This window comes from Mauremys reevesii, linkage group 4, assembly GCF_016161935.1.
Source record: "Mauremys reevesii isolate NIE-2019 linkage group 4, ASM1616193v1, whole genome shotgun sequence".
NCBI classification, from domain to species: Eukaryota; Metazoa; Chordata; order Testudines; family Geoemydidae; genus Mauremys; species Mauremys reevesii.
In genome coordinates this window covers 21426275-21714632 of record NC_052626.1, presented here as the reverse complement: position 1 = coordinate 21714632, position 288358 = coordinate 21426275, and the positions used below count along the sequence as shown (strand labels likewise).

Here is a 288358-nt window from a genome sequence, read left to right as displayed (position 1 = left end):
GTGAGGAGGCTAGCCTGGGAGGAGACAGGAGGGCAGTGTTTCCGGCTCCTTGCCAATAAGGAAGCCTCAAGGGCCAGGAGACCCTGGGGAGGGTTTGTGTGGTGCTAACTGTTGGGGGATCTGGGCACTGCACAAGCACTGTAAATAAAGACACGGAGGTGATTCAACAACAGAGGGCGTGAACACTCTTTATTAAACCAGCCTAAACACAGGGTGCAGGCACAAAAGTGGGAGAGCCTGTGCTCACCCTGTGACACTGCTTCTAAAATCAGGATGGCTAAATCTCTTAATTTTTATATGTAGAATTCTCCATTAAAATGGTTTTATAGACTACTATACTTTAGCCTAGTGCTTTGCCAGTTAACTGATTGTAGAGTGGAGTTCCTGGGATTTCTATGGGAGGTACAGTCTTTTCTATCTGAGAATCATTTTGCTTTGAATTGATTATCAGGTAATCCTTTAGCGTAATAACATTTAAACATTTCTCATCTGGGTCTTCTTGTGTTGCCTCGTGGAAGTTTTGGCAAAGCACAGGAAAGGCGTCCACTGTTTTATTGAATGTTTTCCTGTGTTTAAAATGTTTTGGGGCATTTTCTATTTGTCTGCCACACCAGAAAGAAAAAATGAAGGGCATGGAAACAAAAAGACCTTGGAAAAAAGTAGAGAACTGAATTAGACACACAGCACAAATGACAAGACTAGGCCAATTGAAAAACATACAGTCTCGTTGTTCACCAAACTGACCAATAAAAGTGAGCAACAACTCAGACATGATATTTTAATGTGACAACTGATCAGCAGACTCCTGGCCTACCAGTGAAGGGCCTGATGTGAAGCTTATCAATCAGTGGAAAGGCTTTGGATCAGGACACCAAGGCTTCCATCCTCTATGGAGGGGACCCCTGTGGCTTGAGGAGCTCTGCTGAGTTCCACAGGAATCTATATGGATGTAAACGTCTGTCCAGGTATATTAGATGGCAGGATCCTGGCCTAAGAAAGCAACAGGCATCCAGTTAGTTGAAAATGTCATGAGTTTTAGTATGTAGATTTACCAAACATATGCAGTGCCCATTGGTGGCAACTTGACATACTGCAACAGCTCTTTAATTAAGGCGTCATGAACTAAAACCTGCTGGACACAGTCCTGGCTGAGTTCTCATAGTGGATGGTCACCAGACTGTGTTAATTGGACCAAACTTTTGGATGCCATGTACATCCAAGCCAGCTGGGTCTGAGCAGAGTCCAGTCAGTGCTTTCAGTTGTGGGGCTCGAAAGAGGCTCTTGCAAGGTCAGAGCTCTTGTCTGTCATCCATCCTGGCACAAGGGACTCCGTAGACTAAGTGCCATTGGCCCCGAAGCTACGGCTGAGCCCTTCAAAGCCTCTCCAGCCACTCCACATCTTCTCCTGGAGTCCCACATCGCTGTGGTTTATGGTTTGATCCCTTGGGGAGCTATGTGGCAGTTAAAGCAAAGAATGCAGGTGTTGCAAAGGAACTTCTTAAACATAGTTTTTACTCTTTGACAGCACAGATCCATGCAAAACAAAACCCTGAATGCAATTCCCCCATCAGAGTCCTCACCACTCCCAAGAGTCCTCAGTTTTGGTCAGTGGCATTGGGAGAAGGCAAAGTCACTCCTGCCCCCACTCCTCTAGCTGTATCTTCTGGTCATGGAATGGCTCCTCTTTGCTCAGGGAGCATGTCACTTTTAAAAGCAGCCTCTGGCACCTTTTCTACTTTTTTCGCTGGTGATTTTCCACTCTCCAACCCCCTGCCCCTCTTCCCTCCCTCCCGCTCCATGGCTGTTATTAAAAGTCAATGGGTCTACTGGTAGAAACTCCCATTCTACCAGGGTAGAACTATTTGCATGTTGATGGGCCTCTTGTTGCAGCTTTCTAGATGTAGCCTGCCCTTTGAGTGTCAAATTCCTGCTACCAAATGGAGGTTCTAATCCACAGTGGAGGTTACAATAATAAATGCTATTCATAAAAGCAAAAAATTCACATGCTGACAAAATATATTCCCCAAAATGTCACATTTTCTACTTAAGTCATGCCATAAGAGAGCTGTAAGGTTAACAGTTGGGGAGATTTCTCAGGGACTTTTGTTTTCAGGAAGCTTAAACCGATTTGAAATATTTAATAGAAATCAAATAAAGGCCTGGCTGGGCTAAACAAAACCTGCTTTGTAGCGGACTCTCCCTTAGCCTTCTGCTGACCCAGGGATAGGCAACCTATGGCACGTGTGCCAAAGGCGGCACGCAAGCTGATTTTCACTGGCATTCACACTGCCTGGGTCCTGGCCACTGGTTTGGGGGGCTCTGGATTTTAATTTAATTTTAAATGAAGCTTCTTAAACATTTAAAAAACCATATTTACTTTACATACAACAATAATTTAGTTATATATTATAGACTTACAGAAAGATGTATTACTGGCACATGAAACCTTAAATTAGAGTGAATAAATGAAGACTTGGCACAGCACTTCTGAAAGGTTGCTGACCCCTGTGCTAACCTCTCGGTTACCAGAGAGCTTCCTGGTTGACCTGTAGGTCACTTGCTCTTGAATGAGCAGAAGGGGTCTTGAGTATATGAATACATATCCTACAATAGCAGCAAAGAGTCCTGTGGCACCTTATAGACTAACACGTTTTGGAGCATGATGCATCCAACGAAGTGGGTATTCACCCACGAAAGCTCATGCTCCAATACGTCTGTTAGTCTATAAGGTGCCACAGTACTCTTTGCTGCTTTTACAGATCCAGACTAACACGGCTACCCCTCTGATACTTGATATCCTACAATGTCAATAGATGTGTTCTTTAGCTGATTAAGTTATGGTATGTGCACATAATACGCATGAACTGATAAGAAAGACCTACCAGCACTTTGACAAGGCTGCTGGTAATCTCTGATTAGCTGGTCCTAAATTATGGTGCAAGGACCCTGGGTTACATAGCGCTCCGGTGAAGCAGGTTGGAAATTCTGTAGCAGCTTGATATAAAATTTAAAAAAATGGGGATTGTACTGAATTCAATATGAAGGTGAATGATGCAATCAATGCAGGAGCCCCAGGTATAATTCCATGTATTTTATATTGTCCTACAGCAAGATTCAGAGAGGGATTGGACATTTATATGAATAACAAGGATATCCAAAGTTTTATAGTTAATCCTAACAAATCTTCTTGGAAGGGTGATAAAAACCTCATGGTTCAAGGTTTAAGCCAATCTCTAACTATTAGAGATTTGGATGAAAAATTAATGCGAGGCAGATTATCCTGTATCTGCCTATTGTGGGGTTTCTGCACTGCCCGCTGAAGCATTTGCTGCTGGACACAATTGGAGACAAGATACTGAACTGGATGGACCATGGGTCTGAGCCAGTTTAGCAATTCTGGTGTTCCCATGTTTTCAGTTTGCAGCATGCCACAGATTTGTGAGTGGACAATGCATAACAATATCCTAGAAGGTGTCAGGGTGTTAGCTGGCATGTAGAGACAGGTGGGGTATATTGGGATCTGTGGAGGCAAAGGAGGGAGTTAGGGGTTGTGGAAGAAGCACATTAGCTGGTATTTCTGCTAAAATGGTTATCAGAGATACAATTAACAATGTCAGTTAAGTGACTATTTTTGGATTTCAGTATTAACAACCCAATGAATGGGTAGCTCATACCTCTCTGAGCTATTGTTTCGGGCTATCTGTAAACTTGAACATAACCCTGAATTTGTTGATATTTGGTTCCTGTTTTCAAAGTTAACGTATGAGGGCTGGAGACTTTTTAATACAAGAAAGCATAGGTTCTGCAGAACACTTCCATGGAAAGATAGGATCAAGGGATGAATTTCATGGCCATGGAATACATAGCACTTTGGCCTTAACTCTGGATTGTCTGAATTTTATGGGTGTGAATCAGATTCCAAAGGCTAAGTTTTTCTCTTAATTATGCCCAGACAACTCCACTGAAGGCAATGGGGCTGCGTTCAGTATGGTCTTACAGCCCACTCAGGCTGAGTTTGTGGCTTGTTTTCTTGTCATCTAACATTGCAAGGAGCAGCCCGTGTTTGAGTCCTAAACTTACCTCTGCCCCAGAAAGACCTGTTCGTCAATACTTTTAATAATAAACATTGTGTAGAGATCACTAAAACTGAGTCATGATCCTGACCCAAAGCTTTACTTAGGTTAAATAAAGGAATCTCTACCACAAGTGAACTCCCTACATTAAGAATGTTTTGTTTTATCTCCCTTTAACGCCCATGGGAGATCCTTTGTAGGCTTTGTTCTGAAGCTGTTTTTCCTGATGTATTGCTCTTGGTTGTTCTTTTAATTTGTTTTGCCAGCATGACCGGTGAATCACAGGGGCTTGTTTATTTGTTGTACTTTTTTTGGCCAGCCTATTTGTTCTCGTTGAGGGTCTCTTTGCTCATTTCTCTCCTGCACTTAGAGGTGCCCTTGCCAGTTTTCTCTGGGCTTATCTAGATTAGAGAAATGTGTATGGTGTCAGGAGTGCAACCCCTAGTGTAAACTAAACTATACTAGTAAGCTCACTATAGCCGTGTAAGACACGGCTTGTAAAACAGAGGTAAGTTGAACTGATGTAAGTCTCATCTTTGAATGGTGCAGTGCATCTACACTGAGGGTTTGTGTCACCGTAGCTGAAGGGATACAAAAAACCCCAGCAGCAGCAAAAATCAGCCCCGTATAGACAGGGCTGATGTCTTGGTTCTTCTGGTACATTTTCACCACTGCTTCACTGTGATGATAAAACTTACTCACTTGTACTGGGCGGGGATTTGCCATTTCAGAACAAAACCCATCAATGATAGAGGCAGAAAGCTCAGAAGAGAGGAAGTCTGCTCCGATAGTGTATTTTTCTGTTTTCACATTCATTTTACACATGGGCTCATAGCCTTCACTTGCCAGCTTGGGTAATGAATCTACATGGGTCTTGATTTCTAATTACACTCCATATATATGATGTTAGATACTTTTCTTGTGTCTACTCCCCCTCTAACCAGGGAATGATTATTATTGATTGAAGTAGTGCCCAGAGGCCCCAGCTAATGATCAAAGTCCCACATTGTGCTAGCACTTTACAAATGGAGAACAAAGACAGTCCTTGCCCCAGAGAGCTCATGTTTTATGACTATAACAATGAACAACAGGTGGATAAACAGACAAATTGGGGATGAGATAACAGTAAAGAAAAGGATATTTACATAAATACGCAGTCTGAGGGATCAGAGGAGTAGAGTGAAATGAGCCTTGTTGTATTGGTTTCTTCATCTTCATGGAGTATGCATTTTGGATTCACTGTCAAGGTGGATAACGTTATATTGTCACAGGGTGTTCTACTTCTCTCCGGAGTGCCTCCTTCTGGCAGGGTCTGGAGAACAGCTCTGCCAGTCAGACGTCGCTGCAGTGGTTGCTCACACCGTCATTCCCCTGCCTTGCTTGCTTGGGATTTGACTGCTCCTGCTTTGAGGTTTGGCCTTCCAGCCAGGTCACTGTAGTCTGCCCCTTCCGGGGTATCAAAGTCTCTCGGGACCCACTGTCCCAGGCTGTCTTTCCTCTCACTGGCCTTAAAGGCACCACTGCCCAGAGGCTGGAAGGGAACCCAGGCCCACCCTCTATGCTGGCTTCCAGCCCAGGGACCCTACAACAAGCAGTCAATGTCTGTTCTGTCCTAACCCTTACTGCTGTATCCCTGGGCTACTTCCTACCTTACCTTCTCCCACCCTGAGAGTGGCTGCCATTTCTCTCTCTACAGCCCACTTCTGCCCTCAGCTACTGGGCTTTATAAAGGCCCCTTCTGTTCCTGTCCAGCTGAGCCTCATCTCTAATTAGTCCTTGCTCACTGTCTTTTCCTCCAGGTGCAGGTTATTGGGCCACCTGGCCACCTTAACCCTTTCAGGTCTTGTGTGGGATGGATATATACACACACACACACACACACACATTTTAAAAATATAATTATATGAAAATGGTTAAAAGTTGTTTTAAAATGTGCTCTTAGAACAGCCTCGGATAGTTTGTGGTATTTAGACCAAAATCAACCACCACAAATATTTGGTAAACATTGTCCATTTATCTTTGTTTTTAAGTATTTGTTCTTTTAATTAAGATTTCTTTTTGATAGTATAGACAACTAAAAGACAATAATATCAATATTCCCCTCCCAATCACATTTAGAACCCAACTTATCTAATTCCTAAACCCTTTATCTCACAAACTTAAACCATCTAAAGAGGGGTCTGTCTGTGTCCCTCACATTTATTTATGTAGCATCCCTTCCAACAAACGTAGTAATATTACTTATTTCCATATTTTAATTCCAGACTCCCTCAACAGATTTCTAGTTTCCATGTGTTTTCCCATAAATCTCCCCTCTCCTATATTTTACCAATCTCTTTCCAATGAGATGCAGTTTGATTAAAGCTCCAGCCACCCATCCAGTGTCCACTGGAAAGATACTCTCTTTCTTGTATTTTTCTAAGGCTATGTCTGCACTTAAAACTCCACAGAGACATAGCTGCAGCTGCGCCACTGTAGTGCTTCTGTGTAGACACTTACTACCCCTTCCGTCGCTGGAGGTAATCCACCTCTGTGAGGCCTACCTTGCATTATATACACATGGGTTTACATTGGCTTGACTTAGGCTTTGTCTACACTACACAGCTTTTAGTGACACAGCCATGTCGACATGGCCGTGTCACTAAAAGTCGGGCAGTGTAAACGCTGTTTGTCGGCACTTTTGCTGACAAAATACTTCAACCCCCTACGAGCAGGGTTTGCGTTGTCAACAGGAGAGCGCTCCTGCCAACAGCAAGTCGTTTACACTGCCTCTTGCCATGGCAAAACTTTTGTCTTTCGGGGAGGGGGAGGGGCTTCTTTAAGCATGTGTGAACCACAAGAGTTTTGTCGTTCAATTGGCAGTGTAGACAAAGCCTACGTCTCTTATGGGTGTGGATTTTTCACACCCCTGAGAGATTTAGTTGTGCTGATGTAACTTTTCAGTGCAGACCACCCCAAAGACAATATTCTCCTTCCTTTTTTCCCAAGTGGATGGCAGTCGGAAGTCTTATGTCAAGAGTCCTGTTCCCATTAAAATCACAGCTAACAAAAGCCAATGGCAGAAAAAGTGAGGCAATGAGAAATGGTAGAGGAGTGTTGAAATTATGGAAAACAACTTTATATAGAGGTGACTCAGCAGTGGGTGAAGCAAAGCAAAAACTACACATGTAGTGAAATCCATTTGTAATTAAATCATTTTTTCCCCACAAAACAACCTCACTATGGCCCTAGTTCTGCAATGAACTCTATTCAGGCAGACCCCACTGCAGAATTGTAATTACCCCATAACCAGAATTGTGCTGATTACATTGAAACAATCTAGGGTACTCATATCACTTGGGCTTGGGGTCCATTGTGGCAGGCACTGCACAAACACTTAGGAAGAAGCATTCCCTTTCCCTAAGGGCTTACTAATTTGACACATGATCCAACAAGGACTCAGTCATGCAAGATGCTGACTACTCTGGCCCTGACCCACCAAAGCACTTAAGCATATGCCTCACTTCAGTGGGACTACTCCCATATGCAAAGTTAAGCACATGTTTAAGTGCTTTGCTGGGTCAGGGCCAAAGTGCTCAGAACTTTGCAGGATCGAGCCCCAAGTAAGTATGACAAACAATAGGAAAAGAAAATGGAGAGGGAGGACAAGGGAGGAGATAATACGATTGCATGACTACATACATTTGGGAACTCACAGAGAAAGCATGGGGTCCCAGATGACTGGAGAAGGGAAAACATAGTACCTATCTTTGAAAAGGAGGACACAAGGAATTATAGACCATCAGCCTAACTTTGATACCCAGAAAGATACTGGGACAAAATCTTAAAGAATCAGTTTGCTCAGACCTAAAGAATAATAAGGTGGTAATAGTCATCATGGATGTGTCAATAGCAAATCATGCCAAACCAATCTAATTTCCTTCTTCAACAGTAACTGGCCTACTGGATGGGGTGAGGGAGCTGTAGATGTGCTATATATGGATTTAGTAAGGTTTCTGACGCAGTCCCACATGACATTCTCATAGTAAACTAGGGAAATATGGTCTAGATGACATTACTGGTGGAAAGACCATTCTCAAAGAGTAGTGATCAATGGTTCACTGTCAAAATGGGAGGACATATCAAGTGGACTCCCAAAGGGTGCATCCTGATTCTGGTATTCAATATTGTCATTAAGGATGTGGATGAAGGAGTGATGAGTATGCTTATAAATTTTGAAGATGACATCAAACTGGGAGGGTTTGCAAACACTTTGGAGGACAGGATTAGAATTCAAAACGGTCTTGATAAATTGGAGCATTAGTCTGAAATAATAAAACATGACATTCAATAAAGACAAACGCAAAGTACCATATTTAGGAAAGAAAAATGTAAATGCACAAATACAAAATGGAAAATAACTGGCTAAGCAGCAGCATTACAGAAAAGGGTATGGGGGTTATAGTGGATCATAAATTGAGGTCCCTTCCAGCCCTATATTTCTGTGATTGTATATTCTGCTTGCTCACAATTTGACAGTTGCAACTATCATGAGAGGCTTTTTAATAAATCAATAGGTCAGATCAGTTATTCCCCAGCTTCTGCAGCTCCTACCATCATTAGATGGGTCTTTTCTTGCAAGCATTAAATATGTTAATTACTGGGAGCAAAACACATTGCCTTAGAATTTATTTGGCTTGTGGATAATGTATGACCTCAAATGTTTGTGCAGAGCAGAGACTACAGATCTAATTTCTTAGGCCCTGATTAAGGAATGGATTTAAGCATGAATTTAAGTCCCATTGACTTCATTGAGAGTTAAGCATGTGCTAAAGTGCTATCCTGAATGGGGATGCTTACTTGAGTAGGTTCTTGAAGGGCACTGTCTGCTATGTTCTTTTATTATTTTTAAAAACTCTCCACTTGTTTCTAATCCCATGTTAGAAGCTTGGCAATGATATGTAGGAAAGATAGGAAGTATGGCAAGAGACCATCATGGCTTAACCAGGAAATCTTCAATGAGCTGAAACTCAAAAAGTGGAAACTAGGTGAAATGACAAAGGATGAATATAAACAAACAGCTCAAGTATGTAGGGAGAAAATTAGAAAGTCCAAGGCAATCAATGAGGTTAAACTAGCTAGAGACATAAATGGTAACAAGAAAACATTCTACAAAAACCTTAGAAGCAAGAGGAAGACCAAGAACAAGGTAGGCCTATTACTCAGTGAGGGGGTGTGTGGGGGAACAATAACAGAAATGGCAGAAGTGCTAAATGACTTCTTTGTTTCAGGTTTCACCAAAAAGTTGAGTAGCAATTGGACATCTAATTTAGTGAATGCCAGTGAAAATGAGGTAGGATTAGAGGCTAAAATAGGGAAAGAACAAGTTAAAAATTACTTAGATCAGTTAGATATCTTCAAGTCACCAGGGCCTGATGAAATACATGCTAGAATACTCAAGGAGCTGACTGAAGAGATAGCTGAGCCATTAGCGATTAGCTACGAAAATTCTTGGAAGACGGGAGAGATTCCAGAAGACTGGAAAAGGGCAAATATAGTGCCCATCTATAAAAAGGGAAATAAGGAAAACCCGGGGAATTACAGACCAGTCAGCTTAACTTCAGTACCCGGAAAGATAATGGAACAAATAATTAAACAATCAATTTGAAAATACCTAGGAGATAATAAGGGGATAACTAACAGTCAGCATGAATTTGTCAAGAATAAATACCAAACCAACCTAATAGCTTTCTTTAACAGGGTAACAAGCCTTGTGGATGGGGGGAAGCAATAGATTGGTATATCTTGACTTTAGTAAGGCTTTTGATACTGACTTGCAGGACCTTCTCATAAACAAACTAGAGAAATAAAACCTAGATGGAGATACTATAAAGTGGGTGCATAACCGGTTGGAAAACCATTCCCAGAAAGTAAGTTATTAGTGGTTCACAGTCAAGCTGGAAAGGCATATCAAGTGAAGTCCCACAGGAATCAGTTCTGGGTCTGGTTCTGTTCAAAATCTTCATCAGTGATTTAGATAATGACATAGAGAGTACACACATAAAATTTGCAGATGATACCAAACTGGGAGGGGTTGCAAGTGCTTTGGAGGATAGGATTAAATTTCAAACTGATCTGGACAAAGTGGAGAAATGGTCTGAAATAAATAGGATGAAATTCAATAAGGACAAATGCAAACAAATCCACTTATGAAGGAACAATCAGTCGCACACATACAAAATGGAAAATGACTGCCTAGGAAGGTGTACTGCAGAAAGGGATTTGGAGGTCATAGTGGATCAGAAGCTAAATAGGAGTCAACAGTGTAACACTGTTACAAAACAAGCAAACATCATTCTGGGATGTATTAGCAGGCGTGTTGTAAGCAAGATGTGAGAAGTAATTCTTCCGTTCTATTCCATGCTAATTAGGCCTCACCTGGAGTATTGTGTCCAGTTCTGGGCACCACATTTCAGGAAAGATGTGCACAAATTGGAGGAAGTCCAGAGGAGAGCAACAAAAATGATTAAAGGTCTAGAAAACATGACCTATGCGGGAAGAGTAACAAAATTGTGTTTGTTTAATCTGGAGAAGAGAGGATTGAGGGGGGACAGGATAACAGTTTTCAAATACATAAAAGGTTGTTATAAGAAGGAGTGAGAAAAATTGTTCTCTTTAACCTCTGAGGGTAGGACAAGAAGCAATGGGCTTAAATTGCATCAAGGATGGTTTAGGATGGACATTAGGAAAAACTTTCTAACTGTCAGGTTAGTTAATCACTGAAATAAACTGCCTAGGGAGGTTGTAGAATCTCCATCATTGGAGATTTTAAAGAGCAAGTTAGACAATCACCTGTCAGGGATGGGCAAACTTTTTGGCCTGAGGGACACATCTGGGTGTGGAAATTGTATGGCAGGCCGTGAATGCTCACGGAATTTGGGGTTGGGGTGCAGGAGGGGGTGAGGGCTCTGGGGTGGGGCCAGAAATGAGGAGTTCAGGGTGTGGTAGCGGGCTCCAGACTAGGGTGGGGGGGGCATGAGGGCTCCAGCTGTGGGTGCAGGCTCTGGGATGGGACTGGGGATGAGGGGTTGGGAGTGCAGGAGGGTGTTCTGGGCTGGGACCAAGGGGTTCAGAGAGCAGGAGGGGGATCAGGGTTAGGACAGGGGGTTGGGGCGTGGGAGGGGTGCAGGCTCTGTGTGGTGCTTACCTCAAGCAGCTCCCGGAAGCAGTGGCATTTCCCCACTCTAGCTCCTATGAGGAGGCCCAGCCAGGTGGCTCTTCGCACTGCCCCGTCCATAGGCGCTGCCCCTGCAGCACCCATTGGCCGTGGTTCCTGGCCCAGGGGAGCTGTGGGGGCAGTGCTTGGGGTGGGGGCAGCATGCGGAGTCCCCTGGCTGCCCCTACACGTAGGAGCCGAAATGGGGACATGCCGCTGCTTCCAGGAGCCACGCAGTGCCACGGCACATGCGGAACGGGGCAAGCCCCGGACCCTGCTCCCCGGCAGGAGCTCAGGGGCTGGATTAAAGCATCTGAAGGGCTGGATGTGGGCCCCAGGCTATAGTCTGCCCACCCCAGTCTAGATAATACATAGTCCTGCCATGAGTGTAGGGGACTGGACTAGAAAACCTTTCGAGATCCCTTCCAGGCCTTCACTTATATGATTCTGTGTTCTTTCTCCACCAGCCTTGCCATTTTCTGCTAGGCAAACTTTCATGTTCTTAATGTTGCCAAGGAAGATGAAACTAATGTGATTCATTTTATTTACTCTTTGTGTGTCACCAGCTCTGGAAACACATGTATTTCTCAAACAACTGGAATTCTTTTAAGCTGGGGTTTGGTATTGGCAACACCAAGCATTCAAAAATCATGGGTCAGGAGCCAAGATTGGCTTAAAAATAGCATTTAAAATACATTTTGGGTTCTTTTTATTTGTCTGCTGTGTTTTGGAGTTTTAGGGTTCACATTTTCAAGCTTTTCTCTGCAAACAGAAGGGTGGGAAACTTACTCTATTTTATTAAATAAAAGCTGATAGTCTCACATAATCACAACTTCATGAGGTGAGGGGAAGGATGATGCAGTGGCGAGGGTACTACCATAGGATTTAGGAGAGCTGGGTTCAATTTCCTGCTCCGCCACAGCTTCCTGTGTGACCACAGGCATGTCATTTAGCTTCGCCTTGCCTCAGTTTTCCCATCTGTAAAAAGGAGATGATGGTACTTCCATACCTCAGTGGGGTGTGTGAGGAGAAATACATTTAAAGTGTGTGCTGTGTTCAGATGCTACAGTGATTGTGGCCATATAAGTACTTTTGATAGAAGGAAAACAAAAAAATGTTGTGAAACTTGCAATAAAACTGCAAGTGTTGGTAACATTGCTGGATGCAACAGATGGTTGAAATAGATGCAGGTTGGGAGTTTGCAACAGTAAAATGAGCATGTGCTAGTAATTTTTAAGAGGTTTCTATTTGTGAGGCTTTTAATTCTTTTAACTAATAGTCATTGTCAAGCAGGGAGTGCTGTATTTCTGTGGCATTGTGGACATGGTGTCTCCTGTGAGTTTAAAACAGGCCCAACACAAGCAATTTCAATGAGTGTTTCCCTGTCTTGCATTGTTTGGTACAGCTGCCATTAGGCACTTTCCAGAGGGGACGGGGGGATTAAATTATATTTACAAATGATATTTGTTTCTAGTTAAAAATCTTAAGAGTGTGTTGTTACAGGGTTTTCTCCAGTAACTTTTGCAAAAGACATGGTGTAATTGATCAGCTAATAGTTGAGGGGTTCTGGGCCGTGCACCCCCATTTTGTTGAGCTGAATCTATTTCTATTGCATTAATTTAAGAATTGTTGTTTGGAAGTTTTGTGAACAATAGTTTGCCAATAAATCTAGTTTTTTAACCTGAAATTTCAGTTACTTTACATATTATTTATGGCATGCAAAGCACTGACCTGGTCCAGGAAGTGTTAGTCAGTGGAACTGTTCATGTGAGTAAGGGTTTGCAGGAGCCTATGCTGTATTTGCAACAGAGCTCTAAATCTTTACCTAACCAAATCTTAATGTTGCATGCTGCAGCAGGTGCGTATGAATACATATATTCCTCACCCTGAATAGTAAGGATTAGACCAAGCAGTGGAATGTATATTATACAAAAACAACTTAAGGTATAAAACATATTACAATTGTGCCTAATTCCAGTGTTTCTTTTTTAGATTCTGACAAAAATGTTTTGTAGAAGCTGGATTTGCTGTATAACCAGTTAAACTGAACAGTTTCTCTTGATATATGAACAAGTACAAATCAGCAGCAAAAGGTTACCCCCTGCAGTTAATTTAAAGTAACTGCAGGTACAAGGAGAACTAGATTGCTTTTCACTTATGATAACAAAATTTCTACATGTACAAAAGAAAGTTGTCACGTTAAAATCCAGACCAAATTGCATTGTCTACTGTGAGAGCAATACTGGGCCCTTAATGTAATAAAAAACATTCCTCGGTTTTTGGCACTTTTATTCTTCCCTAGAGCCACATTGAGAATTGCTCAGAGAGATTTGCAAGGCTGAAGATCATGTTATAACGCCTAAAAATATGTACAAACGGGTGCCCATCCCAACCACAGGTTCACTCCCTACCTATGACCATGTACAAATCCTCCTCCTTCTCTGTCACTATTAGGCTTGTTCAAACAAGAAGCCAGGCCACCACGGTGCCAACTATCTCCATTGTTGTGACACTGCAGTGTTACCACTCTCCTCAGCCAAACATCATGTGACCGTCCGACCCTGGGCTATGAAAGCAAAAAAGGTCTTTTCCATCAGTTATCTCATAGCTAGATACTCCAGTGATCGGTGCATTAGAAATACCCTATGATAGAGCTGAATATCCATCCGGCTAACAAGTGTTGGCCCAAAGGTATAGCTCTTCCACTCCTTTCAGTCCTCCATTGGGAATTCCAGACTGGAAGTTATGACCCGAAATCAGTGCTGACCACTGTATGATCCGCATGCCAACATGTGTCCCTGCTTACCTTCATCTTTAATTAGGGTGACCATACGTCCTGTTTTGGCTGGGATAGTCTCCTTTTTAAGCCCTGTCCCAGCCGTCCCAACTTTTTTGGCAGAAGTGGGCATTTGTCCTGTTTTCTCTTGCCAATTTGATCAGTTGGCAAGAGGAACAGGCTAAATGCCCATTTTTGTCAAAAAAGTGGGGTGCCGGGAGGCAAGTGGCAAAACCAGCCCGGCACAGGGTGGGAGGCAGGGCTCGAACGAGCAGCAACACCAGCATCCGCCTCGTGCAGGGGCAGGCAGAGCAAGCAGAGATGCCAACCCTGTGTGGGGAGGCGGGGCTTGGGCTAGCAGCTTGGGCCAACCTGGCGGAGAGGTGAGCTTGAGCCAGCCCCACACGGTGTCCTGTTTTCCCTTTTCTCTTCCCTCCTTATCTTTAATATGGAGCTATGCGCCAGCGTTTGCCAAACTGTTAAAAGTCGAGGGCCTCCGCCTGCTTTCGGTAAAATAAAACGAATTGTACTCCCCCTTTTTGACTCTGCCATGTGTTGTTAAAGGCCTCCCCAAGATGAGTTATTGGGGTAGTTCAGGCTGTCTGAAAATTCCAGCACATGTTGCATTGGTTACACTGAGGTCACATTTTCAAGGTTTACGTCACAACTGTTAACAGCTAGGGACTTCTTTTTTTTTAAATGAAAGGTGAGACTCTGGAAAACAATTGAAATGCCCATCTGTGCCCTTGAGATAGTCCTTCATGCCACCTCCTCTGCAGGACATGCCATGCACTTTGGAAAACACTGCTATAGTCCATCTTGAGCTGAGGGGGTCAGACTTTGAGAACCTGGCATGCTGGTACCTGTAGTCGCTATGGGTCACACCTGCAAGTTGAGATTGGCTGCAGTCTTCTCCTCTAGGTGCAGCCCCTGAGCTCTTGGATAGCTGCCAGTGCAGCTCTTGGTAGGGACAAAGCTTGGGTTTCCTTGTTTGAAATCTGGTCAATTAAAAGTTTTCAGCCCCTTCCTTATCATGGTTTTCAGTTTCCTCTCTAGTTGTCTTCTCTCGCCCTCCCAGGAATTAATTCTGTGTTTTGGGATGATGCCAAACCAGAGGTAAAGGCTTCCTTTCATTTCCCCATAATTAAGTATCATTGGCACTGCTGCCTTTTTCATTTTGTTACATGTCCCCATATAGTCTAAACATTTTTTGTTGAAGTAGCTTACAGTTCGTGTCAAGTGTTGAGATTTCTATAAATATTCTCTCAGTTGTTAGTGTATATTTGGCTCACTCAGATTGGCTAATAGCTGACAAAATGAGCCATAAAAATCAGCTGCTTCTGCTGTCTTTCAGGCAAGAAGTATTTCTCCTATAAAGATGGAAATGAACATCAGAGGAAATAACTTTTTGCTATAATTCTACTAAGAACATTCATGAAACACAGTCTTTCTTTGACTATATTTTAGAATGATCAGAACTTCTAAGACTGCCCTCTTTTATACACCTCTACCCCGATATAACCGACCCGATATAACACGAATTTGGATATAACGTGGTAAAGCAGCGCTTTGGGGGGCGGGGCTGTGCGCTCCGGCGGATCAGAGCGTCAGCATGTCTGGCTCTGACACGCTGCTCTGAGCGGCATGTTAAGGGTGCTGTGCCAGGGCTGAGGGCTTGGATAAGGGGCAGAGGATCTCAGGGGGTGGACAGGGAGGAGGGAGGGTTGGATGGTTTGGAGGTTCTGGGAGCAGGGCAGGCAGGGGACGAGGAATGGGGGCATTGGATAGAGCGTGGGAGTCCTGGGGGTGATTAGGGTTGGGGGGGTCTCTGGAGGGGGCGGTCGGGGTCAAAGAGCAGTGGGGCTTAGATAGAGGGCAGGGTCTTGGGAGGGGTGATTAGGGGCGCAGGGGGCGCTGGAGAAAGTAGTTGGGGGACAAGGAGCGGGGGGAGTTCGGGGGTTCTGAGGGGTCAGCCAGGGGGCAGGAAGTAAGTGGGGGTCAGATAGGGGGCGGGGCCAGGCATGTTTGCTGACTATTAATCATGGAAATGCTCGAAGCCAAAGCAAGTTCAAAATAACATGGTTTCACCTATAACGCGGTAAGATTTTTTGGCTCCCGAGGACAGCGTTATATTGGGGTAGAGGTGTATATAAAAAGATGCAAGAGAAATATTTACCAATTAATATTTCCATAGCAAGCACTAAAGAACTGGGAGAAATGTAGCAGGGTGTCACCCCCTAATAGATATGTGAGTTACAGGACAGGATCCTTCCATCAATTTGAAATGAGTCACAAGTGAGATAATTTAAATTGTCACTATGGTTCAGTCCCCGGTGAGGTGTAGTCCATGATACAAAACAACCACACCAGTCATCATGGCTGGCAGTCATGCCTCAAGAACATCTTGTTCTTATTCAGAATATTTAACTGTGAAATATTCTCTGACACCATGGCAGGAGAGAGCAGGACTGAAACACATCGCAAATAGATATGAGCCTGATAAGGGTATGTCTACATTGCAGTAAGATGTGTGATTGCACCATGTGTAGCTAGATTAAAGTTAGCTTGGGCACCAAGAGTAGCTGAGCTGTGGCAGCACAGGCTGCAGCATGGGCTAGCCACCTGAGTACAAGCCCACTAGGGAGCCTGGATACATACTTGAGCAATTAGCCTGTGTGATAATCCATGTAGCCCTGGCTTCACTGCTATTGATACACTAGCTAGCTAAATTAAAGCTTACTCAGGTCCGCCTACACATGCCACAATCAAACCTCCGAATGCAGTGTAGACAAACCCTACCTTGCAAGTAGGTTACTCACAAACTTCTGAACTTGATCTGAGGGTCAAATGCTTCAAAATATGGGTTGTTTGTCCATCGGGGATTTTGACTCAACCCATTATAGAAACAGAGGTTAGTTGTGTGATTTGGATCTGGATTTGCATTTAGATTCAAGCCTCGCTCCCCCAGCAAAGATGAGGGCAGCATTCATATTAGCGATCTTGTCTGTGATTGCAAGATCTCATGAGCAATATGTCACTGTTACTGGACGATAAAGCAATGATTACAGTGAAACAGAGAGTGCAACACCTGGAAATCTTATAAAGCGCCATCTTGTTATAAGAAAGCACAGCCAAAAGAAAAGGCAATGGAGCTAATATCTTTAAAGTTAACCAGTGGCCAAGGCTACATTAGATTCGTATCTACTGCCATATTAACACAGGTAGCAGGCAAATGCTCTAGGACAGATTCTTGCTCAATTCCCAGCAGGAAGGAGTGCTTTAGGAGGGATGCCTGCACAGGAGCCTGGAGCCTGGGGCATTCTCGGCAGTAATGCTATTGTATGCTGCAGGGTTCTGGAATGCCATTAGCATCTGTGACCCTGTGATTTGTATTACTGTAGGAGAAAGTAGCATTTTTTAATCAGAGGAGGAATGTTCACCATAAGTAGCCTGTTAGGAGTAGAGCTGATGGTGAAGGGAATAGGGTAGAGGGAGTGGAGTTGTTGGGGTTGGAGGACTCCCAAGTGCCCCTCCTTCACTGCATCTGCTGGTAAAATCACAGCTCATTGTAAGGAAGCCAAATCCCACAGAAGCAGTTGGGGCTCTTCATGAGTCATCCCTCTGTGCATCCATCTCAGCAGCGCTGAATGTGCTACGGATCTGAGGGGAGGGAAACAGCTGTTACCCTCTGAAGCTGCTTGCATCAGCCAATCTAGAGTCTGTCATTAGCACTGCCCTTACAGCAGAAGTCACTTTCTTGACCCCAGCTATGTCCCGACCTAGACAATTCCCAGGTGCCTGTTCTAACCAGTTGATTTAGTGCCTCCATAAATTGCCGTTGGTTTTCTTGTGGAATGGAGAGTGTTCTAGTGGTTAGCGTAGGGGTATCGTTCTCAGGACTCCTGAATTCTAGCCTCTGCTCTGCTGGTGCCTTGCTCTGTGACCTTGTGCAAGTCAATTAACAATTTGCTCATCTGTGAAATTAATATAATAAAATATAGTTACCCCATTGGAATGTTGTGAAGTTTAATTAGTTTAATGTTTTTAAATCACCACGAGGTTTTTATTTTATTTTTTTTTTAATGTGATGTGCAAAGTATTATCATTAAGAGAGCTGGGTTTCTGAGTAACCCTGTAGTCTATGCAGTGCCTGTGATCAGAGTCACTCTGTTTCTCTTTGCAATGGATTCTGGCCATTCCACTGGAGTTTACTGGCTCCAAGAAAGGACATGCTGACCTTATGCATTCAACGGCTACTTAAACCAAAGCAGAGAGATGATTACAAGCATCTGTCTTGGTTACTTGTTTACAGGTGATACCTGGCGCTTGAAATAACAAGATGGAAATGTGAATCCTTGAGTGCTCACCTCTCTAGAGGCATCGGTTAGGGCACAGTTCTGGCCTTCCTTGCCAGTACACAGTGGGGGTGGGAAAATAGCCTCTTCTGTCCATCGTGTGCACTTCTGCAAGAGCAGGCTGGATATGTACCCAGGCAAAGGGTGCCTCAGAGCTCCAAGTGGGTGTGTAAGTCCTTCCCTAGAGCTGGGTGAACACCACAAAACCGTATTTACAAGCACATGCACTCAGATTCCTAACAGCTGCGTAATTGGATCACTGCATCAGGCTGGCAGAGTTTGCCTGAAAATCACACCTGTTAGCAGGTGGCGAGCCCACTGGGCTTTGCTGACTCACTGGTACAGCTGGCTTCTTTCCACACACAAAGGGGAGCAGCCCTCAGGCAAAGCAAGAGTTAGAGTGGTTGGGGGATAGACTGATCCTGAAAGAAGAAACTGTCAGTGTAACCAGTCAGGAGGGGCAGCTAAGCCTGGGGATAAGGATGAGGCTTAGGCTGGGGTTTTGTGGGATTCTGGAAGTACCTTTGAGTGACTAACTCAGACCCCAGGAGGGGTGATTTCATTGTGGCTCTTAGTATGTGCAGTGGTGGGGCGGGGGCACCACCTGCTTGCTGTGCCCTGTCCAGTTGCTCTTGGTAAACATTCACACAAGCGAGTCTTTGTTTACAGCAGTGTTAGGGGAATGGCTGTTCTTGGTACAGAGAGCCATGTTGGCAGGCGAGCAAAGATGCTTGAGCATGGACAGGCATCATCACAATGTATCATTCACTGGGTGGTGTTCTGTTTAAACAAATTCAGTTATAAAACCAGGGAGCCCAAACAACACCGTGTGACGGAGGTGACCAGTCACACACGAGTAGTGGAAGAGAGTGGTTCGCAAACGCCTCACTGGACGCTTAGGCAATCTGAGCTACAGAGACTGGCACAGCAAGACTGTTGCAATTAGGTCAGGACTAAGTTGTATTGCCAGCACAGCTCAGTCTGACAGAGTTCATATTTACCACACAGGCCTATCAGACAGGACAATATCGCCATCCTAGGGAGAAAAAAAGACATAAGCAACAGAGGGAACATGAAATCCCAGTGATTTCATTTCTGTAGTAAAGATTTCCACAATCTGGAATGTCTTGATTCTGTATTTCTGATGGCACTGAATGAGGCAGAGGGTGATGGGCATAGGGCTAGGAATCAGAAAATCTTGGATCCTGTTGGGGTTTCACCTTGCAATCCCTCTGATCTCAGATCTAATGATTTCGTTGTCAGTTCTGCACAGTAGGCTTGAGATTCAGGTCATTAATATTGGGAGTTAAGTAGAGGAAGCACCATATATGCAAAGTAAAGCCAAGTCTAAAAATCTGGCCCTAATCCAATGATAAGATCCACACGGCTGGACTTCAGCATCCAGGCAGGAAGCCTTATTAACTTTACTGGGAATCTGGGCTGGTGCACAGATCTGCTCATGGAGATCTCATTGCAGGACCATGGTCTCTGACAATAAAATATATGTGTGTGTGTTATCAATGGTTCACAATTGAGCAGGAAGGGCATAGCAAGTGAGATCCTGCAAGAATCTGTCCTAGGTCCAGTTCTATTCAATATCATCTTAAAAGATTTGGATAATACAGTAGAACCTCAGAGTTACGAACACCTCGGGAATGCAATACGAACACTTCGGGAATGCAATATGAACACCTCGGGAATGCAATACGAACACCTTGTTCGTAACTCTGAAATGTTTGTGACGCTGAACCAAACATTATGGTTGTTTTTTCAAAAGTTTACAACTGAACACTGGCTTAATACAGCTTTGAAACTTTACCATGCAGAAGAAAAATGCTGCTTTCCCTTTATTTTTTAGTAGTTTACACTTAACACAGTACTGCACTGCATATGCCTTTTTTAAAAAAAATCATCTCTGCTGCTGCCTGATAGAGTACTTCTGGTTCCAAATGAGGTGTGTGGTTGACTGGTCAGTTTGTAACTCTGGTGTTCATAACTCTGCGGTTCAACTGTAGCATAGAGAGTACACTTATACAGTTTGCAGACAATACCAAGCTAGGAGGGGTTGCAAGCACTTTAGAGGACAGGATTAAAATTCAAAATGAATTTGTCAAACTGGAGAAATGGCCTGAAATGAAAAGATGGAATTTAATAAGGACAAATACAAAGTATACTTAGGAAGGAATAATCAATTTCACAAATACAAAATGGGATATGACTGTCTAGGAAAGAGTACTGCAGAAAAGGATCTGGGGGTTATAGTGGATCTCAAAGAAAATATGAGTCAACAATATAATACTGTTGCAAAAAAAAGCAAGCATCATTCTGGGATGTAGTAGCAGGACTGTTGTAAGCAAGACACATTGGTCTGCTAAACACAGGGTTGTGAGTTCAATCCCTGAGGGGGCCATTTAGGGAACTGGGGAAAAAAAACAACCTGTCCTGGAATTTGTCCTGCTTTGAGCAGTGGGTTGGACTAGATGATCTCCTGAGGTCCCTTCTAACCCTGACATTCTATGATTCTTTCAGTCTACTCAGCACTGATAAGGCCTTGCTGTAATACTCTGTCCAGTTCTGGGTACCAAACTTCAGGGAAGATGTGAACACATTGGGGAAAGTCCAGAGGAGAGCAACAGAAATGATTAAAGGTCTAGAAAACATGACCTATGAGGAAAGATTGAAAAAATTGGGTTTGTTTAGTCTGGAGTAGAGAAGACTGAGGGGATGTGATATTAGTCTTTAAGTACGGAAGAGGTTGTTATAAAGAAGAGGGTGATAAATTGTTCACTGGAGGACAGGACAGAACTTGTCATGAGCATGGACGTATGTCTTCTGGGATGGTGGTTGAAGCATGAAGGGACATATGAATCTATAGTGCATCTGGCACGTAAATATCTTGTGATGCCGGCTACAACAGTGCCATGTGAATGCCTGTTCTCACTTTCAGGTGACATTGTTAACAAGACATGGGCAGCATTATCTCCTGCAAATTGTAACCAAACTTGTTTGTCTGAACGATTGGCTGAATTAGGATTGAGTGGACTTATAGGTTTTACATTGTTTTATTTCTGAATGCAGTTATTTTTTGTACATAATTCTACATTTGTAAGTTCGATTTTAATTATAAAGAGATTGCACTGCAGTACTTGTATTAGGTGAATTGAAATATACCGTACTATTTGTTTTGTTTTTTAAAGTGCAAATATTTGTAATAAAAAATAAATATAAAGGGAGCACTGTACACTTTGTATTCTGTGTTGTAATTGAAATCAATATATTTGAAAATGTAGAAGACATCAAAAAATATTTAAATAAATGGTATTCTATTGTTTAAAGGCACAATTAATCACAATTAATTTTTTTAATCACTTGACAGCCCGAATAATAATACATTAGTAGTAGTAGATGTCATAGTCCATCTTACCAAGTATTTCATCCAAACAGGAGCTCAGATACCATGACGAGGTTTTTGATACAAAAAATGATATTGGGATCTCAGAAGAAGTATAGTTCAGACCAGTGTGATCTCTCTCTCTCTCTCTCTCTCTCTTTGTGTTTAAACTCGAATTCGCCAATTTGTTGCAAAAATAACTGTCAAACGTGTCAATAGAGAGCTATTTTTCATCTTCTTCATGCTTCAGCTAAGCTATAAATTTTCATCAGCCTATCATTTTTATAACATCTAATAAACTCTTGTTTTTAGCCTTCTCTCCCCAGAGCAATGTCAAACAAGTGGGTAGATACATCAGAAACAAGAACTAAAAGAACAAAATCCTGAACAGCCGTCAATGTATATTCTGAGAGCCTTGTTAAAAATGTATAAAAAGAACTATATGTAAGTATGTGGATACAAACAAAACTATAATTTTAAACCACTGAAAACAGTCTTATAATGGGAAGTGTACAGCAACCTTAAATTATAAGCAGGTTGTCACGGAGTCCCCAGGTGATGCTCTGGAACTGCTCCCCACAAAGCCAGTCAGGACTTTGGGGAGCCTCCTCTCCCTCGGAGCAGACTGTCTCCAGGGCAAGAAGCTCAGACGGCTTCATCTCCTGGGTCTCTCATAGGAGCATTCAGCTTATGCACCTCCGTGCGCTTCCCACAGCAAGTCCACCCAGGCTGGGTCCTGGGAAAGCCACCGGGTCCTGCACCCCCACTTCGCTGTCAGACGTGACTCTTAGCCAGCCAGTAAAACAGAGGTTTATTTAGATGACAGGAACACAGTCCAAAACAGGTCTTGCCGGTACAGACAACAGGACCCTCTTTAGTTAGGTCCATCTGGGGCCCCAGGGATGCCACAGCCCCGTTGGGAGGCCCGAGCCCCTTTGGGGCTCCCCTCCATTTTCCAGCCAGCTTCCAAAACTGCCAAAAAAAACCTTCAGCCCCTCCTCTCTGGGCTTTGTCTCTTTTCTGGGCAAGGAGGTCACTTGATCTCTTTGTTCTCCCACATATTTAGCATCCCCTTGCATAGGGAAAGGGCCCAGTCCATTAGTTGCCAGGTGACAGAGGGTTGGCCATAACTGAGGCACCCACACAGTATTCAGAGGAAACATTAAAAACAGTCCCACTTCGTCACACAGTACTGCTAGGCTTGTCCATGATATAGGTCATGTGGGGTTGGTATACTGCCACTGAATCTATTCTGCAAAATTCTGCCTAGGAAACACGTAGATTTTTAGAAATAATTCTAGGTCAAATTGTTGTTTTTTTAATTTTATTTCTATTTATTTAGATATAAATAATAAAAAGATGCCTATAAAGTGCTTTAAGTGCCTCAACATATAACTAAGCAAATAATCATTTTAAATAGGGACTCAGCCAGCCACTTACAAAAACTTTCATCAGTGTTGTGGGAAGTATACTCTCCCCACAAACCCTGGCAAACTAGTGTCTCTAGAAAGCAACATAACAAATAGAACCCAAGAAATTTTTTTGCAAAAGTCAGCATTATGGGCTGGTTCTCCTCTGCTGCATTGGCTTTATTCCTAATTTACACCAGTGAAAGATGAGAATCAGGCCCCAATTATATGTCTTCATTTGGCATCTTTTGTGTGTGTGTGTGTACAGAATTATATTAATATTTTCCTGGTGCTGTCTGTCCCTTGGCTGTGGGTGAATGAACACGGGCAGTGTGGATCTATGCTTGCAATCTGGAATTTTCAGACAGGTTAGCTTCCATTTAGCCACCTAAATAAGAAGCCACATTGGGTTCTGAACCCCCTTCAGAAAATCTGGCCACAACGGAAGTACAATAAAACCTCAGAGATACGAACACTCGGGAATGGAGGCTGCTCATAACTCTGAAATGTTTGGCACTCTGAACAAAATGTTATGGTTGTTCTTTCAAAAGTTTACAGCTGAACATTGACTTAATACAGCTTTGAAACTTTACTGTGCAGAAGAAAAATGTTGCTTTCCCTTTATTTTGTTAGTAGTTTACATTTAACATAGTACAGTACTGTATTTGCTTTTTTAAAATTGTTTTGGTCTCTGCTGCTGGATTCCGTACTTGCAGTTCCAAATGAGTGTGTGGTTGACTGATCAGTTCATAACTCTGCTGTTCGTAACTCTGAGCGGCTTTGAACTGAACTGAGCGGCTTTGAAAATCTGGTCCCACTTGTGGGCACTGAGCACTGAGCACTTGAAAGTCTGCCCCCTAGAGTGTTAAGGTTCAGGGGCCCCTTTAGATCAAACTGGATGTGTGCGCTTGCTAGCATACACGGGAAGTTTTCACACACCTTCCTGTGCCAGCTTTGCCCCTGTCACTGCTCTCTCTGTAGAAGACAAACAGAAGAGAGAAGGGTGGCAATCCCCTAATGTGCCAGCCAGCATGGCTGTACGTTGACATATCTCTTGCTCCTGGGGTGGTGTAGGAAGCACCCCATTGATCAGTTTGGGTGGTCATGACAGTTCAGGCTTCTTGCAAAGCTGGTCTTAACCAATCATTGTATAAGTAGGGGCATTGCCATCAGATCGAGGGACGTGATCATTCCCCTCTATTCGGCATTGGTGAGGCCTCGTCTGGAATACTGTGTCCAGTTCTGGGCCCCACACTACAAGAAGGATGTGGAAAAATTGGAAAGAGTCCAGCAGAGGGCAACAAAAATGATAAGGGGGCTGGAGCACTTGATTTATGAGGAGAGGCTGAGGGAACTGGGATTGTTTAGTCTGCAGAAGAGAAGAATGAGGGGGGATTTAATAATTGCTTTCAACTACCTGAAGGGGTTCCAAAGAGGATGGATCTAGACTGTTCTCACTGATACCAGATGACAGAACAAGGAGTAATGGTCTCAAGTTGCAGTGGGGGAGGTTTAGGTTGGATATTAGGAAAAACTTTTTCACTAGGAGGGTGGAGAAGCACTGGAATAGGTTTCTTAGGGAGGTGGTGGAACCTCGTTCCTTAGAGGTTTTTAAGGTCAGACTTGACAAAGCCCTGGCTGGGATGATTTAGTTGGGAATTGGTCCTGCTTTGAGCAGGGGGTTGGACTAGATGACCTCCTGAGGTCCCTTCCTACCTGATATTCTATGATTCTATGAGTCAATGAATCAGTAACTCCTGTCTGGGTTGCCCAGTGCCAGGTAGAAAAAAGGGTGACCATACATCCTGTTTTCGCCGGGACAGTCCCTTTTTTAAGCCCTGTCCTGGCGGTCCCGACTTTTTTGGCAAAACTGGGCATTTGTCCCATTTGCTCTGATCATCAATGGCAAAAGCAAATGGGACAAATGCCCAGTTTTGCCAAAAAAGTGGAGTATGACCCCTAGCGGGGCATGGAGGAACAGGAAGGGGGCAAGCGGCAATGCCAGCCCTACAGGATTGGGCCCAGAGTCAGCTCCCCTGACAGGATCGGGCCAAGCAGCAGGAGGAGGCCAGGGTGCTCAGTGCCCCCACAACCCACAGGATTGAAGGTCCAGTAACCCCAGCTGGAGCAGGTTCCCTGGCAGTAGGACTGCAGTGGCAGGTGGGCAGGGCAGGCTGCACAGCTGGTAGGAAACCAACAGGTGCGGGGAGGGGTGTGCAAGGGGCTGGGGCCATGGGGAGTGGGGTGCAGCCAGTGCATGGGGGACAGAGAATAGGTGCAGGGCTGGTCATTGGGGGAACTCCCTGGATGGGGGCTAGATACTGGGACACACTCCCTGGATGGGGGGGTTTAGTGCTGGGTGCAGTCCTTGGGGCGCTGGGGGCTGGTGGCAGTTACTGGGGGGTGCATGGGGGGAAGTCCCTAGGTGGGGGACTGGATGCTGGAGGGGGCAATCCGGGGGTGGGGGGGAGGCTGTTCTGCCCTGGTCAGGGCACCCTGACTCTGCAGGGCAGGCATGTGTTCCAGCCAAGTGTCTGGATGCTGGGAGGAGAGTCTGGGGGGGTTGGGTGATGAGGGGCAGTCCCTGGATGGGGGATGCCCCGCACCGGGCAGGGCCCTCCATCTTTGCAGGCAGGCTCCTCAGCCTTGCTCTCAGCCCAGCCGTGCTGCCAGATGTACAGGTAGTACACATATTGTGTGGATGCGGCCCACACAGCAGACAGAGAGGTGTATATGCAGCCCATAATGGCAAATAGGTTGAGAATCACGGCTCCAGAGACTCAGTCACACAGTTAACACTATCAAGCTTGATTTCTCCAGGACTGCACTTGCCCTCAGTGGACAGATTGGGCCATTTGGGGTGACGTGACCCAGTTTGTTACAGGTGTGACACCGCATGTCCGTACTCTCCCTCTGAGGGGGTCTCCCTCCCAGTGGAGTAGGTCCTCTCTGCTGGATGAGTCTCTCTGTTTAGGCCAAGTCTCCAGTCTCTAATCCCGCTCCATCCTCATTATTGTTACATTTCTTATTGAACCCAGACTGGTTCTCTAGGCATTCTTCTGACCATCGGCCAGCTGTGTATGCACATCTGTAGGATCTCTGTCTATCAACCAAGATTTTAGGTCAAGAAGGCAGAGTTTATAACATTGCTCCAAGCTCCTCAGGTTGTAAGATTCATCAGCCATTGTACCTGCCCTTCCATTCCCCCATGTAATCCCTAAATTCGGTTGCGACTTCACCATAATCCATATCCTCTTTTTTTCTGAAGCTCCTGAACTTTCCTCCTGTCATAAATAAACAGATCAGGGTTAAGGTCTCTTTTACCTGGAAAGGGTTAACAAGCTCAGTAACCTGATGAATACCTGACCAGAGGACCAATCAAGGGACAGGATAATTTCAAATCTCTGTGGAGGGAAGGCTTTGTCTGTGTTCTTTGTTTGAGCTGTGTGCTCTCTTTGGATCTAAGAGAGGCCAGACATGTCTCCAAGTTCTCCTGGAGTATTTCCTACTATCCAGTATAGTGAGTATTAGAAAGGCGAATTAGTCTTATAATTTGATTTCTACATTTGCAATTGTGTGTTTGCTGGAGAAATATGTTTATTTCTGTTTGCTGTTACTTTGATTATTCTGAGAAGGGGGGGGGGAGCCTCTCCAGGTTTATAAGTTAGACCCTGTATTTTTGCATTCTGGTAATACAGAGATAGTGTACTTACTTACTTTCTTTCTTTAATAAAATCTTTTCTTTTTTAGAACTTGATTGATTTCTTCCCTTGTTTGGATTTTCAGGGGAAGGGGAGGGGGAAAAAGTGAATCCCTCTTTGTTTGATTCAAGGAATTTGAATCAAGGTATCTCTCCTAAGTACTAGGAGTGGGGAGGAGGGAAATGGATTATTTCCCTTTGTGTTGAGATTCAAGGTGTTTGAATCTGGGTTCCCCAGGGGAAGTTTGGGGGACAGGCAGTGTGTTACCCACTTTAAACTTAACTGGTGGCAGTGAGAACCATATCTAAACTAGGATTTTAGTTTAGAGGAGTCCATGCAGGTCCCCATCTTGGAACCCAAAAGCTCCAAGTGGGGGAGAAGACCTATGACACCTCCTATCTACTTCTGGTGTTAATTTAAACTTCTGCAGGAAAACTGGCTTACAATGCTCATAATTTCCATGGTCCTCCCTCACTATATGACTGAAGGCATCCAGGGTCTTCCCTATCAGAAAGAAGACAGATCCCAAAGCCATATTCTCGGTCACCTGGTTCAATTCACAACTCACTCAAAAGCATTTAAAATACATGTATGCCATCCCCATCCTATAGCAGGATAATAACTTAAAATCTGGGCTGCCCAAGGAGCCAGTTATATGGTATCTGCCTCCCACTTACTGAATTGGTGTGCTACTGGCACTTCTCTCCAATTCCAGTTCATACTGTCATTGCATTTCCTGGACTGCTCTCTTCTGTTCCTGCTCAGCAAGCTGTTTAGCCTCCATGTGCAGCTTTTCTCTCTCCGCAGTTGCTACTCCAGTTGCTGCATACAATCCTGTTGTACTCTTTCCCACTGCCCTCTGGGAAGTCATCCCCAAACTCTCCCTGTCCTGGTCATCTATTCTTCCCCCAGTTCCCTGGGTCACCTCCTTGCTCTGCTACTACTGGTTTGGGTCAGTTTCATGCAGCAAAGTCACTAGTGCTGGCTTGTTAAGCTCCTTAGAGTCTAGCTTTCTTTCATAGAATCGTAGACCTGGAAGGGACCTTGAGAGTATCCTGCACTCATGGCAGGGCTAAGTATTATCTAGACCATTCCTGACAGGTGTTTGTCTAACCTGCTCTTACAAATCTCCAATGATGGCGATTCCACAACCTTCCTGGGCAAGTTATTCCAGTGTTTAACTCCCTGACAGTTAGGAATTTTTTCCTAATGTCCAACCTAAACCTCCCTTGCTGCAGTTTAAGCCCATTGCTCCTTGTCCTATCCTCAGAGGTTAAGGAGAACAATTTTCCTCCCTCCTCCTTGTAACAACCTTTTATGTACTTGAAAACTGTTATCATGTCCCCCCTCAGTCTTCTCCAGACTAAAGAAACCCATTTTTTCCAATCTTCTCTCATACGTCATGTTTTCTAGACTTTTAATCATTTTTGTTGCTCTTCTCTGGACTTTCTCCATTTTGTCCACATCTTTTCTGAAATGTGGTGCCAAGAACTGGACACAGTACTCCAGTTGAGGCCTAATCAGTGCAGAATAGAGCAGAAGAATTACTACTTGTCTTTGCACATCTCTGTTAACTGGTCTTTCTTAAACTGCTTATCATTTATTTCGTGTGTGTCTTTTCCTATTCTGTTCCCACAAAGCATACCAGACACTTTTCTCTTGCTTTTACCTTCTCTGACACGTTTTTACTGTGATGGTCTCTCAGTGGAACTTCACCACTGTCACACCATCCCACTACACTACAGCCAATATGTTATAGTTCACAGCTACCTTGCACCTCTGACCCCTTCCACAGTCTCTGAATGCACTTCCTCCGGGTCTTACTCCTCACGCCTTTACCTCCTGAGGGTGGAATCCTGCATTTCTCCCGCTCTTAGACCAGATGTTAGGCTACACCATCCGGTGCACCAACTGGACTTCCCGAGCTTGTCCTACTAGACTCAGTACCTGCAGTTCTTCCTTCCAGGAGCCTGTGACCAGTGGTGAATACACAGTGATCCAAAGCAGTCTTTTTAAAACAAAATATTGTTTAATCTTAACAGTAGGAACAAGACAGCACATAAAAGAAGAGTTTTTTTTTTAAAAAAAGTCTATATGTGTAGTTATCTTACGTATAGTCCTAGGTAGGCCTGTCTTATCCTAGACACCCCAACCTTTGGAGTCTGGTTTCCCCTTAGGTCAAAACCATGTCTCCCTACTTCAGGGAGAGTGTCTCTTTTTAAAAAGTGACAATGTTCTTTGTTCTCTTCTGTGCTTCTTAAGCCTGGTTTAAACTGGTTTGGGCAGGTCACCAGGGCGTACAAAGGGCTCTTCAAAGCAGATGGCTCTGCATTGTCTTTTATCCGTCGAAGTGTTTTCCAGGAGATGTGAATATCAGGAATCACCCCCTCTTCCGTGGTGCATTTCCTAACGAACCCGTCAGTGAATTAACACAATATATGCATACAATAAACACCACAATGACCTGGCCAAGAGAGTATTCACAAATTATTTTACATGCAGCTCCAATCCAATTCCCTTTGGAGTCCTCCAAATGGGAGTCTTTGCATTGACTTTAATAGGAGTTGGATCTGAGTCTTTAGGCCTCAGTTCCGCAAAAATGTTTAAACATATGCATAACCCCATTGACTTCAATAGGATTTAAGCACATGGGATCATCCATGTATTTCAGGTTAAGTGGGGGTTCTGCAAGCTTTGCTGAATTGAGGCCTAAGAAACAAGTGTCAAAATGTTGTGTTCTTTACTAAGGCCCTAATCCTGCGAGGAGCTGAGTGTATTCAACAAGAGTGGAAACTGCTCAACACCTTATGCCTGGGCCCTTACTGACATCAGCCAACTGAGGAATGCGGAGAAGAATCTTTACCCTCTTATTAATGATAGACATCATCACTGTTTGTCAGGAGGGGGGCCATCTTTTTATGACATTGCAGAAAGTCAGTCAGGGTGGGAGGAGGAATTCTAGAAATGCTATTACTCCCCTTCCCCCCCACCCCTCCTCCAAAAAAGGACTCCACCAGCCAACAGGCAGGACATAGATTTAAATAATATGGCAACTTTTAAATAATTAATTAGTGCTTCTTGATTAATAGGAACCATAAGAGTCCATGTAGACTCCTTGTGACACACAGAGCAGCTGAGTGGGACTCGGGAGACCAGGGTTCTATTCTTGGCTCTGCCATTGACATGCTACATGATGGTGGATGGTTGGGTAACCTGCCAGGGTATGTCTTCATTGCAGAGTTGAATCAGGTGATCAGCACCCTGGTCTGAGCATCTCAGTTAGTCTAGCTTAGGTGTGAACAACCCCACTGCAAAGCCACCTGCGTGTGTCCATGTGACTGCGTCCACGGGGGTGCTGCACTCGACCATGTGTGTCACTAGGACGTCGGGGGGCATATCCCACAGTTCTTTGGGCTGTAGTGAGCTTAGCTGCTCTGATTGTTTTCCAGTGAATTGTGTCTGTCCTTCTGGGCACACAGGCGCCACTGTGGGAAGGCTCCGGAGGACTATCAGAACTTATGTGGTTTAGCCTGTGTCCTCACTGCAAAGTAGGTGCAATAGCACTTGAGTGTTCACCTATACCCCAAAATGGGGCAGCTCACCCAAATTTAAAGCACTGCTAAACTCAGATGAAACAGGAGCTAGGTTAGGGGCAACACCCAAGTAAAAGCGCAAGTTGGCTTGTCTTCACTGCAGAGTTCTCAGTTCCTCTGTTTTCCCAGATGGAAAATGGGATAATGATACTTACTCCACTTGGCAAAGCAACTTCAGATCCTCAGCTCAAAGGTGCGGTACAAGCAAATAATAATTTGCTAGCTGCAAATTGAATTCAGTTGACAGTGGTATAAACGTATAAGCTTTTAGCTCTGGGTACTGCAAATTATTGTTATAGATATGACACCCCATTCAGCTGTTACATTTATCTAGCAATAATTTATGTCACATTTGCATTTCCAGGAATGTAAATATATATGTGAAAATATGGCTGTTTGTCACAGTGCTCACCATGTAGGGATTTAGTGAATGTGTCTGATTTTGATCCTATTCAACTTTGGGTTTTATGAATTAAAGATGACAAGCAGCTCATTCATCTTTCCTCCTGTATTCTAAAATGCTAAGTGGAACTGCTTGTTCAAGTGACAGACTAAATACAAAGCTTAGAACTAGATCTACAGTACCAAAGTCAGCCCTGGAATAAGTAGGCATAAGTCCCAATTTATTTCAATATGAATTACTCCGTTTTACTGAATTTTGCACATAATGTGAGCAGGTTCTGTACCATTTTGCTAAAGCATCTCAGTCACGACCAAAACCAGACACGCTCTAGTGTGGGAACTGAGCAAAGAGAGATCACTTTGTCAGTTTATGTGATAATTTCTAGGGCTGTCAAGCGATTAAAAAAATTAATTGTGATTAATTGCACTGTTAATAATCGAATACCATTTAAAAATATTTTTGGATGTTTTCTACATTTTCAAATATATTGATTTCAATTACAACACAGAATACAAAGTGTACAGTGCTCACTTTATATTTATTTTTAATTACAAGTATTGGCACTGTAAAAAAACCAAAAGAAATAGTATTTTTCAATTCACCTAACACAAGTACAGTAGTGCAATCTCTTTATCATGAAAGTTGAACTTACAAATGTAGAATTATTGTACAAAAAACTGCATTCAAAAATAAAACACTGTAAAATTATAGATCCTGCAAGTCCTACTTCTCATTCAGCCAATTGCTCAGACAAAGAAGTTTGTTTACATATGCAGGAGATAATGCTGCCCGCTTCTTATTTAAAATGTCACCTCAACGTGAGAATAGGCGTTCTCATGACACTGTTGTAGTCGGCGTCGCAAGATATTTACATGCCAGATGCACTAAAGATTCATATGTCCATTCATGCTTCAACTAGCGTTCCAGGGGACATGAGTCCATGCTGATGACGGGTTCTGCTCGATTACAATCCAAAGCGGTGCGGACCGATGCATGGCCATTTTCATTATCTGAGGCAGCTGCACCAGCAGAAATTGATTTTCTTTTTTGGTGGTTTGGGTTCTGTAGTTTCCTCATTGGAGCAAAGAACGCTTTATAGTTGCTTTTTTGCAGCAAGTAACAGAACCAGGAGCAGTAGAAGGTCCCTAAAAGTGGGGGAGGCCCCACCGGTGCCCGAACTGTGGCCCTGCCCTCCCCGCATGCTGCCCCTTTTCCCTGAGCCCCTGCTCCCCCGATCGCTCCTCTCCACACCTCTCACCCCATCACTCGCCCTTAAGGCCAGTAAAAAATGGGGGAGCTATGGCCCCCTGGCCCGCCTTGTTCTGGCACCCCTGAACAGAACACAAAATCAAAATCAAATGATGGCATGGGAGGTAGAAATAGAGACGTATATGTTGCAGGAGAGAGAACGAATGGAATAGGAATAAATCAGTTCATGCATCAGGGTCCACAGAATTTGGCTATGGAATAAGAACACAAAAACAGCCATACTGGGTCAGACCATTGGTGCATCTAGCCCAGAATCCTGGCTTCTGACAGTGGTCGATGGCCTATTCTGTTCATTCCCACTGAAGCACCAGGCAATTGTTGAGTGATCCATCCCCTCTTGTCCAGTCCGAGCATCTGCCAGTCAGAGACTTAGAGACATCTCAGACATGTGTTTGGGTCCTTGACCATCTTGGCTAATAGCCATTGATGGACCTACATCCATGGAGGATATCTAATTCTTGTTAGAACCCAGTTGTAGTTTTTAGCCTTCAGAACATCACCTGGCAACAAGTCCCACAGGTTGACTGGGGGGTCGAATATCTAAAGCATTGCAGCTATGTTTCAGAAAGAGGCTGAGATTTTATAAATTTGGAGGTTGACAGCAGTGATTGGTAGCAGAAACTTCTAGAACTGATTTTCTGCTCTCTAGGCCTGATTCTGATCTTACAGTGGTGTGAATCATGAGTTAGAGTCCAGAAATCAATAGTTATGCAGGTGCCAGCAAGATCAGACTCAAACCAGAAGATGGAACTCTGTCCTCGTCCTACCCCGCCCTCTTTCAGGAAGCCAGAAATGGTGATGCTAGCTAGGAACAGCCCCTACACTCACCAGTGGGATTGTCCCTGGTCCCTGTTTGGGGAAAGGGAAAGGCTCCTCCTGGCACCCTCTTCCCCATCTTTGTGTACCTATGTAGGGCCAGGCCCAAGGTAGCCTTTACCTTGTGAGATAACTAATGGTACAAGTGGAATCCATTTCTTACTAGTACGGGGGGAGAGGGGCATGGGGGGGCATGTGACCATCTCACGTGACCCTCCACATGACTCCTCCCCTCCCCGCCCTCAGCCTTGGGCCCCTACGCTCTCTCCGTCCCCTCCTCATGATCCACCCCCCTTACATGGTGGGGAGGAGCTCTAGGATCATAGACAGCAATTAGACCTATTTAATCTTTGAATCCATCTCTCCTACACGGGCAGGATATAGTCCCCCTAGGTGACAGAGAACGTGCCCAACAACAAGCTGATTGCACACTTCGCCTTAGAGAAGTATATTTCTGTTTGCTCTCCTTCTGTTTTTAAAAGTCCTAAACAATTAAAAATAATAGAGACAGGACAAGAAATTCTATGTATTCAACTGAGTCAAAACCAGGGGTGAAAGTAACTTAAAGGACTTACTGGTATGCCGGAGTCCTGAGCTGGGGTGTGGCCTCAATCAGAAGAAGCGTGGCCTCAACCAGAAGAGGCTGGGCCTTTCAAGATTTAAAGGCCCTGGGGCTCCGGCTGGGGCTGGGAGCCCCAGGGCCTTTAAATCACCCCGGAGCTCCCAGCTGCAGAGGCGGCTGGGAGCCCCGGGGCTCAGGGGCGAATTAAAGGGCCCGGGGCTCCAGCCGCTGCAGAGCTCCAGGCCCTTTAAATCCCTGCCCAAGCCCGGCTGCCAGAGCTCTGGTGGTGATTTAAAGGGCCCGGGGATCCCCGCAGCGGCAGAAGCACCGGGCCCTTTAAATCCCCACCTGAGCCCGGGGCTCCCTGCAGCAGCCTCTCAGCATTTAACCACTATGTTATCCAGCCCTGTTCTGAGCGGGGCTAGACAACAATGGGTGAAATACCAGTTACTTGCTGTGATGAGGTGTATTCCCCATGCTGGCCCTCAGATGGTAAATTAGACCAGGCAGGCCTAATTAATCAGCAAGTTGGGGAGAGATGTGAGCTTCTTGTAGCCTACTAATTAGAAGCAGGCTCAGCCAGGCCCGGGCAGGAACAGAAGGGGACTGTAAAAGCCCGGGAGCTGCAGCCTGCAAGTAGGAAGGGGGGCAGCTGGACTGGGCTGTACTGTACTGTAGTCTAGTCCTATCCTGTCCTGTTAGGATGACCAGACAGCAAGTGTGAAAAATCGGGACAGGAGATTGGGCGTAATGGCCTATATAAAAACATGACCCAAAATTGGGACTGTCCCTATAAAATTGGGACATCTGGGCACCCTGTGTCCTGTCCTGTCCTGTGAGGAGGGTGTGTGGGCTGGAAAACCCAAAGAGGGAAAGGAGACAGTTATTGAGGAAGAAGCCCAGCAGCAAGGGCTAAGATAGCACAGGCCGCATGTTATAGGGTCCCTTCTCTGAGCTGAAGCCCAGTGTAGAGGGTCGGGCTGGGTTCCCCTAGCAGCCAGTGGGTAGTGGTACAGGGTGTTGGAGATGTCACCCAGACAACTGGTCTGGAAGGACTGTGATTTCCTCAGAAGGAGAGGAACTGAGTGACATGGCCGGCGGGCCAAGCCATGAACCAGAAGCTGCCGCTCCAAGAGTGAGAGAGGCTGCAGACAGAGAAGAAGGTGGGTAGAGAGACTGCTGAGGGGGGGTCTAGACCTGGCAGAGTTAATCCCCAGGATGGCCAGGAGGAGGTGCCATGAGTGGTGAGGGACCCCGTCACACTTGTCTACAGTGGTACTTCCAGGGGCAGCGAGTTATATGGGCCCATGGTGCCCGCGCTCCAGCAATATTCGGGGCCCGGGGGCCTGGCTCCACCAATGTTCAGGGCTGGCCCTCTTCCCCAGCCCCACCTGCTGCCCCCATGTGCCTCCCCCAAGCGTCCCTGCCTGTGCCCTGGGCAGCAGGTGGCTGCCCCCTGCAGCTCTGCGCTGTGCTCTGCTCTGCCAGCTCCCGGCATCAACTGCCGCCGCAGGGTCGTAGCGCCCCCCATCACTAGTGCCAGGGCAGGCTGCCTATGCCCTTCCGCCTTGGATGGAGGGACCCTTCCCTTTTCCGGCGGGACCCTCCACCAGCACAAGCCCCGCCCCCTGCAGTTACCACTCCTGCCCCATGCTGGGCAAGAGGCAGTCCCATCCCCCACCCCCAGTGAGGCTACAGTGAGGGGCAGTAGCAGGGGAGGAGGCACACATGTGATGGCAGCCCCCCTCCCCCACCACAGGGAGGTATGGGGAGCTTCCTGGACCGGAGAGGGCCTTAGGAGCACGTGACGTTACAGTGGTGCAAGGTGAGTGTGCTGCCTGTGGGGAGAGGGCTGGGGGGAATCCTCGCTGGCCCCAGCTGGGGGCAGCCTGCCTGCAGCCCAAACTCGTCTTCCCGCCCCACCCCAGAGCCTGCACCCCCAACCAGAGCCCCCGCACCCCAACCCTCTGCCCCAGCCCTGAGCCCCCTTCTGCACTGTGAACGCCTCATCCCCCGCCCCACCCTGCAGCCTGCACTCCAACTCTCTACCTGAGCCCCTCCCAAACCCCTCATTCCCAGCCCCACTCCAGAGCCCTCACATTTTTACATTATTTTAAAAAATATATCGACTTACAAGGCAGGTGTGTGGGGGTCGGGACTTGGACCTGTTCTGGGCACCACCAAAAATTATACAAACCTGCCACACCTGGGTACTTCTGCCTCAGGGCTGCACTTATGATGGTGTGATGGCCACCACTTTGGCCAACACCAAGAGGTTAAACCAGGGACCTTTACTGCTTGAGCTAAAGAGGCAGGCTCTGTAACTGTGGGCTGTAACAGACTCACAACCTCTGTGGGTTAAACAGAGAGAGGGAAATGAAACACAAAGACCACTGGGTTACGGTAGCAACAGTGGGCCAAATTCATCCTGGGGGTAATTCAACTTAAGTTGGTAGAGTTGCATCTGGGATAAAGTCACCCCCAAACATTCAAAACTAGTAGGGTTAGATTACGATCTTATTTCCATTGAAGTAGATCAGGAGTAACCACACTCAGTTCTGTGGAGTTATTTACCCCAGATTTACACCAGGGTAACTAAGAGCAAGATTTCCCATAATGATCCAGTCATCAGAAGTTAGTTTCTGTTAAGCTCATAAAACTAGCTGCCCGATTTGCTAACAATGTGCCTGTGTATTGTACTTGGGTGGTCTTTAAAGTGAACATTAGCAATAAAACAGAAGTGTTTCTTCACTATTTACTTTAATTCAACTTTTTCTGAATGGATGTGGAATGAATTCCTGTTCTGTTCTATTTAGGTTCTTAAACCACGCTCATCACTGTAGTATTTGAGTGCCTTCCAGTAGGTCACTTGCACCCTCCAAAGACTGGTTGACCCTACTAATTTTACAATCTGCAGATGTGTTTAGGTGACAATTTTAAAATGGAAAGAATATCTGTACAAACCACATTCTGGGTGGCTGTGCTATGCACAGAGGCCTCTTGTTCCAGGAAAGGCTTCCCCCATCAAGCCTGATGTTATGTGGGAAATGCTCTTAGTGAGATGAAATCTGATTATGTAGCTTTTTGTGACCCTGAAAATTCCATTAGTGAATTGCTATGTAAACTTCAGGGTTAAGTGTGACATGTTTACATTAAGCCCCATTTAATACTGGTTTGGAAGCTATTAGTACACCAGGGGCCAATGTTAGATGGAACTTTCCTGATGTTATTTAGATCCCATGTGCAAAGAGAGATCTGGTGATGTATGGCTCAAACCCAGTGCTCTCCAGCACTTTATTTTTATCTTAATTTTGAACTAGAATGACTAATCGGTAGAGGCTTCATTTGTGGGAGGAGGAAGCAAGGAGTTGGGAAGCCAAAGGCCTACCCACTCTTAGTTATCCCATGGGCGTTGGCTGCCAGAGAGCGGGAAGGGAGGAGAAGGGGAAGTGGTCTCTCCCACTCATTTTCTATCCTGCCCAAGGAGAGCAGAGCATGATGCACCCTCTCCAAGGGCCGTGCAGCAGACACTGCGTGTGTTGCTGGCTGCCTGATCCAGAATTCCTCCTGGAGATTCTAGCCCCTTCCAGTCTGCATGAGGCACCCAGGGTACATTCAGCCCTCAGCAGAGGAACAGCATTGAGTACAATTCCCTTGCCCAGCTGTACAACAGATATTTCAGAGTCAGAAAGCTGTTTAGTGTCTACAATTAGGCGGGAGGAGGCAATGGAAAAAAAATCCATGTATAAATCCAAAGCATGTTTCTCCTATCATATAAGGATGCACAGTGCACTGCATTTATCTGCATAATCTGTTCGTTCACAAAATAATGCAATCCCAGTCTGAGTCAATAAAACTGAAAGATGGAACATTTTATAGGGGCAGAACTGTATCACGAAAATTGCACAGTGAGAAAAGTTTATTTAAAAACCTGAGGGCTCAACTGATATTGTAAAGGCACTGGCCTGTATTGGGACTGAAACACCCTTGTGGGGTAGAGGTCTGGGAGTCACTGCCTCACCCTGCAGGGGAACTCCAGGAGACAGAATCCCTCCTGGAGTTACCCACAGCACAGGAGGGAGTGGTCACCCTGCACTGTCCCTTAGGAGCAGACAGTATGCTGTCTCCCACACAGCCACTGAGCACTGCTGACTGTCTAGAGGGATGAAGAGCCATGGCCCAAAAGATGCCAGTTCTCATTGCTGAGGATTCCGTACTGAGGACTGTGTTGGAATTGCAAGCTGTCCCTTTAGGACAGAGGTCTACAAAATGTGGGGTGTGCATGCACCCCCAAGGGGGATGTAGAGGAACATCCGGGGGGCAGGGCCAGGTCCACGCCAGTCCCCACGACAATGGGGAGGGAGTGCCATCCAGCCCCTCCCTACCCCGAGCCGCGTCCCCTGGCTCCCGGCCAGGGCCGGCTTTAGGCCAATTCCACCAATTCCCCCGAATCGGGCCCCGCGCCTAAGAGGGCCCCGCGCCCAGTGAGCAGGGGCGGCTCTAGGCACCAGCGGGCCAAGCGCCCGCTTGGGGCGGCATCCTGGGGAGGGCGTCATTTGGCTCCGGTGGAGCTCCCGCCGGCATGCCTGCGGCAGGTCCACCGGAACCCGGGACGAGCGGACCTGCCGCAGTCATGCCTGCGGCGGGTCCCGTCTTCCCGCGGCTCCGGTTGAGCTCCCGCAGGCATGACTGCGGCAGGTCCGCTCGTCCCGGGCTCCGGTGGACCTGCCGCAGGCATGCCGGCGGGAGCTCCACCGGAGCCAAATGCCGCCCTCCCCAGGATGCCGGAGCCGCGGGAAGAGGGGACCCGCCGCGGGACTGGGGAAGGGCGGCGCAGTGCTCCGCGCTGCTTGGGGCAGCCTACTTTGTAGAGCCGCCCCTGCCAGTGAGAATCTCTTCCCTGGCTAGAGACCCCTTTTTAATTTTTACTCACCTGGCGGCGCTCCGGGTCTTCGGCAGCACTTCGGCGGCGGGTCCTTCGCTTGCTCTGGGTCTTCGGCAGCACCAGCGGCGGGTCCTTCGGTGCCGACGAAGACCTGGAGCGAGTGAAGGACCCGCCCCCAAAGTGCCACCAAAGACTCGGAGCACCGCCCAGTGAGTACAAGCCCCACATGTTTTTTACATTTTTTTTTTGTCATCCCTGTCGGGGCCCCGTCGAAACTGTTCGAATTGGGCCCTGCACTTCCTAAAGCCGGCCCTGCTCCCGGCCCCGGGCATGGCCCTTTCCCCAGCCTTGGTGCAGCTCTGCTTCTGGCCCTGTTCCAGCCCCAAGCCTCGGCCGCTAGCCATGGCTCTGTTCCCGGCCTGGGGCAAGGCTGGGAGCGGAGCTGCACTAGCTACGGGCCCGACTGCCAGCTCCCAATGCAGCCCTGCTGCGGCTCCGCTCCCACCCCCAGTCTCAGCCCCTGGCCGCGGCCCCGTTCTTGGCCCCAGATCAACCCCCAGCTGCAGTCCCAGCCTCAGCCCCCTTACCCTTGTTTGTGTCCCACCCCCCCGTCTGGAGCCATGGTCCCACTCCCAGCCCTAGCTCCTGGGGGGTGCAGATGGGTAAGGCAGGGGGTGTGACCCTCAAAAGTTTGGGGACTGCTGCTTTAGGAGTAAAGTTTCCTGGTCCTGCTTGCAGGCAATGGGGCTCTGAAGGGAAGTGTGATATCTGGCCTTAGATGTAGGCAGTTTAGATTCTGCAGTCAGCCCGCCTAGACTAAGGTGGGCTGAGTTGTGCCTCACTGTTTCAGGGAGCAGCCTGGTTTCTCCCTCTCTGTTTTGGGGTTCTTGCGTGGTTTTGTTCTGAATTTTAACAAACAAAGAAGTGTTATGTTGCAGCTTTCCAGCAGGAGTATTTGTTTTTCTCTAACTTATGTGTGTGTGCTGTGAACATAACAGTGCCGCAGAGTCAGTTGAGACTAGGTGCAAGGGCTAGTAGCCTTCACATGCAGGTGTGTGAGGGTGTAGCCCATGCTTCAAAGTGTTGCGATCTGAAGGCAGGACAGACCTGAAATGTGACCAGATGCACACATGTTATACTGTATTATGTGTTGTGCATCATGACATGCATGAGAAGTGTAATATAATGTCACACGGAGATGTGTGTGTGCATTTGATCTACAGGAGCTCATGCATTACACAGGTCTGCGTAGACACCTACTGTGAGAGATGTGCAACACCTGCTCCCAGGGGCTGTGTTTGGAGTGGTGAGCCATACTCAGGCTCAGCAGAAGGTGGAGGGAGCGCTGCTCCTGGATGCACTGTACAGCTTTAATCTCCCTGGGCTGGTTAGCGCAGGTATGCTGAATGTTTCAGGATCAAACAGTACAATAAACACGCAGATTGGAATTGAAATGGTTCAGTCCTCTATTACAGGTGGCTCGAGATGGCAAAGGCAGAGGAGACCCTGTAGAGAAATCGTGTGGTGCAAGGTCTTAGGGAGAGTGGTGTCAGCATGAGACTTCAGTAATGCTCGATGGCTGATTTGCAGAGCAGCAGTGGTGGTTTTTTGGGATTGCCGTACAGAGGCTGTGAGGGTTAGAGTGTGGCTCGGGGCTGAACTGAATTGTAGTTGGCTTTTGGCTACTGGGGGAGGAAGCGTCAGCCTCAGAATACTTGGCCATGGGTCCTTTGCAGGGTGGAAATAACAGCAGGCAAATCTCCTCTGTCTGCAATGTGCGGAAGGCAGACAGACTTCGGGGGAAAGCTCTGGGAGGAATGTGGGGTCTGCATGAAATGGGAAACAAAAGACTTAAGGTCTCTGACTTAGTGGCCCTGAAAGAGCCATGTCATGCTAGGGAGAGAAGAACGCTCATCCCTCTCTCCTGCAGGATACTAATAATTCCCATTGATCACTGTGGTGCCCTGAGTGGGGAGTATGTGGACCCCTTAACCCACATGGAATTAATTACAGCATCCAGGCTGCCCATCCGGACCAGTTTAAACTGGCTTGACAGCCAGATGCCATGGAAACCCTCCATTCCTGCCAGGCTGGTAACTGGAGCTAAACCCCACATGGTTGCCTTAGCAAGCTGAGAGTTAAAACCTTCCCTAAGGCAGCAAGAGACCCCACAGCTTCCGTTGACTTGGCTTGTTAGCCGGCCCTTCAGGAAATTTATGTGGGCTACCACAGCTAATTACTTGAGGGTATCATCAAACTCAGAAGGCTGGATATACAAACCCATCAGGGAAATGTCTGGGAGACATCATACAGGAAGCTGTGGGTGTTTTGCTTTAATACCATGCCCAGAGCTGACTCTGAGCTATAAGAACTTTTTATTTAGCCTGACAACACCCCTGTGAGGCAGTGCAGTGCTGGTATCCCCACTCCTTCACACAACGCACAGTCTACCTGTGGAGCTCGTTGCCACGGGATGTTGTGAAGGCCAAAAGTATAACTGAGTTAAAAAAAAATTAGATAATTTATGGAGGATAGGTCCATCAATGGCTATTAGCCACGATGGTCAGGGATACAACCCTGCTCTGGGTGTCCCTAAACCTCTGACTGCAAGAAGCTGGGACTGGATGACAGGGGGTGGATCACTTGATAATTTCCCTGTTCTGTTCATTCCCCCTGAAGCATCTGGCCCCACCCACTGTTGGAAGACAGGATACTGGTCTAGATAGCCATTGGTCGGACCCAGTATGGTCATGCTACTTTATAGACTGGGAATGGAAGCACAGAGTGACTTGCTCAAGGTCATACAGGAAGTCTGTGGCAGAGCAGGGACTTGCACCCAAGTTTTACGCTAGCACCCTAACCACTGGACCATTTTTCCTAATGTAATTATACTGGCTGTTCCCACACACACACTGAAGTGTTGGGTTTTGATGTGAACATTTCCTGTACGCACACACACACTGAAAATGATGAGCACTCCCACAGACTTCCTTTCTGCTCTACAATTTTCCCCCTTGAAAGATGGGCTCGACATGGCTGGGGGAGTGCTGGTGCTTCCGTGTACAACAGCACACTCCTGGAAAAGGAGATACTGTACCCTATAGAACACTGCGTTCCAGTACAGCAAACTGTCACTCTGAATTATCTAATAAAGGAAGCTGCCATGTCCATGAGTCTCGTGAAAGGAAAGCTTGCTGTGTGAGGACTGAGGTAAGCATGTTTGCATGCAACTGCCCACAAGAGGCCAGAACAGGTGCAGTTGTTACATTAATTAATCAGCGTTTCTGACTGTGTCAAAGAAAATCAAGTTAACGATAGCTGATGCATAAGAAAGACCTAGGGAACATTGATGACCATGCAGTTTTTTAGTCAAACTGAGACAGAATTGTCTCTCTCTAATTTGCTCTTGCCACTTCAGATGCACTATTTTTAGGGAGCAGTGTGACTGGGTTGGGCTCTTCCAACAATGGCTAAACATTTAACAGCTGAAGGCGTAATAAATACGTTTAATAAGGAACTGCCATATTGGATCAGACCAATGGTCCATCCAGCCCAGTATCCTACAGTGGCCAATGCCAGATTCTTCAGAGGGAATGAACAGAACAGGTCAGTTATCAAGTGATCCAGCATCTGGCAGTCAGTGGCTTAAGATATGTCTACATCAGAATTAAAAACCCAAGGCTGGCCTGTGCCAGCTGACTTGGGATCGCGGGGCTCAGGTTAAGGGGCTGTTTAATTGCAGTGTAGTCATTTGCACTTGGGCTGCAGCCCAGGCTCCAGGACCCTGAGCCCAAATGTCTATGCTGTGGTTATACAGCCCGAGTCTGAGTCAGCTGGCACAGGGCAGCTGCGGGTGTCCAATTGCAGTGTAGACATACCCTTAGGGACACCCAGAACATGGGGTGCATTCCTGACCATCTTGGCTAATAGCCATTGATGGACCTATCTTCCATGAACTTATTTAATTCGTTTTTGAACCCAGTTATATTTTTCTGACCTTCATAACATCTCCTGGCGATGAGTCTAGAAGATGACTATATGTTGTGTGAAGAAATACTTCCTTCTGTTTGTTTTTAAACCTGCTGCCTATTAATTTCATTGGATGACCTTTGGTTTTTGAGTTATGTAAAGGGGTAAATAACACTTCCTTATTCACTTTCTCCGCACTATAGAAGTCTATAAAATCATGAATCAGTTGCCTATTTTCCAAGCTGAACAGTCCCAGTCTTCTTAATCTCTTCTCATATAGAAACTGGTCCATACTCCTAATCATTTGTGTTGCCCTTCTCTGTACCTTTTTCAATTCTAATATCTCTTTTTTCTTTTTTTTGAGCTGGGGTGACCAGAACTGCACACAATATTCAAGGTATGGGCGTATGATGGATTTATGTAGTGGCATTATGATATTTATTGTCTTATTATCTATCCCTTTCCTAATGATTCCTAACATGGTTAGCTTTTTTGACTGCTGCTCATCGAGCAGATGTTTTCAGAGAACTATCCACAATGACTCCAAAATCTTTCTTGAGTAGTAATAGCTAATTTAGATCCTATCAGTTTGTATGTGTAAGCAGAGTCTGGATGAGCTCTCCCCTGACATCTAGTGATGAGCCGTGGAAAAAGACTCTAGAAGCTGATCTTGTTTGCATGGACACACCCACTCTGCCTAGGTGCTCAGCATGATGGGACTGCTTGCCCAAATGATCACTTGTGGCTGGTGTTGGATCCCTAGTCTCCTTGTTATTGGGGCAGGAGTAATAAAGTGTTGCTATCCTTGTTGTGTGAACCGAAGGCAGCAGAACTGTACCTGGCCTACCCCAATGGAGGGACTCACCCTCAACTGAACAGCACTCACTAGGCAGGGAACATGGGTTCCAAAGGCCAATTTGTTGAGAGAGGGTGGGCTGGGGGCTGATTTGATCCTTTTTCTCCCTGTGTTTTAATAAAAGTTAATTTAGACTCAATTGAGAGTCTTATTATATGCAGCAGAGCTAAAATCACTGATACCTAGGTCTAAGTATTAGACCTACTTTGGACAGTGTCTCTATTGCAAAAAACTGCCCAGTGTGCACCAGCAGTGAGCCTCCCCACTAACAGCTGAAATCACTGAGAGCTCTGTTAAGTGTGTGTGTGGCAGGGCCCTGAAGACATCTTGGCAAGCAGGTAGCTAGCAGAGAGGTGTGGCAAGTAGCTAGCAGGGTGGCTGGCAGAGAGATGCAACCAGCAGGGCAGCTAGCAGAGAGGTGAGGCAAGTGGCTAGCAGGGCGGCCGGCAGAGGGGCTAGAGCAGAGCCCTGCAGAGGCGTGGCAATTGGCCATTGGGGTGATGAGCAAGTGCCCAAGCAGTGCAGCATGTGAAGTGCCTACTTACCCACCCCCTGCCTTCCACCCAGGGTGGGAGGTGAACTTTGTGGATGAACCTCTGAACTCTGGGACTGTATTGGCCAAGGACAGCAACTGTGAGTGGGGTACAGAGAAGGGATGAGCACATTAAAGGGACTTTTGCGTTGCTGGACTTAAGACCCTGAGAGGAAAAGGACACAGCCCAACTTACTTGGGTGTGGGTCTTTTGCTCACGGTTTGTGTTTATGAGCCCTAGTTGCGGTGTTTTCCCAAATTAATGCTGAGTTAATTCCCTACTTTTATTAAAAGTTTTTGCTACAGTCAGATGCTGTGCTTGCAAGAGGGGAAGTATTGCCTCTCAGCGGGGTGGTATGCAGGGGCAGCTCCAGACATTTCGCTGCCCCAAGCATGGCGGCATGCCGCAGGGGGTGTTCTGCCGGTCGCCGGACCCGCGGCTCCAGTGGACCTCCCGCAGGGCGTGCCTGTGGAGGGTCCGCTGGTCCTGCATCTCCACCAAAGCCACGGGACCAGCGGACCCTCTGCAGGCACACCTGCGGGAGGTCCACCGGAGCCCTGCCTGCTGCCCTCCCGGCGACCGGCAGAGCGCCCCCTGCGGCATGCCGCCCCAAGCACGCGCTTGGCGTGCTGGGGCCTGGAGCCGCCCCTGGTGGTATGTAACTGTCCCTGGTCACTGGGTGGGGGCTTGAGCCGGTTTTGTGTGGTATTGTTGAAAAGGAACCCCTAGATACTGAACCCAGCCCTTGTTGCTGCTGGCTTCATCTGGGAGAAGTGTTACATATGTATAGTTGGGATTATGTTTTCCAGTGTGCATTACTTTGCATTTATCAACATTGAATTTCATCTGCCATTTTGTTGCCCAGTCACAAAGTTTTGTGAGATCCCTTTGTAACTCTTCGCAGTCTTCTTTGGGCTTACCTATCTTGAGTAATTTTGTATTGTCTGCAAATTTTGCCACCTCACTGTTTATCCCTTTTTCCAGATCATTTATGAATATGTTGAACAGCACAGGTCCCAGTACAGAACCCTGGGGAACCCAGCTATTTATCTTTCTCCATTCTGAAAACTGACTATTTATTCCTATCCTTTGTTTCTTGTCTTTTAATCAGTTACTGATCTGTGAGAGGATCTTTTGTCTTATCCCACAACAGCTTACTTTGCTTAAGAGACCTTGTCAAAGGCTTTCTAAAAGTGCAAGTACCCTATATACATTCGATCACCATTATAGACATGTTTGACCCCCTCAAAGAATTCTAATAAATTGTTAAGGCATGATTTCCTTTTACAAGAGCCATGTTGACTCTTCTTCCACAAATCATGTTCATCTATGTGTCTGATAATTCTGTTCTTTACTATAGTTCCAGTCAATTTGACTGGTAATGAAGTTAGGCTTACTGGCCTGTAATTGCCAGGATCTCCTCTGGAACATTTTTTTTTAAATTGGCATTACATTAGCTACCCTCCAGTCATCTGGTACAGAGGCTGATTTAAGTGATAGGTTACATACCGCAGTTAATAGTTCTGCAATTTTGTATCTGAGTTCCTTCAGAAATCTTGGGTGAATACCATCTGGTCCTGGTTTAAATTATTGATTTGTTCCAAAACCTCCTCTATTGACACCTCAATCTGGGACAGTTCCTCAGATCTGTCACCTAAAAAGAATGAGTCATGTGTGGGAGGCTCCTTCACATCCTCTGCAGTGAAGACTGATACAAAGAATTAATTTAGCTTCTTCGCAATGGCCTTATTTCCCTAGAGTTCTCCTTTTAGCACCTTGATTGTCAAGTGGCCACACTGATAGTTTGGCAGGTTTCCTGCTTCTGATGTACTTACAAAAACTGACAGCAAAATTTTTTAAAATCTTTTACTAGTTGCTCTTCAAATTTGTTTTTGGTCTGCCTAATTATACATTTACACTTGACTTGCCAGAGTTTATGCTCCTTTCTATTTTCCTCAGTAGGATTTGACTTCCAATTTTTAAAAGATGCCTTTTTGCCTCTAACTGCCTCTTTTACTCTGTTGTTTAGCTATGGTGACATATTTTGGTTGTCTTGCTATTTTTTTTAAATTTGGGGTATACATTTAATTTGAGACTCTATTATGGTGTTTTAAATGAGTTTCCATGCAGCTTGCAGGCATTTCACTCTTATGCCTGTTCCTTTTAATTTGTTTAACTAATTTCCTCATTTTTGTGTAGTTCCTCCTTTTGAAGTTAAATGCTACTCTGGTGGGCTTCATTGATATTCCCACCACCACAAGGATGTTAAATTTAAATATATTGCAGTTGCTATTACCGAGAGGTTCAGCTATATTCACCTCTTGGACCAGATCCTGTGCTCTACTTAGGACTAAATCAAGAATTGCCACTTTCCTTCCTTCCCTTGTGGGTTCTAGCACTAGCTGCTCCAAGAAGCAGTCATTAGTAGGATTTTTTTTTAAGTGTCAGATTAACAGTCCTGGAGATTGGAATACTCTTTCTAACCACAGAACAGATACAGCATGGGCTGATGTGGTACAAGCTTTATCATCTCATAGCTGCCCTTCCTATGTGCCTCAACCCAAGACCGAATGGCCCACTTCTAGGAGTGTGAAGTGGCTGTTTGTTCTTTAGGCCTGTTTCCCCACTCTGATGAGACTGTCATCAATTATGTTGGTAACTCTTACAGTGTGGATACTTGTCCACTAAGGATTGGACAGACACCACCAAATCACTTCACACAGACTAACAAACAGACACTGATGATGCATAAAATTTGAGACTTTGGGAACACAGATCTTTGCATCCTAACAATTATACTAAAATATACAATAATTATTTAAGCCATACACAGAATGGGCAATTACTTTTAAACGTGAAATATCTTTGATAGGGAAAATATTTCTCTCAAACAAGTCACTAAATGTTTACACTTTCAGTGGACTAAAATATAGTTCAGATGATGAATTCCCAGGCTACATCAGCAGTTAGGTACATTCTGGTAAACTATTTCAATCATGTATTAAAACTTCACACCAAAAAGTTAGAACAGGAAACTAATTTAGAAGACAATTGAATTTGAATAATAAACCAGACTGGGGTAATGTTCTTAGCTCATCTGGATCTTTATGGAGGCAGTATTCCCAAACAACTCATTTTACAATTTAAGATTAAATGAAATAAGGTTCTGTCAATATTTCAGAAGCTCTAACTTGGCACAAATAGAATGCATATAAAATTTGTCATTAGTAATAGTAAAAACCAGTATTTTGTGATTTTCACAGATAAAACACATTTAAAACCAAAAAGTCTTTCAAAATAGCTTCTTTTCTCAATTTATGAGGCTGGTAAATATCTTGATGATGATTATTACTAGTAAGGTTTTGGAAGGGACTACACTACACTTGGATAGTGCCTTTCATTTGATATCCAGGTGTTTCATGGACATACTAATAAAAGCTGTCATAACTGTTTTTTGAGGTAGGATATACAGTGGACTTTTCACTCCTCTCTGAAGTGCAGATAACTACCTCTTGGGTGGAGCATTGTTTCCTGTTAGTCATTTACCTTCTGCTTTCTTCCAAACTTAGATTTTCCCATATGGCAACACACATACTGTTGCTAGACTCCTAGCCTTTCTACACAGACTCTTATTTTAATGAGCCATCTTTGCACCTATGACCTTTCATCTCAAGGTCTCAAAGCACTTAAAGGTGAATATTATATCCCTACCTTATAATTAGCAAAACTTTGGCACAGAGCAACGAAGTAAGTTATTTATTATTTGTATTATGGTAGTACCTAGTACCACTGTGCTTGATACTGCACAAACACGGAACAACTCCAGCCTCTGTGCCAAAGAGGTGACAATCTGGGTAATCTGCACAGTTAACTCTTGCCATTTTTTTATAGCGAATCTCACAATAAATACTTGGTGTTTTACTTAAAGCCTCAGCTCCTGGATTCATGTGAATATGTGAGACTCTCAGCTTTCATTTTTAAAACAAGTGTGTTTCTATTCTTCTGTCTGCAGAGAAAAGTTTGAAAATATGACCTGAGTGTACTCTAAAGTTTTAAAAAGACCCAAAAGGCACATAAAAATAACCCAAAATGTATTTTCAAGACAGTCTCGTGATTTTTGAACATTTGGGATTGACAATACTGTTAAATGTATGCTGCCATTTTTAGCTAAAATCGTGACTTTCATCTGAGACCACAGCTTCGTTCTTGATGCATCAATTAGCAATAATAGATCTGTGGAAGACTGAGATCATATTTCTAGGACTAGTGTTCCTGGATGTGGTAACTATAGTAGTACTCTACCCTGAATTCTAAAGAACATTCTGTTGGGGGGTGGGGTCAAAGTAACTGTGTAGGCATAATACAAAATGTGACCAGTTCATTGTTGTCTAGTGGGACTGCAGCTCCATTCTTTCCTATGGGGAGAAGGGAAAGAGACCAGGTGACAGGTGTGTCCGTATCAGCAGAGATGCTGGAGAGAAGTAGAGATGGATCCTGAGTTCCAAAGCTCAAGGGTTTGGCTCCAGGGGCTTGGCTCAGGTCCCATTTATAAAAAGGAAACAGACTAGCAACATGGGATCAGGTGACCAGGCTTTTTACAATAACTTACCCTCCTTTAGGTGATATAGCCAGAGGTACCAGTACTGAAGAGATCAAGGTGGACTGAGGACAGAACAATACCCAAATCAGCCAATCATTCTCTGGAAAGGCAAGGCAAGTGTGAAGTTAGTTCGTTAGTTTAGTTAGTTGGTACCCATTACATCTCTGGCATTTAGGGCAGTGACAAAGCTCCTCCACTCCTGTCTGTTTCTGGCAAATCTCTCAATGGTTCCCCAGCTGTGCCCCAGGTTTTTCAGCTCAGCTTCCACAGTTCTTCGCCATGTTGTATTTGGGCGGCCTTGTTCTTGCTTGCCTTCAGGTGTCCATCTTATTGCTATTCTGGTGATGGAATCAGTTTCCATCCGAAGCACATGACCGATCCATCTCCAACACCTCCTGGCAATGATAGTGTTCATATCTTCTTGGCAAGAGTGAAGCTGATCAGTAAAGAGAAATGGCTGCAAGGTCTGTAATAAAACCCTGTTAGTTCTTGGAGGGTGTTTCTGTGCCTAAATGTTCCTTGCAAGCCTCTCTCTCTTCCGAGTGCTACATACTATCTATTGATCCAGTTATTGCAAATTTTACACTAGATGGAGCCTCAGTTTCCTAGAGATTTAGTTCTCTTCAAATTCTTTTCTGTTCTGGATAGGTTCTTGTATCACATTCATTGCCATAGTATCTGACCATCTTCCAACAGTGCATTGAGCAATGTGACTAGCATCCATCAAGTGGTGTTTGTTCTCTCATCCTCTCTGCAAGGAGAGAACTGTATGGAATGGAGTATCTTGTTTTGGTAGGGTGGATTGTTTGTCTTTTTAAAATATTCATGTTGCTATGTTTGTTAGAGAAGGCAAGGTAAAAGAAATGTGCCTTGCACTTGGAGTGGAAGGTGGCAAGGTTTGTGATGATCCTCAGTTCCTGGGAGAAGTCATTCCACAGTCTCAGACCCTCCCCGGGGGAAAGCTCTGTCTCCTGCACAGAGGAGCTTTATCCTTGTTTGCAGAGAATTCCATTGTGCTAGAGGAGTGAAGTTGTCAACCACAGTCTTCATCCCAAAGCTTTAGATGGTCTCTTAGATATCCTGGGTCCAGGGCACCTTGAAGATAAGGACTGAGATATTGACATTGGTTTGACATTCTATGGGAAGCCAGTGCAGAGTGGAGGATATGTATAATGTGCTTCCAGTAGCTTGTGTTGTTGAGGAGATGAGCTGCAGTGTTCTTTGCTGCAGCATCCCCTGCCAGGGTCATGCTAATTTCTGAAATCTTGCGGCGCAAGGGTTGTTCCTGCTATCTAGTCACTTCTTTTACGTATTTTATTCACTGTTATGCCTCTTATTCCTTTAGTTTTGTCCATAACTTTTAGCTTCCTGCTTGTTTAAATCTGACCTTGTGGCCTGTGTTAGAGATTTGAACAGCTGAAGCCAGCATGCAGAGTCTTGTACCCTGCATGTTGTTTCCTGGATAGGGAGACAGTGAGCTCACACTATTGGAACTTACTGTCCCCTGCTACATCTGTGCCTAGTGACACATGCAAGTAACATAGAGAATGTGATGCCGTTGTAAGTTTCTCCACTGCAGGGAGGAGTGCTGGCAGCAATCTGTTTACAGTATGAACGTGCCAGCTGAGTATTTCAGTTTTGCATCAAAATTCTTTTGCTGACTCCAGATGAAATCTGCCTGTCCGTCAAAATGCATTGTGCTTGGCAAATTTTCAGTGTCCCCACAGAGCAAGGGTGAGGGGGAGTTTTCTGCAGCTACATAGTGTACTACTGTTTCCACAGAGAAGATAGTGCTCTCCTATAGGTGCAGATCAGGAGCAACTCGAATTAAGTCACTGGAATTACACCCCAGTGTGAGGCTTCATCTGCATTTCATCTTGGAGGTGTGATTCCCAGCTCACATAGATGTACCCACACTAGCTCAGCTCGAGCTAGCACCTGAACATAAGAACAGCCATGCTGCGTCAGGCCAATGGTCCATCTAGCCCTGTATCCTGTCTTCTGACAGCGGCCAGTGCCAGATGCTTCAAAGGGAGTGAACAGAACAGGGCAATTTATGGAGTGATCCACCCCCTGTTGTACAGTCCCAGCTTCTGACAGTCAGAGATATAGGGACACCCAGAGCATGGGGTTGCGTCCCTGACCATTTTGGCTAATAGCCATTGATGGACCTATCCTCCATGAACTTTTCTAGTCCTTTTTGAACTCAATAATACTTTTGGTCTTCACAACGTCCCCTGGCGATGAGTTGTGTGAAGAAGTACTTCCTTAGGTGTGTTTTAAACGTGTTGCCTATTTATTTCATTGAGTGGTTCCTGGCTTGTGTGTTATGAGGAGGAGTAAATAATGCTTCCTTATTCACATTCTCCACACCATTAAGGATTTTATAGACCTCTGTCATATCTCCTCTCAGCCACCTCTTTGCTAAGATTAACAGCCCCAGTCTTTCTAAACTCTCCTCATATGGAAGCTGTTCCATATCTCTAATCATTTTTGTTGCCTTTCTCTGTACTTTTTCCAATTTTAATATATCTTTTTTTTGAGATGGGGTGACCAGAACAGCATGCAATATTGAAAGTGTGGGGGTACCCTGGATTGAATTTATGGGTGTACTTATGGTCTTATTAGAGCTAGGGAATCACACTTCTCTGCTCAAAAGTAGATGTTGCTCCCTTCTGCAGACACTATCAGCTGTGTGCATAGAATTAGAGGCTGGCTGAGAACGTGGCCTGGCCTATCATAGCTGCCGAGATTTGTTCTGCTCCATGTGGCATCTCATGCAAATTCGTCAATGAATGAATTTGCATCATTAACAACATTTGCATATAATCACAAATGTAAGCTTATCATCAACACACACTTCCCTGAGCAGTGTTGAAGGAGCTGCACAAAACTTGGCAACGCTGGCTGGGTGGGTAGGTGGATAAGTACTTGAGGGAGTCTGAGTGGGTAGCTACTAGGGCTGAGGGTGTTGCTGGAGAGTAGGTGGGGGCTGGTGCTACTGTGGATTAATGGGCTGCTGGGTACTGGGTTGCTGCAGAGCAGGGTTCTCTTATGGGGGCAGGAAATGTTGGGGCTGCTACTGGTGGGTAGATGGATGGAGGTACAGTTGGACTTCTGAAGTCCAGGGGGCTGGGGGAAGCCTGGTGCAGCTGGCTGCAGGGGACGGGAACCAGGGCAGGTGTATTGGGCCCCTCCTCTTTGGCTGTGCCCCAGCCACCTTCTCCATCTGCCGCCGCTGCCTCCTCCTCCCAGTCGCTCATTCCTGGCCCTGGGTCAGTACCTTGCTTGCTCAGCAGGTGCCAAAGCAGTCTCTCTAGCCACCAAAAGCTAGAAGTGCAAACGATGCCTGCAGCTGTCCCTCAGCCCAGTCGGGCACGTGAGAATCCAGTTGGCTGTGGGAATGTGTGACAGGGCTGCCAAATGTGTGAGATATTCCAGGGCTGGCACATATGTAAAACTGACATGTGACTATGACAGGGAGACTTAGGAGAGGAGAATAAAGCAGGCGAGGAAGTGTGTATGTAAGCAGAAAAGAAGTTAAAACATCCAGGGTCAGAGTCTGATGGGAATGTTTGCCTGATCAACTGCAATACTTGACCCTCTGAGCGTGAGAAGACCATGAGGGCCAGCCCTGGACATTATAATTAGGGAAATTTGAGGAGAATCCCCTTTCCCACCCCTTCGCTCCACTTGACATTTGAGATGAGCTGGAGCTGTGTAGTTCATCTCTAGAACAGGGGCTGGTGGCAGGACAGAGGGAAATTGGAGGTGGTTTTCCTTTAATCCACCTCTCCAAACGAAACCCCAACGGCGGGGAAGGCTTTTGGCAGAGACTGAATGGGGACTGAATTCACTACATCAAAAGGCAGAGTTCTCGTGTCCCACTGGGACCGCCAAAAAGCCATTGCTGCAGACAAGTGGGGGGAAGAAAGGAAGCACTGAGCGCAGCCTGCTGCAGCCTGGTGGCTGGTGGCTGGTACATTGCGTGAGGGGAGAAGTGCTAGAGGAGTTAGAGTAAATGTCTGCAAGGAGTGGGAAGGCCCAGACTCTGCTTGACAGGCCCACTCCAGAGGGATGTGTGGATGCTTTTAGAAATACTTTGAAGTATTAAGACACAAATAGATCATATTTCAGAGATAAGAGACTGTTCTTCTGCTCCATAACGTGGTGCAATGTGAAGTGTAAACTGCAGTCCACAATGACCCATTGGAATAAAAATATTCCAGTATCGATTGCTCATCTGGACACCACTTATTGCAAATGGCTTATAGATAATGTACTCATATAGTTGGGGGGAGGATAGCTCAGTGGTTTGAGGAGTGGCCTGCTAAACCCAGGGCTGTGAGGTCAATCATTGAGGGAGCTGCTTCAGGATCTGGAGCAAAATCAATACTTGGTCCTGCTAGTGAAGGCAGGGGGTTCAACTTGACTCAACTCAATGACCCCTTGGGGGTCCCTTCCAGTTCTGAGAGATAGGTATATCTCCATATAAGAGTTAAGTGTTGGTTGAGCAAAGCCTGCTTAACCCCACAAGTCCAGGCAAACACTCTCTGGCTGCAGAATGCTTTAGGAGTTATAGTTACAGAGTTTTGAGAGGAAAGATTAGGACAAATGTACAAAACACAGCCTGCAGAACAAGCAAGTTGCTCTGGGGAAGAGGTTGATTACTTCTCTTCTCTACAACTCTCATTGCACAGGCCTTTTATCTACTGGGCCTGGCCCAAGGCCTAAAAAAGAAAGTGCAATCACACCCAAGGGCAGTGACTTCCTTTTCTCCACCCCGCTCCAGCTCAGAAATATTAATACACCAGCTGCTTTTGTTGCTGCTGCTGCCTAGAACCATCTCTGTTTTCTTCAACAGCAAGGGAACTGGAGAACTTTTTTAAGGCAGCGCTTTGAGCCAGGCTTACTACAGTGACTGACTCTACATCCCACTTGGTACTGGCAACAGTACCTCTCCTCCAGGGCTGGAGGAGGGATAGCTCAGTGGTTTGAACATTAGCCTGCTAAACTCAAGGTTGTGAGTTCAATCCTTAAGGGGGTCACTTAGGGATCTGGGGCAAAAATCAGTAATTGGTCCTGCTAGTAAAGGCAGGGGGCTGGACTCGACTCAATAACCTTCCAGCTCTATGAGATATAGGCATATTATCTCTAGGCTACAGTGAGGGGAAACTGAGGCAAAGGCAGTTTCCTACACTAGGAGCACTTCACCAGTATAGAAACCATACCAGCAAAGCACTCCTAGCTGTATTGTCAAAACAGTGCTTCATACCAGTGCAGGAAAATCATCCCATGAGTGACACAAGCTGTACAGGTACAAGTGCAGTTTTGCCAGTATAACAGTGTCTGTACCAGGGGCTCCTGCTGGCACAACAGTGTCCATCAGGGATTGCACCTCTTCACACCCCTGACCAGCAGAGCCATGTAGGCAGAAGTCTGTGGTGTAATTTGCAGGCTTGGATTTTCAAAGATGCCCCAGGGAGTTAGGTGCTCAACTCCCATTGAATTTCAGTGGGATTTGGGCACCTACTTCACTTAAGCTGCTTTGTGTAATTTGCTAAATGTTTCATGGTTAGAACAGATTCCCTTTTCTAACCACTACGCAGCAATCCTGCTCTGCCACACCTGTATTACTTTGGCCTCTAACAGGTGACTCATATCATCTGGCACCGGAGAGAGCAGTATTTCATTAAAGCTGCAATAGCAGCTGCATGGTGGAAACTAAGACCCTGTGTGCATTAGAAAGGCTTTGGCAGTATAGCTGTAGCAGCAAAGCTTCCTAGCAGAGACGCAGCTTATATTGGCAAAGTGTTTTTGCCAGTACTGCTTATAGCAGTTCCCTGAGCAAAATTAAGCTATACCAGCAAATGCACTGTTTATCTTATCAGAGCTCTAGTGTAGACATAGTTGTCTTGGCATAAATGTTGCCCACACACACACACACCCTGCAGCCCCTCGACATTACTATAGTGGCAAAAGGTTCTAGCATAATCCTGGCCTAAAAGAGGTGGGTGAGCATTTAAAGGAGTAGATCACTCTCCTTCCCTGCTAGTGAGGGAATGGGGTGTGTATCGCTGCTGCCTGCAGCATGACAAGCCTGGGGCTTTGCAGTGATGGGATCCAGGCGGATCTTATGATACTAATATATGCCAGCGGCTCTCAGGCTGTAGTGACCTGTAAGACACATCCTCGTCTCTCTAGACCTTTACTAGTCATCAGTCATTTCAGGGCCTGATTCTCCTCTCACTTGCACCAGTTTTTCACAAGTGTCTATTGCAGGGAGTTCTGTGTAAATGCAAGGAGAGTCAGGCTCTTGTGTGTGCCGTTAGCCTGACTCTGGTGTGCTGAAGTGTCCAGATTTTTTGATTTTTTTATTTTTGGCCTTTGTCACAATGAACCACATCTCATACTGAAACTTACTGACAAGATTCATGGGGATCTGGTTCTCATTTCCACTAAGGCTGCTTTCCGCCACTCTGGCAGTGCAAAGGGTCTTTTGAGTAGCCCCTCTGAATTCCGCTCCGTCCCTCACTGAAATGCAGTGGTTCAGAGCTGCTTTCCCAGAGATGTGCGATGGCTTCCATTTTTGTGATATTCCAGGAGTCCCCTTTCAAGCCCTTTACCAAGCTACTTAACAAATGACACTGAATATAAGCAAGATTCATTTTGTGAAGTTTCTGCTACAAAGGTGAGCCAATCATCACGTCTGTTGCACAATTCCTGGGGGAAAAGGAATATTTAAAGTTTCACTTTTGTTTAGGCCATGGTTCTCCAGACTATCCGGTCCGATTCTCTTTGAAAAGAGGCTCTGAGCCTGATCCTCCTGCTCTTTGATACCCAGGCAAATGTCATGAACCTTGTACAAGTGCCCACAGTATTTTGTACATGCGCACTTGCATTGCATTTATCTTTACAAGGTACACAATGCCCCGTATCTGAGAGCAAGGTGGAGCAGGCTCAGTGCCAGGACCCTGTGCTTGAATATCTTAGAATAATAGAAATGTAGGGACCCCTGGGCTGAGGCAGGTGAAACTAAATCATCTCTGACAGGTGTTTGTCTAACCTGTTCCTGCAATGATGGGGATTGTAGAACTTACCTTGGAAGCCTATTCCAGAATTTAACTGCCCTTATGGTTAGAAAACTTCTCCTAATATCTAATCTAATCTGTTTTGCTGCGGATTAAGCTCATTGCTATTTGTCCTACTTTCAATGGATATGGAGGTTAATTGATCACCATCCTCTTCATAACAACCCTTAACATATTTGAAGATAGTTATCAGCTCTCCCCACCCCCCAGCCTCAGTCTTCTTTTCTCAATACTAAACATGCCCAGTTTTTTTTAACCTTTCCTCATAGATCAGGTTTTCTAAATCTTATCTTTTTTTGTTGCTGTTCTCTGCATTCTGCAATCTGTCCACATCTTTCCTAAAGTGTGGTGCCCAAAACTGAACACAGTATTCCAGCTGAGGCCTCACCAGTGCCAAGTAGAGTGAGACAATTACCTCCCATGTCTTACATATGACACTCTTGTTAATACACCCCAGAATGATATTAGACTTTTTTGGTAACTGCATCACATTGTTGATTCATACTCAATTTATGATCCACTAGATCCCACAGAGCCTTTTTAACAGCATTACTGCCTAGCTGGTTATTTCCCATTTCATAGTTCTGCATTTGATTATTTTTTTTCCTTCCTGAGAGTTTAAGCCCTGGTCTACACTACGAGGTTATGTCAAATTTAGCCACATTAGGTTGATTTTATAAGCAATGCATCTACACAACTAACACTGTTCCATCGACTTAAAGGGCTCTTAAAATCGACTGCTGTACTCCTCCCTGGCAAGGGCAGTAGCGCTAAAATCGACCTTGCTGGGTTGAATTTGGGGTAGTGCATACGCAATTTGACAGAATTGGCCTCTGGGAGCTATCCCAGAGTGCTCCAATATGACTGCTTTGGACAGCACTTTCAAATCCGATGCACTAGCCAGGTACACAGGAAAAGCCCCAGGAAATTTTGAATTTCATTTCCTGTTTGGTCAGTGTGGTGAGCTCAGCAGCACAGATGACCATGCAGTGCCCCCCAGAATCACAAACGAGCTCCAGCATGGACTGAACAGGAGACACAGGGTCTGATTGCTGTATGAGGAGAAGAATCTGTGCAGGCCGAACTCCGATCAAAAAGAAGAAATGCTAATATATATGCCAAAATCACACAGGGCATGGTGGAGAGAGGCTACAACAGGGACACACAGCAGTGCCGCGTGAAAGTTAAGGAGCTCAGGCAAGCCTACCAAAAGACAAAGGAGGCAAACAGTCGCTCTGGATCAGAGCCCCATACATGCTGCTTCTATGATCAGCTGCATGGCATTCTGTTGTGGGGGGAGGGGACCCTACCACTGTCCGTGGACACCTGCAAGGGGGAAGTCTCACGCAACAGGGAGGAGGATTTTGTGGATGAGAAAGAGGAGGAGAATGCGCAGCAGGCAAGCGGAGAATCTGTTCTTCCCGGCAGCCAGGATCTTTTTATCACCCTGGAGCCAGAACCCTCCCAAGGCAGGTTCCCGGACCCTGAAGCCGGTGAGTGCACATTTATAACTACACTACAGGGTTTAAGAGCAATTGTGTTTAATGTTTGATTTGCCCTGAAGAATTGGGATTCATTCCCAGCCAGTACAGCTACTGGAAAAGTCTGTTAACGTGTCTGGGGATGGAGCGGGAATCCTCCAGGGACATCTCCATGAAGCTTTCCTGGAGGTATTCTGAAAGCCTTTGCAGAAGGTTTCTGGGGAGAGCTGCCTTATTTCGTCCTCCATGGTGGAACACTTTACCACGCCAAGCCAGTATCCTGGAATCACTGCAGCACAAAGCATGGCAGCGAATGGTCCTGGGTTTTGGTAGCATTCAAGCAACATTTGGTCTTTATCTTTCTGTGTCAGTCTCAGGAGAGTGATATCATTCATGGTCACCTGCTTGAAATAGGGGAATTTTTGTAAGGGAACAGTGAAAGGACCCTGTTCATGCTGGGCTGTTTGCGCTTGGCTAAAAGGGATCATCCCTGAGAATAGCCATGCGGTGGGGGGAGGGGTGAAGGGATCATCCCAGAGACAAGGGATTTCGGACCATTACTCTAATTTGGCAAGCTCATTGTGAATCCTGTTCTCCAAAGTGTTTGCAACCCCTCCCGGCTCGCTGTCATCAGAAAATTTTATAAGCACTCTCCTCTCTATTAGCCAAGTCATTAGAGAAAATATTGACTAGTACCAAACCCAGGATTGACCCTGCTGGACCCCACTAGACATACCCTCCCATTGCTAGCTACTCTTTGAGTACGGTCTTTCACCGAGTTGTGGTCCCACCTTATAATAACTTCATCTAGACCTCATTTCCCTAGTTTGCTTATGAGAAGGTCATGTGGGACTGTGCAAGAGCCTTTTAAAATCAAGATGTACCACATCTACAGCTCCACCCCCCACCCTCTGAGGTATTTCAGTTAGTGTCAGATTTCACACATCCCACTGGCCCAATGTGCAGCTTCCCAAGATGCTTTGTCTTCTTTCAGGTGAGGCATGCTGACAACTTCTGGTCATAAAAGATTCCTTGGCTTTTTTCATACGTGGAGACATTAATCCCGCTGTCTCAGTCAAATTCCAGCATAGGAGGAATGTAATTAGCCAACTAAAACCCTCTGATACCAGCTGATATAACTGCTTCTTGTCCTCTCCTGTTATGTGTTTTTGCACAGTTGCTGCATTCACCCCAGAAGCAGCTGCACTTCACAGGTGGATGACTATGCCAATCCATTCCCATGAAATCAGTTTCCTACCCAAGGAAAGAAGCATCTCTTAGGAGCAGAGGCTGGAGGAGTGGAAGGGACCTCCTGGATCATCAACTCCAGTCCCCTGCTGTCAGAGGCAACTCCATCACCTCTTAAAGGCATCTCTTTTGCTGCTGTTTATTCAAAGTGCCTCAGTCTGCAGACAAAGCAGAGTTTAGCCCTAAAGACAAAGGGGAACCAGCACTGTAAATTAATTGTGTTCACCAGATATCGAAAGGCTACTTTGCTTATTATGGAATAAGCAGCATTATCGAGTAAGCTGTTATCTATCTCCTTTCCTATTATAAACAGCCAGCCCATCACATTACACTCACATGGAGCCTCTATTTTACTTGTTAGCAGGCTGCGTGTCATATCAGCACCTCAGCAGCTTAAGGGATGAAATGCCAATAACTTATGGAGGTGGTGTTTCCTCTCCTTTCCTCCCCAGGAGTGGGGCTAGTAAATGGACTCTAGTTACATCCAAACTAACTCCTGCTTCTTTTGGGGGTAATACTCCCCTCTGTGGCTGGCATTTGGCTTTCCATTGCTAAGAAACTATTGAGCTGATGAAAGGATTTTTTTGTGTAGCTCTGCCATGATTCACTTCAGCTCACTTGTCTTAATGCTGTCAATGAATGCATGCTCGGGTCGTTCTCTGTCAGATCTTATTGGCCTCAGAGTGAACCTCCTCACGTGTGTGAGGTTTTATTTTCAACACCGCAGTGTTGTGGCCTACTTTGACATGCTTGTGTTTAGCACAGCAGCTCTAGCTGTCTTCCAAGCAATGCTGATGAGAGACTGCACATTCCAGGGGTTCGGTTTTCCCATTGTTACGCAGAGCGATGGCATTCCTGGATTTCTTTCAGCCTCTGTAATGTCAGGCTGTCATATTTGTCAAATCCACTAGAGGGCAATATGATCTGCCCTGGGAGTGAGAGTTAAATGCTAGTTCTTCTGGAGCATGTGGGGAAATGATTAAAACTAGAGAGAGACAAGGTGGGTGAGGTAATATCTTTTATTGGACCAACTTCAGTTAGTGGAAGAGACAAGCTTTCAAACTTCACAGAGCCCTTCTAGAGTCTAAGTTATTGAACTGGGGCCTTCCTTTTTCATGGAGTGAAGTTGCTTCAGTGCATTCGCAGGATGAATAGGGAACGACAACAGAGTTTTGCACAAACTACAGTGTCGGGGGCGGAGGGGGGGGCGGTAGGGAGTGGGAACTGTCAGTCAGCCCTAGGTTGTCCCAGTGTATCAAATAACTTGCGTGATGAGAATTGCTGGTATAAGCAGGGATGTGAGCTAATTACTGACAGTAAAATGACACAAGAAATCTACTCTCAGTGACTACAGCTCACTTCACTGCAATGGCAAGGAAATGCAGGCGCAACAACTGTTTGTCCTTGCTCTGACTAAAAGCGCCCGCGTGGGAATAGATCAATACATCCAAGGTGGAACAGAGGTGGGGGGCTCTTTCTAAAGGTTAAAAGGGCAGTCTAGTTTCACAATAAAATTGACAAGTGTGACCATAAACAGAGGTTACAGAAATCCCTGATTTCTCCCCCATTGTAGCCATGGCTGTCCTGTAAGAGAGGGGCTGCACAGCCATGGGAGCGCCCAGAGTCGTTCTACCTAGGTGGGGTGGGGGATGGAAACATCTGCAATCAGTAAATATGTTTGGTCACCAAGCTGTGTCACCTGCATCTCTCCTAGCTACAACCAGCCTTCTGTTGTGTCCACACGCCAGTTCCTCTATGTCCTCTGAGTGTGTGCACCCACACCCATCACACTGCCTAGCTGTGCTTGTATCAGTGCCTTCTGAGACAAACTGCACAACCCCAACCAGCTGGTGTATCAGCAGAGGCCAGTGTCCCAAGGATGCGCATGCAGAGCGGCACCAGCAACATGCAGGGCTGCCTTTATTACCTGGATTACGGCAGCCCCTAAAGGCCCAGGTCAGGACTGGGGACCACTTGTTCAAACACGCTGTAAGCTTTTTACGGCAGGGATCATCTGTCACTATCCGCAAGCTGCAACAAGTAGATGGACCAGGCAGGCAGAAGGAATGGGGATGGAGGGGATAGAAATGGTAATAAGAGCCATACACACGGAGAAGTCCTAACACCCGGAGATCTGAGAGGCAGGGGGACTGGGTATCCTGGTTAGGGGTTGTATCAGCACAGAGCAGTGACAATCACAGTGACTTCGCTATAGGAACATGTTGCACTAGGGCTCCAGCAAGACCAAGCTCTGCCCGCTTCCATGGCTACTTACCAAGTAACCTTCCTGCACGGTCATCAACCACCTGAGAACCAGCTGGGCCATTAACGGGTTACAAATTGGATCAGCCAGCCACCTCTGCGCCCGGAGGGAGTGCACCTTGGAGTGGGGATGCCTCTACCCTGTGCTCCTTTTGCACCAGCTCATTCCCACTGCCTGGAGTGAGAGAGGGGCCATGGCTCCACCCCTGAGGCGGGTGCTGCGGATGAGTTTGATCCCCGGTCCTAGTTGACTAAGAATTGGTTGACTAAGGACTGGTCTAGTTATTACTTAGTCCTGCCTGGAGTGAAGGGGATTGGACTAGATGACCTACTGAGGTCCCTTCCAATCCTACACGTCTATGATTCATTTCCTATTATTTTTTGTTACTCTGTCAGGTCCATCCCCCACCCTGAGCTGTTTGTTTGTCTCCTCCACCTGTTACATGTCACTTCTTAGACTGTTAGCCATTTGGGGCCAGGCCTGTCATTTATTAGATGTCTGTACAGTCTCCAGTACAACTGTGCCCTCTAGACTGGTGTCTCTAGGCCAAAGGTTCTCACAACAAAATTTTTGGTGGCCTCAGAGTGCAGCCACCAACTCTCGCTGGTGGCCACTCTGACCATTTTCCCCAAAATAATTAACTTTAGGAAAAACAAATATGCACATATACATGTCCAAATCATTGTAATGTATTTAGGTAGGATTTTTTGTGTGTGCAGATTTAATAATAAAAATAACATACAGTTGTCTCTATTCTTTACTGAACCTAAGCAGAATAGAAACACAAATAAGGCACTTTGCATATTCTTGTCTTTTTTCTTCCTGTTTCTTTTGCTTTTTTGTTCTTGTTTTTTTAAGACTCGCTAGCTACTAAGTCTGCTGTGAAAAGGGATATTAACAAACATACAAATATCACTTTTCACAGCAGACTTACTCAGCCCTGGGGACAAATTAAGCCCTGGATGGGGGAGGTGGGTTTGGAGGCAGTGGGGGCCAGGGACAATGGGCCACTGGGGGAGTCGGTGGAGGCCAGGATGATGGGGGGGATGGTGAGCTTGGGGCCAGAGCTTACCACCGCACAGCCTGGGAAAGGAGCTCAAAGCCCTGTGGCTCGAGCCTGCCACCAGCTGTCCCAGAGCTGAAGCCCACCCCCAGGAAGGTGGGGAACTCACTGACTGCCTGCTTCTCCAGCTTGCGTGTCTCCAGAGGGAAGCAGGGCCCAACTACTGCTGGCAGCCATGGGGGGAGGGGCCGCTTCACCTCCCCCGCCATCACCGCCCAGGAGGGTGTGGTCACAAGAAAAGTCCCTGGTGGCCGCATTTAAGAAACGCTGCTCTAGGCACCACTGCTCACCCTTCTGCATGCGTGCTTCCCTTCCTGTCACAACCTAGCCCATAAGAACTACTGGTGCTAGGCAGGCTGGGTCTGGTGACCCATGGTGGGATTGGAATGTTGTTGGTTTAAGAGGAAAGTTTTGTGTCAGTGTCAACTGAGACTCTACACAGAGAGACGTGTTCACATTGGCTTTTCTGCACCACTGAGGGGAGCTAATTTGCTCAGTACTGCCTTTTTTTCTCATGCTGAACCATTCCTGAAATGTGTTGCTTCTTCAACAGATTGAATAGCCAAAATGTTCCAGAATGTTTTGTTGCTATTCTCTGAATGGCTCCTCCCTCTCTGTTTGTCTGTCCATGCACGGAAGTCTGGAAGAACGAATCTGAGTGAGCAGATGTCTCTTGTGCATTGTCTCAAATGCGGAAGGCAGTAAGTTTTGGAAGTGATCCCAGAGTTTGTGTTCATCCACATGTCAGAGTTTCTGTAGGACTTGCTGCCGCGTTTCACTCATTGTTTCTGGAGCCTACTCTGGTACTGACTTGCCATTCCGCTCCTCTGCCCCTGACTCATCCAAAGAAGTGAGCTGTAGTCCACGAAAGCTTATGCTGAAATACATTTGTTAGTCCCTAAGGTGCCACGAGTACTCCTGTTCTTTTTGCGGATACGGATTAACATGGCTGCTACTCTGAAACCTTACTATATTGTCCTTGCTCATTGTGATGCCGTGTTAAACATCGTGGTGATTAAAAACTATCTGGAAGACATAGGGGCCCAATCCTGATCTGCCAAAGCCAGTGGCAAAACTCCCATTGACTTCAATGGGATAATGACTAGGCCCATAAATTCCATGATGAGGCCTGCGACCAAGACATGACTCTTGTATGTTGCAGACATGCCTCACCTAACTGCTCCCCGGAGGTGGTGTGCCGTGCCATGATGACTAGTGCCCTGCCTGAAAATTACACCTGTTAAATTTCATGTGGACCCTGCTGTTAAATGACACATAAATAAAAGATGTGAATTGCTGACTTTGACATTCTCTCCACCAAAAACTCTGACCTTGGGAAAACAACAAAGAGAAGCTGTTCTGAGAAGTTTTCCAGTGAAGGTTGACTTCATTTGTTCCATTTTTTTAATTTTTAACTTTTTGGGTAATCATCTTAATTTTATTAGAACAATGTGCCTGAAGTCCATCCCTCCTGCCCCCCTCCTTTGGGTATAAGTATGTGTGAGATTCAGTTAACACTTCCTGGATGTTCGTAAGAGGGCAAAATTTAATTGCAGATCAACATTTTACAATATCTTATTTTTTTCCTGTGTTTTCTCTTAAGTGAGTTCCACCTGCCCAGAATTTTTCTGTATCCAAAATTCCAGCTAGAACTAATCTCTATCTAATCTGTGTATCTTTTAATGGGCATACGAATGCCAGCTATGCAACTAAAAGGAGGACATTTTTCTGAACCCACAATTGCTTACTCAAAAATTACCAGTTTTCACCCGAATCCAATTTTATTATCCCCAGTTTGGCCTAGCAGATAGCAGTGCATTGACCTGACTGCTAGTGATTGAAATGAAGCAACAGAACAAGTACTTCTCACTGGCTAGAAGTATGCAAAAGGGAAAAAGTAAAATAAAAAGCCAGATCTCTGTCCCTTCACAACTCAACAGCTCAGGTTTTTAGGAGTATCTGTATTACAATAGCACATAGAAGCATCAGCTGAGACTGGGGCCCCATTGTGCTAGGTGCTGTATTAATGCATAGTTAGAAACAGTCCTTGCCCCAAAATGCTGACAGTTGAAACAGGCAGGGGGGAGGGGCAGGGGAACAAAGGTACAGAGAGATGAAGTGACTTGCCCAAGGTCAAATAGCAGGTCATGCTGTAGAGATATGTTTGATATGATATGGGATATTTAGAGATGCTCCCTCATAAGAGACGGTATTATGAATATAGGAATTTAGAGATGTGCCCTAGAAGCTTGTGTTGAGAACACTGTAGCTGTGTACAGCAGTTCACCACAGAAGCTCTCTAGTTTGTTTTATTAAAAGTTTTATTCCTTTCTCATCCACTGGTTTGTTGCTTAATGAACCCCAAGATCATTACAATGCAATCTTTGGGGTTTTCCTTGAAGCCCCAGTTGGCAACACTGGTTAGGAATTTCACAAGGGCCTGTGTAAGCCAGATTGGGGTCAGGTCATATGGGCGATACGAACTGAAACCGACACTGCTGGTTATGAACCTGACCCATAAGGTGTCTATCCTAAATCCCCAAGAAAAATCCCATCTCCTCTCTCTTCCCCCATGTCCTTTCACTCCAGGCCTTGACACTCCTTTTCTGTTTTGGGGTGTCCATGCTCCTGTCCCCCAGGGCTTCCAAGGTCAGGTGACCTCCTCTAGATCAGTGGCTCTCAATCTTTCCAGATTACTGTACCCCTTTCAGGAGTCTGATTTGTCTTGTGTACCCCTAGTTTCACTTCACTTTAAAACTACTTGCTTACAAAATCAGACAAAAATACAAAAGTGTCACAGCACGCTATTACTGAAAAAAATGCGGTGTGTCTAATTTTTACCATATAATTATACAATAAATCAACTGGGGGTATAAATTTTATACTTACATTTCAGTGCATAGTATATAGAGCAATGTAACAAGTCATTGTGTGAAATTTTAGTTTGTACTGACCCGGCTGGTGCTTTTCATGTAGCCTGTTTTAAAATTAGTCAAATATTTAGATGAGTTGCTGTACCCCCTGGAAGACCTCCGCGAACCCCCCGGGGGGATACATAACCCCTCGCTGAGAATCACAGGTCTAGATCTTCAGGAAGTGCCAGGCAACTGTTTCTCCAGCAGTTCTCTGGTGTGGGACTTGCTAAGGGCAGCTGCTTTTCTCAGTCAATACCAGAACGCACAAGCGGGTCTGAGTCCATCCAGCAGAGGGAGCAATATATCCTAGTCACTACAATAGAAAGTTGACTCACAACAAAAAAGCCAGCCAGCACAGTGATTGGGTGCAGTTATAAATGTAACTAACTCAGCCACAAAGGCTCATACAGTTCAGAACTCACCACTCAGCCCCTTGGCTTTATTTAAACTAGCCTCCTACAGTTACCCTCTCGTACTGACTCAGTGAAAACGCACCCACTTCCTCTAGACCTGCCTTTATAACCTGGGCTGCAATTTGCTGGTTAAAAATCATACTTCACCACTTTTAGCAATAGCATTTCAATAGGAACCTGTCTTTTTCACTAGTTAACTGTGATAAAGGGATGATTGCATGCCCCAGGTTTCAGAAGCACCACAGTATCTTGTAAAGCAAAACAAAGGGAGCACTCCTCTCATCTGAAATGTCAGCGTTCTACATTCTTTTCTGTGTTGCAGCAAAGAAAGCAAAATAAATAAATCTCTGTTTGTCTAGAATGATAAGTTCACATCCATCTACAGTACTTTTATTGTAAGACTGTGTATTATATGTAAGTACCTGAGCATCAATGAATGAGCTGTCTGTTGTCTACTGGGTCGTCTTAGGTACAGTTTATAGTGTCTTTATCTATCTATATATTCTGTCCCACTACTTTGTTGCTTTCTGATTCCAGCCAACCTCTTCCCCTTCCCTGCTTCTCACTGCCCCTGGTAGCTGAGAGAGCAAACTGCTCCTTGTACTGCCTCATTATGGCATATTGTTAATAGTGATGAAAGAGGTGCAGCTTGCACAGCTCCTGGAGACAGAGCAGTCCACAAAATGCCTTTTCTTTGTCCACCTGCCTGATCTATAGGAGTTGGGCCTATCTATTCAGGTTCTTATACTGCACTCATCTCTGTGGTACCTCAGTGATCACCTTGTACTTGGCGTTGTTCATCCTGATGTAGATCTGTAAATGCCTGCCCCTCCCCTATTTTCATTATTTTATCCTCCTATGCTCAAGCCCCTGTCAGGACTGTAATTCACAGCAGTCAAGAACAGGTAAAAGTGTTCCTTCATTTGCTATAGAGGTGAGGTGGCTATTCAGTGGCATGAGGCTCTCTTGCCATTCCCCAGTGCAACACCTCCGCAGCAATCTCAGTACCTACCAGCCTTCCGAGTAAGACCCCACGAGCAATCCAGCAGCACTGCCACTCAGCTACTGGTCTTTGAGTCTTATTTCCCTTCAGTATAGGTATTAATTACAGTTAGCAGGAAAGGTGAGGTTCACTCAGGCCTATGCTGAGCACACCTGAGAAGTGATTTCAAGTGCAAGCTGCAAGTTGAAGGCTCCATGTAGGGACAGAGCCTGTGAAAATAATAACCACACTGAGCACTAACATAGCAGATCTCAAAGTGCTTTACAAAGGAGATCAGTATCCCCATTTTACAGCTGGGGAAGCTGAGGCTCAAGACCGGGAAGTGATTTGCCCAAGGTCACCCAGCAGGCATTGTTTCCCATTCCAGTGCGCTAGTCACTAGGCACCACTGCCTAGTGCAGTTGGTTGGAAATTTTGTGTCAACCCCCAAATGTCTGTCAAAAAGTTTTTTTGATGCAAAAAAATTTTCACGGAGTGTGTCAGCTTTCCTCAAGCTGTCTGATTTTTTCATCAGCAAACTGAATGTTGATCTAAAAATAATCAGCATTAGAGATTTAGGTCTTTCAACAGAAAGTCAAAATTTTCCACTGAAAATTTTGTGAAAAAAGAATTTTGTTTCCAACAAAATGTTCTGTGGGAACAACCCTCCATTTTCCAGCAAGCTCTGCCTGAGAGCAATGATTGCAAAAGGGTCTGTAAGGAGTTGGTGCAGCTGGCCGCCTCCCCCAGCCTCAGATGGTCCCAGCATTTCCATAACACATTCTATTGACCCCGTTCCTGGCATCCAGCTCCCTTTCCAGAACTCTGCCTTCTTGGCTGGCAGCACCCACGGCTGCAGTTTATCTACCTGCTCAATTAGCATGGGCTGTTTTTCTTTAGAATTGTTTCATGCTGGAACACTGTGTATTTTAATTGTCAGTAATCAGGTAGGCTCTGGGATGCTGGTTCCCTCTCCTTCCTTAGCTCTAACTTTAGAGCATGTGGTGGAACGGCTCTCTGGTGGCCACATTTTTGTTTGCTTGGGTTTTTTTTTGGACCTTAGTAAAACTGAGTCTGAACCTGCAAAGGGCTGCAATGGTGCTTTCAACTCCTCCTGAAGCCAATGACAGTGCTCAGCACAAGATCGGGCCCTCCTGTATTCCTGCCACACAGAGACTCAGCTGAAGCAAAGATTTTCTGTATTTCATCACTGCACCCAAGAGAAAGTGCCTCCTTGAGGGAGCAGGAGGAAAAGCAAAGAGCAATTTAAAGAAGCCTCATGGTATTCCTTCCCCCACACCTGCTGTTAGATTAATGACTAGGCTGACTCTTCTATTGGGAATCTTGCAGCAACATTGCTGCATTGTAGTATTTACATGATGTAACCTTTTAAATCAGTTCAGAAGAAACAAAGAAGGGTCCAAGAAATAACATGCTGAATCCCAGGGAGAGAATCAATATTAGCAATATGCTGATAAAGTTGTTTCCAGTAACACGAGGTAGGGGTGGGAACCGAAATGAAATCAAACAGCTGAACTCACTGTTGGCTCAGATTCCAGTCAGCTGGTGACAGGTGTGGTGTTGGGGAAGAAGTGGGTTGGAAACCTAATAGCAGTCAGATAACTAGTGTGGTGTAACTTGTTAAAGGACAACTGCCGTGAGTAGGGGCAATAATTTCACTTTTTTTAAGTACACCTATGAGCATATTAAAAACTCTGAGTCTGATCTGGCAAATCCTCCCTCATGTGGGTTGTTCTATTGGGCAAGATTCTCAGGATCAGCTGAGCTGCACTAGGAGCAGAACATGGGTGGTAATGATCATTCTAAGCCACTTTGGTGGCCCCTGGATCCATTGGCTATTGCAGCCCAGTCCCATCCCCAACATGAGTTAATGCATGTTGAAGGATGTTCTTACATACACCCACCTGTGCACAGCCCCAACCGTTCGTTCCTCCAGCCAGGGACAGAGAGAGCCAGAGCATATTGTTGTATTAATTTTGAAGGAAGGGTCAAAAGGTGTTAATGTGACCCTCTTGTTGTCCAACATTAAACAGGGTTAAACAAGGTTTGGTATACAGAGACACCATTAAAAATCTTTTAAATCTTTTCTTAAAGAGACAGAGAAAAAAAGGAAAAACATGTAAAGCATTTAAAAGATAAAATATTAAGTAGGGTTTTATTTCTTGTTTTCTTTCCCTCTAGCTGAGGAGAGTTTTTTGACCATTTGACCGTTTTTTAGCTGGAATTAACTATAGTAATTGTCCTTTTTAGGGAAAAGAGAAGCCAGTTGAGATGGGTTGGAGCTGTTATTGCTGTAATCTGATTCCCTTCCCTAAAAGACAAAACAAAACAAACACACACGAGGGGAGAGAAAAGAAGAGCAGAGATAGAAACTTCTGTTTCCGGTTGTAGTCACTGCCTCACAGCCAGGCTCAGGCCTGGCACATAGTATTATTACTTCTCTGACTCCTGGAAACTTGTACAAAAACCGGGCTGTTTAGGGCATTGCTGTTAGCTGTCTTTTTCTGGTTTCACTCTTAAAGCAGCTTTGCAAAATATAGTCTTGGCCAGCTAAAAGGAGAGAGGTAGGACAAACAAGAAATAAGTGAGAAAAGGACACAAAAGGGAGAGTAACAAAGTCTCACATTCCAGGTGGTGGTTGGGATTTATCTGGAGCTGGTTGAGCTGGCAATGCTGAGTCCCTTTCTTTAGCCTAGTCTGGTCAGGACACATTTTAGGATTAGGACACTGAAGGCCCAAAAGTCTCATGGTAGATTTTGGGGTGCCAGGAGACAGTGGGGGTGGCAGCCAGGATGGTAAAGCTTGCTGCAGCAGTTGTTGGCAGACAGTTGCTGCATCTGCTAATTTTTCTCTGAAAGTCTTAAAAAAAAACCCAACAACCTCAAAAGGGAATGATGGGTGGAATAGCCCATCCCTAGTTATTTTGTTTACCGATAAGACCTAATATCCAGCACACCAATTTTGGTTTATTAATTTTTAGTCCCATACTCTTCTTGTTTACCAGGCATGATTTTAACAAAATCTTTGAATTAGATTCTTAGGCCTTTTTGTTTGTATTAATTCAGGTTTTTTGTTTTCCTTTTGCACCTTTTCCCATTAACATTTATTGTTATAGGTTATTGTGAGACTTTATGAACTTCTGCTCACTTGAGTTTTACAATTAGGGTAAATTTCTAACCCCAGTTATTACAACGTAATCCCTTTCTTTCACAAACCAATTCACCATAGGACATTGGTCCATAAAATTACAGTTCCTAGAATAAAAACCGTATTATAATTTAAGCACATAGACACAAAGAAAAAGAAAATGGCATTTGGTTATATTTTAAGGTTTGCAAAATTTTTATTCTTAAATTGGGATTTACAAATTGTATGTGATTAGATGTTACAAAAATTGCAGTTAAACCTTCTAGATGTTAACAAGCGAAGGACTTACAACTGACTCTATTTGCTGCTAAAACAAACCCTGAGCTGCTGCTGTTATAAGTTTGTAAGATATTTAAAAACAAACCAGCTTTTATTACTTCTTTGGCTGTATGCCCAGAATGGGTAAAACTGGAAAAAAACCTTTACCCTTCTTTTTGCCATTCATACATTTAACGGAGTACCTTTGCACAAACTGTGACAACTTTACACACTAGTGGTTAAACTTGCTTACTTGGAGAATTTTTTAGCCCGCATGGCATTTTTACCTCACCATATTGCCCCCCCCCTTTTTTTTTTGAAACAAAGAAGCAATAAGATGATGTTTCTTTGGAAGCACTTTTGCACTGATGAGCCATTTTCAATCCCCAAAGGCAGTAAAAATTTGCAGGTATTTTTAGTCTCTGACAGACCCTACCCAACTGTGTCACCACTGACATTTGTGTGGACAACATGGCCATTGTGGCAACTTAGCCCCCCATGGGGATTTAACCTGCAACACTAGCATCAGGCTGTTTTATGTGCACAAGGACAATGATAACAAAAATTGCTGACATCAAAAACAAAACAGGAAAAAAATTGTAAAAACAACATAATTGCAAAAACAAGAAGGAAAGAAAACATTGCAGAAACAAAACAGTCACCAAAAGTACAAAAAAGTTTGCAACAGCTTTTCGTTCAGGTGGTTTGAAACTTAATTTACAGTTAATGCAGGAGCAGCCCTGAATGAAGCTGGCATGTTGTTAACAAGGTTGGGAAGAAGGTTTACCCATGACATTATTTTAGTAAATGTCTGCTTTAGCAACTTAACCTTTAGGAACTTAAGTCTGCTTTAGCAACAATTTAAAACATTTTATTTTTACCACTTTTGCTTTTTCTTAAAAATACTTTTTTCTTAAACCTCTCAAAATTATTACCAGTTACAGAAATGACAAACCTTAAAACAAAACAAAAGGAAGTTGTTACAAAAATAACAACTTTAAAGCAATTGTTCAACTTATTTTTAAAGCAAAAAACAGTTTGTTTTGCATGCTTGTTCCAAACAAGCTTAACACATTTCAGGATTTTAAAACAAACGCTTGTTTTAAACCAACTTTGAAAATGATTGTTTGCTAAGATACCAACTCCTGCATATGTATTAACCCTTTAGACCCAGCCTGGGATGTCAGAAATGTTGTATTAATTTTGATGAGATATATGGGCCTAAACAGTCAAAGGTGTTAACATGATCCTCTGACTGTCCAATATTAAACAGTGTTAAACAAGATTCAGGGTTAGGCATACAGAGATCTCAGCCTGCTTAGTACCATGGCAAATACACCATTAAAAATCTTTAAAACCTTTTTTTAAAGATACAGGAAAAAAGAAAACAGATAAAGCATTTGAAGTGTAAAGTATTAAGTCAGGCTTTTGTTTTAACAACATTCCTTGTTTACTTTCCCCCATCTGGAGAGCTATCAAAAGGAAACCCTGTTATTTGACAGTCTTTTAGATGATATTAAGGATAATAATTGTCCTTTTTGGGGCTGTGACAGAGTGCTAACTGTAGCACCCTGGTCACTTAGGTAATTGCCTAACAGAGAAGATTACAGATTTAACTGGTGGCAATTAACCAGTTCTGGAGGAGATTGTTGATGATTGGGCTAATGAGCTTAATAAGGGAAGATACAGAATTGGTAGGAACAGGTGGTGAGAGGGGGCTTCAGAGAGTGAGCTGGGTGTGGTAGAACAGGTTAGGTAGAAGATGTCCCCTGACCCATGTCTATGTTATGTTATGTTTGGCTATGCTAGGAATAGCAGAACATGAGGAAAATAAATGGATTTGTGTAGACTGTGAGTATGAGACCACCCAAATGGGCCATGCAGTGTGGCACAGTGTGTAGCTGAGGGAACATTCTGGGACAGGGGGAAAATGAAGTTAGCTGAAATGGGCTGAAGCTGCTGTTGCAGTCTGTGTGTGTTTCCTAAAAGATAAAGTAAGACAAATGTGCGCAAGAGGGGAGAGAGAGAGATTTTTAAAAATGCAGCTTCTGCATTTTATTTGTAACCTCAGTGGGGGAGAACCACGTGTGTGGTACGCAGTCTTGTTAGCCATTCTGAGCTCTAGCAACTTGTATCATTACTGAGCTGGTTGGGGCATTGCTGAGGGCTGCCTCTTTCTGTTTGTGCATTTTGCAAAGCTATGTTCTTGGCCAGCTGGGCCACTATTATTAAACAAAAGGCAAAAAGACAGAGAGGTAGGAAGGAAAGAAATAACGGGATCGAGACATACAAAGAGGTAAATGACAGGCTCACAGCTAGTGGTTGGAATTAAGCTGGTGGAGGAGGTGGTGGTGTTTGGGGTGTTCTTATTTTTGTTTTTTTTTTGTGGCTTGGCCTGGTGAGACTATCTCTCAGAACTAGCACAATGAAGGCCCAGTAGTGTTGTGGTAGTTTCTGGGGTTGCAGGAGATGAGGGTGTGGCAGCCATGAGGGTAAAGCTTGTTGCGGTGGTTGTTGGCAGATAGCTGCTTCTGTTGTTAATTTTCCTCCAAAAGTCTCTGTCCCTTATGAACTCCAAAAGGGAGTGGAATAGCCCATCACCTCATTATTTTCTTTACCAATAAGACCTCATATCTGACACCATTTTTGCTGTATTGATTTTTCTGTCCCACACGTTTCTTGTCTATTCAGCATGATTTTAACACAGTCCTTGAATTATAGTAGTAGGCCTTTTTGTTAGTTCAGTTTTTGTCCCTCTTTTGCGCCTTTTCCCATGAACATTTATTGTTGTAGGTCAGGGATCGGCAACCTTTGGCATGTGGCTCGCCAGGGTAAGCACCCTGGTGGGCTGGCTTGTTTACCTGCCGCATCCGCAGGTTCGGCTGATCGTGGCTTCCACTGGCTGTGGCCCACAGCTCCAGGCTAATGGGGGTGGTGGGAAGCAGTGCTGGCCGAGGGATGTGTAGGCCACCGCTTCCCGCCACCCCCATTGGCCTGGGAGAGCGAACTGCGGCCAGTGGGAGCCGCGATCGGCCAAACCTGCGACGCGGCAGGTAAACAAACAAGCCAGCCCACCAGGGTGCTTACCCTGGTGAGCCATGTGCCAAAGGTTGCCGATACCTGTTGTAGGTTATTGTGAGATTTTATGAACTTTTACTTACTTTTCACAGATGAGCTTACAATTAGGGTAAACTTATAGACCCAGTTACTATAATATGTACCAGCCATGTGTCATTTCACCCAGAAATACCTTCTTTGTCAGGTTTTGTGAATGAGGAGGTGGAGTGAAGCCTCTATACCAGCTCCAACCTCCCACAGGGTTTATATTGCTGACTTGCATTAATTGATATAGCAGCTTATGGTTAATACTCACCACTGGCAAGTGGGCACCCCAGTGCAAAGGGGCCTTTTCCCTTCAGCATCTCAAAAATACTCTCCCTGTGGCTAGACTGCCAGGGAGCTTCTGCTTGCTGTGTTCCATTTCTGCATGCACAGCTAGTTCTGGGTGAGAAAATAGACATGCAACTGTCTTGCATAGGCAAAAGCTGCCAGGTCAGCTCAGGTGGGGTATGTGTGACGGGGGAAGAGTATGTGATTTATGCTCACAAGTGGCTGGGCACAAAATGGCTGCGTTCCTATTTTGGGGAGCAAAAATGGTTACATCTACAAAACTAGAGGGCAGGTCTGAAAACTTGGCCCTGTATATGGTGTCTGTAACTCTAGCCCTTCATTTCTCACCTCTCTTCTGAGGGGCTTTCTTTTATAGAAAAATCCTATAGAATTTAATAGATGATACATCTTTCTGCAGGCATTCTGGAACATCCTTTGGCTTGAAATAGAAAATTATATCCCTGCTATGGAATTCTGGGGTAGTTCAAAAAACCTAAAGGAAGGTTAAGTATTTTTTCCCCCCTTGGCTTCCATGGGTATTTAGTTTCATGTTGATGGCACCCTGTTGGTTTTACTCCCTATTAAATTCATTCATCTGCTGCTTTGTACCCATTCATTTCCCAGAACAGCTATGTGTGGGTTCCCGCCCCCCCATTGGTAAACCATTCCTAAATCAGACTAGAAGCTCCCCTAATCCTTCAGACATACAAATATCTGTCTCCTCTTTTCCCTGCAGAGGAAAGCCCCAGTCATTAGCAAATGAGCTCTTGAGCCTTCCCAGGTATCTTAGAGGAAAAATCACAAAAGAGGGGACAACCCATCTTTTCATTCTAGTTCTCCTCCCCCCCCCCCGCCCCCGCACTAAGCCTCAGCCTCCTCACAGTGTTTGTGCCCTGGCTCCTCCCTGTGTATCTGTTGCTAAAATCCACTGCTACGGTACAGATGTATTGTGTGGTGCTACCTGCCTTTTCCTTGGAGACTTGAGATTGCTGTGGCATAGGTAGCTACAACATTTCAGATGCCTTCATTTACTATTGCTCTGTGCCAGAAGTGTGTAAGAACTCTGCTGGTGTATGGATGGGGCAGCCATTTTGTTCTCAGAGTCACTGTTTGTAGTGGAGGAAAGGGGCAGCCTGTCTGTTCTAGGAAGGAGACTTTACCTTCATTTGTTCTTGACTTTCCTTATGCTAAAATAAGTCATTTTAGATTGCTCCTTATTTGTGGGGGAAACCCTAACCAATGGCTATCTCTGCACTCTCCTATCACCTATGAGTGAGAGAGCGAGCATGCCTGGGGTGTGGTGGGATGGCTCAGAGTGGGGAGGAATTACATATTTACTTGCTCTGTAACATTCTGTATCTCAACTGACCGCACAAAATGGCTGCCTCAAGACTGCCCCTGTGAGAAGCATGGAGAGGAGCTGGATGGGAATTTTCCAACTCAATATTGTTTCTGTCAAAAGATGCTGATTTGTAGAAACTGTTCCCACGAAAGATCAGTTTTGATGAATATTTCAACTGGATTTTCACTTTTTTGAAAGAAAAAAAAATGGTTTTGAAATTCTCAATGTCTTGTTTTGACATTTTTGAAATGGAAAAAATCAGTTTTTCCACTTCAAAATAACTTTTGTTTCAAAATTTAAGCTAATGTTAAAAAACAACAACAACAAAAAACCTTGTTCATTTAAAAGCCATTCACATTTAAACAAAACATCTCTAAACTATCAATGTTTTGTTTGACTTAAACAATTTTTTTTGGATTTTTTCAGTTCACAAACACTTTTTTTTTATCCTGATTCACCATGGGGAAATTTTTTGATATCTCAATTATTCATGAGAGGGGGAAACTCTCACTTCCTCCCCAGTTCTAGTGGAGCCTCTTCTATGTGGAAAAACAGCACAGAGAACAGAATAACATCTGTTACACAACTCCAGATACCAAAAATCTCTTCTCTTCCCCCCCCCCCCCATGGGAGTCACTAAATTCCTAAGAGTCATATATCCTCTTCTTTCTCCAGTTTTAACTAGAACTAATGAAAACCATATTTATATTATTAACATAAATAAAGCTGTTAGTGCTTTAATTAATATTAAGTCTTAGTGAATTCATTCCAGGATGTATAAATACAACTCTGCTCCTAGGTCAGGCTATCTCTGGGCCTGAAGCTGGATGCCAGCCATAACAAGGACAGGAGGGTGAGCTGAGACGAGAGCAGCAGCCTTAACTCTGGAAATTCTTGCTATTGTTTCTTTCCCCTTACTGAGACTTCAGTAATATTGGCTGGGGTGTCTTCAGACTCTCCCCCTTGTGGATACTGAGCATGGCTGGTCCTTCCTGGGCATATGGAGAGTGTTTGACTTGGGATTGAAGGGGTCCCAGGAGTCCAACTGTGGAGTCCACCTAGGGCTGGCAAGTGAAAAAAGCCCTGTGCTCTGAGCAGGGAGGAGGAGAACACTAGTGGGAGAGATCTGTCCTGCTGTTAATTACCTGACCTCTTTCTTTTAATTGTGGGGGGGGGGGGGCCACACTGGAGGTGCTCTTCATTGTCACTGCTGCACTCTGTCTGCATGTATGCTCTGTGGAGTGACACACATGCACACAGCAGAGAGGGGTTAGCTTCTTGAGCTGAGAGGGGATTCAGTTCTACTGACGGTAGCGCATTCAGCAGAATGCTCTGAACGCTCCCCAGCCCCCTTAGATATAGCGAGAGGGGAAAGGAGGGGAAAATGCCAGGGGAAAAGAATGGGGCGGGGGAACAGAGAGAGGAAAAATGCTTTGGACTGAGAGAGAGCACAAAAATGAGGGCAGAGCAAATAGATAAAAGAGCTAGGGGGCATCAGGGCTGGCTCCAGGGGTTTTGCTGCCCCAAGCAGCCAAAAAAAAAAAAGGGGGGGGGGGAGTCGTGATCGCGATCTGCGGCAATTCAGTGGGAGGTCCTTCGCTCCGAGCGGGAGTGAGGGACCCTCTGTTGAATGGCTGCTGAATACCTGAAAGTACCGCCCGCTCCACAGTTGCCGCCCTAAGCACCTGGTTGATAAGCTGGTGCCTGGAGCCGGCCCTGGGGGGCATGGAAGGAGGGGGGAGAGAGAGGGTGTGTGTATGAAGAGCCAAGGAGAATGGTTTCTTTACCTTCACCTAGGGCTTGGCTACACGTGCAGATGTGCAGCGCTGGGAGTTACAGCTGTGTTCGTACAGCTGTGTAGGGAAGGCGCTGGTGTGTGGCCACACTCACAGCTACCAGCGCTGCAGTGTGGCCACATTTGCAGTGCTGTTGGGAGTGGTGCATTATGGGCAGCTATCCCAGCGTTCAAGTGGCAGCAACATGCTTTTCAAAAGAGGGGGGTGGGGTGGAGTGTGACAGGGAGCGGGGGAGAGAGAGAGTGGATTTTTGGAGCCGACACTGTCGTCTCCCTGCCTTGCAAAATCTGAAAATTTCCTCGACCCCTCATTTACTCTTAACTGCAAATAGCCTGCAGACCAGATAAGCAGCTGCTCCAACGGACTCCCTTTCTCCCCCTCCCCTCCGCTGTTTCTCTCCTCAAGCAAACACTCATCCCCCTGCCTAACTCATTCACAGCAAGGTAGTGGGTTATCTCAACTGATTGTTCACAGTCAGTTACAGATTGATCACAGCAAAGAAGAGCTGTATTTGTTTTTCAGATAAGCAGCTCCTGGAGCCCCGAGTTCACAACAAAACAAAGAGAGGCATCATAACAAAACAAAGAGAGTAATTTAGTTAAAAGCATTCTGGGATATCTCCTAATACCCTGGAGGCCAATAACAGCGCTGGTGTGTGGCCACACTTGACGAGCAGTGCTGCATCACCAGCACTGCACTCATTATACCCCAAGCAGACCAGGTGTACAGCCAGCGCTGCAGCCAGGGAGTTGCAGTGCTGGATGTGCCTTGCAGGTGTGGACAGTTACTTAGGGTAGGTCCATACTTACCCGTCGGGTCGACGGGTGGCGTTCAACTTCTCGGAGTTCGAACTATCACATCTAATCTAGACACGATAGTTCGAACTCCGGATGTGCTCCCGTCGACTCCAGAACTCCACCACCGCGAACGGCGGTGGCGGAGTTGACGGGGGAGCCGTGGAGTTCGATCCCGCGGTGTCAGGACGGGTAAGTCAGTCGAACTAAGGTAGTTCGACTTCAGCTACGCTATTCACGTAGCTGAAGTCACATACCTTTGTTCGACACCCCCCCCCCCCCCAGTGTAGACCAGGCCTAAATTGCAGCGCTGTAAAGCCTCCACCAGCGCTGCAACTCTCCAGTGTAGCCAAGCCCCTAGTCTTTCCTCACTCCCAAATATTCCCCCAGAGGTAGGGGGGCTGGGTGGAAATGGAAGGTCAAAGATGGGCAAAATGGGGATGAGAGGGGGAAGAGAAGGTGGAAGTGAGAGAGAATGAGTTGATTGTGAGACCGAGGGAGAAATTTTTAAAGAAGAAATTAAGGGGGAAATGAGTGGTCAAAACAGAAATATGTGAAAAGTTTGGGTGTTGGGGGAGGAGAGAGCAATTGGGAAAGAGGCTGACTCTGAGAATACAGGTAGGGAGAAAAGAGCAAATGTCTTGAAAGAGGAGAGCAGGTTTTTAAGGAAGATAAAACTGCCAACTCATGAACATGGAAAACATCTGGAAGATGGTTCTGAGGGTGAAACATGGCCAGTGAAAAGCAGAATCAAGGTCCTATAAAGGAGGAAGGGAAGAGCAAAGAGACAGAACCCAAATCCACAGACACTTAAGGTATGTCTGCAGTAGCCACTGGATAGGCAGGCAGCGATAAATCGACCCCTGAGCACTCTCCCGTCAACTCCTGTACTCCAGCGCCGCGAGAGGCGCAGGTGGAGTCAATAGGGGAGTGGCAGCAGTCGACTCACCGCGGTAAAGACACCATGGTAAGTCGATCTAAGTAGGTCGACTTCAGCTACTGAAGTTGCATAACTTAGATCGATTTCCACCCCTCACCCCAGCAGGGCTGGCTCTACTGTTTTTGCCGCACCAAGCAGGGCACCAGGGCCGTCCAGAGGGGGGGGGCAAAGGGGGCAATTTGCCCCGGGCCCCGGGCTCCGCAGGGGCCCCCAAGAGAACAGCTGAGGCTCCCGCCTCCGTCCCGCTCCTGGAGCCCTGGCACATCAAGCGCTGCCCTCAGACAGCGCCGCAGCGTGTCTCCGCCAGGGCCCCTGAGCCCCGCCCCCTCAGAGCCACGTGGGGAGGGGGCGGGGTTGGGAGCTCCGGGCTGAGCTCAGCTGCCTCCGCTCGGCGTGGAGCTCCCAGCCCCGCCCCCTCACCACATGGCTCGGAGCGGGACGGAGCAGGCCCCGCTGGAGCCACGCTGTGGCTGTCGGGCGAGGCGCTGAGGCTCCGGGTGAGGAGGGAGCCGGGGGTAAGAGGCTGGGGCCGGGGCCGGAGAGGTTGGCTAAGGGGCAGGGAGTCCTGGGGACAGTCAGGGCACAGGGAGGCGGAGGTTGGGGAGCGGTCAGGGGCAGGGAATGGGGGTTGGATTGTGGGTGTTCTGGGGTGGATAGGGTCAGGGCCGCCCAGAGGGGCGGGGCAAGAGGCGCAGGAGTGTCTTCGTTCCCGGTCTTCGCCGGCAGGGGTCCTTCGCTCTGGGGCGGAAGGACCCCCAGTGGCGATACCGCCAGCGGGACCCGCTGCTGACGTGCAGCCCGGTCTTCGGTGGTAATTCGGCGGCGGGGGGGGCCCTTCCGTTCCGGGACCCGCCGCCAAAGTGCCCCGAAGACCCGCGGTGGGGACCCCCCCCCCCGAATTACCGCCAAAGACCGGGCTGCACTTCGGCAGCGGGTCCCGCTTCGGCGGTAATGCGGCGGCGGGGGGCCTGCCGCGGGTCTTCGGGACACTTTGGCGGCGGGTCCCAGAACGGAAGGGCCCCCCGCCGCCGAAGACCCCAGGCCCCCGGAATCCTCTGGGCGGCCCTGCAGGGCACTGAATTGCCGCTTCAGACGGCGGGGGCAGTCCATGTGCCGTTAGGGTAGCACACGTGTTCCGTGGCAGCGGCAATTCGGCGGCAGCTTCTGTCTTCAGCAAAGACAGAAGCTGCCAAATTGCCGCTGCGGGCAGCTGAACATAGAAGCTGCCACTGAATTGCCACCATGGGCAGCTGAACATAGAAGCTGCTGCCGAATTGCCGCCACTGTGGAAATGCCCGTGCCAGCGTAAGGGCACACGGACTGCCCCCGCCGTCCGTGGCAGCAATTTGGCGCACTGCTTGGGGTAGCAAAAACACACGGACTGCCGCCCCTTGCAGATTGCCGCCCTAAGCACCTGCTTGGAATGCTGGTGTCTGGAGCCGGCCCTGCCCCCCGGTGTAGACCAGGGCTATGTGAAGGAGCTTGTAGCTGGGTTTTCTTTAATAATCACGGACTCAGGGAACCAAATCCTGATCTCACACTAGAGCAAACCCAGGGTAATGCCATTGATGTTACTCTGCAGTTACACTTATGTATGGTGTCAATGGGACCAGGGCTTAGCGGCACAGAGAGAACCACATTTCTCATTGAATGCTGGTGCTTTGTATCAATAGTGAGCATTGGCTGACTGAGGCTTGCTCCTGAAATCCTTATGTAGGTGACCTTCCTAGTGGAGGGACACTAACACTGCATGTACTCTTATGTCCAACACCAAAAAGCAAAAGCTCTGCATTTACACCTGCTGTGATAACATTTGCTCCCTAACCCACCTCAGGTGTACAAGGTATAAAAAGACCCTCCCGGCCTGCTATATCTGACTTTGCCCAGGGCCCCATATAACCTATTATCACCTCAGGGTGATCCTGCTATTTTAACTTGGCTTTGCATAGTAATATTTTAACTAGCCATTGACAGAACAGATCCACTGGCGTATGCCACTGATGTGTACTAGCATTTGTGCTGACTGCAGAACAGAAGGGCTTTGCATAATATTCTTATGACACATCGAGCATTATACCATATGACAGCCCCTCTGGAGCCAAGCCCCTGCCTGCATACAAGTTTATCTACTTAGTTGTAAATCTCTCAAAACAGGGGTTTCTGCAAAGGAGCAGGTTGCACACCTTTAGCAGTTGTGCTACCAGTTCTTCTATAGGGACAAAACTGCAGTTCCATTGATAAAAGAACAGAGTTTTTCTAGCCCTCAACTGTCTCCTGTTTTTTCTCTAGCTTTTGGCTGCTGTCTTCCAGCTAGGGTGACCAGATGTCCCGATTTTGTAGGGACAGTCCTGATATTATGGGGCTTTTTCTTATATAGGCTCCTATTACCCCACACCCCCTGTTCTGATTTTTCACACTTGCTGTCTGGTCACCCTACTTCCAGCACTATTCCCCAGCTGACAGAGTTGGGTGCATGAGTGAACATCCTTGAGGTAACTCTCTCTGTGCCAGCCTTCCGTAATCAGTTACACAAGTCTCATGTATAAAGGGATGAGGGACTTGGTCTGCTGGGTAACTACTGAGGCTATTGACATTACATGTCCTGACTGGCTGTAAATGGAACTAACTCAGATGTGATTTAAGGAAAGTACAGCAGTATCTCACAGTTATGAACAACCTTAGGAATGGAAGTTGTTCATAACTCTGAAATGTTCGTATCTCTGAACAAAACATTATGGTTCTTTCAAAAGTTTACAGTTGCACGTTGACGTAATACAGCTTTGAAATTTTACTATGCAGAACAAAAATGCTGCTTTTAACCATCTTAATTTAAATGAAAGAATCACAGAAACCAGGGGCAGCTCCAGGCACCAGCACAGCAATCGCGTGCCTGGGGCGGCAAGCCGGGGGAGGGGGTGGCGTGACGGTCGTCGTGAGGGCGGCAGTCAGGGAGCCTTCAGTGGCATTTCTGTGGGAGGTCTGCTGGTCCCGTGGTTTCGGCAGTAATTCGGCGGCGGGTACGCTGAATCCGTGTGACCGTTGGACCTTCCGCAGAAACGCTGCCGAATCCGCGTGACCAGCGGACCTCCCACAGAAACGCTGCCAAAGGCTCCATGACTGCCATGCTTGGGGCGGCAAAAAACATAGAGCGACCCCTGACAGAAAGCTTCCTTATCTTGTGAAATCATTTTTAAACGTTCCCTTTATTTTTTTAGTAGTTTACATCTAACATAGTACTGAACTGTATTTGCTTCTCTTCCCCTCCCCCACCCCACCCCACCCCCTGGCTGCTGCCTGATTGCATACTTCCGGTTCCGAATGAGATGTGTGTTTGACTGGTCAGTTTGTAATTCTGGTGCTCATAACTCTGAGGTTCTACTGTAAGTGTATGAGTTATTGGCTGGGTAATGTTGCCTTCATCAATATGCGTGGGCATAGACAACTGCGGTTTTTGGGGAGTGGAGGGTTGAAGACAACAAATACTGAAGTTGAAACAGAAGTTGTCTCATTTTATTAGAAGTGGACAAGTTTAATCATGGTGCAAAATTACTCACTAAAGCCTTTCTTTTTTAAACATAGCAAAATAATGCCTTGCATATCTAAAAAAGTTTCAAACAAATATCTTCATCCTGAATTACTTTAAATGGCTGCTTCTGCAATATCTGTAAGTTATCAGTTTTATCCTTGTGTATATGTAAAAATCTTACAGCAATAGATCTGTGATTGTTCCATTGTGGATTAAAGACCTATTTTAATGAGACATACAGCACTGAAACTGTGCTCACTTTACAGCATTGGGTGCTAGTATCACCAAAATTCATTTTTATCAACTTCATTACTTTGGAAAAGTTTGGCTTGACTGAGCAAACAGATATTTTTCTCTAAGCTGACAGTTGTTGATCTCAAATTTCAATGCAATAATGTTTTTAATTACTGATACAATTGCCTCCACTGATGTAATGATTGTATTTACACGATCTCTTCACGAACATTCATGGTATAGTCCACGCGAAGTGGTATAAGGTTTCACCTCCCTTCTTTGTATACCACACTCCAGAAATGTTCTCAGAAATATCCCTCATGATATTAAGCCATGATTTCCATCATCTCACTTTGAATAATTGGACTTGTCTTTTTGTCTCAGAACTTATAATTTCTCTCTTGATCAGTCCACAGGCTAGGTGGGTGGATTCTAATTTTCATGTCGCTTGTTGTTGGCTAGAGGTGTTGGAGTGAGTCATATGGGTCGAGGGGGAGGAGAGGGAAGAGATGTTGCTTTATACATCCAGAATATATACGTGTGTTCTGAGGTCCAGAAGGAGAGGCGAGGCAGACCAGTTGAAAGTCTCTGGGTGAAGATAAAAGGTGGGGGTGGGTGGGGAGGGAAACAGGGGTGATGTGGAGGAGACATTTCTATATCAAATAACAAAAATATCCTAAACATGGGACCTGGGAGTAATGGGGGACTTTACTTTTCCAGCAGATATCTGGGTAGTTAATATGGCAAAACACAAAATGTTCAATACGTTCTGATAATGTACTGGAGACAACTTTTTATTTCAGAAGGCAGAGGAAGTAACCAGGGGGACAGTCATTTTAAGACTTGATTCTGACCAACAAGGAGGATATGGTTGCAAATCTGAAGGTTGAAAGCAATTTGGGTGAAAATGTTCATGAACTGAAAGATTTCATGATTCAAAGGAAAAAGAGTGAGAGTAGTGTAATAAGGATAATCACAGGAATGGAAGGGAGCTCGAGAGGTCATCTAGTCTAGTCCCCTGCACACAAGGCAGGACTAAGTATTATGGACTTTTGAAAAAGCAGACTTTACCTACAAGTTCTCTGAGTTTAAGGCCCCACGGGAAGACAATCTACGGGAAAAGAAGTTCAGGAAAGCTGGTAGTTTATCAAAGAGAATATTAATGGAGCCACAGCAAACTGTATGAAGGAAAGATAGGAGGAACAGTAAGAGGCCAACATGGCTCCATCAGGTCATTTAATGTCCTGAAAATGAAAAAGGAATCTACAAAAAGTGGAAACATGGACAGATTGCTAAAGATGAGTACAAAAGAACAGCACAAGCATGTAGGGATAAAATCAGAACGGCTAAGGCACACAATGAGTTACAGCTAGTAAGGGACATGAGCATAGGCAGCATGTGAGTCTTTCCTTTGGGAAGGTTACAGAGCATTGGAAGCTCCCTAGAAGGCTCCCCTGAGGCCTGTTCCCCTGAGGCCCCACCCCCACTCCACCTCTTCCCCATCCTTACACTGCTGTCCAGCCCCAGCCTTATGTTCTGCTGCGGGGCTCCTCACTGCCCCCCACCTCCTTGGGTCCTCAGTGCTCCCTGGGTACCTTACTGTCCCCTCCTAACACCCAGGGGCTCCTCACTGCACCCCCCCTCAGATTCCTTACTATCCCCTTCCCACCTCCCTGCTCATTACTGCCCCCTCCTCAGGGCTTCTTGCCCCCAGGACATAGTCCCGTCCTTTCCCCGTTGAGGCCCTGGGGAAGGGGAGAGGCCTGGGCTGCTGCCGGGGGAGGCAGAGCAGCTTGGGGTGCAGCTGCCTGGGGAGCTTGTTTTATGCCGGTGTCAACCTCGGGAGGCAGGAGCTCCACAGCCAGTGCCGCTTCCCATTGGAGGGTGGAGGGCAGCGCAGCTCACTCACTTCCCATCGCGGAGGGGTGCTGGGCTCCAACCAAGCCAGGGAAGCACCACCTCCCTGGGTCAGCACCGAGGGGAGCTGGGCATGGGTGTCCTGGTGTCCTGCCTGGCTGAGCACAGTGTTGCAGACAGCCTGGAGATGTGCCTGCTCCATCCTCCAGATGAAGGAAAATGTAGGTCCCCTACTTCGTGTGGAAGGAGAGCTAATAGTGGATGACATAAAGAAGGCTGAGGTGTTTAAATGCCTATTTTGCTTCAGTCTTCACTAAAAAGGTAAACTAGAAAGACCAGATACTTAACACAGTATTATCAACAAAGGGGAAGGAATGTGAGCCAAATTAGAGAAATAATAGGTAAAAGAATATTTAGATAAGTTAGATGTATTCAAGTTGGCAGGGCCTGATGAAATGCACCCTAGGGCTATGTCTGTCCAGCAATAAAAACCTGAGGCACTGAGTTTCAGAACCTGGGTCAGCTGACTTGGGCTCACAGGGCTCAGGCTGCTGGCCTATAAAATTGCAGTCTAGGCATTTGGGGTCTCAGAGCCTGGGTTCCAGCCCTGAGCCCAAACATCTACACGGCAATTTTATAGTCCTGCAGCCAAGCCCTGTGCGCCTGAGGCAGCTGGCCCAGGCCAGCTATGGCTGTGCTGCCAGTCTTTTACTGCGGTAGATGTACCCTCTGATACTACAGGAACTAGCTGAAACAATCCCAGAACTGTGAGGGGTTATCTTTGAGGACTCATGGAGGATGGGTGAGGTCCCAGAGGGCCGAAGAAGGCCAAACACAATACTGATCTTTAGAAAGAGGTCCTGGGGAATTCTAGACCAGTCACTTCCATACTTGGAAGGATACTGGAACAAAATATTAAACAATCAATTTGTAAGCACCTAGAGGATAATAGGATGATAAGTAATAGCCAATATGGATTTTTCAAGAACAAATCATGCCAAACCAATCTTATTTCCTCCTTTGACAGGTTTACTGGCCTAGTGTTTAGGGGGGAAGCAGTAGACATGATATATCTTGATATTTTGTAAGCCTATTGACACAGTCTCACATGACATTCTCAGAAACCGGGGTTCTCACACTGGGGGTCGGGACCCCTCAGGGGGTCATGAGGCTATTACATGGGGGGTCACAAGCTGTCAGCCTCTACTCCAAACCCCACTTTGTCTCCAACATTTATAATGGTGTTAAATATATAAAAAACATGTTTTTAATTTATAACAGGGGGTACACTCAGAAGCTTGCTATGTGAAAGGGGCCATCAGTAAAAAAAGTTTGAGAACCACTGTCATAAGCAAACTAGGAAAATGTGGTCTCTAGATGAAATTACTATAAGGTGGGAACACAACTGATTGAAAGACTGTACTCAGAAAGTAGTTATCAATGGTTTGCTGTCAAGCAGGAAGGGCATATCTAGGAGGCCCAGCAAGGGTCAGTCCTGGGCTTGGTACTAGTCAATATTTTCATTGACTTGAAAATGGAGTGGAGAGTCTGCTTATAAAATTCGAGAGTGATTCTGAGATGGGAGGCATTCAAAATTATCTTGACAAATTAGAGAATTGGTCTGAAAACAGAAGGAAGAAATTAAATAAAGACAAGTGCAAAGTACGTCACTTAGGAAGGAAAAATCAAATGCAGAACTACAAAAGAGGGAATAACTTGCCAGGCAGTAATGCCACAGAAAATGATGTGGGGTTATAGTGGATCACAAACTGAATAAGTCTACAATGTGATGCAATTGCAAAAAAGTTTAATCTCATTCTGGGGTATATTAAGAGAGATTCTGGAGCCCTATGTAAGAGATGGGATGTAATTGTCCCATTTGGCTTGGTATCGCTGCAGCTGAAGGGCCATGTCCAGTTCTAGATACCACTCTTTAAGAAAGATGTGGACAAATTGTAGAAAGTCCAGAGGAGAGCAACAAAAATGATAAAAGGTTTAGAAAACCTAACCTATGAGGAACAGTTATTGAACAAGGCCAGTTTTTATCTTGAGAAAAGAATCCTGAGGGGGAGCCTGATAACAGTCTGCAAATATTTTAAGGGCTGTTATAAAGAAGATGACTCGGTTATTCTCCATGTCTGCCAAAGGTAGGACAAGAAGCAATGGGCTTAATCTGCAGCAAGGGAGATTTAGGTTAGATATTAGGAAAATCTTTCTAACTAGAATGGTAGTTGAGCTCATGGGTGGCAGGTGAAGCTTCCCCTTGGGGAGGCTAGCCCCCTGCCCTGCCTCTTCCAGCTGAGGCCCCACCCCCCTATGGCCCTGCCCACAGTGTTAGGAGGGGCCTGAGAGCTCAGCCCCTCCCCACCACGACCCTGGGCAAGGCGTGGGGGCTGAAAGCTCGGTCCAGGCCATGAAGGGAGCTGAGAGCTTGGCCCCAGCTGGGACCATGGAGGATGAATAGAGCTGTCTCAGCTCTGGCTGGAGCTCTGAGCCTGGAGCTCCTCCCCTGTTTGGCCCCTTCTGCCTGTAGCCCCACCCCTTCCCCAATACCCCATCCCCATTCTGTCCCAACTCCATCTCTTTTCCCCCTGAGGCATGAGGTTTAGAGAGGCTCAGCCTCCATTACTGCCCCAGTGGAGCTCTGGAATAGGCTTCCAAGGGAGGTTGTGGAATTCCCATCACTGGAGGTTTATAAGAACAGGTTAGACAAACATATGTCAGGGATGGTTTAGATTTACTTGGTCCTGCCTCAGTGCAGGGGCTTAACTAGATGAGTTCTTGAGGTCCCTCACATCCCTACATTTCTGAGACTCTATAATTTTATACTCAACTTTAAAGTTGACATGGTTTTCAGTTTTGGATAATTTCTTCTTGCCAGCTATTTCTGTTCTAAATCAAATGTGAATGACTGCTTTGTACACCACAAAGACGTCTCTTTTGGAAACATTTGCAGCCAAAAGAACAGCATAGCCACACACTGGATGAACAGGCTCTGTCTCCAATTTCAGAAAAAAGGTCTAGTTTAAATTTCCAGGATTGCCAAACCCAAATGTTCAGAAATGATGAATCAGCCCCTCCTCCCATTAAATCATGAGAGGTTTTTTTTAAAATCTCATGATTTTAAAGCCAAATTCAGGTGGGGTTCTTTTTCATTGCCTTTAGGGTTCTGGGCTTGTGCGTTAAACTCAAGGAGCATTTTCAAGCTTTTTTTCCTGCACCATGAGGACTAGAAACTTGTTTGTTTGTTTGTTTGTTTTTAAATGCAAGCTGACATTCTCACCCAATCAAACCCCCAAATGTTGCCAGGCTCATGATTAAAATCAAAGAAGTTGGCAACACTGAATCTCCTGACCCTAAGGCATCATATCAGTGCTAGAATTCAATCTTGAGCATTTGGACAAAATATTCTGCACCACCCTGCTTTACAATCTTGTCAGATTAGGAAATAGATTTCTTATCCATTTTAAGAGACAAGGTGAGTGAGGTAATATCTTTTACTTTTAACCAGGGCTGACGAGAGGTGTGGGGAAGCCAGTACAAATTACTGGGGTCTGGTGGTCCGGAAGGGGGCCTGGGGCCTGGCTTCCCTGGCACGGTCCAGTCCGCCCCGCCCTGCCCTTGCTGGGGGGCCTGAAAATTTTTTTTCCACCAGGGTCTGAACCTGCTCTCGGTGGCCCTGCTTTTAACTTTTGTTAGTGAGAAAGACAAGTTAATATCACTAATCTCTCTCTAATACCCTGGGACCAACATGGCTACAACTACACTGCATACAGCAATGGACACTATTTTACAGTTAGATATCAAAAGGATACATTTGCCTATTCAGTTTCCTCTTTCTACTCTTCCACCCCTGTGCCTTTAATGTTGATCCAGGCTGTGACATTACCCTGGCATGTAATCTGGACCGGAGATATGCTAGGTCACTCCAATCCTTGACTCTAGGAGCCAGCCTTACTGTGGTCTGCTGTAAGAACCCCCATTCCTGGGCTGTTCACGTACAGCCTCTGGCATGTAATGCTCCTGGATTGTGCAATTGAATGACACTAGCCAATATCTCCTGTCCCAGACACAACCCTTGGAACCTCTGTCTTTCAGTGTCCAGTTATGTCTGCTGGATGCTGCAAGCTTATATGAGTTTGTCTATTTAACAAAGAAATTGATATGTACCAGGCTCTGACATGCTCTAAACCAAACACACTGCTTCAGGTAGAATAAACAAACAGGTTTATTAACTACAAAGATAGATTATAAGTCAAAGCACAACAAGTCGGATTTGATCAAATGAAATAAAAGCAAAACGCATTCTAAACTGATCTTAACATTTTCAATGCCCTTACAAACTTAGATGCTTCTCACCACAGGCTGGCTGGTTACCCTTCAGCCAGGCTCTCCCCTTTGATCAGCACTTCAGTTGCTGGGTGGTGATGTCTATGGATGGAGGTGGAAGCGAGAAGAGGAGCATGGCAAATGTCTCTCCCTTTTATCATGTCCTTTCTTCCCTCTTGGCTTTGCCCCGCCCCCTTCAGAGTTAGGTGAATATTACCTTATCGCAGTCCTAAACTGACCAAAGGAAGGGGGGGTGATTCACTCAAGAGTCCAAGGGATCCTTCCTTGTTGTCTAGGCCAGTGTCCTTTGTTCCTGTGAGGCTGGGCTGGGTTTGTCCCATACATGCCCTGATGAGGTGTGAACTGCCCCTCTGCTCCTGGAGAGTTTTTGTCTGGGCTTGATTTAAGCCATGAGGACACATTTTCAGCCTCATAACCATATACATGAAATTACAACCTATAATATTACAATAACAATGATTACCATGACAACAGTGCCCAGTACATCATAAGCCTTCTGAAGACACCCGACATGACAAACTTTGCATTAGATACCACACAATCATGTTATAAGGATGAACATGGGGGTGCTGGGTGTTCCCCCAAGGTACAGAAGTCACACAGGTTAAAGATATTTATCGGGGTTCATCTATGCATACAGCCCACTCTATACCTAAACTGCTATAGGATCTTATTGATACAGTCACTCCTGATTCTTTACTACTTCTTCTGAGTTTGGTGTGCAATGAACTGTTCCCCTGAAGTTCTGTTTGTTTTATGCAAGTTGAAATCCCACTGAAGTACCAGACCTGGTAGATTGGGCAGCAGTGAAAATGTGTGTTGCCCATCAGGCCTGTCCACACAAGCCTGCCGTAAATTGATTATTATACAATGATGTGTGTGTGGAGGGGGGTAGGGGGCATTACAGTGTATACCTGACCTGCAGTGTCTCTTGGTTTAAGGAATAGCTGCTGAAGTTGGCAGGCCTCTAAGTTTTCCTTTATTTTCCTTTAAATGAGCTGTAGCCTGTTCTAAAACAGTCAGATGGAATCTTTCACCCTTTTGATCTAAACTATTTCTATAGAAGAAAAATTGACATCAAATACTGATTTTTTTTATACTGATTCAGCTTCAAACATTCTTTTGTCATTGCAATGGTGATTTCCTCTTAAATGGCAATATATAAAGAATTGAAGAGGATTTACTGAAGTATGTGTGTGCCTTTAAGAAGCTACTCTGGGTCTTTGAAGCAGTATGATGTCCATGTGGTGATGCAGGATTTCTTAACTGACACATAAAATACTGTCTTCTAGTCTCTCACACACATGCTTGAGCTGTGGTTCAGTGGTATGAATTAAATTCACTGCTGCTCATGGCTTCAGTATCCCACTAGTATGGCTTCTGGAAGAGAATTTTAATGGTGCCTGTTGAAGTGCAGAAAACATTGTGGCATTCTGGATTTATCTATGCTGGATGCAGCAAGCTTCTTAGTTAGGAAACTAACACCTTTCATTACGCTGAAAAGAAATGAATGAGTGAACTGTGGAAAATGATGGGTGCAGGGATAGACCTACCCAGGGCTTGGCTACATTTGCAAGTTAGAGCACATTAAATCAGCCCTGGGCATCCTAACTCCTGAGGTGTCCACACTAGCAAGGCACGTAGAGCACCTGGACTCTGCAGCTGGAGTGCTCATGGGTAATCCACCTCCACAAGAAGCATAAAGCTTGCTGCACCCCAGCTGAAATGCCTGGGTCTCAGTGTGGATGACATGTTGCATAACTGCGCTGTGATTGGCCTCCAGAAACGTCCCATAATCCCCTGAAGTCAAGTGGCCACTCTTGTCATTGTTTTGAACTTGGCAGAAGGCATGCGGATATCCCCTTTCAAAGCTCCATTTCTGACAGCCGGCATGCTTAGCTGCTCCGGGACAAAGCAAACCATTACTGTGGAATGCTGCTGCTGTGAGTGTGTGTGAGAGAGAGAGGTGGGGGGAGGGGGATCTGCTGCTGTCTGAACTTACAAGACCGCATGCTGACACACTCTCTGCCCCCAAAAACACACTCCCCCCACATACACACAACACATTCCATCACCACCCCCATTTGAGAAGCACGCTGCAGCCACTTGCACACTGGGATAGCTACCACAATGCAAAGCTTCGTTTCATGTCACAGCCACTTGCACACTGGGATAGCTACCACAATGCACTGCTCTTTGTGGCATTGCAAGAGCTGCTAATGTGGCCACACCAGTGCTCTTGCAGCTGACAGTGTAAACACATGGCAGCGTTTTCCCTGCTGCAGTCTCCGAAGGCTGGTTTACCTTCCAGCCTCTACACCTGCAAGTGTAGCCAAGTCCCTAGTCTTCAGATACCTGTTTAACTTGTATCACATCAGACAGGCTCCATGTATTGCAGACATGGAAAGGAAATCATCAATTACAGAAAAGTACAGCAATTTGAGCAAGGCACTGGAAATCTTTGGCCTACGGTGGCTGTTACTTGATATTCTGTATTAATCGCTCCCATCCTTCTAACCAGACAAGCAGTATAGATATTCCCCCTCCCTTCAAATCTCGCTGTGTGAGTTCCTGATGGATTGTTTTGCTTCCTGACAAACTGATCTTTCACTCTCCTTTGACTCGGAGGCAGCAGTGGTTCTTCCATATACTAGACTGGCAATAAGAGGATGGTGAAAGAGCAGAGGTGCTCTACTGCATACCTAATATACAGAACCAGGTAAAATGTATAAGGCATCTGACTAAGGCCTGGTCTACCCTGGGGGGGGTGGGGGGGACGATCTAAGATACGCAACTTCAGCTATGAGAATAGCGTAGCTGAAGTCGACATATCTTAGATCCACTTACCTCCTGTCCTCACAGCGCGGGATCAATGGCCGCGGCTCCTCCATCGACTCCGCTTCCGCCTCTCGCCCTGGTGGAGTTCCGGAGTCGACGGGAGTGCGTTTAGGGATCGATTTATCGCATCTAGACGAGATAGATTGATTGCTACCCGCCGATCAGGCAGGTAGTGTGGACATACTCTCAGATATGGAGGTAGGCAGTGCCATTGGGATAATAGATTTGAGCTGGAATAGACAATACTAATGCATATTGATTTTGAGAAACCTTCACTGGCGATAATACTACTTCACTGGTCAGTCTATACCCCAATCTGAGTTCTAGTAGAGCATTAAGATCTGTGGCTGTTTTATTGTTGTCCCTAAAATACACTGGCAATCCTTCTAGGAGGCAAACAAAAGTTGTAGAAAACATCCCTTGTTCCCCTGTGTTCTTGGAAAGCCATCAAACTGTTCAACATGCGGGGCTGAGAAATTTCATTTCAGATCTTGGCCAAATTTGGATGCCAAGTATCATCTTGGCAAAGACAATTCTTTCATCCTGTGATTAGACTGAACCCAAACCCGATCCTTTTGTCTGCATCATTTCTGGAGCCATGCATCATTCAAGATACAGCTCTGATGTGGTGTGATGCACCATTAGAGGTAAGCACTACCGTTATAGCCTCATCCAAAGGGTAGGGCTTCAGGGTCAGAGTAACTTCCTGGGCACATTATGATTCATAGATTTTTAAGGCCAGCAAGGATCATCCTCCTGCATAACAAAGGCCACAAAAGGCTGAAAATCAGCTAACACGTACTGGTTTCTGGAAGCAGCTTTGTTGGCATAGGGTATGAATGCTAGACTGGTACTAAATAGCTTTTCTTGGCAGTGTTTTAGAAAGATTCTCACCTGGGGCACAATCCTGCCAGGCACTAAGTACTCCCAACTCATGAGATGCTCCCTTTGGGGGAGAATGGGAGGGCTAGGCAGCCCCCTTTAATCTGCCTTTTTAGAGGACTCGGATTAAATAGACATGGGTTCCCCTTGCCATCACCAGTCCTGTACAAGTTAAAAGCTGTGAACTTGGACTTTAAAGTATTTATCAGCAAAACTGAATAGAGCCGCTAGGGTGACCAAATGTCCTGATTTTATAGGGACAGTCCCGATATTTGGGGCTTTTTCCTATATAGGCACCTATTACCCCTCACCCCCATCCTGATTTTTCACATTTGCTGTCTAGTCACCCTAAAAGCCACTGTGATGCTGATAAACCTGAATGAGGGTGAAAAAAAATCACTATTTCAGGCCCTGGAGCAGAAGTTTGTTTACCTGTTTCTGTGCACAGCTCCCAGCTGGGCTGGGTCTATGCTAGCCCTTTCTCCCGACATGGACATCACATTCTCTTGATGTTTGATGACTGGCCATTTATCACCCCCATCCAAAGTAAATTTACCGTGAAGGCAGCTTTGCATGACTTTGAGTGGAATTGAATTTTTTGGCCCATTCCTTTTTTCACTCTGTTTGTTTTAAACTTTACCCAGGTCCAAATTTTCCCCATGTGACATTAGCAGCTCTCACTGGAGATGTCTTAATAATGAAATAGAATAGGGGATGCGTGGGGGGCATGCAGGGTCACCCCCGCTCCCTGGGATGGCTCCAGGCACCAGCACAGCAAACGCGTGCCTGGAGTGGCAAGCCGCAGGGGGCAGCCTGCGGTCGCTGAGAGGGCAGCAGTCAGGTAGCCTTCAGCGGCATGCCTGCGGGAGGTCCGCCGGTCCTGCGGCTTCGGTGGCAATTCAGTGGCAGGCACGCTGAAGGCGCGGGACCGGTGGACCTCCTGCAGAAACGCTGCCGAATCCGCATTAGCAGCGGACTGCCCGCAGGTGCGCCACCGAAGGTCGCCTGACTGCCATGCTTGGGGCAGCAAAAAACATAGAGCTGCCCCTCCCCCCAGATTTGCTGCTTGGCTTGTAAGAGCATGCTCACACGGACTGAGCATGCTCAGTAACACTGCTGAAGCCAGCTGCCCTCACTCTGCCCCCCCCCTCCCCATCGGCAGGCACTGGTCCCTGGGCACTGCGTCAAGAGCATGAGCTTCTGCTAGAACAAAGGCGTTATCTTGAGTATCTGCTGAAAATAAAGTTCTACACAAGGCTGAAAGCCAGGAGCCTTTTCTTAGAAAACGGGCACAGTCAACAAGGGTACTTAAGCTCTAGCCCACAGGCAGTTTTTGTAGAGGCATAGCTATTTGGTTAGTGGTGGGATTTTTTACCAAAATAATTATACCGGTACAACCCCTAGTGTGAGCACAGTTGTACTGGTATAAAGGTGCCTTATATACTTTAGCTGATTCCCCTTTCCATATGGGAACAAGCTCGACCAGCATAATCATATTTACACTGGTGGAACTGCAGCCACACTGCGGGCTTTGTAGCCCTTTAAAGATCTACTGTTTTAACTATATCAGTATAACTAATGTGTAGATTAGCCCCAAGGCCCTGGTGATTCTATGAGGTGGTTTATAGTCTTCTTTGTCTAGCATGGGTTAAAAAATTAAAATCAAATATAAAGGGAGAAATAAGCAAACATTGTCCATACTCTTGTGCTAGTGACATATAATGGGGCCTTATCCTACCAAGGCTGGCTACTGAGTGTGACTCTGACTACACAGTGTTGCCAGCTCTTGCAATTTTATTGCAGGTATTGTGATATTTGGTATTTTTTCTTAAAGCCCCAGCTCCTGGAATTATGGAGTTGTGTGAGAATCTCAGCTTTCATTTGAAAAAATTAAACAAGTGTAAAGTGCTGGCTCATCACTAGCCCATGAAGTACCCACTGCCACACCCAGAGTCTCTTTCCAGGCCCAGTTTTATTTCCCAAACATAAGCAAAGCACAAAAATAGTTCCTCAGCCCACCCTGGGCAACAGCTTCAGTGGACTTTCCCCTTTGCCTTCCTGCAGGATTCGTTCTTGCTTTTTCACTGAGGTGGCCACTCACATGTTCCCAGAATATCAGACATTCTGGTACTTCTGGACACGCCCCTGCCAGAGTTACCCGCCCCCCACCAGCATGATGCTGTGTGTGAGGTCAGGCCGCAAAGGAGGGCACCATCTTTAAAAGCGCCTCATCCCCACTGGCATGACCTCCTACGCAGCATGTGTGGGGGGGGTGCCATTTTTAAGAGTTGGAGGAGGCAGAGCATGTTTTCCCTGTCCAATACCGGACAAACCATGTCCAGTACTGGAGGGGGGACAACCATCTCAAAAGAGGACCGTCAGTTGGACAGGTCAGTGGCCTCCCTATTGAGTGCCACCTCCCAAGGCTTTCTCCATGGAGACTCTCTTCCACCAACAGTTTCCCACTGCCTCCCCTCCCAGGGAACTCTGGCAGCCTCTCCCAGGGAACTTCCTGCTGCTCCTGCACCCCTTCCTTTCTGGGAGCCTGGCTCTTTATAGTCCCAGATGATGACCCGCCCCGTTCATTGGCCAATCTGGGATCACCTGTTTTAGCACAGCGAAGCTGGACCTGCTTCATTTTGCCAGCCACTCTTTGACAGCAAGTTTCTAGTGCTCCTGGTTATGGAGAAAAGATGGACTATATGGCTCTAAAAAGGCAAATACCCAACCCCCAAAACTATTTATCTCCTAGTTGCTAAGACAACCTCATGGTTTTGTGGGGCCTGACTCATGATTTTTGAATTCTTGTGATTGGCAATACTGCTACTGTGAGTAATTTCCATAAAGTCAATGTAATAAGCCTGTGCTGATTTCCCGATCCAGGGCTGGTCATTGCCGGCCCTGGACTAGTGCAGGGAAATCATCCTAGGTGCTATTCTACCCTATGCCAGGAGGTCCCCAAAAAGTCCACTAACCAACAGGGAGGCTAGATAGAATGTAGCACTTCCAGTATTGCCTACCCCAAGTATTCAAAAATCTGAGTCAGGCCCCCCTCCCCAACAAATCATGATATTGGCTTAGCAATCATGAGAGATTTTTTTTTTAAAGCACAATACATTTTGGGTTCTTTTTAATTTCTTTCTGTTTTTTTTGTTTTGTTTTTAAACCTACAGAGTGCACTCGGGTCCTGTTTTCAAGCTTTTCTCCATAACCATGAGGGCTTTTGACAAATGAAAGCTGCAATACTTTCCTATGCACACAGGGGTGGCTCTAGCAATTTCGCTGCCCCAAGCACGGCGGCACGCCGTGGGGGGCGCTCTGTCAGTCGCTGGTCCCGCAGCTCCGGTGGACCTCCTGCAGACGTGCCTGCGGAGGATCTGCTGGTCCCGCAGCTCTGGTGGACCTCCCGCAGGCACACCTGCGGATGCTCCACCGAAGCCGCGGGACCAGCGGACCCTCCGCAGGCATGCCTGCGGGAGGTCCACCGGAGCCGCCTGCCACCCTCTCGGCGACCGGCAGAGCGCCCCTCGCGGCGTACCGCCCCAAGCATGCGCTTGGCATGCTGGGGCCTGGAGTCGCCCCTTTATGCACATGACTCCATGAGTTGGTGCTTTAAGAAAAACATCCAGTATCATGGGACTTGCAATAAAACAGCAAGCGTTGGCAACAGTGTGGTGGTTTTCTAGACCCACCCCTCCCTGTCTAATGGGCTTTCCCTAGGGCTGGGGGGTGAGGCACTCTGGCTCTGGGCCAGCTGAGATTTCTCTAGCACTGCAGGAATTCTCAGCCATCCAGATCTAGCTGCTTCCTGGCCACTTTGTGCTACCAAAAAGATACAAAGGGGCTGCCACACACCAGATAATCTATTCCGTTTTTCTAAGGTTCTTACTGCAACCAGGGAGAAATGATTTAAATGTTTTGTTCATAATTTTTTTCATAATCTGATCTGAAGAAAAGCTTTTGCTTTTGTTGGTCATGAGGGTGGCGCAGCACAAAGAGATTAAAAAGAGAGGCTGTTTATTCAGCAAACAGTAACATGCAGGTTAAAGAGTTGAGCGGAGGAGCTCTCTCCTGTAGCTTTCATTTTAATTTTTGTTTTAAATGATTGATCTTAGCTTTTCTGAAGGTACTTGGAGGCAAGCCATGCTGCATGTGTGTCTTGTTATTAATGTGGTGCTATGGCTTGTTATCCACATCCAAATCCCTCCTCTAAACTCTCCTTTGCTGTGATGCCTACAAAAAACTTGACAACAACCGCTGGTGTGCAGAGACCACCATGCTGACCAATTTCTCCTTGTACTCCCCGTCTATCTGGCTAGTCATCTGTTGTCTTTTGGTGTGCTCTTAGGGACAGGGGCGGCTCTAGCAATTTGGCCGCCCCAAGCACGGCGGCATGCTGCAGGGGGCGCGCTGCCGGTCGCCGGTCCCGCGGCTCCGGGGGACCTCTTGCAGTCATGCCTGAGGGAGGTCCACAGGAGCCGCGGGACCAGCGGACCTCCCGCAGGCATGACTGCAGAGGGTCCGCTGGTCCCGCGGCTCCGGTGGAGCATCCGCAGTCATGCCTGCGGGAGGTCTACCCAAGCCGCGGGACCAGCGCACCCTCCGCAGTCATGCCTGCGGGAGGTCTGCTGGTCCCGCGGCTCCCGTGGACCTCCCGCAGGCATGACTTCGGAAGGTCCGCCGGAGCCGCCTGCCGCCCTCCAGGCAAAAGGCTGCCCCAAGCGCGCGCTTGGCGCGCTGGGGTCTGGAGCCAGCCCTGCTTAGGGAGCATCTTTTTATTGTTTCTTTGTACAGGGCCTAGCACAATGCGGTCTTAGACCATGGCTAAGGCTCCTAGGCACTACAGGAATACACGTATGTCAATAACATAAATAAGTAAATACATAATTTTAATAATAAAATGACACATTCAGTGCTATTCTAATTTGAAGGTGCCAGGGCTTGAAATTCCTAATATGCTCTCGGATAGGTCATTCCTGAGCAGGGCACCGGTCTTCAAAAAGCACCTGGCCACTGGTGTGCCTAGTGCCATTTAACAGCATGTGGCACTTTCCACCCATAGTTCTTGCACCTGTCCCCAAAAGTGGATAGTATCTTTGTGTTCTATGTACAGGTAGGAAAACAGGCACAGAGATTCCAGGTGTTTTGCCTTAGGTCACTCAGGAAATCAGTGGCAGAGCCTGGGATAGAACTTGTGTTTGAAGACAAAAAAAAAATACTCATAATGGCACACAAGGCCAAATTCTATCAGGCACTGCACATATTCATCCACCAATAAATTCATGCCTGAGGGCAGGACCATGGGGACGAAGGGGCCTGTACTTTAACTTCGCCACTTCTGCCTCCCCAAAGCTGCAGGGAGGTTGTTCTATGGGCCTTCTGCAGCAGGCATTGTAGAGGGAGCCAGGGCTCTTTGAATAAACCTCTAATCAATGCTTCCTGACTTGGTTGGGACGGGAGGGAAGTTGTGTGTAGAACTGTGCACTGGAAGAGTCGTCCTCCTGATGTTTGAGGTACTGGAATGAGGTTGGGAATACTGATAAGCATTTCAAGGGTTGTTTGTTTTCAGCTAGGATTATCAGCTGGTATTACGAAGGGGTTAGCAATTGGATGTTTGACACAATGGCCTGAATTCAGAGCTGATCTGCAGTCTGTGCAATCCCAGGGACTTCCATAGGATTGCAGTGGGTGTGAGTCAGCACTGAATTTGGTTCAATACACGGTCTCCAGTGGTTACACTGCACTATATGGTGTGTGGAGCTTGGTATGTTAGTATGAAAGTGATCAGAATTGCATATAAAAGTCACTGTATGCAAACAAGTGTCAGTTTCCCATTGTTCATTACTCGTTAACAAATTTATTTCAGCATAAGCTTTCATGGGCTACAGCCCACTTCATTGGATGCATAGAATGGAACACACATACAGGAGATATTTATACATACAGAGAACATGAAAAGGTGGAAGTATGCATACCAACAGGAAGAGTCTAATCAATTGAGATGAGCTATCATCAGCAGGAGAAAAAAAACTTTTGAAGTGATAATTGAGATGACCCATAGAAGGTGTGAGGAGAACTTAACATAGGGAAATAGATTCAATTAGTGTAATGACCCAACCATTCCCAGTCTCTGTTTAAACCTAAATTAATTGTATCTAATTTGCATATGAATTCGAGTTCAGCAGTCTCTCTTTGGAGTCTGTTTCTGAAGTTTTTTTGTTGCAAAATTGCCACCTTCAAGTCTGTCACTGAGTGGTTAGAGAGGTTGAAGTGTTCTCCCACTGATTTTTGAATGTTATGATTCCTGATGTCAGATTTGTGTCCATTTATTCTTTTGCGTAGAGACTGTCCGGTTTGGCCAATGTACATGGCAGAGGAGCATTGCTGGCACATGATGGCGTATATCACGTTGGTAGATGTACAGGTGAACGAGCCCCTGATGGCGTGGCTGATGTGATTAGGTCCTATGATGGTGTCACTTGAATGGATATGTGGACAGAGCTGGCATCGGGCTTTGTTGCAAGGATAGGTTCCTGGGTTAGTGTTTATGTTGTATGGTGTGCGGTTGCTGGTGAGTATTTGCTTCAGGTTGGGAGGCTGTCTGTAAGCGAGGACTGGCCTTATTCTAATGTTACTTTAAAGAAACACCAACAGGAGCCTGTTTGGAGTGTCTAGAGGGGACCCTGCATTTGGCTCTGCTTGTTTGTTTTCAGCTGCCTTTACTCATACTGAAGTCTTGTCTTGCTGTGATATGCAAAACTCAATAAAAACAAACAGCATGCAAAGAGGAAAGGCCTGCCCCTGCTGCCCTTCCTCACCTGAGTAGTCCCATGGATCCTACGTGGGAAAGGGCTGTGAGTTCAGACTCAAAATAAGGCCAAACCTTGGGCCAAATCTTGCAGAAGACAGGTATGATTTGAGGCAAGCTGAGCACTCTAGGAAATGTGCACAGAAATCACAAAGTGGAAGGACTAAGTCCTGCAGTCCCTGGTGTACAGCCAGGTCAAAGCCCAGCACCACTGCAGAATAGGGAGAGAAGATGTTCAGACAAAGCCTGCTGCTTTCCCCAAAGAGTTTTGTCTTTGTACATCTGTGCTGCATGCACCCCTCTGACCATGCCCCAATACACCCATATCTCCCTCCTTCTGCAGTGGTGCATGAGCATGCAGACCGCCCATAGGTGGCAGGTGAAGCTTCTCCTAGGGAAGGCAAGCTCCCTGTCCCCCCTCTTCCACCTGCGGCCCTACCCACACTCCACCCCTGCTCCACTCCAGGCCCTGCCCCTGGCCCTCTGCCTCGTCGCTGCTGCTCACTGCATCCCTCCTCTCCCCCCCGCCCTGAGGCCATCACATCCCTCCTCTCCTCTACCCCCTCCCCTGTGAGGCCCTCACCACTCGTGCGCTCCATGTGCCTCCCCTGCAAGGCCCCCACTGCTCACACTCTCTGCATCTCTCCTCCCCTCTCCTCCCCCACGGGAGTGGGGGCAGGTAAGGAGGGATGCAGTGAACAGCGGGCAGGAGGGTTTCAAGGGGGAGAGTGTGGAGGACAGGAGGGAGGCTGCGGATGGAGGGGTCTCATGGGGTGATGGAGGGGGGCGGTCGCCAAAGACACTTCTTGCCATTTGGTCTAGGGCCGGCCTTGCCAGTGCACTATGTGGCTTTGTTGTCTCTTTACTGCATTTTTTAAATGTTTAAGCCCACTATTGCTATACAGACATAGCAGCCATTTTGTTCTCAGAGTTGCAGCAGACTGTATGGAGGAAGCAAACACACTATACTTCTCTCTCTCATGAAAACTCTTCTTTTGTTCTCTTCTGTTTTCCTTAATTTGAAACAAAAACTCATTTTAGACTTGTATGATTTCACCTATGCATTTAGGGAACCCCCCCAAAACAAAACAACAACAACAAATAAACCTAAGAACTTGACCTCCTCTACAAAGAAAGGCAGTTGAGTGAATGTTCATTACAATTTACAGAATACATGTGTCCAAATTTAGGCTACAGCATACATTTAAAAGTAATTTATAGACTCCTATAAAGGGGTATATAATAAAAATGCCAGTATTATTTAATTATGCGGAACAAATTATGCCATTATGATAATTTTCTGTGTTTTAGATGGAAAAGTCATCATCAAGGATTCCTGGATATAAGAATCAGTATTAATGTAGGCAATATATGTACAGTGCATTTGTTCGGGCTGGTACCTTTAGGTTATTCATCCTTTCCTTGTCTCTGTGGTGCTCACATAGTTTTATTGCAAATTTTCATTTATTAAGAGATTACCTGACTGCAGTTTGTTTTATTATACCACAGATGATGATTGAACTCTAAATGAGCTGTAAGACCTCTAGAAATGGCTGAATAGGACTTCTTCATAGGAAGCCAAATACTAAACAATGGCTTCTAGTCAATCAAGAGTGAAATTCACTCATGTATGGTGTGTGTGTAAGGTCCTCCAACAATGTTAGCCATCTGTGTGTGGATGGTGGTGTGGTTTGGGATTATTAGGATGTATACCAGTACTGGAGAACTCTAAAAAGCAGGTCTTTATGCCAGTCTTAAATAGGCCACCTCATTGGGCCTTGGCTAGAAAATGAACAGATGCTGCTGAATCTACACTTCTGTAGACACAGTGACCCAAAAACCAGGCAGAAGAACAATGTCCACTGTACCAGCCCAGATGCTGGACTGGTGGCTGCAGAGGAGCTGTGATGGAGCGTGCCTATGATTCAGGCATAAATTAGAACTGATCAGAAAATAGATTATTTGTTGTGGTGAATTCTGACTTTTTGGCAAAATATTGAAAACCAGTGCTTATTTTGAACTGAAATATGTTTGTTTTTGGCAAAAACAAAAAAAAATCAGTTTTTGAATGTTTGGTTTTTCAGCTACGTATTAATATTTTCCAGGGAACACAGACACTTTCTGTGAAAATGTTTTTTTAATCAAAGCCCAAACTTTCCATGAAAACAGTTTCGATGGAAAATATTTGAACAGCCCTAGCTCAAATCCACTGTGCTCTGTCTCTGCCATAGAGTTCCCCCTCACTAATGTTGTGTAGTTGGGCTTTGTTGGGGGTGTGTGTGCAGTGCAGGGGGGATTACAGCCCAAATCAATATGAAGATTGAAGAAGACAAAGCAGTTGTGGAAAAAATATTTCATCAAAGCATTGAAGATGTCACTCTGTTGTAAATTCATAGCATGTCTATTGCAATTATTTCATCACTATCAATGGAGAAGTATATTATAAATATACTAAATATATACTAAAAATAGATGAAAAATCAGAACCTCATTGTTTTGATCCCAATTTCATATTTAAAGGAAGTAATCATTGGCAAAATTATCTTCCCAACAGTGCTGTGATGTTAGCTTTGGTTAACACAAACATTTTTTGTGTATCAAATACATGAAGATGAAATGTATAAATTAACATCCCGAGCTGGGCAAATAATTCACAGTGAATAATTTACTTGACAAAAATCCTAACTTGTTCTATCACAAATTGTCTGCAAGCAAATTCTAATAATCTTGAATGTATTTATTCATAACTATTCCCTAAATTTCTGCAATTAATACTTTGCAATTTGTGTGTTATCAAGTAGTTAGCTGTATTTAACATTTGAGTTGTTTTGATTGGTCATACAAGTCACATGGTATGAGTCAGTCCCCTGATGGGATGAATTTAGCTGCTAAAATCAGGACTCTGGTGTTGTGATTTATTGTGCCTATTAATTAAAAAACTGCTTTCTGGAAATATTGTACAGCATTCATTTTAAAATTCTGCGTTTCTGAGAACATTCCTGCCAGTAAGCTTATTAGCTGGAACTTTCACGCAATGCAAGTACACCTCTACCTCGATATAACGCTGTCCTTGGGAGCCAAAAAATCTTACTGTGTTATAGGTGAAACCGTGTTATATTGAACTTGCTTTGATCCACCGGAGTGCGCAGCCCCGCCCCCACCGGAGCGCTGCTTTACCGCGTTATATCCAAATGTGTGTTATATCGGGTGGCGTTATACTGAGGTAGCGGTGTACAAGTCCACAAGAATTCATTTTAAAATTCAAACAAGTACTTGTGGACAACGTTTTGCAGCATTTCTCCAGCTTTACTAACATCAAGAGCCATGTGACCAGAGCTGGCTGGAAAAATTCAGATGAAAAGTGTTTTTTCATCATAATTTGCCCATTTATTTAAATAAAAATATTTAATAGAAATGGTTCAATTTCAACTAATTTCTAATGGAACCAGGCAGGGTTTTGAAACCTGCTTGGTTTCCTTCCAGATCACTCACTGGCTCCTCTGTAGCATGGGCTTCCAGGGTCCATGTCAGCCCTACAATGCAAACTTCCCTGGAGCTTGAGATCCCTGACCTTCCAGGGTCTGTGGCTCTGGGGCAGCCTGCCATGCTGAGTGCCTTGGAGCCAGAACCTCAAAGCTTCCTGACTCCCAGGCCAGCTGGGTTGCCCGACTCCTGGCCGGGGAGCTGAAGGAGAACCAGGAGCCTGGATGTCCCAGCTGAGTTGGAAGCCTCAGAACTTGGGAACCAGCACTTTGGGGTGCTTTTTTTGGAATGCCACTGGACCTAGAACAATGCTATTCTTTGTCTACACTACACAGTGAATATGAAGTGAATTTTAATCTCATCCCTACTCTGTATTTTTTCCAAGGGAAAAACAAGCATATCCTTTTTGTGAACTCAAACTCAGTTTGGCCCCATTCCTGTGATCAACTCTTCATAAACTTACTCTCCCTTCCACACTTGAGAGAAATGATGGTGTTATATTTCACTGCAAACACTGACACAACATTTAAATCTGCACAGAACATAGGCTTAGGAAGGATTTCTTTGCTGGTTAACTTTTGAAAGCTCCCATAGGTGAGATTTACCATAAGTAAGAATGGTGAGTTAGTTTGAGAATAAAACAAGATTGAAGCTAATCCTTTGAATGTATTAACCATTTTAGGATTTAAATAAATTTGCTTCTGGTCTTGGGGCCTCTAAGGGAACCCCTCCCCCAGTGCATTGTAGGAGGAAGTGTGGTTTAGTTGTCGGATAGGGCCTTGGGAGTCAGTTCTGTTCTTAAGTATCAGAGGGGTAGCTGTGTTAGTCTGGATCTGTAAAAGCAGCAAAGAGTCCTGTGGCACCTTATAGACTAACAGACGTATTGGAGCATGAGCTTTCGTGGGCGAATATCCAGTTTGTCGTTCTGTTCTTGACTCGGTCACTCTCTTGTGGTGTAGCTGAGTGAGTCACATACCTCTGTACATGTTTTACAGATAATCGATATGTGAAGCAGAAACATGTACCTATTTCATATAGTATCAGCTTTCGTTATTGCTTGTAAAACACGTTGAGATCTCTGGATGACAGGTTTTCTACAAGGGTCTGTCTATATTACACACTTATCAAGTTCAACAAAATTGTGATGCATGGAGTTAGCTGACACAATGCTGACTGACTGGTCACAATTTGGCCTGCCTACACCAGTGATGGTGTCCGCTAACTTCACTTTTCACAACCATATTTGACCAAGCTCACATTTTCTAATGTAGCAAAGCCATAAGAGCAATGTATTGTTATAATCAGTAAAGATGTTTAACTCCTGAAAAGAGGGCTTTACAATGGGAATGCCTGACACAATTTTGTGTATAGTGGTGGTATAATATATACTTTTGTGGCTTATGTTTAAGTAAATTCAAAGTACTGTAAGTGGCACCTGAACTAACAATAACCATTTTACGTGTATATACATCATTTTCACTCTGGTGAAAGTCTTGAAAAGAACGTGGAGGAGAGACACTGGGCAGAGTAAATGTTATTAGCAGAGTAAATGTGGCAGAATAATAACAGTTTCTGAGAGGGTATCGGGGACAATGTAAACACAATGGAGAGGAAACAGCATCTTAAAGCTTTAATTGTGTGTTTGGGCAATAGTAAAGTCAACTGTGCCATTTCCAGTATAAAATCCCTGTATCCAGTACTAAATAGCATTAGAGTCTAAATAAGGATTTGAATACAAATGCCTTCAGCTCCAGAGACTAAAGGATCTGTTTCATGAAACACAATATGTGCAGCCAATGTGAAGGGGAATCCCAGATCTGCTCTTTTTTAAGCTTAAATCTTGATTCAGGATGCAAAAATTGCACAACAAGTCCCTACAGAACTCTAATTCTGGGCCTTGGCAAAGACTCACTGCTCATCCCCACTTGACTATGACTGAGCTGGAGGTCTCACCATTTGCCACACCTCTATATGGAAAGCTGCCCACAGTGATGTCAATGATGCAAGAGTGATTCAGCTGAGAATGCTGAGGGAAAACACTGAAATGAGGACACGAGGGAGGGCTCAGAAGCTAGCTGACACAAGGTGTTCTTAAAGGAAAACGCACAGAGTTTGGGCTTATAGCTGCCCTCACTCTGCCAAAAGGCACTGAATGTTGTGGATTATGTGGGTTTTATCCAATAGGGAAACTCTTTCTCTGCATAGCACATGACAGCCCAAGAGACAATGTCCTATCTTACATGTATTTTTTCTAGTGGTCTGTGCTTCATTCAGACAAAACTGCTTCTTTAGCAGAACAAATACACACAGGGCTACCACTTTTATGAATCAAGAAAACCATATCGTTTTGTCTGACCACTTTTACACATGTATCTGAATTCATTTGCTTTGCATGCACAAATGTGCACCATTTGTAGTTTAAATCAGTCAGCAGGAGGCCTAGCTCACTCATTTGGGAGATGTCTAGACTAGCAAAAAGGTGTTTTTAAAAAGATAGTAGCTAGCCTATTTGAACAAACGTACTTTAAACGCCTAGTGTAGGCAGGACAAGCTGTATTTTGACCTGTGTCGGCTGATTGAGATAAAACCTAGGCCTTCAGCTGGCTAATACACATGAAAATCCGTGTTCTGCCTATGCTAGGCATTTAAAATGTGTTGGTTAAAACACATTTTAACTTTTCTCTTAGTTGAGACTTATGCTAGTGTAACCCATTGGTCAGTGTGTGGTACCGATCCATCTCTGTGCCCAATCTGCAGACCATATGAGTAGAGTCGGACCTTGCAGGGATTATAGGGTCTCTGGCTCTGGGTCAGCTTCCCAGACAGGCTGCCTTGGAGTGAGGGTCCCCAGGGCTCCCCAGATCCTTAGCAGCTCGCTAGGTGGGCTGTCATGATTCCAGGGCTCCCTAGGACCCAGAGGACTCAGGGACACCAGCTCCCCAGCAAGATGGTGACCAGTTCTCCGTCTGGCTGGCTACTCGGGGAGTCAGATAGCTGGTTCCCCACCTGCCTGGCTTCTTGGGCTGTCCTCCTGGAGTGGAGGTAGGTAACTCAGCTCCTTGGCTGCTGGCCAGGAAGCCAAGCAGCTGTTCTGTGAAAAATCTGAGATTATTGTTTTTCATTCCACTACAGAACTAATTTTCCCCCCCAAATCTTGGAAATTTTTGCAGAACGAAAAATCTCATTCCAGCTCAGCTCTATGTGTAAATCTGTTATAGTGCCAGCAAGCTAAGATGAGTTGTCTCTTTATCTCAAACTGTAACAGCTCCTGCTTTTAGCTGTGGACTTCCCCAGTTTAATCCCCAGTGTGTCAGCCAAGATGGCAGCTGTTACACTGTCATTCACAAGATAGGTGCAATGTCACTCTTGTGTAATCCATGTTGAGTAGGTGAATGTTCTTTGGCCACAATTCCTCTTCATTCTTCAGTTTGTTGTGTAACTGGTGGTTTGTGTCTAGGAGATAAGATAGTATATATGATGCCCCGCTGGGAGGTATATCACATTGCAGGGCATCATGGCTAAAAACGGGATTGTCCTAGCCATTGTGCAGGTTATAACTCTAAGTCTTTCTGTAAGAACGCACAATTTGTTTTTGGGCAAGAGGGGTTCAACTCCTGGTTTTTCAGTTATATTGATTTTTTGGGGGAATAGGGAAAACCAACAACCTCAATTTTGGATCTTTCTGTTGGGGGCTGTCAGGACAAAGCACCATTTCCCATAAAGCCTGCAGGAAAGCTGCACATAACTTAATAATGACCGTTGGTACACCTCTACCTCGATATAACGCTGTCCTTGGGAGCCAAAAAATCTTACCGTGGTATAGGTGAAACCGCGTTATATCGAACTTGCTTTGATCCACCGGAGTGCGCAGCCCCGCCCCCCCCGGAGCACTGCTTTACCGTGTTATATCCGAATTTGTGTTATATCAGGTCATGTTATATTGAGGTAGAGGTGTATTAGCTTTGCATGCAGCCCCTTCCAACTGATGAACCTCAGAGAGGGGTGGAGGCCCAGGGGCTGCCACAGGCAAGGTGAGAGGCTGGCAGTTCGGGTCTTGTGCTGTCAGAATATGCTGAGGGGTAGTGCAGAGGCATTGGGCTCCAGTGGCTGCCCTAACAGCCATGCATTTTGCAGAATGATCCTTCTATGAACTTTTCACTCAGAGCAAACAATCCCAGTGGGAATTCTGTCAGGGGAATCTCTATCTAGTTATTTCTATGGCCACCATTGCCATACTACCTAACACCTCCAAAACATTAATGCATATAGCCTCATGACACCTCTGAGGACTGGGGAAGTAGTACCCCCATTTCACAGATGGGGAATTGAGCACAGAAAGATTAAATGACCTGACCAAGGCCACACAGGAAGTCTGTGGTACAGCTGAAAGTTGACCTTGGACCTGCCATTCTAGTGCCTTAACACCAGATCATCCTCCCTCTCCTCACTGGGTTTGCAGACTCCTATATGGTTACACCATGGGAGGGGATGATATGGGCTTTAATCAAATCTGTTCTGGGATCCTGTATGCTACTGCTGCTTGCTTCCTATTTATTTGCACATGCTTTGACCCTCAATGAATCTAAAGTTGCTCTCAGACACCAGTGTCATGCTCCAGGATTTTGATTACCCCATCTATCAGTGTGGTTTGTCACACTAAAAGGAACAGGAGGTAGACAGACAGCTGTTGTATCAGGGCTGCAGACAGAGCTGAGATCCTGAGTTTGTCATTAGAGGGAACAAGGCTCGAGGGGGATGAGAAGTTAGCTGGATACAGATTCTTGTAGTAAAATTTTCAAAAGCACCTAAATGACTTAGGCCTTGTCTACACAGGAAGGTTTTACCAGGTACATTGTTTGCACCAGGCATTAACTGCCCTCTGCACACCCTGCCTGAAGAAGGTGTCCTGTTGAGGTAGAAGAGTGAGTTTAGACCTCCAAGAACTGCCTACAGAGCCCACCCAGGATCAGCTGCTGGCAGACCCAACAAGATTTGCTCCTCCAGTGGCTAGAAGGGCCGGGAGCAGGGAAGATAAAAAGGACTGGCTGCTTCTTCTAGGGACAGTTCTAGGTGAAGCTAATATTGGGGAGGAAGGATCTCCCCTGTTGGAACCCAAGAGATTCAGGAGAGCCGGACCTCTTTGACTGAGTCAGCAGAAGACTGATTTTGGTTTACTTTGTAGAATTTAAAGTCCAATTGGCCATTCTGAGTTGGTCATCAATTGACTTGAAGGGAGCTCACCTCATGAAATGGTCCATTGGTTCAGGTGAACCTGTGACATGCTGATATAGATGTACTGGTATAACCCCTGTATGGGCACTCTTATTCTGGTATGAAACTATTGGTGGCAGGGGTGCCATTTAGGGAGGGCAGGGGGAATTTCGTACCAGAGGTCTGCTTGTGGCACATGCCCCAGCCCCCCTGGGCCAATAAGGAGCAACAGAGCCTTTAACCCACAGGAGGAGGGGGATGGCTCCTCCAATGAGGAGCTGAGGAGGCATGTCCTAGCCATGATCCCTCCAATTGGGAGCTAGGGTCATGGGGACTCTCCTCCAGTGAGAAGCAAGGGTGGTGATTCAAACTGAGTCTGACAGCTCTGAAGAAGGGGGCTCGCACAGCCTAGCCTGCTGGGGTCTAACAGCAGCATGGTCGATGCTGGCCCGGGACAAAGAGGAGGGGCTGTGTGTAGGGCCTCTGAGGGTAGGGCAGGGAAGGAAGGGGTCAGTCAGGATGGGAGCAGAGAGCATAGGGTCCCCAGTGGTGGTGATGGGGGAGCACAGGGTATCCTGTGCTGGGGGTGGGAGGGAGAAGCAGAAAGTCCCCATTGGTAGTGGTGGGAAGCAGAGGGGGAGCACAGGGCCCCCACTAGTGGTGGGGGGAGTAGTGGAGTGGGAAAGGGGAGTCAATCTCCAGGGGTGAGTCCTGAGGGAGCGGGCAGTGAGTGTGGGAAGAGCAGCTGATGGGAAACAGTCCCTGGGGCAAGGATCCTGAGGGAATGGGAACTGAAGAATGGTGGGGGGCTAGGAGAAGCTCAGTGGGTCTTGGGGTCTGTTTGCCCTCAGAGAAGCAGGGAGCACCCTCATGTCTCTCTGAGAAGAGAATGGGGACAGACCTTCTCATCCAGAGACATCATGTCCACTAGCAGTTGCACCTTCAAGGGAAGGCGTATGTCTATGCTGTGCTGCAAATTCTGCCAGCAGGTGCTGAGCTCTTGGGGGATGAAGGCTGTGCTGCTGGCCAGCACAGAGATCAACCTGTATGCCACCAACATCCCAACCGCCTGGTAAGTCCCGTTCAGCTGTCACCAGGCAGCATCTCAACAGCTGACTAATGTTACAGCAGAGCCTAAAGACCTTAATCAGTAGGAATCCCTCATTGTGCTCAGCAGCATACAAACCAATAAGGCGGCCCAGTTCCTGCCCCACAGATCTCAATATAATCCTTATAATTCCATATGGCAGGCAGGCAAGTAGTATTATTCCCAGTTTACAGCAACGGGAATTGAGGCACGTCATCCAAACACGGAATGGTACTTTAAAAATACATATATACAAATGCTAAATAATAAACAAGACTCAATTTTTTTTCTCAACTTTAAAATGTGGAATTTTCTTGGTGTTTGGTTTTAAATATTTTCCTGTGAGAACTGCAACTCAATCACTGTAGTGTTGTGTTTATGAGCCTTCTGGAAAGTAACTGGCCTTTAAACAGAAGTGAAAGTGACTTGAAAGTGTCAGTTTGACTCCTGTTTAAAGTCAGTTTCTAGTCTATTATTATTTGTAGTAGGTAACACCCTTAGAGCTCCAGTCAGGTGCAGTATAAACTCATGGGGCCTTGCACTAATACAGGGGTTCTCAAACTGGGGGTCGGGACCCCTCAGGGGGTCACAAGGTCATTACATGGGGGGGGATTGCAAGCTGTCAACCTCCACCCCAAACCCTGCTCGCCTCCAGCATTTATAATGGTGTTAAATATATTAAAAATTATGTTTAATTTATTGTGGGTGTCGCACTCAGAGGCTTGCGATGTGAAAGGGGTCACCAAGAAAAAAGTTTGAGACCCACTGCACTAGTAGGAAGTTTCCAAATGTTAAATGATCTATTCCAAGCTTGGTGAACTGCAAAAAGTAAGTAGCCTAAAGGATAGAAAGTAATCTAGATTTTTCTGCAATTGTTTCAATTGTTGTATTCAAGAGTTAGTAACAAAGTAATAATATACATTAAAATTTTAAACCGAACCAGTGTCCCTTAAGTGACTTTGCCACAAGATGTCAGAACATGTTAGTATTAGAACTGGAAATGTATCTCAGCCCGGATCCCCGTTCTGCTACTCTACCCTCAAGACCGCACACTCTCTTAGCTAATGGCTTAGATGATGGATAATAAGAATGTTCGTTGGCATATCTTGTATGTCCAGCCTGACAAAAATAAATGTGGGTTTTTCTTTAAAGTTCAGTTGTGGTCAGAAAAGCGACTCTGTGGTGACATTTTTACAATGAAATACATCTACTTTCTCTGTTTCAAGTCAAATCTGTTCATTTTATGGATACAAACATGTTTTTACTCTCATTGGTGCAGGAACTAACATCAGTCAAGGAAAGCAAACTGTATTCTGTTTGGCCTCATACATCAACAGAACTGTTGAATGCATTGCTGGTGAAGATGAAAGAAGCAGAAAGAACCCAATTTGAATCTCAGAGTTAAGCAAGGGTAGGAATTTAAAAAAATGTCTTGTTAACGGATCAAATTTAATCTGGAGTCAGAGAATGAGTAACTATGTGTTAAATCTCCAGAACTGATACCTCAAATTTTGGGATTGGGAATATCTTGCTGTATTATCCCAATTGTTCTAAATTTACATATAAATTTAAAATATGGCTTTGTTTGTGTATATATTTTTTTCTTTCTTTATATAGGAATTAGATACAGTGCTCCTGTCAACTAATTTCTAAGTTATCTGGAGGGGGAAAAAAAACCCCAAACCAAACCAAACAAAACAAAAACAACCCTAGAGTTTTCAGGTGCCTAAGTAATCCCTGGAATCCCGGGTAAAGTCACCTCCCCCCCTTACCAAAGTCTGAAATGGTGCCCCAGTTGTAAGTTGTTTGTGGGGGGTGGGGTAGGTTCAATTTATCTTATGTGGCTTGGGAATGGTCTTAAACTAAGCTGAAAAAAGCCACTTTTATGCTGGAATAAGAGTGTCCAAATGGAGGAGTTATATGAGTTTAACTATACTGGTATATTTATACTGGTATAACTGATGAAGCTTTATTGGGCGGACAAACTCTCAGTCTCTCCAGAATATGGGGAATTAAGCTCCTAGAAGCACTCAACTGACTTGAACATTTTACCCTTTGTCTTGTTCAATATTTATTTTTTTTTAAAGAATTCACTTTATTTTCTGTTCCCCTAAGCTCCCACCCTTCCCCAGCCCCAAAGGCATAACTTTAAATGTAATCATTAGTTAGAACAACTGAAACCTTTAATCTGGTGCAGATGCCTAAAAAGGTTTAAATGTATAGATTTCCCTGGTATAGATAGCCTAAAATTGCCTTGAAGGGCTACGCAGTTGCTTGAAGTAAGTAAAAACTGAAGAACCGCAGGTGATTTCCAAATCCGTATCTGTTATTTCTCCATAAGGAATGTTAAAGCAACCTTAAACAGTTAAATAACTTACAAAGTTGAGTGGGTTTTTTCCTTTTCCTTCCTTCCTTTTTTTTTAAAATATCCAATTGCAGATGACCAGAACTCCATGATGCTGAGAGATCAGTCCTGTCCTTTCCTTGGTGCAATTACATGACAACTTTAGGCTCTCAGGCGTGTGAGGAGGGAGAAGAAAAACAAGATGTGCAAGGATGTAAGTCAGGCTATAACCATGAACACCTAGTCAATGCCATCAAACAACTGTCAAAGGAGATGCTACCAACTTCCTTGCTGTTGAAAGGCAACCCAAGAGCCCCTGAAGACACAGTGTCTGGGACATGTAGGTGAGAATTCTTCAATCTGTTCTTCAAATCTCAATCATCTAGATGTTTGCCTACAGAAAGGGCAACAGCAATACATTGTATTAAATATAAATGAATACAGTAGAAATTCTTCCATGGATATTCTAGATACATCACTGTTATTGCCCATCTCAGAAGACTCATTGGGTGATGACTTGCCATCTCCTCTTTTATTGTCCAGTTCATGAGTTAATCCTTCTGGCTGCTGTATGAAGCTGTAGGCAATTAATAATAATTCATCACTGTTTGCTGAAAGCATATTGTGTTGTGTGAAAGAGATGTAATCTCAAAATATATGAGGTGAAGCAAGGAGTGGAATTTGAGTGTTATTGCACTAGGGTTTTATTAATAGGTTAGTGACTGTAGAAATAACAACAACAAAATCTATGTGTATAATTTGAAGGCAAACTCTCCCCTCTACTAATCCAGCCTTTCAGACCTGCCGTAAACAATTGCATTTCAAGGGAAAGTTGCTGAGAAAAACAAAGTCCATTTTTAAAAAATAAACATGATAGAAATGTCTGTCTAAAACCTCTAAGCCCTGAGTTGTTAGGGGAAAATAACAATTTTATTAATTAGATGATCAATTATTACAATATTAGGATACGCTTCTTGGGCTGGTCCAGTGCAGCTAGTGTTTGTTTGGGATACTTTTATTATCCAATTTGACCATCAATAATGAAATTATTCCAGTGAGTTATTTAATGTAATTGCTATAATTCTCTAATCTGAATATTTACATCATCGTTGTGGGCTGATTACAAATACATTCACCGTATTTTATCTAGGTTGATTTTCAACCTCTATACCGATTGTGTTCAGAAATAAACTGCCGCGCGTGAGCTGTGAGAGTTTGCTCGTATTTCAAACTTTGTTTCCAATGGTTCCCTTAAAGAGACTAAACTGAGTAAAATAGATTGGCATACCTCAGCTAGTTCTCAGTGAACGCAATGCCCAGCACAGAGCAGAATGGAAAGGGGAAGCAATGAATAAAGCAATTATAGGAGCTGATAGGGAGATCCTGGGCCTGATCCAGCTCCCACTAACACTGAGGCCCAGATTGGTAGGTACCTAATGATCTTGGAGCATCTAGGCCAGTGGTTCGCAACCAATTTGCCATTGTGGGTTGCACCCAATACTACCTGTGTGCAGGGGCGGCTCTAGGAATTTGGCCGCCCCAAGCACGCTGGTCCCGCGGCTCCGGGGGACCTCTTGCAGACGTGCCTGTGGAGGGTCCGCTGGTTCCGCGGCTCTGGTGGAGCATCCGCAGGCACGTCTGCGGGAGCTCCACCGGAGCTGCGGAACCAGCGGACCCTCCGCAGTCATGCCTGCGGCAGGTCCACCGGTCCCGTGGCTCCGGTAGATCTCCCGCAGGCATGACTGCGGAAGGTCCGCCGGAGCTGCCTGCCGCCCTGCCGGCAAAATGCCGCCCCAAGCGCGCGCTTGGCGCGCTGGGGGTCTGGAGCCGGCCCTGCCTGTGTGGCCCTGAGGATGTCACATGGGCTGCAGCTCTGTGCTGATTGGGCTGCAGGTTGAGAACCACTGATAGGCCTAAAAGTATTGCAAAGGGGTGGAGTATCAAATGCACCTTTCCTTTTATGGCTATAAATCAGACCCTTAATTCTACAGTGTAAACTGTCTCTAAGTTTCCTGTGTAATACCACCACTTTCACATACATCTTCCAAACCTGTAATAAACATGTTTATCCACGTATGGAATATGCACCAATTGCTGTCACTCATTAATGAGTGCACAGTTGACTTGCACAACCTTGAACCACACTGTGTGCGTGAAGTATGAATGAGAAGTAAACAAGTGTATTTCTCTCTTTGTTCTTTTGTACAGAGCAACCTGTTACTGTGTTATAAATAAAATCTTCCTGTGATAGTGACTTTAAAGAGCCATTTTAGGGTGCATGCCACCTCTTTGCTTACATGACATATAGGACTCCAGACTTGAAAACTGTCTAGTGCCTCAACTGGAATCTGCTGTTCCCACCGGCCTCCTTGCCCCAGCCCACCTTTGCTCTCTGAATTAGACAGCTGAATGTGAAACAGATTTACTTAAAAATGCATACAAAAGGGCAGGGGGCGTATTAAACTTGAGAGGGATGACAGTGCCAGTCTGACTCATGGTTTGCCAGTCATAAAATAGTGTCACTGCACTGGTAACTCATGTAGCTGCTTGTTTGCTCAGCCACAAACCAATGTGTTATGTATGCCTTATGTGCATTGCACTCAAACAGCTAGAAAGCCCAGTTAGCATAAAATTGTGCGTGTTCTTACATATAACATCACATTGGTATTCTTGCTGTTGAGCTCATATTTGCTTGCTGTAAGGAGCCATCTAGTGAGGGTTTACTGTACATAAAAGTGAAGAAACTTCTTTTAGCATTTTCATCTAGGCATGGAACTCTCTAGGTAAAAGTGACCAAACATTTTATTTTTATGTGCTAATTCTGTAGTCTTAACTATGGCAAACACTAACATTGCCATGTAGGAGTGGTGTGTTGTACTTAGTGATCATGTGGTGACCTTTCCTCTTTTTAAGAAATACTAGATCATAAACTATATATTGGTCTGATTCAGACTTGGCATTATTCCACTGACTTCACTGGAACTGCAACAGGTTTGAATTTGGCCTACTGCCTTTAATTTCCTTGCCTGAGCATTTTACTAAACACGTGTGGAGCTCCAGCTACACCGTGTGCCTGCCCACTTGAATTTCCCTGACAGACCTTGAAATTATTATTTGCATTACAGCAACACCTACAAACATATAGGCCAAGACAGTCTCAGATTGCTTACAATCTAACTAAACAAGACAGACAATGTGGGGGAGAAGGAGGCGAAAGGCTGTATTATCATCTTATTTCATCGATGGGGAACAGAGAGATTCAGTGATGTGCCCTAGATCACACAAGAAGTGTATGGCATAGCTGGAAATTTACCTCAGTCTCCTGAGTTGTGATCCAAGGCCTTAGCTAGTTAAGACCATCCTTTCTCCCTTACATAAACACAGGCAACATAATGTACAGTCATTTGAACAGTGATCACTCTTGTTTAATTTTTTTCTTTATAAACTCCCAATGAAATTAAACAGAACAAAAATGCTACAATACAGCTGAGAATGTCAATGCAGCAAAAACAGGAAACTCTAAGGATATGTCTATACGTGTTCGATGTATTGGGAATCAATTTTTCGCTTCTCATCTGGACGCAATAAATCGATCCGCCAATCGACGCCTGTACTCCACCTCGGCAGGAGGAGTAAGTGGAGTCGACGGGGCATCACAGCAGTCGACTCGCTGCTGTGAGGACAGCCAGATAAGTCGAACTAAGATACTTCTACTTCAGCTACGCGAATAGCGTAGCTGAATTGCATATCTTAGTTCAACCTCCCGTCCCCCGCTAGTGTAGCACAGGCCTATGTTAATGCACCCACATTAACAATGACATGGCCATGTTGCAAATCTATATTATCAATTTAAAGCCTACGGTGTACTGCAAAATGCTACTGTAGACATGCTATTAAATATACTAAACTGTTAAGTCTGTCATGAGAATGGAAGTGCCTTGCCTGCTCACTAGGGGGTGAGATTCTGTGCTGCGCTCCTGGAGGCCCAATACAGAATGCACATCCCTGATATGGGGGGAATACAGATGGTCTGAAGTCACCTTTGTGCAGGAGCGGAGATGATCTGTGTCTGCTGATCATGTGTGTGTGTGGGGGGGTGCAGAGTGAGGGCAGCAGTGTTACTGAGCATGTTCACTACAACTCAAGCAGCAAATTGGGGGGACATGTGACCCCGTTTGCCCCTCCCCCCATGTGGGGTCTAAAACAGCATCCTGTGTAAGTCAGAGCTGTCTTCCCATGCCCTGCTTCACCCTAGCAGCCTGAGGGCTGCTTATGGGATGCTCCACAATCTGAAGCATTCTAGAATCTCCCTAGAGAGGTGCACTATGGGCAGTCCTCCTTTGCCCCATGCACACCTCTTGTGGTGGGAGTTTGCAAAGGGGTAGCACAGAGCCACTTACAGCAGCCTTAGGCTGTGTCTGCACTGAGGGGATTGCAGCATAAGGCCAGCTCCTGTACTCTGCCAGAGTGGGACAGAGGGGCTGGGCGGAGGAAAGTATCTGCCCCTAAAAAGATTATAATGCCATTGTTATGTTTTTCCATGCACAAAGAACAACTATTCTAAAGCTGGGACTATTTTAGATAGAATCAAAGGAAAGTCTCTATGGGAGAGCACAGTATGTGTCTCCTCTGTACTGACTGTAACTCTGAGAACAAAATGGCTGCTGCAGCATTCTTAGGCCTTGGCTACACTGGCGCTTTACAGCGATGCAACTTTCTTGCTCAGGGGTGTGAAAAAACACCCCCCTGAGCACAGCAAGTTACAGCGCTGTAAAGCGCCAGTGTAAACAGCGCGGCTCCCAGCGCTGTAAGCTAATCCCCATGGGGAGGTGGAGTACCTGCAGCGCTGGGAGAGCTCTCTAGAGAGCTCTCTCCCAGCGCTGGCGCCGCGACCACACTTGCGCTTCAAAGCGCTGCCGCGGGAGTGCTCCCGCAGCAGCGCTTTCGAGTTTCAAGTGTAGCCAAGCCCTCAGACATTTAAAGGTGCAGTACACAATAAACAAAGCCACTGGCTTTTCATAGCTACATTGTACACTGGTATAGTTAAAGTGGTGCAACTTTTGTGTGTAGACAAACCATTAGTCTACAAAATTCACCCATTGTTCCAGAAAGAGGACATCACCCTGAGTTATTTTCTGCCTGTCTGTCGTTTTACACTCATCATTTCTGGCTGTTTTAGAAAGTGCAAACAAAGAGCAGTCGTTTTAAAACATCCATATTTTAATGGGGTAAACAATATTGATTGAATATCTAGTTAATTTAAGAGGGAGAATTTTGTGGTTGTAACTAAAAGTTTAAAAAACAGACAAACAGAACCGCACAAAATGTATTTGGTATGATCATTTCATCACAGATTTTAAAAGTTTAGTTTTATATTTGCAATTTGGTGAGCTGAGAGAATCAGCTGAATTCAATCAAATTGGTTTGTTCTTTGTCTATCTGTGGTCACCATAGCTACCATTTCAATCTGTTAACATATGTGGTATTATTTTGTTCCCTTCTCTTAAACTCTTTATTCACAGATGCTGTCAAGATTTCCCTTTGTACATAGCTGATCTGTTTGTGCCAGATTTGGCTCTGTGCCTTTTCAAATGAGAGTCTTGGAGATGGCTACTGAATGATTAGACACTCAAATAGTACAGCAATGGGGACTAGGTATAAGTACGTAGGTGGAGACAAGTCTATGATTCCAGTGGTGAGTAGGCCCTGGGGAGAAATACATTGGGAAGTAGGGTGATCAGACAGCAAGTGTGAAAAATCGGGATAGGGATGGGGGGGTAATAGGATCCTATATAAGAAAAAGACCCAAAAATTGGGACTGTCCCTATAAAATCGGGACATCTGGTCACCCTATTGGGAAGACAATGTCAGAGGTCTATCTTTTGCTTATATGATCTATAGATGTAGGCCTTTTTAGGTGTGTGGGGCCAGAACTTTAGCTGGTGTAAATCAGCATAGAGCCATTACATTCAATGGAGCGTCACCGACTTGCACCAGCTGAGGATCAGCTCCAGTAATGGTGTTCATTATAAAATTGTTTTATCAGAAGCCTAGGAGCCTACAGTTAATACATCTGAACAAATAAGTAAATGACATTTGATATCTTCTATTTTCTTTTACTACTTTCAGCTCCATAGAGCAGGTTCACACTGCCACTGAATATTGGTATGCATCTGCTCTGTACAGTGTCGATGATCAGCAGTATTTAGCTGATATAAAATTATTCACATTTCAGATCTGAACTGGCATAGCATGAAAAATAAGCTTTTTTTTGTGAATGGGAAGACAATTAAGGCAACTTGTTTTGCTCTCTGGCAGTGTAAGAAGCAGGTAACAATACTGAGACTAGTACATGTACTATACAATTTGTAATGTGGAAGCCACAGGGAAATCAATCAACCTGAATATATACTGAGAGTCCATTTTCACAATGAAGCTCTGGCTATAATTTTTTTCCCTTTCATGTAAGGCTTTTTAAACACCTTTGGTTAAAAGCACATTGGGCCTGATTTTCAAAGGTGCTGCTGAGTGCCCACACCTCCTGTTGACTTTAACAGGAGTTATAGCTGTTCAGTACTTCTGACAATCAGGCCCCTAACTCTAATTCATGCAGAGAGTAGCTGGAGAAGCTGTCTCTGAAGCAGTATTGTAATGAGGGGATAATTCTGTCTCTCCTTCGTGCCTTTCAGTATAGATGAAAGAGTGATGGGGAATAACATTATCTGCACCAAAAAAAGAAATTCTGATTTTCTGATCCTACCTTCCCACGAGCAGGGATGATATCATATCACGATTCACAATAAGTCACAGCTGCTTTTCCAGTATAAAGCATATTTTGGAGGATTCCTAGCTAAGCTATACAAATTCACTTAGCATGTGTGAATAGAAACCAAATTGACAAGATAGACCATAACAGCTCTGAAAGGCCCATTAGTGCCTGTCGTGTGAAAACTCTATTTTTAAAGAGCAAGTATTATTCACATTTACACATGAGACTGTAACTGCTCCTTTTAAATCACTACTGCCAATCAGAGAAACAGATCTGAAGAAGAGCTTGGTGTGGCTCTCAAGCTTGTCTCTCTCACCAACAGAAGTTGGTCCAATAAAAGATATTACCTCACCCACCTGGCCTCTCTATCCGAGAAACAATCAAAACCAATACCACGATACACAGACGAACCAGGGGGCAGATTCTTGTTCTTGAATAAACTGATGTCAAACCAGAGTATTTCCAGTGGAGTTATGCCAGTTTTATGCCAGTCACTTTAGATTTACATTGGTGTTATTCTGATATGTGATGATGATGAGCATGGTATAAATGTTTAACTAGATACATAAGCCCCTTCATTTTCAGTTTAAACCAATTTTTACCGAAAAAATCCCAGGTTTTAAAAAAAGTATTACTTGTTGTGTTTTTCCAATTTTCACCCTACTTTTATATCATTCCAATATATTAAAAATAACTTGTTTTATTAGGAAAATACAATACAATGCATGAGATATATATATTATGATACTACATTAGTCTGTGTGTGTGTATATGCAAACCTGCCTGTTGAAGTAAGGCTATGTATTAGTCTAGAAGATACACACAGTAAACAAACAGGCATGCACCCAAGCTCTGAAGTGCATGCGCATCTGCACGTACTGATGAATCTCATGCCCACCACGTATACTTTTCAAGCGGTTAGCAGATAACAGTTTAAAGATCTGACACACTAAAATGAGAAGAAAACAAAATTCTGTATCAGAATATCTTTCAGAACCCAATGAAGTATTCAAAAGTTTTTAAAAAACAAAAACAGGAGAAACGGGTTAAGTGTATGTGCTGCAAATTATTAAATGTAAAATATTTTCAGGCTAATAGTTCTAAGTCTTTAACAGTAAACTGTTTATTTAAATGAAAACTTTTATTTGGAGGTTAGAGATGTATGGTTTTCTTAAACTCAGAAGTGGCATTGTGTTTTGAGTTCTGTTTTAGTTCTGCAGCAAACCACAGTGAATTCCGTTCACGAAAGCATTAATCTACTGAATACTTTTCCCCCCTGTCCTGCTGTCCACCAAAATAAACCCCGATATTTACCCAGAAAAATTATTAATAGTTTTTTGCACTGATTTTCATCTGTTTTTGTTGTTGTTGTAATAAACACTGATAAATTCCTGGCAAAAATTAAATAAAATAAAAATTGAAAATGAAGGGCCTGATAGAAACATCAGAAGCTGGCCCAACCCTCCTTGTTTCCAGAGATGAATCTCCACAACAGGTTGTTGTGAGAGTATAACATTTTATCAAAAAGAACCCAGTATGCAAAAAACAACATTTTAGCCGCATGGTTGCTGCTCTTGTGGAGCATGAGGGAAATATCCAGTATTTTCAGTCTTAAATGTAAGAAAAGCAAGGAACTCAGGAGTGTGCGGCCATTTGTTTTATTATGATTTTAAAAGGTACTGTCATGACATTTTCTTAATTTTTAAATTGTTCCTTAGATGCTGATAATCCCTCAGACATTTGACACTAAATCAAAGTTTTACTGGTTTATCTTCTCTCAGTTTGCATGTGTTTGAGGTTTTCTTTAGAAAATAGCACTGATGCTTTTGCTATTTTGACCCTACAGTCTTGACAGCATGCCTTAGAGTCAACAATCTGTTCATAGAAACACTGGGCCGGATTCGTCTCACGCTGGTGTAAGAGAAATGCAGTGACTTCAGTGGAGTCACTCCCAATTTATACTGCTGTGAATCAGAACAGCCCATTGTTCTGGGGCCTATTTTTCATGTAGATTCCATTCACTCTTACAATATCTTTCTTGCTCCTACATTTTTGGTGTTTTGGAGCAATTTCAAGTGATTTCTAATGTTTACAAAGGGCCAGATTGCCACCTCCTACAGAAAAGCCTGTGGGAGGAGAGAAACTCAATATAGTTCCCCTTGCAGAACTTTCCCTTCCCTCGGTGGGAGGAGATGAGGGTGGATGGGGAAGCAAAGAGGGTTGTGGTTATAGGAGGCCTCCCATCCTCCCAACTACACAAGTCAGAAGCCCTTTAGTATGGATTTAGGAGCTGTCCTCCAGGCACAGCTGCTGCTCAGCAGGGCCTCCCTTCCTGGTTCCTACTTGAGCTACCCTGCTATTGGCTACTCAGTAAGCAGCTGCAAAGGTGGCCCAAAGGGAGGTAATGGAACTCCCAGCTGTTTTACTTGCTGAAAATCTGTACAGAGCTCTCGTTTGTGCCCTAGAAATCTATGGAGCCCTTTACCTGTAGTGATCCAGTGATAAGACAGTTGCACAAGAGTGGAATCTATGGGGATGCAGAGATGGCACTCCTCTCCCTCTTTGCTAACTTGCCACTTCTCACATGTGGATCTTTGCAACAAGATCCTGGCCAGTGAAAGCACTGGAACTACTCAACGATGAGATGATAGTACATAGGAGTTTTTATAGTTGGTCAGACTAATGTGCCATCTAGTCCACTATCCTTGCCACCAAAAATGGTCAGTACCATATGCTTCAGAAGAGATTCAAGAAACCCTGCAGTAAGTAGGCAGTTCTAGGATACCTGCTCCCTGAGGAAAATTTTCTGCCAAGCCTCAGTAACTCAAGATTGGTTTAAACTCTGATGTATGAGGGATTGTATCCCTTCCAAAGCTCTTTTTAAAAAATAACATTTATGCTGATAGCTCTGGATGTGCTTGTAATTCACACAAATGTCTAATTGTCTTTTGAATCCCATTAAACTCTTGGCCTCAGTAATATCTTGTTGCAAAAAGTTCCACAGGCAAATCATGTTCTGTATGAAGAAGCATTTCCTTTGATCAGCTTTGAATTTGCCACCTTTCAGTTTCATTGGTCAGGCGTATGTAATGTACACTACATGTTCCGTTATTGCACTAGACGGGGTGGTATGAAGATACAGGCATTGGCTGAAATCTCAGTCTTCAAACTCCCATTGCCTTCAGTAGGGCCAAAGTTACACCCAGGATCTCTGTATGTTGTTATATACTATTGAAGATAGGGTGAAAATGTGAATTCTAATAAAAAAGTTTATGAAAAGATAGTGACGATCCTCAAGGTCACCAGTTACATTAGCCTGCACTAAACAGGCTACTTAAAAGAAACTCCATTTGCATTTTGCTTAGCCCACCAAGGCTGGTCTATGCTGTGTGATATATTTGAAAACATGAGTTTTTCCTTTGAAATGTAATGCTTCTGAAAGGTGCCAGATTGTAGCCTGAAGCCCTCTGTTTATCTATAGACTAGATTAAAGCAAAGATGGCAGCCACGCAAGATTCCCCATGGTGACTAGCTAATCTGCCTCAATCCTGATCTGGAGTGACCACCTCTAGAGGGGAGAAGATACCACTCTGTGTGTACATTTAGTGCTTCGCTTCTCTGCTGAGGCATCCAGCAAGGGCACCAGTGTATGTGATGATAATTTTATATCCGTGGCACTTCTACCTCCCCTAACTCTGGTTCTTGCTTCATTCCCAGCATTTTCCCTCTTTTCCCATCCCCACAGCATCTCTTTTGGGCCCTCCTTTTGTAAACTCTCGCTATCCCATCCTAGTGTCAACCACCTCATCTCCTTCACTATTGCCCATCTGCAAGGATCAGGTGGGGTAGGCGGGGAAGGTGGTGGTACTCTTTCAGCCTCTGCTCCCAAAATAAACTCCACCCATGTGATTGACCAAAATAAGATGCCACACCCAATAGATTGTGAAGATGTTCAAAATATCATTGTGTCGCCGCTTCACTCCAGTGGGTTCCTTGGATCTGGCTCTCTCTTGGTAAGGCTTGAATATGCCTTGGGCACTGCTACACTCCTTGGGCTTGGCTCCTGCGTGACTGGGGGAAAAAAATAAGTGGTGGCTGTGATGCTGGGAAATCAGGTGCCAGCTCTTGCCAAGGCTTTAGGACTCAGTCAAGCACTGACAAATTCATTGCTGGAAATCGATCTGTTTCACCTGTGTGTTAGTATGGTTAAGCAGTGCGGGCCGAGGGACTTACTGGCCGCCGCTTCCAGCAGCCCCCATTGGCCTGCAGCGGCGAACCGTGGCCAGTGGGAGCCGCGATCGACCGGACCTGCAGACGGGGCAGGTAAACAAACTGGCCCGGCCCACCAGGGGCTTTCCCTACACAAGCGGTGACCCCAGTTTGAGGAACACTGCCATAAGGAAATGGTTAAGTTTTTGCTTTATAACTGTAAAAAAATGTTTGCTCTGAAACTTTGAACCCAGTCAGTAGGGATCATCTCCTGCCCATCAAGAAGGCTGATCAAAACTCAATGGGCCATTGTGAGACATCACAATACAAAGACTTCGTTAGGTGCCCCTTCACACCCATGAAGAGGCTGCATGCAAAAGGGCTTGTCCCATCAGCTTCAGTTCTGGAAGAAGGAAATAAAAATAGCTGACAAAAAAAAATCCCTCTCTTTTGCTGTTTGGACTCTCACAGAAGCAGAAATCCCCATGGTCAACCTGAGTTAGCCCTAAAAAACATTCAGAGCTGACAGATTACTACAACTCTGTCACCTTTTAAAACCATAGACTCTAACTGGTTTGTCTATATATGCTTGCCTGCTTTAAGCTTGTAGTAACTCTCTCATTTCTTTCTGTTAATAAATCTGGAGCTAGTTTACTATAGGACTGGCTACAGGCATTGTCTTAGGTTTGAGAGCTAAGGCACAACTTGACCTGGAGTAAGTGACTGCTCTCTTGGGACTGGAAGCAACCTGAATATTTTGTGATCTTTGGTGTAAAGCAGCCATCTATCACTAAGTCCAGCTTGCCTGGGTGACAAAATAGACTGGAATGCCCAAGGGGTGACTACATGGGAAGAGTGTTATAGTGTGTTAGGAGTTTACACTTGTTACTGGGTTGGTGAAATCTAATTATAGAACATACAACCAGTTTGGGGCCTCTGTCCTGCTTCTTGACAGTCTGCCCTGAGGCTGGCATTCACGGTCATGAGCCACTGCAGACAGCGTGACATAAGCATCTCCCAAATATCACCCATTTTTTGTTATCAAAATGAAATATCAGTCCTGGGAAATTGTGCAGCTTTGGGACCCTCCGTCCCTTTTGTTACCTGGGCAGTTAAATAGTTTGCAATGTTTACATTTAAATTATCTTCCCTGGACTCTGAGTTAACACATCACTGAGACTGAATGTCATAGCTCACACCTCTCAGTGCTATTGCTTTCTGCATGGTTACAGAACTGGGTTACACTTGGTTCACATTTTGGGAGCTTTCTCCACAACCATAACAGCTAAAGGCTATTGTATCTTGCAGAGGAGCTGAGCTGTGTCAGGAGAAACCCTTTATTATGAACAGGAACTGTGCACAGAACTGAGATAGCAAAACTTCCTACTACTCTGTGTAGTTTCAGACTGCTATTGCCCTGCCCTGGGCTTCTTTGTTCTAGCCGGAAATGTGTCACAGGAAACCAAAGACTGCGTCTAGAGAAGGGGTTCTCAAACTGGGGGTTGGGACCCCTCAGGGGTCACGAGGTTATTACATGGGGGTGGTGGGTCACGAGCTCTTAGCCTCCACCCCAAACCCCGCTTTGCATCCAGCATTTATAATTATGTTAAATATATAAAAAATTGTTTTTAATTTATAAGGGGGGGTCGCACTTAGAGGCTTGCTATGTGAAAGGGGTCACCAGTACAGAAGTTTGAGAACCTCTGGTCTAGAGTGTACAGGAAGTGTGGCATCTCTGCACTTCCGGGAAGACATACTTTACAGCACGGAGATTTACTTTGGAAAAAAAATTAAAACTGAGATTCTGGAGAACAAGATAGTAGCTTCATAGAGGTTTCAATTGGTGTATGGGAAGAACCAGCTGTTTCTGGGCCCTGCCCATCTGCCCCTCACCTTTCACCTAGCACTTCCCTGATTTCCAGTCCATCAAAGTATATGACTTCTCCACTGCTCTCAGCTCCCTCCTCAATTGTTAGTTCATTCAATTGTCTCCACCATTCTCGACTCCTTTTCTCCTCGTAAAGTCTATCCCACTAACCTCATCACCATGCTGACTTTGCTACACATTTCTTCTCTTTGTTTATGTCTACACTACAACACTGTACCACTGGAATGTAGGTGTGATCTACATTGGTGGAAGGGCTTTTTTCCATCAGTGTAGTTAATCTGCCTCTCCAAGTGGTGGTAGCTAGGTTGACAGAAGAATTCTTCTGTTGACCTACTTGTGTCTACACTGGGGATTAGATACACCTAACTGTGGTGCTAAAAGTGCAACATTTTTCACAGCCCTGAGCGATGTAGTCAAGTTGAACTAATTTTTAAATGTAGACTGGGCCTTGATTGCAATGGGAGCTAGGTGCGCAGGTGCTTTTAAAAGTCTCACCAGGCACCTATCTGTATATTTACGCACCTAAATACCTTTGAAAATCTGACCCTTAGCCAGGGGCGGCTCCAGGCCCCAGCACGCCAAGCGCGTGCTTGGGGCGGCAAGCCGTGGGGGGCGCTCTGTCGGCGCCGTGGGGGTGCCGGGCAGGGTGCCTTCGGCGGCTTGCCTGCAGGAGGTCTGCTGGTCCCGCGGCTTCTGGACCTCCCGCAGGCACGCTTGTTAGATGCTTGTCTACGTGAATGATGTTACCTTTGTAGCCCTCCGGGGTCGCAAGGAAAAGTTTGGGAAAGTGCAGCGATATCTTCCTAAGTTTGCAGACAGCTCAAACAATAGTTCTGACCGACATCAGCGGGCCCGTTCATCTCAGTGGAGCATTAACATGGAGCTCACTGCTGTAACATAGACCCAGGTATAAACTCCTCTGCTTGGGTGGGTAGAGAGGGAGTCCCCCTTATCCAGGGCCGCCCAGAGGATTCCGGGGGCCCGGGGTCTTCGGCGGCGGGGGGCCCTTCCGTTCCGGGACCCGCCGCCGAAGTGCCCCAAAGACCCGCGGCGGGCCCCCCCGCCGCCGAATTACCGCCAAAGCCAGACCCGCCGCCGAAGTGCAGCCCGGTCTTCGGCGGTAATTCGGCGGAGGGGGGCCCCTGCCGCGGGTCTTCGGGGCACTTTGGCGAAGGGTCCCGGAAGGGAAGGGCCCCCCACCGCCGAATTACTGCCGAAGACCGAGCTGAACTCGGCGGCGGGTCCCACTCTGTCTTCGGCGGTAATTCGCCAGCGGGGGGTCCTTCCGCTCCGGGGAGGAAGGACCCCCCCCGCCGGCGAAGACTGGGAGCGAAGAAGCTCCTGCGCCCGGCCCCGCAAGAGTTTTCCGGGCCCCCCGGAGCGAGTGAGGGACCCCGCTCCAGGGGCCCCGAAAAACTCTGGTGGGGGCCTCTGTGGGGCTCGGGGCCTGGGGCAAATTGCCCCTCCTGCCCCCCCTCTGGGCGGCCCTGCCCTTATCCAGGACAGATCTCAGGCTTGGGAAGGGACCACGGCCTGTGGAAACAGGAATGGTAATGGGTTCCCCATCATCCCAACAGATGGTTCATCAGTGTTGTTGTAGCTGTGTAGGTCCCAGGCTATTAGAAAGACAAGGTGGGTGAGGTAATATTGTTTAGGGGACCAACTTCTGTTGGTGAAAAAGACAAGCTTTTGAGCTGCACAGAACTCTATGAAGAAGAGTTCTATGCATCTCAAAAGCGTCTCTCTTTCACCAGCAAAAGCTGGTCCAATAAAACATTTTACCTCACCCACCTTGTCACTTGTATTCTGTGCAAGGGTAGGGACATATGGGACTTAATCCTGCTCCAGTTCAAATCAGTGGGAAAACTCCTACTAAATGCTACTTAATGTAAGTGTAGTACAATTCGATCAAGTTTGAAAATAAGTGATTTATAAAATTGGCAGTAAGTGTTGTTTGAACAGTTGTTGGGAAAGAAAAATTATCAATATTTTATTATTAAAATACATAATACTATAATATAAACCATATTTTAATTTTGAGCCCTAATTTTGAGCATACAGTCACCAAAGGTGATATAAAAGAGATATAACCATAGAAAAAATACAAAATTAATCTGTGACCCTGCAAAGACTTATGCAAAAGCTTAACTTTGAGCACATGATTAGTCCTGAGTTAAACAGATCTACTCAAGTGTGTAAAGGTAAGCACATGCAGTAGTCTTTGCAGGGTTCAGGCCTCAGTGTCAACATAAACTCCTTTTGAATCTAACTCAAATTCCTTTTCAAAGGAAAATCAGAAACTATTCCCAGCACCCACATTTCTGAAGTAGAAATACTGGAGTGTAGAATACAGAAAAGGATAACTAACATTCTGCTAAGTTTGCATTTTTGTCTCTCATGAAGTGTGTGTATTATACTGTAGAACTAACACATTTTGAACCAAGAAATATTTGCAGTTGCTATGCTGGAAGCTTGAGAGCATCACTTATTATTCCTGTGATTTAGAACATCCTTTTGAAAAAAAAATGTGGAACCAGAAATTGCTGTTGTGAAATTAGTTTTTTGAATTCATGAAAAAGTCATACATTTTACTGCAAAAATAACCAATTTTACAATATACTGGGAAAGAATATAAAACACTGTATGGATTTTTTCTATACGTGCATGTATATACTGTGATTTTATATATATATATATATATATATATATATATATATATATATATATATATACACCGCTACCTCGATATAACACGACCCGATATAACACAAATTCGGATATAATGCGGTAAAGCAGTGCTCGGGGGAGGCAGGGCTGTGCACTCCGGTGGATCAAAGCAAGTTCAATATAACGCGGTTTCACCTATAATGCAGTAAGATTTTTTGGCTCCCAAGGACAGCATTATATCGAGGTAGAGATGTATCTAGATATAGATAGATATATAAAAACACACACAAACTGTATGTGTATTGAATCAAATCTATCTAAAAATACACATACAAACTGTGTATGTGTATCTATATAATAAGACTCCAGGATTGTCACTGCGGAGCCTAGAATGTCTGTTAAATCAGTCTGAAGCAATGGGAACAGATACAAGCCTGGCTGAGAGCTCTTTTTGTTTAGAATATCACCAGATTCAATCATCACTGGGATTCGTGGTCCGTTACTGTCCTATTTTTATGTTGTTAGTAATTTTGACTTTATGAATTACACCTGTGTGAAAGCACAGGCTTGCAGCTACTAGTACATGTATACTGAATTTGAGATAAATATCTATCTATATACGGATTATATAGTAGAACCTGAAAGTTACTAACACCTTGGGAATAGCGGTTGTTTGTAAGTCTGAAATGTTTTTAATTCTGAACAAAACTTTATGGTTATTTCAAAAGTTTACAACTGAACATTGACTTAACACTGCTTTGAAACTTTACTATGCAGAATCAAAATGCTGCTTTACCTTTTTTTTTTAGTAGTTTGTTTAACACAGTACTGTACTGTATTTGCTTTTTGTTCTCTGCTCCTGCCTGATTGTGTACTTCGGGTTTGAAATGAGGTGTGTGGTTGACTGGTCAGTTCGTAACTCTGGTGTTCATAACTCTGAGGTTCTATTGTATATATAAAATGTATACATTGAGGGCTGGTCTACACTACAAAATTAGATTGACCCAGCTACATCACTCAGGGGTGTGAAAAATCCACATCCCTGAGCAACGTAGTTAAGCAGACCTAAGTCTGCATGTAGATAACGCTAGGTCGATAGAAGAATTCTTCCATCGACCTAGCTACTGCCTCTCAGGAAAGTGGATTTACTACAATGACAGGAGTAAGTGTATACACTGATGCGCTACAGCCGTCACTGCAGCTGTGCTGCTGTAGTGTTTTAAAGTGTAGACATAATTTGGGTATATGTGATGGTGATGAATATAGACAAGAGGACATTATTCTGAAGGAAGCTGACGTATATTTCACAGGGGCCTGTTTATATATTTCTTTCTTTGTCCAGTTTCAAGGGAGAAAGTATAGTGATGAAAATTAAACAAGACCTTCTTTGATGAGATAAGCAGCTATCTAGAAGTAAAATCATTTTGGGGTTGTTTACATGGGGACACACAGGCCTGGTCTAGACTAGAAAATTAGGTTAGTATAACTACATTGTCTAGAGGTGTGAAAAAGCGACACCCCCTGAGTAGCATTGTTAAATTTACCTAAATCCCTGTGTAAACAGCACTGGGTCAAAGGAAGGTATGTCGCTGTGGTGTTTTAAGGGCTTGTCTTCACTACGGGGGTAAATTGACCTAAGTTACGCTGCTCCTTTCCAGCTACGTGAATAACGTAACTGGAGTCGACGTAGCTTAGGTCAACTTACCCCTTCCACTCTTCCATTGACTTATCTTACTCTTCTTGGGGAGCTGGAGTACTGGAGTTGACCAGAGAGCACTCTGCCGTCAATTTAGCGGGACTTCACTAGACTTGTTAAATCAATACCCACTGCATCGATTGCAACAGTGTGGATCTCCCTGGTAGTGTAGACAAGCCCTAAGGAAAATTAATCCAAATTAACTTTTAGACTCCTGCATTAAATGCCTTTGTGGACACATTCAGAATTAAATTGGCCTTAATTCAATTTAGTTTAAGTAAAACCCACTTTAATTTTGAATAAGAGCATCCACACAGAGGTTTTCATGTGGTTTACTAATCCATTTTAAAAGTTAATTTGGATTCACTTTCTTAAGTTCCTCTGTGTAGACAAGCCCTTAAACCCCTGTTTGGATGCTGTCATTCAGAATTGAGGTGGCCTTAATTTGGTTTAGTTTAATTCACTTGGGAAGAACTTTTCACACTCCTAATCAGCATAGCTATCCTGGCAAAACTGTGTAGTGTAGACCCATCCAGTGTAAGGCAGAGTAACCAGTAAAATAGTAAATAAGTCAAATATTAAAAAAAAAACCACAGTATCTCGATCAGCAGGCTTTCTCTCTTCCCTTTTCAAGTTCCCTCACATTTAAATGATGGGCGAGGGAGGTGGGGTGTGACTGGAGACAGTTTGTCTGACATTCAGATAGCTGCAGCTAGTCAAATTGCAGCTTTAATTGTGCTGCTGACCAAGAAAAAATAACTGCTGCAGGAGGTAATTTGAATTAGTAATAGAAGGTACAAGCCATTCTAGATTTACTTTACTTTACCTCATGCTACTGCACTGTTCAAATAGTAAATACACCTTTACAGCGTGTGCATTCCAACTGTCTCTCTTTGGCAGGGATAGTCATGACTTTTTTTGCAAAGTAAGAGTAAAAGTGTTTTTTCCCCCTGAACAAACGTCATTCACCGATAGCAATTCAGTAGAAAAGGGAGAGAAAGTAAAAGTGCTTTTACTGCTTCACTTCTTTCTCTCCCCTTGTTTTGTCCTCCCACTCCTTTCACAGCCTCTGCCCAACCAAACTGTGGTTGCTATTATTATAGTTTGATGGTGATAATGCTGTAGCACCACTCATAAGAACATAAGAAAGGCCGTACTGGGTCAGACCAAAGGTCCATCTAGCTCAGTATCTGTCTACCGACAGTGGCCAATGCCAGGTGCCCCAGAGAGAGTGAACCTAACAGGCAACGATCAAGTGATCTCTCTCCTGCCATCCATCTCCATCCTCTGACCAACAGAGGCTAGGGACACCATTCTTACCCATCCTGGCTAATAGCCATTTATGGACTTAGCCACCATGAATTTATCCAGTCCCCTTTTAAACATTGTTCTAGTCCTAGCCTTCACAACCTTCTCAGGTAAGGAGTTCCACAAGTTGACTGTGTGCTGCGTGAAGAAGAACTTCCTTTTATTTGTTTTAAACCTGCTGCCTATTAATTTCATTTGGTGACCCCTAGTTCTTGTATTATGGGAATAAGTAAATAACTTTTCCTTATCCACTTTCTCAACATCACTCATGATTTTATATACCTCTATCATGTCCCACCTTAGTCTTCTCTTTTCCAAGCTGAAGAGTCCTAGCCTCTTTAATCTTTCCTCGTATGGGACCCTCTCTAAACCCCTAATCATTTTAGTTGCCCTTTTCTGAACCTTTTCTAGTGCTAGAATATCTTTTTTGAGGTGAGGAGACCACATCTGTACACAGTATTCGAGATGTGGGCGTACCATGGATTTATATAAGGGCAATAATATATTCTCAGTCCTATTCTCTATCCCCATTTTTTTTTATCAGTTTAGGATCAGACCCTGTTGTGGTAGGCACTGTACAAACAAGACAAAAGTCCCTGATCCTGCAACTGCCTCCATGTGGATAGATTCCTGCACCCACATGAAGTGCTAGAGCAGTCAAGGGGAGTCTTTGTGGGCTCAGATTTTTGCCTGAGCAGAGCTCCTGGAAGGACTAGGGCTCAAAACCCCAGTCGTGCTGTTGAATCTGCACAGGCACAAGTGTCTGCCCACGTAGCTGTTTGCTGTTTGGAAGTGGAAGAAATGTGGAGTGTGACATATGGTTTCTGAGCCATATGCCTGTCAGGGCCAGGGCCGGTGCAACCACTAGGTGGCCTAGGGCACCAAGTGGTTGGGGGCGCCAAAAAGAGGTGCCCCCCGTTTTTTTCAAACAGCGGAACACAAGGCAGCTGCTGCTCCCTGCCTCCTGGCTCCAGAGGGGCCGCCCGGGGCATGGCCAGTCCCTCTCCCTGGGGGAGCAGCCGGCGGCAAAGGGGGGAAGGGGAGAGTCTGGCCGAGCAGGGCTCCTTGCCACCCCCGGGGCTCTCAGCAGTGGCAGCAGGCTCGGGCGCTGGGTGGGCGGGGGCTGTCTGCCTGTGCCGCCACTGAGAGCCCCAGGGGTGGCGGGGAGCTCGGCTCGGCCCGCGGCGCAGAGAAGAAGGCGCAGCTGCGCTCTGCTCTTTGGGCTCTGCAAGGTACCTAGCTGGGCCGCGGGGAGCTGCACGGGCCCACGGAGCGCTGGGGGGTGGGCAGGTCCAGTCCCTGGCCTGGGGAATGGTGTATGTGGGAGCAACCCGGGCACCCCTCCCCCAGCCAGTGCCACCCCCTCCAACACTCACCAACCAGTTACCTTCTCTCCTGTGCACCCCCCACTCCAACAACTCACCCTATCCTGCCACTTTTGCCTCTGGGCAACCTCCAGCCAGCAACCCCACAAGCCTGCCACGGTCACCTTCACCCCTGCATCAACTTTGGGACTGCCCCCCCGCCATCTCTCTCCTGCCCACCCCTCCCTTGTGCAAACCCCTCCCTGCCACCTTCACCCCCCTGCAACAACCTTGGGCAAGACACCCCCCCGCCTGCCAGTTCCTTGCAACAACCCCCTCTTGCTCACTTCTCCCTTGTGCCACTCCCTCCCTGCCACTGCACCCCCTGCAGCGAGCCCTTTTTGCCTCTGTGCAATCTCTTCCCTGCCACTACACCTCCACTCCCTCCACCTCTTGGCCACCTCCACCCTCTGCCACAATCCTGTGCACCCGCCTCTCTGCCACCTTCACCCCCTGGAAGAGCCCCCATATGACCCCCTCTTTGCAGCCTCCTTCCCCCCCCCCCCGGTGCCCCCTGAACTTTGTGAACATCTGGGCCCCCTGGGGGGAACTTGGCCGTAGGAAGGTGTGGGCTGGACATCGGAGGGAGGGCGCAAGGTGGAAGTTTTGCCTAGGGCACAAAATATCCTTGCATCTGCTCTGGTCAGGGCCCAACCTGGGAATCCTTAGAAGAGTGGTTTTCATGGGAGCGAGCCCGTTGATGTCACAAGAGAAAGCTCTACAAGGTCAGACACTTAAACTGCAAACTCCGCATGGCAAGGACCTTATTTCTATAAGATGTAAGGCCCACGTCCTTAAAGGTATTTGGTGCCTTGGAGGATCTGGGACTAAGAACCTGACCCTGCAAACATGCACATGAGCAGTTTTCTGGGACAGCTCTTGTGAACAAAGCTTGTTATAGGGGCAAGAGTCTGCAGGATTGGCCCTCAAGGACCTGATCCTGCTATCGGTTACGCAAGGGCAGATCCCTACACCTGCCTGGCACCCTGCTGCCTTCAGCGCCCCGGTCGGCCAGCATCAATCTCCCTCCAGCTTTTATTGTGTTTCATTAAACTCTGTCTGTTGCTCATCGTCCCCTTGCCAGGGGCCTGCTGCTCAGCTGGGTGGGGTGGCGGCTGCTGCTTTGCCCCTCGGCTAAGGCCCTGATCTCCCTCCCCACGCGGCGCCAGCCAGGGGGCAATTTGTCCAACTCCAGCAATTACAAGGACTTTTCCTCCCCGCCCTGCCAAACGCCTCTTGGCGCTGGAGGGGAGCCACTGCCCGGCCAAAGCACGGGCAGGCCGCCCGCGCCTGCTCCCAGCGCCCCCGCGGCGGCGGCCGCCCCAGCCCGCGGACACTTTGTAGCAATGACTTTCTCTCTTTGTATGGGGATTCCATTCAAACTGAGCGGCGGCCGCCGCGTAACCTTCCGCCACGGGGAAGAAAATAGTTCCCAGCCCGCTGCTGATGAGTTCAAAGCAGGCGGTTCGGAGCCCCCCCGCTGGGGCCCCTCCGCCCGATCCCCTCCCCCTCGCCGAGCCCCTCCCCCAAGCTCCCCGCGCCTCCTCGGCAGCGCCTCTGGGGCCAAGGCGTGAAACTCCCCCTTCCCTCCCCGATACAATGTAGCCTTGGAAGGGGCTGTATCACTGGGCGTAGAGATTGCAAAACCCAACCACGTACAGCGGGCGATACGCCTCCACCTAACCTGACAAACGGAAGCGCCGGGCCGGCTTGATGGACGGGGCGGGGCGGCCAATGGCAAAGGCACCTGGCCTCCCAAAATGTGGGGGCCTCCAATGGGAGGCCGCGGGAGGTAGGGCCGTGCAGGCAGCAGCGCAGGTTGAGGAGCGTCCCAGTGCAGGGAAGTGCAGCGCTGGGATGAGCCTCAAAGTTCTAGCCCTCGCCGTGCAGGGGATTTAAAGCGGCCGCGCACTGAAAGCGCCTCAGCCTCTCTCCCCCCCAGCCGGGGGCTTTGCCAGCCGCTGCTGCTCCCAGGCTCCAGCAGCCCCTTGTCTCCACCCCCAGCCCCCCAAGTTAACTCTGATCTCTCTGCCAGCTTCACCCCCAAATGCCAGCCATGATAGAGAAGGGCCCAGAGGTTTCAGGGAAGAGAAGAGGCAGGAATAATAATGCCACTTCTGCCGCCAGTGCTAATAATAATGGGAACAATAAAAGTTTGGCAGCAGCGGCAGCACCCAATGGAAATAGCAGCAGCAACTCCTGGGAGGAAGGCAGCTCCGGCTCCTCTAGTGATGAAGAGCATGGTAAGTCCCCTGAAGTGGGAGCCTCAAACTCGCTCCGGGATTTTCTCTATTCATCTCCCTCTCTCACACGAATCAATGAAGCACGTTCCTTCTAACCCGGACTCTCTCTTTGACATCTCAGCAGGAGGAGGCATGAGAGTTGGAGCCCAGTACCAAGCCGTGGTTCCTGATTTTGATCCGGGTGAGTTATTTTGTCTCTAGTGTCGCCTAAGGATTCAGCACCATTGTGTGTGAGTGGGTTAGGAGCCTCCAACGGCGGGGTGTGTTTGTGTGGGGCTCTGCCTGGAGATCTGACATCCTGCGTTTGGGAGTTGGGGGTTAGTGGCTGGATTGATCCGCTGGACATAAGACTGTTTTATTGAGGGGATGGGGGAGAGGTCACTTTGTGGCATTAGATTTCTAGTAATGAAAAAGGGAGGGGGAAATCAACAACTTTTGTGTGTGTGTTCACCCTGCTGTCCAAGGAAAGAACAGCAACAAGGGGGGAACGTGTAGGGGAAACGTGCCTCCAGACCGGGGGGGGGAGGAGGGAGATCGTTCCTTTTCCATGAAATAGAACCAAAACTATAGCTATAGATCTATTTACGTCCCTCCTCGCCCCCGCCCTCCCCCAGGGAAATATGAATATCTTACTCTGTGGCACGGAAGCAAGAGGGATTAGCCGCGCTACTTTCTCTCCCCCCCCCCTCTTTCTTCAGGTGTGGTTAGTTTCATATTCACAATGATCGGGTTGGGATCTGGGTCTTTAAGAGAGTAGCATGGCACTAATTAAAAGGACTTTCATCAAATTCCCTGGCACTAATATGAAATCGAATCCTTTAGTGGGTTTTCTATTCCCCTACCCCCAGGACTTTTTAAAAATACACACGCACCCTCCCCTCCCCCAAAACGAGACATTCAGGGCCAGAGAAGAACAACGATCTCTTTCCCACCCCGCCCCCCCCAACGGTTAATAAAAGAAGTCTAGATGCTTTCCAGAGGGCGCTTTGCAAACGGAGAAAAGCAGGGAAGCTGATTTGGCTAGGAGAGACCGTACATGGCAGTTAGATTTCCGCTCCCCCTCCACACGACTTGTGTGTTTGTGGGTTCGACCATAAGGGTAGAAATAAAAAAGATGAAGTCACAAATGCCTGTTCCTCTTTTTGAAATATATTCGAATATGGCTCTTTTAGTCAAACTAATGTGGCTGTTTTTTTAAAAAAAAAAATTCTTAAAAAGAACCAGTTGGTTGCCAAAATGTTCCACATTCCATTTATTCTGCTGCAGTTCTTTGTAAGCTAATTTAAAGTGGTATGGAAGCAAATTGTGAGCAAACAAAGGAATTGTAGTTGTACTGGAAGGCATGCGATTCAAACATTTTAGTATAGATGTGTCTACAGCTGTGTGTGTAAAGGTAGACTGTCGACTTCCTTAGTTTTTAAATGTGTTTTTTAATTGTTCTTTTGTAACTGTGGGTTAAAGCTAGTGAAAACCCTCCTCCTGTCTGGAGGTCTTAACACTTGGAGTTGCCTCTTGCATATCTCAAACTTAATTGAATCCTCTGTACCTCTCAGCTTAAAAGAACAAAACACATGACTTGAAAATAACAATAGTTCATTTCTCAGAACAAACCAGAGAGTAACTCCTGCTGTTAATTGACTTATTAGATCAATCTAAATTCAGAAATATATGTTCTTGAGCTTCGCCATGTAGAGGATAAAGATGTTTTGGGTGCCTTTTTATTTAATGGAATAGGTTGGTTTTTCTCTATTTTTACATTGTTGCAGTCTCTGCAAATTAACTTGTGCATTTTTTGTGGATACTCAGGTTGAACATCTTTTTAGTTACAGCATTTCATATAGCTATTTACAGAGTTTATTTGTATTGCCTGTCTCTTCTGTCTTCTTCCTGAGTAGACATTTCTCCTTGGTTCTTCTGGTTGACAGAATAGGATACAAGGTCTCTCTGCACATGGGAGCTCCATTTTTTTTGGATGACTGCTGGGGGAAGGGCTTATTAGGTAGCAATTGACCCTCTCTTTCATTCTGTAGGTCAAGCACAACATTGCTATAACATACATGGATCCTACTGGCTTCTAGCCAAGTGTTGCAACAATACTTTACACTTTTCATTGAACCTTGCAAATCAATTCTCTAGCTTACCTCATTTCTCAACTTTTTTTTTCTTTACTGCTATGACTGAACTGAATACATTTAGGATTGCATTTATTTTATTCTAATTTTCAGATAATGCTGTATAGATTTACTTATGCAAAAGTTATTGCATTCATTACTGACTCATCTTTCTTCCCAGTGGGGTGGGAAGTGTATGACATAGCTGGAAAAATAAATTTAACTTACACAACTTCAGTGTTCAGTGGAAGTTCAGCCTGAGTAAACAATGCAGTACTTAGTCCATAATGGCCTGATATCAAGTCAATAAGCAGACTTTCATTGACTTCAGTGGGCTTTGGATTGGGCCCTTATTGTGCAACTAATTTTTAGACATAATTATGAGTTAGTGTATACTCACATCTATGTTCTACTTAAGTAGATTGATAAAATTTAGCATTAGTTTTTCAAACTACCGCGATAGTTTTGCAATTAAACATTGTTCACAAAAATGGATGTTTTCTCCTCTGAACGTCCCTATTCAGTTTTTTATTTGATTTATTTTATAAAAAAAATAATAGTATGCATTCCTAAGTAACTGTACTTCTGGACTATAATGCCAGTCAAACTTGACCTTTCAACAAATAGTGTTAATTTTTAGCTATCTAGAGCCTATATCTCTTAACCCTAAACAATTGTTTAGCCTGGAAATTCCTATGACTACTAAATTCAAACATCATAGTGTTATAATAAAGCACAATGACTGTAGGTTCAGTTTATTAAACATCCTATTTCTAGTAGGGAACAAAGGATTGTAAAACCTGTTGTTTCTTTGCCCTGGCCTATTCTGGGACTCTAGCTGGTGCATTGGTACAAACTCCTAGTATAAACAATGTCTCCTTACCCCCGGGTAAACTGCACCAGTGTAAAACTGTGTGTATGCTAAGGACCTGGACTGTTGCAGCTGTACTGGAGGCCGAAACTCAGTGTAGACCAGATATTTTTTTTTTTTTTTTTTTTGCATTATGGCCATGATCTTAGTATAGGGACTGTAAATGCTTTTAGCTACAGTTCAGCATTAAAGTTAAGTATGCCTTTGATATATTTATTATTAATCATGTTTGTTTATTATGCTAGTGCCTAAAGACCAACCAAGAATGGGGCCCTATTGTGGTAGGCACCATATAGAGTAACAGACAGTCCCTGCCCTGAACGCTTACAATCAAAATTAGTATAAGAAGCAGAAGTAGCAGTCATGTTTGTTCAGTCTGTTTCTTGTGTGTATATGTAAAAATATAATGCACATGTGTGAGGCAGTTATAGTAAAGAATATTAAACTAGGAAGGCTTTTCAGAACTACATTCTGCAAAATAAAGTGAAGTCGAGCAAGAATTAACAAGATGTTGATTCAGATTTCGTAATTACCTTGGAGTTAGATCAGACCAAAGAGGCAGTGAATACTGTACAACTTGAAATCAAGAATAAGGTCTCCTTAATTACTCTCTGGCTTTACAATGACAAACTATTAAACAGAATAAAAACAAAACTACTAAAAGGTGCATAGAGAACCCCTCACCTTTTGGCTAGTCGTAGGGTTAGAAGGGACCAGAAGGGTCATCTAGTCTAATCTCCTCTAATGGGATAGAGGTTTTTAGTAGTGCTAGGAAAAATACTGAAACTAGAAGATATATTTAGATTCCTTTTTGGAGCCAAAAAATAACTAGATTTCCTTCGGAATTAAAGTGGCCTTCTGGGTGATCTTAAATTTTCTTTAAAATTATAATGGCTAAAATTGAGTGTGTCAGGGGCCTGATGATGATCTGTGTGATTCTTGAAAGCCAAGGACATGAACCTGCAAATACTTATTATGCATGTGGAGCAATAGTCCTTACTTTGTAGCTCCTTGACTTCAGTGGATTGGCTACGGGCAGTAGGACATCCCTGCAAATCTGGATATCCACATTCACGGTCCATTTTTGTGGATTGGTTATGGATACAAATTTTATAGCCATGCAGGACTCTAAGGACTAGGTCACATGGACAAAGTTTTGTAGAATCTTTCCTTAAATTAGTCTTTCTCCTTTCTCATCCTACCCACCCATTGGCCCAATGTAAGGTATTGCAACTACATGTTGCTTTGGTAAACCAGGTCTTGGTAGCTGGACACAGGACTAATTTTTCTATTTAAGACAATAAAAGCAAGTTTTGAATTGTTCATAAGTGTTATAAATATTGATACGTTTTGCTGTTTGGCCTTGAGTTAATGAATACTTTGAGAAAAGCTGTCCCTCCCCCTCCATTGCCCTCTGTAGTAAATATAAAGAATTATGAGTCAAACATTTGACTGTCAGCTAGCTGAAAGCTCTAGCAAACAATACTTGTTATCAGTAGGCCAGCATATATTGTGAGTTCTCCATTTGAGAAACTGAGGATTTAAAAAAGAGAACAAAAAGCTGTGTGTACTTGTGTGTTTAATGGAAAAACTTAGTGAAAGGAGATGTTTTGTGTCCCAAAGATGAATAGAAATCTATTTTATTTTATGTGGTGGGAGGAGGAGGGGAGTACTAACAAAAAACGTGCATGTTACCTCATCCTGATCGCTTTCTGCTTGTTCATCTTGTATACGCTGAAATATTGTAAATATAAAAAAGAACCTAGTTACTTATTTTAACTCTTTTTTTGCATAGCTAATAACTTTTAAATAAGATTGAGGTTTCAGTGACTTCGAAAAGCGTTATATAATTTCTTGACGAGAACAACTTGTTCCGAATCTATAAATACAGAGAAGATAGAAACAATTTCTCCTGTGCAATTCTCCTTCTCATGGCTGAAGTGCAACTAAGTACCTTTAATCTCAGTTACAGCACTACAAGTATGAGCCAGTTCTTATATCTCCAGACTTCTGTTATGTCCAGTCATCTTCAGAGAGAATCCTCCTGTTTTCTTTCCGGTCGAAGTGAACTCCTGACAAATGGCTGGTTAATCCAGAGGGTGCCCTAATTCAATCAGATCTATGATGGAGATGCTGGGGGAGGCAGAGAGGAAGAAACCATCTGTGGATTGCTTACAGTAAAGCTGGCCTTCACCAGTCTCTTTCCTGCTATACTACAAAAATCTGAGCACTCTTGACTTGAGGAAGTATTCCTGTTAAGGGAGGAATTACAATAGCACCCTAGAAGCATCTGGATCTAGGGACACAGAAGGTGGGAGAAACTGCTTACTGTGAGGAGGTGCCATTTGAAATGCTGGAGGTCTGGGAATGCACCCCACTTTGGTCACGTACTAAGAACTGCCACATACACATCCAAATGTTTCCTGTCCCTCCTCGATGGCCAAGTCCCTGCTAGTTTGCTGGCAGCTGATTCGATTTCTTTAAAGCTTTGAGAGACTTGGTCAGTACAATCTTGCCTCAGGGAGACCCAGCTCATACTGCCCCTAATACATTCGGTCCCAGTAACTCTTGGAAGTTGTGGGAAGAATGAAAAGTATAATGAACTAGATGGTTCACCTTGTTTCTCTTGGTATGGCTTCACTTGCTGGAAAGCTCTTGGCATTGCCCGGTGAAGTGAATAGCCCAAAGATGCTGCCTTTCACTTCACTGTGCAATGCCAAGAGGCCTCTCCAACAGTCTCGTTACTGGAGGCCATGAGAAAACGCCCCCTCCGCCCAGTGAAATCAACTTGCTTCATGGGAGATGAAGTCTGACCAGGGAGCCTGGCCTATAGAGGAGAATGGGAGTTTGTCACCCAAACTACAGCTCCCATCAGCTACTGCAGCAGCACTTCCAAATTGAAGTAGCTTGGCTTTCAGACCGAGCACTTCTATATTGAAACTTCTGACAAAAATAATTTTTTTGTGGAAAATTTAGGTGACGGCCTTTGTTCAGATTTTCTGTGACAGAGGGGCAGCGCGGCACTGTTCAGCCCTTTGCGCTCTTCCAGGACCCATCTTTCTCTGCCATCTTGTCCCTCAAGGCTCAACAGGAGCCTTAACAAGGAGTGCATTGGGGACAGGGGAGAGGCTGTGGCTGAGGGGTTCCTTTGTCCTAGGTATTTATTTCCTGGTTGCCTCAAGGCCCTTGAGAGCTACCCTAGCTTGTACCCACCCACGACTCCCAAGGCCGAACTAATAGCAACTCAAGAACAGGGAGAGACTTAAGCCTCCTCCCTCCCCTCCCGTGGGGCTCTGTACCAGCACATGGATAAACCTTGATGTCGTGTCTTATAGCGGTTGTACTGCAGGAGTGGAATGGGAATGCATTGGCTGGTTCTGTATAAGGCTAGAGATGACTGCAGGTGCTCATGATTTAGCCAAAGAAAGTGCTTTTTAAGCCCCATTGTGGAAGGGAGAAGGGGGTGGGATGGACAGTCTCCAAGTTCAGGTATCTCTAGTATCAGTAATGACACCTCTTACAGCCCCACAAGAATGCAGTGTTACTTTGGAACCCTTGGGCCTCTTAGTCCTTAGAGACCATTTTTAAGATTGCTTAGGTCTGTGTCTTTTCTTCAGTCAGTCTGGTTACTCTCTTACAGAGCAGGAGGTGCTCTCTGGGTATGCCTGGAGCTGGGATGCCGAGCCAAGGGATGGTCTCAGAGATTATCTGCTGTTAAATAGCATGAACGTCATGCTAAAACCTGAATGCTGTAGTAAACATACAAATTCAGTGTGGCCAGAGCCTGTGGCTTCTTTCTCTGCCTGGCTCATGCAATATTTGCATAATAAACTTGTCACTGCTTCACTTTTTGATGAGTGTATTAATGGTGGGACTGACTTGATAGTCATGAAATGTGGATCCTTTGTTGTAGCTGGTCTCTGCCACTTAAGGAGTTGCTCTTGAAACTTTTGTTTTCAGCCTAGTTTAGTTCTGTGGCTTGGCTTAGAGCTCTCTGTGATTAGTTCTTCTTATTAGCTCAGAAATCTTGCCTCCGATCAAGGGGAACTGTACAATGCACTTACGGGGGCTCTTGTCCTGTCGCGTACCTTCAGAGTATTATAACTGGATGTGGTTTGTAAAACACTTCAGCTGTGCAGTGTAGCTTCTGAATATCCATATTGGTTTCTGAACAGATGCTAGGCAAGTACAGCTGGGGCAGCTGGTTCTCTGGAAACTTGTTTAATTTAATTTTTAGTAATGTTCTTTGTTTGTAATCCTGGGGCATAGGTTTTCATGGTGCTTTACAATTATAAAATAAGACAAATCCTAAGTGCTGAGTGGCCTGTAGTGTAACATAATTAGAGTGACTGGTTACTTCAGTGAACCTGGAGCAAGGAACCTCCAGTTGTGCAAGCAGAACTGGATTTTGACCGATCTCGTGAAATCTTTACCCATTGCTCTCGTACATTTTGAGGTTCTGAGCCTCTATGTATAAATTAACTAAAACAAGTGGCAAACTGAGAAAATCTATGCTCTAAATATGTGTTGGAAAATTGACTTTTGAACTAAAACTTTCTCAAATAATGAACAGGAAAAACCTCCTTGCAGGGCAATTTAGACTCTATTTTAATTTTTGAAAATAGCTCTTTTCTTTGTTTTGTTTTTAACTTTCCTTTCCAATATAGCCTCTGCTATTATCTTGAGCACATAATGCCAGTTGTGTTAAAATGTGACTAATAGGGATGTGATAAACTTTTTATTTAGTATGGTAGGTACATTGAGACCACCAAATTCACTTCATTTCTGGTCTAAGATCTTGAGACCAAGCTAGCGTGTCTAACCCACTCTGCCAAGCATCTTCAAACATTCAGTGCTGCATAGCAGCTAAACTCTTTGAACTCTGCAAAAGGAAGTATTAGTAAATGGAGTTTGTCTTACATTGATTGAGGGCGGGGCGGGGGGAGTGGGAGGCTGCAGTGGACTGATAACATCTAATCACAAAGATCCCCTGTTCAGAGGAAGATCTGGTGTATACTCATCTCATTTTCGTATTTCATCACATCTCGTCATGGCGCATTAGGAGCTTCCACACAGGACACTACTGGTATTCTCTTGTCATTCTTTTAGTGGGGTGGCAGCAGTGTTGGAAATGAACAGTGCAAGGAAGTGAGTTGGTGTCTCTAGTAGAGTGCCTCTACCCCAAGCTCCTCCTCACTATGGAGAGGTTTCACAGATTATATTCTCATAAGAGATCCTCTCAGTTACTTCCATAGTATAGCTTTCTAATTTAGAATCTAGCCACATGCCACCTGTGGCATCTGTGCAGTTATGCTCTTGTATAGGTATCTAGATTATGCCAATTATTATACAGTTCTGTGTCTATACGACAGACAGGTTGATATCTGAGCCCATTTGGACTTCACTCTATACTGATTTACAGATTTTTTTTTTTTTTAAAATCTGGATTTAAATATTGGGCACCAAAAAGTCTGTATATGCACTTAACATTGTTCTCTTAAATATTGTATACTTAGTCTGCAAAAACATAGGCGAATGAATAAGGTGTAACTATAGCAATTCTGCTTATATTAGCCCAACTATATATTGTTGCATAAGCGACTGCCTGGCTTCCTTCCTTGTTAGAAATAATTAGTCATTGCAATTTGAAAAAGCATGGACTGTAGACTCAACCTCATGGAGATCCTATAAACAGTGAAAGATTAAGATGGAAATGAAGCAGTTTCTCATCTTTGGGTAACAGTCAAGTCAGGATTGGAAAAGTCTGGATTCATAGTTCAAATATTTATCCACTTTCTCCTCAAGATGTGAACTGAAATGAGGAATTCCCTCCACTCCTCTGCTTTCTCTTTGGGCCCTCTAGTCTCATTGCCTTTAGTGTGAATCAAGAGCACACTGGCTTGGGCCCTTTATTACAATTTTTGAACTTTTAAAGAACAAAGAATGGAACGCTAATAAAGCTGTTAGACCATGCTGTTTCCAAACAACTTTGACCAGTGGCCTTTGCTACATCTTTTGTTTAGGGTGCTAAGGGCTGCGTAAGGAGCTCATGGCTGTTTTCAGTCATGATGCACAACTGTAGTTCAAATTCACTTTTTTTAAGCTAAAACTCTTTCAGCATTCCTCAGAAGCCAGTGGGCTCAATCACTTCCCTAGATGATAAACTACTAATATTTTTCAGGCTCAACATAGGGGTTCTCCAACTGGGGGTTGGGACCACTCAGGGGGTTGTGAGGTTATTACATGGGGAGGGTCATGAGCTGTCAACCCCCACCCCAAACCCCACTTTGTCACCAACATTTATAATGGTGTTGGAAACCAGAATGTATAAAAAACAATGATTTAAAAAAAAAATTGGATTTTTTTTATTTGATTGGATTTTTTTGATAAAATGCTTTTTGAGGAAAAAACTTATCTAAAGATACATTATTGCTCAAAGATATCTCATCATGGAATAAGGATTATAAATTTTAATTCTATAGCATAAGACAATTGATTCATGTAATGTTTAAGAAAAGTTTTTTTTGTTTTTTTTGTAAATGAGTTCCAGTAGTTCATGGATTAGAGACCTAATTTTATGGGGTTCCACAGGCTTCTGTATAGATTATTAAGGTTAATCTTTCTATCTACCCAATGGGACTCAGTGCTCAGCTAGAAGATACCATCAGAGATGCTTAGTTTTGCAGTTCTCAAACTGGATTTGTCTCCAGAGATAACAACATGCTTGTTAACAGCAAAAATGTTTTTAAATAAATGTAGAGAGATGAGAAATAACAGCCCTCAACTCTATTGTCCCTCTGCAAATTTGGGTACACAGTCAATCCCTTACCTCTCTCTAAAAGTGCAAAGCTTTTAAAAAGTTCAATGAATAGGAGATTGTTGGGGGCGGAATAGATCTAGACAAGGAGAAAAGTCTGGAGGTAAATGTGAGACGTGAGGGACATATGCTTTATAATATTATATGTTTGATGTTGAAGAAAAAAATCCAGAATACTTAACATTGTTGTTTTAGTTAAATAAAAGAATTTTAAATGTCTGTCTGGTGATGTTCTCCACCTAATACAGCATGGCAAGAAAATCTTCCAAATATTAATGAATAACCTGTTGAATTGGAGATAGTTCACCTCCCAATGACTTTATACATATCTGCTTCAATTACCTTTGGTAAATGAAATAACCAAACAATTATTCATTTTCTGATACAGCTGTAAAACTAATCTGAAACGTTTTCAAAATAAATCACTGTTTAAAAATATATAGTGTGTACCTTCTAAAAATGAAACCTACATCTGACTTGTGAAGAATATGTATTAAGGTTATAACAACCAACAAAAAATGTGCTTTTATGGAGAAAACCATGATTAAATTGACTCTTCCTGACTAGTGATTTAAATCGTGATTTAAATCGATTTGATTTAAATCAAATCCACCCTGTTAAATATATTTAAAATTTAGTTTAATTTATAAGGGGGGGTCACACTGAGAGGCTTGTTATGTGAAAGGGATCACCAGTACAAAAATTTGAGAACCACTGCTCTAATGGAAGGCTATTTAGAGCAGTTTTGGGGATGGAGAGATGGGCTGTAGCGGAAAGTGTACCAGACAGCATTCATACCTTCTTGGTATTGTTTTCTGTCTCAGAATCTTAAATATGTCTCTAATGAGACCCCTTTCCTTGATTTGTGCAGCTACCACTGTTCTGTTCGTGACAGTAGCCATGGGAACACAAGTAGGATGATATGAGTTTATAACTTCAACTTGTTGCTAGGCAGGCTGCCTCAGTGTTGGTATTAAGTAGTCTTAACAACAACAAAAAAACGTGTTCTGATATTCCACCTCTTTGTGTGTGGGAAGAGAACTTTGTTCTTAACTGGCTCTGGATTTTCTTTGTCTGATAGATGGAAAGATAAGGACGGACACAAAACAGCATCTGGACAGTAGCACGTGTGGTGGCTCCCTGCTTAAGGATGAGGAAGGGGTTGGTTGGGGAATGGATGGATGGTGATTGGATACTTAGTGACAGTACATTTTAAAAAAAGTACCATATGATGGTGATACATCACACGTGAAACTCAAATCATGCAGTATAAAAGGCATTACTTATGTAGCCTCAGAATTGTAATCAGTGTTAAAAATACATACTACTAAAAACAGCATACATTCTAAACAAAGGTCATTGGCTCCACATATCTAAAGAGTTTAGAAATATCTTTATTGCTGTGAAAATATAAATTGTGACTTAGGCAAGATAACCACGCATATTAACTTTAAAGCTGCAAAGGCTTCTAATTAATACTAACAGTGTTCACATAAATGTACCTTACAAAAGTTTGGGTCCAAATGTATTTGTATATCCAGTTCTCCTATCACTGAGATGTAGCATCTCAAACTTAGGATTCAGAATTCCTCATTCAAGAGGCGAGGGAAATTCAGTACCTAAAGTAGTGGAAGGGGTTTCTCCCTGTTCCATCTTCAGTGTCCGTCATAACATATGTCAGGGGATGCATGGCAAATAACAGATATGATCCTGAGAAGCACAGAGCACCCATAATTCTGATCAGAGTTAATGGGAGTTGCTGGTGCCTCTTAAGCTCAGACCCCAATATTTCTTCTCTCTTTTCCTGCTACTCAACCTTTGTTTCATGTATTGCAGCAATAATTGGTTGCACTCTGGCCACTGGCTTGTGTGTGTGATGCTCATGATGCAACAGCCATCACTCCCATTCTAGTAATCCTTTCCTAGAGATGTCCCCAACTAACACCCGCTCATCCCTTTCTTAGCAAGATCTAGCCTCTTATCTAGCTTCACCTCTCACAGCAACCTGTCTGAAAGTTGTGCTTCCCGCTTCTCCTTCCTTTGCAGTGGTTCAGCTGTCCTTGTTTGCACATGACCAGTAACTCTCAACTGTCAGAAAACTGGGTGCCTGGTTTGCCCCAAGTACCCTTGTAGTCAGCCCCTCTGAAGAATTGCCATGCTTGTGGCATGTCCTGGCCATTCTTCTGATTGCTGCTGGTAATGCACCTGCCTCCATTACGTCTATAGGTCTTCTGCCTATTCCATGACCTTGTTCTCCTTACCCCAACCTTACTACTTGTGTTGTCTAGCCTATTTCCTGTACTTTTCACTCCTCCTGTCCCTCACTGTGTTTTCTGCCTTCTCTTCCAGCCATGTCTCCCCTCCCCATCCCATGGGAACATCATCTCTGCACCTAATCTATTCCACAACTATTTTTAAAATCCCTCTCACAACCTCTTTCTTCTGGTTGATGACTCAGAGCCCTCTGTTTAGCAAAATAAAAATAAAACAAAAACTAGCAGAACTTTGTATTATCACAGTGCCTAGAAATCCCCTGTCATGGACCAGGGCTGCCTCATGCCAGGCGCCATACAAACACAGAACAGAAAGATCGTCCCTGCCCCAGGTCGTCTACAATCTAAGTAGATGCTTTTCAATTACTCATGTGCTTTTCGCTCGCCTTTTTCTAAGCACCTCCCACGTACTTCAGTAGTAATATCCATGTGCGTTCCCAGACTGTACAGGAAATAGTTTATCAAGTTTTTTAAAACATTTTTTTGGGGGGGTGGGGGGAGGTAGGAGAGCGGACAAAAACACACCTTATGGGAGAAGTCAAGTCACAGGAATGGGTTCTGAGCAAGGTTATGTCTGTGGATGTTTTAACAGGAACTACTGGACCTATGCTGTAGAAATTACACCTCCCCCACCCTCCCTGGTACTACATTCCCTCTCCTGCTCTGTAGCTTCACACTTCCGGTGGTTTTTAGCTGCCATGAAGGCCATGACTGTGGGGAAAGAGTTGATCTCTGGCTAGCTAGGTGTGATCCCATGGAGTGCTCAGAGTATCAGGGCAGGGACCCGAAGTGGATTCTCTCCAACAGCCGAAGTCGCAGTGATTTCATGCAATTGCAACTAGATGTTTGTTGCATTATTCTCGTTCTGATAAGGCCCTGCCCAGAGATGCCTAAGTTACCGGATTGTACCTCATCCTTGCCATTTGAAGATTGATGTGTGTTTGTCCTCATGGCAGTTTGGGGATCCAATAGTATTAAGTCCAAATGGACCCCAAGGCTGCAGATAGCTATGATAGATGGATATGTTGAGCCAACCAACTCTTTTTGAAGCACCTTCTCTCCGGCATTGGATAGGTTCAGCTTCATCTGTTAGCAGCATGTAGCTCGATTCTCCCACCAGCTCTCCTAGGCATTGTATAGATCTTGAATAATATGGAGGAGAGATCCTGCAGGTGAGAACTTTGGAGGTATAGGAACAGTCATCAGAATAACCCTCTGAAGTAAAGTGGGGAGACTTTTTGTTGATTACATGGCAACTACTTTAGTGGATTTCATTCTTCGTATACTCACCCTGAGAAACACGACTGTGTGTATCTCTTGGAAAGCAGCCAGCCTGTTACTCTTAACTTTGAGCAGTATTTAAGATAATTGAGGGGACCATAAGATCCCTCCTCTTCTCTCTTTCCCCCTCCCCCTGCCCCATCTCCAAAAAGTTTTCTGTTTGCTCTGGTTTGAATTTTGAGCAACTCTCTCTTTTTTTCTTTGAAAAAACTATCCCTAACCTGTTAGACATAGATTCTTTTAAAGTGCAAGCAAATGCCATCCAGGACCCCATCCAATGTTCTTTATGTCACCAAGCCTGTTTTGTCCTACAGTTGCAGTTTCAGGTGAAAAATGACTTGTGTCAACTTCCACTGGAACAGAAGCCACTAAGGCTGTAATTTAAAAATGCTGTGGTGTGGAACGCTGGCTGTTTGGTCACACTGTTCTAGAGTAGTCTCTAGAACAGTGTACTCTGCCTTCCTCTTTCTGCCTTCTCTTCCAGCCATGTCTCCCCTCCCCATCCCATGGGAACATCATCTCTGCACCTAATCTATTCCACAACTATTTTTAAAATCCCTCTCACAACCTCTTTCTTCTGGTTGATGACTCAGAGCCCTCTGTTTAGCAAAATAAAAATAAAACAAAAACTAGCAGAACTTTGTATTATCACAGTGCCTAGAAATCCCCTGTCATGGACCAGGGCTGCCTCATGCCAGGCGCCATACAAACACAGAACAGAAAGAGTCACAGGAATGGGTTCTGAGCAAGGTTATGTCTGTGGATGTTTTAACAGGAACTACTGGACCTATGCTGTAGAAATTACACCTCCCCCACCTCTCTTCTGCAGGAAGAGAAGTACTCTAGAACAGTGGCTCTCAATCTTTCCAGACTAGCTGTACCCCTTGCAGCAGTCTGATTTGTTTTGCCTACCCCAAGTTTCACCTCCCTTAAACTACTTGCTCACAAAACCGGCCATAAAAATACAAGTGTCACAGCACACTATAACTGAAAAATTGCTTACTGTCTCATTTTGTTTGTATGAAACTTTAGATTGTACGGACTTTGCTAGTGCTTTCCATGTAGCCTGTTGTAAAACTGGGCAAATACTAGATGAGTTGCTCTACCCTCTGGAAGACCTCTGCGTACCCCCAGGGGTACATGTACCCCTGTTGAGAACCACTGCTCTATAATATTCAGGTTCTCATCTAGGAGCAAAGATGGACAGTTAACGAACTTGTTTTACCTTTTATAGGCATACTAGAAAAAGTATGGTTTATGCTGATGTGAAAGGATGGACATAAATTATTATAAAACTCATTTTCATATGTCTTCTAAAACAGAGATTCATAGACTTCAAGGCCAGAAAGAACCATTCCGATCATCTAGTTTGACCTCCTGTATAACACAGGCCACAGAACTTCACAAAAATAATTCTGAGAGCAGCTCTTCTAGAAAAATATCCAAACTGGATTTAAAAATTCAGTGATGGAGAATCCCCTATGTCCCTTGTTAAACTTTTCCAATGGTTAATTACTTTCACCATTAATATGTGCACCTTATTTCCAATCTCAGTTTGACTAGCTTCAGCTTCCAGCTGTTGGATCATGCTATACCTTTCTCTGCTAGACTGAAGGCCTCATTATTAAATATTTGTTCCCTAGGTATACAACTGTAGACTGTAATCATGCTACCCCTTAACCTTCTCTTTGCTGATCTAAATCAGGGGTCGGCAACCTTTCAGAAGTGGTGTGCCGAGTCTTCATTTATTCACTCTAATTTAAGGTTTTGCGTGCCAGTAATACACTTTAACATTTTTAGAAGGTCTCTGTCCATAAGTCTATAATATATAATTAAATTATGGTTGTATGTAAAGTAAATATGGTTTTTAAAATGTTTAAGAAGTTTCATTTAAAATTAAATTAAAATGCAGAGCCCCCTGGACTGGTGGCCAGGACCCGGGCAGTGTGAGTGCCACTGAAAATCAGCTCGCGTGCCGCCTTCGGCACCCATGCCATAAGTTGCCTACCCCTGATCTAAATAAATCGTAACTCTTTTTGGGTCTATTACTGTAAGGCAGGTTTCCTAATACTCTAATCATTTTTGTAGTTCTTCTCTGAACCCTCTCCAACTTCACAATTCAAATAGAATGTTGATAGCACCAGAACTGGACACAGTATTACAGTAGTGGTCGTACCAGTGCCAAATACATTGGTAAAATAACCTCTCTACTCCTACTCGAGATTCCCCTGCTTGTGCATCCCAAGATCGTATTAACTCTTTTTGGCCACAGCATCGCGTCGGGAGCTCATGTCTAACTGATTATCCACCACGACTCCCAAATCTTTTTCACTTGCTACTTCCGAGGATAGTCCTCCATTCTGTAAGTGTTACTTGCAGTCTGTGTTCCAGATGTATACATCTACGTTTAACCATATTAAAATGCATATTGTTTGCTTGCGCCCAGCTCACCAAGTGAACCATACCACTCTGTGTCAGCAACCTCTCCTCTTTGTTATTTACCACTCCTCCTATTTGTATCTTCTGAAAATGTTATCAGTGATCTTATGTCTTCTTCCAGGTCATTGATAAAAATGTGAAATAGCATAGGGCCAAGAATGGATCCCTGCAGGATCCCATTGGAAACAGACCTGCTCGATGATGATTCCTCATTTACAGTTACATTTTGAGACCTATTAGTTAGCCAACTTTGTATCTATTTCATGTGTGCTATGCTGATTTTATGTCTTTCTGGTTTTTTAATCAAAATGTTGTGCGGTACCAAATTAAACGCCTTATAGGAATCTAACTATATTATATCAAAATTTTATCAACCAAACTTGCAATCTCATCAAAAAAAGATATCAGGGTAGTTTGACAAGATCTGTTTTCCATAAACCCACCGTGATTTGCATTAGTTACACTACCCTCCTTTAATTCCTTATTAATTGAGTCCCTTAGCAGCAGCTCCATTATCTTGCCTGGGATTGATGACAAGTTGACAGGCCTATAATTACCTGGGTAATCCCATTTATCTTTTTTAAAAACTGGCAGAACACCATTAGCTTTAGTTCAGTGTTATGGAACTTCCCCAGTGCTCCAAGACTTATTGAAAATCAACATTAACGGTCCAGCGTGATTCTGAGCCTGCTCCTTTAAAACTCTTGAAGGCAAGATCTGCTGATTTTAAAAAATGTTTAACTTTAGTAGTGTGTGGGTTTTGGTTATTGGTGGTGGGCGTTTTTTTTTTTTTTTAACACGTCTTCCAGAGTGACTGTTGCTAGTATAAGATACATTAAGCAATTTAATGCATTTGCAACTTGTGCCTTGTCTAAGTTACCGCAAGGTAGTGTGGGAGTGTAGTCAATCAAAATTCTCTCACCCTAACCCAAAAAAAAAAAAAATCTTTAGAAGTAGGGGTGGCACTTTATTTAATTAAAAAAAAAAAGTCAACAGATAACATTGATTAGTTTTTAAGCATATTTAGATTTAAATTTTTGGAGCAGCAGGAAATTATGCAGGGTGTGAGACAATAATTGTTTAATGACAATTGAGATTCAGAAGGTTTAAAGCGTTTTATAACCATTAAAACAAAAATTGAAAATATCACATGTCCAAATATACAAAGTGAATATCCTTAAATTCCAATAAAGTTGTCAAACAGCATTTTTCTTACTTTGCCTATCTGTAAATTTTGATTATTGGTGATGGAAATATTTTTTCCTTGCTTTCTGTGTGTGTATAGTAAAATCAACATTTGCTGATTAAAAATCTAATCTTTCCAAGTTTATTTTAGGGGTAATAAAAATATTCTCCTATTGCAGCCAGGGAATCGGGATCTGCTAGAATCTTTGCAGTTCAGAAACTCCCTGAGAACTCTTCACATCCTCTCCTCAAGCCCCTGTGTTTAGACTACTGGGGCCTGCATGATCACAGCTAGACATCCTTGTCCTGCACCCAGATGTCTCCTGCTAAACATTGAGTGACTAGTGTGACGGGTTGGATCACAGAAACTGCCTGTGAGCTGCCACCTGATGTGCCAAGACAACCTCTGCTCCTGTTTTCCCTGCCAGCTCAGGGTGCTGGAGTACTGTCTTGCTGAGCCAGACACTCCCGTCTGCTCCAACAAAGACCCAGGGTCTGAATTACTTGCCCCAAAGCTGCAAGTTTACCTGAAAACAGCTGCTACTTTGCCTGGGTCATCTTTGTCTAGGGGCAGCACTGGGTCATCTTTGTCTAGGGGCAGAACTAGGAGGCTGTCAGATGAAGTAGCATTGTTTGAGAACCGGTTTCAATGGCTGTTGGGGGAGTCTGTCAAGGCCATCGCACGAGAACCCAGGGTTTGAATATGGTGGCTATTGATAATTTATCTATAGGACTTACAGCAGTTGTCAGCCCAGAACTTGATCGTCTCAGATGGATGTTAGTTGGAGAGGGTGGTTTTTATTCTTGTCTTTGACAGTTGGTTTTATTCTTCCCTGATGTATCTTAAAATGGCTGTTCTTTGCTGTAGAAGTTCATGTTGCTGTAACCAGGGCTAGGAAAATCTACTTGACACACAAAAGCTACAGTAGAAAACATCTGTGCTGTTGCACACCCTGCAACTTAAAGGGATAGAACAGGTGCTGGCTGGTGAGTCTTGCCCACATGCCCAGGGTTTAACTGATCGCCATATTTGGGGTCGGGAAGGAATTTTCCTCCAGGGCAGATTGGCAGAGGCCCTGGAGGTTTTTCGCCTTCCTCTGCAGCATGGGGCACGGGTCACTTGCTGGAGGATTCTCTGCAGCTTGAGGTCTTCAAACCTCAATTTGGGGACTTCAGTAACTCAGACATAGGCTAGGGGTTTGTTATAGAAGTGGATGGGTGAGATTCTGTGGCCTGCATTGTGCAGGAGGTCAGACTAGATGATCATAATGGTCCCTTCTGACCTTAAAGTCTATGAGTTGGGTGTTGCTCATGGTGTACTGGTTGCAGCAGTAGGGGAGAGTGGCTTTGTTATCATTGCTACCATACTTTACCCTGGCCTCAATATTCCAGCTGCTGCAAGAGGATGTTACTGCTACTCAAATCCCAGTGAATAACTTCTACTCTTCCCCCAGCAGAGTTAAACTGACTTTCTGTCTTTCTCTGCTTCTCCCAGGGGTCTGAATATCAGCAATGGGGGAAAAAATAACTGGTCAGTCTTGGCTTTGTTTCAGCTTGGTAAAACTGAGTGACAACAGAGGCACTGGAGCTGTTGTCAGACTTAGGAAGACAGCACTATTTATTCTTTCAGATTTGGCAGGCCCTCTCTGCAAACATGAGGGCTGGAAATTGAAGCTGGTCAAAATATTCTCTCTGTATAGATAAAATGACTTACTATTTCTAGCGTTTCTCCTTCTACTCTGGTGGTTGATTTTTGGGGATATTGATAGCCATATATTTTGTCTCTCGGTTGTTGATAAGCCAAATTGTTTTGGGTCTTTCCTTCCATTAAGTGATGTTTTGAACTAAGGAGGACAATGTCCTCAACAAAAACAAGGTCATTTAGTTGTGCGTTATCATTTGTCCATAAATACTTGTTTAGCAAAACTTGCATTTTTCTTAAAACTAGAACAGAGTGAGGCTTTTTTAAAGGCAACCCATAAAACCAAAACAAGACTGTAAGCGTCCCTATACTGTTCAGGTATCTCTAGTTCTGTGCAAGATAAGCATTTTTCTCTTGCCAGCAGTTATGTATAGATGGCATCTGCCAGGAGAGCTTGCAGTCTTGATTAGATGTGTGGTGCCTAGTACGATGGGATTATGGTTTGCGGGGGCGGGGGAGGGGACGGCAGAGGGCACGATGAAGGTCTCTAGGCAATACCATGCTAGAAATACCGTTAAACTTTTTATTAATTATCCGTATCATAATTACCAATACCATAAACACTAAAAGTGTTTATATTTAAAAAAACAAACCTCTCTGTTCAGATCCTTACTCTGTGACTAGCTTTAGACAGCAGTCAGTGCTGGTTAGAAACGGAGCATCAAAATCCTAGTTTACTAACCAAAATAGCCACCAGAGCACTATGATCATGGAGTGATCAAGTGTTAAGTAGCTTTGAAATTTTGTTGTGTGATTGTATAGAGAAAGCTGTGGGGTGAGGGGATAGGCAGAATTGCTCCTAGGCTTTATGCAAATTGCAGTCATTCTGTTGCTCAGTTTTCAACAACTTTTGAGTGTTCTGAAGATGCTACAGAGACCTTTTAAAGAAACTATTTTTTAAAAAAAGTCTGACATCTCAGTTTGACTCCCTCATTACTGTATTAGAGTTAAGAACTGGCAGCTAAACTCTGTTGCTTTGCTGAGGCTAAGATTAAATGAACCTCTGGATGCCATAAATGTTAAACAAAGCAGCAGCAATAACAGCCAGGCTGCTCTTTCTCTTCCTGCTTTATTTACCATATTTTGGCAAGGCTTTGTAGGCCGGAAGGGAACGGCGTTGCAAGGGGGGAGAGGCCAGTGACGGTGCAGAAATGAGGCACGCTCGAAAGGTGAGTGGCACTGGAGAATTAGAATGCCAGAAGAGAGGAAACAGGAAATCATATAAGTAAATGAAAAGACAAAAGTGACTGCAACTGGAAAATGCATTCTTAAAATCTATCCTCTTTACTACTAGCTCCTAATGGTATTCAGCCCCTTTTTCCCTTTAACACTTTTGTATTTACTTGTCTTGTTCCAGGTATTCTGAAAGAGTACATGGATTGCACTCCATTGAAATGGCAATATAGATCCATTTTTTTTTTTTTTTTAACTTGCAGAGCAGGGTCCCTCGGTGAATTTGTGATGTGAACTTACTTTTTTTTTTTAAGACATTCTGGGGGGAATGTCTCAACATGGCAAGAATATTTATAATGTTTGGAGAGCATTTTGTACCTAGTGCTACTTTTTAGAGCGTGGATTATCAAATAATAAACTAAAATCTTTTCCAGCCTATAAACCAAACGAACTCATATGATTAGAATCTTTAATACTATGGTGTCCTAGTTCTCGCTTTCACACATGCATTCTAAATCCCATTTTCCCAGGGGTCCTCTGTTTGGTATCCATCTTCACAAAAGATAAGGGTTGAGGAGATGGTTCCTATTAAGACTAATTGGCGCAATCCCTCTTCCGCTGGTGTTTTTGGATCCAAACCTTAGATCTGAGTGTTGGCTAGGGCTTGGCACCATGCCTGGGTGCTTCAGACACTTTAATTAGGAAACTGCCAGTGAAGCATGGTCTAGCGCAGGGATCAGCAACCTTTGGCACACGGCTTGCCAGGGTCAGCCCCCTGGCAGGCTGGGCCAGTTTGTTTACCTGTCGCATCCGCAGGTTCGGCCGATGGCGGCTCCCACTGGCCACGGTTCACCGCTCCGGGCCAATGGGGGCTGCAGGAAGCAGCATGGGCCGAGGGATGTGCTGGACGCCCTTTCTGCCGCCCCCGTGGGCCTGGAGCAGCAAGCCGCGGCCAGTGGGAGCCGCGATCGGCCGAACCTGCGGACGCGACAGGTAAACAAACCGGCCTGGCCCGCCAGGCAGCTTACCCTGACGGGCTGCGTGCCCAAGGTTGCCGATCCCTGGTCTAGTGGTTTGAGCACAGGGGCTGGAGTCTGAGTTTGCAAGTACTAATCCCAGTACTCTCACTGACTCTCTGGCCTTGCGCAAGTTGCAACCTTTTTGTCACAATTCATCATCAAACATGCATTGTCTACCAAGGGCTGTTGCACCAGCCAGAGTGGCCTCAGTTGATGGTACTGCCCCAGGCATTGTGTTGAGTGGTCACAGTTGCCCCATCCTAATGAGGCTAATCTTTAACCCATCCAGTGTTGCACAGCTGCTGTGAAGTTTAAATAGGTCTGAGGTGTCTTGGACATAAAGATCACTATAGAAATGCTTGGAGATTGAAAAATCTTAAGGATACAATATTTCTTCTACTTTTGTGTGTGGGGGAGGGAGGAGCATAAGAGACTGTCCCACCAGTAAGATCTGGAAGGATTGGGGGATTCTTGACAAGATGCCCTCCCCCCCCCCGCCTTTTTTTTTTTTTTTTTTTACAGGGGTGGGAGGGCAGTCTCCAGCTTTCCTACTGGACTAGTAAGTGACAGACGGCTTCAGATCTGTTAGTCTGGCATCTGTAGAGCTCTCTCCATCTTAGAGCCTCCTGATTGTACGGGTTAGCAGCTGCCTGTTGGTCCATCCAGTAGGCAGGAGGTTGTGACTTTGTCCATCCTGGGCATTTGGCCCAGTTACAGCCATTGGTGGTTTGCTTTTGTTGTAGCTGCACCAGTGGAAATCTCTAGTGTGAACAGGTTTGCCCTGTTTACACTAGCTGCTGTTTGCAGAGGCAGCTTACCCTAGCATCTAGCGGAGGAACACTCCACTGCAGCAAATAGAGGCCTCTTTTCTCCACATCAGGGTTTTGCATTGGAGCAACCACCGGTGGGTGGCTGCTGATGAGTGTGACTAGGCCAAATATCTAGTGTAGAAACACCTATATCTGTTACTCTGCCTCTTCCCCAGCCTTTTTCTTCTAGCCCCCACCCACACTTCTGGGCATCTTTTCCCATAATAGCTTCGGTGCCCATTCCCACAGCTGCTCAGGCTTTTACCCTGTTCATGATAATACTTCTAAACTTCTCTAAACAATTAGAGGCGTGTTGACTGTAGCCCATTACAAATAACACAGGTCAATACATGTCCAGCCAAGTTTCTGCCATCATTTCATCTGTCAGGCAGCCCACCCATGTTTGCGTCCATGCATTCTGGGAAAATCTGGGCAGCTAACCCATCGTGACTCAACCAGGGATATGGTGACTGTAAGACGTATGCAGAATGGCATGAGCTGGGTGTGGCTATCCCAAATGCACTGTCCCACCACAGAGAACAGGGAGGAAGATCAAGCTTTAACCAATGCCTGTTATGGCTTGGGATTCCCATCTACGCTGCAGAAAGTGTGGCTGGACTGGTCACAGGAAAGCAACCATCGCAAGGGCAAAACACTGAGCTGCTGTGGCTGCTAACTGATTCTTAGTTCCTCCATGGCTTAGTGAAATCAACATTTCTCCCAGTTTCACTACTTTCTGCAAGGTTTTGTACACACTCTGGGCAGTGTCACCTCCTTGCCTCACGCTGCTGCTTTCCCCAAGCAACGGCTACCGGGAACAGCAGAGGAGCTGTCTGTTTGCAGACTCAGGAAGAGGGCACTGCATCAGCTCAAATTGGGAAGGCTTTCCCCCCTCAATTGTGAGACTTAGCAAAGTAATAACAAACTTATGCAGAAGTTGATGGCTATGCCATCTTCCTGTCGGCAAGTTTCCTGCTCATTGCTGGTGAGTGGATTTTTCAATTTCTATTACTTCTGTCTATCACAATGTTCAAAAAACTCGGACACTTTTATTATTATTTTTTGTTAAGTCTAACTATGTCCCCCCCCTCCTCCCCACCCCTTCAAATCTCTTAGCTGAGTCAATCAAAGCTATGTCTTGGAGGGATTTCTCTCATTCCATCTCTTCATCCTGTATTCTTTCTGGTCATCTCTTCTACCCTTATGTTGCAACCACCGTCCCATATCATAGGTGGACTAAATGGCGCGCCTGTCAATGCCGTGTTCCCTGACTGAAGAAGGGATGTGTGTTGTGGCTACTCCTGGCACAGTCTCTTCCCTCTGGGGCTGCTTGTGCTGCAGCCATAACACTTCCAACCCCTCTCTGTTGGTCCAAAGCATCTGAGTGTGTGACTAGCACCATCTAACCCAGGTGCCCAGAGCAGTGCAGTGCTGTTAATGGGCCCATTCAACAGCCCCATGTTCTCCCTTTTTAAACCCATTCCAGGTTACTGTTTCCTGTATATAAAGAACAGGAATCTGTTCTGATGTTGTAGTATTGCCAGTGTAAGCACCTATGACAGTGATCCTAAAGTTAGACTAAGTTTCCAGGACACCAGTCACGTGGCAGTGAGACTAGTTGCACTGTTAGACAGCCATGACTACCCGGTCATGCTCAAGTCATAATATGCAATCACACCCTGTTATTTCACAGAGGCATCCATGTCCCCCATACAGTAGTGTGACAACTGGATCTTTGTCACAGCAGATGTTTAAATAGCTATTTAACTTGCATTGTAGTGAATTCTCAGCATGCAGCTATTATTTACTGATGAAAGGGAGTATAGACTGGCTTGACTGGTGAAGAAACACAGCCTGATAGTCATAAATAAGATCCCTGGCTTTGGAAGGGTACATGTGGTTAACAGCCACACAAAGCTAGAGAATAACAGAAGCAGGTTGGGGTATGTGTGTGAGGGGGAGCTAGCTCTAATGGTCATGGCCATCCCGCTGAATGAATTCGACTAGAGAAACTCAATTATTTACCCCCCCCCGAAAGCATTTGTTTAGCTATTGAGTAATTAGCAATTATGGGGAAACAATGAGACTTGTAGAACAATGAGACTTGAAACTAGACTGCACAAAACCCTTTGGGCTTGGGGTGGACTACAGGGAACAGTCTTGCACTCTACTCACACAAGTCTATCCAAAAATCCCCTTCTGGTATATGGAAATACAGCAGCAGGGGAAAGACGGTTTCAGGGGACTGTTAATTTATTTTTTAAGGGGCATATGGGGGCAGAGCACTTTGTACCAATTCCAGGAGGCCAGTGGCTCTTGGAGCTCTCCTGCATCTAGGAGGAGCATGCAGGCTGTACCAGCTCTATCGGTGTGGTATGAGGAATAGGTTCCTTTTTTCCGCTTAGGGGTGTCTAGTGCCTCGGCGTGCTCATCTGCATTTGGTGGTGCCTGGCTGCTTGCACCTGCATGCTGTAGCCTGCTCTAGGGGCCAGCTACAGCTTGTCTTAAAATGCTTGTGGTAGCTGTTACTCAAGAATTGGCTATGCCTGGTGCAGCTTTGTACCAGTAACTGATCATGCATGAATGGGGAGGTTGCTCTCTTGATTAACAGAATGGGCTAGGGGTGGATAATTCAAAATTCATAATGCACATAGTACATAGAGGCTGCTTCACTCCAGTGACTTGTTTATAAAAGGCACCCCACAGTTGATTTTCAAATAGGAAAATAATCAAAGTTTCCCTTAGCTTGGTTTGGGTTTACTTTGCCCTTCAGCAAAGAACATTGGCACCTGGCAGGAGAGGAATCCTACAAAAAGTAGAAACTAGGTCACATTACAAAGGATGGATATAAACAACGCAAATATATATGGACAAAATTAGAAAGGCCCAGGCACAAAACAAGATTAAACTAGCTAGCAACACAAAGGGTAACAAGAAAACATTCTACAAATACATTAGAAGCAAGCGGAAGACCAAGGACCGGGTAGGCCTGTTACTCAGTGGCAGGGGGTGGGATGACAATAACAGAAAATGTGGAAATGGCAAACGTACAAAATGACTTTTGTTTCAGTTTTTGCCAAAAAGTTTAGTAGCAATTGGATGTCTAATGTAATGAATGCCTGTGAAAACTAGGTAGGATCAGAGGCTAAAATATTAAAAGAACAAGTTAAAAATTACTTAGGCCATGTCTACACTACAGCATTAAGTTGACTTAAGTTACATTGATGGTCATAAGCTGCTGTAATTACACCGCTTGTGCATGTTCACACAACGTTCCTTGTGTCAGCAGAGCATGTCCACTCTCTAGTATCAACGGAGAGAGCAGTGTACCGGGGTGGCTATCACCACTGTGCAAATAGCCACCTTCTCCCGCTATGAGTTCTGGGAATGGATCGCAGTGCATCATGGGGGAGGGAATCGCCATCCCATGCTGCAGTTTTCTCCATCTCATAATTCCAAGGGCTTCTGACTATATTTCACACTGTTTTTTCAACTGCCCCTGTAAACTGTGTGCCTGCCATCTCTGCCTGAAAGGATGGATCCTGCACTGTTCACCAGTCTTATGATGAGCATTATGAATACAATGTGGCTGATCCTACAGTATTTCATGAGCTATGAATCTGAACTGGAATCTGTGGTGCCTGCCCTGCTGTGTGCCATGGAAAGAAACAATTCAACATGGTGGACTGTCACTCTTGGACTCAGGAAATGAATGGTGGGATTGGATTGTGATGCAGGTATGGGATGACAAGCAGTGGCTGCAGAACTTTCATGTGCGCAAAGCCACCTTTCTTGAACTGTGTGTGGTGCTTGCCTCCACCCTGTGGTGCGAGGACACCAAAATGAGAGCTGCCCTAATGGTGGAAAGTGTGTAGCGATCACTGTGTGGAAGCTGGCAACTCCAGACTGCTACCGGTAAGTCACTAATCAATTTGGAGTTGGAAAATCATCCTTGGGGGTTGTGGTGTTGCAAGTGTGCAGGGCCATTAATTGCCTCCGGCTACGAAGGTCTGTGACTCTGGGCAATGTGCAGGATATAGTGGATGGCTTTGCGGCAATGGGATTCCCTAATTGTGGCGGGGCGATAGAGTGTGCACTTTGGGCCCCAGACCATCTTGCGGAAGAGTACATCACCAGAAATGGCTGCTTCTCTGTGGTATTTCACGGACATCAACACAGGGTGGTCAGGGAAAGTGAATGATGCACACATCTTCAGAAACATTGGCCTGTATAAAAAGCTGCATGCAGGGACTTTATTCCAGACCAGAAGATTCCAACAGGGGATGTGGAAATGCACATAGTGATCCTGGGAGACCCAGCCTACCCCTTACTTTTGTGGCTCATGAAGCCTTACACTGGAAACCTTAACAACAGCAATGGGCTCAGCAGGTGCAGAATGACCGTAGAATGTGCGATCGGCAGATTAAAGAGTCGTTGGTGCTGCTTTTTTATTTTTTTTTTTTGGCCTGCTTAGACCTCAGTGAGGAAAAATATTTCCATGTTCATAGCAGCCTGCTGTGCACTGCATAGCATTTGTGAAACTAAGGTTGAAAAGTTTCTGGGGGGTGTGTGTGTGGAACGTTGAGGTGGATCACCTGGCTGCTGATTTTGAGCAGCCAGACACCAGGGCTATTAGAAGGGCTCAGCAGGGGGCTATTCAAATCAGGGAGGCTTTGAAGCAGCGTTTTACTCTGCTCTTTGTCAGTGTGTCTTTCTCTAATGCATTCAGTCAGGCATTGCTTACTTGCCATCTTGAATGATCCTTGTAATGATTCACGCCTGAGTGTTAATTGTAGTCTGCAAATGTGCTGCTTTGCCACTGCGTATGAATTTTCTGTTGCAACAGTCTTTGTAAGACTAATTTTTTATTAAATAGCAATACACAGATTAACATTTCTTACAAGGCAGTGAATAGCACTCTCTGAAATGAAGATCTCACAGCTGTGTATAAGTTCAGCTATTATGGAAAAATGTCCATGGGATGGAGTGCTAGGGGTACTGTGACAGGCTGGGAATGTGTGAGGGGCGGGCATGGAGGCAGTTCTATATGGATTGCAGGGGGAGTCGAGCAGGCATGTGTTCCAAATGCAACACAGTCAGGGACTTGAGCATCTGATTGACAAAACTGTATAGTGCAGACAAGGCTGAAGACCAGTTAGATGTTTTCAAGTCACTAGGGCCTGATGAAATACATCCTAGAATACTCAAGGAGGCCATGTCTACACTAGAGACCTTACAGCAGCACAGCTGCACTGCTATAAGATCTCCTGTAGCCGCTCTGACTGGAGAGAGCTCTCCTGCTGACATAGCTCTGGGCACGCTACGACTTATGTTGGCAAAACTTATGTCACTCAGGGATGTGAAAAAAACCACACCCTCCTGAGCAACAATTTTTTGCTGGCATAAGTTTTTTATATAGACATGGCTGGAGCTGACTGAAGAGATATCAGAGCTATTAGCAATTATGTTTGAAAAGTCATGGAATATGGCATTGAAAATGGCACTATATATACCCATCTGTAAAAACGGGAATAAGGACAACCTGGGAAGTTACAGACCAGTCAGCTTAATTTCAGTACCCGGACAGATAATGGAACAGGTAATTAGGCAATCAGTTTGAAGACGTCTAAAAGATAAGGTGATAAGTAACAGTCAGCATGGATTTGTCAAGAACAAATTGTGTTAAATCAACCTAAACACTTTCTTTGTCAGGGTAACAAGCCTTCTGGATGGGGAAAAGCAGTAGATGTGGTGTATGTTGACTTTAGTAAGGCTTTTGATATTGTCTCGCGTGACCTACTTGTAAACGAAGGAGGGAAATACAACCTAGATAGAGCTACTATAAGGGGGGTGCATAACTGGTTGGAATACTGTTCTCAGTGAGTAATCATCAGTAGTTCTCAGCTGGAAGGGCATATTTTTAAAAAAAAAGCGAACGTCATTCTGGAATGTATTAGCAGGAGGGTTATACGCAAGACTCTAGAAGTAATTCTTCCCCTATACTCTGCGCTGATTAGTCCTCAATTGGAGTATTGTGTCCTGTTCTGGGCACCACATTTCAGGAAGGATGTGGACAAATTGGAGAAGGTCCAGAGAAGAGCAACAAAAGTGATTAAAGGTCTAAAAACCATGACCTATGGGAGAAGATTGGGAAAAAAAATTGGGGTTTAGTCTGAAGAAGAGAAGACTGAGGGGGGACGTCATAAAAGTTTTAGTACATAAAAGGTTGTTATAAGGAGGAGGGAGAAAATCAGTGGCATTTCGGCAGCGACGCCGCTGGATGACGCTGCTTCTTGGCGGCATTTTGGCGGATGCTCATCCGCCGGACAGTACGTGGGTGCACCTAGATGCCCTGGTGGGCGCCACGGCACCCGCAGGCACCGTGTTGGGGACGACTGGTCTGAGAGATAATACTTAGTCCTGGCTTGAGTGTGGGGGACTGGACTGGAAGACCTCTCAAGGTCTCTTCCAGCCCTGTAATTCTATGAATAGGGGTGGGGAGGGAGTAGTTTTCTAAGAACAAACTGTTTTCGTAGGGTGTTTTTTTTTTTTTTTTTTAACCTTTCCAGATTTTAGATTGTGTCCCCCATTTGGACCTTTTATATAACAGTAAAAGATTCATGGCTTGATCTTGAGAGGCAAGATGGTGTGGCAAGTAGGGCACTTCGGTGCCTATTAATAAATGTAGGATGTAGTTCACATTTTATGATTGTTTTATATTGTAACTATTTGCTTCCATATCTCTTGTTTCTATTCTTTCTTTTGGTTTATTATAAGTGTTCAAAAGTGCTGTGGGTTATACAGGCACAGTGATGTGGGTAAAATTGGGGTACACTGGTCCTTTTGGAAGCAGATGATCTGGGATTTCTGTGACTAGTCAGCGTCAGGGGCTGGATGTCACAGAGGAATTCTTCAAGAGGGTTGGGATGCACTTGCTAAACTGCAAGACGCAAACAGGGCTGGCATAGGGAACTAACACCCAGCAGTCACAGGCAAGACTCACACCCTGCTGCCAGTGAGGAACAAAGTGACTTTCTGAATCCTGGGTAATTAATTTAATTAATTAATTGGAGACATACCCATCTCCTAGAACTGGAAGGGACCTCGAAAGGTCATCAAGTCCAGCCCCCTGCCTTCACTAGCAGGACCAATTTTTGCCCCAGATCCCTAAGTGGCCTCCTCAAGGATTGAACTCTCAACCCTGGGTTTAGCAGGCCAATGCTCAAACCACTGAGCTATCCCTCCCCCCTGAGCACTGTCACACTCACCCCTGGTTCTCCTTTCTTGGTGGCCCTCTCCCTCTCTTTCCCATGCCGCCCCAACTCCATTCCCTTGATGGATGGCAGTGAGCTCCAGCCACAGCCCTGGAACTGGGGCTTTCCTGGTGACTCAGGAAAAACTGTTAAGTCTCTGGAAGCTCAGAGGGAAGTTGGGGAAGGATGTGACTCAAGTGTGCGTGTGTCTCTGTTTTCTCCTGGTGATGGTAGACCCTTCTGGATCACAAGGGGGTTTCTGAGAATCTACAGGCCTCTTTTCCACCAGTAACTGCAATGGAGAAGGGGGAAGTGCTTACTTCCTCAAAAGGAGAGGAAAAGCCTTTTGTGTCACAGCAGCTGTGCTCAGGATGTTGATTTCTTAGGCAGGCCGGTGTCTGAAGCTTTGGATTTCTCATACTCAGTCCTCCTTCCCCATAAAGGGATGGCGGTTGGCTGGAGGAGCGATCAGCAGTGCTCTGCTGATACCTGGGTATTGAGACGACTCCTAATAGAGCTTGAGTTTCTCCAATGCTCCCTGCCTAAATGTACACCAAGTTCTTGGTGTAAGGCATAACACTACTTCGTGCCTGAAAATTAAGCTGATTTCCCCTATGGCAGCTTAAATAAAAGGGGGAGCAAATTCCAAATCTTTATGAAATGACAACTGGCACTTGTCCGCCTTTGAGACAAGAATGACAGTTGCTTTAGAAGAGAAACTGCAGCCGTTGGTCCTCAGCAATGCATAAGCCAGCCAAAAGGTGCTGAGCACCTGCAGCTGCCATTTGAAGTGGGTAGAAAGAGCAGCATTCGAGTCGGCAGTGGCTCTGATTCATTCTGTTCTCCTACAGAAGGCATTTCTAAACAAGGTGTTTACGAGTCAGTCGTTTGGAACTCTGACAGAGAATAAACTCAAATCTCTGAATCAGGAGGTAAGGGCAGAGCCCAATAAACATTTCTTCTGGGCTCCAAAAACAAGTCTTTAGCAGACGGGAAACATTCTTTTCTTCTCTAGTTTAGTAAGGCAGCCCTAGGTCCCTGTATATACAACAACGTGTGGATTTTTTTATTAACCTACATAGTTATACTGGAGTGACTTTTGGAGGCCCCAGTCAGGCCTTCGCTGCCGGACACTCTACAGGTGAGTAGACCAAGGACTGTCCCATAGAGCTTAGTCTGAGATTGACGAGACACAACAGGTGAATAAACAGACCAACACAGGTGGTGTGAGTGACATGTAACTGTAAAGACGGGAACATTTGCCTAAACTAGTGGTCTGTGGTCACCAGCACAGGCAGAGCCAGATGGTACTGATGTGGGGGCAGAGGTAGGGACTAAGAGAACATATTGGGATAATATGATTCAGCCAATGTGCTGAAATATGTATGCAAAGTAGCTTGTCTTTTGCAGTTGATATGCATTGCTAGTTATAGGAAATGTGATTTACCTTTATTTTAAAGACATTGAAATTATTAGTCTGGAGTAGCACCTATAGAGTCTTATAATCAAATGCAAGTCTTGTATTAGCAGGTTGCAGGTACAAACCATCCCACTCATGCTATCTGCAACAACAACAAAAACTAGCATTAATCTTTGCTGCTTTTCTTAGAAACAAACTTGTTTATAAATGTACCTATGTATCGTACATGCATTATTCAGAAGTATCTCCTGAGAGGAGCGGGAGGGATGTGTGTGTAGGGCATATTGGGGGGTTGTGTGTAGTTAAACTAGTAGTGGGAGGTTACCTCCAAAATTAACCTCAGGTTGCAAACTTCAGACCTTTACTCAAAATTGAGGGAGTTTAGATAGACCTGTTTTACAGAGCGAGGCCAGGTGCAAGACTGATCTACGCTACCCCCTCCCTCTTCCCCACACCACTAGAAATCTGGGTGTCTAGTTTGGGTTTGTGACCATCTCTCTTCTGAAAGCATTTTGGAACTTCAGTAATACATTCTATGGTTATTTTTTCAGAGTAATTAAATTGGGGGTCCCCCAAGGGATTTCAGTGCATAAATCCGTATTCAGGCTGTAGTGGTACAATTGAACAAGCAGGAAATGAAGTTGTAGGTATTTTAAATGCAGTACTTAATGCCCAGCACTTGCAAGGTCTTGTCTACGTTTGAAATGCTACAATGGCCTAACTGCAGTGGTGCAGCTGTGATGCTGTAGCATTTCAAGGGGTTCTCCCATTGGTGCAGGTAATTCACCTCCCCGAGAGGCAGTAGCTAGATCGACAGAAGAATTCTTCCACTGATCTAGCGCTGTCTACACCAGGGGTTCTGTCAGCCTAACTACACCATAAAGGATTGTGAATTATTCACACACCTGAGCAATGTAGCTGGGTCAACTTAACTTTTTAGTGTAGACAAGTCCTAAGAAATGCATTCGCCAGTAATGATCCAGTGCCTGTGTAATCTGCTTTTTCAGTTTCTTCATCCCTTCCTTCTGGATATTGCTGAAACCAGCTCTTCCAAGGATCATTTTGAAAAGAACCTAGGAATTGCTAACCAGATCTGACTAGTCCAGTGTCTTGTTTCTAATGATGACCCATATCAGATGCTTCTTAGGGCTTGTCTACACTTACTGGAGGATCAACGCAGCGGCGATCGATTTAGCGGGTCTAGTGAAGACCCGCTAAATCAACCGCCAATCACTCTCCTGTCGATTCCTGTACTCTACCTGATTGAGAAGAGTAAGGGGAGTTGACAGAGCATCTCCCATCGACGTTGCGTAGTGTGGACCCCGTGGTAAGTAGATCTAAGCTACATCAATTTGAGTTACACTCTTCACGTAACTCAAATTGAATAGCTTAGATCGACTTTCCCTTTAGTGTAGACAAGGCTTCAGGAAGATAAAAGAAACGCAATAGTCATAATCATAGAAATTTCTGACCAGTTAATTCTGACTCCATCAGTTAGTGGTTGACTTATGCTCTGAAATGTGAGGATTTATGGGCCTGTCCCAAAACCAAATAGAAAAAGTCCCATTAAATCCTACCGTGCCGATTTTCAGTGGCACTCACACTGCCCAGGTCCTGGCCACCAGTCTGGGGGGCTCTGCATTTTAATTTAATTTTAAATGAAGCTTCTTAAACATTTTAAAAACCTTATTTACTTTACATCAACAATAGTTTAGTTATATATTATCGACTTATAGAAAGAGACCTTCTAAAAACATTAACATGTATTACTGGCACGCGAAACCTTAAATTAGAGTGAATAAATGAAGACTTGGCACACCATGTCTGAAAGGTTGCCGACCCCTGTTCTAATCCATGACAGTTTTGCGTCTCATCCCATCACCCTATGCTTCCCAAAACTGCATCTTGTGAGAGGGAGGGATAGCTCAGTGGTTTGAGCATTAGCCTGCTAAACCCAGGGTTGTGAGCTCAGTCCTTGAGGGGGCCATTTAGGAATCTGGGGAAAAAATCTGTTTGGGGATTGGTCCTGCTTTGAGCAGGGGGTTGGACTAGATGACCTCCTGAGGTCCCTTCCAACCCTGATATTCTATGAAATGTTAACAAATTCTGCTTTTCATTTTGTGGCATCTTATACCTCTTATTTTAAGATTGGCTACATCTGTCCTTATTCATTTAGGTGTTTTTATGACTCTCTAATTATCTCGTCATCCACTGTACCTGGATCTGAAGGGTTTTGCCAGGATCACCTCTAAATGCCTGGCTTTGAAAAAGGCACAATATTTTATTGTCCCCCAGTATAGTAACTGAGGGCTTGGCTGCATGGGGAAGTTAGTGTCCAGTTAACTAGGGTGTGAATTTAAAGCTCATTAGCTATTCTGTACTAACACTCCTTGTGGACACTCTTATTATGCACTGAGTGCCCTCGGGCAGTTTAGCTTAATGCACTTCAAAAGTGCATTAAGGTACTGCACACTAAGCCATTCCTAGTAAGCTGCAAGTGCAAACTACCTACTGTAGGCTTCCCCCCCATGTAGACCACCCCTGGGTGGGGTGTGTGTGTGTGTGGGGGGGGGGGGTTTAAGCTAGTCTAGTTCAAGTTCCCAGATACATGGAACAAGTCCAGATGACTGATTGCTCTTTAGTTGATCAATTTTTATTTATTTCCTTGGACACCTCAGACTTTGAAATCTTGATTGCCTGAAAAAAGTAGGCCTCGCCCCAACTTTCTCTCTTGTGAACTCTGCAGAGAACTTAAAATGATTCATCTAAATCAAAGTCCTTACCCTCAGCTGTTCCCTTTATTCCTTGGTAGTTGGGGAGTTCTCACTGACTTTATCACAGGCTTCCTGTTTCTGATATGTGTAAATAACTTCGCTGTTTGCTCTTTGATTTCCATCTAACACGTTATCTGCCATAGCTAAAGTGCTTTTCTGTTGTACTGGGATAGATTTAAACGTTTTAAGGCTATCTATTTGGCATGAATGGCCACTCAGCCTTTCCCATTTAACCATATAGATTATTTTTTCTTACAGTAACTCCTCACTTAATATTGGCCTGGTTAACGTTGTTTCGTTATTAGGACACTGACCTATTAGAGAACATACTCCTTTAAAGTCCTGCAATGTTCCCTTATCCTATTGTTTGGCTCCCCCTACTCCACCTGCCTGGTGCTCTGGCCGGGGAGTGGGGTCATGGCGCGCGGGTTTGCCCTATTCCGCCTGTCAGGCATTCCAGCTGGGGAGTGGGCAAGCCCCCGTGCCCCAACCCCGCTCCCCAGCAGGAATGCACGGGGGAGGAGCCAGGCAAGCCCCCACGCCCCAACCCCGTTACGCCCCTGTCTCCACGAAGTTTCACAATCATCACTGGTGAGTACAGTATCATTTAAAAAAAAATCATTTAAAACTTATACTGTACATGTATGTACATAATGTCTTTTGTCTGGCGAAATTTTTTCCCCTGGAACCTAACCCCCCCATTTACATTAATTCTTATGGGGGAAATTTGGATTCGCTTAACATGGTTTCGCTTAAAGTTGCATTTTTTTAAGAACATAAGTAGGATGTTAATAGAGGAGTTACTGTATTTGCCTATGGCCTTTATTTTGGTAACTGAGTGGTGCGCATACCTTCTGTGACACTACTGTAGAATGCCAAAGCAGTCTCTAGGCTCAGCCCAGGGATGCCAACTTCCTCATTTGACTTTTGAAAGGGGAAGTTAAAAAAGATAGCACAGAAACTGAAGCTTAATGTTCATAGTACTATTGTTTGAGATGGTCCCCTTCCAGCAGATGCTAAACTTACAGTAGGTCGACACTGGCAGAGTTACAGCGCCGGCAGTTACAGCACCACTCAGAGCGCTGAAAGGAAACCGCTGTTGTGTGTTCGCACTGTCAGCTGCCCGCTCAATAGCATGTTCACACTCGCAGCGGTGCACTCTGGGCAGCTATCCCACAGAGCATCTCTTCCTCTTCTGCCATTAAGAGTTGTGGAAAGGCGAAGGGGGTCGCAGGGCATCCTGGGTACTGTCCCAATACCCCGTGATGCATTGTTTCGCATCCCAGCAATCCCTGTTCCTTCATCCATATTTGGCACCATCTTTCAACGGTTTGTGTACTGCGCGCTCTGCCTCTTTGGTCTGCAGGATTGGATCCTGCACTGTTGACCAATATGCTGCTCGCTCTGACTAATGCTTCACGAGTAGCAGCGGAATTATTCCTTAAACTACAAAGCCAAGAGGAGTGCGACATTGATCTCGCCGCGCATAGTAGCTATGACACAAGATTGCTTATGGCATTCATGGAGGTGGTGACCACAGTGGAATGCTGCTATTGGACTTGGGGAAACAAGCACTTGAGTGGTGGGATCACGTCGTCATGCACGTCTGGGATGACTAGCAGTGGCTGCAGAACTTCTGGATGAGGAAAGCCACATTCCTCATTCCACATTCACTGTGTGGTGAGCTCTCCCCAGCCCTGCGGTGCAAAGACTCGAGAATGAGAGCTGTCCTGTTGTTGGAGAAGCTAGTGGCGATTGCACTGTGGAAGCTGGCGGCTCCAGCCTGCTACCGATTGGTCGCTAACCAGTTTAGAGTGGGAAAGTTGACAGTTGAACTTGTGTTGATGGAAGCGTGTAGGCCATTAATTGCATCCTGCTCTGAAAGATCGTGACTCTGGGCAGTGTGTGTGACATTGTGGATGGCTTTACACAAATGGGCTTCCTTAACTGCGGAGGGGCGATAGATGGCGCACACATTCCAATTCTGGCACCAGGCCACTTAGTCACTGAGTACATTAATCACAAGTGATATTTCTCTATGGCTGCAGGATGGCTACCTTCACAATAGCAGATTTAAAGGTAGCCATCCTGCAGCAAAAAAACTTCAGGACCAGACTTCAAAGAGAAATTGCTGAGCTTCAGTTCATCTGCAAATTTGACACCATCAGCTCAGGATTAAACAAAGACTGTGAATAGCTAGCCAACTACAAAAGCAGTTTCTCCTTTGGTGTTCACACCTCGACTGCTAGAAGAGGGCCTCATCCTCCCTGATTGAACTAACCTCGTTATCTCTAGCCTGATTCTTGCCTGCATATTTATACCTGCCTCTGGAAATTTCCACTACATGCATCCGATGAAGTGGGTATTCACTCAGGAAAGCTCATGCTCCAATATGTTTGGTAGTCTATAAGGTGCCACAGAACTGTTTGCCGCTTCTCAAAACAGTTATACCAGTTCAAAACCTGTGTGCATACCAGGCCATAGGTGCACTGTGACAGCTACTATATAGTGCACGAGATGTAGCAAAGGCTCTGTCAACTCTGTAGCAGGCTGGATCAAATTTCTGCAGCAAGGTCCCTGGGTTCTCTATTAACTGGGGTGTCCTGTAGCAGTTTCAGCAACTTTTTTTCTTTTTAAATCTTTTTTGTTTTAAAAGACCTGATGCTCACGTTCATATGTACATCAGTACTACAGCTCCTCTTTTGTTCCCTTCAGTTTGTTTTACTTCACCCCTAAATTTTCAGTAGGCTGTAAATTGTCAGCTCTGAAACCAAAGATACTACCCCATTTAAATGAATGAGGCAGTTCACGTGGCTTGATGCGATAGCCCCAATCCAGCATCTTTGCTACTGCTTGCACTCATGTTTTTTCATCCTTTAGTCACAGCCATGAAGGCTAGAAACAAATGATTTGTTTGGCTTTTTTAATCTTAAAGTTTTAAATTCTGGAGCATAGCTTTGTAGCCACTGAATTGCAGGATATAAATGGCCTCTGATTTAGGCCATGTCTACATGGGAAAACTTTTTTGGTATAAGCTAAGGAATACATTTTAAACAGCTGTAGTTACACTGGTACAAGGCACCTTGTGTGAGCCTCTTAGGCTGGAATAAGGCCATCCCTACACTGCAGAGACTATAGCCACATAGCTACAGTGCTATAGCTAAGCTGGCATAATCCCGTAGGATGGAGGGTTTCCTGTCATTGTAGGAACACCTAGATCAATGGAAGGTTTCTTCCATGGACCTTGCATCTACAGCAGGGATAGGTTGGCATAGCGATAGCTCTTAGGAATGTGGATTTTTCACACCCCCTGAGAGCTATGTCAACCTGAATTTTAAGTTTTAACCAGGTGTAAGAATGTGTTTTTGTTTTTTCTATTTAGTTTCTGTCATTTGAGAAGGAGTTTAGATTTAAATTTGTGGGGGGGAAGGCACAGTACAGAAGTGCCAATGCCAGGGCTTATACTGGTATGTCTGGTAAAACTTCCCCATGTAGACGAGGTCTATGGCAACTATTTAAGCCACTCCTGTATACTATTTAGGGCCAATTTGAGAATAGTATCTCCTCTGTGAGGTCAGGTTGACCTAGCTACTGGTTGGTTTACACTAGAAAATTAGATTGACCCAGCTGTGTTGTTCAGGGATGTGAAAAATCTACACACTTGAGCGATATAGTTAAGCTGACCTAAGCCGTAGACAGTGTTAGCAAGGTTGACAGAAGAATTCTTCCAGCAACCTATTGCCTCTCGGGAAGGTGGATTTCCTACACCAGTGACCGAACCCCTCATTACGCTGTGGTGTAGTAACATTTGCAGTTCATTCAAGCACTAGGTCTGTTAGGCGTGTACTGACCAGTGTAGCCATGCTGACCTAACCCCCCGTGTAGATGCAGCTATGTCACTACCGTTGCTTGGGGAGGCGGTGTTCTCACAGTAATGGGAAAAACCCATTCTGTCGATGGAGGCTGCATGCTATGGGGTTATGCTGGCATAGCTATGGCAACATAGCTATTCTGGTATAGTCTCCTGGGGTAGACATACTTTTAGTCTTGAGAAACTGCTTCTCCTGGTATGTTAGCTGGACCAATTTTTGTTACTGTTGCCTTTTTGATCTCCCTCAATAAGAATGCACTATATATAATATAAAATACTGTTTATTTTTGTGTTTGGTTTTTTTCTTTTCTCCTCCCCTCCTCACTCTGCATCAGGAGGCCAGTAATGTACTTGTCTATTTGCATTCTTTTCACTTGGGGTTTGAATTCCTGGAGATTCCAGTGTATGGTACTTTTATCCCTGGCTCACATACATCCTTTAATGCATCTTTCCGATGAAATGCATAAGATTATATTATGAATAGTACCTAGATCTTATACAGCACTCTTTATCTACAGATTGAGGAAACTGAGGTACAGAGGTGCAGTGTCTTGCCAAAGATGACCTAGCCAGTCAGATCCAAGAAAAGAGTGCAGCTTTCCTGTGTCTAAATCTTTGCCTTACCCCTGAACACAGTTGTATCCCCTAAATAGTAGGTCTGTTCAAGAGTTCTCCAAAGTGAGAGTATCCTCAGAATCTCTCTCATGAGACTTTTATTTCCTGCTTTCACCAACCCACTCTGGCACTCAGACAATACAGTCTTTTCTAAAGAATGGCTACAGACACATATGCATTGTAATGGGAATTGGAGCCTCTTAGGGTTTTTTGTTTCTTTTTAAGTCTGGCAAAAATAAAAAATAAACACATTTTTTACAACTCTGCTAGAACAGCAAAACACTAAGCATAGATCTTCATAAATCATTAACAAGATGTTGGGAGTTTCCATTCAAAGCAACTTATCTTCCCTGTTAGAAGAAATAAATTTCCCCTGCTCTTTTGTTCTGTTTGAAGGTAAAATTAGATGGAAGGAAGATTCTTGGGGGCTGGATGATTTGAGAACTCTTGGTCACCAGTTCAAAATAACCAAGATCCTTAGTGACCAGAAATAAATGTTGTTTTGGTCTTTATGAAGCACGTTGGTGTCTTCCATGCAGTTCCTAGAGAGGACAGGTGTCCACATCACCAAGTCAATGCAGCCAGCACTTGTTGGTCTCTGCACAAAGGCCAAGGATTGAATTGATCATAGAATAGAATCTCAGGGTTGGAAGGGACCTCAGGAGGTCATCTAGTCCAACCCCCTGCTCAAAGCAGGACCAAACCCAACTAAATCATGATAACTGAATTCCCTTCTGGTTCTAAACTGTTCCTTTCAGGGCAGGGCACTGCTGGGACTCCATCACAAGTTTTTAGCACTCCACCCACATAAATAATTAGGGCTCTGAAATGGATGAGAAGGTCACAGGACTCCATGAATGGACTTGTAATCACTAGAACAAAAAGGACAAAGCAAAAAGGGTAATTCCTAATGTTCTCCAAACAATAACAGGGTGTGGGCCCAGTCTGATATATTCAATTAGAAGCCATCTAGATGCAGAGATAAAAGCCTAGTTTACACTTGACATTTTTTTCCAGAATACGTATACCAGCAAACCCTTCTGGTGTAGATGTAGCTGTTATCAGTTCCACATGTGAAATAAGATAGGATGGTATAACCACATTGACAATAGGGCTTTTGCTCATATAGAAATGTCACAGAAAATCACACCGCTAACCAATATTGCAGTACCAGCAAATTTTCTGATGTAGACCTGGTTCATCTGTCTTATTCTCTAACTTGATACACATTCAGAGAAGCAGCAATACCCCTGAAATCCTGGGTGGAATTACAGACAAGTGCGGCTTCCATTATCCAGGAATACAAATGACCTGTATGGTCACTTACTCTTGACACGAAGTATACTATAGTAGGTTAGTTAAAGGGATTGATCAAGATTAAACATTAGTAGCATACAAATAAAAGGGGGGAAAAAAAATCTGACTCCGCATCTGCAGTAGTCTGTCAGTTGAAGATGGTAGAAGATGGCGAAACAAAAGTAGGCATTTTTAAATGGTGCTCTGCCCTGCACTTCCCTTCTCCCCCGAACACCCCTCTGTCCTACTTCTGCAGGGGAGGAAAGTGTTACGGCGTCAGCAAAGGCAGGTTGACCACAGGGCACTAGCTCAGCCTAGGGGTAGTTGGTCTAAGTGGATTTCTTCCACTTAAAGAAGGTGGAGAGAGAGCGCGAGAGAGCCTCGAGGCTTCATGTAAAAGCCCAGGCTCCCCACTCATATGATCCTGGATAGCAAATGCTGGAAATGCCCTATTCCCTGGAGGGAAATGTTTCAGGAGTCCACTAGTGGGGATGGGATCATCAGGAGCTCCTTTCTCTTGGCACTTGGTGGGACTCCCTGGCTTCAGACCAAGCAGCAGGGGGATTAAGACACCCAGTTGCTCCTAAGCAGGGTACCATCCGTTCTGGAGAGTGATGGAGACTTATCCGGTATATTTAACTGGATGCAACCGTGATACTAAACTGCTGTTCTGAAGGTGGAATATGTTTAGTGGGGTGTAATGCCACAGCCATGGAAGCCAGGACGCTTAAGCAAGTGTAGCCATGTACTAGCAGGTATTAGTTTAGGGTTTGCCCATGTGAAAGAGTGACTCTAAAAATCTTCTCCCCCTTTCCCAACCCCTTCAAACATGCACACAGCTGGATTTATAGCAACTCTCTTCTGTTCGGGAGTCATGCAGGGGAGGGTTCCAAATGAGATCTGCTGGTGCACTGGGTGTTGCATTTGTTTGTATTGTGGCAGTACCTAGGAGCTGAACGATGGACAGGCTCCCCTTGTACTAGGTACTGTAGTATTAATCACTTTGTTTAGCACTGAAGTATTCCTGGTGCTGTAGAAGATGCAGACACATCCCTTTTACCCCACATTAAAAACCCTTTTAGTTGTATTTAATTGAAGAAAAGTTAAGAATTGCAGCCTCAGGAAGAGGCATTTAAGTTCTTAACAGGATTTCGGTCCCCAGACTAGAGAGATTATGGCTTGAACATAGGGAAATAGTTAATTTTATGGCAATATAGCAAACGTGTGAGCGCGCATGCCAGCTACAGTGTGGGCGACTGCCATGCAAATTCAGCTCGCAGGGTGTTAGCATAGCCTTCTTTCCCTCCCTCGCGGTAGAACCAAACCAAGCTCCAACGTGGTCTCTCATAAGAAGTCAGTTTCCTACATGCAAGCCACTCCTCCTCCTCCCACGAGGGACTAAGAATCTTTGGCTATTGTCCTCCTTGCTGGCGGCCCCTTCTTTGGCCAACCTTTGCTCTCTTCATGTCTCTCTGTCCTCCTGTGTCCCTCTCTATCTTGCCATATCCTCATTCTAATCCCCCTTCTCTCCTAGTTGCTCTCACTCTTCCTGACTTCCCTTTCTTGTCCCCCGCCCTGCCTTTGACCAGCCATTCCCTCTTTTCTCCAGCTCCAGCTGCCTGTCTCCCCCCTCCCTCTGCACTTTGGGGATGTTGCTCCAGATACGCAATGCTAATTTGTCTCTCGAGTTATGCCTACAATAAAAAAAAACAACCCATGGCACTGAGTCTCAGGGCACAGGTCAATGGACTCAGGCTTGCGGGATTCAAAAGTGCAATGTAGATGCTTGGACTTGAGCCTGAGGTCTGAGACCCGCTCCCCTCCTGCACAAATGTTTACACTGCAGTTTTGTAGCCCCGCAGCCTGAGTCCTGCAAGCCAGAGTCGGCTGAGTTGGGCCAGCCCCAGCCATGCAGCAGGTCTTTTATTGCAATGTAGACCATCAGTGCCGCTAAGTACTTGTCTATGTGCATGCTTGCATCCCTTTAAATATAAATAGTGCATGACTGTCCTTGCAGGGGTTTGCACTATTGAACTAAACTGGTTTAAATTCACATCTGCAGCTAAGGCTTTGGCTACATTTGCACTTCAAAGCGCTGCCGCAGCAGCGCTTTGAAGCGCTAAGTGTAGTCAAAGCACCAGCGGTGGGAGAGAGCTCTCCCAGTGCTGTCCGTACTCCACCTCCCTGTGGGGAATAACGTACAGCGCTGGGAGCCGCGCTCCCAGCGCTGGGGCTTTGACCACACTGGCGCTTTGCAGCGCCGCAATTTGCAGCGCTGGAGAGGGTGTGTTTTCACACCCTGCTGCAGCGCTGCAAATTTGCAAGTGTAGCCAAGGCCTAAACCAGTGCAACTTTCAGTGAAGACGAGCCCTACCTGGCTTGCTCTTCTCTGCCTGAAGCATCTAGGCCAGGGGTCGGCAACCTTTCAGAAGTGGTGTGCCGAGTCTTCATTTATTCACTCTAATTTTAAGGTTTCATGTGCCAGTAATACATTTTAACATTTTTAGAAGGTCTCTTTCTATAAGTCTATCATATATAATTAAACCATTGTTTTTAAAATGTTTAAGGAGCTTCATTTAAAATTAAATTTAAAATGCAGAGCCCACCGGACCAGTGGCCAGGACCCAGGCAGTGTGAGTGCCACTGAAAATCAGCTCGCGTGCCATAGGTTGCCTACCCCGATCTAGGCAGAGAGGGAGCTACATTCTGATCAGAGGAGCATGCCATGCATCATGGGTGTCTGGTTTGTGTTTACCTCCTTGCTTTTGCCTTAATTGATTCCTTTATAATATGCTGTGGTATGCAGAGGATTGGCACCACAGATGGAACATTCATAATCCCAAGGTGAAGGCAGCTCAGCAAAATCCAGCATGCTTGCAGGATTTTTGCTTTGGTCTGGCTGAGGAGCCCATTTGCTGCTGCCACTGAGGATACTCTGTTGGCTTGCACCTTGTGTAGTCATTCACAGTAGGTGTAAATGAGGCTAGTTAGTATGGTAAAAGCTTTGTTATCCGGCATGTTGCGGGAATGGGGGGTGCCATTAGTCAAAAATTCAAGTCAACTAAGAGTTATACTTACCAATGGAATACCATTTTTCAAAGAATTAGAATACAATAAAATGACTAAAGTATAAAATAGTATACAGGTACTCACCAAGCCAGTAGTAGTACTACTACAGATTGGTTGGTTTCTTGAAGCACTTGGGTGTATACAGGTAAAGTTTTCTATACAGTAGGTTATCTTATGACACTACATACCACTATGGGCAGGCAGCACATGGCGTACACCCAGATCACTAAACATACACTGAACATAATTTAATCTTTCTTCGATGATTCAGAAGGCACTTCAGGATCTTGCTGTGCCTCAGGGTCATCATTATCGACATCAATTATCATTGTAGATGTAGAAGGTGTAGGACATTGGGCTGAATCTGTAATGACCCTAAGACATACCCTGGAAGCTGCTTCTCTGAATAAATCCGTGTTATCAGCTTGCTTACTTGTCTTCTGCCTCTTTTTTGCATAAAAGTAGAGTGCAGAATGTGCAACTGCATAACCTCCTAGTTACTAGACTGGAGATTTGTATTGGGAGATATCAGAAATGCTGGTTGGTAAAGTGCTGGATAACACAGCTTTTACTGTATCTTGCTCTCATTCTGCATTGTTGTAATTGTCTACACAAGGTGCCAAGCAATGAAGAATTAAGCTTTTAGTCTATTTTTGCTGGATATATAGTATTAAGTTATAAATCAGTGGTTCTCAGCCTGCGGGCCACTTGGGGCCCAATCAGCACACAGCTGTGGCCCATGTGCCATCCTCAGGGCCATACAGAGTGTGTGTGTGTGTGTGTGTGTATACACAATTGTATGGATGCGGCCCATATAACACAGACAGAGAAGCATATGCAGCCCACATGGTAAATAGGTTGAGAGCCACTGATATAAATGTAGAACTTTCCAGAGCTAGCATCTGCCTTGACTGATTTGTGCCTGTGTAGTGCTAGGGTGTTTTGGGTGAAGTGTTAACAAAACTCAGATTAGCACTGTTGTGGGATCCTTCATGGTTGTTTATATTTTTTTACATATAGTCTCTGCTAAAAATACCAAACTGCTATGAAGTTTGGAGAAGATGGTTTGTTTTTGTTTTTTTAATTCTGAAATCTGAAGGAAAACTTGTCAAACCAAATAGCTGCTAGGAGCCGCCTGCATTTCAAGGGCAAACGAAATACTGCCTCATGTTTGAATTAATGCGGTACTGTCTTCTAAAGAGCTTTTGGAAAAACACTGATCAATTATTCCCCCCCATCCCGTTTTTATTTTTAAATTTAATTAAATAATCAAGATTTTTTTAAATTTCAGCAAATATCTTGTCTGGTCCCTCAGAGCTGAGAGTGGAATGATGAGCCAGAAGGGCTGGCCAGTGGCTGGGGCAGTAGCCTAAGACTCAGAACCAGGTTTAGTTCCCAGCTCTGCCACAGATGTCCTGTGTTGTAGGCAAGTCATGTAGTCTGTGTGCCTCAGTTTCCCCCTTTGTAAAATAGGAATAATAGCTAAGGTCCTGAGAAAATCATGGTGTGGTGTTTTTTTTTTATGTTTGAATTTCATGGGATATGCACAGCCACTGAATCCCCTGTCCCCCTCCCCCCCACTGCTTTGTTTTTTTCCCCCCAGAAGTAAGTAAGTAAGTGTGTGTGTGTGAGAGAGAAAGCACACACTGCAGCTGCTCTTGGGGGAGTTAATGGGGACCACTCCCATCCTGGATGAGGTGGGGAGGTGGTGGAATGGTCCAATTTTGGAGAGTGGGGTGGGGGAGCTCTCCCCAGATGGTGCCAGCCTGGGACAAGGATCAGGGCCTGGCTTGCTCTGTGCTTGGCTTGGCTACTGCTTCCTGCCCAGCTGGTGGTGGTGGTGGTGGTGGGGGGTGGGGGCGAGCAGAGCTGACCTGGGCTGATTAAGAGCCCCAGCATATCCTGAAGCTCCAGAGGAGAGACAACAGCTTCAACTGGTGCAGAGCTGATACCGGGATCCGTCCCCCTGGTGGAACAAGACCCCTTCTTATACTCATTCATGTTCCAAGCATGGTTGCCAGGTGTCTGGTTTTCGACCAGAATACCCAGTCGAAAAGGGACCCTGGCGGCTCTGGTCATCACTGCTGACTGGGCTGTTAAGTCTGGTTGGTGGCACTGGCAGGCTCCTTACCTGGCTTTATGCGGCTCCCAGAAGTGACCAGCACGTTACACCGGCTCTTAGGCATAGAGGTGGCCACAGGGACTCTGCGTGCTGTCCCCGCCCTGAGCAGCGGCTCCGCCGCTCCCTTTGGCTGCAGTTCCTGGCCATTGGAAGCTGCAGAGCCACACTCAGGGTGGGGGCAGTGTGCAGAGTCCCCTGGCCCCTCTGCCTAGGAGCTGGCGGGACGTGCCAGCTGCTTCCGGAAGCCCACACCCCTTCCTGTACTCCAACCCCCTGCCCCAGCCCTGAGCCCATACCCTGCACCCAAACTCCCTCCCGGAGCCCGTACCCCCTCCCATGCCCCAACCCTCTGCCTCAGCTCTGAACCCCACATTTCTGGCCCCGCCCAAGAGCCTGTACCCTCTGCCTGGAGCTCCCTCCTGCGCCAACCCCCTGCCCCAGCCTGGCGCTCCCTCCTGCAGCCCAGACTCCTCACCCCCATTCGCACCCCCAGCCAGAGCTCACACCCCCTCCTGCACCCAACCCCCTGCCCCAGTCTGGTGAAAATGAGCTAGTGAACGAGGGTGGGGGAGATCAATGGAGTGAGCTGAGGTGGGGCAGGGGGTGAGGGAAGGGTGTTCGGTTTTCTGCCATTAGAGAGTCGGTAGCCCTAATTCCAAGCAGCCATGGTGCTGGCCATGGCGAGGGGATGGATCGCGGTCTCACCTCCTGCAATGTCTCTCCTGGGGTAGCAGGGGGCAATGTGGGGTGGGCCGGGGCTCCTAATCGCCACGTTCTCAGCTCTTTGCGCTTCCCTTCCCCTCCCGGCCAGTCAGGAAGTGAGCCAGTCCCCAATCCCTGTCCTGGGCAGACTGGGCTGAATCAGCTGGCACCATACGGTGAGACATGCAGCCTTACTCCAGGGGATAGGACTGTCCTGGCACCTCTCTGCCCCTCTCTTAGGATGGGACTGTTCTGTTAACCCCCATGAGCCTCCACGTCTGTCTTCTAGCGGTTGGAAAAATCACGGTATTGAGCAACTTCCTGGTTTCCTTGTGGTCCACGCAGTGATGATTTACACATGACCTCAGTAATAGTACCTCCTCACAGAAGTGTTGTGAGGGTAAATGCATCAAAGGTTGTGAGGTGCTCAGGTCCTACGGTGCTGGGGGCATTGGAGTACCTTAGGTAGATGTTTCCAGCAGTCCTAGTTAGGTTTGTGTGGGTGAACCTGTGTGCCTGTCAGAAGCCACACTGATTACAGTGGAGCCCGGGAGATGTCCAGCAACCTAACCCACTGACAGGATCTTGTGTAAGCATCTTCTGTGCTGGTGCTTCCTCTAATTTAGTATGTTAGTACTGTAATTTGCCCACCTACTGTCCTCAAAAGAGCGAAAATCTCAACCCCATTTACCGTTTTGTTTTGTTTTTTTTATTATTGTGGGAAATCTATACATATCCTGCAAATTAGGCTGTTGCTCAGCTTTTATAGTTTTATTCTTCTGCGCAGAATGACTTTGTTTTTACTGTACTAGTGCTATGCTGTGAATGTCCGTTTATCATGTACTTTGCCCTTGGACTTTGGGGGACAAATTTTGTTAAACTGAGATTCCACAGAATGTTCTGTACTAGCACGCTTCATTCCTATTGTTTGGTGAAGCTACAGTAGTACCATCAGTGTCATGGTCTATAAACCAGGATTGTTGCTATTGGAAGCCTCAGAAGGAATAGCTCGTCCTGATTTGTCTAAAGTTTCCTGAGCTTTCTTTAAACTTCATTTTCCACTAAATTGGACTCTAATTTCTTGCTCTTTGGATCTGACCACCCATCAGTAAGGATTTTGAAATGTAACTTCAGCGCCCTCGTGGCCAAGATGGCAATTATTCTTATTCGTTTGAGATTTCACATTTATTATAATTTTTATATGTATAGACATGTTTTTTCAATTTAAAATTTGTTACTTATACAGTAAATAAAATATTTAGCACATGAGGAGTAGGATTGAAATGATAGAAAGCAATGTATTTTACACAAATTTCACTAAAGTATTACAATACCAAAGTATTAATAAGTACAGTTTGTGCCCTGCAGTGTACTGTACATCAGTTACTTTGAAAAAATAAAAAGTAAACATATGCTTATAAAATAAGATAAAAAAGCAAACAGAACAAATAACACTTCTATATTTTATATTTTCCTTATTATTATAATATCTGAGTTTTACTCTGTTGGGGGTGCTATCCCATTGTTTTCCTTTCGACGTGGACGGCTCTTTGTCTACCCCTGCAGTCCTCTTCCTCTTCTCACCAGCCTCTTTATTCATTTTTTTACATTAGATTAAAAAAAAGGAAAGAGATCTCTGAAATAATGGAATGCAATAATTAGTATAATGTATATTTCAGTTTATAGTTAAATCACAGAAGGGAACATATATATTACTACCTAACATAGTAGGCGAAGATATTTAATATTTGCCTGGAGGAAGGTGCTGTTACAAATTTATGAGTAGCCGAATGCTCTGGTCCGCATTCTCTGTGCAACTGCAAGCACAAAAGACACAATTTTAGAGATTTAATGACAGATCAAGACACTAATCATAATTAGTAAATATTGCAATATATTTAATTATTGGAAGAAACATTACCTAGAAGATAAATTTTGATAACCATCTCCTCATTACCTGCCAGCCAGCTGTTGCTGAGGTTGGTTTGTTGAGTGCATGTGTGCACTTGTCACTTCACTTGTGCTGTCATGATATAGTACGTTGGAGCACCACCAATAGGAGAGCAGCACAGCCCAATTATGAAAATCATGTGACAAATGTTCACCAATGGAAGAACGCATTTTGAGGGAAATTTAAAAGAAGCACAAATATTTTACTTTTTATGAAATTTTCCCAGGATTATTTAGGTTTTGAATGAAAATTCCCAATGTCCCAAGTTGAAACATTATACTCACAAATTTTTGGATTTTGGGAAATTTCCCAGGATATAGAAGCACTGCCCCTGGAGTTTCCCTTCTTTCTTTTTTTCTCACTCTCCCACTCCTCCCCTAGGAAAAAGATTTAAAGGGGACATGCTCTCTAAACCCCAGAGGGGTTACGGAAACACTGAACATTTCTTTGTAGTTATCTTTTGCCAAGCAAGTATCTGCATTTTATAACAACGCTGGCATTTTTCAGAGACTGACTTAGAGTTCCACAAATTAACACAAGTTGCCTTAAAGGGATACGGGCATGCTAACGAATGTATTTTAGCACCATCTCTCCCCAAATTACAAAGCAATCAATTTGTTTTGCTAACACATCAGACTACAGAAACTTTTTACTCTTTATGCTGTTTCTTACCCTGGGCAACTGAAACAGGCCAGCGGGTTCCATTTCAAGATGTAGTAACGCCGTAGTTCTTCTGCACACACTAGCACGATACTGTGATACTCAGGTTGCAGCTACTTGCGTGGGACTGTAAAAATAATAATAAAATAATAATTGGAGATATACCAATCTCCTAGAACTGGAAGGGACCTTGAAAGGTCATTGAGTCCAGCCCCCTGCCTTCACTAGCAGGACCAATTTTTGCCCCAGATCCCTAAGTGGCCCCCTCAAGGATTGAACTCACAATCCTGGGTTTAGCAGGCCAATGCTCAAACCACTGAGCTGAAGCTTTCAAATAAATTGTGGACACATTCCTTTTGGTAACTAGGTTTTGTGCTTCCTCATCGAGGCTGGGGGCTGTGGGCTGTGGGATGCTTCTCTGCTGTCCCAGGGTGAGTAGAAATTTTTGTCTGGAGAGAGCTGAGCCAGAAACCCTCCCTGGAGGAGAGGGCAGGAGAAGTAGCTGCTCCTTTAAAGGGAAAGGGGGGAGAGCCAGAGACAGGCTTGCATTTTGGGCCCCTCTGATTCCTTCCCTGCAAGGTAGGGACAGTAGAATGGCCCACCTGGAGAAGAGCAGAAGGGGAGAAGAATGACAGAAGAGGCCCTTTCATTAGTGGGTAGGAAGGGGAGGAAGGCAACCATAGGATTTACTACATAAAGGAGCCAAGACTTTATGAACACAGGGACATGTCCAGTTTGGAGGCTGTCAGATTATCTAGGGGAGGTGGGAAAGCAGAATTGATAGCGTGTGCTGGGGAGGGACAGGAAGAAGGTGTCTTGTCTTTACTTCCTTATTGATAAGTCTTATAAACAGCTAAACTGGCCTGGTGGCACAGATATCTTTACCTGCCCCATTGGGCTGTGTTCCTACATGAGTGATAACTGATGAAGAAATTGCAAGACTCGTGCTTGTTGTCATATCTTCCTTACTCACTTGTATGACTAGGCTGCCTGCAGGATTGGATCCTAAATGTTTTTGTTTGTTTTAATGGCATGGAAATGGGAGGGAGAACACTTGTTGTGTGGAGTAACTCTTCTTGAAGAAAGGGAGTAGAAGCAACTCCTAGATTTTTTTGGAGTTCACGTTTATTAATTTATTAACTGGCTTTTAAAATACTTCTGCTTAAAAATGAATTCTGACTTGATTTCCTGAACAGTTCTTCTAAATTACAGTAATAATTATGGTGTGGCTGTTGGGTATGGTTTGCTTTCCATTGAAAGTGGCAGGGGTATGGGTAGAGGGGAGCCTTCAGTGCAGTTAGTGAAGTTCTGCCCCAATGGTGAGAGGCAAGGCAGAAGCATGTGGGTAGTTGCATACTGAAATGTGTGTTGTAAGTGTGGTTGACTGTACAATGAAACACATGCACATGGTTGTTTCAGTAAACAGTTGCTCACTAGTCCTTTCTTTAATAATAATAATAAACTAAAAAACTTAAATGAACTGTGTTACTCTTAAACTTTACACAGGATTCAGGGTTTTTGTAAAAACAAGCTTTTTATAAAGCCCAGCAAACATTTCCAGTCCAATAATTTTTTTTTTTTTTTAAATCCAGTGCTTCAGTTCTCATTAAACATCAGACAAACACAACCTCCCAGCCCGGTTCCTTTTGGTTTGAAATTCTGGCTGCCTGGACAAAGGCCTGCCTTCAACAGGATTTTAATTTGAGTTAATACATTTTTATGTAATGAAGATGAAGCAATTGTAGTTGTCACATGAGTCAGCAAGTTGAGTTTATACTCCCCCATAGGGAATAACTTGACCTGTTATGGGGAAGTATAAACTCAACCTGCTGACTCATGTGACAACTACAATTGCCTTGTCATAACTAAAAGCTAAGTTAAAATCCTAGTAAAGAACACACTTTGTGTGCATGAAGACAAGGCCTGAGAAAGTGTAAGTAGTGTAAACTTGGGGCTTTTCTATACAAGGAGACTACTGCAAAATAAGCGAGGGTGTGACTTTTTTTTGTTTTTGTTTTTAAAAAGCAGAAGGTGTTGGCATTAACGCCTCATCTGTACATGGATTAATCGAAACCACAAAGACACAGTGTGTGTGGAATAAGTGTCTACACAGAGGACATACAGCGAAGCTTCTCAGGGCTATTTCCTTATGTCAGGGTGGCCAACCCGTGCCTCAGAAGAAGCCAGAATTTACCTATGTACATTGCCAAAGAGCCATAGTAATACATCAGCAGCCCCCCATCAGCTCCCTCCCACCTCCCCACCCCCTGCCTGCCTGCAGCCCTGCTGATCAGCACCTCCCCCTCCTTTCCCATGCCTCCTGCAGCATGCAGGAGGCTCTGGAGGGAGGGGGAGGAGTGAGGGCATGGCAGGCTCAGGGAAGGGGGCAGGAACAGCGGGGGTCTTGGGGGAAGGGGTGAAGTAGGGGTAGGGCCTGTGGCAGAGTCAGGGGTTGAGCAGCACATTGGAAAGTTGACATCTGTAGCTCCAGCCCCAGAGTTGGTGCCTATGCTTGCAAGGAGCCACATACTAACTTCTGAAGAGTCCCAGGTGGCTCTGGAGCCACAGATTGGCCACCCCTGCCCTACGTAGACATGCCTTCACGCTTTTCAGCACTAGTATAGATGGGTTTTACAGCCTTTAAAAAAATGTTAATGGGTTGTTAGTAGCTAGGCTTGACCATGTCTTTTTGAAAAGTTAAACTCAATCTGCATTTAAAAACACCCCAGACGCTGCACCACTAAAAACCTGAAAGTGAAACTGGCCATCAACAAAACTGAAACTGACATTGTTAATTTCCTCCGTTTGAGGAAAAAAATATAAATAAATTGATACAAAATAATAACCAAGTCTGGGGTTTTAAAAATATTTAACTTCAGATAATCTAAATTTTAGTGACATGGATAAGAAAATGTATCTGTTTACAGCTTATGACTTTTAAATGGACAGGTGCCTTGTTGGTGTATAAACCATACATAAATGTGACTCTGGCTGAGACATGTCCAAAAATTAGGAAATCCAAAATTAGGGCTCTAACAAATAGCAAAACTGTAAACAAATGTCATACAATAATGTATCCTGTGGCACAGTTTTGTGGAAGATGGCTGCTGCATGGTGATGAGAATATTACTAGATTTTCTGAATGCTGTGCACTAAAATTCCTGGGTGCATTAAATTATGACCTAGTTCTGAAATGAGTTTTGTGTGTAGGTACAGGGGTCTGCCCGTGCAGAGTTCACTGCAGAATTAGGGCCAGTTCTGTGTATGTATAAAATATAAACTTACATTTTCTGTGTATAAAGACCATTCACTTATAGTTGATCAAACAGCTGCTATGGCTGCACATTGGTGCCACCTGCCTGCAGGAAAGAATGAGTGGACTCATAAAGCAAAAAAATCAAGGCGATGCCTCAAAATGGTAACACTGTTTAAGCTGGATTTGACTGTGAGCAAATCAAGATACTTTTTTTGTTTGGGGTGGGTTTTTTTTATTTGTTTGCACTTTAATCAGCTTCCTCCAATTATTAATCTAAAAAAAGTAGCATCTTGCATCAGATAATTAAAAAAACTAAATACATGAAATTCAGCCTAGATTTGGGTTGAACTTCTTCATTCTTAGTAATGGAATAGTGTCTCTCTTACTGAGCTCATTTTCCTTCAGCTCTTTTAATGTTCTTCATTTAGAAGTGCAAAATGACCTCCTTAACCCATGCTGGATGATTACTCTGTAACTCAGTAACTTTTAAAGCAATATTTTCACACACCCTTAATGGTTATTACATCAACCTCTGGGTTTGTAGTACAGCACCTTCATTTACTCCTGTGGTGTAGGGTGCTGCTTTTATATATAGCACTCTAAATAGTAGCTTCTGTTTCACGGGTGGATACAAATTTGCCCTCAGCACTTTATTTGCATATAGATTATAGTGCCAATCAGGTGTAGCTATGTATAGGAAGAGCTAACTGCTGCTTAATTTATAACCTTTTTAATTAAAAAGTCCCCTGACTTACAGGTTTTTGGTCTAGAAATGTTCTGCTACATTTAACACTACTACAGTATGTACAAAACTACTTCATCAAGATACTAGCAATTAAATCTAGGCAGTCCTGCTGAAATAGAAATGAAAGGGGGTCACAAGCATAATCTGCTGACCAAGGATAAGTCACATGCACAAGAAGGCAGATGTGTAGCAGGGCACTGCTTTGAATTTCATTGGATCATTGCCTGAGACAGTTAACACTGGCAAGAGGGAAAGAGGATGGGAAAACTTCTTTCTCCTGTTTTAATTGTTCTCAAAATGGTTTGAATTCTTTTGCATCAGCACAACTTTTTGTTAAAGCTAATTCTTGTTGAAATGCAGTACCACTCTGAAGTCAGTAATGCTGATTTAACTGGGCAATAATATTGAGTTTTAAATGGTCTCTTTTGAAATTATTGGAGCCAAGGCTGACTTTTTTTTTTTTCTATTGTATATCATGGGTGTAGACAAGTTTGTGTGTGTGTGTATATGGAGGAGGGAGTTGCCCAGCCAAAAATGTAAGGATTTCATTAATAAATTAAGAAAATGCCGGGTGTTATGTTTATATCACTTTATTTAAAAAGTGGCTATATTTTAGTGGAGGTATGAAACTACTCATGAAAGCGATATTTAACAGCTTTTATTTCACTTAACTCTAGTCCCCCCCAAAAAGTCTATACCCCTATTATCATAAAACATCAAACCATTAATTACTGCCAGATATGACAGAGGTTCAGTAAATGCTGTTGCTAGTTATTCAGTAGTCTTTTGAGTGTTGGACTCTCACTATCAATACTTGGGGGATTTCAGTTTTGGACTGCACATAAACTTAAGTAATTCAACAAAGTTCAGTGGTGGTGCTGAAAGCCTTTCATGTTGTTCTCTAACAATAGATACTATGTGACCTCCATGTCTGCAGAATTCCAGTACTTTAGGGAACAGTGGCATTTGTTAACTGCAGACTTGGTTATATCTAGGCTGGTAGCAAGGTGCTTCTGAGTTATGCCACTGCAGGTAAACTCCATAGCTCTCTGCACAGTAGTGACCTCCACAGGAGGCCAAAAAAATAAGAGGGCTGGATCACCCTTGTATAGGTAAAGCCCACAGGACGTGATAAGGCAGAAGGAAACTTGGAGGATCTGCTTGGCAGAAATCCTCCCCGATCGTTACAGATGGTGGTGGGGTGTGTCTTGGGGTACCTGCAGGTGGCTGGGACCAGCTGCATAATATGGCTAGTAAGCATTCTTTCTTCTCTTTTCCCCCACCAACGACTGCAGCTGTTCCAAGTCCTGCCCTTGTTTGGGGCGGGGGTGGAAGGGTATTTCTGTTCTGTAGTTGAAGCTTCATTGGAAAGCTGTAATAGAGCTCTAAGCTGTTTTATCCTTTCCCGGTAGCGTCTGGGGTGTGTGTGTGTGTACATTTTCCCCTCCCTGTACACATGCATAGATCCTGGACTGCACAAACCTGGTGGTGTGGGGCAGAAAGGAGGGGCACTGATGCAGAAGATGAGCTTTCTGCATATGGATCATGGAGACATGACCCAAAGTGACTGGAATGCATTGTTACGCTGCCTCTAGAACACACACATGCTATATTTTTCTCAGTCCTTGAGTGAACTATAACAAGGAGTCGATGATTCAACCCATCTCATATCACTTGGTGTCAACTTAGATGTATTCATGTTGATTAGAATCTGCTGGAGAACTTAATATTCTATCACACACTGCATACACCTGACTCCAGTGACAGCAGAATTAGCATTTTCTTAAGAAAATAGGAAATTGCAGGATCTGCTGGAGAACTTTTATTTAAGATCTAATATTGTGTATGTGACTAGCTAGCCTGTGTGTTTGGCATGGGGTACTTTTTAATAGCAGCCATACATTGCTCTCTTAATTTCTGCAAAGCATCTTGATTACATTTAAGGGCCTCATCCTGCTGTCCACTAAGTAAATGGCAAAACTCCCATTGACTTCAATGGGAGAAGGACTGGACCTTATATTCATTAGTATGTAGGTGTCTTGGGATGAAAGTCAGTGTAAGGCAGATGGCTAATGAAAAAGTCCTTCACATTGTTGAAGGCAGTGTTGCTCAACAGATTCTACCCTGAAGAGGCTCCCACACTTGGTGAGATCAGTAGGGCCAGGACTGAGAAGCTCCATTGCACTGCTTTGTAGGAGCTCCTTGTACCCCGGTGGGGAATGTGGCATGACCAAGGGCCAGCTGGGGTTCCCCTCGCTTCTGCACTAGATATACATAGGGACGCACACATCTTGTGGAGTGGGTATGATGTTTCTTTAGGGATGGGGGAAATTATTCATCCCCTTCCACCTCCGTTACCTCCTCCGAACCTTCTGCACCAAGCCTGGTTATTCAGGTCTGGGGAGTGTTTTTCCGGAAGGGTTTAAGCAGGGGGGAGAAGAGGGCCAACACCCTTCTGTCTAGCTCTTTAGTATCCAAATGAAAACTGGCCAACTGTACATCTGGTGGCCCCAGAAGAGTTACAGATGGGGATGAGTCTGCCCTGTTGTCACCCTCACAGCAGGGAAATAATACAAACTTGAAGGACTGAATGGGCCATTATCCAGTGTTGTTGTTGTAGCTGGGTCAGTCCCAGAATATTAGAGACTAGGTGGGTGAGGCAATATCTCTTTTATTGGACCAAGGTCTATTGGTGAGAGAAACAAGCTTTCGAACCACGCAGGGGTTCTCTTCAGGACTGGGAAGCTGTATAAGCTTGAAAACTCGTCTCTCTCTCACCAACAGAAGTTTGTCCAATAAAAGGTATTGCCTCATCCACCTTGTCTCTCTGAACGGGCCAAAACAGTTTACAATTAGTCTTCTGGTGTGTCTGGTGTAAGAGTGGTTCCTTCCCCAGCACCCAGACCACCCCCGACGACACCCAAACCCCAACAACCTTCACCTGGGAAACCTCCCCCTCACGAGCCTCTGTGCATCCAGATCCCCCAAACCTAGACCCCCCCCCCCTACTGAGCTACCTGCACCCAGATTGTCCCACACAGAATCCTCTCACCCCACACCTGGACCCCGCCCCCCCCCCCACACACACACTGAGCCCCTCCACACTTGGATCCTGCCTTTTTGAGCCTACCTGGCACAGAGGGGCAGGGCCCCAGGCCTTGTGCTATGTCTGGGTCGGATGTAGCCTCACCACTGAGTCCGTGTTCTGGGGGTGGGGTGGGGGGCTTTGGGGTGATTTTCTACCTTCGTGCAGCCAGTGGCCTGTGCTCCCTACCGCCATGCTGGAGCCTCTGTATCTGTTTGTTTATCGACAAATAAAACTTGCAGAATTTAAAAAATTTTTGGTGCAGAATGCCTTCAGGAGTAGCTCATGCTTTGCACCTTCAGATTGCACTGCTGTCTTGTATGCCATGCGTGCTGATAGCAGTGAGCTAGTGGAGACAGGAAGGGAAGCCTGACCACACCTGAACTAGGAACAAACAAGAACATAAGGAAAAGCAAAGGCAAAAAATGCAAACAGCCAGCATAAGCTAATAAACAGCTTGCTTTGTTCCAACGATATAGCTGCCTCACCCAGAAAGCTGTGCCACTGCTGAGAATCTACAATAGGGCTGCATTGCTCCATTGGGAACAGGTGGTGATTTATGACTCTTGGGAGTGGTGAAGTTTGGGACTATGCCGGAGTGGCTGGATGCAGCAGGCCCTTCTGCTGCAGATAGAGGAAGGATTCTGGCTCCTACTTGCCTCAAGCTCAGCAATGGTGGTAGGCAGAGGGGAGGGCAACAGGGTGCAAAGGCCCTGATATGAACAATGCTTGGGAGAAGGGCAAATTGGGGCTCTTCTCTTCCCCCTCCGTAACACTAGGAATCTACAGTGGTTTCCCCAGGACTTGAAATTAGGGGGCGTGTTTGAATTTATGGGGTGTGTGTCGGGGCCGATGATAAATAGATTATTCATATCTCTTTGATATATCTAAGTAAATGTTTTGTTAGGATAATGCAAATTTAACATAAGGATAATGCAAGTTGCACCAAAACACATAACGGGTCTAGATTTCTAAAAAAAATTTTTTTTAAAATGTATTTAATTTAAATTGACTTTTGAAAAGTAAGCCATCATGGGATCAGAAGGAAGTCCTCTCATGGATCAGTAACTGGTTAAAAGATGGGTAACAAAGGGTAGGAATAAATTCAGTGTTCAGAATGGAGAGAGAGAAATAGTGGTATCCCTGAGGGGTTGGTACTGGGACCATTACTGTTCAACATATTCATAAATGATCTGGAAAAATGGGTAAACAGTGAGGTGGCAAAATTTGCAGATGATACAAAACTATTCAAGATAGTTAAGTCCCATGATGGAGTCTGAATTAGCTGTTAACACTCAAGAAAGAGATCTTGGAGTCATTGTGGATCGTTCTCTGAAAACATCCACTCTATGTGCAGCAGCAGTTAAAAAAGCAAACAATGTTGGGAATCATTAAGAAAGGGATAGATAGTAAGACAGAAAATATCATATTGCCTCTATATAAATCCATGGTATGTGCACACCTTGAATACTGTGTGCAGATCTGGTCACCCCATCCCAAAAAAGATATATTGGAATTGGAAAAGGTACAGAGATGGGTAACTAAAATGATTAGGGGTATGAAACAGGAGGAGAGATTAAAATGACTGGGAATTTTCAGCGTAGAAAAGAGACAACTAAGGGGGGGATACAATAGAGGTCTATAAAATCTTGACTGATGTGAAGAAAGTGAATAAGGAAATGTTATTTAATTCTTCACATAACACAAGAACTAGCAGTCACCCAATGAAATTAATAGGCAGCAGGTTTTAAAAAAAACAAAAGGAAGTATTTCTTCACACAACATAAAGTCAACCCGTAGAACTCTTTGCCAGGGGATGCTGTGAAGACCAAAACTATAACAGGATTTTTAAAAAAACTAGATAAATTCCTGGAGAATAGGTCCATCTGTGGCTATTAGCCAGGATGGGGAGAGGTGCAACACCATGCTCTGAGTGTCTCTAGCCTGTTTGCCAGAAGCTGGGAATGGGCAACGGGGATGGATCACTTGATTCCCTGTTCTGTTCATTCCCTCTGAAGCACCTGGCCTTGACCACTGTCGGAAGACAGGATACTGGGCTATATGGACTATTAGTCTGACCCAGTATGACCATTCTTATGTAAAAATTAATTATAATAAAAATGTTTAGTACAGAAACTCCCCAACATAATGACCTCTCAAGATAACAATGATGCGAGATAACAACCTTGGCAAATACTGCATTTTAAAAATCTTGGCCTACTAAGAAACATATTTATATGTTTCCATTCCCAGTCACAAATCTAGCATTCTGGAGCAAAGTCACTAAAATATAGTCCAACAAACAAATGTTTATTTAACGTGCCCCTCACTTTTCCCTCCACCGCACCCCACTCACCGGTGTTGTCCTTGATCAGTGGAGACTCAGAGTTCAGAGGTGCTGTCACATGAATACACCTCCCAGGTGGGGGGCAAGAAGGCACCTTGCTCGTTCCTCCAGCTGCTCGCTGTTCGCTCTGGCCACTGCTGTTCATTGTGCCACCATTCACTCCACCGCTCTGTTGCCAATGGCCCTGCGCAGTCACCTTCTGCTGCCACTGTGACCCTCTGCGAGTTGGTCTCTTGAGGTTCCACCCAGCTCTCAGTGATTTCAGCTGAGCTCTCAGTGGGGGAACCTCGTTGCTAGTGCAGTGTGGGCCGTCTCTTACACAGAAACACTGTCTAAACACTTAGTCTTTTGTTCTAAGTGACCACTGCAGCTGAAACCACTGATAATCAGGTCTATCTATGGAGCCTAATCAGCTCTGTCTTTAAACAGTGGAGAGGGACAGGTCCCCACCCTCTCTCTTGATGCCCTCAATCAGTGCAAGCTAACTACAGTTCTACTGCCCTTTACTCATACAATAAGAACGTTTCATATTTCTGCCCCCCTTCCCCGCATTCAAGTGATTTGTAACCCAACCCCAGCCAAAATCTATCACTTGGTCAACACAGCTCTGTTTGCTGGATACCTAGGTAGATTAGGTGTGAATGTAAATACAATCTGGTCCTGAAGCCTTTCCCCCTGGCCCCAGCTCATCACTAGCTGTCAGGGAGAGCTCATTTAGACTTTGCTTACAAATCATCATTTGAAATGATTAGGTTGGCCAACATCACCGAAATGAATGCACTGACATTGTCATAAAAAACAGCTAGTCTATGCTCATACTTTTCAAATCTATTCTACTTTTTCAGATACACGTATTTTATCATACACTGTATATGCTTTTAAAGTGTGTATTAATGTTTCAATTTCAATTCAAATTTCCAAACAGTCACTAAATTGGCATGTAACTAGTTCACAAAACTGGGGGGGGGGGGGTGTTGGGGTAAATTCAGGGGAGTGTAGGGAAATCACTGGGAATTTAGCAACTGTTTATAGAGACTCACTCTTAGGTAGTGATGTATTGGGTGTCTGTACACAACTCAACTACTTTGTCGGCATTTAAATAGGATGGCTGAAAATGCAGGCCTCAGTCTTATAACAGAACGTCAGCACTTCCTCGTCTGCTATTGTCAAAACACAGCTTGAAACAGTTTAACTGAAACTGGCTAAAAACCCATTGATTAAAAATTTGTTTAGCTGCGAACCCTTGTGTGGACGCTTGTATGTCTGTTTAAAACTGATTATATTGGTTTAGCTTGCACATTTAAACTTACAGGTTTCAGCTGCTATAAACCAAATGTAAATCAGTGTAAGAGTGTCAACACAAAAAGCCGCACAAGTGTCCTAAAAACAGCTTTAATTAAAGGGATGATTTTTAATGAAACTTCATGTGCCAGAGTTAGCTCTTTGGCGGAATAGCCTGTCAAAGCACTGAATTAGGTGCAAGGGGGGGGCTTAGTTTCCCTCCAACATGGGTGGGTTGTAGGGCTTGCCTGTGCACAGAAATGTACCAAAATAACAATTCCAAAATAGTTATTCTAGATTGTGCCCACATGAGGGTTATATTGAAATAACTGTTCTGGAATAATTATCTGTACATTCCAAGCATAGACAAGTGCTTGAGCTGCTCTTCGCTGTGTCACTTGTTATAGTGGAGGATGAGGTGGGTGGCAGAGGAAATGGGGGATGATTGGGGTGGTGGGGAGCCTTTTATTCCCGGGTTCTCCTCTCTTGTTTAAGGCTGCTGGACACGCTGGGTCCTGGTAGGAGATGTCATTCATAGCCCCATTTCTCAGGGTAATATCTAGGGGCCAGAGGGGAGTTGTACCTGACGTAAGGGAATAATAGAAATGTGGGACTGGACGGGAACTTGATAGATCATCTAGTCCAGTCCCCTGCACTGAGGCTGGGCTAAGTATTACATAGACCAGTGATACTCAATTAGATCTACTTTCAGGCTGACTTGACAATTTTATGACAAAAGGCGGCCATTTGCGCAGAATGCTGAAAAAATAATAACCCCTTCAGCTGTCAATAAATAAAAACCTTGATTACAACGTAAGTGTTAGGGTTTCTATCTTTTAACAAAGTTTATAAATCAACATTATTACGTGGGTTTGTGGCAATCGCTAATGGGAGAGGTGACATCAGCGATCTCTGACAAGCTTTGTGAAGAGTGGGTTGTAGGAGGTCCGGGCAAGGCATACGCACTGGTGAACATGCTCATCTGTCAAGCGATAGTGGTAGTTTTAAAAAAATAATGTTCATGGTAGAAAACCCGGATTCGCAGTGGTACGTTGATCCGAACATTGTTAAAAGATAGATGGCTGGATTCTGGTTATTGGTCAGCATACTGAATCCAGAAATCGCTAAGTCCCACTTCTCTGAATTTTGCCTTCGAGACATCTGTGCTCTGGAGCCTTACAATTTCTAATTGAGAAGCACCTTCATCAATTGAATCAAGAATGTTCTTTGCTTCGGAAGGGCAAAGTCTGTTGGCAGAGACAACAAACAAGTAAAAACAAATCCTTTGGAATTGTAAACTTTTCAATCAGATTGTTTAGGAATTCTTGCATTGTTTTCAGCGAAGTTTCATCTGTAGTTTCACAGGAAATGTAGGAAAGTACAACATCTTTCCTGATAAGTCTGAAAGATTTCAAGATTCCTCTGAAAGGCACACACTTTTTCAAACCCATCCCCAATACTGCTTGCCCAGCCTTGGATCTACAATTTAGGGGAATTGATGTGACCAGTAATATCACACAGATTGACAGAGGGGAAATAATTCATAAATTCCAGGAACTCGTAAACCTTGTTTGTCTTGTGGTTTTGAAAGAGTCTGAAGCGCACAAAACCTCACTAACACGCAGACCTGCTACTTAACCAGTGAACATCATTGTGCTGCAACAGGTCACTCACTGTATTTGGCTGAAACATACTGTAAAAAGCTTTAAAAAGCCGCTGTTGCAAGCTAAAAGTTGAGCATATGTAGTTCACTAATCTCATCAGAATACCCATTGTTTTTTCAAATCCCCAGACAACTTACTGTACAGGACAGTCTGGTGAATGATGCAGTGAAGTGTATTTAGTGAAGGGTGTAACTCTGCCAAATGTGAAGCAAAGTCCTTCTCTTTTTTTCCTATCATGGAGGGACCTCCGTTTGTAACAAGCAAGTTTTATTTTCTGCAGATATAAAGCATTTTTTTCCCCAAAAAATCCATTTACCTTTTCAAAAATGACCTCTCCTGTGGTGTAGGTTTCTAATGGTATTAAACATAAAAATTCTTCCTTGAAAATATCACCATCCTAAAATCTAACAAACAGTAATAGCCGGGCAGTGTCACTTAAATCGCTTGATGTATACACTGCCAGAGATATGCATTTGGTGGTGTTTGTTTTGTTTTTTAAATTGGACAGCAGTGCTGATAAACAGACTTCGTAAACTACCTCCAATCTTTGTGCTGCCAGGGAATCAGGCGGGAACTTGCTTCACTTGGTTCACAATATCATCTTTGTTTTTATCTCCAGCAAAAAGCTCCTCCAGTATTTCTGATGTGCACTTGTTCACAAGCTCAGCATCCAGGAAAGGCTTTCTCTTTTTAGCTAGCACCAACAGTATCTGAAGAGAAGCAGCTGTTACTTTGTCCTGCACAGTCACTGATATTGTGAGGAGACATTTGAAGTGTGATACGAAGACTTCAGATTTTCAATTTTGTCACGTCTTGCAACACTGCCAGGAAATGGCCATGTTGAGTGTTACTGTGCTTTGATTCAAAGTGGCACTTCGCACTGATGACTTTACAGACGGATACAGTGGTTTGGCACATTAAACACAAAAGTGTTGCGTTTAAATGAGGTGGTGTAATAAAAAAAATCCACTCTCCAGCTTGGGTGAAAAGCTTGTTTTTTTTGCTGTTGATTTTGCAACGTTCACTTACATTGGTGTTCATTTTTGGCTCCATTACCATCACTGATGGAAAAAATAGGCAATGTCCCAGCTCAATCGTAGCCGGTGCTATCGTAAGAACTTAAGATCCAGCAGTAAGTTACTTACTAAGGAAGTCGTAGGCAAATGATAGGCTGTGCATCACTGTTCATGAATATAATTATAAACATTTTTTAAGGTGAGTTGATTGGCCACACAGGAAGCCTTGGTGAGCCACCTATTGAGTATCTAGACCATTCTTGACAGGTATCTGTCTAACCTGGTCTTAAAACCCTCCAGTGACAGAGATCCCACAACTTTCCTAGGTAATTTGTTCCAGTGCTTAATTACCCTGGCAATTCGGAAGTTTTTTTCCTAATGTCCAACCTAAATTGCTCTTGCTGCAATTTAAGCCCATTATTTCTTGTCCTGTCCTCAGTGGTTAAGGAGAACAATTTATTACCTTCCTCTTTTCAAGTATGTAAATGGTTGTTACAGACTGTCTCGTCTCAAGACTAAACAAACCCAGTTTATTCAATCTTCCCTCATAGGTCATGCTTTCTAGACTTTTTTAATCATTTTGGTTGCTCTCCTCTGGACTTTCTCCAATTTGTTCACATCTTTCCTGAAGCGTGGCACCTGAAACTGGACTCAATACTCCACTTGAGACCTTGTCAGTGCTGAATAGGGTAGAAGAATTACTTCTCGTGTCTTGCTTGCAACACTCTTAATACACCCCAGAATGATGTTTGCATTTTTTAACAGTATTATATTGTTGAATCCTATTTAGTTTGTGATCCACTATAGCCCCCAGATCCTGTTCTGCAGTACTCTTTCCTAAGCAGTCATTTCCCATTTTGTATTTGTGCAATTGATTGTCTGTTCCTAAGTATAGTACTTGCATTTGTCCTTACTGAATTTCATCCTGTTTATTCCAGACTATTTCTCCAGTTTCTCAAGATCATTTTGAATTTTAACCCTGTCCTCCAAATCACTTGCAACCCCTCCCAGCTTGGTATCCTCTGCAAACTTTAAGTGTACTCTCTGCACCATTATCCAAATGATTCATGAAGATATTGACTAGAACCAGAGCCAGGACAGATCCCTGTGAGACCCCTCTCATTATGCCCTTCCATCTTAATTTCGAACCCTAAGCTAACTGCCTTCTGAGTATGCTTTTCTAATCAGTTGTGCACCCACCTTATTGTAGGTTTGACTAGGCCAGAGGTTTTCAGACTTTTTGAGCTGAGCCCCCCTTTGAATTAGTTTTTGGTTGCACCTCCCCCAACACACAAAAATAGACGCAATACCTGCCCCTCCTCCCTCAGATTTTTAGGGTGTGGGAGGGTGCGTGGGAAGGTCTCTGGGGCCAGAGCCAGCATTGGGCATGGAGGCTGCCAGAAGCAGAAATCGGTGTGACTGTGGCGGGTGGTGCCATTGAGCCACAGGCTGGGGGGCCCGTTGAGGTCAGTCGGAGGCGGCACTCCTTCCCCAAGCCCTGCCCCAGGCTGGCCTGAGCCCCACGCGTTCCTCCATGTCCCCCTAGGGGACTGAGGGGACTCAGTGAGTTGGCCAATCAACTCACCTTAAAAAATGTTTAGAATTATATTCATGAACAGTGATGCACAGCCTATCATTTGCCTACCCCTTATACCTCTGTTGGGGGCAGGGCAGTCTTAACCTGTCTCCCCACCTTCCCCATGTGTTAGCAAGGATACTAAATGTGCAAGGGAAAGGGGATGAGAGCAGCCACTAAGATGAGCAATGGGTGTGATGGCGGTAACATTGGAGTTGGAGCAGTCTCGGAGCAGTCTGGGGGGAAATCTGAGACATTGGAGAGAATATTGGGGGTTGGAAGGTTGTGGAAAGAAGTGGGTCATCTGTTCCCCCCAAAAACCCATATTCACGCACCCCATGTCTGTCTCACCCCTTCAAAAATATCCCCACTGTTTACACCTTTCCCCAGCTCCTTAGTCTGTGGGCCCCATCCTGATGCCTGCCTCTGTGTGGGGAGGAGGGGGAACCAAGCTGTGCTGGACAGGCAGAGAGAGGGGAGGTGAGAGGGTGACGCCGATGCAGCGAAGGGGTTTAACATACAGTGTGTTCTGTGGGTGGGGTAATCCTTGCCAAGGCGCCAGGTGCAAGGAAGGAGGAGAGCTGGTGTGTGTGTGTGTGTGTGTGTGTGTGTGTGTGTGTGTGTGTGTGGTACGAAAGTCTTTTCCTTGTTTAAAAAAAAAAAAAACCCTTAAAAGCCCCCAGTTGTTGTTAATTCAGAATTAGGCCTAGTCCAGTGGTTTTCAACCTTTTTTTCCCTCATATGTGGACCCCTAAAAAATTTCACATGGAGATGCGGAGCCCTTTGGGAATCTTAGACCTAGTCTGCAGAGCCCCATCCATGGAGCACAGGTTGAAAATCACTGTTCTGTGGTAATGACAACCTTTCATGGACCAGTTACACACAGTCCACAGATCCCGAGGGGTCTGCGGACCAGAAAACTGCTGGCCCAGTCTAGACCTAATATATAGGTCAACCCAGCTGCATCATCTGGGCTGTGAAAAATTTAATGCCCTGTGTGATGTATTTAGGCCAACCTACCCTCACTGTAGACACAGGTAGGTTGACAGAATAATTCTTCCATTGACCTAGTTACCAGCTCTGGGAGAGGTGGATTACCTTCTTTATTGAAGGAAAAATCCCTTTCATTGACAGGAAGTGTCTGTATTACAACGGCATAGCTGCAATACTGTAATTGTGCTGCTACAGCTGCTGTAGGGTAAGGTAGCGCCTTGTGCCCTTCCATAATGTGCAGAGTGGCTAAATTTAATCTCTGAAAACCAGTAAATAAGGTATTTCCTGGTTTTCAGAGGCTTTACATTTAGCTACTCTTCACATTTTGGAGGGGCACGAGGCACCACTGGGCAACCCTTAACTCTGTTAGCAAAGTTCTTTTTGGCATTTAAGTAACTGACTCCTGAATCCTAACTGACAAAATGCAGCCTAATACATCTTCTGGGGTGTAGTCGACTGTCACTGCTTAAAGTAAATCTTAACTGGAGTCTCTCACTAGTTCTTGTGCATTTATTTGTGTATCCACAAATGGTGTGAGGTTCTCTTTTAGATATAACCTCTTATAGTGGTAGGGTGTTTTTGTTGTTGTTGTTGTTTTTTTCTGTTCAGATACTTCTGTAGTAGGCTGAACAATGGGTGAATAGAAGTGAGATGCATAATGCAGTGGAGCAGTATTCTACAAGTGAATGGCATCAGGGTTACCTAATTTACTTTCTCACAACTCCATAATCTTGATTTGTCAGGGACAGATGAGAGGGTGAAGCTTTATCCTGAATGTTTCAAGATCATAGCAGGTTTTGTTCAAAGTCCAGTTATTGTCGTTCTAAATTAAGATGTTTTTATAGTCTCTATAGAACATCCCGTCTCCACCCTGTCATTCTCCTCCAGAGAATGTTGGCTTCTCTTTTCGTGCCCCTCCCCCACCCCCCAACTTTCTGCCTAATGTAGAAAGTCTCGAAAATGTGTATTGCTCACAATATTCCAAGGCAGAATCTTCTGGATACTTGGAGTTTGAATGTGACTCGAAAGATGCAGTTGCCAATCTTCTTAATACTAGAGAAAAAGGTCATTAATTTCTCAGCATCTTGATGGCAGAACAGAGAGAAGATACACTTTCTTGCATTAGTGTGCTGAGGTGTAAAGATGATGCAAATGTCAGCATCCAGACAATTGAGAGTAAAAATAATCGGTATCTTTGCTTTGAATTAGAGGTTAATAACATGCCAGTTTCTAAAATGGTATTATTGGGATTTAAACTGTTACCTGAAAACAGAACTTAGGTTTGTTGTCTAATGCCAAGTTAAGGAGAGGCAATGTTAAAAATCAATGCAGCCTGAGCGGTCAAAACATTAAAGTTCACTGCATGCACCCACCGAATGTTTTGATGTAGCCTGAAGAACACGTACTTACCAGCACCAAGCTTCCAGAGACCATAACTCTCTGTCTCTGCTGCAAATGAGTTATAAAAGTCAATCCTGTTCTGACTTCACATATGTAGTACCCTGGGGTACGGTCTCTATTCTTTGCTTCTCATCACTAAGGGTATGTCTACATGGCAAAAAAGACACACAGCAGCGAGTCTGAGCCTGGGTCTACAGACTCAGGCTTGCGGGGGCTCGCACTACATGGCTAAAAATATCAGTGTAGATGTTCCTGCCCAGGCTCTGAAACCCAGTGATGGGGGTGTGGGTCATCTCAGAGCCTGAGCTCTAGCCCAAGTGGGAACATCTACACTGCTATTTTTAGCCCCACAGCGTGAGCCCAAGTCTGTAGAGCTGGGCTCTGAGACACTGATGCAGGAGGCAGTTCAGTGCAGATGTACCCGAAGAATTTCTTCTTCTGAACTTTGGTCCTGTTGTATTTATATATTATTAATCAGATCGGGGCAGGGTATGTGTCATTCTGTATGTGAAGCATTGTAGATCTTTAGCACTCCAGAGAGGTTTTGCAGTAGGAATAATAATACCCAGTACTCCACTGATAACTAGATATGAGAGTTTTTCTCTTAACGTGGTGCTGCCAGTACTAGTAATGGATTTAACTACACGTGCTGACTCAGAGCAAGGCGTTTTGTTCTGCTCTCTCCATTTTTGGTGTGTCTACTTCTGATAACTCTCTCTTCTAATATCTTTACTGTACCAGGCTAATGGTGTAAGGAATTGAACAGCAGACTGTCAAAAAAAATTGCTGTACACAGACTTGCATTGGTTTCAGAAAGAGCAACTCGCATAGCAAGAGATCAGGAACCATACATGCACGTGGTTTTGAATTGAAGATTTTAATGCATTATGCTGGGCAGCTCTTTGTTGTGATGTAACAGACCCATGAACAAAGAGAGCCATTTCCCTGTTTAGAGTAACTGGACAAACAAAGGCCCAGATTCTAATCCCAGTGACCTCAATATAACCGAGATTTGAATCTGGTCCAGTGTGTATGAAATGTCGGTGTGGAAATACTTAGTTGGAACTGGAGGATGACTTGAGATAATTAACAGGGATTTGCAAAAAATCCCAGGATGTTCTTCGTTCCATGTGCCTGTCCTGAAATCCTGACCTAACTACACAAGGAAGTGACCACAGCATTCAGGATCTTGTATCCATAGCATCCAGTTCTTGCTCCTCCCCTTCATTTAACAAAAGGCAGAAGAGTAATCAAGTATGTTGATGGAGGAATGTTAATTCCTGCACGAAAGAGGGTGGCTATACTTCCTCTGTCACAATGTATTAAGAGTGATGTATAGAAGAGACAAATAGAGGCCTCTGATCTAAAGGGGGAGAGGGAGGAAGGCTTTTAACCTTGTTAGATTGACTAAAAGCTGGACGATAAGTCACTCTTGTACCCAGTTTGTTTCGGTACTAGCTGGTGATAAGATTCTTGAGTCTGTTTTTAACTTTGCTGTATATCTGTTTTTTCTTAAGCCAAACTTGCAAGGCGCTGTCAGGAGAGAGAGAATCTTGGCATGCTGGTCTGGTCACCTAATCAGAATCTGTCCGAGGCAAAATGTAAGTCTATTTTGAATACCTATTTTTGTTTAAGTGGTTTATTTTTAAGAAAGCGAAGATACCTTTTGCAGCAGAGAGTGGTTACGCAGTGTGATCTTCTCAGTGTGCTTCAAAACTAATTTGGGAATTTAAAAAAAGTGCCACACACAGGGTTTCATTCCTTGCTAAACAGCTGCCGAGAACCACCATATCCATTGGGGAGGAGGAAAGACCTCTTATGATTTCCTTCCTTGGGGTATGGCTACACTTACAAATCTGCAGCGCTGGTAGTTGCAGCGCTGGTCGTCCAGCTGTGCAGGGCCAGCGCTGGTGTGTGGCCACACTCACAGCTACCAGCGCTGCAGTGTGGCCACATTTGTAGCATTTGCAGCGCTGTTGGGAGTGATGCATTATGGGCAGCTATCCCAGCATTCAAGTGGCAGCAACGTGCTTTTCAAAAGAGGGGGGTGTGGGGCAGTGTGACAGGGACCGGGGCGGAGAGAGAGAGAGTGGATTTTTGGAACCGACACTGTGCAAAATCAGAAATTTTTCCCACCCCCTTACTGTTAACTGCAAACAACCTGCATCCAACATACTGTCTTCCCCCCTCTGCCCCTCCCCGTTTCTCTCAAGCAAAGCAAACACTCAACCCCTGCAGGGGTTATCTCATTTCATTGTTGACAGTAGTTACAGATTAATGACAGCAAACAGGAGCTATGTTTGAAGCAGCTCCACGGAGCCCGGAGCTCCGAATTGACAACAAAACAAAGAGAGGCTGCATAACAAAACAAAGGGAATAATTTAGTTAAAAGCATTCTGGGATACTCCTTATACCCTGGAGGCCAATAACAGCGCTGGTGAGTGTCCACACTTGATGACCAGCGCTGCAGAACCAGCGCTGCAACCCTTATACCCCAAGCAGACCTGGGTGTACGGCCAGCGCTGCAGCCAGGGAGTTGCAGCGCTGGTTGTGCCCTGCAAGTGTGGACAGGGTGTAATTGCAGCGCTGGAAAGCCTCTACCAGCGCTGCAATTTGCAAGTGTAGCCCCCTGGTGTGAATTTTTGAGACTCTTGATCAGCAAGCTGCTGTGATCTTCCAGTCATGTGCTGAAGAAGGCAGCAGAAATAAAGTTTGAGGCCAGAAGTAGAGGCATTTGTGGGGGAGAGAGGGAAGAAATCGTGGCCAAACAAAAAAACCCCCACAAATAACCAATACCCAAACCCTCAATAACCCCATACCTGGAACTCAAGTTTAAAATATGGGAACAATTAGAGTGTCTTTGCTATCCGTGTGAGAGCAAATTGTAAACTGAATGTGTCCCTGGGAACAGGTTTCCAAAGGCCATTAACTCATGGCGGAACTAGTGATAGAAATGTCTAATTGCGGTTCACTTCCTGAAAAATTACAGTGTCTTTAACATAGCTAGCATTTAAATGGTAACTCTCTTTAATAAAGTGGAGGGGGGTTATTTTCTTTTAATTTAACTTTGTGCTGTGACCTGAGCACAAGACCAGGAGCAAGGAACTAAAGGTGCTGCTCCCAGCTCTGATACTGATTCCCTCTGTGGTCTTGGTCAAATCGCTTGACCTTTGTTTTCACTGGCTGCATAGGGATGATACTCCTCACAAGGCAGTTGTGAGGATTTGCTGAAGACTAAGGGTACGTCCAGACTACCCGCCGTGGGTAGTGATCGATTTTTTTCGGGGATCAATATATCGCGTCTCATCTAGACGCGATATATCGATCCCTGAATGTGCTCCCATTGACTCTGGAACTCCACCGGAGCGAGCGGCGGTAGCAGAGTCGACACGGGGAGCCGCGGATGTCGATCCCGCGCCGTGAGGACCCGAGGTAAATCGATCTAAGATGCTTCGACTTCAGCTACGCTATTCACGTAGCTGAAGTTGTGTATCTTAGATCAATACCCCCACTAGTGTATACCAGCCCTAAGAGTGCTAAAGGAGGCAGTATAGGTAATCTAGTGTATAGGGTATCAGACTAGTGATATCCTGGGTGGCCTGAGTTCTGCTGGGTGACTTTTCTGCAGTGGAGCGTTCACTTACTCTCTTACAGTCTGCCTATCTGTAAAAGGTTGATGAGGCTTTGAAATCTACAGATGAAAAGTGCCATATAAGTGTGACTTCTTCCTCCTCCCCTAGTGGTGGGGTCAGACTGCCAGTTAGTGGCTTTGTATTCCTATTTGTGTGCATTGTATAAAATCTCTGGAGGGGAGAGAGTGCTTCCTTCTTTTGTGTGTGTGTCTTGTGAGGAGGTTGCAGATGGAAACAAATGTGTTATTTCTTCCTGGGCCACCCTCCGAAATTTGGTAGTCTGCAAAATTGTGAAAGATTGCAAGTACCTGGCTTCAGATGTGAGGGTTGATTTTTAGCTTGGCAATTTTTAGCCCCTTGCTGATAGGAATTGGATTTCTTTTTGGGCTGGGGGTGGTGAGCATAAGTGTAGTTGGGGGTGGCTGTATGTTACCAACTGTGGAAGGTTGTGGCCACTGGTACCATTGGATATAATGCATGTGAATTACCCCCAAAGGGAATAACTGACTCTGCTCCAAAGATGCAAGGTCTTGGACAGTGAGTGTCTAGGAACTTTCTCCTTTCAAATTTCATACGCGTGAACTTTGTCTGTGTCTGACCATACAGCAATTTTACTATACTGACTTCTGGGGCAACATGCCATGATTTACAACAGTACAAAATCTGAACTGGCCCTGTATTGTTTCTGCTCCTCTCCTTTCAGAGTTTACAGTGTTGGAGCGTGGTTCCTTGTACCAATCTCCCATACTGTGGGGAGACCCTCCCCACTAAGGACTTTACTGCAGCAGGTCTTTATAGAATTTCTTTTTATTGTAGAGTTATTTGATGTGGAGGGGAGTTATGGCTGAAAAATCAGGGCTGTGAGGATGGCTTAGACACTCCTTTAGCACCTGTGCAGTACCAGCTTGGCTCATGCTCCAGGGCCTCAGCCCATACCTGCTGTTACACACAATCTTACTGCTGAAGGTTTTGCTTTACTTTCAGGGTCAAGGCTTAATGGGAAGAGCAAGGTAAGCACAATGAACAGCAGTTAGTATATATCCTTGTCCTAGTGAGTACAGCAATACTCTGAAATGGAGGCAGATGCTGAAAGATTCCATGAAGATCTCAGTAGTTTGAATTGAGTAAGGGCTTGTCGTCTAAACTACAGGAAAAACTGTTGGGGGACCTGGTTACAGTCATTGTCCCTTGATGTAGTCCCGTCTTGTGGTGTAATGGTGTATCTTAACTGTGGTATAGACTTGCTTGTCCAAGGCTTTAGCACAGGTCAGTTAAAACATAGTTGTGCCATGTATGCTTGAAGATGGAACAGTGTTTTTACCCGTTCTGGAGGAATATATTGAAGTGGTGGATATTGTAGTGGCTTTGGCCCTGTCTACTATTTACTGGCATATTGGTTATTTTCATCCCTTGGCTTGTTAACCATGTTCCTGGGAGTCAATAACTTCGCTGCTCCTTTCACCCTCCTCCACACACTCTGAACTGAGTGCTGTCAATAAGGGGTTATAGGTGTGCTCCTGGTCGTCCCCCCCAAACCCTTTGTTACAGAGTGTCACTGAGGTGGTTGTACCCACTGGCAGTTTCATGAACAAAGACTGAACAATAAAATGTTGTATGCTCTGGCAGAGTAGAGCGAGAACAAAATCCCTCCAGTCTGCCCTAGGTCAGCTCCCAACTGTCTCTTAAAATAGCTGTGCTCGTCTCTGCCCAGTCCATTCCTCTGTGCCATGTAGCCCATCCACACCTGCTACAAAACTCTGTTCTCGTGCTCTTAGACCTTTTAAGAGATTTCTCCGAAGAATTGCTTCAACTTCGGGGAACTGCTCTGGCCTGCATTGAGAGAGCTGTTAATGGAGACAGAGCTGGGAGATTAGATCTCACTGGAGAGAGGCAGGGCTGAGCAAGGCAGAGGAAGAGCTAAGTAAAGTGAAGGAACTAATCTGTTTGGTAGATGGGAGCTGAGTTGGGGAATGGTGAAAGTTTGTTTGTTTTTTAATGATGTTTTTTTAATGGCCTAGAGCAGCGGTCTCCAAATCGTGGGGCGCACTCCTCCTAGGGGGCATGCAGCAGGGCTCAGGCCAGCCCCCACAGGGGCCAGGGAGGGGGCGACACTCAGCTGGAGCCCAGCTCTGCTCCTAGTTGCAGCCCCGCCCCATCTCCAGCTCCGCCTTCAGCCCAAGCTCCTCTGCTGAGCCCACTGTGCAGTAATGGAGGAGAGATTCCATTAACGGTGTCGAAGAAAAAGGGGGTGTGGGGCGTGCGACAGGAAAAGTTTGTGCATCCCTGGCCTAGAGCAGTCTCTCAGTACATAAAGCCAGGCTGGCATTGTGAACACAGCTTTTACTGTAAATAGTTTATCAGGCCCTGTACCAATCGGCAAGCTCTATAAACCAACATTTCTAATCTTCATAGAAAGTCCGGTTGGTGTGGGGCCAGCAGGCTCCCTACGTGGCGCCGCGTGGCTCCCCAGAAGTGGCGACATGTCCCTGCTCCTCCTGGGCAGAGAAATGGCCATCAGGAGTTCAGATTGCGAGAGGGGGCCGGGGTGCCACATCTGGTGGGTGCTCTACTCGGGTAGCTCCCCACAAGCAGTGGCCTGTCCTGGCGCTCCTAGGTGGTGGTGCAGCAGGCGGCTCTGCAGGAGCAGCAGGTGGCTCCGCAGGTGCCGCCCGAGGTGAGCAACCCTGGATCCCGCACCCTGTGCCCCAACCTCCTTCCCCGAGCCCCCTCCCACACCCAAACACCCTCCCTCTTAGTTAACCGGCATTTTTCACTTACCAGCACGCCCCCATTCCCTCATAGTGCTGGATAAAACAGCTTTTACTGTAAAACAGCATTGCCAAGTACTTCACTGGGCTTTACCATAACAACAGCATGGATTCACCAAGGGCAAGTCATGCCTGACTAACCTAATTGTCTTCTATGATGAGATAACCGGCTCTGTGGATGAGGGGAAAGCAGTGGATGTGCTATTTCTGGACTTTAGCAAAGCTTTTGATACAGTCTCCCACAGTATTCTTGCCAGCAAGTTAAAGAAGTCTGGGCTGGATGAATGGACGGTAAGGTGGATAGAAAACTGGCTAGATGGTCGGGCTCAACGGGTAGTGATCAATGGTTCCATGTCTAGTTGGCAGCCGGTATCAAGTGGAGTGCCCCAAGGGTCGGTGCTGGGGCCGGTTTTGTTCAATATCTTTAACGATCTGGAGGATGGTGTGGACTGCACCCTTAGCAAGCTTGCAGATGACACTAAACTGGGAGGAGTGGTTGATACGCTGGAGGGTAGGGATAGGATACAGAGGGACCTAGACAAACTAGAAGATTGGGCCAAAAGAAATATGATGAGGTTCAACAAGGACAAGTGCAGAGTCCTGCATTTAGGATGGAAGAATCCCATGCACTGCTATAGACTAGGGACCGAATGGCTGGGCAGCAGTTCTGCAGAAAAGGAGCTAGGGGTTACAGTGGACGAAAAGCTGAATATGAGTCAACAGTGTGCCCTTGTTGCCAAGAAGGCTAATGGCATTTTGGGTTGTATAAGTAGGGGCATTTCCAGCAGATCGAGGGATGTGATCATTCCCCTCTATTCAGCACTGGTGAGGCCGCATTTGGAGTACTGTGTCCAGTTTTGGGCCCCCCACTACAAGAAGGATGTGGATAAATTGGAGAGAGTCCAGCGGAGGGCAACAAAAATGATTAGGGGGCTGGAGCACATGACTTATGAGGAGAGGCTGAGGGAACTGAGATTGTTTAGCCTGCAGAAGAGAAAAATGAGGGGGGATTTGATATCTGCTTTCAACTACCTGAAAGGGGGTTCCAAAGAGGATGGATCTAGACTGTTCTCAGTGGTAGAAGATGACAGAACAAGGAGTAATGGTCTCAAGTTGCAGAGGGGGAGGTTTAGGTTGGACATTAGGAAAAACTTTTTCACTAGTAGGGTGGTGAAGCACTGGAATGGGTTACCTAGGGAGGTGGTGGAATCTCCTTCCTTAGAGGTTTTTAAGGTCAGGCTTGACAAAGCCCTGGCTGGGATGATTTAGTTGGGTTTGATCCTGCTTTGAGCAGGGTGTTGGACTAGATGACCTCCTGAGGTCCCTTCCAACCCTGAGATTCTATGAACACTGGGCTAGTTTGAAAATGAGGAAGCATCGTTGGCTTGTTCCAGGAGCCTCTGAGGAAGCCTGAATATCAAGTAGTCAGGGTAATGACATGATCCTGGTGATCGTCTTCATGGGCATGTAGTTTAAATGTGACCCACAAAGTGAGAAGCTGCCTTTGCTATGTACAGTGACTGTCTCCAAAGTCATAGAATCTTAGATTATTAGGGTTGGAAGGGACCTCAGTAAATCATCTAGACCAACCTCCTGCTCAAAGCAGGACTAAATCCCTACATGGCCCCCTCAAGGATTGAACTTACAACCGTGGGTTTAGCAGGCCAATGCTCAAACCACTGAGCTATTCTTCCCCTCCCCCAAAAAAATGAGCAGGTGCCAGAGTGGTATTTAGTACCCTCAGAAAGAGCCTATACTACCAAGTACATATGCCTGTCCCAGCCACTCTCCATCCTACCTTCTTCATTCCCATACAAATCTGTGGGGATTTTTGTTCTTTTTTTTTTTTTTAACTATTTATTAAAATATAGAAAAACTTCTCCACCTTCCCTTGTTTGGCTGTTCTTGTCAAGAGCTCTTGAGAATGCGAATAGTGGATCCCATGAAGCTGTAATCTCTGGGTTAACTAAAATGGAAAGAAATGCACAGCTCAAGGCTCCATGAGCATTACCAGCACAACATTCTTATAACCTGGTCGTGGTGGCATCTGACCTGGTTACACAAACGTGGCTGAGCTGCATCCACACAGCAGCTTTTTTCTTTTACGCCCCCTCCCCCCCCCTCCCACGGGGCAACTATTGACATGCGCCTGCACCTTCTCCTCTGCCTAAGTGCATTTGCTTTGGTAAATTCTGGGAAAACCCTGGACGCTGTCTCATTGTTTTGTTGGGGGGAGTAGACTGCCTGTCAGATGTGCCTGCAGAGGAGAACCAGCAGTACTTGGAGCCATGCGCACTAGGGTATCGTAATGCGCAGAAGGCTGGGAGGAGGTCAGGCCGGCCAAACTAGTTACATAAGCACTATTTTGCGGTCCTGTCGACAATGCAAAACAATTGTGGTGAATTGGCCCTGGGAAGACAGCTATGTGCCAGCCTAGGCCTCTGGTGGGGAGGGAAATGTTTGGTTGCCGTTGTTACTAAGTGTTAACCATGTGCGGACTGGTCATAGTGTTTAGAGCTAACATGCTGCTAGCTCATTACAAACTCCATTAGCAATAGCTGGAGACTGATGCTAAGGAGTGGCCTCCGCTGGCCATGCAGTTGGGTTGGGGAGAGCTGTAATTTGGTTTATGGCTTTTGTGACCTTACTGTTCAGACTTGTGGGAGAGGTAGCTGAGGACCTCTAGCAAACAGAGGGTAAGGACAGCCTGGTGGAAAGATTAACTATTATTATTATTATTATTATGATGTATCATGAACCATTGTGCTAGGCGCTGTACAGACACAGAACAAAAGGACTGTATCCTATTTCAGAGAAACTAGCACTTTGTTGAGAAAATCCTCCTGGCATCCTCTAGCCTTCGAGTAAAGCCTGAACCGTCACCATGTAGGTCACCTTTAAACGGCCATGATCCATGTATTTAACCATTTTGAAGGGCTAAGCATTGCAAAGAACATATAGGTATGATCTTGCTTCTCTTAATGTTAAGGGGACATGGCAGGGTAGCTTAGAATTTGATGCACCATCAATTTAAAATTGCCTTAATCTGAAATTTTTTTAACCTAAAATGCATGACAGGGTTTAGAGGAGGAGAAAATACCTGTCCTTTTTTCAGGGTACTGAGTGCATTTGACAGCCCTGTGTATAGTTGGTTTCACTGTTTTCTCTGCAAGATCGTGGCTTGGCTATGTAAAGGCATCCAACCTCATGGATGTACACTTATGTCCTTGCAAAGCCACACACTGAAATCAACAAGGTTCTGTAGAGATGTAGCTCTCTTAGCAAGATCAGGCCATGGTCAGCTCCCATTTTCCTTTGGGGAGGGTGAGGAGTGTCTGCAGACTTTAGAAAAGTGATTATAAAACACAAAAAGGCAGGGAGTCTCTGGGGTAGGTGGCACTTCTGACTCAGTACTTTGCTTTTGTAATTAGAAGGCTTCAAGTTGACAGTGTTCCTTTAAATTGATGGAATTAATACTTCAAAGATTACCTGAGAAAGCTTTTTAAAAACATTAGATTTGTGCCTTTTTATGGCTGCCTCATGAGGGATAAAGATGACCTGAGAGATTAAGTTTTTTTGTGTTTTGCTTTTTTCCCCCCCTGAGAGAGATTTGCATGATGGAGCAAAGACTTCCAGGAGACTCTTGTGCTAGATTTCTGGATCTGTAACTTTTTTTTGCCCAAAGCCTGATCTGTGGTGGGTTTTTTGTTGTTGTTTGGTTTTTTTGGGGGGAGGGGGAGTGTGCGGGGGGTGTTAGTAAAGTGAAGGTAGCTTAACCGTACTTATAATGCTGTTTATTCCCTCCCTTCCTGTCCCCCTACTAACATTAGCCTGTTGGCTCCTTGCAATGACAGCAAAAAAAAAAAAGATTAATGGAAAGGCAGAATGGGCTTGTGTTTATCCGTAATCCAAATTTAATAGTACACAGTGAACCTGGCAGGCATAAAGCTTGGACACAAATATAGTAGCTGGAGCTAGAAAATACAACTTCATGAATCCAAACCCAAGATAAACGAGGTTTAACTTAACATTTCTACAATTAAACTCCTAGTGAATGTGATCACAGTAGCTGCCGCTTATTGGCAGTGGCAATTGCAGCAGTGATGTAAATGCCCAAAAGACAGGCCTGAAGGATAAAGGGGAACTGCTAATGGACCTGGCTTCTGTCTTTAACCTGGGGTAAGTTCGTATGTTTACAAATGATCATATTGTGGGAGGTAGGGGAGACAATACTGTAAACAGCAGAAGTGCAGCCTCTCTGTTTCAAAGGTTAAGATGTTCCAAATAAGAGTCTGGGCTACTTACACAAAGCCTATGAAGGCGTTTCCTTTTGTTCGTTAGCCACCATGTGGTGCTTGCTGGCTATTGCAATGCCAGGTGAAATCTCAGACCAGCTCTTTCATCATTATTACTGCAGGTTGGTATCTCTGGAGCCCAAACACACATTTCAGTTAGGATTTGAATTTAACCCTTTCACTGATGCATCTGGTTCAGAAATGGTTCATACTGCAACCAGGAAAGTAGTTGAGTGAGAGCACTTTTGCTGGCGTTTTATTGACCAAATCAACTCCCATGTACTGTATTTGAAAGATTCAGGGGGCGGGTGTGGTGGTGGGGGGGGGGGGGGCGGCAGGGGGTCAAAGGTATCTTCAGATTGCCATGCTGTCCTGGAAGAGCTTCTGTCCCTGGATCATGTCGAGTGTGGGGAGGAGGCAGTCAGCTTCATGTAGTTGGCTCTATTCTGCTACCATGTGCTTCATCCCTGGAGTACAAGCGTTGCAGTGGCATGTGTATGTTGTACTGTAGATCCAACATTCGAGGGGTCTGATTCAACATTCATGGTCACACGCTGCTAGTTCTAAAAAATGGTTGGTTTACAAGTAATGGCAGGGGAGGATGCACCAAGCACCAGCATCCTGGCTAGAGAAGTGTATTTCCTAGTTTTGCCTGCTCTGTCCTCTCCCACGTGAGTCTTGTTTTCATAAACACTTTTTTCTCTTCACAGCCAGTCTGTGGAAGTGCTAGCTTAGCCAAGGCACCAGCACTCTTACTGCCATGTCATGCAGACCTGCTCTGAGCAGTGTCACAAGCAGGGCTGGCTTCAGGCCGATTCCCGTGAATCGGGCCCCACGCCTCAGAGGCCCCCGCAGTGTCCAGAAGAGGGGCCCCGCAAGGTAAGGCCTTGGAAGACAACTGCTGCTGAGGAAGGACCCTCCGCCGAAGTGCCACTGGAAACAGCGGCAACTGATTGAGCTACCGCTGTCTTCGGCGGCATTTTGGCAGCAGCTCTTTCGAATTGGGCCCCACACATCCTAAAGCCGGCCCTGGTCATAGAGTGCTCTACTCACTGCTAGATGGCGCCCCCTCCTGCCTGTTCTGGGGATTAGCTTTGCAAGGTAGGTGCCCCTTCCTGCAGTTGCCATCTCTCTCACTCTCTCAACATGCTGCTCCTCTCACATTTCACAAGCTGCTGCTGCCGCCTCTTCGTGACTCAGCCCTCCAGCCAGGTCACTATACACATGTCCCCCTTCCGAGATAACAGAGTCTTCAGCAATCTTAGGCAGTCTTCCCACTCGCTGCCCCCTGGTGCCACATCCTCTGTGGTTGGCAGCGCAACCCAGGCCTGCCTTCTACTCTAGGTTCCTGCTCAGGGACCCTCCACACAGCAGCCAAGGGCTGTTCCTTTCTAGAACTTACTGCCTTTCCTTACTATCTGGCACTCTTTTCTCTCCCCCCCCCCCCCAGCCAGCCTCACAATTCCCTGCTCCCAGGGAGCAACTGCAGGCTACCTGTCTGTGTAGCCCCAGAAACACCTTTCTTCCCCTAAGGAGTTTCTGCATCCTATTCCCCAGCCACCCATTCTGTTTCCAATTTCCTGTCTTTATACATCCATCCCAGCTCATTCCTCTCCAGCTGTGCTCCCTCCTAGAGTCTGGGTTTGCTTAGCCACCTGATGCCTCTGACCTGTGGCCTGTCAGTTAATTAGCCCCACTCTCCGTCTTCATTAACCCTTTCATAGCCACGGTGGGTTAAACACCCCATCACAAGCAGGTTCAGATGACTTAGTTAAAATGCCAAGTGGCACTTTGAAGCCTGTGTGTATAGTCGTGCTCCCGTTACTGCTATCACCGGGGGAGTTGAACTAGTGTTCACAATAGAGGGAAGCTTTTCTAGGGGGAAAAACCTTTTGGATGGTGTAATGCAGGGGTAGGCAACATATGGCACGGGCGCCGAAGGTGGCACGTGAGCTGATTTTCAGTGGCACTCACACTGCCCAGGTCCTGGACACCGGTCTGGGGGCTCTGCATTTTAATTTAATTTTAAATGAGGCTTCTTAAACATTTTAAAAGCCTTATTTACTTTACAAACAACAGTAGTTTAGTTATATATTATAGACTTATAGAAAGAGACCGTCTAAAAATGTTAACATGTATTACCGGCACGCGAAAGCTTAAATTAGAGTGAATAAATGAAGATTTGGCACACCACTTCTGAAAGGTTGCCGATCCCTGGTGTAATGTATGTTTGAATACCAGTAATGTGACAGTACAGTAATAATACTGGGGAACTAGTGTGGCCATTAGGCGTAACCTGAAATGCATTTGAGTAGTTCCAGCTGGCCAGATTGTAGTATAAGTTGTAGGACCACTATAGCAAGAATCAGGCCAAATTGCAGCTGCATCATGCTGTGTTTTAATATGGAAATTATTTTTCTTGTGGTGGTGGTGGTTCATTGCAATTATCAGGAAAAATGTGTCCCTTACTGGGGATTGAACCTCCTGTGCTAAAAATATGAGCTACTACAGCTTGACCTAATGGATTAACCCCTGGTGTTGGCTGTTGTAGAGTCTTAAGAGCCTCTGGGGACCTGCCACTAGATGGAGATGTAACACACCAAAGAGTGAGTTAAACATGGTATTGTAACTTGGCTTTTAGTATTTACTTCATCCTTATGCATATTTTTCGATCCAAGTCTCCTGAAGATCTGACACTAATCCTTTTGGGTTGCCAGCTAGCAAAGCATAGGTGTCATCTGAGCTCTGGATAGGCAGGCTACCCCTTTACTGTAACTAGTTTTCCAATCTCTCTACAAAATGTCCTCAGGGCTCAGATTTACCACCCAAGATTAGGCTGAAATCAAATGCAGAGGTGGATATGTGAACTGCTAGTAACATCTTCTCTCAGGCCTATTTGCATTGGGAAAATCAACTTGGTGCTGTCCCTCTGATCCAGTTCAGACAATACTTCTAACGCTTCCCACCTTGGCAAACTGAGATTAGTGTAATAGCCAACCAGGGAAATAACCCACTTCCTTCCCTGAGGGACCAAGGAACGCACCCCACCCATGTACCTATCCGCTCCACCGATACTGACTTGGACTCCTTATTCATTCCATGGGTGGCGAACCCAAGCCAACCTATTCACTGACACTTTAAAAACCCTTGCACCCCAATCTGGGTCTATGCCGGTTATGCGATATGTATGTATCTCTTCATCCTTGCAAACGATATCTGTAACCCCCCATAACCCAAGCCTGACCCCAGATGTACAGTACCTTTCCTCTCAACCTGTGTATATTTCATTTTAAACATTTACTTTAATAAATTTTTTATGCTCATGCTCCAGTCCTGCATGGTGTGGCCCGGTAGCAGTTTCATGCTGATTCACCAGGAAATTCCGTTTATCCCTAGCTAATCGAGGCATTTATGCCATGCTCTTCCTCATATCTTTCTTCCCCCTTTTTAAACCTTTATCAAAGATTCCTTCCCTAATCAACTCACTCTACATGCACAATAGATGCATTATCTAATCCTCGCCTTACTTAAAACGAAGCCTCCCAAACAGGCACGATTTGAGAAGGCTGCTCACTTGATTCTTTGCCCTTGCAATCGGGAGTACTAATGGCATTGCTCTGTGGGACTGCCTCAAATGTGATCAAAGGGGCCCTGCCTAAACCAGTTCTGAAAATTGTTTACCTGTGAATGCAGAAGGAGCAAAACTGTCTTCAGCAGCATTATAGACTCTGTGGTCGAGATTTGGTTCCCTCTAATATCAAACTTCCATCAAGTCCATATCATGCTTTATCGAACAGTGCTGGAAATTTTGTCCAATCAGCTCTGGCAGTCACAAATGGTAACACAAGTTCAGTGGGTGCTGAGAACCATTGTCCACAATGTGTCATTTCCCCTAGTTTGGGCTGGGGAGTGAGGGGGCAGGCTGCAAAAGGAACACATGCTCCCGTGAATAGACCACTTCCCACTCTGATATACTAGGTTCTCCTACTCTGACTGCTGTGAAGCTGGAACCAGTCAATTTCCATCTGGAGACGTTCTGTCCTCACAAAGCCTGTGGTGTGTTGCTCTCACTTCCAGCAGTCACAGCTATAGGCAGCTCTTCGGCATGATTCTGACTTGCTTTCCCCTTTCAGCCAAAGCAGGGAATAGTGATACTTCCTTTTTGCCTAAGTGACATCCTTCAAGGAGGTAGCTAGGAGACAAATTGTCCATTTCTCCTGCTTTTGTACCAGTTATAAAGGGTCAGCATGGTTCCACACTCTAGTGACAGGCTTTATTATCAGCAACAATAATAATGAACTGTAATTTAACCTTACGGCAAGTCCACTCCTACATGCTCCCCGCAAGCAGTAGCTTGGCCCATCCCCCGCCCCCCATGCACATGCGTACGTGCACACCCACACCATGACACTCTCACTCTCCCCCCACCCCATGACACACACACACCATGCTCTGGGATAATGGAATTGTTCCAGGAACTATTTATGTAGCCTGACTTTTGTATGATGCCTTTATTAGCTAGTGTTCCTGGTATGACGGGACCTGAAATACTGGTCTTTGGAAAGCTCTTGTCTAAACTTCTTTGTGAAAATCCAGCTGAGGATGGAGAATGGGATAAATTAGACAGCATGGGAGCGATTTTGAACCATGTGCCTAAATTTGAATTTCACAACTTGGTTATGCTTTCACTGTGAGAATGCCTTGTTGTGCCTTTTGGTGTTGACTGGCACTGAGTAGCTGCCTGGAGCTTGCAGTAGATAGTGGGTACTGGCTTTGAGTGTCTTTCTTTGAGTGATTGTCCCTTGGCACTTCAGGTTGTACATGTGCTGTGTGTGCCCAGGACTAGTGGTATGTGGTTTTTTTTTTTTTTTTTTTTTTGAAAGCTCCTCCTCTCTCTCTCCCTCTTCCCTCTCCTCCCCTTCCTGGGTTTGGTGGATGGGTATATTGGATATTTGGGTCTTCTCTTCTTCTCTTCTGCCTGCCCCCAGCCATGAATCCCAATCATTTCATTTTGTACCAGATTCCAGAGATTGTTTTTTTTTTTTTTTTTTGTTTTGTATTTTTTTGAGGGGGAGACGATGACCAGGGTATTCTGTAGTATGAGACTAGTGAGATACCCTGGAGACTCCCACGGTTCCATCCGTGTTCAATCCCCTCAAGGGATCCCTTGGGCATAGTCCAGGTGCAGCCTTCTATCATCATCGCGGGCCCTCCCCAAATCCAATGCAATAAAAAAAAAAATACAAAATGGAAAATCCCTCCTGATCTCTGAAATTGTAGGAGAGACCAGATTTCAGAGTTGAGCAGCCAGAAAGCAGCGGCTGCTGGCCAGGAGCCCATCACTGGGGCCTGAAAGATCCAAGAAACTAATGCCCAATATACCCACCTTGTGAGACCAGGGACCCAAGGAATTCCAGGGCTCCGAGAGAAGGAGGAGCTGCTTCTTCAGCCTCCTCAATGGGTGCAACTTACAGAGCATGAGGAAGAGCAACAGGAACAGGAGGATTATGCTGGTGACCTTATCCTCATCTTCCCCAGATGAGGCAGTGACCCCAGTTTTACCACCATGTCTTGATGATCCTAAGGCCTTCCCGGTCTTCCTCAAGAGAGTGGCAGAGTCACTTCACATTCCCCTGGAAGAGGTCCAGGAAGGGCCAGACAAACTGCTGGACATGTTACATTGCTCGGGTCTGAGTGGTGTGGCCCTGTCTATTAATGAGGCCATTCTTGAACCAGCCAGGACTCTTTTCAGCCCCTTTGGATACTGGTGCGAACCTGGCGGGTGTCTGCTGAAGAGAGAATTATTTTGCATCCACAAAAGGGTCAGAGTATCTATTCTCTCACCCATCTCCCAACTCTTTTTGGTAGAGTCAGTGGTCACCAAGCATAGCAGACACAGGCAAGCCAGGTCTGCACCGCACAAGAAGGAAGCAAAGAGGATTGACCTCTTTGGGGGATAGATGTATGCCTCGACTTCCCTGCTATTTTAACTCTCAAACTACAGAACTCGGATGGCTAAATATGATTTTATCACATATGACAAATTGGCAGCTTCAGCAATAAGATGCTTTAAAACTTTTAGACCAGTTTTGGCCCCGATTAGTGAAGTAAAACTGATAACCAGATTGCATGTACGGCAATCTGAAGTGACAGCGGACATGGCAGCGAGGTCCATGGCAACAGCTGTGGTGGTAAGACGCTCATTGTGGCTCTCCTCCTCAAGGATTCCAAAAGAGGTTCAAAGCATGGTGAAGACCTTCCATATGAGCGTGATGCGCTGTTCAGAGCAAAGACAAATGAGTCTCTCCATTCGTTGAATGTCTCCCAAGTCACGCATAATTTGCCAGATATTTACACACCTGCAACCACTAGAAAATCCAGTAAGCTGTAATTCAGATGACTAACCCTGCCTGCCTTTTAGCACCGGCTGCAGTACGAACAGCCATGCAAACATCAAAGGTTGCATAGAAAGGGTGCACAGGGTCAATCGTATTTCACTTCCCAACCATCACATTCAAAACTGGTGTTTTGACTGGACTTTTGAAAGCCGTGTGCTGATTATCTCTCTGGATCTGAACAATCCCTCTCTGAGGTAGTGGGGAAAGTTGGCCTTCAGTGTGCCTGGACAGAATCATGATAGACAGATGAATTACTAGGAATTGTCTTCTCGGGGTATACCATCCAGTTCTCTTCCCTTCCTGTCCCCTTTTTGGGGGACCCCAATCATGAGAGGATTCTTCTGGAGGAGGTAGTTGCTCCTTGAACTGGGGCTGATGGAACTAGTACCTCCAACAGCAAGGGGAAGGGAGTTCTACTCTACGTAATTCCTAGTTCCCAAGAAGACCAGGGGATAGAGACCCATTGTGGACTTCAGGGATCTGAACAAGTTCATTCTGTGCCCAAAGTTCAGAATGGTGCCCCTGTTGTCAGTTACCCCGTCTCTAGATCCAGACAACTGGTTCCCAGTCCTTGATATCAAAGATGCCTTATTTCAGGTGGATATTCATCCAGCCAACAGGAGGTTCCTGAGACTTGTGACTGACCAATAACATTACCAGTACAATGTTTTCCCCTTGGGATCCTTGGTGGCACCAAGAGTGTTCATTCAGGTGTTGTTTGTGATAGTAGCTTACTTCCCCAACAAGGGGCAACGGTTTACCCTTCCCTAGACTGTCTCTCATCTTTCTTGGCAAGATTGTCCCTTCCAGAAACAGCTGCTACATCTATTTGAGAGGTTGGGTATCAGAGTAGACCTGGAGAAATCCACCCTGCAACTCTCTCACTCGATCAAATATATTGGGGCAAGACTGGGTACCATTACGGCCAGAGCATGCTTACCAGCTGTGTTTTATCTCCATTGCTGGGATTATACAGTGGATCCATTCAGCCCCCATGGATGTCCATGTATTCCTTCTTGGCACTATTGCTTATGTGATCACAATTACTTATGTGACCCAGTTTGCAAGGGGGCTTCTCAGATGTCTACAAGCCTGGTTGTGGATTGCCTACACTAGGGGCAAACATGGTCTCGACTTGCTAGTCATGGTTCCCCAAAGGGTCTTAGCCTCCAGGTTCCCCTACATGGTGGGAGGACAGAGGAAAGAAATATGTCAGGGTACCATTTAACTCCCCACTTCCAATGAAGACTATAACCATAGACTCATTCCTAGTAGCTTGGAGAGCACACATCCTGTAGTCCTTTGACACAACTGATTGCTCTCTTGCCCAAGCAGTTTGCAATCTCTCTTGTGTCAAAAGGACTACACAGCATCCACTTCCTTTTAAAGAGATGTAGCTTGTGAACCATGTGAAATGCTCTAGACATAACAATGATCACTCAAAGAAGGATGAGTTACCCACCTTGTGGTAATTTGAGTTCTTAAAGGTGTGTTTTTCCTGGTGTGTAGTTCACTCTTCCCCCCCCCCCCCAACCTTTCCTGCTGCCTGGTTTCCACCCGCTGTCGCTACTGAGAACTGGCAGTAGAGAATGAACTAAGCCCTGGTCTACACTATAGAATTACTTCAGTAGAACTGTCACCTGGGGTGTGAATAATCCACACCCTTGAGCAACAGTTATACCAACCTAAGCATCGGTTATACAGTGCTAGGTTGGTGGGAGAGTTTCACCTGCCAACATAGGTACCACTTCTCGCGGAGGTGGATTAACTAAGGCAACGGGAGAAGCTCTCTCCTATCGACTTAGTGTCTCTATTAAAGCGCTACAGCAGCACAGTGTTTTAAGTGCACCTAAGTGCCAATGCAGCATTTTAAGTGTAGACCTGCCCTGAGAGGGCAGCAGTCCAGGAGTCCCCTTTATTTTCTTGATGTAGAGCATGGGGCAGGGATGGGGGGCCATGCATGGACCAAATGATCAAAAATCTCCAGTCTTGGGTGCATCAAGCACATATGGAATCTGAAGTGCATTAAGCATTGGGACAACACTTCTCAAAGAACTCAAGTTACTTCAAGGTGAGTAACCCATCCTTCACTGACCAGAGCTCCCTTTTCACTAACAAATTCAGACACTTACCTTTTTAGAAACTGATTTTTTGGCACAATAAGGTAATTCCTTATTGACTGGCTGATCCAGTCTTGGTGCTTAAGTTTGGGAGTATGAGAAGAGGTGATGGGACATTCCTAGGTTGACACTAGAGTCTTTGTACAAGGACTGCAACACTTTGAATAAAGTGCTTTCTGTTGTGCTGTCCATAACTGGGGAATATAATTTTTTTTCCTCAAACCAATAAGATCCTGATGAAGGAAAAAGTTATAAGAACCATAGCCTGGATCAGACTAATGGCTGACTTAGTCCAGTATCCTCACCCAAATAGTATCTGAAACCATACGTAATTTTAAGGAGAAATGTGCCACACACAAAAACAAACTCCAACCACATAGTACACAATCTGGCAATAACATGCCCATGAAGGAAGTTTCTTCCAAAGGTAATTAGTTATTGGCTCATGTTCTGAAGCATGAGGATTAAGATCAGATGTAAGTTTTTACCCTATCTAATGTAACTGTGTGGATGTTGCCATTATGCACTATCATTTCCAGGTAGGAATTGAAGTTAATTGCGGGTATGTCTTCACTGTTTAACTTGGGTGACTGGTGTCCAGTAGCTCAGAGCCACACTGCACAGCCCTACCTGAGTTACTGTGCACTCACGGGTGCTGCGTTCACCCATGTGTGTTGCTAGGACTTCTGGGGGCATATTCCATGGTGATTTGTGCTGCAGTAAGTTGATCTGCTCTGGTTCTTTCCCATTGAATTGTGGGAGAACTTATCTGTTCTTTTGGGCACATGGGGAATTCTGGGAAGGCATTGGAGGGTTGTCAACACTTAGTGACTTTTAGCCTGTGCTGTGAGCTGCAAAATAGGCAGGTTACCAGCCCGAGTGACAGCAGAATCCAAGCTTCAACTCATATCCCCTTTTGGACCAGGTTGGAAGTCCACCCAACGTGAGTGAGAAGGTTTTGTGTGTGTATGGGAGTGGGAATAGGAGCAGCATGTTGGTAAGAGACTGGATTAACTCTGGTGCGAGAACATGCCTTAAGGGGCTCTCTATCTTTCTACGAGGGGATGAAAACGTTTTTAAAGACGGGAATTTGACTTAACACCAAGAGTTTAAACAGATTATTATTTACAATAGGAATAACAGCATAATGTTTAAAACACATATGTAGCACCTATCAACCCAAAGAGTCCTAAACTACTGTCCAGCCCAACGCGCATCTCACTCGCTAGTTACCCAGATACCACCTCCGGGGTGGAATGTGGCAGCCACACTATGGTCATGACCTTTTTAAAAACTTGCCACTTTTGCCTAAGTAATAGCTATGTTTGCCTCAGCATCTTCAGTATTCCCTTGTACTTCCCTATACTTACTATAGCTATCTCCAAATACTGAGGTTATTTAACTGCAAATACTTCTTGCCATTTACCTTAGAACATTTTTGGTGGTATGGGATATACTGACAAATCCTCCTAGTGTAGCCTTAGTTACACTGGCAACAAAATGTTCTTACCATTATAGCTTATGCTAGTTTGGTGAGTGACACAAGCTAAATTTCCCTATCTTGCAGCTGTGTTGTGAAGATAAATACATTAAAGATTGTGACGCATTTTGAGACCTATTGATGAAAAGCACCGTATGAGAGCGGTGATGATATACTGGCAAAAACACTTTTTTTGCAGCCATAATTGTGTCTACATCAGGGTTTTTACTACTATAACAGTGTTGTTAAAGTCATACTCCTCACTGCCACTGCTGTACCAGCAAAAGTTTCTAGTGTGAGTGTACCCCTAAATATATATGCATATACACACACCCAAAATACTATGTTAAAGGAAAAAATAGTAAATGAGTGGCTAAGTTGTGCAATTAACAGGTATTTGTATTGGTTAGCTTTTTTTAGTGAGTATCACTTAGAAACCTAAAAGGCAGTTTGGGCAGCGTGGCCACCTTCAGTTACATGGTACCTGAAGTTAAGTAGATACTAGGAAAAACAAAGAACCCTCAAAACAGCATTGATGTTTTAAAACCACAAAAAATGTCCCTTCACATGTCTACGCTACAATGAGAAGTCTGACTGCAGCACGTATAGACATATCTGGGCTAGCTTGGGTACCAACAGCAGTGAAGCTGCAGCGGCGCAGACTTTGCTGTGGGCTAGCCACTTAGGGTGACCAGATGTCCCAATTTTTATAGGGACAGTCCCGATTTTTTGGATCTTTTTCTTATATAGGCTCCTATTACACCCCACCCCAGTCCTGATTTTTCACATTTGCTGTCTGGTCACCCTATAGCCACTGGAGTAGGTACCTAGAATCTTTGGCAGTTTTGTGCACCCCTCACTGACGTCCACGTTGCTGCGGCTTCGCTGCTGTTGGTATTTATGCTAGCTAGAGTCAAGCAAATTTAGGGATGTCTGTACATGCTGCAATCACACCTCTATTTGTGAAGTAGACAGGCACTCTGTAGCTCAGGACTTGTCTAAGCAGTTTTTTGTACTGCTATAGCTAGATTAGTTTTAAGCCCTGTCTGTGCAAGAAAAGTTATACCATAGCTATACCAGCAATAACTCCAAGTGGAGATGCAGTTTTTGCCGATATAAAAATTCTGTTGCTGGTATAGCATTCATCAGTTTTCCGAGACATAAGCTATAACAGCAGAAGACATACTATGCTGGTGTAAGCTGGGTCTGCGCTAGAAACGTAGGCAGGTGTTGCTATGTCAGTGGGGGGAGGAAATTCCCCTAACCACCATAGCTATGTTGGAATGAATATTAAACGTGGACCAAGCCTTAGAAACCAATATGGCTAAAACTGTACAACCACCCAGAGAGGATGCAGTTATGCCAGTATAAAGGTGCTTAAAGCAGTCCAAAACCTGCATGTAGACCAGCCCTCATCACTCTTGTGACATCAGTCATGATTTTACTCGTTTCACTTATCAGTCTTCTAGGGCAGAGAGAACCTTTTAATTTAAATAAAGGGTATGATTGGGTCATTTTGGGGGATAAAATCTTTTACTCCTGCTGGAATTCTGTGCCACTGCGCAGTGCAGAATTTATGCAGAATTAATGTTCCCTGCAGAATTTTATTTTTTCTCACACAACTTGTGATTTTCACCAAATGCTTCCTTTTTCCAGTTTTGTGTTTTCAAATGTATTCGTTACATACGGTGGAACTCTGATAGTCCTATTTAATTGGAATTGGGGCTTGATTGGATAACCAAAAATCTGGATAAACTGGAAAATGGGTGGAGGGTCTCCCACTCTCAGCCCCAGGACTGACAGTGGGAGTCTCAGCTGACCTACGTTTCCTGAATCATTTTTGTTGCCTGTATTGTTACAGACGTACTTGCTGACAGGTATTTTGAATAAATTACCAAAATCATAAGAAACTGCCGTGATTATGTAGTGTTGTTTTGAAAAATAAAATATGCAGAATTTAAAAATATTGTGCACAGAATTTTTAATTTTTTAGCGCAGAATTCCCCCAGGAGTAATCTTTTTGAGAACGTCTTTAGACAAATCCTTCTTATTGATATCCCCCCCTCTTTCCCCCCCCCCCCCCCCCCGCAGGTCTCCTCTAAACTTGAATATACTTTTTTCTCAAAAAGAACAGGAGTACTTGTGGCACCTGTTTTTCCTTTTAAAAATGTTTTTGGCCACAAGGTGGCATCATTGCTTTACTAATGATCTGTGCTGCAGTTTGGCCAATGTTGCTATTCATTTTTATAGCAAAAGGGGGTGGGTTTCCCCCCCCCCCCCCTGTTTCCATCACGTTTTAGAGTTGAAAATTTATTTCACATTTTTGTATATGAATGATCCACATTTGTTTTATTATAGAAAATTGATTTATTCTGCATCTCTTTTTGGTGGAGGAGATAAAAATCTACAGCTACAATCAAAATCTTACACGTTCTAGCATTGATCAAACAGTATGAAGCACACTACAGCAGGCTGCTAAGGCTGCTGCTGTGTCCTTATTTCACCCTGTTCTCTCCGGGTATTACATCACGTAGTATGCAAAGTGTTCAGAGTCTCCTGCAGTATCTCGGTAGACGGGGTGAATTGAGGTTACAGTCGCAGCTCTACCTCTGCATTCTCTTTGCTTTCCCCAGGTTTTCTCTCTCCTGCAAACCCTGTCTGGGGTCCATGGTTCTGCTAGGCATGAAGTGACATTTGTGAAGCTGTCAGGAAGCAAATATTTATTCTGGGAAAGATGCCACAGAAATATATGTTCTATAGGGTGTTTATATTTGATGGAATGTGCCTAGGAAAAAGCTGCTTCCAAGCATTTCCTATCTTTCAGATAATAGACCCCTAAATAAACATTCCCTTTTTATGTATTTAAAACCATTCAAATCCTTGCTCTTAGAGTTGGGACTGTAATAAGGAGCAGTGCAGCTATTTGTTCCTATCCCCTTCCTTCTAGCAGCTTTTAAAGTCTCCGTTAGTGCTTGTGTGTTACTGAATAACACCCACAGGACTTGGGGATGAGCATAAGCTTTTGTGGGCTACAGCCCACTTCTTTGGATGCATAGAATGGAACATATAGCAAGGAGATGTATATACATACAGAGAACATGAAAAGGTGGGAGTTGCCCAACCAACTCTAAGAGGCTAATTAATTAAGGTGAACTGTTGTCAGCAGGAGGAAAAAAGCTTTTGTAGTGATAATCAAGATAGCCCAATTAAGACAGTTTGACAAGAAGCTGTGAGGATACTTAACATGGGGAATAGATTCAATGTGCGTAATGGCTCAGCTGTGGCCCACAAAAGCTTATGCTCAAATAAATTTGTTCGTCTCTAAGGTGCCACAAGTACTCCTGTTCTTTTTTTCCAGCAAGTAGCCTCTGCCTCCAGAGGCCGGGGGAGTGTCTCTCCTTCCCCACTGATGCTGGGTTGGGTGCAACCTGTCCATCTCCTTTGGTGGTTGCCCTAACAGCTCTCTTGCACTGGAGAGAGGTGATTAGCAAGTGTCTAAATGTTTCCCACTTCTTTCTGCCTGCAGCATACAGGCAGAGCAGGGTGCCATTAGCAGGCCTTTTATGCCTGACCATCCTCCTGGGAGGTGGAGGGAAGAGAGACTCCAGCTGTGGACAGGGGTTGTTTGGGTAAGCACATGCTTCCCACCCTGTGTGCTGGCCAGAGCAGAACATTGTGAGGCGGGTGGGGGAGTTTGCTCTTATGCACCAGCCAAGCACAAAACCCGTGAAAGCAGGAGCCTTCCTGAAGATGTACAGGAATCTTCCTTTTGCACGGTCTGGTTTCTAATAGCAACAATGGCCCTCGTCGGAATCAGACACTTCATTTGTCACATAACCGTCATTTCTTAAACATCATTGTCTTTGGCATGGTCTACACTGGAAAGTCTTGCTGGCATGGTTATGTCAGTTAGGCCAGTGGCTCTCAACCTTTCCTGACTACTGTACCCCTTTCAGGAGTCTGATTTGTCTCACGTACCCCTGAATTTCACCTCACTTAAACTACTTGCTTACAAAATCAGACATTAAAATTCAAAAGTGCCACAGTGCACTGTTATTGAAAAATTGCTTATTCTCATTTGTACTATATAATTATAAATCACTTGGAATATAAATATTATATTTACATTTCAGTGTATAGTATATAGTGCTGTATAAACAAGTCATTGTCTCTATGAAGTTTTAGTTTGTACTGACTTCGCTCGTGCTTTTTACGTAGCCTCTTGTAAAACTAGACAAATACCTAGACGAGTTGAGTACTCCCTGGAAGACCTCTGCGTACCCCCAGGGATCCACATGCCCCTGGTTGAGAACCACTGAGTTGTGCCATGTCTACACTACAGAATTCTCGACCTAACCTACGTCTGCATAAAGCCACCGCAGTTATTAAATTGTTTGTGTGCGCACAATTGGGTCCTTGTGTCGGTGGTGCGTGTCCTCACCAGGAGTGTTTGTATTGAGTGTGTTGTCAGTGTAGGGCATTGTGGGACAGCTCCTGAAAGCCAGTAACAGTTGACGTAAGCAACACAGTGTTTACGCTGACACTGCGTCGACCCAATTACATCAACCGTGCCTCTACACCGCTCAGGGAGGTGGTGTTACTAACTCTGCATGGAAAGGCACTTTGTCAGGGGGAGCCAAATTTAAGCAAAGACCCTTCCACAGCTAGGTTGACACAAGGCAGCTTACGTCGATCTAACCCTGTAGTGTACACCAAGACTTAGGAGTGTGACCCTGTCCCCCCAATAGACATAGCTGTGCTGGCAGAAGCCCTAGTGCAGACAAAGGGTAGGTCTATACTTAACATATTACATCGGCGCATATGCACCAATGCTGCTGTAATGCTTTAATGAAGATGCTCTACACCGAGGGGGGGAGAGTTCTCTTGTCAGCATAGTTAATCCGCCTTCCTGAGAGGCAGTAGCTATATCAACAGGAGAAGCCCTCCCGCTGACATAGCACTGTCTACACTGGGGGTTAGGTCAGTAGAACTATGCTGCTCAGGGATGCGAAAGTCTATGGTGTAGACCAGACCACAGTTATACTGGCAAAAAGCCTATGCTACTCTAGAAAAATGCCTCTGTCTACACTGGAAATGCTACAGTGGCACAGTTTCAGGGGTTCTTCCATCGCTGTATTAGACCCATCTCAGAGAGGTGGTAGCTAGGTCGATGGAAGACCTCTTCTGTTGACCTAGTGCTGCCTATGCTGGAGCTTAGGTTGGATTAACTATGGGCCTGGCTACACTACACTTGAAAGTTAGAGCACATTAAAGTAGCCCTGGGTGCCCTAACTCCTGAGGTGTCCACATTGACAAGGCATGTAGAGCGCCTGGACTCTGCAGCTGGAGTGCTCCTGGTAATCCACTTCCACGAGAAGCCTAGAGCTTGCTGCGCCCTGGCTGAAATGCCTGGGCGTCAGTGTGAACGACGTGTTGCATTGTGATTGGCCTCCGGAGACATCCCATAATCCCCTGAAGTCAAGTGGCCACTCTGGTCATTGTTTTGAAATTGGCTGTAGGCATGCGGATATCCCCTATCAAAGCTTCGTTTCTGACAACTGGCATGCTTATCTGCTCTGAGACAAAACAAACTATTAGTGTGGAATGCTGGTGTGTGTGTGTGTGAGAGAGAGAGAGAGAGAGAGAGAAAGAGAGAGCGGGTGGGGTGGGGAGGGGAGGTCTGCTGCTGTGTGAACTTACAAGACAGCATGCTGACACGTTCTCAGCCCCCCAAAATACAATGTCTCTCCCCCTACATACACACAACACACTCCACCCCACCCCCATTTGAAAAACATGTCACAGCCACTTGCACACCGGGATAGCTACCACAATGCACTGCTCTTTGTGGTGTTGCAAAAGCTGCTAATATGGCCATGCCAGTACACTTGCAGCTGACAGTGTAAACACATGGCAGCATTTTCCCTGCTGTGGTCTCCGAAGGCTGGTTTAACTCCTAGCACTCTACATCTGCAAGTATAGCCAAGCTGTAAGTCTCTTAGGGGTGTGAGTTTTTTCACAGCCCTGAGTGATTGTAGCTAGGTTGACCTAACTTTGTAGTGCAGACCAGCCCTTAGGGTATGTCTACGTTGCAGTCAGAGGTCTGACTGCTGCATGTGTAGACGTACCTGAACTAGCTTTAGAGCTTGTCTTCACTGGGACCTTACATTGGCAGAGCGACATCCTTCAAGGATGTGAAAAGTCCCTCCTCCCCAGAGCTGTAGCTATGCCAACCTAACCCAAAGTGTAGACAGTGCTAGGTCACTGGAAGAATTCTTCTGTCAACCTAGCAATTACCTCTCGAGGAGGTGGAGTGCCTACGCTGACAGGAGAACCTTTCAGCTGGTATAGGTAGTGTCAATGCTACAGAGGCGCCACTGCAACAATTGGCTGTAGACATACCGTCAATCTAGCTAATTTGGGTACCAAAGCTAATTCAGGTATGTCTTCACATGTGGTAGTCACACCTATGATTGTGGTGTGGGCATGCTCTTAAACACAATACAGGTGAGTCTTATCTTATGCGGGGGTTCCGTTCTGCGGTTAGCGCGTAAAGCAAAAACTGCGTATAGTCAAAATTACATTGAGTTGAATGGTGGGTGGAATTGCCCGCACTACAGGTACAGTATTAAAATTGTTGTTTTTCTTTTTTTTTGTTGGTTTTTTGTTTTTGCTGACCGGGTAAAGCTGAAATTGCGCATGTTAAATGCGCATAAGATGCGACAGAGCTGTAGACTAGATTCCTCCTTGTAACTGCACTCAGGTCACTGGGGTTACACTAGAAAGGAATGTGGTGCAGTGGTTCTATAAAGAAACAACTAGAATGTGCTGGCACTGTTTTTCCAGCACAGCTTGTACTCCGCAAACTTCTGTTAGTCAGGTCTGTTTGCTTACATACTAACAGCAGCCAGTAGATTCTTTACGTGCACACCCCTCACCTAAAGTCTTCCCGGCCAGGGAAGTCATGCAGCAGGAGAGGTAATCTCTCAGGTAGCTAGGGAGATTTCCATGGTGGGCTTTCCATCTCGAGATGGAGACTGTGGGACCTGGACTCTGTTTTGAATGAGGAGATCACTTGTGAGATGTGTTCAGGGGGATCTGCTTTGCTAAGCAGAGGAGCTGCTATGCTTTGTACCAGTTGAGGTGTTTTCAGGGTGAGTGGCTTAAATCCCAGGGAGGAGTTGCAATAATTGAGCTTGGAGGTCGCAAATGCCTAGATCACTGTGGACAGGCCCAAGTCTTCCAGAATGGGTGTGTGTTTTGTGTGGCATATGTGGGTCTCAGCTGTGGCAACTCAAGTATCTGGTAATACTGAAGAGTTGAATCTAAAAGGATCCAATGAGTGACTCAAGTCCATAAGCAATAGCATGGCCCTACTTAATCCAAAGGGTAATACCTACAAGATAGGAGCAAAGAATCTAGAATTGCCAAACACCTCTGAACTTTCAAAGTGTGAGCTCCAAAGAAAGAATGAGCTAATACTTAGATGCGAAATGGCAGGGAGCATGAACTAAGTGGCCTCATTTGCTGCTTGCAACTTCCTGGTTTATTGACACAATAGATTCTCTCTCTCTCTCTCTCTCTCTTTTCCTTTCAGTATATAAAAGTTCCTTTCTACTGTTCGTTTTCCTCTCCTCTTCCTCTCTTCCCTTTGTCCTTCCTCCCTGGCATACAGAAGCACACTGTGCCTCCTATCCAGAGTCCTGGTGTGAGGCCCCTAGTAGTTTGCTTCACCACATACTTAGTTCTTCTGTAAAATGATGAAGTTCTATTAATGTTGCTATCACTGTAGTGACCCCTCTTCCTGTCCTTTTTAGCTAGGTTGGAATTTATAGAAAAGACATTAGTGAATGGTTTTTTAAAAATGTGGTTTTTAATTGCTGTAGCTGTTAAGTAATTTATTGGAAGGGAAAACTCTTTAAATCTCCAAGGGGAAGAAATTATGGATAAAAATGGTGAAATAGTATCTTGAACTATAGATCTTTTCTCACTTGAAGAGCCAGTTAATGCAGCAATCCTTTCCCCAAGTGATTGGCATTCTCAAGAGCTTAGTACTGTCTCTAGCATTTAAGTTTTTGTTGGACCTTAAGGCAAAGCACTTAATGAATCGCATATAAAATATCTACATTAAGAAAAGTTACGGGCGCATAGTCAAACACTCAAGCTGGGAAACATCCTAATGAAGGTTTCCTGTGCAACCCTAATTCTGCCCGCTTGTGTACAGTACTTGGATTGCGATACACGCTTACATGGGATGTGATCACAAAATTTCCACGGGACTCCTATGTCATTCGGTGGACAGGATGGATGGTACTTGGGGAATAATGCAATTGTATGATATTCCTTTCAGTTTGTGGCCTCATGCTTTATTTACTTTACCCCATCCAAGTTGCACCGAATATGGAATTGTTTGTTTCCTCATGGGCTTTTCCATGGCACTCATCACTATAGTAACTAGCTGCTTCACAAAGATTAATGAAATTATTTTTACAGTGCCCCTGAGAGTTTTTAGAAAGGTATTGTCCCAATTTTACAGATGGGGAGCTGAGACATGGATATCTAGGCCAATATTAAGGGTCTACTAATATCAGGTGCCCCACTGAAGATGTATATTTTCCCCTTCTTCAAAAGCTGCTCAGCCCTCTCCACTCCTGTTGATTTCACTTGGAGTGAAGAGCTCAGCATATCTGAAAACCAGTCCTTAGGTGTCCCAAGATGAGCATCCAGAAAACAAGGAACCAACAACTAGTTGATAATTTTTGAAGATTTTTGAGTTAAGTACTTTGTCCAGCATGTAAAAAGCCTGTGACACAGCCAAAGAGAACATAATTCAGGCAGGCATCTATCCTCTCTCTTTCTGCAGTCCCCTTGCCATTTTAATAACCACCTTTCAACTTCAGCTGCAAATCACAATAGTCCTATAAACAACTACCTGATTTGCCATCCATCCTATTCATGAAAGGAAGCAGGAGTCTTTTGTGGTTATTAAAACAAACACATGGTGATTGTCCCTAAAGAGTGTGTGTATTGTCATGCATGAGCACAAAGGGGCAGAATTAGGTTATATGAGCAAGATTAAATTAATTATATTTGCCTGGTTGAAACCCTCAGCTGTTTCTGATCCTTAAGAATGCAGGCTTATGGGCTGATTCTTGCAACTCAAACTACTGGGAAAGTATTCAAACAGGATACCATGTGGTTCGGTTTTTCGCTTGCATGTTTTTTAAATATAACTAACTCTTTCCCCAAGTTTTCTACAGGGGATGTGATGTCTATTACTGGGCAATAGGTGAATAATATGGGTAATAAGTAACCATTAGCTTCCTCCCTGTTTAGACTCAAAGCAACTGGATTTTATATCCTCTGTTGTAGACTGAAAAGTGGGGCAAGACCCATGTGTGAAATGTCTTCAGGACCTATTTTTATTTTTCAGTGGATGAATACATTGCCATTGCTAAAGAGAAACATGGATACAACATGGAACAGGTAACAAAACGATTATTTGCATTTCTTTATTTAAACTGACCTTTTTTCCACAGTAGATACTAGAACTTGATTTAAAGCAAACTGCTACACTGCAAACTTTCTTCCCTCCACTCATCCAGTATAATAATTCTTTTCTGCAGTTCATCCTAATTTATTGATAGTCACTAAAATGCCCAAATACTGTTTTCAGAGTTTTGATGCAAACCTCCCATTGATTTTTCAGTGGTATATGGCCTTGTGTGGCAGTCTTATCTATGTCTATGTTGGTAAAATTCTGGTCTCATTGCAGCCCATGACAAGGCTCTCCTTTACTTGAGTGAGATCCAGATTTCACTCTGGCTTTTTCTGTCTCCTGCTTAAGACCCATCTCGACAAACACTTCAACAGTTGGGTAGCTTCATGCACCTGAGAAGTTCCTCTGAATTAAGTGGAACGTCTTGTGCATTAAGTTGTGTGGTGGGGAGGAGGGATGGGTTCTTCTGGTTTATTGTATTGGGAATAAAGGTATTGTCTCTACTGGAGGACTCTGACTTGAGAATTAGAAAAATGACGCCCTTGCAAGAGCAATGGGACTGAAGGATGAGTGATTAAGAGGGGAAGAGGTTTTAGTCAGATGACCAAACCCTCATTTTTGTGTTAGCCATTGGAAGTGTAGGTCTTAAACATTCTTGAGAAGAGACATCTTAAAGTTTCAGCATCCCTGCTCTCTTCTCAGTTAAGGTGTGAGAAACCGTACAATACATGTGCTCTGAGCTGTCCAGCAGATGCTCCAGAAAAACCATGGAAGATCAAAGCTGACATTCATGATATTTCTAGGACCAAAAATATAATAATAAAACCCCTTAAAGCAGTGAATAGCCGCAAGCCTAATTGTCCCCTCCTCCCCCCCTTTTTTTTTCTTTTTTTTCTTTTTTTAAATAACACAGATAGCCTTTAAGGTTGAGATAAGTGTGTTGTTATTCATGACTTCACATATTAGAACTTCCTCAAAAAACTAAGCCCCTCGTATTTGAGTGACAACTTCTTCTATTCGATTTCAGTCGAAAGGTAAATGTTTTTGGGAAGTGAAAACTGATCAGACTTTATTTAAAATTAAAAAACTTATAAAACTGAGATGCAGCCAGGTGCCAGGTCTGAAGCTTTAAAAACTGAACACATATGTATGTTTTCAGATGTCGCGAGAGTTGTCTAAAGTTTGAAAACATGTCTTCTCCTTGAACAGAAGGATTTTTGTGGCTGTGATGCTGTGACCGGAAGGGTGGGTGGATGGGATGGGAACGTCTGGTTAAGGGGAGGGAGGGAGGAAGGAGAAAAGTGTGTGTTGTGCTACTGGGCTCTCTGGATTGAGGCATGACGACTCACTAAGCTGTGTAACTATGTGCTTGAATGATCAGTACCACCTGGCACTTTCTAAGCTCTCAGTGTTCTGTCCCGCTGTTCACTTGTCATGATTTGAGCCTATGATCAGCCAGGCTGGTGGCAATTGAACATTCGCTGTCAGGTTTACAGTGATCTGTGAAATGAGCTGATGGTCTCTGTCCTTCCCCTTAATCTACTAAATGGATTTGTCCTGTCCCCAGCCGTTTCTTCTTGTTACTTAGGTCTCATTCTGATCTCTCATGGGGAGGGGCAGATTATCCAAATCTGCCTACAGTAGGGTTCTTACCCATTTCTCTGAAGTATCTGGTACTGGCCACTATCAGAAACAGAATGCTAGAGTAGGGGGACCATGGGTCTGATCCAGTATGGCAATTCCTGTGTTCCTGTTTCTCCATAAGGAATTGTCTTGGGGAGGTAACAGTGGAAGAGAACCTTCCACTGTTCTTCCTTTGCAGGGCAGCATATGCCCCAAAGATTTTGGTGGTTCTAGAATTTGAAAACCAAGCACTGCTAGGAAATGCACAGAATGTCCTTCCAGGATGGTTATTTTATGCAAATAGTCCTACTAATCCAATGTTCTAGACATTTTATTTTTTAAATTGGACTTTCCCAGGAAAAAATTGCGTAACCATGGACACTTCCCCTTTCATACTGATGTTAGACATGAGATCCTTTGGGGGGAGGAGGGGAACAGTGAGAATTTGAAGGAACCATTCAAGCCTAGACAGCCAGCTTTAGGACTTTTGCCTCTGGCTCTGAGGTTATTAGCCAATGGTGGTGGCAAGCATTTGTGTGTGTGCACATGCACGCACACACTACTGGGAGCCAGTCCTGTAGGGCTCAGGACACTATAGCAGGTGGCAGCCTAGAAAATCCCAAGTATGGGGTCAACCAAGGAGGCAATGGCCTTGCAAAGCTTGCTCCCTCCAAGGTATAGGGCAGCAGAGGAGAAGGTAGCAATTGCCTTGAGGATCCTGCCCTCCATCACATTCAGAGACACGGGTTCCAGCTTGTTGATGTAGCAGTAGGGAGCAGGTTTCTCTGGAAGGGTGAATGGGACTCTTCCTTAAAGCTCAGCTGTTTGCTGGGCTTCATGTCCAGCTGGCTGCATTTGTTCTGTATGCAACTCATCTGCTCTAGCCCTCTCCTTCTCTCCCTCACTTGTAGCTGGGTTCTGCATCAACAGCTAAATGGATGCATGCAGGGAGGGACAAGTAGAGTTCTTTCCTAGGGAGGAGGGGTGGGTAGAAGAACTTTGAATTGGTAAATCCCTGTGGACGCTATTGCTAGCTGTGTAAAAGCAGCTTATTTGTAAGATGTCTTCCTTCTAGAAATAATGTCTGTTTAAAAGAATATTGGAAGTGTTAAAAGCCTGATCCATTTTAAAAAAAACCCAAACACACACACTTGTGTTCCATGCCCTTTGTCTGAGGTTGGTATGTGGGCCAACTTCCCCTCTTTTTAAGAACATTTACCGCTTTTGCCCTTTCAACATATCTCCTCTTTGTGCAATGTATTTCTGTACTAATGTCCAGCTTGTATAGCTTCACATAGGGATATTTGGGAAGGTGCCCAGGTGAGACTGGGTCTGATATTAAAAAAGAAGAAACCATAATGCTTGTAAAATCTTTCATGTGCCTCTATACTAGCTAGTTAAGTTCTCCCCTCCCAACTGTCTAGTTGTATTTTTTTAATTCACGTGACATCTTCAAAACCATGACGTGTTAAAGACTTTTCTGGTTCTGTATCATAGTGAAGGGGAAGAAATCTAGATATTTAGCAGGGAGAGTCTAGTTTCATGAGGAAGAGAACTGGGTGAAGCAAGCATTTAGTCATATAGTTGCAGAATCTACTGGAGCGAGAACTTTGTGCCCAGAAAGGAACTGGGGTTTTTGCATAGCAAAGTGGGATGGGGAAACCCCAGTTTCAGAGGTAGCACTGGCAGTCTGAATGGACCGGGTGAAACTACTAGATGGGGGGGAATTATGGTGGCAGAACCAGAGTCAACTTTGCATATGTCAAACAGGTAATATTTTAGTCAGCGGGTCGGGGATCGTTTTCACTTAACAGCAGTTCTGAAACAAGTTGCAAATTTTTATTTTAAATATTTGTAGCACGGTAGGGTCAGGCTCTTCTGAAATGACTCTGGGGAGGCTAACGGCACCAAAAATAATACTCCATCAGAGTGAAGGGTCAGAATGCTCTTTTGCCATCCACCTCCAGAGGGTGGTAGATTTCGAGTGAATACCTCTTAGAGGGCTCACTAGGGCAAGCATTCATTAGTGCCAGGGGGTGCAGTGTGTGTCATTCAGTTTTCTGAACTGGAGACTCGGGGTTGCAAGTGAAGGAGATGAAGTTAGGGGGAATAAATGATAGTCGTCGTCTCCCGAATGATAGTGAGCTATGCCCCTGCTTTGTCAGGGGCAGCCCAGTCAACAAATAAGACTGTCCCCTCCCTCCTCAAAAAAAGAACACAAAAACACCCAATCAAATAGACCGGTATCAAGACACCACTAGGAAGTTGTCTTACCTGCTAACTCTGCCTGTAGTTTAGTTTAATCTCTGCTTTACACACATTTTTCTAGCTCTTTACTTTGTCCTTGGCTAAATTCATAGAATCATAGAATATCAGGGTTGGATTTCTCTGTGTGTGTGCCATTTTTGCTGGAAGACCTTTTTTTATTTTTATTTTTTAAACTCTCTAGCAAAAATGTCCACCCGACTTGCCTTTTTCTGCAGCAATCTCTAGCGGCCTTTCAGCAATAGAACTCTTTCCTTTTGCTGCTTACACAACATGGGCCAGATTCTGATGCTCCACAGTCCAGAGTGGTGATAGGTCAGATGCCAGGTTCTTGCTGTCACTTAAGCTTCTGCAACCTCACACACGTGTATCCGAGGTCAGAGTCGTGGCCCTTTTGTAACTTTTGTGCTGCCCTATCACCCTATTACTTGTATCAGTGTAAGAACTATATATTCTCTCTCTCCGCCTCATTGTAACTCGGTTTCTCTTGTGTCCGTGTTTCTTTCAGGCCCTTGGAATGCTCTTTTGGCACAAGCATAATATTGAGAAATCCTTGGCTGATTTGCCCAACTTTACTCCATTCCCAGACGAGTGGACAGTGGAAGACAAGGTCTTGTTCGAACAAGCCTTTAGTTTCCATGGGAAAACATTTCATAGAATTCAGCAGATGGTAAGTATGATCATAATAAAATTATACCTTGGAAAAAACTGTTGTGGTCTCCCTGTCCAATACAGGATTGTTAGCAATCATGTAACTGCTCGTTTTGAAGATTGTCTGGTGTGGGGGTGGGTTGTTGGGGAAAAGCTTGACTCTTGCATTGTCGTTCAGAGGAGGACTATACTGATTTGGGAGGGGGGAGGGACTATTTTATCACCTCACATTCCTCTAGCAGCAGACACAGAATCTGCTTGTCATCCAAAGAAAAAGTCTTCTAGAAGTAGAATCTGACTCTTTTTTACAGTCTTGAGAGACAGTTCTGGCTATAGAATTGGTATTGCTTTTAATTTGTCACTCACGGGGCCACTCTTCATTTTATTGTATTGCAGCAGTACTTAGAGGCCTAAATGAGGGCTTGGGGCCCCATTGTGCAATGAATGGTACACATACCTAATGAAAAACAGTCCTTTCCCCAAAGAGCTTTATTGAATCTGCTTTCCTTTCTTTTTAACATTGTTGGTTTTTTTTTAGGAGTTTTATGCATTTTACATTGGCGATAAGTGCCTATTAAGTATCATATGGGCGCGTCAGTGCTTGAGGATTGTAGATTTAATTCCCTGTTTTCAGTCACTCAGTCTTTATGAAACTTTACCATTGGAGCTGAAATTTTCTAGGCTTGGTATCTGCCAGAAAGTGAACTTTTTTGGGGAGAGGAAATTTTCAGCAAAAACACAAAACCACCAACTTCATTTTGGAAGGGATGGAGAGTGGGAGTGAAACGAAAGTTTTAAACAGTTTTTCAACTGGGATGGGAGGTTGAAATTTGAAAGTTGAAAACTATCCCTCAAGTGAAAAATCCCTTTGACTGGTCCAGTGAAGCTCTGGCTTTGATTGGACAGTTCCGACCCTTTGAAAACTAGCATTTGCAGTATACTTTGCACAAGGCTTTTGGTCCACTCATAAAGTGTGCAGCTAAGGAAAGCTGCAGTGCTGAGGGTGACCAGACATCCTTCTATTAGGAACTTTGTCTTATATACGCAACTATTAACTCTGCCACATCCCCCACCTGGGGGAAAAAAAATCCCAATTTTTTTTCACACTTGCTATCTGGTCATAGCGGTGCTCCATGCATTGCTGACTTAGCTGAATAGTAAAAAGTGATCTGACTGTTCCAAAGGGTAGGGAGGGCTGCTATGCACCTTTGTAAGGCTTGTAGGACTAGGTCCTGTTCTCGTCCTCCCTTAAAAGCTCCTCATGCAGATGTATGAACAGGATTCCTGTGGTGTCCAGCCAAATAATTCCAGGTTATAGGATCTGGATGGCTGCCTCCTGACAATATTTATGCAAAATTAGCAGAGCTCTGAAGGCCTGGAGAGTGAAGCACCTTTGTTGTTTTTTTTCCCCATTTTTTCCTTTTAAATGTAAAATAAAAGAATCCCTCAGTAATATCACCTGTAAACTGATTGTAAAACACGTAAGGGAGCCCGTTATGTAGCGCAGGTAAGCACCAAATTAGGAAATTCACAGTTCAGGTGAATGGCCGTAACTCTGTCCCCTTGTGAACGTGGATTACAGTGCATTAATGCCAGACTCATATACTGCTTCTCAGTAATGAATTACAGGACACTTTTTGAGCAACTTTTGATATGCATGTAGTATCCTGTGGTGTTGAGTGTGCTGGGTAAACACTCTGACAGTCGTTTATATGAAGAGTGCACTATATTCTAAGTATTGGCTATACAACAAAAGAGTAAGAGCAAGTGTACTGACCTACCTATTCCAAATTAGCTGCATTCTTAGTAACCTCATCCTTGAATTTGCACTGAGGAAGCCTGTGCTGATATCTGGAAATAAACTGCATAGTACGTGGGTGCTGACCGGTATTAAAATTGCACGTTTTAGAGCAGAGGTGTGAAACTCATTCCATGGAGAGGAACAAATGTACAGTTTGGGGGCTATTTACTGCTCTCAGTGTACACTGAATCTGCCACTGATAACCACAAGTATCTAAAGCCAAAACTTTGAAATTTTGGTCCTTAAATAAGAGGGACCTGACTTCCACCTGTAGCTCCCTGATTTTTAATGGAACTTGGATCAGGCCTTTAAAGTTTATTGTTGCGTGGGGTGAGGTGAGGGACAAGAGTGGTGCAGGTCTCTTCTAGGCTAGCCTGCAGAACACAAATGAGTCAGCTACTTTAATACGGGTTTAGTTGCTTGATGGAAGGCAGGCTTGTCATGTAGACATACAGGACAATGAGAATGAAAATATTACAACTTGCTACATGCTTATCGAAGGTTGTAGAAAGAACCAGTATTGCATCCTTTTAAAACCTCTTTTGTTAATTTGAATAGATATTGCCACCCTATGTTGCTGGCTGTCGTAGTATGTACCAAAAACTGGTTCATCTGATGTGAAATCCTGGTAATGCTGTACATGAAAACTTCTAAAAAGTGTAACTATTTTATTTTCAGCTTCCTGACAAATCGATAGCCAGTTTGGTGAAATTTTACTACTCCTGGAAAAAGACAAGGACTAAAACCAGCGTGATGGACCGCCATGCTCGTAAACAAAAAAGGGAACGGGAAGAAAGGTACGTTTGCAGTGAGAAAGACTGTGTCTTGCCACTCAAATCTTTTTATGATGATCCTGGAATTTCTGGTAGCCTGTAAAGAACTAGAACTAGGATTTTTTTTCCCCAGACACTTCCTGGTGTGCCTCTCTCTCTCTCTTTTTTTTTTTTAAACCGGAATCTGTGTCCATGTAAACGTTCATGACCAAATTCTACCATCTGATTCACATGCAACTCTCAAGTCCCTGTAAAGGGAGATCACAATGGTAATTCGAGGGCAGGTTTTTAGCCTTAAATGTAACATTCCATAGAATGGAAGCACACACTAAGTGGAAGATTGCCAATGTTTGGCACTCCCCTCTCCATTTTATCTACACACTTGTCCCAGCAGAAAGCTGCTACCAGCAAAATGCTTTCAGGGCCAAATTCTCTACCCAGTGCAATGGTATAGTAGACTGGCTTTGTTGTGGGAAGAGGAGGAGAGAGAAGAGCTCACGCTAGCTGTGGTGGATGGAATTCTATACCCACCCCTCTATTAGTTGTGCATGTGCTTTACTGTACAAATGTACCTGGCACGCTACAGGTCCCTAAGCCACTGAGCTTCAATAGATTCTTTGTTCCCACTAGTTCAGGCTCAGGCCTGCAGCAGTCTCCATGGCTGCCATGCCTACCCCACACTGCAGCACCCTTCAGGAAGGTTTGGCTGAAGTTCATATATTTAGCTACACAGATACTTCCTGGATATAGAGATCCTAGGTTAGATAAATGTCTATCAGGGATGGTCTAGACAGTATTTGGCCCTGCCATGAGGGCAGGGGACTGGACTCGATGACCTCTCGAGGTCCCTTCCAGTCCTAGAGTCTATGAATCTATGAATCCTCTTTCTCTGGATAACCCCACTTGAACCTAGGGTAGTTGGGGCCTTGGTGGGCCATGGCTCCTTGGCACACTGAGGGGTTTGATGGTCTGCAAAGGTTCTCTGCATCCTCATCCTCCTTGTCTTTCCCCTTGCTACATAGCAGTGGCGCTTTTGCGATGCTCCAGAAGTTTCTTGTCCTTGTGAACAGGCGCTTTTCCCAACCCGCTCTAAAACGCGATCTAGACATTTGTAGAGTCAGAACTTCTCTTAGAGCCACATCCCAGGAAAGGAGATGTCTGTCACAAGCTGGAAATGCTCTGCACATGCCTCCCATCAAACGGCTCCTATTTCATGGCTGCTTAGCCCAGACCCTAGCTCCTGTGCCTCAAATAGGAGATCCCTATAGGAAGAGGGCCATTCCCATGGTGAAGTTTATTGAACCACACTGCAACAATGAGCCAGCAAGACTGTCTTCATCTTCCAGCTGGATTCACGACACCTGCTTAATTGGAAGGAAGAGAGTGGGCTCAAAGAAGAACACCACCATCCAACTAATCCCTTACTTGCTTGGCTTTCCTTTATCAGTGCCTCCCTTTCATACTGTTATTTCTCCATCCCCCAAATGGTTTGTTTTATTAACTTTATTCAGTGGAAAAATAATTGCATTTCCTAAAAGGAGCACTTCTTTGTAGTTCATACTATATAGTTTAGTATTCAAAAAGGCTGCGTCTGGCATTTTTTTCTATACTTGTAAACCACACTGTAATTACTGCCACCCAGAAATATCTTTATAGTATAGTCTTTTATAAATGGTGTATCTAAGGTGCTATAAACTCCATGGAGAGCGAGTAGATAGGCTGCTCCATTTCTGAATGTCAAAGCCTTTGAGAGAGGCAACAGGAGCAGAGATACTTAGAGTATGTCTACACTATGGAAACTACATCAGTTAGCTATGTCAGCGTTGCTATGCTGGCATAACCCGGTAGTGTAGACGCAGCCTAAGATGGTGGAAGGTTTTTGTTTTGATCCTCCCCCCCACCCCCACCCCCACCCCCACCCCATCAGTATAGGAAAACCACCACCCTGAATGACAGAAGCTACGTTGATGGAAGCATTCGTCCATTGGTTTAGCTACATCTACACCCGGGGATAGGTTGGCAAAGATACATCGGTCAGGAATGTGACTTATTCACATCCCTGACCGACATAGCTACATTGACTTAAGTTTTAGGTGTCAACCAAGCCATAGTGTTTGCTTTTCATATTTAGCAAGCTAAAGAATGATTGGAAGGTTTATAACTTAGTTAAAAATCAAATAGCCAAGTAGAATAATTGCAGAAAAAAAACCTATGGAATTTGTCTCTGCTTTGTGGGGCAGGGAGGAGAGCAGTACTGTCATTTGAGCCTGAGGCTAGAATGTGTGAATTCTAAAGCTAGTTTGTGTTCCAGGCCTGTTCACTTGTGGATTAAGTTGTGCTTAGGTTAAGTAATGACTGTAATAAACCTCTGCAAAATGGGTTAGGTTTAGTGGTCTAAATCTAGTTCGTCGTTATGTGACCCTCTAGACACAAACTTCCAGCACAGTTGGCACCTTTTGGTGTTGGTCTCAGCAGACACCAAAAACTGAATCAGTGTGGAGGTAAAATTGCACTCTGGCCCTTTAGAGTTAAAGCTAATTAAAGGGGCAGTTAGAGGAATCTTGCCCTGCCGCTGAATGTGTTCTGTGACTAAACAGAGGAATTCCCAAGGCATCTTTCAGCAGCACTAAAATCACTTTAAAGTAACTTCAAACAAACATGGGACTCGGTTTTCAAAACCTGTTCTCTTATTTGTGTGCATGGGACTCTGTACATGCAGTCTTCTGCGCCCAGAAGTGACAGAATTTGCATGGACAGACTAGCTTGGGAATCAGTTTTGTACAGAAAAGCATGCAGCTTAAAGGAAAAGGAAGGTTTGCACAAGTGACTGCAAATGGAAGACCGTTAACGCCACCTTAAAATGTGTCCCTTAGTGACAGAACAGGTGCACGTGTCTTGTTCATATTCTTTACTTGGTTTATAATTTAAAATAATAAAGCAAATAAAAACTGAAACCTAAATGGTGAATAAATGACTGTGGACTGTGCAGACAATGTACTCTGGAATTTTAAGAGGGTATATAGAATATAATGCTGACTAAATACTGACTTCTACATCTTGGCTAACTTAATGGGTTGCTTGATTTCATGGGACCAGTGAAACCTGCATGTGTCCTTTTTTAAAATAAACATAGTCCAAATAATCTTCTCCTTGCACTCTGGGAACATCATAAAAAGCGGAGCAATTAACTTCAGCAATGTACGGTACACTAATTCTAAACCATACATGGAAGTATACCATAATGTGAATGGTAGTCAAAAACTAAATTAGAATTCCAGTAAAATTAAACTGGCCACGTTCAGTATGGCCCCAATTTGATGCTGCTTATTATTATTATTATTCAGTACTTGATAGAACAGGGGTCAGCAACCTTTCAGAAGCGGTGTGCCGAGTCTTCGTTCATTCACTCTAATTTAAGGTTTCACGTGCCAGTCATACATTTTAACGTTTTTAGAAGGTCTCTTTCTATGTCTATAATATATAACTAAACTATTGTGTATGTAAAGTAAATAAGGTTTTTAAAATGTTTAAGAAGCTTCATTTAAAATTAAATTAAAATGCAGAGCCCCCCGGACCGGTGGCCAGGACCCGGGCAGTGTGAGTGCCACTGAAAATCAGCTCGCGTGCCACCTTCGGCACGCGTGCCATAGGTTGCCAACCCCTGTGATAGAATATGCTTTTTCTTTTCTTTTCTTTTTTTTTTTTTTCCACTAAGGGAGGAATTAAAGATAAGAAGATTATGGGAGTGCTAAACATATGTGGTGGTGTTTTTTTATCCCTGAGAGAACTAATTGTGCATGTGGCTTTTTGTTACGTTTAAGATTTTTAATTAAATGTATGAAATCCACATTAAAGCTGTTTGCTCTAATTCTATATCCTTGTTTGTCTGAGTTTGCTTGAAGTTAAAAAAATATTCAGCTAGTTCTTTTTGACTCTAACAGCCAGAGAATTTCTGACTTGTTTTTTAATTTTATTTTTGCCTTTGAGGGTGAACAGACTTCATTTTGCCCAGATATACCACAGAAGAGTTTATGTAAAAGCGTTTAAATGAATGGTCCCTAATGTGGTTAATTTAAAGAGGTAATTGACTTTAAAATTCAAAAGAAAAGCCGTTGGATTGAATGTTCCATCCATGCCTGATTTCCAGCAGACTATTGTAGAGAAATAGAAATTCTCGTAGTAATATGGTCATGCCTTGCTTTTGTCTTTCAGTGAAGATGAAATGGAGGAAACAAATGGAACTAACCCTGTTGATATTGAAGTTGAACAAAACAAGGAGAGCAAAAAAGAGGTAGATTTTTTTTTCCTAATACTGTACTGAAGGCTAATGAAAGTTTTCACCTGTTGCTGTGAACTATTCTGTTGTGCCACAGAGGATCTGACAGTGGCCATTTTTATTTGTGCTTGTGCGTAGTTAACATTCAGCACAGAAATAATAGCGACTTACAATTTTGATTAGAGTAACTAGTAGTCAAAATCCTTGATCCCATTTGAAGTGAATGCCAAGACTTTGAGTGACTTCAGCAGGGTCAGGATTTCACCTGAAGTTGCTAACAACAAAGGGGAGAGACTGTGTGGCTGTGAGTGTTTCCTTCCCCCTTCCAAAGGGGCATTGACTAGGCTGCTGAAATTGTGTGTATGGGCAACCCAAAGCCGCCCCTCCCCCCCAATCCTTGTTTGTGAATTTGGGGGGAGGGGGATTGAATATTTAAAAAATTTGTGCTCAAATGTTGGTGTTACCTTTGAAAATTTAGCCCATAGTATTTTAACAGGGAGTTGGAGGGAGAAAATAGTTAACATGTTTTTAACTGTAATCACGGTTGGAACATATGCTAACTGCTACATTCCAGTTCTTTTGATGTTACCTGTTTTATTAAAATAACTGTTAGGGGAATGAAGTGATCTAATACAAGACTTCTTTTCCTCCCTAGCAGAAAAATAACATTATAGTCCAGACACATTAGGTTGAAGTTAACTTAAGCTCTCAGTCCTTGCGGGCATTTTCTGTATAGCCTGTCCATCCAGAAGGAGTCTGCTCTTGAGCGCATTGAAGTGACAACATTCCGATTGACTTTTATTGGAACAGGGCTGGGTGTGAACTGGAAAATTGACATTTACTTTTATGGAAAGCTTTGTTCTTGTAATGTCCACAAGTCCCACGGTGTAGGAGCTTTGTGTGATGAGGTGATGCAGGCCTGACTCAACAATGGTGTAATAGGTGTAAGTTTGCTGAAGTCAGTAGAACGGCACCGACTGCTCTTGGCAATAAGTCGTCAGCCTGTCTCCCTCAGAACTAGCACGTATAAGGACTGTGGTACTTTAGTCCGTACCAGGACAAAAGGAGGCACTGCAGTATACAGCAGAACTCACCTTAGCTGTCTGGGGCCTTCAGATACAAATGAAGGCTGTGATTGTGTAACTGTATCCATGTGGGCTGATCCCAGCACCTGCACACATCTCCACTGAAGTAAATGTGGTTCTTAGCAGCTGCCTGTTGCACGATCCAAACATTAAGAATGAGAAATGATGGTTATGATTTAAGAAATATAATTTAAGATACAAGGAAACTATCAAAGGGAATGGGTTTATTCATTTTACTTAAATTTGACTTGTATTGCATCTGCAAAGTCTATGGGATTCTTTGTGTTATTTTTCTAAACAAATGTGCCAGGGATATACCTCAAACTAATTTTACAAGCTTTGGCATTCATGTAGTGTATAGAGAGCAAAGGTATGACTTTGAACTATCGAAGGTGGTGACATACATCAGTGTTAAAATTGGAAAATGTCTGGAAAATACCTTGACCGAGTTTTGGTTTTGTTTTAAATATTTTTAAACAGGGATTGGAAAGAGGTATTTATGGGTTATGTTTAGCAAACCCTTTAACTGGGGCTGAGCAAGACAAAAAGCTGTCTTAATTTTGCATACAGTTCATGTCACTTCTAAAGCAATCTTGTATAAAGGATGAACTCTGATAATATATTTACTGTGCACAGGATCTGTAGGAACTAATGTACATCCTTACACTGTTTTGTCTTTTTAAAGAAGTAAATACTTAACTAGACAAAATTCTCCGTTGTTGCAATAAAATCTTTTAAAAACCATCCTCCAATGTCAAAATCCCAGTACAGTTAGTGCAAAGCTACATGCAAAAGGCATGCATTTGGTAGTTTACCCAATTTGTTTACCCTTTAGTTACCCAATTGATCATCTTGTACACTGTGGTGGAGCTTCCTTATTATACTTTCTTTCTTTCATTTTCAGTTTAACTGTAAAACGATTGAGGCTTTCTCCGAATCCATCACACAGAATTAGTGAATGAGAGCTTCTTTCTTACCACCACTCCTTTCCATTTTCTGCTCTTTGGGAATCTTCAGTATTGTCTGTTCATTTAAAAAAAAAAAGGGGGGGGATAAGAAGCAGTTTTTTGAGTGCTTTAAGATTTCAAACTGAAATTTTCTTTGAGGAAACTGAATCTAAAAGAGCTTTTACTATTCACTTTTTATTTCTACTCACCCATCTAAAACATTGGATTACTATTGGCTTCTTACAATCTGTAGATCTAGCTGTGCATGATGGAAGTCAAAGTTCATTTGTATCTACATGTGTTCCAAAAGGAAACAAATGGTTACAATTTTGGGGTTCAGGTCCCTTTTGTAGCAAAGTATTATATATATGGGATTATATATCCTATTTATTTCTCACTCTCTAATTCAGATAATCTGTGCCACCACTCTCTTTTGCCCTGCCACCCTCCCCAAAAAAGCTCACCAAGCCCATTCAGTCACTCTCTATGTGCAATGACAAGCAGCCTTCTGAGGGCTTGTCACTGGAAAGTGACTGCCAGCTTAATTTTATTCTCGTTTACAGTCTGCATAGCCTGTGCAGCGTTAATTAGGTTTGATATTGCAGTACCGAAGCCTGAGGGCCGATTGAATCCAAAATACTTTGAGAGAGAGCAGAACAGTCCAGAAGGTGGATATGCTTTTGTTCTTCATCATTGCACTTCTGCAGTGAGTTGGTCAGGTTTGTAATCGCAGTGAATCATCACTCCACCCCATTCCCAAAACCCAAACAAAAAAATATTTGTCAGCTCAGAGACTCGGAGTTCTCTATATGACTTCTTAGGCAATACGGGGATTTCTCAGGGCCATACAACTTGGAGAGGGGGTTGGAGGGCTCTCAAAAATGCGTGGTCTCAGTGTTTCCTTTTTCAGGAGGAGATGGGGAGCTTCCTTATTATACTTTCTTTCTTTTTCAGTTTAACTGTGAAATGATTAAGGCTTTCTCATAATCGTAACTTCATCACATAGAATTAGTGACTAAGAGCGGCTTCTTCTTCGAGTGCTTGCTCATGTAGATTCCATTCTAGGTGTGTGGTCGTCAGAGTTTTTTGCCTTAGTGTATCCGTAGGGTCGGCAGTGGTGCCCCCTTGAGTGCCGCGCTCATGTGTCGGTATATCAGTTCCTTCTTACCGCCCATGGTGGTTGGTCGGCGTGCCTTTCCTTGCATAGAAACAAAACTGCAACTCCTTGCTATTGACTTCGAGCCTTAGGGCCTTGTAAATAGTTTGTTTATAGTAGTTGTTAAGTTTAGTTAGTAGTTAGACATTAGAGTTCCAGCAAGGACTTCGCTCGAGGCGGGGCAAGTCCCGCTCTCCTGAGTTTAAGCCCTGTGCAGACTGAACAGGTCTATGCCTGTAAGTGACGCCCATAGTAGCTGCCTCAAGTGCTTGGGGGAATCACACGTGAAGGACAAGTGCCGTATTTGTGAAAACTTTTCGCCCAGAACTCAAAAGGAGCGGGATATTCATGGAGTCTGCCCTTGGCCCGGCTTCTGAACCATCCCGCCAAGACTCACCTAGTGCCTTCGTACGCAGTGCACCCCTGGCACCGGGCTCCACCCAGCACCGGTGCCCAAAAAGAAAACTAGGATGGTTCCAGGCAAGAAAGGCCACGGGTCATGGGGCAAGGGACTCAGTTCAGGCCAACTGGCCATTCTGGAGCTACGTGTGCGTGCCTCCCCGATCAGGGTTCTTAGCCCCTTAAAAGGTCCACCACAAACTCCTGGGCACAATATGGGACCCAACCCGCTGATGGCACAGACGCCTTCCCCAGTTTCTGCGGTGCCGAGAGAGCAGATGCCTCTGCCTGCGGCGCCACCGCTGCACGTGCTGTGGGAAATGGCAAAGGCTCCCCATGAGGGAAAGCCAGCCTTTAAGAGTGCTCAGGGGGGCAGTGGAGCACCGATGATCCCCCCGAGACAAGACAGTGCTCTCCACCTCCCTGCCGCAGATCTCCAGAGTTGCAGCTCAGATCCTCTGGGGCTTGCCCTCAGTCACCAGAACCACGTTTGTAGTCCCCACTGTCTTGATGCGGATTGCCTAGCAGGAGGCGCTGGTCTCCGTACTACTGGCACCATTTGTCCTCCCACCGGTTGTCCTCTCAGCGCAGATCTGGGTCACTTGCCTCATGGGACTCTCCTCGTCATGTCTCCAGTCCTCCCAGCACTGGTCCGCTTGATACCAGCACCAATCTTCTCACTCTGGGCACCGGTCTCCAGCGGCGATGGTCGGCATGCAGACTCAGGCATCAATGGCCTCACTGTGGTCACCAGAAGGGGATTCCTCCTGCACAGAAGGGCAGTTCAGGCCCTCACACAGACTCCACTGGCATGATTGGGCACCTGAGGACATGTCAACGTGGATGGTGCTGGCCAGCACGGTGGCCTTATTGGTGCATGCTGGTCATGGCAGTGTCCCCTTTCCACCATTCATCTGCTGCCGCCTTGGAGCCACAGTTGTCGTCACTGATGGCACTGGGCTTGGTGCATGAAGCATGCTCGGAGGTGAAGGCAGAGGAGACTGCAAACCCCCTCCAACCTCCCCAAACCTCCTTTCCCTGCAGTGGATGATGCCCTGGAGCCTCCCCCGGTGGTACAGTCGTCGTCTTCGTCCCTGGACGAGACAGTCGCAGGACACTCGAGGAACAGCTCGCCAGATGATTTGAAAGAACACCAGGCCCTGCTTTGATGGGTGGCCGAGAACTTGGGCCTAAAAGTGGAGGAGATGTCCAAGCAGGCGGATATCTTGTTCAACGTCCTCTCAGCCTCTACCCCTGCCCATGTCGCACTACCAGTGCATGATGGAATCCTCAAAATTGCCATGGCCCTCTGGCAAAACCAGTCGATCATCCCTCCCACTTCCAAAAGGGTCGAAAAGAAGGTGGTTCAGGTCCTCACAGACAATACCACTGCAATGTATTACATCAACAGACAGGGTGGAACAAGGTTGTTGGCCCTTTGCCAAGAAGCTCTCCACCTTTTGGGATTTTTGTGTGCGGCAGGCCATTCATCAGGTAGCAATGCATTTGCCTGGGACCAGGAGTGTGTTTGCTGATCGCCTCGGTAGGACCTTCTTCTCTTGCCATGAGTGGTCGCTCCATCCAGAGGCAGTCAGTATTGTCTTCCAACAGCGAGGGACTCACCAGATGGACTTGTTTGCGTCCCGTGAGAACAGGAAATGTCAGGTTTTCACTCTGGGGGATGAACAGGGGTTCCCTGTCAGACTCTTTTTCCTGCTCTCATGGTTGGGGACCTTGATGTATGCCTTCCCGCTAGTGCCATTCATCCATAGAGTCCTCATGAAGATCAAACAGGGCAAGGCGAAGGTTATCCTGATAGCCTGCAAGTGGCCTCACCAACACTGGTTCGGCATGCAGCTGGACCTTTCGGTAGCCACTTGCTGAGTCTGTCTCTGGCCAGACCTGCTGTCCCAGAACCACGGCAGTCTTCTGCAACCGAACCTGGCGGCATTGCTCTTGATGGCATGGGATGATGCTGGCTTCAGCAGAGCAGTGCTGCACGCTGCAAGACTGTGAACTCCAAGCCCACCTCCATTGACACTGCTTGTGGGTCACCTAGAATGGAATCAACATGAGCAAGCTCCGGAAGAAGAAAAAACGGTTACCTACCTTTCGTAACTGTTGTTCTTCGAGATGTGTTGCTCATGTCCATTCCATTACCTGCCCTCTTGCTCCTCTGTTGGAGTTGCCAGGAAGAATGAACTGAGAGAGCGTGGGGCCGGTGGCACTGACGCATGAGCACAGCATTCAAGGGGGCGCCACAGCTGGCCTTATGGATACCACTAAGGCAAAAATCTGACTGTGCACATGGGCAAACACACACCTAGAATGGAATGAACATGAGCCACACATCTCGAAGAACAGATGAAACGGTAACCTTTTTTCCTTAACTCCTCCCCTTTCTTGGAGTCAGTTAATGTCTCATTTTTTTTGCTTTCTAAGTGGCAAGAGAGCCTTACTTTTTTTTCAATTTAAATACTCAGCCTTGGTATAGAGACCTTGTTTTCTATCTATGAACAGTTGTTGTGTACATCTGGGACACTATGTAAGCACTGCCGATCTCCATATTGACACCCAGATTCTCTTCTGTAGGTTTTTAAGTTGATTGAATTCTACAAAGATATACCTAGGGCCAGCAAAGCAACTTTTCCAAGATAGGTTAGCTCTTTAAATTCTCAAAGACTGCACAATATACTAAGGGTCTCAATGTGCTTGGAGCTGTCAAAAGCTATTCTGCTAGAGCTCTGACAACTTGTCCATAATAAAGAGCAGCTGCATATTCTGTGAACTCAGTAGAATAACAGTCTGAAGTTGCTTACGCTTACAAAGGAATATACAGTAACTCCTCACTTAAAGTCGTCCTGGTTAATGTTGTCTCATTGTTACGTTGCTGATCAATTAGGGAACATGCCCATTTAAAGTTGCGCAATGCTCCCTTCTAACCTCTTTTGGCAGCCGCCTGCTTTGTCCACTGCTTGCTGGAAGGAGTAGCTAGCTGGTGGGGGCTTGGAACCAGGGTGGACCAGCAGCTCCCCATTAGCCCCCCCCATGAGATCCCAGCTCCCCTAAGTTCCCTGTACAGCAGCTGCCCAGCAGGCTAGCAAGTGCAGCTGTCCCACCCTCCCACTGCCATGTGCTGCTTCTGCCCTCTGCCTTGGAGCTGCTCCTCGAGACTCCTTCTTGCCTTGCAGGGGGGGAAGGAAGAGGGGGGCTAATGTCAGGGTCTCCCCCTCCCTGCTACTCCTGCACCCCGCTTACCCCATCTTCCATAGAGCAGGGGGGACTCAGGACAGAGGGAGCTTGCTGGCAGCAGCTGTGGCCTCAGCACTCTGATCTAATTAACAAGGCAGTGTACTTAAAGGGAAATGCGCCCCACACTCTCTCTCCCCCCCCCCTCCATTCCTGCTGCCTTGTAGAGTGTGAGAGTTAACCCTTGAGGGCTCAGACAATTGCTAGTTTATCATTTAGCAGTAAGGCATTCCCTGGGAAATATCCCACCCTCTGACTCCTCCACCTCAACCAAGCTTCACAATCATCATTACTGTGTACTAGCATTAAATTGTTTGTTTAAAACTGTGTGTGTGTGTGTGTGTGTGTGTGTGTGTGTGTGTGTGTGTAAAATATATAAGAAAAATCTTTTGTCTGGAGAAAAAAAATTCCCTGGAACCTAACCCCCTCATTTACACTAATTCTTATGGGGAAATTGGATTCGCTTAGCATCGTTTAGCTTAAAGTTGCATTTTTCAGGAACATAACTACAACATTAAGTGAGGAGTTACTGTACATTTGATGATCAGCCTCATGGGAGCGTCGTGCTGCTGGGTGTTGTCATCCTGCAGCTTGAGTCCATTGTACTAGACTCATGCACAGGCCTGTGAATTTCTGTATGTAGATGAAATACTTGCCAATCTGAAACCTCTAATCCACTTCAAACTATAAGGCTAATTTTGTTATCAAAGCTCTCACTTCTAAAGCTGAATGCAAAAGTTGCCTCACTGGTCCATCATTAAATCTGTCTGGCTATTGCAGTGTGTTTTTGCTATTCTCCCACTCCCCCTGGTGCAAGGAGATCTGTTGTAGGCAGTTTTCCTAAGCAGAATAGCTTCTTGCTCTTGGGCTGGCTTAGGGCCTGATGGATTTGGATCCTCACTCTGTGCGCCTTCATGCATATGTGTTCAGTGTTTAAAGATTTCTAATTAGCAAATGAACACTGCACAGCGTGAGGAAACTTTCTTCCTGATTTGCAGTTATAAGGTGTCACTAACCAGACCCATACCCAGTATTTTAACTTGTAGATGAGCAAATACAGGAATGCAATTTTGGGTCCTCTTCTGTCTCATTTCATTTCATTTTTTTTTTAAAGTTTATGTTCTTGGCATTATTCCAGCCCCTATACAACAACTTTAATCTGAGGATGGAGGATTTTTTTTGCAAGTTAACATATCTTTTTTGGCGGTGATATTAAAGAGATTCAAATGTGCTTTTTGAGGGAAGTGTGAGGGGTAATAAAATGACTTTTTTCCATGTAATAAACTGCTGACATAGAAAAATTAGTGGTTTGCCAGAAGATATTTCTGATTATAGACACGGGTGGGGAAATAGTTATAGCTTTTTGGGGTCAAAATAGATTGATCAGTTTGGTAGCTAATTCTTTATAGAAATGTGAGGTTAATGTGTGTGAAATATATCCCTTTCTCCATGCCACCATCCTACTCCCCCTCTCCCTCCTTCCCCGAAAAAAAGATCTTTCTAGTTTGAATTTCTCAGACAGGCAGAACTCTGTATCTTTCTAATGGAACTTCTGTTTGTCAGCACTGTACTAAAATAAAGTGAGTAAAAATACCTTAAAATTATTGTTCTTAAGAATTACTTTGCAGTCACCTCAACCCTCGTGTTCAGTCTTAAATTGGGTTGTGTTTGTTTTTTCCCAGTGTCTGGCACATAGGAAATTGCTCCATAAACTCTTATGTTGTCATCACCCACCCTCACCCCATCAAATTGAATTTCCTTTTGGAAATGAATTAAACTGACATATTGAGGCCTGGCCATGACATTTAACTGATGATTAGGCACCTGTACCAGAAATGGAAGCCAACTAAAAAAGCAACAGAAATATCTGCACCTGGAAAAACTGTGTGTGTTGTGTAGAAAAGATTAATGTAGCATCATTTATTTGTGATCATAGTGCCCCACAGCATGATGTTATCACACAAAGGATTTAATTCCTGTTACTTTGCAACTTGCTCTGTTTTCCACCAGAACTGAAGGATGAGATGTAATTTTCAAAGGCATCTTTGTGACTAAGAAGCCTAAACTCCGTTGACTTCAGTCTCATTGAGAGTGAGTCTGTCTTTTGAGAACAGTTTGTGTAAAATGTCTGCTTCCCAGGTGCCGCCGCCTGAGACAGTGCCTCCGGTAAAGAAGGAGAAGCACAGTACACAGGCTAAAAACAGAGCAAAGAGGAAACCTCCCAAAGGAATGTTCCTTTCTCAAGAGGACGTGGAGGCCGTTTCTGCCAACGCCACTGCTGCTACCACTGTGCTCAGACAACTGGATATGGAATTGGTCTCAATCAAGCGACAGGTAGGAACCACTCCAAAGACAGCTCAGGAATAGATTGGTCATCTGATCAATTTAAAGGTCCTGCTGTCGGTCACCACATGGGTTGTTACTGGGGTTCTATAGCGTAGCTGTGATGCCTTACAACAGGATGTGGCTTAATTAACAATCTGACAGCCTACCAAAGTGAATTAGCCCAGTACTGTTGAAATGTAGTTTTGTAGTTGCAAAGCAGCAAGAAATAGTTCATTTTGATCCAAAGAGTTTGAGCCTTTTGTCTTGTAACCTGGTGGTGGTCATATTTTTTAACTTGGATTTTGCTTTGGGTTGTGTATTTTCCAACAGTAACTACTTTGCATCTACCGTATTTAGTTTTTCTTCACATTTTTCTTATGTCACCTTTGGAATAGCCAGAGCCACTCTCCACTTCTGGCTATAGATCTGTTCTGTGGCATCTCCTACAGCCCTGTTGCATCTCTTCAGTCCCCTCCACCCCTGCATGCTGGCAAACAAGAAGCCCTGATGGAGCTGAACTCTGCTTTGGGCAAACACACAATTCTTCACTTTGAGTCTGTGAAGCCTGTGCATCAGGGGAGATGATGGGGTTTTTGTTTAGTTTTTTTTTAATTGGACCTTCACCTTTTGCAAGTGTTGGCATCAGCCCAAAATGCAAAGCTGAGAGTCTCCTGTGGTTTGACACGTGCTTTCTGCAGGCAGGCACTGGGCAAGCTTCCCCACATATTTCTGCACTGCCAGTAGATCAGTCTTAAGCTGATTAATGGCAAATGTTCTCCGAACATCTAATAGCCAAGACAGAAGTGCTAATGAATCGCATCCTGGGTTTAGACCTTTTGCCTGTGTCCTAGATCTGAACGCTCCCTTGACTTCAGAATTTAGAGCCGGTTCAGGTCCCTTTCAAACTACTATAGTCATTGTTACCGTTGAATTACTGTTGTGTTTGGTGTTGTTTTAAGGTAGTACCAAGGGCTAACAGAGGATGGGGTCCCATTGTGCTGGGCACTGTACATACATAGAATAAGAAACAGACCCTGCTCCAAAGAGCTTATAGTGTAAATAGATTTAATAATCGCTCCAGATGTTTCTTGTACTTGGGGTACAGATGAGAATCTCCTTTCATAAAAGAGGATGCAGGGAGAACTGCAAAGTCAAGCTGGTAGAGTGTTCGCTAGGGTGGCTGATACAGAGCTTGTTGAAACATTTTTATCCTTGCTGAAAGTCACTGCTCCATTTTCTCTCTCTTCCCCCCCCACTCCCTCCAGATTCAAAATATCAAGCAGACAAATAGCGCGCTCAAAGAAAAACTTGAAGGTGGAATAGAACAGTACAGACTTCCAGAGGTACGCCAATTCACAGACTGCTATGTATGCATCTCCTTCTGCATTTCCCAATAGCAAGTCCTAATTCTTGCTTAAATGTCAGAGCTGGCACTATGTAGATACAATCATTGTATCTACTGCCAGCTAACCCTGAGACCAATCTAATGATAATTGGTCTTTGCGGGAGGGGAGGGTGGAAGAGGGTAACAGTAGATAGTTTTCAATCCGTATTTGGCTGGTTGTAAAACTTGTCTCAAATGTAAACATTCAGATTGCTGATAATACTTCGCACTCACCGTATTCGTTTCAGAGTATTGTTGTAACACCCTTCTGAGAGAGGTAATTATTAGCTCATTCCACAGACTGGGGGACTGGCCAGAGAAGTTAGTGGCGTGACTGACAGAGCTGCTGAGCACCCACAATTTCCATCATAGTTAATGGGAGATCTGGGTACTTGGCACCTCTAATAATCAGGGTATAAGAGACTTGACTGAGATCACAGAGGGAGTTGGTGGGCAGTGCCAGTGAATAAAAAGAGGAACTCCTAACTCCCAGACCTCTACTCAGAGTATGGACCAAGCCCCACAATTCTGTGTCGTGTTAACAGTTAACTATGGAATCAATTTATTTGTCAGTTAACTGAATTGATTCTCTTTGTTGCTAAAAGGAATAATGCAATATTTTAATAGGAAGAAATATACCATATTTGAAAGATCTAGCAATTAGTTCATTGCTGCATTCATACAAGAATTTACAAACTCAGATATGAATAGAAGTCCATTGCTTAAGGAAATGAATTTACTTTGTTTGACACCTAGGTCGTTCAGAAATTTAATGCACGTTGGACTACAGATGAGCAGCTTCTTGCTGTGCAAGGTATGGAACTATAAATCTTTCCTACTTCAGCAGGTGACGTACAATTGAACCCTATGGCACATCAAGCTGGGATTTCTCCTTCAATGGCTAATGGAAAATCTTGACATCACTATATATTGTTGCCAAAGAAAGAGGGGTTAACACTCCTTCCCTTTTATGATGCATGGCATGCAGTGTTCACTTGGGCAAACAGATCACTCACCTGCTTCTAGACGGTGACACTTTTGGTGCAGTCACTGCCAGGCTGCTTGTATATCTAACTTACAGGTAGATTTGGTGGGTTTAGGACTTCTGGTTTGGCTCATCCTATGTGACTCCTTTTTATATACAACTGTGTCTCTCTCTTTCTGTCTCCGCTCCCAACTCTTCTACCGTCGGTCTCTCTTTCTCCCACTCCCAACTTTGTACCATCTTTCTTGGTGGTGTAACCAGAGATGACCCAAACCTTGGGGAAATTGTGCATTGGATCCTTGTATTGTGGCTCATGCCCATCTCTAGCTGTTCTCACTGGTTTTATATAATTCTACTTCGTCCGTTTTCAGCAATCAGGAAGTATGGCCGAGATTTCCAGGCAATCTCTGATGTGATTGGAAATAAATCGGTGGTGCAAGTGAAACATTTTTTTGTAAGTTACCGGCGTCGTTTCAACATAGATGAAGTTCTACAGGAGTGGGAAGCAGAACACGGCAAAGAGGAGACGAATGGACCTAGTAACCAGAAGCCTGTAAAATCGCCTGATAATTCCACTAAAATGTCAGAAGAGGAAAATGAGGTAAATCTGTGACTAAAGAGTTTGGGACTGTAAAATGCTGGTTGCTTTTAGGTTCAAATATATAAATGAATTCCAAACTGTTAACAGCCATTTTTCACAGCATTCAATCAACTTATTTGTGTGTGTGTGTGTGTGTGTGTGTGTCTATCTATAGACACACTCTCTCTCTCTCTCTCAAGTATTTGAGCAGATTTCCCCTGTGTATGCAGTTCCCAGTGACAATATTGGGAATTCCAGGTGTAACTTAAGGTGATAAGAGACCTCCTAATTTGCAGGCTCTGACCATATCTATGACTGTCACTGGCACCCTCTCACTTTGATTCCTTTCTGTAGCTCAGTTGGATGCTTCAGCTGGACTTAAATTCCTTATCTCCTAGTCTAGGGTTTGGTTTCTTGGACTCAGGTGTAAATTTCTAAGATGGAAACCTTACTTGCATCACCCAGGAAGCCTGTGCTACAATGGTCAGGGCCTTGGGATCAACAAACTTAGATTTCCCTCTTACCTCAGTTGTTGAAGACGATTGGACAAGACAAGGTGCAAGCCATCCTCTTAGCACTGGTATGTGCCTCACAGTTCTGGTACCTGCCATGCTTTTCAGCTGTCCGCCCAATCTCCTCTCTGTCTTCCCCTGATGTGTCAGCTATTAACCCAGGATGAAGGACAGACTTGCCACCCCAACCCAGCCATGTTTCACCTGAGCGCATGGCATTTGTTTGGATGTCACAGTTAGAAAAGGCCTGTTTGGCTGGCGTCCAGGCTGTCCTGCGCAGGGTAGATAGGACTCTACCAGGAAAGGTTACAAAGCAAAATGGGAAAGATTGAAATTGTGATGTAACAGACAAGGAACTACAGCCTTACAGGCAGAGATTCCGGGCACACTGGACTAACTTTTGTCCAGGTCTGCTATTAGCTCGCCCAGTGTAAAACTGGCAGCTATCAGTGCCTTTCATCCACTGGCAGACACCTATGCTTTATTTTCCCACCCAGTCACCACCAGCTTCCTGGAGAGTATGATTCAAGTCTTCCATCCAAAGGTGAGACTTGTACCAGCCTGGGACTTGGACCTTGTTTTATCAGCCCTTACTAAGTTACCACTTGAGCCCCTGAGATCCAGCTCCTTGCTACCTCTTTCTATGAAGGTAGCATTTTTGGTCATGATGGCCAGGAGAGTCAGGGAGCTAGGTGCACTCATGGCTGACCACCTCCCCCATCCCTCCCCACCCCCACAGTTTTCCACTGGAACAAGGTATCTATGGGACTACATCTGAAGTTCATCAGTAAGGTGGTGGTGGACTTTCACATCAACCAAAGCACCCATCTACCTGTATTTTACCCAAAACCTTATTCCAGCAGGGAAGAGGTGGCGTGATGCTCCATTGGATGTTCATAGGGCTCTTACACCCTATCCGCAAAGAATAAAATCTTTTCAAAAGTCTCCTAGATCTTTCCAGACTATTGTACCCCTTTCAGGAGTCCGATTAGTCTTACATACCCCAAGTTTCACCTCACTTAAAAACTACTTGCTTACAAAATCAGACATTCAAATCCAAGAGAGTCACAGCACACGATTACTGAAAATCTGCTTACTTTCTTGTTTTGTCTGTATGAAATTTTAGTTTGTTCGGACTTTGCTAGTGCTTTTTATGTAGCCTGTTGTAAAACTAGGCAAATATCTAGATGAGTTGAGTACCCCGTGGAAGACCGCTGCGTACTCCCAGGGGTACACGAACCCCTGGTTGAGAACCACTGTCCTAGACTCTGTCATTCGTAGAGTGTGTGAAAGGAGAGGTCATTTCCTCCCAGACACTAAATGGATCTCAGGGTACGTCTTCACTACCCGCCGGATCGGCAGGTAGCAATCGAATTCTCGGAGTTCGATGTATCGTGTCTCATCTAGACGCGATATATCGAACTCTGAACGCGGTCCCGTCGACTCCGGAACTCCACCACCGCAAACGGCGGTGGCGGAGTCGACGGGGGAGCCGCGGACGTCGATCCCGCGCCATGAGGATGGGTAAGTAACTCGAACTAAGGTAGTTCGACTTCAGCTACGCTATTCGCGTAGCTGAAGTTGCGTACCTTAGTTCGACCGCCCCCCCCCCCACCCCCCCTCCATTGTAGACCAGGCCTCAGGGAGCATCCTTCTCTGAATGTCTCCTCAAAGGCAGGGTATGAGTGTGTGCTCAACTAGAGCTCAGGCAGCATCGATCGCTTCCCTTAGTGATGTCCCTTTTACTGACATCAGCAGACAGCTACTTGAAGTTCTATTCACACCACTTAGGCATTATGCACTGGTGTAAGCAACTGCTTCTCTAGGTAGGGGAGTTCTACAGTGTATTGTGTCATAAGGTTCCAGGCACCCATCTTCTTTAAAGAGATGTAGCTCGTGAAGCTACAGCTACCTGAAGCACACTACACACAGCGACAATCACTCACAGAAGGATGGGTTGCTTGCCTTGTGGTAACCCGAGTTCTTAAAAGCGCGTTTGTTGCCCTGTGTGTAGGGGGGTTGGATAGCGCTCTTTGTCACTGCCTGGTTTTCCCTTCCTGTGAACTGGCAGTAGAGAAGAAACAAAATGGCAGAGGATCTGGCAGCCCCCTCTGTTCTCTTGGTGCAGAGCACAAGGAGAGCAGGGGCGCATGCACAGACCATACGGACATTGCTAAGGAAAAATTTCCGGTCTGGGGCACATGGAGCATGTGTGCCAACACATCAAAGGTGAGTAACCCATCCTTCCTTGGTTTTCCCTGGAATTGTTCTTTCATGGCAAACGGTCACCTTTATGCTTCCTGTGAAATCACTGACAATAAAGTGGCCTTAGTGCTGAGTTTAGCTTTATTTACAATCTGCTGACAAGTCCTGTTTCATCTCAGAGCAGAGGATGCTGCTGTCTCCTTGCTATATGTCAGAGTTGTCTGTCTTTGCTTTCAGTATCTTACACTTTGAGAGATATTGGAAGTGTGTGTGTACAGTTAAACAAATGTCTCTTCTTTTTCCCTCTAGGCTACTTCTGTTCTTGATGTCAGATATGCATCTGCTTCATGAGAAGCTCGTGTAGCCTAGAACAATTTGTGTTTGACTACTGTGTTATCCAGGATATCAGGTATTAGCAAACCTCAGACAGCCATCTGCATCATATCTATGTGGACAAGCAGCTATTACCAAAAAAAGGCAAACGCTTCCAGTCCTGTGCTACATCTGCCTTAATTTTTCCTCGTTCCTCCATACTGCCTCCACTTTTTTTCAAAAGCTCTCAGCGCTCCATTTCATCAGTGTCCTGCTTAAGCACGGGGACTTCTAGAACCAGTTACACCCGTGGGTAAAATCTGGCAAGTCTGCACAGCAAGGAACTCCGGTGTTAGCAGCCCCACACTAATGCTACACAGTAGGAGCTCTTATAATACTTGGTCCTCTCCATAGGGTATAAGTACGTATTGCTGCATGGCCTTGTGATCTCTGCTTCCTGTATAAAGTAATTATTATTCTTACAATGACACTATTATTAGTGAGCTTTCTATAAAGGAGAGGCTTATGCACATGCCAATGGCGGCATACTCTGCAATTACAGGGCATTTTAGCAAGCGTTCTTAAATAATGCAAAGTGAAGTGAAAGGTTATTCCTAAGGTTGGGGTCTTTCTACAGTCATAAACATAACTCATTACACTTTTGGTTGGTGCAATTCTTTCTTTCCTCTGTATTTGTACATGTTCTTGCTTCATAGAAAGCTCACTAACTGGTTGAGTGTTTTATTCCTGGATATTTTTAATAGCTTTTATTTAGTGTAAAAGGGATTACATAACCTGAAATCTGTCAGATACAATATATAACCCATGGCATTCGGCATTCACGTTGTAACTTTTTAAGTGAGTGCCACGCAACTTCCTTTTTCCTGACTCTCCGTGGGATTAAGTCAAAACAACTTTAGCTGGCTCTTCTCCCTTTGGAATGGCCTTTTTTTGTAAATTAGGCTACCAAACAGTCACTTTATTCCAGTGTCGTCGTCGTCCTCTTCAGAGCACTGAGGTTGCCAAAGCCACCAAATTCATCATCTGTGGGGAAGGGTTGACGTGAAAGTGCAACCCTAAAATGTAGATTTCAGTCTTAGAGGAGACCTTGAGTGGAGGAGGACAAGGACCATCTCATTGACCTCATTCAGTTCTGTATTGTTCCCCCTTTTGTCACTCTGATCCCCTTTCTCAATACTGTACAGGACCTGGAAGTGATCTGATTAATCTTGTGCAATGTTTCTGAACAACCAGTCCATAGACTGGCACCGGTTCGTGGCAGCCTCCTTGCTGGTCCCTGAGATTTCTCTGACACATTTTAGGAAGGTAGCAAGCAGGTCTCTGGTATCAAAAAGGTTGAGAAACAACTGATCTAGTGAGCCAAGAATAATGCCCTGGGAAGATACAGCTGCTTTCCCTATATCATTGCAAGTTTGACCCACTTTGGTTTTGGAAGCAATTTCAGTCCCTCTAAAGCAGGAGTTCCCAAGCTATGGTTTGTGTACCACTACTGGTATATTTGCTTGATGTTCCATTCATTCACTTAAAATCACTTTATTTTATTTTTTTTAAGATGATGATACAGGAAGCAGTGAAGTTTGGGAGCTGCTGCTCTAAAGCGCGCATCACTTTAATTTTCAGAACCAAAATATGCAATTAAAAGGGGAAGAGGCACACCCCAAAATTTGCCTTAGCCCCCCTTTAGCCACACACCCCCAGTGCAAAGGTGAAACCTTACACAGATACTTCTGTTGCTGGTGGCAGCGCTACCTTCAGAGCTTGGCTCCCAGCCAGCAGCCGCTGCCCTCCAGCCACCCAGCTCTGAAGGCAGCACCGCTGCCAGCAACAGCACAGAAGTAAGCCTAGGCAGGGGCCTGGGGTGCCTGAGAGCAGCCTTGGGCTGTGTTCCTGCCCGCTGGGGTGAGCTACCCAGGGCAGGTGGTGGATCCAGGGCTCCCCATGGTCTAGGCTGACCTGTTCCAGCCCAAGCTCCTGGGGCCCCCTGCACTCGCTGTTCCCCACGGGCTCTGTCGGCCCCGGAGCTGAATCCCCCTGCCCGGGCAGCTCTTACGGGCTATGGGCTGTCAAAGGGCAGTGGGGAGCTGAGGAGCAGCAAGAGGAGATGGGGGAGCGCTGTGGCCAATCATACCATGACACCAGCCAGTGCAGCAGCTGCCCTGCATTGCCCAGCTCAGGCTTCCAGCCTGGCCATGGGGCGGGGCTTTTGGGGGGAGAAGAGGGGCCAGCATTTAACTGAGGAGCAGGAGGGAGTGGGGCCATAGAGAAGGGTGGGGTTTCGTGGTGAGGGGGCTATAGCCCCCTGATTTTCTGTCTACCCCACCTCAGAGCAACAAACAAAACTAACAGACATTGTTATACCAACAGATGTTTGTGGTGTAGACCTTGCCCAAGTTGAGGTTGCACGATCACCTCCCACTTCCCACCAAGTCTGGCAAACTTATGATCAGAAAAGTTGTATTTTGGCTTTCTCCCCAAGGGAAAATAGCATGTATAATTCATTTGATATCAGGAAGAAAAAAGTTGTCTAATTCTTTTTTGGAGGACTACTATCTTATTGTAGTCTTATACATACAATATAGCCCTGTATTTTTAACTTTATTAGGTTTCATTATTCTCTTACCTATTATGTTTTTAAATACAAGAAATCATTTTAGCTTTGAAAGTTTAAATGGTTTGGTCTTGTTTATATGAAGACCTTCTCTCCTTCCCCCCCCCGCCCTTTTTTTTTTTTTAATGGATCAAGCATTAGATACATCAACTGGTTGCATTCTGATTAGAAGGGTCCACAAAGATTACTGCATAAGATGTAATATTCACTTAAATTTTTGTTTTCTTAAACTATCAATGTGAATGTTATAATTATATATATTTTGTGGAATATGGGAATTTATTTCTCCTAAGTATAAGTTATTGTGCAAAAATATGGTATTGTTAAAGCAAATGATAGTTTAACTTTTAGTTTTAGAAATCTTAAAGATATAAAAGTGTATTACATATGCATAAACAAATTACATTTGTTCTATTTAATTTTTATGTAGCTGTGTAAAGTGCTAGGTAACTTTTTTTTTTTCACTTATTCATTAAAACACCTTGTTACTTGAATATTGTGTTTAACTGGTCTGAAACACAGTGATCAATTTTTTTGTAATATAATCTTTATAACCAAGGGAAAAAATACATGCCTCAGTTGTGCTTAACAGTATAGCAACAATGTACAATCAGATGTTTAAGTCCATAGTAGCCATAACCAGTAATGCAGCCACAACGTTTGTGTCTTGATATTGTATTTAATACCAATGGGGATAACTGATTCTTAAATTTTTTTTTACACATTTGCAACCAGGAAGACCCCTGGATTCTGAATAAAAAGCATCATTTTTTAAAAAGCTAATACAAGAATGAAACTTTTTTTTTTCCTTCTTACAGTGATGTCCTGAAAAACAAACATTTTTCTTTCCAGGACAAACACATCTGAAACATTACTTACTAAAATATGCTCATTGTCACTTTAAATTTAAACCTAACCCATTTTAGTTTTTGCCTCCTCCCCCAGCTTAATCTCCAATATACTGTTGGTATTCATGCACACCAAATATGAGCCAAACTGTGCATTATGCTAACTTGGTCACTGGATTTGTGAGCTTAAAGACTTTGAAAAACTCCAGATCAATGAACAGCAAAAATGTCACAAGAGATGTGGCTTTTCTGATATATATATTTTTAAAGTCTGTATAGAATGTCTCATAGCCCATTCAAAATTGAGTGGCCTAATAGTCACACTTAAAAAAAAATGCATTTTTTTATTAGCTCCAGCTTGCCTTTAGCAAGTCAAAAATCTAGTGATCTTGTGCAATGCCCTGAAGCAAATACACTTTCTGCCACTCCCTGGATTAATGCAGCTTTTTCTGTTGATAGTAAAGCACAATTGCAGTGAAAGTTACCATTCAGAAGATGGAAGGTCAGTATAGTCTATGCATGTTGTATAATAATGAGTGTTTACATTCATATTCTCCTAAAATTAAATTTATACTGGAGTGTATAGTATTCCATTATGTAGATTTTATCAATTTTGTTAACTGCTTATAGATTACTTAAAAGAATTTTTTCAAAATTTTAAAAGATGTATAAGGTTAAGTTTGCAAATATAATGGAAATGCTGTATAGCTTGGGAAGTGATCAAATACTCGTTGGGGTTTTGAAGAAAGTATGTTGTAATAATGCTGTTGTAAGTAATATTTTAATGTCTTTTTTGCCTGTTTTCTATTATTCAGCACACTTACTGTGATGAACGTTCATAGCATTATAAAATTGCTTAACCACTGAAAAGCAACATTTGTTTTTGAATTATCATTTTACTGTAAGAGGAATTATAGTGGGGTTTGAAAATTCATTTGTGAAATTCTACATAATTCATTTTTCTATGATTTCCAATGTTTGCTGACATCAAATAAAATTTTTCAAGCCATTGATGTAATAAAACATGGAGTAACAGATGTTGTTGCTGCAAAATGTCGGTCTGGAATGTGTGGGGGGTGGGTGCTCAAAGACCTCATTTGTCAACATCTGTAGCCTGGTTGGATAGTCACAATTCTACTGTTACATCTCATACGCATGCACAGGCCTATTTGTGACATTGGAGCACAATTCAACTCCCATTCAGATCGATGGGAGTCTTTCCAGGGATTTTAATGGGAGGTGAATTGGGCCCTTACCACTCAAAATCCACATAAGGGGATGAGAAATGGGGAAGTGCATTGCACCAGTTACAGTGGCTAGAGATGTTTGGCGTGCAGGGGAGACAGGCTTCTGGCAGCAGTTCTGGGGAGACGTCACGTCATTTATTTTTGGAGGTGTAGCATGTTCCTTCTCTTCACTCTTGACCATGTTCCTGCTACTTACCTCCACCTAGGGTGCCCAGACAGCAAATGTAAAATATCAGGATGGGGGTGGGGGGTAATAGGAGCCTATATAAGAAAAAGACCCCAAAATAGAGCTATCCCTATAAAATCGGGACATCTGGTCACCCTACCTCCACCTAACCCTTGCCATAACTGGCCTTCAAGAAGCACATGAGTCAATAATCTGGCTGTCCCTTGGGGGAGCCTCAAACATTCACCTCAGGCAGCCAGAATCTGGCCCATGGTGTATAAATGCGGGACATTCCCCAGCATATTCAGCATTAAACTGGATGTTTGGAAAATGAAACATGTTCCAAATGTTCTGTGACCTGTACAAACAAAGGACAAGCATGTTGGACATGCATTTTAGCAAGATAACATTTTTCTTATACAATTGTGAACAAAACTAAAAACCAATTTCAGTGTGAAAATACATAGTTATTTAACCCTTGTCACTGAAAGCCAATAGTAACGACTGCACTAACTCGTCACTGCTGTCTGAGTCGCTATAAATAGCAGTTGAAGAATCTTTAGACGGATTTTTCAAAATGCAGAAGCAATTATTTCCCAATTTTGAGGGGGGGGGGAAAAGGACCATGCAAAGGAGGGGGATTCACAGTGGAAACAGAGCAAAATGCTAATAAACTGGAGAAAGCACATGCCGTCTATAACAAGGCAATTAGAGCTTACTTCCTACAATCCCTGTATGGGACAAATAACAGGGAACTTGTTGTTTGGCTGCATACATTAAACCCAGCCTAATTAATGATAAAGAGCAAAATGCTGTGTTTGCTTCCTGTGCATGTCTGCAGGGGGGGAATTAGCTTTACCCCTTTTTCCTGCTTTACGATGTCCAAAGAGGGCCTGCTGGTGTTAAGTTGTACAAATGGACAGCATTTTAAAAGGAGCCTAAATGTTATCTTACCGATTTTTTTTTTTTTAAATCTGCCTGATCTCGAAGATGGTGGGAGATATACTCCATGTGCTCAAAGGTAAGAGAAATGGGGAATTCATAAAATCCAAACTTAGCTTTTGGTGAATAAAGTCAATGTCAACATTTTTACACAGTACACCTCTACCCCGATATAACGTGGTCCTCGGGAGACAAAAAATCTCACCGCGTTATAGGTGAGACTGCGTTATATCAAACTTGCTTTGGCCTCCCTGTTCCTTGTTCCCTGACCGCCCCCTCCAGAGACCCCTGTCCCTAATCACCCCCAGGACTCCACCCCCTACCCAACCCCCCTGTCCCCTGACTGCTCTGACCCCTATCCACCGCCCCCTAACAGGCACTCACCGGCAGTGGCGGGAAGCAGAGCAGCCCGGCCCCAGCTCGCTCCATTCCGCCAGCTCCCAGCCACGGAGCTCCGCTTCCCTCTGCCGGTAAGTGCGAGGAGGCTGGGGAAAGGTCCTGCACTCACCTGCCCGGCAGGAAGTGGAGCGCCATGGCTGGGAGCTGGCGGAGTGGAGCTGGGCTGCTCCGCTTCCTGCTGCCGGTGAGTACGGGGAGGTTGGGGAAAGGACGCGCCCCCCCATACTCACTGGCGGCGGGAAGCGGAGCGCTGCAGCTGGGAGCTGGCGGAGTGGAGCTGGGCTGGGGCAGGGCTGCTCCGCTTCCGCTGCTGCTGGTGAGTGTGTGTGTGTGTGGGGGGGGGATCCCTTCCCCCAAGCCCCCTCCCCTAAGCAACATGGCTGGGGCCAGGGTGAGGGAAGCAGAGCGGGCTGCTCCCAACCCCCCACTTATCCCCCGGGCCACTCTGGGACTGCGGGGCCCCCAAAAGTGCCCTCCCATAGCTCCTGCCCCCCCGACTCTGGGCAGGGGGAGCCCCTGACCGCCCCAAGACCTTGGCCCCTTATCGAACCCCTTGGCCCCTGCCTGGCCCGGCACCCTTAACACACTGCTCAGAGCGGCGTGTCAGAGCTTTACCGCCTTGTATGCGAACCCGCCTTATATCGGGGAGGAGGTGTACTTTGAGCATATAAAATGCAAAGAAAAGCAGCAAACTGTGATGAATAGGGTACTAGACTAGGGTTAAGGAGTCCAGCTTCTTTCTCCTGCTCTGCCCCAACTTATGATCACAGAGCAGAGCGGACAGGGAGCTGCAGACAGGGGAGTTTGAGAGGGAGAGCAAGAGAACTGAACCAGCAAGACCGTCCTACGTTTTATGCCACCATGGGCAAGCTGGGGAGGGGGGCCATTCACTTTGGTATTTCGGTGAGGGCTGGTGGCACATTTTTATATGTAAAAAGACTCTTCTCTAATGTAGAAGAGGATTGTTAGAGGATTCCATTACCTTTCATTTCAGTAATTACTTGATGCTAAGCTGTCCTAAATTGATGTGCCAATGGGTCCTGTGGACTTGATTGCCTCGATCATTAATCTCTCTCGCTCGATGCTGAATTGCTCAATCTACTTTTCATTAGGACGGGTTGTTAACTCTCCCCTGACACAAATCAAGGAGCTAAAGATGGGACCAAATTCTGCTCTGAGCTACACTAGAGCAAGTCTGGGAGTATATCTGGAAACTTCTGGAATTTCCAAGGTGCACTAGTCCCACGTTGCATGCTGAAATCTGCACTTCCGTGTATAAAACAGCCATGTTTGCAGATAAAGGCTCATCAACATGAGTGTAGCAACTGAATATTCTGTTAAGGTAGCCATGTTTGGAAATTGGGCCCAGTGCTTTTCCTTCTCCATAGTCCTATATTTTAGTTGCCTGGAAGTGAAATCATGTCAGAAAAATGTATATTTCTCTAATACAGTAAATCTGGTCCAACCCATCATGGATCATTCTCAAGTCTACCCAATATTAACAAGCTGGTTCAGTTTTTCTCACCCAAACGTTCCCTTGGTACAGTCATCAGCCCTCGCAAAAGCAAAAACAAAACAAAAAAACTACTTTTGTTATAGGGGTAGGTTTGCGCCCCTTTTATGGTCTCTTCCTGCAAACACTTGTGCAATCAAGTTTTACAGGAATAAATGTTCATAGAAAGTGAATGTTAAGCTTCTCAAATGACAGATTTTTTTTCTTTTCTTTTTAGAGTTGCAGAATCTGCAGTTTTTCATGCTTGAAGTTAGGTTATCAGTTCTTCTCTACTTGGAGAGCAAAAAATGCTGCGTTACTTATGTCACTAATCACAACTAAGCCATACAGCTTTGCTTTTAATGAGTGAACCAGAAACAATGGGATTTAAGGGGTTGGTAGAACTCCTTGAATAGTTGGAGAGAAATGTAACCGATTCACAGCCATTCCATAAAGGGAGCAGAAACTAAGCCAGTAATTCTGAGACCGCAGCTGTGGTGCCACAAGTGGCTCTTTAATGTGTCTCCTGTGGGTCTTTGCAGCACATGATATTAAAACAGTGTGTGACTTAATTATTAACCAATCAATTTTAATTAGCCAATAACTCATATTACTATGCTGTTAACAAATTATCAACTTGCACTACATTATTGATTTATTTGCTGTGAGAATAATATATAAATAAATATTTCCCATCATACTGTTTAAATATGAATATATAATATTATAGTAAATGAAAATGAATTCACATCACTGTGGCTCTTTTGGATAATGTTGATCACTAATTTGGCTCCTGAACCAGAGATCTGAGAATCACTGAACTAATCAATCTATTTCATGATGAACTACTCATTCAGCTGTAAGCATTGTATTGTAACCTTCCCCTCCAGCGCCCAATGGATTCCAATGCAGTAGTACCTCAGAGTTACGAACATCTTGGGAATGGAAGTTGTATGTAACTCTGAACAAAACGCTATGGTTGTTCTTTCAAAAGTTTGCAACTGAACATTGACTTAATACAGCTTTGAAACTTTACCCTGCAGAAGAAAAGCAGTGCTTTTAACCGTCGGAATTTAAATGAAACAACCGTTCATTTAAACAGTTTCCTTATTTGTCCAAAAGAATTAAACTTTCCCTTTATTGTTTTAGTAGTTCAACACAGTCCTGTACTGTACTTGTTTTGGTTCTGGTCTCTGTTGCTGTCGGATTGTGTACTTCCGGTTCCAAATGAGGTGTGGGGTTGACTGGTCAGTTCATAACGCTGGTGCTCGTAACTCCGGCATTCTAGTTACTGTTAGCAGTTGATGCTGGTGTCCTGCTCAGGTCCCCAAGATCTCCATTTAGAATCTGGATGCCAGAAGATAGCCCCAGTAAATAACTATTGACAACTTAACACATTATCTATTCAGTATTGTACCCTGCCCAATAGCCCCTCAGTTATGGAATGTGCTTATTCTTTTTCTCCCAGATTGTTTTCTTTTTCAAACCCCTCAAAACACCAGTGAGTTTATAATTACATGAGAGAATTTAAAAATAAAACTCCCCTCTGCTAGATTTGCCAGGTATCTTGCCAACTTTATGCCTAACCTTTAGAGGAGGGAGGGTCTCAGAGATCAGGCTGCAGCCAAAGCCTCTACACTGCAATTTAAACAGCCCTTTAGCCTGAGCCCTGCAAGCCTGAGTCAGCTGGCAAGGGCCAGCCCTGAGTGCCCACTTGCAGTGTAGATACACCCTAAGCCTCCCCCCCGCACCCCAAGCAGGAACCGTCTTTATTTTTGTGTACTGTACAGGGATGTGCATGTTGCAGGCATTAAACGTAAGCGCTAATACAAGTCCTGTTGTGCTACGTGTCTTTCCATTGACTTCAGTGAGAATTGGACCAGGCTGATGCTAACTTTACATCAGACACTATCTCAAACGATTACCAATCAGCTGCTCTCATTAGTGTCAAGGTCTAGGCAGAAACCTGACAGTAAAAGATAAAGGAATTTGTGCTTAGTAATGGCCTGTTCGCTTCTCTGCTTCTCCACTGTCTAAAGAGGGACCAAATTAGCATACTGTGTGTGTGAAGCAGCAACATATCAGCAATGCTGTCTCACCCAGATGCTGCTTTCATTTGATCTTTAACATTCTCCACAAGGATACACCGTACTGAGGGTTTATGGGAGAGAAATAGGTTTGTATTCAGCCCACACTTTTTGCAGTGTGTTGTCTTCTGCTGATAGCCTTTTCTTGGGTCAAACTGCTTTATTTTCTATAGGTTCAGTAGTGACATGGGAACATGAGGGCAGCACCTTTTGTGCTGGATTGATCCACTTTGCTGTCTCTGGAATGTTTGTTTTATTTTGCTCTGATATTGGAGGATTCTTAAAGGTGAACTGCGAAGTGCAGTAAAGAGGGTTTGTCTTGTTTGCTGCTGCTTTATAATCTATGAAGCGGGCCTGACAAGCCGTGGAGTGTGTTGCTTGCGTTTTTACATTTAGAAATTGAGAGAGAGTCTGTGTGGAAACAGGATTGTGACACCACAGTAGTACAGTAGAACCTCAGTTATGAACACCAGAGTAACATACTTGCCAGTCAACCACACACCTCATTTGGAACTGCAAGTACGCAATCCAGCAGCAGCAGAAACCAAAAAAAAAAAAAGGCAAATATAATACAGTGCTGTGTTAAACGTAAACTACTAAAAAAATCAAGGGAAAGCCGCATTTTTCTTCAGAGTAACGTTTCAAAGCTGCATTAAGTCAATGTTCAGTTGTAAACTTTGGAAGGATCAACCATAACGTTTCGTTCAAAGTAACGAACGTTTCAGAGTTGCGAACAGCCTCCAGTCTCGAGGTGTTCGTAACTCTGAGGTTCTACTGTAAGTAAAGTGAAATCTGATTAATTGAGATGGGAAGTAAGTTTTATGTGGAATGTTTTTTAAAACCATTTTTACCACCACCTACTTTATTAAAATGCTGGAGAGGACTGACGGCTTGCTAACGCTCCAGCACCCCCACCTCTGTAAACTAAAAGCTCCAATCGTGAGCCACCACAGTTAGAATTTGTTTTTAATCTTTACTGCACGCTCCTCACAGCAATAGGTAGAGAACAGGTAGTGCCCCCCAGCATGGGCATAAATAACATGTAGATGGTGAGGAACGGCTCAGGCAAGTAAAGGCACGCCTGAACCCTGTGGATATGTACCCTACATGGCTGTCTACATGCCCAGGCAGTGCCTCCTCTGTCTACACTACAGTTATTAGCAGGGTAGTGTTCCACTGCTGGAGGCTGTCACAAGTTGCTGCCGGAGCCTTTTCCCACTGCCACCCTCCTGCCAGAGTCTTTCACAGACATACGTCACTACACACTGCAGTGCAGACGCAATCTGCTTTTCATTGTGGCGTGTAGCTACATGTCTCCTACACACACCACTGCCACTGGCATGCAGTGCAGACATAACCGAAGAGCAGCATGGCAGTCCTGTGGAATTCAGAGCAACGCCAAGCATCATTACTGTGCTTATACAGTGGAGGGAAGCTAAAATAGCTGCCTGCTTGTGCCAGAACTCAAACCAAGGTTAACTTGCCCGTGAGCTGAATGCAGAAGATGCTCGTGTCAGTGAGAAGAAATCATGAAGGCTGTTCACATCTAGGGAATTCTAGGAGTTGCCTGCTCGTAGGAAGGCTGTATCCAGCTGCTTGTGTAACACAAGGTGCAGACTTGGATTGCCACACTGGTTTGATTTTTTTGTAGCGAAAGCCTGTGAGCAAATATTGTGCAGCCGCCTGCTGACAATTGTGTATGTGGGGTGAAAAGTATTTAATGACATTTGTAATGCAGAATTCTCTGCAGTGGAGAGGCATCCAAAGGGCCCTAGCCACATCAGGATGCCATTTCACTAGGCGCTGGACAAATACACAAGTGCTGGACAAGTTAGCGTAGCCTATTTTGAGTAGAAGGAAGGAGAAAATGGACTTAGCAGTTGTTGGTAGCGGGGAATATGTATATAACGTAGGCATGGGACTGGACTTTTGCCCTATTAAGTCAATGGGAGTTCTGTTGTTAGTTTTAGTGGGAGTGGGATTTGGGTCTGGCTGGTTAGAAGTACAGCTGACTAGGATGGTTGTGTACCACAGAGACTACGTGAAGGTTGTGGTTACGTACTTAAATGCTGCTAGAGATGTTCTACTGTTGGAGTGAGTGTACGGCACGAAGACTACAGCTGTCTGTCAGGTGTTCTGGAAAGAGAAATTGCTGTAGGCCTGGTTCTTTAGCCATCTCAAATTCTACAGTGTCCTTGTATAACTGATGTGCTGGTAGGAGGCACTGCGACTGGCTTGGTTCTTGAGCTATGAAAGCCCCCTTTGTACCTAATATGGAACATTAGTAGAGGCAACTATAATAGATGAAAGTGGATGGGTTGGTCCACGTTAATGGTTTTTCAGCTCTGCACTGAAAACACACAGGTCACTTCCTGTTTTGTTACTGCGTCTTGAGTTAAAGAGCTGGTTTAGGGCAAGCAGGTGGAGTGTAATGATTGCAGCTATATCAGCCAGATCTCCAAAGCCCAGTCTGCACTAGAACCTGACCCACTGGTGATGACCAGCGGTCAGTGTCAGGTGCCTTGAATCAATGTTGAAAATGATTGAGGTGCTGGTGTAGACAGGAGCATTTTCAGCAGAATGACAGACAGTCAGATTGTGACGGGATTCTATCCAATACCTGACTTGGCCCCTTCAGCCCTGTAATAATTTCTCAATTGGTGCTGAGATGTTTCTCCACTGCATAGGAGGAGGGGTAGCTCAGTGATTTTGAGCATGGGCTTGCTAAACCCAGGGTTGAGTTCAATCCTTGAGGGGGCCACTTAGGGATCTGGAGCAAAATCAGTACTTGGCCCTGCTAGTGAAGGCAGGGGGCTGGACTCAATGACTTTTCAGGGTCCCTTCCAGTTCTATGAGATAGGTGTATCTCTATATACTTGCAGAAAATCCTTTTTCTGCCTGAATTCAGGAGACCCATTCACAACAATCATCAACAGCAGGTCATTTTCCTGGAGCAGTGGGGGCTTTGGAGAACAGTGTCTTATTTTCTTCAGTGTGTGACCATTTTGATTCTGAAGGAGTTGTTTTTGTACAGGACCCCCTAGAGTGGACTACAGAAGGATTTGTTTTGTTTTTCTGATACACTAATTATTCCTAAGAGATGCAGCAGGCAATTTCTGCTCTGTTTTAAGGTGTTTCAGTTTTGATGACAAAGTAAAATATCGTTTAAGTAAATTAGTATGTGAAAACTGTGTGCCCCGTAGTGTTTGATTAATGCCTGCAGAAGCTTTCTGAAGGCACATGCATGTGGCAGGAGGCCAAAAGAGGGTGCATGCCAGCTGTCTGAAGTTTCTTTTCCAGCAAAGATTTAGGAGGAATTTTGTGGGAACTGCTAGGAAACTGCATAGTTTTTTTTATTATTATTCTTTTAATAGTCAGTCTGCTTCTAGGGGGAAAGAGATTTTGTGGGGGATGTTTGGTTAACTCCACAAAGCCCCCGAGCCGTTGTGCTTTCTGAAATTGCTTCAAGTTGCTGAAATCAATCATTGGGCTAATCTTGAAATTGCAGTTACGGGAGAGATTCATCTTTTGTCCATTTCCAGCGTCAACACTTCAGAAAAGATGTTGGTAAGATTGGAGAGGGTTCAGAGAAGAACTACAAGAATGATTTCAGGGCCATGAGAGACTAAGGAGCTCAATCTATTTAGCTTATCAAAGAAAGGTTAAGAGGTGACTTGATTCATGTACCTACACGGGGAGAATTTTGAGAGCAGAGGGAGGGCTTTTTAGATTAACAGAGGTATAACAAAATCTAATGACTGGACGCTGAAGCTAGACAAATCAAAACTGGAAGTAAGGGACACATTGTTAACAGTGAGGGGAATTTACCGCCGGTTACATCAGGATGTGTCAGAATCTGAGCTATGGCATTTCATTTTGAAAAACACTCAGTCTTTATTTACAGACTCGTAATAGAGAATCCACAATATCTCTAGGCAAGTTGTTCCTGGTTAATTACCTTCACGGTTTTAAAAGGGATGCCTTATTACTACCCCGATTTGGTCTAACTTCAGCTGTCAACCACTGGACCTCATTGTGCCTTTTTCTGCTAGATTCAAGTGCAGTCTACAACCAGAAATCTCTGCCCCATATTGATACTGGTAAAGCAGGATCAAGTCACCACTTCATCTTCTTTTGGATAAACTAAACAGATTGAGCATCTGAAATCTCTCACCACAATCTATCATATTTTCCAGACCTTGAATCACTCTTGTATTGTTTCAACAGCATGGTGAATGGTAGCTATTGGTTGTGATATGAGGGCGTTCTTTCATCTTTGGTGGTGGCGTTATCCAGAGATACTGCCTGGAATATCTGATCTAATGGGTTTCCTTCATTCCATCTGCTTTAAAGATAAGACGCTCCTCTAACTTCCAGCCTAACAGGGTTTTGCCTTAGCAACCTCTCTCTTATCAATGACACCGACTTCCTTTCTTTGTATGTTGTTCACACAAGACTACTGAACAGGAGTGAAAAGTGCATCTGTCGATGTGCTGACTGTTTGGGGAATTTGGCAAAAGCTGGTATCCCAGCACACAGGAGTGATTTAAGTGCAATAAGGGATTAAACGTTTGCCCAACAAGTAGAGCAGTATGATAAATGCTTGAAAGAGAGCTCTCTTCGGGGGCTCCAGCTAAACTCACTTTCTGATCCTTGAGCACATCCAACTGGAAATCCAGATTGATTCTGCAGCCTCTCAACTGTCTCTACACTCTATTAGGTAAAAGGCAAAGTGCAAATCCTTAGATGTTAAGCAGAGTCCATAAGGAAAAGGCGCTGTGCTGTCAATCTGGGGGTCTTGTGGGACTAGGAATCCCAAGTCACTGTTACTGAATAAGGCAGTGAATTGGAGTCCTCAGATAAGGATATGGGCAAGTTGGCTGTCTTTTATTTATTCCTATAAAGAGTGATAATACTGTACTGGGTAAGCCACTTTTATTCAGTTGTAAGCACATAACGGCTACACTGGGTCAGACCAATGGTCCATCTAGCCCAGGATCCTGTCTCCGAGAGTGGCCAGAGGAATGACCAGTACAGGGCAATTTTGAGAGCTCCATCCAGGCTCAGCTTCTGGCAGTCTGTAAGAGATTTTTACATGTAGCCTCCCAAACAGGCTGTGACCCTTAAGCATTTGCGCTTCCTGTGATGCTCTCCTGTGCCATGTGTTTCTATGCTTTAGGGAGGGATGGGGAATTAGTTTGACAATGGTTAGGAGCAGGGGCGTGCACAAGGAGAGGCAAGCAGGGGCATGCCCCCCCCCCCCAGTAATTGGCGGGGGAGGCACAGAACTCCTCTGTCCCCCAGGGCTGGGACAGGAAGCGATAGCTCCTCCAGCCCGGAGCCATGGCAGGAGCACAGAACATGCCCCTTGAAAAGCAGCGACATTAAAATTCCTGCACATACCCCTGATTTGGAGGCTGATGTGCTGACATCTCTAACTGGTATGTCTCACTTTTTATCTTGTCCTCTCCCTTGCCCCTGTCCTCCATTTATTTGTTACCCATCTGTTGTCTCAACCTATAGAGAGAGCGATTGTAAGCTTGTACGGGCAGGAACTGTGTTTTTTACCTTGTAGAGAAAAGGAGGGCGCTGATCCACAACTGGAGCCTCTTTGAGCTCACACAAAATAATAACTAATAAAAGATCCAGTGCAGATTTGTTAGGTAGCAAACACCAGATCCAGTGGAGAGGCTGATCTATATCAGAACATTAAGGACACTAGTCAGTCATCTAGTAACTGACAGTATAAATTTTTTTTTTAATGTTCTGAGTGTTATTAAATGGTCAATTAATCTGGCCCAAACATATGACTGATTTTGAACATAAGAACGGCCATACTGGGTCAGGCTAAAAGTCCATCTAGCCCAGTATTCTCGACCATGGCAAATGCCGGGTGCTTCAGAGGGAATGAAGAGAACAGGTAATATCAAGTGATCCATCCCCTGTCACCCATTCCCAGCTTCAGCTTTTTTTTGCTTAAATTCTAACTACATTCAATCGGATCAGATAGAGAGGATGCTGAGATACCCTGCAAAGTGTTTGATGATACTTTATTGAATCTTCTTAAAGGTAAATTTCCATCCAGAGATGACATCACTCAAACCTCATGTTCACACGGAAGGTTATTTAGCACCGAAGTTGATGAAAGCATCTTAAGAGTTTTGAAATAATTGGAAAGCTATTGGATCTGTGAGGGAGGCCAAAGGAAGGATAAACAGGACTATTTAAATGATCTCCCATTAATGCAGACGTGAAAGTACTGGCAGACTGTTAGCTGGTAGATTAGAAAAGATGATTATGTAGAAACTTGATTCTAACCCAGTGGGATTTATTGAAGTCAGCCTGCTGCTAACCTTAAACTGTGGGCAAAAATTATGTGCTGTGTTGGGAGAGAAATTTGCAAACTCTGGTACAGAATGAGTAATAAGTGTAAATCAACTCAAAACGAGCTGCACGTATTCTTGGAACAGCAGAATACACAAGTGCAGCATTTAGCTAGATTGCTGGGCCTTCAAATAAGATGATGTTGCCTATATAAAATGTAAGCATTTGCTGGCATTTGCTGTATTTATAGAAGCAGACTCTATTGGTTTATGTGATCTCCTTCATTTTAGTGTTACTACAATGTAATCACCCAGATAGATAACAACTTTCATACTTTCCTAGATGTCTGTGATGATACCCAATAACCTACTCAGTTTACCTGATACTGCAGCCTGTTACTTGAGAGCTAGATCTAGAGCAGGTGGTATTACTTTCCAGTCTGGACCCTCCCATTTACACAAAGCTTTTCAACTACATGGCTATCAAAGTTCTCTTCCAAGTCACAACCCCTTCTGTCCCTGTAACTGCAAGAGGAGTGAAACGAATCTTTTCTCTTTTGTCTAAAGCAGACTTGACATTTCCTATGATGATCTAAATTAGAGTTAGGCTGGAGCATTTGTTAGAGACTCAGGTGTTATTGCCATTTATTTTATATAGCCCCGATGGTACTCGGTAGCTTCAGTCAGGATCGGGTCTCCGTTGTGGTTGGCATTGTACAAATCTATATGAAGACATGGTTCCCTCTTTAATGATCTTCCTGACCTGGAGATTTTTATTGCTTGTGAACTTCCCACAGAAGCCTTTTTCTATTCATCTGTCGTGGGTGACGCAGTTACAAGCAAACAGTGGATATGGCTACACTGCAATATAAGCCTGGGCTCAGACTCAGGTTTCATCTACACACAAATCACGCTGACTCAGGGTCCCAGGACCCTGTGGGAGTGGAAGGTGTGAGTACAGCAGCAGCCCAATGAATCCGTGTTAACCTTTCCATTGTCTTTTGACCACCAAGCTGCAAACACACCAGCAGAGATCCTTCTGTGACTGCAATGGAGACCGAACAGAACAAGCCTTTTGCAAAGCACGCTACTTCTTGGTCATGGGAGCACAGCCTGATTTTTGGTGAATCTTCGGTGCAAGGCCAGCAAAACTGGACCAGGAATGATTGTGCACACCAGCAAATAGCCAAGCAGTTAACAGTGTTGCAAATTTACTGGACCAAGGACCAGTGCAAGGAGTGGATTAAGCAGCTCAAGAGTGAGTACTGGAAAATCGGGGCCCAGAACTGCACCTCTGGTAACTTGCCAACATTGTGCCCATTTGATGAGGTGTTTGACTGGGTGCTGGTCACTGTGCCCAGCACAGATTCAACAATGGTGCATGATGACTTGGTCAGCTGGGATAGTGCCCTGCTGGTCCCAGAATTGACAGGAGTCAGCAGCCAGCACTGAGTGAGGACCAGGAAGACACTGTGTTGCTGAAGCCAGTCCCAGAGCAGACTCTGGAACAGGTGTAGCAGCAGCATAGTCGGCTTACATACTTAGAGGAGCTGTTTGTAGGTTGCCACCCATTTGGTTTTCTGGGCTTCGGCTTGTATGTCCAGGTGCCATTTGACAAGCCCCAATGTCCGTTTTTTTTCATCTGGTGGGGAAGAGGTGGAGAAGGGGGTGGGGACTTGGGGAAAAGGCAGAGCAGGGGGCAGGGCCTTGAGGGTCCGGTTACCAGCCATTAGAAAAGGTGGCAACCCAATCAAACAGCCTGTTTGATGCACCCTCAAGGAACAGCTTACTGCGGAGCCTGCAGCAGACCCAGAAGGGACAGGAGCTACCCCCCCATTTCATATGTAATGTCATTCACAAGTGCATTGCATGTGAATCAAGGCATCGCCCCACCCAATGAATTAGCCCTGTTCCACCACAAGCACAGTAGAGGTACTATTCCCCCTCTTTCATTGGGCCATGCATGTCCCTACAGAGGGAGCACAAAGCATCCCTGACTTCTGTTGCCCGGGTGCAGACAGCTCCAGCTGTGGTAGCTGCACTGTCTGCGGGTACCGATTCACCGGCCCCTTGCTGTCATAGGTCCATTCAGGGGGAAAGGGATCAGGTCTGGCTTCACAAAGACTGTGAGGAGCCCAACAAGCCACAGTAGTGCGGACAGTATTGATGAAACTGGCATCCAAATGGGTCTGTTGACATCTCTAAAGGATTTCCAATCGGCCAAAAGCCCATTCGACCACCATTCTACATGCTGAGAGTGTAATTAAACTGTCTCTTGCCATAGCCTCTGAAATCAGGGTACAGTTTCATAAGCCAAGGCAAAAGCGGATATGTGAGGTCCCTCAGCGTAACGGTGGGGAAAGTAACTCCATTTATGACAATGTCTTTAGGTGGGAATAATGACCCAGCTTGTCCATGAATGTTGACTCCCAAGTGGTGAAAAACCCTGGCACCATGAACTTTCCCAGTGCAGCCCACACTGACATTCATAAATTGACCTCTGTGATCCATGAGGGCCCGCATAGCAATGGAGTAGTAAGTATCCTTTGCAGTTTATGTACTCATGTTCTCTTTGAGGAGGGTAAACTATGGGCACACATCAACGGCCCTGACACAGTTAGGGAACCTCATTCTCTCAAAGCCAGCAATTACCTCAGGAATATCTTTTATGCCTGCCACCACTTTACCCACAGTCAAATTTGTGATGCCAAACTGATTGGTGACGGCACTGTAACAATCTGGGGTAGCCAGCTTCCAGACAGATATAGCAACTGCTTCTGGACCAGCCAGGGTTACTTCATGCATGTGTCTTTACACTAGAGGATTGGGGCGAGCTGCTCACAAAGCTGCAGGAATGTTCTGGACCCACTGCTGGTCATCCCAGGTCTGCATGATGATGTGATCCTACCAGTCTGTGCCTGTGGCCCTGTGCCAGAAGCATTGGTCTACTTAGTTAGCCTCAGTAGTTATACCAAGTGTAATGAGAAGCATCAGCCTGTGCGAGTCTGCCATGCCTGGGTACGCCTCCTCCTCTGCCTCCTCCTGCTCTATCATACGCTCTATCAGGTGCCATTGGTGAGTCAGAAAATGCCACCAAAAATGTCCATCAGTGCCTCTCTGAAGCTCTGCCGGATTTCTGACACAGGAGTGAAAGCATAAGCAAGAGAAGTTCTTGAAAAGGCACCTCCTTCATATTGCTCGGCAGGCTGCGATAGTGGGTTGTTCAGATTTCTTGTAGTGCAGGTGGGCAGTAAAATTTTCCCACCATGCATGATGGGCAAAAGGCTGGAGCAGCCACATTTCAGGAGGGCATTAGGGAGTCTGGGATATTCTGGATTTGACAAGGGTCTGTGTGCTGCAGTGTGGACACCAGAGCACAGGGTTCAAACCCAGGTTAGAATATTCTTAATGTCGGGTTAATAATCAATGTAGATGCTCAAGCCCCAGGTTCTGCAACTTGGGTCAGCTGACTCAAGTCCCACTAACCCTGGGCTTGCATTGCAGTGTAGACAAACCCAGTTGAGGTGTGTTTTATGGAACAAGCTACATTGTGAGAATACTAGGTATTCTTCACTGTTAGTGTCATTCTAGCCATCCGTTGTTGGGCACCGAGAATTAAAAGGTGGAAGGAAAATAATCCGTCAAACTTTCTTCTGTAAAACCATATCGCTTGGTGGACAACAGCATATATAAAAATCTGTCAGAATAAAGGCAACACTGTAGGACATAGTTGAAACTAAGTGTCAAAATGAAATTTAGCTGTCAAAAGAGGAAAATAATAAACTAAAACTCCCAGTAGAAAACGCAAGGAAGATCAACATGCTTTAACATGTAGCCTTTGCTAGGACCTGTATAGTTCATTCAGTCTTCCCACTCTATCACTCCAAACAATATTGGTCAATTAAATACAAATACCTCTGAGTATATGAGCTCTTGTGAAGGCTCTTTAACATTCCAGTTCAAGCAACTATGTTAAATGACATGCTGATTTCATTATACAGTAACTCCTCACTTAACGTAGTTATGTTCCTGAAAAATGCGACTTTAAGCAAAACGATGTTAAGCAAATCCAATTTTCCCATAAGAATTTATGTAAATGAGGTTCCAGGGAATTTTTTTTCACCAGACAAAAGACTAACACACACACACACACACACACAGAGTAAGTTTTAAACAAACAATTTAATACTGGTACACAGTGATGATGATTGTGAAGCTTGGTTGAGGTGGCACTGATTCAAAGCAATCTGGATTGCTTGGTAAACTGGGCGCAAGCAACCAATATTTGTTTTAATGCAACTAAATGTAAAGAACAAAGAATGTAGGTCATACTTACACAATGGAGAACTCTATCCTGGGAAGTAGTGACTCTAAAATATTCGGGGGTGGGGTGGATAATCAGCTGAACATGAGTACCCAGTGTGATTCTGTGGCCAAAACAGCTAATTCAGTCCTGGGTTCTATAATAAGGGGAATCTTGAACTGGAATAGTGAAGTTATTTTAGCTCTGTATTTGGCACTGGTGCAACCACTGCTGAAATACTGTGCCCAGTTCTCGTGCCCACAATTCAAGAATCATGTTGATAAATTGGAGAGGGTTCAGAGAAGAACCACAAGAATGATTAAAGAATTAGAAAACCTGCCTTGTAGTGATAGACTCAAAGAGCTCAATCTCTTTAGCTTAACAGAAAGAATGTTAAGGGGTGATTTGATTACCTACATGTAAGTATCTAAATGGGGAACAAATATTTAATAATGGTCTCTTCAATCTAGCAGGAAAAGGTATAACATGAGCCAATGGCTGGAAGTTGAAGCTAAATTCAGACTGGAAATAAGGCATGAATATTTGACTGGGTGGGTAATTAATCATTGGAACAATTTACAAAGGGTTGTGATGAATACTCCATCACCGACCATTTTAAAATCAAGATGGAAGTTTTCTAAAAGCTCTGCTCTTGGAATTATTTTGGGGAAGATCCAAGGCCTGTGTTGTTCAGGAGGTCAGACCAGATGATCACAATGATGGTCCCTTCTGGTGTTGATAGATTCCTAAATTCCAATCTATGACCTTGTGCCAGGGTGCTCTACCAGGGGTGAAAGTAAAATTGAACTCTTACCGGTACGGGGGCCAGCTCCGCCCCCCCGGAAGGGGCTGGTGGTCAGTGTCCCCCAGCCAGTCCATCTGCGCTGCCTGGCCCGTGCTGCCCTGGGCTCCAGCGGTGATTTAAAGGGCCAGGGGCTCCAGCCAGGTGGCTGGAGCCCCAGGCCCTTTGAAATCGCTGGCCCCAGGGCAGCTGCTCCTTTTGCCCCTCCCCCTGTTGGTGACGGCTGGGGGAGGGGGGGCAAAAGGGCCACAACATTAAAGCGCTGCTGCAGTAGCACTTTAGGTAGGGTCCTTTGCCGCAGCAGCGCTTTAAAGTCAGCTGTACGGGCCCGGTACCAGTGGGCACTTTTTACCGGTACTCCATCCCGGCCTGTACCGTGTGACTTTCACCCCGGGCTCTTCTCACTGCTAGATAGCACTGCCTCCTGGGGATTAGCTCTGCTGGCCAACGCCCCTCCAGCAGTTGCCTTTCATCACTCTGTCTGTCCCTCTCTCTGCGGCCCTTCTCGTGTTCCAGGAACTGCAACCTCCTCTTTGTGACTTGGCCGTCGGGCCAGATCACTATGTGGTTCCCCTTTCTGGGGGTGAGTCAAAGTACGTCCACATGAACTATCTCAGGCAGTCTTCTCTGGTACTGCTCTGATTGTGCCTCTTCCCCAGGGACTGGGAAGGGAGTCCAGGCCCGCCCTCTATTCTAGGTGCCAGCCCAGGGACTCCATACTTGGCAACTGTGGTCTGCTTTCTTCAGACCCTGTTGCACCTTCCCTGGACTCCTTTCTACAGCTTCTGGTTCGCCTCCCTTCCCCCCTCTGCACCCCGCAACTGTATCAGCTCACACTCCCTCCTCCCAGGGAATAACTACAGACTACTGAGCCCTGTACCCTCAAACATGCCTCCTTACTCCCAGGGAATGGCTACACACCACTTTCCTGCAGCCCCTTTCTGTTGTCAGCTTCCGGGTTTTATAAACCCAACTCAGTTCCTCCTCGAGCAAGACATCATCAGCCAATTAGGTCTTTGTTTTCCTCCAGGCACTGCCTATAGGTTGATTGGCCTAATTTACCCCTTCAGGCCTTTTATGGGGTGGACACCCCATCAGACCTCAACTTTGGAGTGAAGTGACCAACTTTAGAGGTGAATCTCCTTATACCTATTCAGTGCTGGCCTCTTTTCTGAAACTGTCAACCGAGGTACCAATTGTGGTGAACAGTTTAGTGATGTTGACATATCCACAGAAAATTTGGGTTGAAATGATGAAAAACTATTAAATGGTGGTAACTTTTGATCATTACTGGCTGAGGCTGGATTCTAACCAGACAGTAAGAGATGAGTTTTTATATGCAAGTACCAATTACTTGTGCCCTCTGGTCTTCCTCTTCCTTTATTTTTTTCATGCTTTACATCCAATATTCTCAAAGACTTGTATCACTGTTGTTATCCTTCCAGCAAATGAAGACAAGACAAGACTGTTTTAAGCAGGGGAAGAGCTGTCAATCCTTCTATCACAGGAGCCTTGTCTACATTATCAAACTTCACAGTTGTAATTCACCACTGGTGCAGCTCCTGTATCCTCCAGTAAAAGACCACCGTCTCCAATCCAGAAACATAGAATCAGAGAATATTAGGTTTGGAAGAGACCTCAGGAGGTCATCTAGTCCAATCCCCTGCTCAAAGCAGGACCAACAGCAACTAAATCATCCCAGCCAAGGCTTTGTCAAGCCGGGCCTTAAAAACCTCTAAGGATGGAGATTCCACCACCTCCCTAGGTAACCCATTCCAGTGCTTCACCACTCTCCTAGAGAAATAGTGTTTTCGAATATCCAACCTAGACCTCCCTCACTGCAACTTGAGACCATTGTTCCTTGTTCTGTCATCTGCCACCACTGAGAACAGTCAAGATCCATCCTCTTTGGAACCCCCCTTCAGGTAGTTGAAGGCTGCTATCAAATCCGCCCTCACTCTTCTCTTCTGCAGACTAAATAACCCCAGTTCCCTCAGCCTCTCCTGGTAAGTCATGTGCCCCAGTCCCCTAATCATTTTTGTTGCCATCCCCTGGACTCTCTCCAGTTTGTCTGCATCCCTTCTGTAGTGAGGGGACCAAAACTGGATGCAATACTCCAGGTGTGGCCTCACCAGTGGCAAATAGAGGGGAATAATCACTTCCCTCGATCTGCTGGCAGTGCTCCTACTAATGCAGTCCAATATGCCGTTGACCTTCTTGGCAACAAGGGTACATTGCTGACTCATATCCAGCTTCTCGTCCACTGTAATCCCCAGGTCCTTTTCTGCAGAACTGCTGCTTAACCAGTCGGTCCGTAGTCTGTAACGGTGCATGGGATTCTTCCGTCCTAAGTGCAGGACTCTGCACTTGTCCTTGTTGAACCTCATCAGATTTCTTTTGGCCCAATCCTCTAATTTGTCTAGGTCACTCTGGACCCTATCCCTACCTTCCAGCATATCTACCTCTCCCCACAGCTTAGTGTCATCTGCGAACTTGCTGAGGGTGCAGTTAATCCCATCATCCAGATCATTGATAAAGGAGTTGAACAAAACTGGCTCCAGGACCGACCCCTGGGGTACTCCACTTGATACTGGCTGCCAATTAGACATCGAGCCATTGATCACTACTCATTGAACCTGACAATCTAGCCAGCTTTCTATTCACCTTATAGTCCATTCATCCAATCCATACTTTTTTAACTTGCTGGCAAAAATACTGTGGGAGACTGTATCAAAAGCTTTGCTAAAGTCAAGATATATCACATCCACTGCTTTCCCCATATCCATAGAGCCAGTTATCTCATCCTAGAAGGCAATCAGGTTGGTCAGGCATGACTTGCCCTTGGTGAACCCATGTTGACTGTTCCTAATCATATTCCTCTCCTCCAAATGCTTCAAAATTGATTCCTTGAGGACCTGCTCCATGATTTTGCCAGGGACTGAAGTGAGGCTGACCAGTCTGTAATTCCCCGGGTTCTCTTTCTTCCCTTTTTTAAAGATGGGCACTATATTTGCCTTTTTCCAGTTGTCCAGGACCTCCCCTGATCGCCACGAATTTTCAAAGATACTGGCCAATGGCTCTGACTAACACAAGTTGTTGCAATATTAATTGCAGCTGAAAAGGAAAGATGGTCTGTGATAGTCATGTTTGTAAAGCGCACTGAGATACTCAGAAGATGCTATAGAATTGAAGAGTATTGTTTCACCTCACATCATGTTAACCCAAGACCTTGAAGCATGACTGTATGTTTCCAGAATTGCATGAGCTTCATCTTTTTTATAAATTGTCTGTTTAAAGTTGGATTCTGTAGCCCCAGAGCCTCCTCTTGCTGGGAAACCTAGTCTTATCTGATTTACTTAAAACAATATAACTCACAATGTGATAGTAGAATTTACTTGCTGGATATGTTCTTGGAGGGAGCACAATGATTCAAGTCTGCAGCTATATCCTGTAGCCCACGCTATCCTAAAATGAAAAATTAAGCTTTCAAAAATAGGCACCGTGTAATTCCAGACCAATTCCACAGCATTTCAGTGTACACAGTGTTGCTCTGGTTGATCACCAGACTTGTTTTATGGTTCCCTTTTTCTTCAACATCCCCACCAAAAAGTGAAAAATAGGATTATTTTGAGCTTCTGAACAGATAGTTCTGATTTTCCGAGACCATAGAAAAGAAGTGTTGTACTATTTCTTATTGGCAGATAAATGATGCCTGTTGAAACGCAGATCTGAAATGCAAACATAGGAGAACAAGTGACTTTTAAAATCAAAGCAGGAAAATGCAGCCGTTAAAGAATTATGTGCTTGACAAATAACAGCACAGATATTGAAGTGAACTGAAGTGAGATGCCCAGTTTCTAAAAAACCAGAAGGTTACTTAAATTAAGAAGCAATCAAAGTGTTAATTAGTGAACCTTAGCACAAACCAAGAATTGTCAACTGAGCTGAACAAATAATTGTTTTAAAAAGGTGAATAACTTAATTTGAAAAACATTGCAAAGTTTGCAGAATAAATGACCTGACAAATATTCACCCAACTCCAGTCAGTGGTTTGAATGAATATCAAATATGTTTGCCTTTAGAATTGCTTGGTGCAATTTAGTGTTTATATATAAATAATTAGGCTGAAGATATTCCAGAGCTCAGTTCTCAACTTTTCCCCTTTCATTCTCTATGATTAATTGTTTCACATCCTGGAACATCTTAAGAAAAGAAGGCAGGTAAGGGGAAAACAGCAATTAATTATTATTGTTGGGACAAGATCACCATCCCATAAATTCCAGAGCCTATTTCTCATGTATATTAATAATGAATCTGAATTTTGTTAGTAAATAGGATCACATAATACCTGTATGAAATAACATCTAATCTAACACTGTCTTGGTATGATGCATTCCAGCAGGATGCGTGTCTCCAAGACAGAGTAGCAGGCTGCTGGAAGAATGCACATAGTGGGCAAAAAAAACATTGGAATAAAATTCAACTTGTTTAATTTAAGCCAAAATTCATTATTCTGGTTATTTTGATGTACAGTAATTGACCGGTGGGTACATGAGAGAGGTATTGAAAACAGAGGAGAGGGTCTGGGTGAAAAGAAGGGAGGAGGGGAAAAATCAAAAAGGAAAGAGAGAGAATGCAAGAGGAAGGCAGGAATGAAATAATGCAAAGTAAACAGAGCAAAAGGCTGAAAAGCATCATCCCTTCCACTCACAGTAGTTGAAAAGAGTATCTGCATGTGATGTACTGTATTAATTTCAGACTTGGTTGTTGTCATAAACCCTATTGCTATTCTTCTCCTTGCTCCGTCTGCATTCATATTCATTGAGGGCTTATATAAACAAAGTGTTTTTGTTTAAAATGATATTAGCAATGTACAGTATTAGTTTTGTTTGATTGTGAAGCATTCAGTTCAGCAGATGGAAAGAAAATAAAAACAGATGCACAGTGTTTTCCAGAAGGAATGCTCTTTGTGAGTCAATTTGTTGTCATAGCAGGGTCAGGGAGTGATTGAGGTTCAGAACTGAGGGTAAATATGAGACTCACTTCATGCTTGAAAGAGGATCTCCAGGCTACTGTGAGCACAGAGCTTCTCCATTAGCTCACGAAGTAGAGCTATTGCTTTGGGGTGTAAAGGTCCCTCGTCCAAATTCCAGCCGGGGCAGATAATTCTTCACTGATATTTGGACCATTTAGTCAGATGGTGAAGGAAGTCAGAGAGACTCTGGCCTGGTGGTATTTGCATGTGCCCTGCTAAAGACCTTTCTCAGGGAGATCAAGGAAGAGGTCAGACAACCTGAAGTTTTTAAAAAATGGTGATCAGGGATGAGAGGCCCCTCAGAGCCCCCATAATGTAAAAACAAACAAAACCAAATTGTTTTAGGCTGTGAGCCTGTGAAGTAGTCAAACATCCTAGATTGGAAGCTCTTTGGGGCAGAGACCATCCTTTTGTTCCATGTTTCTACAGCACCTAGATAATGGGGTCCTGGTTTGTGACTGGGGCTCTGAGTAGCTAAGAAATGCAAATAATAATAATCATAATAATTAATAATGACTGTTGAATAGGAGAATGGCTCCACTGAGCTGGATTAACTTCTGCTTGATTTATGGGTGGGTTCGTGGTGTACAGGGCAGAAGATTTGCAGAATGGGAAAGCTGGGAATGTTGTTGTATGAAGGCAGCAAGGTCTCTCTATTAACTCTCTGCTGCTTTATACAGCTCTGAAGCTTGCTGGGAAGCCTACTGCCAAGCCAGGATCCATGGCCTATCACTGATTGTGTGGTGAAGAGTTCTTATTGGCTGGATGAGGCCTTTAAAATGACAAATTAATTTTAAGATACAAATATTTTTAAATTGGTTTTCCCCATCACTTACTTGACTAGTCCTGTTTCCCCTTATGTGGAAAATGGTTGCACCCTGAAAGGTGATCTGCTTGGCCCTGTCTCTTTGGGTGTGTCTACACTTCAGTGTAAACCTGGATCTGTGGGACCTGGGCTTGTGGACTTGGCATTTCCAAGTCCATGCTTCAGTATCCACCTCATTGTAAACCTAGGTTTTTCAATTGTTGGACCTGCATCTCACAGCCATGCTATAGCACATACTGCACTACCCAGACCTTCTGACTCAGATCTGCAGCTTGAGCTGCGTCCACACTGCAAAATGACAGGGCCTGGACCTGAGTCACAGTGGAACTTGGGCTCCAACCCCTCCCGCCCCCCAGCAGGATTTCAGGGTCCAGGTCCTGAGTGCTTGCTAACCCGAGTCAGACTGATTTGTGTGAGGACAGAAGGGGGGCTTGGACTCAAACCTGAGTCAGAGCCCAGGCTTAGCGTGCCATGTAGAGGTACCCTGTGTGTCTTGTAAAAATGTATTATTGGTGCTTTATATAATGAAGAGAACTTTGCTTGCGGAGCTACTGATATAATCAGACCCCCTTTGTTAATAACATACATTCTGTTGCTGGTTTGAGTTCTTAATGTGTCGTGCCCAGTTAAATAGCAGATCTTATGCATTAAACTCTTCTAATGAATGGCTGTGACTCTGTTACCATCTACAAGCTGGACATGCATGGTTGTGTGTGTGAGCTTTTCTCTGGACTTATCGTTTGTTTAGCTAAGGTCTTTTTGTCACTGCATGCATCTGTAAGCCCCATCACTTCCAAAATGCTTCCTCCCCTCCCCCAGTACATATGCTGTAAGTTGTACATGATTTTAAAAGAAGCAGCCCCTTAGTGAAGTGATAAACGAGTGCTTAAATCTACAACATTTCACTTGGGTGTCCTTTATTTCTCAGTTCTGGATCACCAGCCAACTGTGACTCAGGTTCAAGACAAGAAGTTTAATACAACAAGCTTTCCACACACACACCCCCACCCTCCCCACATAGTAGAAGCAGATGGTCCAAATAGTAAGTTTAATAACTTCATACATCAGGGTTCAGTGATCCAAAGAACTCTGCTCTCTTGTCTAGACTGGAATATCTAATCTTCCTTTAATATCTAAAACCCTAGAAACAATTGTGTACAATTTTTTAAATATGGATAGCTATGCTGTAATGCAGTCCACATATAATATTGTATAATTCATAGGTATGAATCTATCCAAGCAGCCAAATTCATAGGTGTAATTATTTATGATCTTCAGGTGTTGGTTTAGTTTTGTTTTTTAAAGTCATTTGGCTGATTTCAAGCCTTTAAACTGAAGCTTTAAATCTATCCTTTCAAATGAAGCCACTGGAATTCAGTAGTCCTAGTCCCCAGCCTTAGAATATGACTATTGTATAGGGTTTTTATATCTGCTTTATCCTCCAGCATTTTACAGAGCTGAATAACTGAGATAAAAATTATGTATATGCAGTGGAGAGAGATGTGTTTTCAGGTGGCATTTGAAAAGTCGTGGAGAATTGGTGAGGTAAAATGAAACCGGACAAAGAACAAAAAAGAACTAGATAAGTTCATGGAGGTTAGGTCCATCAATGGCTATTAGCCAAGATGGTCAGGGATGTAACCCTGTGCTTGGGGTGACTTTAACCCCTCACTGCCAGAAGCCAGGATGTGAAGACAGGAGTGGATCTCTCCAGAATTGCCCTCTTTGATATGCTCCTCCTGAAGCTCTGGTCCTGGGCACTGTCGGAAGACAGGATACTGGGCTAGATGGACCATTGGTCTGAGCCACTATGGCCATTCTTATTCTAGATGACAAGAACTGCAGAGAAGAAGGCTTTTGAATTTACTGGGGTGAGATTGTGTAGAGGCACAAAGAGAGTGTCGGTGTGCTATAAGAGGAGAGGGAACTGGGAAGGCAAGAGTAGAAGGAGGGGGTCTGTGATACTTGCCTAAAGAATCCATGAGGTGTTTTAAAAATTAGGGGAATGTTGAACTGGCTGCTGAAACAAACTGAGAATCTGTGAAGTTGCTTGAGGGTGGGAGAGGGGCTCCTACTTCTTTGTATTTATGAAAAGAGGGAACAACGCTGCACATGCTGAAGTCTGGGGTTTGGGGAACTGATAGAGAAGAGAAATGCAATATTTAAGATTAGAGGAGATTTCAGCAGAGCGGGACTCAAGATAGTGCTATACAATATTGCGAAGACATTTGGGATACTGTTTAGATGCTGTTACTGTATATGGTGCTTTATAAACACACAAGGTGGCCCCATCCCACAGATTTTACAAACTGCCTCTCTGAATTAGGTTTGCAGAAGGTGATTATGTAGGAAGAGAAGGAACTTCAGAATTCAGAATGGATGGTTAAACACCTGCACAATGGAACCAAATGGAGAACTAGGTCTACGGCAGAGATGGAATTATATTTCAGCAAGCTCTGCTTGCCCATCTCAAGTGCTTCTACAGCTGAGAGATTTAGTTGAGAGAAGCAAGCTTATGTTTATTTGGTCATGCTTATGAGGTGGCAGAGGCTCATGTGAGTCCACTGACAATCTCAAGTTTATATACAATACAAACATTTCCAGGACTTTTTTGTGTGACGTTAGCCTAACAAAATGTAAACCAATTGAAAGGGATATGCAGCAGGGCTCTGCTTTCATAGACTTCAAGGCCGGAAGGGACTATTGTGAATATCTAGTCTGATCTCCTGTATAACAAAGGCCAGAGAACTTCCCCCAAATAGTTTCTAAAGCAGATCTTTCAGAGAAACATCCGATCTTGGTTTAAACATTGCCAGTGACGGAGAATCTGCCGCGATCCTAGGTAAATTGTTCTGCAGCAGGAGGCCTAAAGATCCTCCTACTTCTCTCTCACACTTTGATTTGTTCGAGGTGTGTCCCACAGAACCATGTCATTACTCTGCTTAAAATTCTCAGGCTGGCCCTGTGCATATACAGTGATACTCATTGACAGAAATTGGTTACAGCTGTGGGGAGATAGGAAAAAATGTTCTCAACCCACCAAAAAAATGCCCTGTCTGACTCTTCTTGTTAAACTATTCAGCTCTAAGTGCACCTACAAATGCTGTGACCGCAGCTGCTGCTGGCACAGCATAGGAATTACTAGGTTTGATCAGACCAGTGGTCCACATAGTGTGATAGGGGCCAGAGGCAGATGTTTCAGAGGATGACATAGAACTCTTATGGTAGGCGTATGTGAAATAAACTGCACCCCGTGTAGGTCTCATCTTGATATCTAATAGTCAGAGTTGGCGTAAGCCCTGAAGCACAAGATTTTACTATCCCTTCCAAAAAATGTTGTCATTAACTATAACCACTCTGGATATTCTTGATATCCATGGAAATGTCCAATCCAGTGGTCATCAAACTGTGAGGCCCACCCCCTAGGGGTGCATGGAGGAACGTTCAAGAGGGCATGGCAGGCCTGGGCCAGCCCCCATGGAGCAGGAAGGGAGTGCCACCCAGCCCTGCTCCACCCCCAGCTCTGCTCCAGTTCAACCCTCAGCCGTGCCCCCAGCTCCTGGTCCCACACCCAGCCCTGCCCCCAGCCTCAGCTCCCAACCACAACCCTGGCTGCTGCCCCCAGCCTCGGACCCTGGCCATGGCTCCGTTCCCGGCCCCAGACCTGCCACCTCCTGTGGCCCCATTACTCCATCTGCCTTCCCCCGCCCCAAGCTGCTCCCGGCCCCAGATCTTGGGGGGGTGAAGGGGGGAGGGTAGGACAAAGGTTGTGGGGGTGCAACTCTGAAAAGTAGGGAGACCACAGATCCAATCCCTTTTGAACCTTAAGTTCTTGGCCTTCCTGCATCCTCTCCCCCCATGACCTCCCACCTATAGCTGTGAATGGGGGATGTACCACATTAGTTCCCACAACCTCCCTTCCTCCTGCCTTCTCTCCCCCAGCCATTTGCTCTGGAAAACTCATCAAGCTGTGGCTGCCTACTTGGAGTCCTGCAGCCAGTAGGTGTTTTCTAGCCCAGTTCAAGCCTGGAGTCAGAAGAGGTGGTCCTTGGAGGTCCTCCAATTACCAGCCAAAAAAGACACAGTTAGACTGGCCCACAAAAGCATACTGGGAAATCTTCCTGGAGGCCCCTGCTCCAGCCAGTCATAATCTTAATTCTGAGAGAAGCTATCCCTTTAAAACTGACTTAGAGACAGGCCTTCCAGAGCTTTCCTTTCCACAGGGGAAAGTCTGCAGCTGCTTTGGTGCCAGCGTTACTGAGCAAAGCCCCAGAATAGTGCTCTGTCAAAAGGAGGAAGCTGCCTGTACCCTCAGTAGAGTAATTCATCCCAGTGCTGCTCCCACCAAGGCTTTGTGGAGAAGGGAATAAAGAACCTCCTGGCTGAGCCCCATCAAAGCTTGTCCAAGGGTATTTGAGGAGCCCCTTGCACTAATCCACACCACAGCCAAGGAGGGGGCCGGGCTAACGTTGCTCTTAGTAGCCTCCCCACCACATGATGGGCGTGGTGGAAGGGCACTGAAGAGTTTATACCTGCCTCTGGAAATTTCCATTACATGCGTCTGACGAAGTGGGTATTCACCCACGAAAGCTCATGCTCCAATACGTCTGTTAGTCTATAAGGTGCCACAGGACTCTTTGCTGCTTTTACAGATCCAGACTAACAGGGCTACCTCTCTGATAGAAGAGTTCTTGGTGGCTCCTCTTAATATCTGATGTAAAAGCTGCACAAAGGAGAAGCCATTTGCTATTCACATGTTGTTCAGGTTCTACAAAACCCAGGAGCTGTGCTACATGTTCTTTGTGGTATTGGGGGTGGTGCCTTTAAGGGCTGAGCTTTCCAGAGTGTCTGGGTGAGGCATTGTGAAGCTCTTGGTGTGATGGTCACCCATTTGGAACCAGGCCAGAATAAACCAGAGATCTTGGGAGCACCTTAAGCACTGAGTGATCACTGAACACCATGTTATTGGGCATCATCTGCTGACACCATATCTAGTAACTATTTCCATATATGCAGACACGGAGTACTCTGAATAGCAGGCAGCTTCCCACCTGCCCTAACATTGCTTTTAAGCAGAGCTTGCAAATAGCTGCTTTGTGTTGGGGGGTTGAGTTTTTGTTGGGATGAGGTGAATCAATCTTCTCGGGGTGGGTGGGACTTCAGTTCACACCTTTTCCTCCAATGACAAATTGATCCAACCTGTCCCAAAGGGTGTCACTCTGCAGGCCGTGGTGGGCAGCAGGGAGGAAGAGTCTGGCCCAAAGGTTCTTCTCATCATCTCCCCCCTTAGCTCCGGGGGGTGCACAAAGATCTTTGCTGCTTCCCCCAGGCCTTGTAGGAATATGTTTGGGAGATTCTTCACCTCCCTCCTCCCCAGGTCTGGAGGGCATGGGGGCATTGTGGAACAGAGGTTTGCTGAGGGGCACTCCAAACCCCCTACTAGGCTGACAGGAGTGGGAGGCCATTAGGAAGATCCTCTCTGCCTAGGGCATGGGCAGCCTCTTCCCCTTCCTGGTGTCTGTGCCCACCCTGTATTCTGAGGCCCTGTTCAGCAGAGCCTGTACCATACAATGGAGATGCTGCCAGCTTTGTGTGCAGAGGGGCAGCTGGAGAAGACCTTGTGGTAGAGTGAACCAGATGTCCCCATTTTATAGGGACAGTCCTGATATTTGGGGCTTTTTTTGTATGGGCTTCTATTATCCCCTACCCCCGTCCCGATTTTTCACACTTGCTGTCTGGTCACCTTACCTTGTTGGGAGAGCAATTGCTGATAAACCAGTTTCTGTGCAGGTTCTAAAGAGACAGCATCTCCTTCCAGATCACAGAGGAGAATTCTTTAAATAAAGCTTTGCCTGGAAATTTCCAAGTACGGCTGTGGGCCTGTCAAACCATGGTCTATCTGAGGCCTTTCTTGCCTTCTGTCTCAAGATGCCCTTGCCACAGGGGCTGGGACTGAGGCAACACTCAAAGCCCCATAAATCTTCCTTATTTGCCTGTAAAGACCGACTTCCTGACTCTTTACACCAGCTAGGATAGATTTGCTCATCTCCAGAACCACCTGCTGTCCACCTGCCCAGTCACTCCACAGCCAGAGACCACAGGATGGCTCCCAGTCACCATTCTGGCATCTGTGAGAAACAGGGAGCCCCCACTAGGTGCTAGGGAGTGTGAAGCCCAGTGGGTTTGAGCAACTGGGCCAGAGGAGGGTTGAAGGATTTATTGGGCAGCAGAGAAGTGTGGAATTGATGGATTTTGAGGAGGAAAAGAGTATAGCATTAATAGAAGGGTATTTCTGGGGAAGGGGAAGAATATTTTGCCCAGGGAAAGTCACATGTATCTCTGACTGAGGTAGAAGGGAGCCCTTAGCTAACATTTTTGGTATCACACTATTGCTTGGACAAGGCAGCAGAGAGAGTGGGCAGGGGAGGAGTCATTAAAGGTGTCAAGTGATTGCAGTGAGCTGTGGAATACCTCAGGGAAATTATCAGGCCTGGCTGTAAATACTCCTCTAAATTGCTACAGACTGGATGCAATCATAACTTTAGATACTGCAAACAAATGGTCATTCATTCAACTACTAAGCATGGCTGTTAGAGCACAATTAGTGTAACAGTGTTGTACCTCAAGGAGCCATAGTTGGCTCTCTACTTTACTTCTCTATTTATAGAAATATTCTAACACTATTATGACCAATATATTAAAAGCTAGCAAACCGCGTTCCAAATAGCAACACAGTTCTTCAGCAAGCATTAGAAAGAGTGGCCTATTAGTTGCACTGTAACTAGCTGAGCCCAAATATTGGAAACGCTTTCTCATGGTAACAACCTTAACAATAAATAAGGCACAGTTTGAAATATTTCTTATTAGAAGGAAGAGATCTGGGGAACTAGTCTACTATTATATATAAAACAGACACCTAATTCCCCAGATCTATATTCTTATATTCTTCTTCAAGTAGCTGCCAGTGTGTATTATACTCTGGTGTGCATGTGCCCATAGCATTGAAGTGGGAGAACTTTGTGTAGCAGCACCAGTCAGGGCAGTCTATGCCACCACCCTAGGTATCCATTCCAGTGCTTCACCACCCTCCTAGTGAAATAGTTTTTCCTAATGTCCAACCTAGACCTCCCTCATTGCAACTTGAGACCATTGCTCCTTGTTCTGTCATCTGCCACCACTGAGAACAGCCGAGCTCCATCCTCTTTGGAACCCCCCTTCAGGTAGTTGAAGGCTGCTATCAAATTCCCCCCTCACTCTTCTCTTCTGCAGACTAAATAACCCCAGTTCCCTCAGCCTCTCCTCATAAGTCATGTGCCTCAGCCCCCTAATCATTTTCATTGCCCTCCGCTGGACTCTCTCTAACTTGTCCACATCCTTTCTGTAGTGGGGGGCCTCTTCACCAATAAGAAGAAACTGTTCTTCTTCCTCTGGTCTTCTGAGGAAGAGAATTCACACGACTGACCATAGC

The 288358-nt window shown here is 44.8% G+C and overlaps 1 protein-coding gene and 3 long non-coding RNA genes across 6 annotated transcripts in view; 2 read left to right on the top strand and 2 right to left on the bottom strand.

Annotated features, from left to right (window-relative positions):
• LOC120405354 overlaps positions 1-5754 on the bottom strand; it is a 5864-nt gene extending 110 nt beyond the window's left edge. The window contains exons 1-3 of the long non-coding RNA XR_005598518.1: positions 5219-5754; positions 815-990; positions 1-648 (exon numbers count right to left, since the gene is read on the bottom strand). The exon at positions 1-648 is cut by the window's left edge and continues 110 nt beyond it. This is a non-coding gene — a long non-coding RNA (uncharacterized LOC120405354). The remainder of the gene's footprint in view (positions 649-814; positions 991-5218) is intronic.
• A 65227-nt stretch (positions 5755-70981) lies between these two features.
• On the top strand, positions 70982-110824 carry LOC120405352. Its single transcript, XR_005598517.1, has 3 exons — positions 70982-71119; positions 109086-109217; positions 110246-110824. It is a non-coding gene; the product is annotated as an uncharacterized LOC120405352 (long non-coding RNA).
• Positions 110825-131861: 21037 nt separating this feature from the next.
• On the top strand, positions 131862-262070 carry RCOR1 (REST corepressor 1). 3 transcript variants are annotated; one of them, XR_005598269.1, is made up of 15 exons: positions 131862-132294; positions 132416-132475; positions 198589-198672; positions 227198-227250; positions 231660-231821; positions 234282-234400; positions 238589-238667; positions 247628-247822; positions 249079-249156; positions 249954-250011; positions 250554-250783; positions 253789-253888; positions 257728-257770; positions 259672-259702; positions 261753-262070. XR_005598269.1 is itself a non-coding variant. In XM_039538034.1 (12 exons), the coding sequence occupies exons 1-12, from the start codon at positions 132099-132101 to the stop codon at positions 253828-253830; spliced, it is 1356 nt and encodes a 451-aa protein (XP_039393968.1). In that variant the 5' UTR covers positions 131862-132098; the 3' UTR covers positions 253831-258271. The 3 variants fall into 3 exon arrangements, 1 of the variants encoding a protein (XP_039393968.1); XR_005598268.1 differs by having other exon boundaries at positions 253789-254170; positions 261753-262069; XM_039538034.1 differs by lacking the exons at positions 259672-259702; positions 261753-262070 and having other exon boundaries at positions 253789-258271.
• Positions 178816-183068, bottom strand: LOC120404936. The gene is made up of 3 exons (XR_005598270.1): positions 182993-183068; positions 179720-179834; positions 178816-178913 (listed from the first exon to the last, which is right to left on the bottom strand). It is a non-coding gene; the product is annotated as an uncharacterized LOC120404936 (long non-coding RNA).
• Positions 262071-288358: the final 26288 nt, after the last annotated feature.

Coding starts and splice junctions, on each gene's coding strand:
- RCOR1 (XM_039538034.1), top strand. CDS start 132,099: ATGCCAGCCATGATAGAGAAGGGCCCAGAGGTTTCAGGGAAGAGAAGA. Junction 132,295..132,415: donor CTCTAGTGATGAAGAGCATG/GTAAGTCCCCTG, acceptor TTGACATCTCAG/CAGGAGGAGGCATGAGAGTT. Junction 234,401..238,588: donor AAAAGGGAACGGGAAGAAAG/GTACGTTTGCAG, acceptor TTTGTCTTTCAG/TGAAGATGAAATGGAGGAAA.